Source organism: Equus asinus, chromosome 1 (genome assembly GCF_041296235.1).
Source record: "Equus asinus isolate D_3611 breed Donkey chromosome 1, EquAss-T2T_v2, whole genome shotgun sequence".
Lineage (NCBI taxonomy): Eukaryota > Metazoa > Chordata > Mammalia > Perissodactyla > Equidae > Equus > Equus asinus.
Genome location: NC_091790.1, coordinates 109,495,094 through 109,783,451, shown reverse-complemented (window position 1 = coordinate 109,783,451; position 288,358 = coordinate 109,495,094). Strand labels below are relative to the sequence as shown.

Sequence of the window (288,358 nt, the reverse complement as noted above, 5' to 3'; positions counted from 1 at the left end):
TCAGGAGACGCTTCTATGACATCAAAGCCATTAGAACAGAAGTCGAGGAGTTCCCAATCTTCAGAGCACGGGGGGTGCGAGCACAGGGGTACAGGGCTTTCCCCCAACCGGACTATGAACTCCTGCGGGCAGGGGCAGAATTTCTATTTCTCTTCTATACTTCTTCACTACTGTGCTGCTCTCAGAAGCTACTATGCGGTCACTCAGCAAATATTTACTAAGCCTGCCAAGAACAAAGCAAAGGTCCCTGTCCTCAGGGAGCTTCCATTCTAGGGGGAAATAGGTGATCAACAGGATAAATAAGTAAACTACATAGTATATTGGAAAATGGTAAGTGCTAAGAATTAAAAACAAAGGGGGGACAGGAGAGGGCGCATCCAGCGGGGGTGGGGGGGGTCATTGACATTTTAGATAGGGTCTCCAGGGTGGCCTCCTGAGAAGGTGACATTTGATTAGAGACTAAAGAAGGTGAAAGAGCAAGCGATGTGAATATTTGTGGGAAGAGCCTTGCACGTAAGGTGGAATGGCCCTGAGGCCAGGCCTGGGGGGTGTTCAGGGAGCACCAGGAGGCCAGAGTGGCAGGAGTGGAGTGAACAAGAGTCAGCAGGAGATGAGTGCAGACAGGTAAGGGTGGGGGGCTGCCGTGCATCGCAGAGGGTCCCGTAGATCAAAGTTAGGACTTTGCGTGAAATGAGGAGCCACTTGGCGTTCAGGAACAGAGACGCGATGTGGTCTGACAACACTGCAACAGGATCCCTTTGGCTGCTGTGTTAAGAATAGTCTGAAAGGAGGCAAGGGCAGAGCAGGGGCACCAGGTCGGTGGGCACTGCCAGGACCACGGACTCGCTCTGAATGGAAAGTAAAGCAGCGCGGTCTAGCCCAGGGCCCGTGTTAGAAGGAACACTCCATCGCCATTTGTTGTGGAAAACATTGAATCTTGTCTTTCCGCCAGCGTTATGGTGTCTGAAAGAGCAGCCAGGGGGACGCTGCTTCTGGACCTGAACAAATTCTGCTTTGATGCTGACAGCGAAGCACCGAACAACCAATTCAACTTCACCGCGCCGTCTGGAATGGGGAGCAGCGGCAGGTTTTCACAGGATCCAGCTGGCTCTGGGAAAATTGTGGTCAGTGAACGGTCATTGCATCGTTGAAAGGGCATGGGGGAAGCTGGGCTAACAGGCCGAGTGCTTTTGCGGCCCCACAAAGAGAAATTTCCAAGGTAACTCCCTCTCTGAGCGACTGTAAGTGACAGGCTTCCAAGCGGCTCTCTTGTTCCTGGTGGCTCTTTATTTGACCCCAGTTCGTTTGTTTTGCCTGGTATTGCCTGGGGTGCTAAGGACCCGAGTCTTTCTTGCAGAGCTGGCAGTTTGCGTGCCTGTGTAGCTGCCTCTGCAGTCACGTTAGTGCCCTCTGGGCTCCAGCCCTTCTGTTAATTTGAGTGCTCGTTCCAGGCCCAGGGAGGTGCGAGGTGAGAGAGAGCAGGGCCTGGGCTGAGTGTGTCTCGCTGAATTCAGCAGTGTCGAACCCCTGGAGGCCCAGAGGAGCCTGAGAAAATGAGGCTGTGCGGGTAGCCCCGTTCCCCAGCCCACCCACAGGGGCAAAAGCAGGAAGAAGGATGGTCGGGTCTCAAGGAGCTGTGCGAGACCTTTACCCACAGGGTTCCCGCTGGAGGGTGGTGGGGAAGGAGGAGAGAAAAATGGAAGGGCAGAGCAGGAAGGGGGTCTTGGAGAGGGGTGGTCTGCATCAGAGATAAAGCCTCAGGGAGGACAGCAAGCAGCTCACTAGGCAACCTCTCCACTCCCTCCGCCTCCCCACCCAAGCCCGTCTTCAATGCCCAAGAAAGTCTTACCAATTTTATTCATAGTGTCATCTGAAAAGTAATTTCTATTTTGGTCTGTTTAGGAAATTAATACATGTTCCCTGTAGAAAACACAGAAAAGCATTACCATTCAGTGATAACCTCTATTAACATTTTGATGTATTTCCTTCTTGTCTTCCTCTCTATGTATAGATTTTTTGTTTGTTTGTTTTTTGAGGAAGATTAGCCCTGAACTAACGTCTGCTGCCAATCCTCCTCTTTTTGCTGAGGAAGACTGGCCCTGAGCTAACATGTGTGCCCATCTTCCTCTACTTTATATGTGGGATGTCTGCCACAGCACGGCTTGACAAGCGGTGCCATGTCCGCACCTGGGATCCGAACCGGTGAACTCCAGGCCGCCAAAGCAGAACATGCGCACTTAACCGCTGCGCCACGGGGCCAGCCTCTCTATGCATAGATTCTATGTATATTCTGTACATATATGCATAAGTATTTTAAATGATGGGAATATCCCTGCATATGGGATTCTACGTCATGCTTCTCTTCCACTAATCTAAAGTCTTAAGCCTATGATGTTGGGCAATAGTGTTCCATGGACATCTTTAGACATAGATTCTCTCTCCTGATAAATTCTTTTGAATAAATTCTCTAGCAGTCAGCGAAGGTATGGATGTAACTTTTTAAAGCTCCTCCTGTGGGCAAAATGCTTTCCAGAAAGGTTTTGCAATTTACATGTCCGATAACAGTGTATGAAAATGTCTTTGTCAGTTTAATGAAAAGGATCGTTCGTGCTGTGTAATCCGATCTCTTTGTTTGAACCCAGTTGGTTGGTGATCTAGATTATGAAAATCCGAGTAACCTGGCAGCCGGCAATCAGTACTCAGTGATAACCCAGGTGCAGGATGTTGCCCCTCCTTACTACAAAAGCAAGTATCATTTTGATTTATTTCATGAAGCATCTTCCCTGAGTAGCAATGACTAAACTGTGCCAGGCAATACTCAGTGTTGGACTAGGTGTTTGCGTTCAAAAGGAGACTTCAAAAAACCCAGACCCTTGGGAATCAGCCCAGCCTCCTCCTGCCCTTCACCGAGCGCATTTAACCAGTCTCCAAGGCCTCTCTTCTGTGTCACCTCCTAAAATCTCTGGGATCTGCTGCCTCCCCCCATCCCACTAGCACTGCTCTCATGCAGCGCCTCCCCTTTCTCAGCTGAAGTACACCACCAAGAGTCTTGGAAGGGTCTTTCTGCCTGCCTTTAGTCTTGCCCCTTTCCAACGCATCCTCCACGTTTCTGACGGTGATTTTCAGGAAGTATAAATGCCGTCATATTACTTCCTTGCTTAAAGCCCTTGGGTGTCTCCCCGTAGCTGTCAAGCTCAAGGTCAAACTCTTTGACTTGGCACACAATGATTTTCATCATCTACCCCTACCTAACTGTCTAGCTTCAGCGCCCATTGCTTGCCTCTAAGCCCCCTTTATTCCAACTAGGCAAACAGCTTGCGGTTTTCCTGAGTGAATCATGCAGTTTTAGACCTTGGCGTCCTTGCAGGTGCCTAGACTGCGCCCCCATTCCCCCCTTGCCCGATTTGTCTAGCTCTATCCTTACAAGGCTCAGCTTGCACTTCCTCCGGCTTCTGTAGTGACTTCTACGTGTGTTCATCCAAAGGCAACTACTGTAAGCATCCCGAAGGCGGGAACCACCAGGTCTTAGTCATCTTGGGTCTCCGATATTTAGCACAGAGCCTGGCTCACAGAAGATGCTTTAAAACTATGGAAAAAAGATGAATGAATGAGAATAGAATGTTGTGACTTACTTTTTTTTCTATTTCCATTTTTAGATAACATCTACATTTATATCCTAACCAGCCCGGAAAATGAGTTTCCTCTTGTCTTTGATAGGCTGTCCTACGTATTTAACGTGTCAGAATTAAGACCAGGTAAGTAACAGACGAGACACAGACCCCAGTGCTAGATGGACCTCTCCATCTCCCTTCCAGAAGCCCGAGGCGGGGCTGTGCACAGCGGTTCACAGCTGAGTCCTGTTTATCGCCTCTCTTATCTCCCTTTAAATTGTCTTCACTGCTGAGGGGCCCTTCAGGTGAAATGTAGATTTTGAAAGCAGCTGATTAAACTGCCCCTGATTGCTTCCTTGTCCGTGGGCCGATCCCCCTCGGCCTCCTCCCTTTGGTGGCCTAAGTTTTCCCTTGGTCTCCACGGTGGTTTATATCCAGCTCATTCAGAGAACTGAGATTTAACAATAGGGAAAAGTTTTCCCATTTCTACATTTCCTTCATTTAAAAACAAAATAAAGACATTTTCTCTCTCCCTTAACAGGATTCCCTGGAGCCACTCTTTCACCCTTTATGTCACCTTGATCTTGGCAGGCTCCTCCCCCGTTAGGGGACAGACTCCTCCCCTCACTTCCAGCCATGGCTTCCCCCTCTCTCTCGGTGGGAAAGTGGTCCTGTTACTTCTAGCATCATCAGATGCCACCAGTGGATACTTCTTCTCTATTAAACAAACCAACCCCAAACCCTCCCTCTAAAATGATCCCCTCCCCATTTTATTCCCTCTCTTTATGCCGGTCTGCATTTCCTGACATTAAGCCTTAAACAAAGTACAAAAAGCGGGTCCAAAGGAAATGCTTTTATTCCTTGTGTCTTACCCAGTAAACAACAAATGCAACAGGAATAGGCTTTGTATGAATTCACAGAGCTTACATTTACTTTATTTTTTTGAGGAAGATTAGCCCTAAGCTAACATCTGCTGCCAATCCTCCTCTTTTTTTGCTGAGGAAGACTGGCCCTGTGCTGACGTCTGTGCCCATCTTCCTCTACTTTATCTGTGGGATGCCTGCCATAGCATGGCTTGACAAGCAGTGCATAGGTCTGCACCCAGGATCCGAACCGGCGAACGCTGTGTTGCTGATGCGGAAAGTGCAAACTTAACTGCTGCACCACCAGGCAGGCCCCCTTACTACAGTTATTAATCACTGACTTTGGGTCAAGAGCTTAGTGCTGGGGCCACATGGTCGAATAAGAGAAGGTTCCTGCCCTGGAGGAGTGTAATCGATGAGGAAGAACTTGTAAAAACAAGCAGACCAGAACCCCACAGCCCCACCCACAGGATTTGTAAAATAAACAAAATGGAACAGCGCTTAAAAATCTATACCCTGTAACCATCAGTTACCAAACCCCTTAAAAGATTGTTGAATCCATATGGCGACGGACAAATAACAATGTACAAGTGAGATTTCACAACATTATAAACTATTATGGCTTCAATAAAAAAAATTGTTTTCTGTTCATCTTGTTTATAAGAGCAGTTCCTGCTCATTATCGAAAATGTGAAAAACACGAAAGACTTTTAGACAATCGTGCAAAGAGATGTCTGCGTGAGGACGTTCTTTGCAGTGGTGCTCGTGATCGCATAGTAACTGGTGTGCTTGGTGTCTATATAAAGACGGGAATTGTCTTACGTCTCACGGTCCTGCATGGATCAGTTACCTAAGGGGTGCTCATTAGCACATTTTGAATTTAATAGAATTGAAGTATAAAACGTACAGAATCTGAACAGCAAAGAGGCCTCCAGAAGTCTTTCTGCGCATGGCAGTGAGAATGTCTGCTCTGGGTCCTCCCTGTGGCCCCCCAAACAGGACTAATCTCGGGTACTTGATTCTTGCAGCTAGAACCCGCATTGGACAGGTGCAAGCGACTGATGGAGACCTCCCCTCGCGCAGCGTCGTGTACTCTATCTCCTCCGGAGGGGCCAGCAGACAGTACCCAAATGTGTTTTGGATTAATCCCCAAACGGGAGAACTCCAGCTGGTGACGAAAGTGGACCACGAAACAATCCCCATCTATATTCTCAGAATCCAGGCCACCAATGGCGAGGACACGAGCTCAGTCACCGTGAGTGGGGCTGTCTGGGGCGTTCACATGAGCCTGACCGACGGGCTGACTTAGGGTCTCTCTGGTACCCTCCAGGTGTGGCCGTAGCAACAAGGGACCTTAGGCCACATCCTGCAGATGTGACAGGAAATGACCGGTGGTGTCCAGGACAGCACAATGGGCCACACATTGTGGTGCCCAGGAAAAAAAGATTGACATCTGTAGGCCCAACTTTGTGGGTGACTGCGAGGAGGCTGAGACTGAGACTGAGGGCCAGAGGTGGAATATTGCCACTGTGGGGGACACGCTTCCTCCTGCCGCCCTGTCCATCTCCCTTGGCATGTGCGGTGGGCTGACGGCGAGATACACCCTGCCAGAAGTGGGGCATGGTTTCCCAGCTCTGCATTGCCCCCGTAAAAGCCATTTTGCCATGTTCCTAGCCCACCTCCATCACCCCGGATGGGGTAGATCTTGAAATGACATGGCTACGGCTTCTCGCCCTTTGATTCTGAGAATCTGGTTAAATGCACTTCTGACTCAGCAGGTCTGAGTCGGGCCCGAGAACCTGCGTTTCAACCTGTGCTCACGCAGCTGGTCCACAGCCGCGCTTTGAGTAGCAAGGTTTGAACAGGTCTGTGCCGTCAGTGGTTAGAATAATCTAAGGGCAATATGATGGCCACAAAGACAGAACTACGTCTTGGTCTTTCCCATTAGGAAAGTGACAAAGCATAAGGCAAAAGGACTCAGCTGGCGGCAGGCAGCCCTGTGTGATAGAGACAATGTTCAGAGTCAGGAAACGAAGTTCATTTCTCAACTGTGATCCCAATTTTCCAAGCGGGTCAGAGCAATGCCCACCTTTGTGTCCCAATTTCTCTCTCCCTTAAATGGAGAGTCACCTGATAACCCAACACTTGAATAGTCCCGTCCCTCTGATGACTGACTTTGAATTAATGGGACGATGTTTTTAATGAAGTGGACGCTCGGCGTTGCTAGCTGAGGAAAAGACGTGCAGAGCTGGAGATCATTGTAGTGTTTGTTAGGCTGGGTTTTTCAGAAAAACGAATGGACTCCACTTTGGGAGCTAACTAGAGTGGACATTTCAATTTATTCCTGGGCTCAGAAATAGCTGAAATGCCCAAATTTCAAAGGTGGAATGAATACAACTCAAATTCATAAGCTTTTAAAAAGGGTGACGACCACACAGGTCCCTTTCAGGGCTGCCGTTCTATGATTTGGTGCTGGCAGGCGTCCTTGTCCGTGTTCCAATTCTCCAGGCATAAAAGACATGACGAAAGAGAAGAAGCTGCCCCCGCTTGTGGCAGGTTAGCGCCGCCAGCTTTGTACAGTGCTGACGGCCCAGGTTGCTGATGAAATCCTGGCGTAGCCAGGTCGTCTCCCATCCCAGTGGTTCTCAACTGTGGCTGCATATCAGGATCAGCTGGGAGCATAAGAAAAACGTGTGGGCCCCACCCTCCAGAGAGTCCAATTCATTAGGTCTGCAGTGGGCCCGAGAAAGCAGAGGCAAAGTAGGGAACCATTGCTCTATGTTCCAAAGTTAAAGATGGAACTTCTCATTCACAAGGACAGCAAGCAAGGAAGTACAGGGGGTCACCATAAATCTGTAATCATTACTGGAGAAACAACTCAGCAGCATCTGGGGACGAGCCCATGCATCAAGGTGCAGGTGTTTGGGGGTGCATGAACACATCCGCATGTGATACACACCCACACACACACACACAGTGCAGAAGTTGATAGCATAGGACTTGGAGTGGGATGGACCTGAGCTGAAATCCCAGCTGTGCCACTCATGGGCTGAACAGCCTTAGGTCAATTACCTAATGTCTCCAGGCCTCAGCTTCCCCATCCATGAAGCGGGAGCATTCATGTTCTCTGTCTCAGGTGAGCTTAAATGAGCCCGTCCACAGGAAGCGCACAGCCCAGCGCCTGGTGCTCAGTGGGGGCTCGGTGAGTTTCAGCTTGTAACGCTGGCCTCCTTCTCGCTGCCCTAGGTTACTGTGAACATCCTTGAAGAAAATGATGAAAAGCCAATTTGTACCCCAAACTCTTATTTCCTGGCCGTCCCAGTGGATCTGAAAGTTGGCACAAATATTCAGAATTTCAAGCTGATGTGTACTGACCTCGATTCCAGTCCCTGGTCTTTTCGATATTCCATTGGCGCAGGTGTGGACTGGGTGTCGACGGTGCTGGCCCGGTTCTTGGTGCGGCTGTTAGGGAGGACGGGGTGGGTCTGTGCTGGGGGCGCAGTGTCTGGGTGGGGGTACCTTGCAAGAGGAGAGCCCAGATGGGGAGTCTAACAGTCCGTGTCTCCCAGTCCTCTTGTCTTCCCTTCTCCTCACCCACCCCCTCCCAGACTCCATACAAGGCCACCCAAAGGCCCAGGGAAGGGTGAGTCCCATTGATGGTGACTCCCCCGAAACTCCCAGACTGTCATATAATTCATGAATCATGTTAGTGTAGTTAAAAAATTATTTTTAGTCCAACAGCTCAACCACCTCTTTTCCTGAAAGCTTGTAGTGGGGGCGGGGACTCCCGGGCCTCTCTCTGGATAATAATAGATTAAATAGATTAAGTGCATTTTGAACTGTGTCCTCAGGAATTCTCTTCTGCTCCATTCATTTTCTCTCTCTAAAAATATACCATTGTGGGAAACAAAAAAAAAAAAAAGAGCACCCTCGATGGAAATTAGACCAAAATAGCTCCTCTAATGAAGTGCTGAGGCCAGAGATCTAAACCCAAGCAAGCAGAGCAATTCCACACGGAAGGGTGAAAATCCATCTTGGCTGCCTGCTGGGCCCTGGCAGAGCAGGAACTCGAACGGTAGGAAGCCAGCCTCTCGAGCCGCCGTGGCACAAACCGCAGGGGCAGAGAGGGCCTCGAGACTGCAGTTGCGAAGATGGAAATAATCCATACCGAGAACCCTCAGGCCTCTGTGAAGCGCGTCGCTGCTAAGGGAGGACAAATTGCACCATCTCCTGCTCCATTTCCTGGTTTCAGTCGGTAATGAGTCTGGAGCCACTGGAGGAAGGAGCCGGGGCCTCTAGGGTGGGCAGCCTCTCTGCCCTGGGCTCCCTAAGCTCTGAGTCTTGAGGCCAACAGACTTGGGGGGAGAATGGGGAATGGGTTCGAGGGGATCTGGGACTGTGCTCCCTGCAAAGCCAGGAGGCACCCTCCTTTTGGGGGGACCCAGGCGTGTCTGTTATCAGTGCTGGTGCGGGCTCGGTGAGCCGAGAAGTCGAAAGAAAGATTTCTTGGACTCTCAAGGTCTGGCAGTAGTGCTCTTTTATTCAAAGAATTGTATGGAATAGCATGGGGACAGGACCCATAGGCAGGAAGAGCTGCAGCATGGGGACAGGACCCATAGGCAGGAAGAGCTGCAGCATGGGGACAGGACCCGTGGGCAGTGAAGAGCTACAGGCATGGGACAGGACCCATGGGCAGTGAAGAGCTGCAGCATGGGGACAGGACCCGTGGGCAGTGAAGGGCTGCAGGCATGGGGACAGGACCCGTGGGCAGTAAGAGCTGCAGGCATGGGGACAGGACCCATGGGCAGTGAAGGGCTGCAGCATGGGGACAGGACCCATGGGCAGTGAAGAGCTGCAGGCATGGGGACAGGACCCATGGGCAGTGAAGGGCTGCAGGCATGGGGACAGGACCCATGGGCAGTGAAGGGCTGCAGGCATGGGGACAGGACCCGTGGGCAGTGAAGAGCTGCAGCATGGGGACAGGACCCGTGGGCAGTGAAGAGCTGCAGGCATGGGGACAGGACCCGTGGGCAGTGAAGAGCTGCAGCACGGGGACAGGACCCATGGGCAGTGAAGAGCTGCTGCAATGTGTTGAGGGTTAGGGCTAAATTCATGAGGCGTGGGTACGTGACTTATTTTTACTAGACAAAGAAAAGATGATGTAAAAAGTCATTAAATGGTTTCAGTGCAGATGGGGTCTGGTTATTGTGTGGTTGTATAACTTTAGATATGTATTGGGTCATATAGATCGGCGTGTAGGCCAGGATGCCCTGGGCTTCTCTCCCTGGGGCAGCCTTGATCCACGTCAGTCTGACCAGCCAGCTTCCACGAAAGGCATGGAATGAACTTGGCCTATAGCTAGGGACGCGGCCTGCTCTATCCTCTTGCTGCCCACTCATTGGTCTGAGTGTAAGTTTCATGTTGTTACCAAATAAATGCCGGGTGATGAGGATTGGCTAGAGAGGCTGCACCCGGATTATTAATTCTCTCTGCCAGATGCTCAGCAAGATGGCGGCCATTCTCCTGGGACCCGTGTGCTGTTGTCCTTTTCTACTCTCATCCTCATTGCAGCCATGCTGGTTGTGAGCAAGAGTTTCTTTGTACTAATGAAATCTCTGGCTCAGTTAAGGCCGATAGCGTAGCCCTGGTGCATAAGACAGTCTATTCCTGTGGCCTGGACGTTTGCAGAAAAGGCTGAATGCAGTTTTCTCCTAAACCTTTATTTCTCACCCTCTTTTCTTCCTTTGCCCAAAATCCTCATGTCAAATCACATTTAGGCAACATCAACAGTCATTTCACGTTCTCTCCCAACGCTGGCTCCAATGTTACACGCCTGCTCCTCGCGACCCGCTTTGACTACGCTGGTGGGCTTGATAAGATCTGGGACTACAAACTGCTGGTGTACATAACTGATGACAACTTGCTGTCCGGCAGGAGGACAGCTGAGGCTCTTGTTGAAACAGGCACTGTGACACTGAGTATTAGTGTCGTTCCTCACCCAACCACGACTGTCACCACAACTCGCAAGGTAAGGGCTTTGGGACATGGCCTCCCCACTTACATCCTTGTGATGAACATCGATGCAGCCCTTTGACCCAGGAGAAACGTGGGATGGACTGAAAAGAGTTGAGGTATTAGGATGGTGCCAGGAATGGCAACCATGGGCTGGATTGGAATCACTGGGTGGTAGGTAAAGATCTCGGGGAGACCTTGCACTTGTAGAACCATTAACTTCCTCTTCTGGTAAATAAGGGTGGGCACTGATGTAGGGACTTGTGATAGACCAGGGAGTGACCACCTATGGTGCCCGTGGCACAGGAGCCAATTTTCATGGGCGTGTGGCCAGTTGCTACCTTCCCAACCTCTTCTCTGCTTGCTCTTAAGAGCCAATGAGAGTCAATGTCCATGAAAGCAGGGAGATGCCAGGTGTGCTTCTCCAGTTCTTTTGAAGAGACACCATGTGGCAAACTTCACCCTACTCCCCATCTCTACCCCGCCAAAATTCATTCATTCAATCTACAGACATTGATTTATACCTATATTATGTCAATCACTTTGGTGAACAAGCCCAAAATGATCTCTGCTTTCACGGAACTTATAGGATAGGTCAGTAGTTCTCAAAGGGTGGTCCCCAGAGCAGCAGCATCAGCATCACCTGGAGATTGGATAGAAATGCAGATTCTCAGGCCCACTCCAGAATCTTAAAGTTATACCTCCACCATCCGTGACCATCACCATGACCTCCATGGAAAGATGCTGGAACGCCAGCTACATCCCCAGCCCTACTAGAGCAGAAACTCTGGGTGTGGGGCCCAGCCATCTGTGTTTTTAATAAGGCGTCCAGGGGATTCTGATGTGTGCTGAAGTTTGAGAGCCACTTACCTGGAAGGGGAGACAGATTACAAACAAGTATGCTTGTTAATAAACTAGCTACGGATGTCTTCAACGGTAGGGCAAGAATAAGCAGGTGCCGTAATAGAATGTGTGGCCAAGGAAGGGAGAGTCTGGAATCTGACAACAGGGTTATCTCCCCCTGCTCTATGGAGGAATGGCTTATATTTGTGCTGACTCTTTTGTTTGCTTCCCTCCTGCTCCTGGTGAAAGCTGTGCCTTTGGTTGGCAGCCCTGAACTTGCAGTACGCCAGAGGAAGAGTTATCAGAAGCTTAGAAAGCTACCTATGGAAGGTGGTCAGACTCTGCTTCTCAGACTCTTATGAAGAGCTGGTTAATGTTCATCTCCCGTGCACTTGAGTCAATGTTACACCAGTGAGTGGAGGCATAAGGCGACCTCGAAGGCTTTCCATGGTGGTAGAAGCCAGTAGGCTCCCCTGAGTGAGGAACTGCCACCTTTCTGGGCCTTACAACATGACCCAGTTGTGACATCTCCAGTGCTGGAATCTCCATTACTTGTTTGCTGTCTCCCGTTCTAGGAAGAGATGCTGAACTTGAGGTTTCACTGTTATCAGCCCACTCATCCGGCAGTGCGGCTTGTAGTGTGTGAACACAGAAAAGCCTACAAAGTGTCACAAAAACAACTTCCACGGCTCCTGCCTTCCCAGTGAGAGACAACGGCTATACTAGTCCCTGGGTTGTGCCGTGATCTGGCAGGGAAAAAAGCTCATGGAATTTTTAGCTTTGGGAAAAGGGAAGAAAGAGGATGAAGTTAGGCCTAGAGTTGTTCAGCTCCCTGAATTTTCTGGGTTCGAATCTGATAGATAGTTCGAAAGACTATAAATAAGGTGATGGGTTGTGGTAGCAAGAACTATGAGCACAGGACGTCCAATTTACAGAGCAAGAACAAAGAGCGGAATAAACATCAACACGAGGGAGTAATGATGTCAGAATTGCCTCCACCACTCTCCCCTCACCCTCTCCTCTCTGTCCTTCAAGCCCAGGGTCATCTACCAGATCCTGAGGAAGAACGTTTATTCTCCATCGGCGTGGTATGTGCCTTTTGTCATCACTTTGGGCTCCATATTGTTTCTGGGCCTCCTGGTGTCCCTGATCATCCTGTTGACCAAAGCCATTTACAGACACTGTCCCTGCAAGACCGGCAAGCACCAGGAGCCTCTGTAAGTTGTCAGCGGGCCGGGCCCTTTCCACCACTTCCTTTAGGTCACTGTTTCCAGTGATGTCAGGAGAAGGAAAGAGAAAGAATCAGGATTTCTCTACAGGGTGGAGGGTGAAGGAAGTGAAAGGAAATATGGGGGAAGGAATCCTGGTAGCCTCTTCATCACCTGCTGGGCTAGGAAACTTCTCCTGTGGTTTTCGCAGGCACCTGCCCTGTCCTTGGTGCCCTCTCAGTGAAATTGAGGCTTCAACCCTTTGGTGACCTTGCCCTGGATACAATCTTCGGAAAAAAGCCTGGTGTGAGGAGGGAGAGAATGTGCTGTGCTCTTTTTGTAGAATATTTAAAGGATGGAATGGAATTAGAGGAAGCCCGAAAAACTGATAAGGGAATTAAGCTTTTGGCTCCAGCGACTCAACTGGGCTTTTGTGCGACTAAATCATCGTTGTTCTTTCGCGTGTGGACGGATCTCTCACTCTCGAGGGCTATAAACACGGGGCTGTTTCCGCTCCCTCCTGTTCTCGCCTGCTCACTACTCAGCCTCTTATGGTGACACTCTGCTGAGTGTCTCTTACTGGCTAAGGTGAGGTACAGAGTGAGGAGAAGAGAGCTCTAGATTCTTACGAGCTTCCTCCATTGCCGGTTTCTTGGGTCTCAGTGGCTCTTACACTGAGAGCGTCATGGTTCTGAGCCTGGGCTTCGGAGTAAGACAAGGCCTGGGTTCAAATCTTGGCTCTACCATTTTCTAGGTCTATGGCTTTGTGCGAATAATAACGTCTGTGAATCTCGATTTCCTGAGCCCAAAGCTAAACAATTAAATGAGCAAATGCAAAGAAAGCACTTAGCACTGTTCCTGATGTACAGAACAGGCTTAATACACTATTTTTTAAAATCTTGCTGCATTATGTTTCATGGCTGAGTCCCAGTGAGCTCAGAATTCTAGATTCCAAGTTTAGCTCCGTCCCAAGCATCTTGGGATGTTAGAATGTCAGTTTTGGAGTTTCTCATTGGCAAAAAGAAGGGATGATAAGACTCCTGTGCCTTTTAAAGGTATCCTGAAGATTAGTACTGTCTCATAATTTAAAATGTAGGGATGAAAGACTCTGTATAAAAGCATGAGGCTTTAGCAGAAAGATACGCGTTGCCTTTTGCCATATTTATTGGGGAAGTTCGTTGCTATTGGCAACCTTGACTTCAAGGTAAGAAATCCTTGAGCATCTGCTGAAATTAAAAAAGGCATTTGTGTTTGGACTACTCGCAAATTGATTTGGAAAATGAAAACTGGCTCCAAAAGAGTGGCGCTTAAGCTTGTAAGGATGGTGGTACACCGTAAGGGGATTTCAGCAGAAGTTCTTAAAGGAAGTAATCCAACAGACATTGCAACTCACATTCAATTTGTAGTTAAATGATAAATACGCACCTTGAACTTGGTTGCCTTACCTTATGTTCTAAATATTTATTGTTTTCAACATGGCTGACTTAAAGAAGAAAAACAACCTAGTGATTCAGACTCAGGCCTGGGCTCTCTGGAAATTAGTTATATCATGTGGCAGCCAACATTTGCCCAATAGCAAAACAGAATAAAATCAGAGTCACAGAATTATAGAGTCAGAGGTTATCGTGGGAGTGGTCTTGGAATCCAAGTCCAGCTCTTCCTGTTCCAGGAAACCAGGGTTTAACTGCCAGCCCTCCAACCTTCGGCTGTGAGCCACACATTCTGCTCAGCTGGCTGCTGGCGAGAAAAATGGGCAAGGGAGGATCACCAGCCGATCCGTCTGATTGGGGTGGTCATGCCCTCACCAGGTGTTGTCAGAGGAAATATATTCCCTGAAGTTCTAGAAAGCAAGTTTTCAAACTTATCCGACTCCCAGAACCTGCTTAGTCCTAAACCAGTAGTGGGAGCTGCCCCTCTGTTGGGAGCAGGGGTGGGAGCACAGCCTTCACTTTAGTTAGTCCCCATCCCTGGTCCCCCTTTCAATCAACCCCTGAGTCCCGAGGAACCCGGTTGCCCAAAGGGCCCCATGCTGTTGTGTGTATGGTGCAGAATACTCTCAGATTAACTCTGGTCCATCCCTTTCTCCCCGAACAGGGTGAAGAAAGGAGGTATGTATGGTGCTTGCTCCCTTTGTTGCTGTTGTCCTTTACTTGCTCTGTTGTACTATATAAAACGGTTCCAGCTCAGCAAAGAGTCAGGGTGCAATCCTGTCTTGGTGGGTTTTCATCCGCATCATCTGTGGATGGAATGAGACAGAGGTCAGACATTACCTCCGAAAGGGAAGGGCCGGGTGCTGGTGCCTTCGGCCCATTGGCTCTCTCGTTTTGGTCCTGTCTGTTCCTGACCCAGAGTCACCTCCGTCAGCTCAGCTTAAACACCTGGAGGTCTGCTCTGCACCCAGTGGGACACGAACGAGGAATTCTCTGGTGTGACCCCTCCTGAGGACAGCGAAGGCTCTGTATTGAACAGATGCCTCTCTTTAAAGAACAAATGACACTTCATTCTCAGGTTGTAATGGATTTGATCATTATCACAAGTTGCTTAGGTCAGGCTAGCTGGAAAGGGGGCGGGGTGCAGTCAGATGCGTGGGGATGGCCGAATGCCTTCAGAGAGTTGGTGAGTTGAGCCAGGGCCAGCCGAACCACTCCAAGCCCAAGGGATGTCACCAACTGGTGAACGTTATTGCCTCTAGGAGAATCCAGGCTGTGGGGAGAGACAGGACAAAGAACTGGAGAGTGTGTTTTCAAAAGATGATAGCTGTAACCACTCGGATCCATAGGCGTGTGTGTCTGTCATGCACGAGGCATGACATTTCTAAGCAGGGTTAGAAATTTGATTACAATGGTTATTGATCATATCGAATGAGATGGGTTCAATAAGTGAGGGTTTCGCAAACTACCTCCCACCTTAGGTACTTTTTTAAAGGGCACAAGGAATGGATGCAAAGCATCCCCATTGCAATGAACACACGTATCCATCCAATCTTTCTTTCTTACCCAGAAAGCCATTTAAAGGCTAATTCCTAGGTCCGGTGGTAACAATAAGCTGGAAAAAGTAAAAGAATTTTTAAAAGTTTTGTCTTATATGTATATGTGCATGCGCATGCGTATTCTTCTGAGAAGATGGAAAGCTGTCAACAAACATGTCTGCAGGCAGAAAATTTTTTGCTGTGTCTGCAGTACTGATTTCAAAGCCTGTTTAAGAGAAATCTCATTGTGTGGATAGCATTTTAAGGTCAATTTAGTGTCCAAGAAGCTTAACTTCTGCCTGCTCTATTCCCTGCAGAAATGAAGACTCCGGAGAGAAAAGTGGTGGCAGTGAGTACGGTTGGCCCCGGGGCACCTGACTTGGGGGTGGGTGGCCAAAGGCTCCCATCCCCTCCCAGGCAGACCTTGCCACCGCCTCACGGGGGGTAGTTATCATTCGGGGAGAGGCTGGTCTTTGGCCACTGGAACAGATTGCTCTGTGACGAACTCCTGATAGAATTTGTTCCCCGCACTGAACATATCTGCTGATGTATTTGCAGAAGAACTGGATTCCATGAATATTAAATAGTGATGTTTATTATCTACACCAACTCTCTTGGAGAGTGAGTTGGGGGAGAGAAGCTTAAAGACCAGAACTGGTGCTATAGGCTTCAAGGGTATTTATTTTTTCTTTGCTCTTCCACAACCTTGCAGAAAAGTGATAGAGAGAGAACGCTGCTTGGGTCCAGGGTTGGCGCTGCCCGCTTGGCCACGTGACCTTGCGGACTCCCTCAGGCTCTTAAGCTTTAGGTTTCTCATCTGTGGAATGGGAGTGAGAACACCTGCCTGAGATAACAGATGGGGAAATGTTTTGAACACTGTTGAGTCACCCAAATGCCAAGTGTTACAGGATGCTGGAGAGTTACTGCCCCATCTTGCCTCCTTGATTTTCTTTTACTGAACCTGACCCGCCTGATCCATCACTGGGAATCGATGGAACTTGAAAGTGACCCCTGCAGCTCTCCCCCACCCCCTGATGATAAGACTTTGTTATGCCCCAAGACCCTAAATTTGGGGAAGAGTATGCACAATGAGGAGGACAAGCCAGTGCACTGGAATGCTTGCTTTGGGCCCTCACCTGAGTGTTTCCACGTATCCGTCTACCTGATAATGGGAGGCAGAGGCCTCTCTTGTCTCCCCAGGTCTCATTGTCTAAGGCAAGTACCTTTGGTGATGCCACTCAGAGACTGCCTTAGAAATAGGTAATATCAAATTAATCGCTTAAATGAGTAAACCCCCAAGACCACAAACAGTGTGGCTGCTGAGCTGATCAGGGGGATGAAGCCCGTATAGTCTGCATTTCCTCTCTTTTCAGAGCTGGGGAGCTGCGGGCAAGGTGATGGCTTATGTGATGAAACTGGGGGTGAGAAGCGCCACTACACTCCAAACACTGTCCCCGTCAGCTGCTAAAGAATGGCACCATGGGAGGGCACCATGGGAGGGAAGGAGGTGTTTCCATGGGGACAGAGCTCAGGTCCTGGAGGATGGTGCAGAGCACACATCAGGGGAAGACAAAGATATGGAGCCCAGGCCAACATTGCATTGGCCTACGCGAGGGGACACAGCCAGAGCCCAGGACTGGGAGCCCGTGGTGCTCGTCTGTGCCTGCCTTGCATGTCTCTCTGGCAGAGTCCACAATGTAGATCTTAGCCGGCATTGTGTGGTGTTTCTGCACTTTCTTCTGTGCAGCTTAAGTGTCATTTACTCAGGATGCTTTCCTACCCGCCAGGTCTGGATTAAACATCCTCTTATCTCTCCCTCCTGTGCCCCCGTGGCATCCTATATTCTCCACGGTAGCCCTTAGCACTGTTTTGTAGCGCCTGTTTGTCAGTGACTCCCATTCAATTGCAAGCTTTGTGTGGGCAGGAACCGTGCCTGCCTGGTTCACGCTGTGTCCCCAGCATCTAGCACGCCCTGTTAGATAAATGTCGAGAAAGCCCTGGGTAAGGAATGTGAGCTGTGAGGATGAGTGGCCTTGCCTGGGGGGAGGAGTGTAGGGTTGTGCTTGAAGCTGTCTCTTTCTTCTCCTTAGGAAACAATCCAGATGAACACTGTCTTTGATGGAGAAGCCATAGACCCGGGTAATTAGGTGGCAGTGCCACCCACAAGGGTGTTTTCCTTATTCCAGGCTGGTGGGGTCATGGGGCATCTTATCCAATTTCCTGCTCTTGATTCAGTCTGTCAATCCATTTGGTTATGTTGCCCCTCAGTGCTGGCCCTTGTAGGCACAAGGTCGTGGGTGAGGCCTCAGAGGGTTTCCACCTAAAGGCTTCCACTCAACGACCACACCTCTGTCTAGATTCCATCCTGAAATCATGAACCAATTCAGGGAATTGGTGGAATTCAAGAACCCACGTTTTTTTCCCTGCTCATTGGGACTCAACCTCCCCCCTCCTTTCTGAATGCTTCTGGTACCATCCTATTGGTGGTGAGAGAGATGGAGGCATGGCGAGCTCGGCTTCTTTTTTTCGTAGATCAGGGCCAAGAAATTCTTCTTGGTCGGCAAGATGAACATAAGGCAAAGCTGGCCTCCAGGGCTCTCATCACCCCCACGAAATCAGCTCCAAATTTAGCTCCTTTACATGCATCCCTCCGCTTACAAAGGCTCAATTATAGACGTGAATAAAAGGAAGGAAACCAGAGTCAGGAGGCAAGCGTGTTGGCTCCCTGCCACCCTCCCTTGCAGTCCTCCTCTGAAGGAGGATGGCTCCTCTCCAGGAGAGGCTGCTGCTGCCGGGATTAAATTTCCCTCTATTATTAGGGATTTGTTACCATAATGTGCCCACATTAGCATAAGTGCCGGTGGGATCCTCTGCCGAGAGGCCACTCATCCGGCATGGAAATGGCAGGAGCTGGGGGCTCATCTTGAAACTCGATCTTCTGGGGAAAAAGCCAGGGAGGACCCGGGCTGTTATCCTGCGTTTGTGTGTCTGAGAGAAGAAAAAGGAAGAAATGAGCCAACTGGACTAATGTGAAGGAGCACGTCCATTAGCATCCACCAGCTCCGCACGATAAAAATGGTTTCCTTGCATCATCTCAACTGGGGCCAGATTTGAGTGTCTGTGTCTACAAATCTCTGCAAACCTAACATCAAGAAAAATCAGTCTTTTCGTCCTTCCTTGGTGAATTCCTTTTTATATCAGGGATTCAGGGGTCTTTTAAAGCAAACACATCAGAATGTAATGGGGACGCTATCAGAAATTGAACCTAGTTGATCCGAGGCTCGCCTGGTGTTCAAGATTTATGTGGCCTTCTAATCTTGCCTCTGAGATGGCCTTGAGACTCTCCTAAATCTTTCCCTCCAGGGAGGTACGATAATTGCCACCTGTGTGCTGGAGCCCTGGAGCTCTATGGCTCGTGGAAAGGGCAGGCCGGTGAAGATTTTGCTAGTCACAAGCCTGTTTTCTATCTCAATTATTCACACCTTCTAGCGAGCTTCATCTTGCCTCTGGGGTGAGAATGGAGTAGGGTGAAGATGGGGGATGAGAGAATCATTTGAATTCCTTCATTTACCTGGTCGTTGTATATTTTTCCCCCTAGTTACTGGGGCAATATATGAATTCAACTCAAAAACTGGAGCCAGAAGGTGGAAAGATCCTTTAACCCAACTGCCAAAACGGAAGGAGTCCAGCCGCCTGGGAGCTGCTTGGAGTGGAGCCACCTCTGGGAAAGATTCCGGGCCACTGAGGGGCACCAACAAGGAAGGAGATGGGCTGAGTGGCCAAGCGCAGGCTGAAGAGGCAGGCCTGGGTTCTAGAGACCAGGATGGCAAGCTGAGCACCCCCAAGAACAGAAACCCAGCCCCCATGAGCAGGGCTTTCCCCAAGCCACACCCAGAAAAGTAAACGGTGTCTAGTTGCCAGGCCCACAGCGCAGCACTGCGAGGGGCCTTGACTGTCCAGCCTCACCCTAAATTCTCTGAGGGAGGGGGAGTATGCCATAGTGGTGAAAATGTGGGCAGAAGGGACTCAGAGATTTGGGGCCCCAAATGGGGCGTCAAAAACAAACAGAAAGGGGTTTGACCCCATAGTTGCCTTTTTCTCTCAGTTCTCTGTGCTTCTGATCAGCTGACTGTTAACTTCTGGGTGCCCGATTGTAGTGTTTCAACTTCGCATTGACTGCTAGGAAGCTCCGTGCAGTTCACCCCAGGACTTCTTGACATAAATACTGAGGACTCCTCTCCCACCTGGTTTCTTCTTATTTTCCTGCCCTTATTTTAGTATCAACCAGATTCTGTCACTTATAAATACAGTTTGACACCAGGCACCTTTGTGAGTCACCCCAAGTCCTCTCCAAAAGAAGAGCAGTAAAAAAAATCTGCGTAATTAATGAGTTGTTCATTTGGAAAGAAGAAAACACAATAGATACCTTTCATTCTTTTTTATTGAGGTATAACTGACATTCCACAAAGTGCACCGATCTAAGGAATTCGGCTTGATAATACATCATTGCCTCCCAGAGGCAACCACTAGTCTGATCTTTCTCATCACAGATTAGTTTTGCCTGTTTTGCATTTCAAATAAATGGCATCACACAGAATGTGCTCTTTCGTGTCTGGCCTCTTTTGCTCAGCGCCACGTCTGTGAGATCCATCTTGCTGTCCTGCAGATCAGCGTCCCGTTCTCTTCACCGTTGTGTCGTATCCCATCGTAGGAATACACCACAATTTATTTATCTGTTCTCCACTTGGGTGGCTGCTTCAAGTTTTTTGCTATTATATGTTACGACACTATAAACTTCCTTGGCCGTGTCTCTTGGTAAGTGTAAACACTCGTTTCTTCTGAACATATGCCTAGGAATGGAATTGCTAGAGCCATTGCCGGAATCTGCTGAGAATTCCAAAGGTGACAGCTCCAATTTACACTTCCACCAGCAATGATTGACAGTTCTGATTGTTCTACATCCTTGGCAACACTTGGTATTGTCGGTCCTTTTAATTTTAGCCATCCTGGTTAAAATTTCTTTTGAAATGAAATCACTCTTTCTCAAAGCTAAAATGATAGCAACATTCCAACCTCCCAGCCCTGCTCCTGCCCTACCTCCTGTGATTGGAGGGGATCACAGGACTCAGAGCGGAGACGCAATGGGAATCTCTATCCAACCCTACAACTGGGACTTCCCCCTGTGGGTGTGAGCAATGAACTGAAAATACATGGTACCGTGACAGACTAGGAAATGGAACTTTCCAGTGTGTGCCTACTGGAGGCTAAGCAAGTCTCGCTTTAGCTCGATGTCCTGCCCCCCAGCTGCTGAGGTCCTAGTCCAATAACCACAGGGAAGGGTCTCCTAGAGCAGAAGCCCCTTCCCAGTTGGGGAGCCAGATGAGCACTCCCCAGGCCCACCATGGCCCGGGGAAGCCAGGCGGGATCCATCCCTAAATGCAGAACTTCAGAGAGCGCGGCTGCCCTTTACCGTGTGCCTGCCCGCCAGCGTGACTTCTCGAGAACAAGAAACACTTAAAAAAATGCCCTGTCCGGGCCCAGATGGGGTGTGATTTATTAATAAGGGTTGGTTGCCTGGGAACTCCCTTGAATAGGTTTAAATTTTGCAGGAGAAGGCAGAGCTGTTCATTTGTGGAGGTTAAAGTGGGTGAAGTGGCTGATTACCCGTTTAAGAAGCGGCAAGTCCGTGGATCCCTGAGCGAAATGCCTTTCTCAGAAGCTCTCAGGCCTCAATGCAAGTAAAATGAGGCTCAGGGAGGGCGGAAGGGGGCCTAGTAACTGTTTATGAGCCCATTAAGGATGATTAAAAGGAGGGCGCTGAGCAGCTGTTGGCTCTTCTTCAGTGACGAGAGGGCGAGAGGGAATTGTTCTTCTGGGCCAGAAGAAGAGATTCAAGTCAGGCACAGGGAGGGACTTCCCGAAGGCTGGCGTCTCTTTGGAGAGCTCAGTGTCTTCCCTGGGGATGAGCAGGAAGAGCTGCTTGTCTTCCAAGCCCCAAGAGGTGAGCCCTGAGGAACCCAAGATGTGGGGTCGGGGGTGGGACCAGGACGCTTCGGGCTGGGGAAACCCTGCCTCTTCTTTTGCATATTTGGTCAGTTGAGGTGGGGAATTCAGAAGTCTGAGGTCCACAGCGGAGGCCATTTCGTTTCTAACATCAACCAGGTTTGAAAAAAGACAGTTGTCTGAATAAAACAAAAGCCAGGGGGCCCTGTGGATCTTGTGAAAGTTTTCTCACATTGCCCTCCCAAGGTCTTAGACAGGTATGAATTCATTGCAGCCCATGTTGACCTGCCGATTCTGAGTCATGAGAAAATGGAGCGAAGTCACTCAGGGATTAGACCGCGGAGGGGTCCAGAGTGGCTGAGGGGTTTAAGCCGCATGGTGGACTCTGAAGTTCGAGCTTTCTGTGGCGCTCAGCAGGAAGCAGGGTCCGCATCTCATCGGCCTGTGTCAAGAGCATGTGTGGCTAGAAGCTGGGCAACGCACTTCCCCGCCTCAGAGCCCGCTTTCATGCCTGTAATTCTGTCTTTTGCTGTTTTATAGAATGTGTTTTGTGATGGCTGAGAAAATTAGGCAGCAAAACGAGTGAATAGTGAAAATGATCACCCACTGAAACTTGATGTTTCTCATTTCAAACTTAATGTGTGTGTTTATACCTCCCATTTATTCAATAATATTTGTGGAGCATCTACTGTGCACTAAGTACTGACTCAGCAAACACAGCAGCCCCAGACCCTGCCCTTGAGCAGCTTACGTTTTGAATCAGCCCGATGAGGAGCCAGCCCCAAAGGATCTCTTTCCAGTTCCATCCTGGCCTATTTGTCCCTTGGTTCCTTGAGTCTTCTAACTGAGAGAGAAATTCACCCAAACCTGGAATCTCCTTGCTGGAAGAACAGATCACTCAGAACCATTCGAGTGTTTTTTAAAAACATAATGGGGAGCCCTGGTCAGCACATAGCTGAGATGCTCAAGTAGGGCTCCAGCCTTGGGTCATCAGGCCAGCAGCTGTCCACCCATCTCCGGATGGCAGCTCTGAGCCCAGGGTGACTTCTGTGTGTGGAAAATGAAGCATCCTGAGGTCAGTGAGACATCTGATCTGGAGCTCAGGGGAAAGGTCAAGCATACGATGGTGGGGGGGCTCAGATCACCAAGACCCTCCTGGGTGTCCCCTGTATTGGGGGTGGGATGCAGCTCCCACTCTAAGGGAATCATCCAACTGAGAAGATCACCAGCTCATTGAGAAGACAAGCGGCCACCACACAGCTGCCTTATGGGAGCCAGACAAGGTCCGTAGGCAGTGAGTGCTGGAGAAGGTGGACGTGGGTCCAGCAGTCTCTGCCTGGAAAATGGAAGGTCTGGAACCTGAAGGCGTCTTAAAGGTAGAGATGAGTTCAAAGGGGGTTTAGAGAAGAGAAATTCTGAGCAAAGGCTAGAGCGCTCAGAATCCTGGTCTTCCGCCCGTTTTTGGCACATGCCTGTCTGGTATTACCTGGGAATAACCACAGCCCCACACAGTCTCCCGGGTACATAGCGAGACTCAACAAACATTGGTAGAATTGGCTTGAACTGGGCAAGCCTCTGGTTGGTTTTCTACCCAGCTCATGAGACAGAATCACAGCTTTTCTAACTCGATCTAGACAGGCACTGTGAGAATGAACAACAAAGAGGGCTGAGGGCTTTCCAGGTACCACAGTTCTGGGTTCTGGGCTTACAGCCGCAAACAGAACAATGTTCTTAGTGTTTATATCCCAGCGAGGCAGGAGAGACAGAATACACAAACGGACAATGGCCAGACCGTGGATAAAAAGGGAGCTCTGACCCACACCTGCAGCCACCTGCCCAGGACGCCAGCCCCTCACCTACAGTGGACGGTCCTGCAGGCCCACCTCGCAGGAAGCTGGACCGCTAGCTCTTGCAACAAGCCAGCTAGCTAATAACAACTCCTGCAAGAATCTGCCCCAAAGGGCCAGGACTTGATTCATAGCTGATGGCTTCCCTGATTTTTATCCCCACTTCCAACTTAGGACCAACCAGAGAAAGCGAAATAGGCAGCCTGGGATGTCCCCTCCTCTGAGCCCACCCACAGCCTCCAACAGCCTCCGGCCAGGGCACTCCCAAAGCCTTCCCTTTCTCCCACTAGAGAGCTTGCCCTCTGCCCTGCCTGCCTTGGAGTGTCTGCTAACATTCCAGTGACAGTGGCTGACGCCCTTGCTGTAGTAAGCTAGGAATAAACAGCGATTTGCTTTTCTCGTGTGGCTCATCTTCACTTATTGCCACAGCAACAATAGACAAATGGATTATATTTCTAACCCTGTGTATGTGTATATTATACCGTATGTGGATATGAATAGATCTCATGTAGATATATGATGTGTTAATAGCTGTAAATGCCATTGGGAACAGTGAACAGGGTCAGCATCCTGGAGGGTGGGGACGGCCACTTTGAATCGGGTGGACAAGGAAGGGTCCCTGGTAAGGTGGGAGTGAAGCAGTGGAAGTAGGGAAAGAGCCTTCGAGAAGAGGGTGCAAAGCTAGGGTGCCTTGAGGGACAGCAGGAGGAAGACAGCGGTGAACACGAGGACCGGAGGAGCTGGCTCCAGAGAGGTGTGTGTCTGTGGGGGGAGGCTGGGGCTGTGTGGTCTGCGGGGCGCGTGTGGTGAGGGGCTGGGGGTGGTATACACATCACGGAGGGCCTTATGGGTTGTTGTAAGGACTTTGGCTTTTGCTCGGGGTGCGATGGGGAGCCCTTGCAGGGTTTGGGGGAGTGACATAATTTGTGTTTTAATAGCATCTCTCTGATTGCTGATTTGAGAATAGACTTCAGCAGGGGAGGGAACAGAGGTGGAAGCAGAGATTGGATTAATCCAGATATGAGGTGGCGGTGGCTTGGTCCAGGGTGGCAGAGGCGGAGGATGGCCGAAACCCTGCGGGACCTTTTTGAAGGAGCGTCCCAGATGTGAAAGAAATCCCTAGTTCTCTCAAGCCCTATTCCTGGATAAGATAATGACCCCCCCCCCCCCCCCCCCGGGGCCCAAGGCAGGGTGTAGCCACTCCCTCCGTGGAAGCTACCAGACGCAGCTATTTCAGAGGTCACTGGGAAGTTCTTCCTGAATGCGCCTGCCTGCTGCCTCCTCTGTGAAATCCTTCGCTATCAGGGGGAGGGCGGTCATGCACGTCCATAAGCCTGATGGGGGAGTCAAGAGGCCCTCTCAGTGTTTCTGCCTCATTGAACTTCCTGTCAAGACTCCAGACAGGCCTGGCTGGTGTTTTCCAGGTCAGGGTCCTGTGCCCTGCTGAGGAAAGGCTGCAGGCACCTCCTTCAACCTGAGACTCGCTCTCAGCCTGAAAAAGTACAGTTCTGATTAAACGCCTTTCACCAGGACACCTGAGCTGTAGGGAAAATTGTTGCCTGTGACGCCCAAGAGAGTCTAAGATCTTAGGAAAGTCATCTGTTTAGAGGGAAAAAGGGAGATGAATGTGTCCTGGAAGACTGGGGCCTTATGATCAGATTTTTGCAGGCAGTCCCAACTAAAAATGGTATATCCTACCAGCCCCATGAGGACAGACCGTAATTATCGGTCGTGATTTTTGGTTTGGAAAACATGATTCTTATAAGTCTTAAAACCAAGGCAAAGCATGCTTTTGCCTTGCCTTCTTCCTGGGTGGTGCCCACGAGGGTGAGGCTGGCCAGGGCTTGGAGGCGAGCCTCCCGTTGCCCATGCACTGAGCCCCGTGGACTCAGAAGCCCTTTCATTTCTGCGGTTTTCAGAATCGCCCCCTGGCAGCTGGGGCCCCTTCAGAACCAGGAGCAGCTGTGGGAGGGAAGCTGGTTAGTCTGATTTACAGGCGAGGCTCACAGAAGCTCCACTCTCTTCGCTGCCCATCTCGTTTGTTCCTCCACAGGCGGAGCACACTCCAGCTGGCATGCTAAGCGGTTAGTTTTTTTTTTTTGTAACAATTGTATTATTTGTATTCTAATTTAATTCACATACCATAAAATTCAGCGGTTTTTAGTATATTCACAGAGTTGCACAACCATCGCCACTAATCCTAAAACATTTTCATCACCTCCCACATAAACCCCATCCCCGTAAATAGTCATTCCTCATCCACAGGCCCTGACACCTTCTAATCTGCCCTCTGTCTCTATGGATTTGCCTATTCTGGACATTTCCATAAATAGAATCAGACAGTATTGGTCCTTTTGTGTCTTGGCTTTTTCACTTAGCATAATGTTTTCAAGATTCATCTACGTTCCAGCAGGTGTCAGTCCTTCATTCCTTTTTATGGCTGAATAACGTTCTATTGTATGGATATACCACATTCTGTTTATCCAGTCATCAGTCGATGGATATTTGGGTTGTTTCCACCTTTTGGCTATTACAAATAATACTGCAATGAACGTTCATGTACCAGTTCATACGCAGATCTATGTTCTAATTTCTCCTGGACTCTCCAGGAGTGGAATTGCTGGGTCATATGGTAATTCTATATTTATCTTTTTGAGAAACTGCCAGGCTGTTTTCCAAAGTGCCTGCGCCATTTTACGTTCTCACCAGCAATGCATGAGGGTTTCACCAACTTTTGAAACACCCGGAGGAGGCGCCCTCAGCCCAGGCTGCAGCGTGGGGCATTCGGCCCTTCCCGGAGCCCATTGCTCTGGCTGAGGAGTGCAGGCGTGGTCTGGAGTGCTGGTCCACCTCACTGAACTCCGCAGGGGCAGCTCCCTCTGCACCCGAGTGGTCTGCAGATAGGTCTCCACAAACCTCAGGATCGCAATTGTGCTGGGCACACTACCTTCACCATCTCAAACCCCCACAGTGCTCTTTTGAGGATGGTCCATTCCCTACATTTTACAGATGAGAAAGCGGAGGGTGGAGAGATCAGGGGGCTTGCCCAGGGGTCACCGATCCAGGACAACAACCTAGGTGTGTCTCCTCCCAGCCTGTGCGGGAAGGACCTAGTGAGGACCTTGATTTGTGTTCTGGTGGGGAAAGGTGTCGGAAGGCTGAACCTCCAGTGGATGCTCTGACTGAATAACTCTCTTTGCTGAAAGTCCCAGGCTTCTCATGCTGCAGCATCCCCAGCCTCTGGACGAGCCGAGACCCTCTGAGAGGGTCCTCTCCTGCATGGCTTGCAGTAGGATCTCAAATAGCCACTGGCTGCCCTCGTCTGGCCAATTCAGCCCAGCGCATGTGTCTTCGGGCTGTGTGAAAGGCAGTCTATTCTTTTCTCTGTTCTCTGCACATTCCTTACCTGCCTGCCGCTCAACAAAAGCTGTCTCATCTTGGCTATGCGTATTCAAGTACCTTCCAAGATGTTAAGTCAAGATCTGGGCCTCTAGGAACAGCCCCATCTTCCCAGAGGCGGCCGGCGCTGCAGTTACTACTGTGGGCCGCCAGGGGCTCTCTTCGCCATTTAGCTCCCATGGAGTGGTCCAGAAACGCCTCTGGACAAGGCTGGCTCTTCCGTCTTCCCACCTCTCCCTAAGCTTTCCAGGGTATGTGGCCTCAGGGCCTGCAGAGAGCAGCTGCAGGGCACCACGGTCAGGATTCCGCCTGTGGCCACCCACAAAACCCCAGAGCAGCAATGTGGTCGCTGGAAACCAGGGAGGGCCCAAGGAAACCTGGGGGAGGGAGCCAGCGGCCGGCTCCTCCCCTGGTGGCCCTTTCCCGGAAGGCCCAGGACAGCAATCAAGGCATTTTGCCAAGCAAGCTATGCCTATTGACCAAAACGGCTCCCAGCTGGGCTCAGAACAACGTTATCACTGTTGACATAAGTAACAGAGAGGGTTAGACGCAGACGTGGTGCTTGGCGTCTCTGGATACATATCCCCGAATTTTGTTTCCTTAACACATCATCTGGCCGCAGGTTCAGGAGAATGACAGTCCCAAATTCTGTGTCTTTGTGTGGTTGAGTGTGTGCCGATGTGTCTGTGTAAGTGTCCGTGTGAGAATAATTAAAACCACTTTGCATTTACAGAATGCTTGCAACGTGCAAGATCCCGCGGGGTCCTTTGTATTTATATTTATATTTATATTTTATTTATTTATTATATTTTATTTAATATATGCTTCTGGAGGTACTATCTAATTTACCCGTGAAGAATGGAAGCTCAGAAAGGGTGAGTGACCTGCCAAAGGTCTCACAGCTAGTAAGCAGCAGAGGGAGGCGGGGTCTGAAAGCAGGTGTGGCTTCTGAGTCCCTTTATGCCAGGACTAGGGTCTGGAATTCCTGGTAAGACAGCTCAGCCTCCTTTGCTCCCACCCCAGCACTGCCTTAAGATGGGGGCTGCTTTGGAAGAAGGGGGAAAAGCTGGGGGTAGACTCAAACGAGAAGGTGAGGATGAATCTGCAAGCTCGGTTTAAGCAAGAATAGTCTGCGTGCCTTAGAAATCCACCAGCGCTTGGGCAAGGCTGCCAGGATGGCGCCCTTTGCACCCAGCAGCTGGGAGCTCGCTGGTGTCACCGGGCACCGGGAGGGAAAGATAAAAAGAGAAGCGAAGAGGCAAAAAACGGCGGGGTGGGGAGAGCAAGGGATGCTCACAGGAGGAGCAGAGAGAGAGGAGGCGCTGTGGCTGGTGGCCTGAAGACCGTGGCCGGGGAGCCCCCTGCCTGGGGGGCTGGTAGATCAATCCCAGCCTTCATTCTCTCGAGCGGGGCCAACGAAGGGCAGCTGAATCACAGGATTTCTCAAGAAATGAAAATTCCTAGCACACCCCTGGGGCCTCGGGGAGAAAAACTGACAACGTGTTGATTGAAAACAGACCGAGCTGAAGCGTGCCCGCAGTGTGCGGCGGCGCTCGCGCGGGGTCACAGCGACACCTGGTGGTCCTCGCGGGCGCCTGCCGGCCCCGTGCAAACGGTGAGGCCCCAGGTCCGTTGGGAGCGTTTGGGGTCTAGGGCAGACGTTTCCTCTTTTCCCTTGCTGTCCAAGCCCATGTTTTGCTCTGTGGAACATGTCCAAATTCTTAGGGGAGTTGCACACGTCCCCGGGGGGTTGGGGGTGGGGGGCCACTGGTCAAAGACTGGGCTTGCAAGTGCGGCCAGTTCTGTATATGCAGCTGACCACATTGGCTAGATTGTCTGAAGCAGTCATGATTTCCTCTCGTTTTATTCTTTTCATTTATTAAATATAACTAGAAGTAGTTAATGGCCATACCTTTAGAAGACTTTGACACAAACGAACCCTCCAGTCCAGGACATTTCTTTGTTAGACCGCGTGTTCGGAAAATATAATGACTATACTTCTGGATGAGGTCAGAGACCTTGGCTCCCGTAGTGACCCTGATCAATAAGTCTGCTTCAAAGTGGAAACTGTGCCTCTCTTTCTGGATAACGATGCTTGGACGTTTTCATTCCCTTCCCGGCCTCCCCTGCTCCATGTAAGCTTTGGCTCGTTGACTTGTCTGAAGGCTCCCTGGGGGTGGAACGCATCCAGTGTTAGCACAATGCCGGGGACGTAGTTGATACTCAAAAACGATTTCCTCATTGAGTGACGTCAGCAGTGGGGAGCCACAGGAGGGAGGTCAGGTCATCTAATCTCCTGGCAAGGGCTGTGATGGGATTCCAGACTCTGGAGGGAGTTTATCAGCCCATGAAGACCCTCGCCAGGGAGCCCCTGCCTGACAACCCAGCTTCTTGTCAATGGCTTGGGGTGGTCTGTGGTTAAACAGTAGCCCAGTGGGGCATTTGAGAGCTCTGCACAAGGCCTATGAAATGCCTGTGGGCTGGCACTCCTGGGAGGGCTCCTCATAGCCATGCTTTATAGGCACCCTCAAAATTTCCTCTTAGAGAAGATTCCAGGAGCTTCTGTGAGCCAGTCTTGCTGAAGGAAACATTGCCCCCAAGCTAAATTTTATCCACATTACATTGGCCAGATTACGTGTGCGAACTGGGTTCCGTGGTTTGCAAAGATCAGAGACTCACAGATGGATTGGGAGGCCACATGTGGAAATAAGGAGCCTTGGCCCCATGGCATGATCTCTCTAGACCCCAGAAGATGCAGAAGACCCGACTCTTTGAAACACGGTGTAGTGGATATGGGTCGTGTCGGTGCCCGCCCAGCATCATCTGAATAGCCTTCCTAACTTAGGAAAATCTGCCGTGTTAGGGGCATTGCCTCAGCAGAGTGAAGATCAGGACTCAGTCTCCCAGGCTAACTCTGCAACTAAGATGCAGGGCACATGGCCTAGGCTCTGCCAACTGGATGCAGCAACACGGAACTTCAATGTGGAAGAGGGAAAAGCAAGGGAGCAGCTGCCACATGGGATTGTATCTCGGTGACGGGGGCAGAGCCTGGCAGGGGGCACGGAGCCCTGGAGGCAGCAGGGGCAGAGATCGCCCAGTATCATGAGCAAAGAGAGTGGGATCAAGCCTGTGGCCAGACCAGTGGGGATCTGGGTATTGTTCATGGCTACAGAGCCTCAAGCCCCATTCCCTAACTCTGCCAGAACTTCTGGGAGCCACTGATATGTTGTAAGACCTTCTTGTTCTGTGTAAACAAACTAGAGTGGGTTTTGTTGTTTGTCAATAGGAACCCCGATTGATAAACCCCTCATGAAAGCATAGTTGGGCCTCATGGAGTTTGGGAGCAGCCAGTTATTCACACTCAAGGCAGCTAGAGGAAGTGGATGTCAGGATTCAAGGATCATTGCTCAGAGAGGTTGGACCCAACTGTTTTGTTTGGGGCCGAGGTGGATATCTGTTGTGACCGCCTGTTCAACATCCTTCCAGTAGCGACCGTTTCCTACCGTCAGGCCCTGGGTTCTGGTGGGGCCGACATCACGCCTAATCCAGGGCTGAGCACGTGACCCAGGCCAGGCCAGTCAGCTCGCTGCTTCTCCCTGGCCCCAGTGATTGCTTCAGGGACAGACACAGGTGCCAAGGTTGCCCAATGAGAGCCATCCCTGGGACTGCCCACCTAGGGAATCACTCTTTTCCTGCTGCGGCTGCTAAGCTGGAAGGAGGCAAGCATGAAACAGGAAGCCAGTGTTGGCCGCCATGTCGAGCGTGGGAAGAGCCCGCCAACCAAAGAAGAAAGCCAACTGGAGGAAAGTGGAGGAAGACGTGGAGACTCCTAATTCCTGAGGCTCCTGCACATTTGGATCCAGCCACGCCCGCAGTCACTTCTACCCTTAATTTTTCCAATGCACGAGCCATCCAGTTCCTTCGTAAGTTAATTTGAGTTGAATTTCTGTCACTGGAAACCAAAAGGGTCCTGAGGAATGCAATGGTGCACATTCACATACTAGACTTTTTGGCGAGCCTTTGAAGGGACACAGTGACATCCCTACTTATCATGCCGTTCACTCAATTGCTCTTCAAGCCCATGTCTTCATTTGAGGGTAACTGTCGCGACCCCGACTGTGGTCTCTTCTCTACTCCAAGACCGAGTTTTCCCACATCCCGGGAAACACGTGTTCCTGCACACGTGCTTGTCATTATCTCCTCCCTCTGCCAATCAGTGTGCCGTCTGGGATTCTCCCGTTACCCACGAAGCACTCCTCTCAACAGCCTGTCCGACGAACACTGTTGTAACAACACATACCCTCAGATGCAGCAAGCCACATCCTCCACCTTGAGCAGCATGTGGTACCCACCTGTGTGGGTCTGCTATCAGCCTGTGTGCAGAGGCATCTGGATCCAGACCCACTGGTCCTGGAGCTCCAGCACCGGTGGGACTCCGTGCCTGTGCTCTTCACTCACCTCTGCTGAGTATATCTCCCTGATTCTCGTCCTGCTACCAGCTGGCTCCTTTTCTCTGCATTTCCAAAATCAATTCCCTCAGAGAGAAAGATGTGCTTTGATTGATCTAACTGCTAATTCTGATTCTCATTTGGACAGGGTTGCTTGAGCTGGGCCATATCACACAATCCGGGCCAGTCTGTGGATGGGAGGTCCTGGGTGAGGCATCGGCTCCTTCCAGCCACACGTGGCCAAGAGAGCGTGCAGGACGTGGTAAAAACACAGCCAAGTCCGGATGAGGAACAGCCTGGGGACACTTCTCTCCTCAGGAGCTATGACTGGGGTGATTTTCTAAGCCCAGAATGGGGTGTTTGATAGCTTCCATCTTTGATGTGTCTGGTACCTTCTCCTGTCCTATAAATAATAGAATAAAATCATGACGATGATAGGGACTGGGATGTTAGTCATAATTGTGAAGGGTTGGCTTCCCATTCAACATCTCGGTTCTTCCCACAGCGCGCTTACTGGCTGTCTCTTTGAAAGTCATCAATGTTTGTTTTCCTGTGAGCCAAAGGGCTGACTGAATTCATCCTCTTTGAGGAACTGTGAGGAGAGAGGAGCTGCTGAGCATCAATTTAAATACTCCTTTCCCCTGACACAGAGCACCCAGCTACAACCGTCACTGTGGGTCGAGTGGCCTTTTGAGACCTGAGCGTCCTCCACTCCTTTTCCGAAGCCGGACAAGGGCATGGTGCCCCTGTAACGCTCGCCTACAGCTGGGAGAGGGCCGTGAATACTGACGTGCTGCCATCTAGCTTGTTCTAGCATGTTCTGGGGTGTTGCATCAATTCTCCAAGGCCGACTCCAGAACCTCCAGCTTCAAGCCAAAGGGCTCTCGAAATAATGAGGAGAATCGTGCCCGGGGACCTGTCCCAGACCAGCCACACACACGGAAGTCTGGAAGCCCTGCCGTTAACTCGCTGTGCCATTTTTTAGTGAATTGAAAAGCGCCAGAGCGCCTCCTTTCTGAATAAAATAACCACAACTGCCCAGTTTGGCAGTGGGGGAGAATCCGGCAAGGAGGGTGGGCTGTAGCCCCATTTCAACTTGGGGTTCCCCTTGGCCTGGCACTGACCCTGGTTGGGCCAGAGTGTTAAACTGGGGAAGCGACCTCGGCACCTGGACTGACTTCTGCGGAGTTCTAGAACACCGTCACTGAGTCTAATTGCCTTTTGTCTTGAAGGCTCCCAGAATCCTAGAGAGAGGACTTCTCTCACCTCAATAGCTCATTTCTCCAAAGTGGTGGGGTCTTTGTTCAAGGTTTGTTTATTTAATCCACCAAGTTCTGGTGACTCTGACTTTCACTGCCAAATGGTGTCTCAAGACAAAAAGTGGTCTCTAGTCTACGTGGACCACACCACGGTGACCTGTTCCCGCTCTGGACACGACCTGGCTTAGTGGTTAAGGGTGATAGTAGATACGCTTGAGGTCAAATATTGGCCCTTTGTGACCTTGAGTAACTTATTTAACATCTTCATGCTTCCGTTTCCTACCGTGTAGGTGGGGGACAATGGCGACAGGAGTCTGCCTGCAGTGGAGTGTGTAGATTAAATGAGGTCATGCATGGAGTAAGCAGGAAACATTCGCTGTTTTCTCCAGCAATTTCCCCAGGGAGTCATCAGACCTTTCCCCAGAGACCTGCCAGGGCTGCAGACACATCACCGCTGGGCACTGTGAGGGACCCTCCTCCCAGCTCTGTTCTTCCTGCCTCTCCAGGGGCCTCAGGCCAGCATCCCTGGTTCCAGAGAAGATGGCCAACCCAATGGCTGACTTGGAGTGTGCATGTCTGGACCCGGGCCACTCACTGGGTGGCAAGTGTGTGCAGTGCTGACAGGCGTGAGTGACCACCGCTCTTCAGTCTGAGCTCTTCTCTTAGGGCATATTGTGCCGACGTCACGGGGCACAGGACTGTCAGTGTAGGCGGTGGGCCTGGGGGAGGCCCACCTCTGCCATCCCCCCCTGGCTCAACAGGACAGGCCCCCTAGTCCAGGCTCCGAGAAACCTAAGCCCGGCTCAGCAAGGCTTTTCTTAAATGGCTGATCCAAGGAGCTGGCAAACCCCTTAAGAACAGTGTCCAGGAGGTGACAGCCTAGGCAGACCCCGGGCTCACATACTCATCGTCATCAGGAGTGCACAGTGCTTTTCAGTTTGCAGGGGGCCTTGTAGCTGGGGAGGATATTTTCCTCTCCCCTTCTAAAGTCTTCTGGCCGATCAAAGAATTAAATTGACATGAGACAGATGAACAGGAGAAAGTCAAGCAAAGTTTAATAGGACGTGTACCTCCTGTACACATGAGAGAGACCCAGGAAGACTGAGTGACTCCCCAACACGGCCAAAGCCACCACCTTAAATACCATCTTCAGCTAACGACAAAGGGGGATGTTGGGGGTAGAGGTTTGGGACTTCAGAAGGGAGGAAGACAATTCCCATGGAGATGGAAGAGCAAAAATTCGGTGAACAAATGTTTGCCATGCCATAAAGAGACAATGGGACACGGCGAGGGCTCTGAGGTCTAGGCCCTGCCAGTGTCCCCTGCCACACACACCTCATATTCTTTGTGGACATCTCTGGTGACAGCTCTGTTCCTGTCACAGGCCATTTATCTAAATTCTTTCAGGCTGTTCAGGGGGAGATAAAAGAAAAACTTCCTACATCTTCTGTTTATTAAAAATAATCAGCCTAGAATAATCCTCATGTTAAAGATACACGTTGGGGTGGCAGATTTCGTTCTCCTGCATCTTTCATACACCTCATGCCAGTCTCGAAAGAATCTTGTAGGGCCAGGCCTGGCACCGGGACCTCTGTGCCTCCAGCCCGCCTTACGGGTGCCGGGGAGCCCCCTGCCTGGTGGGAAGACATCACTCCGAGAGCCCAGGCTGAGATTCAGGTGGCCGGTGCTTTAGCTCATGTCCCATGACCAGCACAGCTTCAGCAACAGTCCTCGGTGGGGGAGGGCATTGAAGCCAGCGTGGTGGCTGCTCCCGCTGACAGCTGCCCTCCGAGCCTCCTGGAGTCTTTGCAAGTCCCAGGCTGGGAATGCCAGACCGCAGGCAAGAATTCGTCAACCCTCAGCATGAGTCAGCCCAGGCTGGGGAGCCTTCCTTGGCCTTTTCCCAGAATCCCCTAAAGTGCTGGCATTTAGTTAGGATGGAACTTGAAAGATTTGTCCCTGGTTTTAACCCATCAAGATCGTTGAGCACAGATTATTTTCCCAGCACTAGACTGGACTGTGCCCATCGAGGTCAGGGACTTTCTTTTCCCCGTTGACAGGCCCCAGAGTTCTAGGGCACAGTGAGACTTCTGGAGGGAGCTGGGTGGCATTTGCACTCTCAGTTCCCTCAGAGCGGTGGCCGCCCGCCAGGGCACTGCAAGGCTGGTCAGGCTGTGGTTTGTCTGGGGGTGGCGCACTGACTTTCGGGTGACGTTGTCTGTTCCAGCACATTCCCCCAGGAACACATCTGCTCAACCGCACGAGAACGGCATCCTTGCCGACTGCCTTAGCGTCCGTTAAGTGCACAGTCAAATGAACACGGAGGGGAGGAGAGGGGAGGGTGGGAGAGGCATTTAAGATGTGTGGAGATCTGTGTACCAGATGTTTGTCTCACCTAAAGAAAATAAAATAATAAAGCAACACAGAACAGACGCCGCAACCAAACCCTCTGACTCCGAGAGCAGGCAGGGAAGCCTGGGGTCTCTCGGGGTCCACAGCACCTTCACACTGGGGGCCACGCCCGTCCATGGGGGCTCCAGACAGTCATGGGGTCCCGGCTCCTTGTGTGAGTCACATGGTCGTGCTGAGGCAATTAGTGCACACACAGCAGGCTCTCCAAAATCTGGAACAACTCAGGAGCGTTGCACATGGAGGGTCTCACAACCGGCTGGCTGTGGTTGGGCTGTGCAGAGGCAGAGCTGAATGCTGAGGAGCATGCAGCAGCTTCCCTGGGTCGGCTCGAAGGACAGGGGCATCAGAACAAGCCCCTGGGGGTTCTCTCTGCCTTGCTTGGATGGTGACCTAACAGGGACCAGGCCCCCTCTTGCAGACGGAGGGCTGCCCACAGCTCCTGTTCCTGCAGGCCTGAGGCTTCCTCTCCACCCCCCATCCGTGCCCAGGGAGCGTGGCACAACCCCGACAGTGCCTGTATGTCTCGTCTGCCTGGAGCCGGGTAGCCTGCGTATTCCCCCAGGGACTCGAGGGGGAAGGGGCCTCTGCCGGAACCAGACCCTCCCTGCGGGCCCAGATGCCCCTGCCCCCAGGAAGGATGGCAGTACGGGGGACTTGAGCCTGCTTGTCTCTTCTTGTTCTCCTTTGACCTTGTGAGTTTGCCCTTCCCGCCCCCTCCCCAAAGCCTATCCTTTTATCCCTGCTCTGTGACGTTACAGAATTGTCTCAAACCTGGTTGTGAGGGGAGGACACCCAGAGAGGACCCACGGGCAGTCAGCCCCGGGGCTGCCTCCCCACCGCACCTAGAACCGCAGAGGCCCAGTGACTCTGCGTGCACCTTTCCCACCACTGCCAAGCCCAGAGGCCCAAAGTCGAGGGAAGGGCAGCCATCCCGATGCTCGGGGAGGAGGACTGATGTAAGTAGTGATGCACGGTGCGGGGGGGCGGAGGGGAGGGCTGTGGGGGCTCCTTCTGCCAATGCTCCAGGCACAGTCTCCTCTTTTCTCGCTTCCAAGAGCCCCTCCCCAGCCCAGCCCACTTCTGCCTGTGACCGACCTTGACACTCAGCCATCACTGCGGGCTTTGCTATGCTCAAAGGCTCCTGGAAATGGGGAATTCTGCTGGGATGCTGTTTTATATCTTTCTGAAGCCTTTGCGATAACTGGCATTTCTCCCTGAGTAATTTAGGCGGTCCTGTCTTCCTGCCAAGGTGAGCTCTGCCACAGGTTGACGTGTACCTTGTGTCCCTGGGCAAACAGGCCCCTTTGCTGCTGACAAAGAGGAGGAGGAGAGTGCCTGCCCACAAACCTGTCAGGCCCTAGAGAGCAGTGTGTGTGAGCTCAGGCTGCAGGAGCTGGGAGAGCATCATTAAGATCTCTTTCACTGACTTTCTTTCCGTTCCACAATTGCGCTATGCTCCCTCACATCTCAGGGCCTTTGTACCTGCAACCCTGCTGTCTGGAATTCAATTATTCATTCAACACCCATCTGCCCGGCTCCTCTGATGCACCAGGCCCTCTGTCTCCAAGGTGCTGGGGAGCAAGAAGACAGGGTGGTGGGGAGTGGAGAACGACAGTGAGGCGTGGCCTGTGCCTTCTTCATCTCTGGTACCCTGTGTGCCGGAGCGTCACGGCAAGGACACCTGAGCAGTGGTTCTCAGGGCTTACCAGCAAAGAAACCCACAGGGGCGCAGGCTGGGGAGAGAAACGTCAGATTCGAAGGCAATCCAGGAGGGCTGGAAATTCACCCCTCTCCTTCCCAATATTCATCGGAGCTGTGCGCTCCAACTTTTTGACCATGAGCCACTGTAACAAATATGTCTGTTTCTCCAAAGAAGATATATAGATGGCCAATAAGCACATGAAAAGATGCTCATCATCACTGATCATCAGGGAAATGCAAATCAAAACTACACTAAGATATCACCTTACACCCGTTAGAATGACAAAAATATCTAATACTAATAGTAACAAATGTTGGAGAGGTTGTGGAGAAAAAGGAACCCTCATACACTGCTGGTGGGAATGCAAACTGATGCAGCCACTATGGAAAACAGTATGGAGATTCCTCAAAAAATTAACGATAGAACTACCGTACAACCCAGCTATCCCACTACTGGGTATCTATCCAAAGAACTTGAAATCAGCAATTCAAAGAAACTCATGCACCTCTATGTTCATTGCAGCATTATTTACAATAGCCAAGACATGGAAGCAACCTAAGTGCCCATCAACTGATGATTGGATAAAGAAGATATGGTATATATATACAATGGAATACTACTCAGCCATAAAAAAGGATAAAATCGTCCCATTCACAACAACATGGATGGACCTTGTGGGTATTATGTTAAGTGAAATAAGCCGGATAGAGAAAGACAATCTCTGTATGACTCCACTCATATGTGGAAGTTAAACATGTGGACAAAGAGAACAGATTAGTGGCTACCAGGGGAAAGGGGGGGTGGGGGTGGGCACACAGGGTGAAGTGGTGCACCTACAACATGACTGACAAACAACAATGTACAACTGAAATTTCACAAGGTTGTAAACTATCATAATCTCAATAAAAAGTTTAAAAAAAAAAAAAAGAAGTGTGTCTGCTGTCCGGTACTCACATGGGTAGATACGTGTACATATGTGAGTTTACACGCAGCTGGCTAAGTTTTATAAGATATTACCAACCTTTACTGTGTGTTATGGACTCTGATATGTTTTTATTCTATCCCATCCTTTTCTATTCTATGCAGAATGCTGTTCCTGAATTTCACAGCCCACTAATGGATGGCAAATGTCAGCTGGAAAACCACCCAAGTGGCAGGAAGAAGTGACAATCTAATCTTGTTTTCAAGGCGTTCAAGGAGACCTCTACTGACATTCTCCTATGAATCAAATCAATCAACTCTCAGTTGCCTGTACAAAGACTCACCCTTCTGCTTTGGGGTTTGCTTAAGGCAAAGTATGGTCTGCCCGCCAAACCCAGCCCTCTGCCTGTTTTTGTAGGCCTGTGAGCTAAAAATGACTTTAAACGAAAAAAAAAATTGAAAGAATAATTTCACAACACACGAAAATGATATGAAATTCAAATTTCAGTGTCTATGTGCGTTGGCTCGCGGCCACACTCTTTCGTTTGCATATGGTCTGTGGCTGCTTCCACGCTAGGATGGCAGACCCGAGCATGGCCCGTCAAGACTAAAATATTTACTCTGTGGCCCTGGACAGAAAGAGTGTGCCCACCCCTGGCTCATAGCACGGTATTTCTTATGCTGGGGATGGGGTGACCCCAAAAGAAACGAGTTTGCTGGTGTGGGGCCTTTGAAGGACCAGCTGGTTGAGAATGGCTGGCTCAGCAGAGGCTTCCTTCTCCGAGCCTTCTCCTTGGCCAGCGGGAGCATCAGGCTGGTGCGGTGGACTCCCCTGAACCACATGACTGACCGGGCGAGCAGCTGTCCCACAGCTGCCCAGAGACCCCGGTGCTTGGGCACTGCCCATCTTGGCCCAGGGGTTGGGGGCTGGTCCCGGGGCTCAGCGAGCGCGGCCTTTGAACGTCAGCTGGCCCTGGACTCCAACTTCCCCCTTGGACCTTTCTCCTCCCTCTCGTGTCACTAGCAATACTCTTCTCTGGCCTTTTTCTATTTTTCTTTGGGCTTATGTGGCCTCTGGGTCACAACTTCCTGAGAAAGTATATGGCAGAGTCAATTTTTTGAAATATTAATAAACCCCTTTTTTCTTCTGGTCTTTCTCTTTTTTGTAACCCCTCCTCTCCTCACACTCCTTGCCACCCCAACAGCCGGGCTGTTCTTTGTTCTTGTCTCAAGGGAGCTGCATGGGGGACAGGGGACCTCTCTGGCTTTATCCTCAGGGACAGGAGGCCTTGAGAAGTCCAGCGAAGACTGTTTCAGGGGAACATGAAGGTGGAGAGCAAGGCTCCCAGCACTGTTCTCTGGGCTGAGGGGGTGGGGAAATAGAGGACACGCCATGTAGAGAAATCAGTGGGGTGAGTGAGGGAGGGGGACACAGGCCCCAAAGACGGAGAGGCCAGCCCTAAGGACTTGTCGGCAGAAGGCCACGGTGACCGTCAGCCTTCACTCAAGCAAGCGCCACTGGCTGGCCTTCCTTCATCTTGGTGGGAATTTCTCCTACAGCAGCCAGCACCTCCCCACGGGGCGACGCCATCGCAGCCTCCAGCTGTGGCTCTGTCCCCATCTGACCTGCCCTAGGATCGCTCTGCCCGCTGCTTCCGCAATCTGATTTAGGCCCAGGTAGAGAGAGGGGCCTGGACATTGAGTGGACTGGAGCCGACCTCAGATCTGACCTGGGACGATCTTGGTGTGTCAGGGTGACTGACATATCCTGGGTTGCCACAGTTCCCACTGCCAGATTTGGGGCCAGGCAGGCCAGGCTGGCAGTAACCCCCCCCAGAGTGTGTGTGCATGTGCGTGTGTGTATGTCTGTGTTCCCGTGTACCCACACAAGTTTGTGTGTCTCTGAGGGTGTGTGATGGGGTTTGGGATTTGGTGGAAGACGAGAATGGCTGGATGGAGAGCTAGGTAGCCAGACAGACGTTGGGGAGGGGCAGAAATAACACCCACTCTCCACTCAGGTGTCCAGTCTGCTGGGTCTGGAAGGGCTGGGCCTGAGGCCGGCCACCTCGACTTCGGGACAGAGGCCCTGCTTTTTCTGCTCCCTTCCTCATTTCTGTTCTTCCCAAGAAGGCCCCACAGTGGAAGGAGGCGGAGAGCAGAGGCGAGGTCGAATGTCCTGGTCTCCCCACACCTGTGAGAGGTGGGCAGGCTTTCTCCAGGCCTCCTGGTGACAGACAGCGGGCAAGCCTCCTTCCCGTGTCCGCCAGGGGCTGAAGGCTTGAGCTGCATTTCACCAGAAGTCAGCTCGAGGAGTCCCATCACAGCGGACGGCCTGGACTCATTTATTTTCTCCTGGATCCTTGAAGCTAGGACAGTTTTAATTTGAAATGGAGATTTATGCAAATACTATGTAAATCAGGTCATTCCCAGATTAACTGGGGGAAAAAAATCTGGTCTCCTTTGCAGGCGCCATCTGTCCCCTCCTCATTCTTTCCACGTCTGAACCCACCCCCGCTTTCCCAATCCGCTTTGAAACCTGCTTTCCCGGGGCTGAGAAAAGAGATCTTTCAAGAGAAGGGAGCGAACCAGCCACCAGTTTTCCAGTGGGCCATCCTAGTGTCCCTTCTGCTGGGGCCAGAGGCTCAGGGGAGGGGCGGGAAGGGCTTTAGGGTGAACTCCAGGCTGCCGGGTCTCCAGAGCCTGGGGTCTCAGAGGAGCCGTGCCCTGCCCCCCCCCACACACACATGTGCCGTGTCCTCTTTCCTCCTGGCTCCCCCTTGCCTGTCATTCTTCCTTTTCTCCCTCCCTTCTCCTGAAGCCTTCTGATGGCCTCCAGAAGCCACTTACTCCCCGCTGTGGCTGTTGGAGTAGAAAGGTTTGCAAGCTGTGCAATCTTGGGGACTTTGGGGTCCAGGTGTATGCTGGTTGGTTGGGGGGCTTCAGGCCTCCCATCCCTCCCCCATGGCTGCAGCCCACTCCTGCTTTGGGACAGTGACAGCAATGGTCCCACTCTGGGAAGGCAGAACCTAGAACTCCTGTAGCCAGAGGAAGTTTCTACTCCACAGCCCTTTAGCCCTCCTTTCCTCATAGAGGCTGTTAATGTGAGGGAAGTGGGGGGGCTCCTGGCTCCTTCCTCCAGCGTCACTGTCTCCTTGAAGGGTTAAAGGTGAGAAGACGGCCAGCAGTTCACGAGCTCCTCCATCCTGCAGTGAAGGAGCCCGTGGAGCAAGCTGATGCACAGCAAGTAAGTAACTTCAGCATGAGCACTTTTGTTGCCGTTAGCCATGGACATCTTGAGGTTGTTTGTTATTGCAGCAAAACTTAACAAGAGCTGACTAATACACCCTCCTTCACCTTCATTAACCTTTCCCCAAAGCCGCCCCAAATTTCAAAAAATTCTTTAATGTACTCATGATATTTTCCCAATCTGAGGACAAATGAGAATAAAAGCATCTTCATAAAAATTTGCTTTTTTTCTTGATTCATAAGGGGACAGTACAAATTGCACTGGCATAAATGGCTTCCAAACCAGACCTCCAAGCAGTGGGAACAGTCATGCAAAGGCCCTGAGGCAGGTATGTAAGGAGCCCAGTGTGGTTGGATCAGAGTAAGCAAGTGGGAGAGTGGTAGGAAATGAGGTCAGAGAGCTGCAGGGTGGAGACTTGTGGGCTTGAGGTTGGACCTGGAGAAGGTGCAATTTCAGAACAGAAGCACAAGGTGGCACTAACACATTCTTCCCAGTCTCCGTTGACCACACACGGTGGTGGTAGAGGGGGCCGCAGACACCCCCTTGGAAGGGCTCTGCCAGGGACTGGAAGCCCAGCAGGCTCTAAGCCGATCAGAAACCATAGATTCTGAGAACTAGAAGAACTTTGGAGATCTCCTGATCTGGTCAATTGCCACAGGGATCTAAGACGCCCACGGAGGGACTCCAGGATTCTGGGAATCCCGCAAATTACAGGAGGCACTTTTCAGGAGTAACCGCCAAAGCTTTCACTCCAAGTCGCCTAGGACCCAAAAAGGGTGCAGAACTTCTGACGCTGACCAGCCCTCCATGCAGGACCAGACTTGAGGAGAGCACGCTCAGCAGCAGGCACCCTGGGCCAGACCCCGTGTTCCCAGGTGCCCTGGAGACCCCGGCCTGCGAGCTCTGTTTTCCCGGGGCAGGAACCCAGAGGATGAGGACGCTGGGGCTCCCTTCAAGAAGCTGGAGCTCTATGAGGGGCCTGCAGACTCCCCTGCGCTCCCCACAGCCTTCAGACAGAGCACCCCACAGACCTTCACATCCACGCTCTGCAGAGGGGCCCGGGGGCTCCTCTGATAAATGAAATAGCTGCACTGAATGTGGTCACTGAATCCACAGTCGCTGTGCTCATTCTGTAGCTTCTCGCCTCCTGGATGCTCTAAGTCTAATAGATATTGGACTCCACGTAAGGCTATCATAATGGGGGAGTGTATATCAAATATTTTGAGCTAAAAGGGTATCTTTATACTCAAAATGGTTGGAAGCGTGCTCTGAGGTAGGAGAGAGGGAGGCCACGGAGTGGAGAAGTGTGATGACTGGGAGGTGGACAGGGTGTGGATGCAGGGGCGGAGGCCGGGGCAGGCAGTGGGCGGGGCAGGAAGGCAGAAGCAGGTTTGAGCCCGAGGGACCGCTCAGGTGGAACCACACCCGGAGATGCAGACCGAGGCTCGCTCCTCGGATGGGCAAGATGCAAATTTTTGATTCGGCATCTTGTAAAAAGGAAAAAAGCCCCCGATACTACTGTGTTTGCTATTGGTGTTTTAAAACACCTATTCAATACCACATTTATCGGTGTCACTTCTCTCGGCCCGACTCCCCCCTTCTTCCTCCCTGAGAGCGGGACTCAGAGAACCCAAGCATCATAAACCTGCCAGTGGGGGGTTCCCCGGGGCCCTTGCAGAGCAGACCACGAGCAGAAAAGAGGGGCTGATGATTGGGGTTCCTTTCGAAGCCTCCTCTCAGCTTTTCTCCACTTCACTGCCTAAGCATGTCCCCCAGACGTGGGCTGGAGGGCCAGAGCACTCGAATCTTCATCAGGGGCCTCCTGGCAGACGTGGGAGGCTGAGAACAGGAAAGTCAGGCTGAGGCAGGTGTCTGTGCCGCCTGCCTGGTGCCGGCCCATTTACTCTGCTGGATCCCGCCCTGCCTGCCGCCCTCATCTGGAGGCGTGTGTGGACTGGCCCCTGCTGGGGAGCCAGCTTCTTGTGGCCGTTCTCCACAGTGACTTCCACTGCTCGCCCAGCCCCGACTGTGGCTCCATTGTCCACAGTGGCCTGGGCTGACCAGCTTGGCCTGGAGCCCTGCCCTGGCAGGATGCAGGCTACTGGGGCGTCACAAAGCACTGCTTTGTGGTCCTGACAGGAGGGTTTGTCATTAGCTGGGAGATGGTCCCTGGCGGATCCTGGCATGTGGTGAGCAGACGGCTCTGGGCTGGTATTTCGAGTACCCCCAGTTGGATCCAGCATCCCATCTGTTGCCTCTGCCTCCCCGTGGACCCCTGCAGCCTCAGATTCACTGGCAGCTTTTGTGCAGGAGTGGGGGTGGCACAGGAGCAGTGGCATGCACCCTGTGCCCATCGTTGTGCAGGCTGACAGCACCTGTAAGGCTGTGCTGGGCCCTTACCTGGTGGTTCTCCTGGCAGCAAGTTGTGCTTGGAGCCTGCCCGCCCCACCTTGGGGCACCGGCACGGGTCCCTCAACAGCGCCAGCATCCTGTGGGCGGGATAGCCAGCTGGAAGAAAATGGAAGTCAGTATCTTGGGCTAGGGAAGAATTTCTTAACCAAGACACACACACACACACACACACACACACACACAATCAGAAACCATAAAATAAAAGCTTAATCATTTCGACTATATTAAATTCGAGAACCTCGGTTCATCACGGGTACTTTAAAGAAACTCAGACGATAAGCCACAAACTGGGAAGAGACATGCCTAACACATACGGGACAGAGCATTAGAATGAGAATATGTCAAGGGTCAGGTGCTCCTGGCAGGGCGGAGGGGGAGGGAAATGGATGAATGGTTCAGCAGAGAAATGGGTGAAAACTGTGAACAGGCATTTTACAGAAGAGGAGACACAGGGCTGAGTAAACAGAGGGGGAAGTCACCCCCGTGGGGATCCAGGAGGAGGCACGTGAGACCATGATGAGCTCCTTCCTCCAGCGCAGACGTGCGTGCGGGACTGCTGCCCGGAGGGCTCCTCCAGGACGGCTTGCTCCCACCCCAGGCCCTTCCCCAGGAATCCTCCCGCCCAGAGCCCTCTGGTCCCCACCAGAGAGTCCCCAGTCTCGGCAGATCCCTCCCGGCATCCCCTTCTCAGCACCCTCCCCTGGCGCTTCTCCCAGGTCATCTTGTCAATCTGAAAATCAGTCCATGTCACCTCACGAGCCCATGGGGACCGCAGGGCAGACTGCTTATGACAAGGTAAACATCCTGACAGTTGGCCTCATCTAGATGAAGTCCAGGTAAAGGAGGGGCTCCCCAACCTAACCACAAGGCCCCGTCCTCCTTTGTGGGTGGCAGTGTCAGGCCACTGGCCAAGGCAGAGCCATGAGCGACAAGGAGCAGTACAGACGGGGTCAGGTGGCACCAAGGCCCCATTCTCCTGGTGGGCTGCTCCCTGGTTGGCCCACCCTGCCTGGTGCTGGCACTCTTCCCTCGGCCTCACTGGCTCAGACACTTTTCCTGGCCCGCCTTGGGGAAGAAACAGCAGCTGGAAGGACATCCCCAAGTGGCTGAGCCCGTGCGCCTATGGTGGACTTCTGCATCATTACGTGCTTAACAGACAACCACTAAGCAGTGGGCTGGGTGCCACTTCCAAAGTCGCTACGCCTAGGAGTCAGTGGGACCTTCAGTGAGGTGTGCCCGAGGGGCCCCCACGGTCGCAGTGGGCTTCCCTGTGGCCCTGCTCTCAGAAACTTGGACCACGGCTCCTCTCCCTTGGCTCCCACCCTGTGTGAATTCCGAGCCAGCCCAGGCCACCACGGCTGCCATCCTTACAGTGCGTTTATGAAAACAGCAGGCAGAGGAGGTCTTTGATCTGCACTGGCTCCCCCTGGACAGTCCTGGTCAACTGTATCCCTAAGAAGATCTACTTCTTTCTTCCCCAGTCCCTCTCTCTTTTTTCTCTTTCTTTCACTCAACCAATCCAGCTTTCTTTAAGCACCAGTCTCCTGGGCGCTGAGAATACATCAGTGAACAAAATAGCCCCCATCCCTGCCCTCATAGAAATGACATCCCAGTGGGGGAGACAGGCCATAAACAAAATAAAAAGTGAAGCCTTCAGATGGCACCGCAGTGAGGGGTGAGGGGGTGCCCCCCCCACCCCAGGACTGTGCCGCAGGGGCCAGGGATACGTAGCCTCTCGTGCGTCTGAAATGACCCCTGTTCCCCTTCGGGGCAGAAGGTTCTGGTGCCGGCAGTGCCTGCCAGGTGTGTGGCTTGGACACCTGTCCACACCGGCCTGAGACAGAGCCCAGGTCACAGGTGCCTTGGCGGCTTGGTGGCCCAGGACCTCAACAGAGCAGGGCCAAGTGGGTCCCGGCCTTACGGGGACAGCATGCGCGCCGGGGGAGACCAAAGGAGGTTTCCGAGGCCACCCCCGCAGCCCCTGCGGCCGGTGTCCCACAGCCTGGTCTGCAGTAGGTGGGGGGCACTCTCCGTGAACTTCCCCGCCCCTAGTGACGGGAAGCTGAACACAGGAAGAAAGAGAGCTCATGAGAGTGTATGTGTGCGCGTGTGTATGCAAAATGTCACGGGTGAGTGTATGCAAAATGTCTAAACAAAGCTCACACATGAGGCAGAACGACGACGCTCCCTCCTCCCGCCTGTGTTGGGCCAAGGCTGGGGGGGGGGGGTAGGGGGCAGAATGAGTTCCAGTCTTTTCAGAGATAAGCTGTGTGACCTTGAGCAAGTTGCTCAACCTCTCTGGGATTCAATACTTTTATTTGTGAAATGGGGCTGTGAACTCCTTTCTTGCCTGCCTCCTGGATTCGCGGTGAGGCTCACAGGAAATAATGTACGGAGTGTGCTTTGTAAACTGTAAAGTGAGGTGCACACCCATCACTCTTGCAGTGACTGAAAAGCGGCACTCCCACCAGGAGGAATCCCCACGGGACGTGTTTAAATTCAGGGCAGTCAGGGGTTAAAAATCCCCGCTCGCTTGCAGGAACAGGCCACGGGTATTGAAAATCCTCGCTCTGTTCCAGAACCATTGTTCCGTGGGACCAGCCCTCCCCTCCCCCTCTGCCACCACCAGGTGAGAAGCCAGCCGGGGAGGCCGGAGGGGCAGAGGCCGAGGGTCGGCTGGCGCGGAGCCCCTTCCCCGGTGGGGGGCTCAGCCACGCGGGCTCTGCAGGGGCCCTGCGCACCCGTGACCCCTCGGCGACCCCGCAGCAGCTGTGCGGCGCGCTCTGCGGAGTGACAGCTGGGGCCCTGCACCGACGCGGGCCCTGCCCGACAGGTTCAACCGGCTTCTGCCCGCGCTGGAGGGAAGCGACCCAGGCTCCAGCTGTTCGGGAGGCGCGGGCTCCTGCACTGGGCCCGCCCGCCTGCCACCTGGTCCCCGGCGTCACCGCCCCGCGGCGCTGGGACGTCTCCGGCGCATCGCAGCCCCGGGGCGAGCCGAGCGGGGCGTTGATCGCGGCTCCGCAGTTCCACCGAGGACCCGGGCGCGTCGGACCCCAAATCATGGGCTCTGCCGGGGCTCGTGATTAACGCGGCCGGCGACACTGCCCGAGCGCCTGTCGGTCCGGAGCTGCGGTCCGGCCTCGGGGTGGGGATGGGGCGAGCCCACCCTGCGGGGCGCGGGGCGCAGGGCGGGCCCTGGGGGTCCCCCGCGCTGGCGGCGGCTCAGGATGGGCGGGACAGCCGTCAGGGCCAGGACTGCGGGTCCTCCCCCGCAACCCCTCAGCCGGGTGAGGGTTCTCCTGGCCCCCGGGGAGTCGATGACTCGTGCTCACAGGATGAAGCTGGTTAGGAACTCAGCCAGGACTTATGCTCCCAACCCAGTGCACTTTGTACACCCACCACGTGTGAGCTGAGCCTTGAAGGCGTGGGGTGGGCGTGGTCGTGGCCACTCAGGGACAGGCCCGAGGGACCAGGGCCTGGGGCCCCGCCTCCTGCTCTGGAGTCTGGCTTGCAGGCCGCCTGGTCTAGGGCGCAGCTGTTTCCGCGCTCGCTCCCGCAGCCCTGTTCTGGGAGGCATGCCAGCATCCAGAGCCCACCCCCTCCTCCTTCGGGAGGGGAGGGAACCGCCTAGGGCTGCCGGCCGGGCCAGCAGTTCGCTTCGGGGGCACTGCCCACCGTTTGGCAGGCCCGGAGGGGGAGGCCTCTGGGGTACCCCTTTTTTCTCTGAGTCTGGCCATTTGGGACTTCCCCTTCCTGCAGCGGGCTCTCCTCATGGGGCTCGGTCTTCCCGGTCTCAGCCCCCGTGTCCTGCGTCCCTTAGAGCAGGGAGCTTGTTGGCAGTCTGCATCTCTAGTGGATGGGGGAACCTCCTGATGGGGTGTCCCGGGACAGGGTCCTGCTGGCCACGGTGACACGGGTGACTTAGAGACAACTTTACCTGCGCCACCCTGAGGTGTGTCTGAGGGCTGAGGCTGCAGCAAGGGGAGGGAAGCCATCACGCACCCTTGTCCCCAGGCCCCTTCCCCTGCTCCAGGCTCCCTGTGCCCACCTGAAACCCAACGTCCTGGGATGAGCCGGGTTCCCTTCCAGAATAATCTGTGGCCTGTTTGCTCACCCTTCTGGAAGGCTTGCCTCACCTAGGAGTGCCCACGCCGACTGCGAATTATTCTCCACAACACTCACGGAATGTTCTGGAATGTTCGTTTACAAGTCTCCTGTTAAGTGATTTTCTATGACTTTCCCTGGAGGTTCTTGTATAAATAAGCACTTATTCTAGCAAACAGGAGGGGACACTGGTTGACTCTCCTCAGAAATCAGGAAGCTTGAAATGCTGCAGGCTCTGCCCCTGGAGGACACTGAGCAGACTGAGCAGGGGCTCCCCGGGGAAGCTGGTGTTTATCCAGGGTCCTGTCAGTTCACGGTCAGCGGGAGCCTGACCCCCAGCTGGGCTGTGCCCTCACCGCCATCCTGGCAGGCAGGAGACTCCCTCCAAGCCCCGCCAGGCCCCAAGGCCCCACTCATTAGTGAGCTGGGCACCGTCCCAGGACCCCTCTGAGAGTTGAGTAGTGAGAAAGGAATGCAGGGCAGCCGCCTCTGGGCGTGTCCACGCCTTTGTCTGCAGGCTTCCAGAAATCCCCACCATGCACTGGGGTCACCTTAAGCTTTTTAACATGGGGCCACGTGATTCTGGGTTGGCGTTAATTTAGCCTCAAGACCTATGATTATTTTCCATATAATAAAGTTATAAAAGGACAGTGGAATTCCACAGAGGCATTTGAAAGACACACTCTTTTAGACCCTAGAGACAGTGTGAGCCGGGCTGGGAGGTCTGTGAGACACCCGGTGATCTCTAAGGGGCAGTGTGCTGGCCGCGCAAGAGTCGAATGTATCTGAGATCAATCCTGGCTCTGCTGTGTGACTTTGGGCAAGTTAATTAACCTCTCTGCGCTTCTGTTTCCTCATCTGTCAACGGAGACTGATGAAACCTATCTCACTGTGTTGCTGTGAGGCTTGACTAAGGAAATGGATGTAAACCCCTCACATGACAGCTGGATCACAGTAAGCGCGTAATCAATGGGAATTCTCTTTCTCTTCTGAAATGTGGGGTGCCTGAGAAGGAGTCTAGCTTAGGAATCTCTCTGCATTTACTAGTGGAGTCATCTGAGAGCTCAGGGCGGTTGAGAAGGGGCTCAGAAGGGAAACGGGGCCCAAGAGAATGTCATGTGCTCAGCAGGAATCAAGGGTGGGAGGAGCTCTTTAGCAGAAATTAGGAGATGACCTCTTTGATTTGAATCCTAGTGACGGATGCTGTCTCTTAGGAGTGGGATACACAGAACTGAAAATATTTCCCATTGATGATACAGGAAAGTAGTCCCCCTGACTCGGTGCCACTCTCCAGGTCCACAGGGCCCATCCCACATGCTGGTTGTGTTTCCTTCCCCAGCCCTGGTCCCTGGGAAGTGTGTAAAGGTCTTTATAAGCGCAAGGGGATAATTGCTCAAGACCCCCGGTGTGTGTCCCCCAAACCCTCTTGATCTTCAATAAAACAGGAACCATCCAGGTGAAGTGACGTTACCCGGGGTCACTGGGAATTGAGTCCCGTCCAGCGCTCCTTGGACCTGCCAGTCCCCAGGCACAGACCAGAGGCAAGTCCCAGGCCTGTCAGGACGGTGTCCTTTAATAACGGCCGCCCCACACACGAGCCTCAGACCTCCCTGGAACTGTCGAATGAAGTGGAGAGAAAAGACTTGAACAGGAGAGCCCCTCGCAGCCCAAATGCCCTTGTCTCCACGGGAGAGTGGAAAACAGAGTGCGGAGTATTCATACAAGGAAATATCCCCCAGCTATAAAAGAGGGCAGATTTCTGAAACTTGCACCAACATGCACCTCCCGGTGGTTATGCTGGGAGAAAACAGCTACCCACAAAGCACGTACAGGATGCTTCTGTTGACAGTGAAGTTCAAGAACCGGCAGCAATTATCTAAGACGAGAGAAGTCAGAACAGCGGTGACCTGGGTACCTCGGACTAGGATGGGGCTGGGGGAACTTTCTGGGGAGATGGGGATGCTCTCTATCTCGGTTTGGGTGGTGGTTACCTGGGTGTCGGCCTTGATAAAAATCCACAGAGATGTACACTCAAGAACTGTGCGTTTGACCGCATATAAATAAAGTTTAAAAATTTTGTGATGTCAGTAAAAATACTGAAAAAGAAAAGAGAAACTGGAGAAGTGTAAAAAGGGCAAGTTAAATGGGGTCTGTCCACCTCGGAGCTGGCCTCAGGCATCCGAGAGCCATAACCTGCCCCTCCGTGGGGTCTGCGAGCCCCAGGACTGAGGACTTCCCTGTGGAGCTGCATTCTGACCCTGGCACCGGCCACAGACCACTTGTCAATTGCCAAGTCCTGTCAATCCTATATCCTTGATAGCTTTATCACTCATCCATTTTCCCTCCAGCCCTACTGTCCTAAATCCAGCGTCACCCTCCTAGATTAGCCACTAGCCTCCTGGTCTTCCAGCCTCCCGTGGCTTTGCTCTCCTTCAGTGAACTCCCCACACTGCTAAAGGGATCATTGCCCTAAAATGTGAATCACAAAATACTTTAAAGGATCTCCATAGCTCCCAGGTAGATAGGACGGTTGTAGATAGGATGGGCCGAGAAAGCCACTCCAATGAGCTTATATTTGAGCAGAAGCCTGAAGGAAGAGATTATTGCCACCCCAAATCCCGAGTGTATATCATAGCCATTCTGATTCCTTGGCAATTCCTAGAATAGGCTGTGCTGGCCTGGGCCTCAGGGCCTTTGCATATACTGCTTCCTCTGTCTGCAGTGCTTCATGCTGTCAAGAACTGTGAAGGACCTGAGATTTTACCCTACTCATAGGCTGATAAGGTAGCCTGCCACAATTTCATGGATGTTGGTAGAAGACATGAGACTTCTTGGTCAGAGAAGAAGGATAGTGTGTTACTCCTGGAAATAGGAGTCGCTGGAGTAGCAGGAGTTTTTCACTGGTTTTCTGACCCCAGATGACCCAGCACCACCATTCAGTAAGGCAGGTGACATCTAAATAAGTAAGTAAACTGTTGTGGAAAGAATTGAGACCGTAAACATTAAGAGAATAGTTGAGAAAAAAGTTGGAACTGATGGCCACATTCATGGAACTTTGCTGCTGGTGGAGGCCTCAGTATTCGGTGATGGACGCCCTACGCTGAACAGTTCCTGCCCTTGAGAGTCTGCCCAGGGCCTGGAGGCAGACACGTCCGCAGAGGAACTGCAAGCCTAATGCTCCGAAGCTCTGATGCAGATGTGCCCAAGGCTTGGGGACGCCCACAGGACAGATGGGACGAGGCTATGGGGGCTGAGTCTTGGCAGACGGGCAAGAACCCCTCAGAAGCACTTAAATATTGGTCTTGAAAACAGCACTGCATCCAAGAGGAGGACAAGTGCATTTCCGAGGCAGGAGATCCTCCAGTTGCACATTTACACAAAACGGGGTGTTTTTGGTGGGGGACATTCCCTAGAGATGTGCCTAGGCTAGCTGCCCGGATGAGGTGGCGTTCCTTTCAGGGACTGCCCAGCATCGAATGGGGTGAGAGGGCTGCAGGGTGTGCATGTGTGTGCTCTCTAGGGTGGGGCCGGCTGCAGCGCTCACCACTCACCAACCTGGAACAAATCTTCCACACCTTTGTCACAGCCAGAATCTGCTCCGGTTCCCGGGGTGAGAACACGCCCTGAATTCCGCCAGGCCTGCTCCTCATCCAGTTGGCAGGATTTCAGCGCCAATGCTGCCGACAGGCTGCTCCGGCTCGCAGGGCAATTTTGGAAGCCGGGGGCCAGCAGGTGTCTTCAGTCCGTGGAGTAAGGATGAGCTGACACCTGCCAGCTCCAGCACGCACCACCACGCTGCCCTCAGCTGGGGCTCTGACTTTGCGAGCATCTGGCTCTGCAGAGGTGTGGTGGAGGGAGCCACAGACGCATCCAGCCCACAGGACTGAGCCCCTGCGACTCCCTTATCTGGGAGGTGAAGAAATGGAGGCCAGGAGGACAGGGGACCCCACCAGGGTGATGTGTCTGCTGAGTGGAGAGCTCGCTCCTAACCCCCATCACGGGCTCCACCACCTCTTTCTGGCTTTCTCTGAAGTCCCCTGACACCCCCCATGGACCCCGGTCAGCACCCAGCCTCTCACATTGAGGGTACCTGCTAACCAGCCTCCCCTTGGCTGGACCCTGAGCTCTGGAAAGGAGGATGCGCTGTCTTCATCGGGCCCGTCGTAGGGCTCAGGGAGCACCTGTCTGTCAAAGGAGCAAGTGAGTGGATGCTGCCAGAATGCTGGGCAGGAGCAGCCAGTGCTATCTTGGGTCTTTGCTTCTTAAAGACAAACCATGGGGCTTAGCTGGACCCAGCTTCAGAAAAAAAAGTTTGTCTTCATTTCAAGAGTAATGTTACAAGTTACGAAAACTTACTGTTTCCTTTCCACATCTTTGAGTAAATTGAGGAGATGATGCCATTTCGATTCTGTGGTTCCTCTTATCTGCCCCACCCCAACCCACTCCCCAGCTCGACAGTCTGTCTTTCCAGAGGCTGGTACCCCAGGTTGAGAAGCAGGATCCGGGGAAGCTGGGCTGAGCAGGTGATGTATTTATTCCCTGGCAGGCCCTCTCAGGGGTGAAGGAGGAAGTGAGAGGCTGGGGGCAGGGTGGGGAACAGGAGGGAGGCCACCCGGCAGGTGCCCAGTCTCTGTGAAGCATTGCCTCCCACACTTCCTGAAGGAGTAGGGTACCGCCTCTTCCAGTCCTGGGGACACAGCTTTCCTGGGGAGCCGGGGGAAGAGAGAGGAGGGCAGAAGGAAGGGGTCGAGCCCCTGCCGCTTTGCCGAAACTCCCTCTCTTTCACTTCTTGACCCTCTGCTCCGAGCTCTGACACCTTCTGCCCTGCTGTCGTAAGTCCTACAGAAAACAGGAAGCATGGTTTCGCAGACGTGCCCTTGAGCCTCCGAGGAGCAGCCGGCCACCCGGCGCCAAGGCCAGCCAGGCCAAGGCTCTGCCGATGTGCGGATGCCAGGCTCCACCCGACAGTCCTCCCCAGAGATCTCGGTGGTCGGCACCGGTGGTGCCTTGTAGGCACGTATTGTCCTTCCAACCTCTTAGGAAGTGGCCTCTGCAGGCCTTAGAAAGCAAGAAGATGTCAAGTTCCCCTCCTGAGCCTCCTAGGAGGTGTGGAAAGCTAAATATCAATCTTAGGAGCGGGTGCTGGTTTGGAGTCTCACCCCACAAAAGGTGGGTCCTGCGTTGTTCACCCAACTGGCGGACGTGCAAGTTCTGTTGGAAAGAGGGGCGGACCCGCTGGAGCAGCCCTGGGCCTGCGGCGGGCCATGGAGCTCACGTTCAAGCACAAAGGGAAACAGGGCAGAGCAGTGGGTTAAAGGGATACTGTATCTTCCTGCTGGTGACAGACCCTGGCTTTGGCCCAGGGCCCAAACTCTTATCCTTGGGAAACACATTTTACAGATTGCTGGCAAAGACGGCCAGCCCAGATGAAGCCGCCAGACCGAACTATTTTCACTCTCCGTCCTACTCCTCTTGAAAAAATATGAGATGAAGATTTCCTAGGATGCCCCTCCCCTCGTCTTCCAGGGAAAACTAGAGGAATCTAAAGGAGAGTGCGGCTCCTGTGGGGTTTGCTGCCTCCAGAAAACCGGGTGAGACTTCAGGCCGGTTCAGTGACAAGGAAAGAATTTGTATTTCCGAAGGATTCCGCAGTTTCTAATAGGATTCCTTCAAATGGCAGATTCCTGAGGCCATTTCAGGATTTATTTACAGATCGTTAACTTACTCTCAGACAAGCTGAGAGACAGAAATTTTGAGCTGACATTTTGGGAGTGTCAGCCTCAAAGGGTGATCAAGCAGAAAGAAAGATAAAATGCTTTCGGTATGATAATGTGAAGCCTTTTTTCCATAGGCACCATTTTACCATCTATAGTGTAAAGGGAAGCCCAGATGTATTGGTCCACATGGACTATGTCATTAATAGCTCAGCGACTGGCCATCCTCAGTTGAAACCATAAAATTATTCTAGAAACCACCTCATCAGTTGGATCCTCATAAAATAGATTTCCACAAAGTGGATTATAGGTTTTATCATGAGAACAAGGTTATAAACTTAGTTACGTTCTTGATTAGGGACTTGACGTCAAACGCATCAAGTATGATTTGATGATTTCTGTCAGAAATGCAAAAATAAAATAACTCTAAACTCCGTGGTCATCATGAATAGTAAAATCATGCTCCAAGTCCTACAGAGTGGGTGTCAAGGGACTGTGTGCATCCCAGTGGTCTCCTGTTCCTACCCCCTGACCTGTGGACTCTTGCCTGACTGTTGGCTGTTGACATGTATTAATGTCATGACACAAACTGTGAGGTAGGGAAGGCGGAAGTTGGTTAACAGATGAGGAAACCGGTTCTTAAGTGCACAGCTAGTTGGAACGAAAGCCGATACTTACAGCAAGCCTGGGTTTTCTCTCTCCTCCTGAGAGCTGTCACTTTCCACTGGACCACGGTGCCCTGCTGTGCAGCACGGCCCACGAGATGGTGGACATGGCGTATCTGCTTGTCTGGCACCTTAGGGATGCTGCTTTCAATGCACATGCGTTCTAGCCTCCCAAACTCCATTTTTGGGTTGCTATTTCCAAATCAAAATGCCTTGCTATGTTTTTACATGCAAACTGAGGGCTATATAAAGTTACAAAGAGAATTTTAATAATGAACCACACAGAAGAAAAGCAAAATGTGTGTCACAACGTAAATGTGAGCTAAAACTCTGACGCTTACAATAAACATTTCCTTTGCAATACCCTTACTTGTTTTCTCTAGAATTTAAATGAGCCTTTTGGAAGTAGGTTTTAAAAATAAACTAAAAACTGTCCCGAAGGAGCCTTAGCTGACACGGTTTGTGTTTGCTTCCTAAAGTTCCCAGCTGAGGTTTCCAAAATCATTCCCCCCAGCTTGCAGCTGCTGGATCGGCACAGCTGGTTTGACAGTCTGCTGACAAGAGCAGCAACCCTTTACACTTCATTGGAAAGCCATAAAAAGCAGGTTCCAGGTCATTAACTGACACTTTTAGGAGGAGTCACTTGCTGCATTTGGGTAGTAGAAGGAAGAGAAATTTCTTTTACAGTTTTCACAGCCTTTTTAAAAAATGATATTAAAAATAGATTTCAAATGCACAGCATTCAATTAATAAAAATTCTTGATTCACGGCACACTCTCATCGTTGGTCCATGCGTGGGTTTATTTAACGTTATGTTATTTTTATTTACTGATGAACCGCTGCTGAAACCAATGCGCAAGCAAGAACGAGAATATCACCATTTTCCCTTGACCAAGGGCGCCCTGTCTGTCTCTGCTCTGCCGCTCACATACGTTACTCCTCTCCTGACTTTGGTGTTTGTCATTTCTTTGCTTTTTAAAAATGAATTTTTACCAAACGTGCTTGTACAATATGCTTGAATAATATATAACTGAGTTTGCTTGGTTGATAAAATTAACGTCACGCTATATTTAGTCTTCTGCAGCCTGCTCTTTTTTCTCAACACTGTTTCTGAGACATCCGCGTGGTCAGTAAAACCGTAGCTCATTCATATTCTCCTCTGTGCTGTAGCCCATTGTGTCGCTCTACCAAATTTTATTGATATTTTCTCCTGCCAATAAACACTTGGGTTGTTTCTATGTTTTTCTAATACACGCTTTCCTGCTCTGTGTATTCTCTCATCTATTTCATCTTACACACGTACTAATTTTTCTTTCGGGTGTCTATCTAGGCGCAGAATTACTGGGCCTTAAAGCACCATCAGCTTTACAAGATAATGACAAATTATTTCCCAGAGTGGCTCTACTAATTCACACTCCTACCAGCAACGTGACACAATGATTCACATTCTCTTCAGACTTGCAGTTGTCAGACTCCTTAATGTTTATCGAGTTGTAAAGTGGTGTCTCTGTGTGGTTTTGATTTACATTTTCCTGATAATGAGGTTGAGCCATGCTCCGTGTTTATTAGCTGTATCTGATTCCTCTTTCGTGAGATGCCTGCTTAAATCTTTAGCATAGTTTGCTATAGTTTCTTTTTCTTATTTGTTTGTAGGAATCTTTATATATCCTGCATGCTGAATCTTTGTGTTGTAATAAGTTCTCCCAGCTGTAACTTCTATTTTCTTTGAAGTGTTTTTTTTTTGGAAGATTAGCCCTGAGCTAACATCTGACACCAAGCCTCCTCTGTTTGCTGAGGAAGACTGGCCCTGAGCTAACATCTATGCCCATCTTCCTCTACTTTATATGTGCAACACCATGACAAGCATGGCTTGACAACTGGTGCGTAGGTCTGCACCCGGGATCTGAACCAGTGAACCCCAGGCCACCGAAGCGGAACGTGCGCACCTAACTGCTGCGCCACAGGGCCGGCCCCTTCTTTGGGGTATTTCTTCATGGCACATCTGGATGACTCATTTTAATATATCTGAATTTGTTAATGTCACCTTTTATGATGACTTTTTTCTTCTTCTCCCCACAGCCCCCCAGTACATAGTTGTATATTCTAGTTGTAGGTCCTTCTGGTTCTACTATGTGGGCTGCCACCTCAGCATGGCATGAGGAGTGGTGCCATGTCTGCACCCAGGATCTGAACCAGCGAAACCCTGGGCCACCAAAGTGGAGCCAGCGAACTTAACCGCTCGGCCACCAGGCTGGCCCCCACTATAGCTTTATAATAATCATTGTATCTGCTGGGATAATCCCATAGCCTCCTTCTTATTTTTCTCCTTCAGAAATACCTCGGCTATCTGGGGCCTTTTGCTCCTCCATACATATTAGAATCACCTTCTCATGTTCCGTGAAAAACCATGTTGAAATTTTGACTGTAATTGATTACAGTACATCTTAGATCAATTTGGAGAGAACTGACATGTTTGTGATAAAGTGTTCCTAGCCGTAAAGATGGATAGCTCTCCATTTAGATGTTCTTTACTGTTTTTTGCTAAAATTTTATAATTTTCTGTGTACAGATTTTGCACATCTTTTGTTAGATTTTTCCTTCTCCTAGAACTTGTTTAGTTTTAGGGTATTTTAAATCAATAATAATAATATTTTAAAATAAGTTGTTTTTGATTTGTGTCTCATATATGGAAATGACTGAATTTTTTATACTGATCACATCAAAATCGTCTATTATGTCTAATGATTTATTTTTAGATTCTTTCAGGGATTTCTATGTAGACGATCATAGCATCTGCAGATAAGACAGTGACCCATTGTGCTGCGTAGGATCTCTATAAAGTGCCGAATAGAAGTGAGGAGAGTAGGCACATTTACTTGGTTCCTGATTTTCAAAGGAAAACTTCCAGTGCTTTCCTACTTCTCATGATATTTGTCTAAGAGTTTTATTTAAGAGTGGATTTTAATGAGACTTTTGAAGTCTCACACAACATTCTGTTTTCATTCCGTTGGCCAGAACTTAACCACCACAGTACACGTGGCTGCAAGAGAGGCTGGGAAATAGTCTTCTAGCTGGGGGGCAATGGGCAGACCGAGTCCTGTTAACTTGAGATTAAAAGGAACAATGGACATTTGGTCAATGATGAGTAGGCTGCACCGTATCTTGGGGATGTTGCCCAGAAACCAAGATGGATAATTGGCTCGTATCATGTGGATAACTTTCAAGACATAAAAATGTCTTAGGCCTTTCTGTGAAATTATAAAAACAAATAATGATATTACAAAAATGCTGCAAGTTACTTCCTTAACCCATGGTGAACCTTACCTACTTCCTGGTCTCAGAGCTCCATTCTGGATCAAACCCCACGCTCTTCTTGTCAGGGAGGGAAGAGTAGAAACCACAGCACTGATCGTTTCTTTTAAGATGCACAAAGGGGAATTACCAGGACCAAAGATATGAAAATCTTCACGGTAGAAGGAAAAATTGAAGTCTTAACCAGTTTTTATTACCAGTGCCATTTGTTACCCCACCACCTTGGCTTTCTTGTCCTTTGAAGGCATTCCACCAGCCCAGGAAGCTAAGATACTACCCTTGGTAGGTTGTTCCCAGAGAAAGGCAGAGAGAATCAAATGAGTTAAGGCTCAGGCACCGTATATTCAAAATATATTTTTGCAGTCTTTGCTAGAGAAAAGGCTTCAAGAGCTTGAGTCTTTTGAGCGTATTGAGTCTATTTCCTGGCTTTAAAAAAAATTAGCCAGGGGCTGGCCCCATGGCCAAGTGTTTAAGTTCACACACTCTGCTTCGCCAGCCCAGGGTTTCACTGGTTTGGATCCTGGGAGCAGACACGTCACGGCTCATCAGGCCATGCTGAGGCGGTTCCCACACAGCACAACCAGAAGGACCTGCAACTAGAATATACAACTATGTACTAGGGGGCTTTAGGGAGAAGAAGAAGAAAAAAGAAGATTGGCAAAAAAAAAAAAAATGTCATAGAAAAATAAATCAGAATAAGATTTCCAGGGCTGGAGGGTGAGAGAAGAGAAAGTCAGATACTCCTGGGAGTCTCCAGGGGGAGGCTGGAGCTCTGGGTGCTGCCTCAGCGAGCACACCTGGTGAGAGGTGATGGAGCTGCAGACAGTTTTGAGGGCCTGAGGGCACAGCACCTGTGTCTGCGTCCGGCTGGGGCAGTGGGAGGAAACGCTGGTAAGGTGTGTGTGGGCAGGGGGAGGCTGGGATAATTTTCAGCCTCATGCTTCTGAGCAGTGCAGGAGCATCTGGCAGAAAGTGGTGGGGAAACGACAGAGCCGGCGGGAAGGCCTGAAGGTGCCTGGGGTGAGGTGGAGGAAGCCCTAGTTGCAGGACTGATTTTTGGCTCCAGGAACATCTCAGTGTATTTGGTGTGGGGGTGAGGATAACCTCATCTGAGACCAGATGGGGGACAAGGCCGTCAGGGTCAGATGGCGCCTTTTAGGGCCATGATGAAATGTAAGCTCCCAGAATCTAATTGCCAGCTTGCAGAGAAGGAAGGGGGACATAAAAAATATTGAATTAACTGAGTTTAATCTGAAACAACTGAATTTACCAGAAATGTATCTAAAATTATATTAATAAGTTCTCAAAATGGATATGATGAGTTATAAAAAATAAACAGGAAGTCACAGTTTTACATACCTGACTGTAAAGTGAGAAGATAGTTTACCTTTTGCAGTTTCGAGACTCTAGGTGTGTATCGAAAATTAGCCCAGCAGAACATGGGCTCCTTGACCGCAGGAAGAGTAAATTCATCACATTTGAGGGCTCAGCGCTTAGCAGATATTTAATCAATATTTGTTGGATGAAACTGTTTTCCAGAAAGGTTATTAGCCATCTGTGTTTCTACTTTAAATGTTATGCATTTACTTATTAAGTCAATCTGAAGTTTATTTTGGGGAATAAAGTGAGAATCTAACTTGCTTTTCCCCTAAATGTCCAATTTTCTCAATACCAATTATTGAATGATACTTCCATTATCCATTGACTTCTGACACTTCCTTTTATTCTAAGTCATTATTTATAAGAGGATATATTTCAAGGCTAACTGTTACACTGATGTGTCTTTAATAAACTGCTTAGTTATTTCTTTTAAAAGTAACAATTACTCCTCAGTTCAAAACCCTGCAAACGGTCCACATTTCACTAAGACTAAAAGCCCAAGTCCTTACAAGGGCCTATGAGGCCCCTTATCACCTGGACCCCAGTACACATCTCTGACCTCATCCCTTAGTACCTTCTCCCATGCTCACCCCAGGCTGGCAACACTGGCCTCCTTGCCCTTCCTCACTGTGAGTTTAAAGTCTGTCAATGTGGTGGTTTGAACTACATGTCCCAGAATTCCCTTCTCCTCCTCTTGGCAACAGCCTCCAGAGAACGTGGTGTGGGGTTTGGAAGACAGCTGTGTGGCAGCAGCCCGGATGCTGTGAAGGCGGCCGCAGGGTGCCAGGCGCTGCTGCAGCCCCTGCATGCGGTCCCCCATTGGCTGGTGCACTGTGTCGATGGGGGCAGCTCCTCCTTCGTCTCCTCTGAGGCCTGAGCCAGGCGTGGGCCGCTCCTCGGGGGAGGGCAGCTGCTTCTGCTGGTCACCTGTGCAGTGGAGGTGGCGAGCAGAGACGGGGGGCGGGGGGCAGGGGGCGGGGGGGGGAGGGTTCCAGTTGGGCTTCACAGCTTCCAGCAGTTCTCCTGTTTCCTACCTCCCTTTTCATGTTCAGCTTTCCTTTCCGACTGCTGGCCCTGCTGGTCCACCACGACTTCGTATCTATCACCAGATGCAGAGGCAACCTCCAGCCACAAGCATTTTCATCTGCTCCTGAGTCCCATGAGGGTCAGTCCTTCTAAGACACCCCTTCATGGCTCTGCTTTCCCGGCTGAACCTGATACACTCACACACGTGAGGCAGGGTCCCACCTCTGCGCCTCCGCCCTGGCTCTCTCCTCCCTCTGTGGGGATGCTCTTCTCTCAGCCTCAGGACCAGCACCCGCCCCGCCGTCGGTGTTAACTCCACCTTTCCAAAGAGGCTTGTCTTAACTGTCCACTTAAAATCCCCATCTGTCTTCTCCAAACCTCCCTCCAACCCCTGAACTTGCTTTCTCTCTTCTCTTTTGTTCCTGTCGCAAAATATGACACAACTTTTGGTAACGCACCTGTTTTTATTTACTGAGATGACGTGTACTCTTTGTTGTGTGTCTTCCTATCTAGAATGGAAGCACCACGAGGGGCTTTGTTTTGTATCCATGGCACAAAGTAAACCCTTCATAAACATTTGTTGGATAAATGAATTTTTATGTATTATATTTATACCCTTACGTAATTATGGCGGGCATAAAAACATGACCTTTACTTTAAAAACAAAAAGCCGTTAAAACTTTAAAGAAGACAATGGATTGGTGGAACAAACACAGGACTTCTTCCTCTCTTTCCACATTTCTTCTGGTAAATCACCTAATCTTCCCAGCCAGGCAGCATAACTGACTGCAAGCAAAACCTCACACATACGTATAAGTCAGTCATTTTCCTTTTTCTCAAAGTAAATTACAGCGTGTGTATTTTTTGCAAGGGGAAGGGGTGGGGAGAGGAGTGTGGGGGATGTTTTGCTTGTGAAGGCAGAACTTGACGTGGAGAGAAGGGAGTGGTGTCTATGAAGGAGAAGGCAGAGCTAAGTTCCTGCTGTCTCTAGGGCACCAGAGAAAACTGTAACTCGACCCTAGCCAGGGGCCAGAGTGGTTCTGGTAGTCAGGGGACCTTGAGATGGAGGTGGGACAGGGAAGAGGGAGGAAGGCAGTAGGAGGGCAGCTAGCACCTTGCCTGGAACAAGGCCCTGGACACAGACAGGGAGCAGAACGGCACACACGGTGAGCCGACAGTAAATGATGAGTGAAGCTGAGAAAAGCCATAGGTGGGCATCACCTCCATTCACAGTAGTTGTCGACAGGACCCACTGCGCATATGTTACTATGTATTCGTATTTAGTTTTTTCCCCCTTAAACGTTTCTCTTGTGTAATGTTTGATACATCCCAAAGAGTTTATGCAACATCTATAATTATGAAGCAGAACAATATATCGAACACACATGAATCCACCACCTGGTTGATGAACTTTTGAAACCCCTATGCGCCCCTCCTGGGACTCAAATCTCCTTTCTCCCTCCGAGGTAAGCATGGCTTGAATTTTACGTTTATCATTGCCCTGCTTTCTCAGAAATTTTTTTTAAACGAAATATCAATGTACACCTCCATCACGGTCTGCTCTGCTTCTTTCTGCGCTTCTGTAATTTGCTCTTCTCACTCAGCATTGTTTCTGAGATATGTGTGTTCTTGCATGTAGGGGCAATTTATTCATTTTCACCGCAGTGAAGACCATGACTTTCTAAAAGATGTTGTTCCAGCCTGTTTTAAAGTTTTTTAAGTTTTGCCTTTCACATTTAGGTTTTCAACTGATCTGAAATTGACTTGAATTATGCTCTGAGGGGCACATCTGATTTTTTTTTTTAATATGGATAACTAATTGTCCCAGTATCAAGTACTAAAGAGCTCATGCTTTTTCTACTCATTCATTTATCCAAATATTCATAATTAATTCAACAACACAAAGTGAACACCCATTATGTGCCAGGCACTTTCCAGACACTGAATCTGCAGCATCGCCTATGTCATGCATCAGTTTATATACTTGCACAGGTTTCTTTCTTAAATATTTCTTTTATTCCCTTGGTGGGTTTCTCTCTCCTTCACAGCATCATAACACGATAATTCCAATAGCTTGATGCAAGCGTTACCCTTTAGCAGGGCAGATCTCTCCAACCACCTTCTTCCCTAAGAGTATCTTGGTTATTTGGGGCTCTTCCATAACATGAGAACATATAACATAAAAATCAACTTGTCAGTTTTCCAAAATCTTTGGAAGGCAGAGGAATTTTGCAGTGTTCTTAGAAAAATCTGGCATATTTTATTAGCTTTATCTTTTGCTTCCTAATGTTCTTTTGTTACTTTAGATAATATATTTTTCTTAAATTGTTTTATAACTGTTCTCATATAGAAATGTAGTTTTTGTATACTGATCTTATCTTCAGCTATCTTTCTAAACTCATCAATTCTAGTACTTAGTTGGTAAATCATTTTGGATTTCCTATGTGGACACATACTATGTGTTAATATTAAGAGTTTAGTTTTTTGCTTTCTAATATTTACAACTTTTCTTGTCTTATTGTGTTGGCTAGGGTCCCCAGTACAGTTATTTCATTTCAATGCATTCCACTTCACATGTTCTTTAATCAAACCTCTGCACCTCCTCTCTACTCATTCTCAGTTGATGACCTTGCTTATTTCACTGAGAAAACAGGTGCAATCAAAGAACTTTCTGTCTAATTACCACCAGATCTACAAACAAACCTTTAAAAATTCTGTTTTCTGGGGCCAGCCTGGTGGTGCAGCGGTTAAGTGCACACATTCCACTTCTCGGCGGCCCGGGGTTCACCAGTTCGGATACCGGGTGTGTACATGGCACCGCTTGGCACGCCATGCTGTGGTAGGCGTCCCAGGTATAAAGTAGAGGAAGATGGGCACGGATGTTCGCTCAGGGCCAGTCTTCCTCAGCAAAAAGAGGAGGATTGGCAGCAGATGTTAGCTCAGGGCTAATCTTCCTCAAAAAAAAAAAAAAAAAAAACCAAAAAATTCTGTTTTCTCTCCTAATACCTGAATGGATGAACTGCGTTTGCTCTCACCAAGATCATCCTTCCCTTTTGGGCACTGGATCCTTTCCCCTCTCACGTTCTCAAGGACTCAGTTCTGCAGTCGTCCCTCCTCTCCTTGCGTCACCAACTTTTCCTGTTCTAAAGTGAATCAATCCTCTCAGCTTAAAAATATGCTAGAATAGGGACCAGCCCTGTGGTGTGGTGGTTGGGTTTGTGCACTCTGCTTCGGCAGCCTGAGGTTCGCCAGTTTGGATCCCAGGCATGGATGTACACACTGCTCATCAGGCCATGCTGTGGTGGTGTCCCACATAGAAGAACTAGAAGGTTTTACAACTAGAATAGACAACTATGTACTGGGGCTTTGGGGAGGAAAAAAAGAGGAAGACTGGCCACAGATGTTAGCTCAGGGCCAATCTTCCTCACCAAGAAATAAAAAATAATGAAAAATGCTATAGCAGCTTAAATCTTAAGCACAAAAAATTGTCTCCCCTGACCCCACATTCTCCTTTAGCTCTTCCAATTCTCTGCTCCCCTTCATGGTGCAGCACCTCAAGAGTCATCCACACTTGCTAGTTTTAACTCTCATCTTGAATCATTCTGTTGGACTAATGGAATTAGCCCACGGTTCCCAGAATTCCACTGAAATAGCCCTTCTAAAGGACAATAAACTCCACAATGTCAAACGAAATGGTTGATTCTCAGTCCTTACCTTGCTTGATCTCTCAGCAGCACTGGACAGAGTTGAGTGAGTGTGTGTGTGTGTGTGTGTGTGTAGGGGGTGTAAATACATGGGGTTTTTATGTTTATTCATTTATTCAAAATTTACTTATTTCTTCAAAGAGGTAAAGCATTTGGCTGCATGATACAGACAAACATCTACCTAAACTACTAAAGGATTTTTCTGTTGTTGCAACCAAACGCATTCCTTGCTGGTTTCTAAGTTTATAGAGTCTTATTAAAAATCTCAACAAAAGAAACTCTACTATTTATTAGAAGCAACATGGCACAGTTGGGGGGAAACTGAATTGACAGTCCAGATTTACTTCCCCATCGGGACTAGAATGGCTATTACTTTCACTCAAGCTTGCTACACTTCGGTTCCCATTTCTAGAGTGAGCTGTATCCGTCATGCAGTGGTTTTTGAAATCTCTATCTCCTCTCAGGTCTTGGGTAAAATCAGGAGCATGGACACAGCCTCTGATTTAAAACGAAATTCTGGATTGACTATTTTGGTTTGAGTTCTTGAAAAAGGGAAAATTTGCATCAAAACTATTTCCACAGTTTGATAGTTATTCTAGCACCTCTGGTCATGTGCTAAGGAGGAGGAAAACAATGACTAAGACGGTGAAACAGGACATTTTCTCTACTCAGTCTTCCCTCCTCTCACTCACTAAAAATGTAATTTGACAGAAAAAAATGAGGAGAATTTCTGCTTCCAAAACGATGGAGTGGATGTACTTTTCCCTAGTCTCTCAGCAGGTACAACCAAAAACCTGGGACATTATACATAAAACAAACATAAGAAGATTCTCAAAGGTGGAGAGATGACTAAAGACTGGACAGTGACCTTGGGACCCAAGGAACACTCAACACGGTGGTGAGTTCTCTGGATTTTCTTTTTACTTCATAAATCTCAGACTTGGAACTGAAAAGGCTGGCAATCTGGAAGCACCGAAAGGTGCAGACTGAAAAAAAAAAGAAAACCCCAACAAAAGCTGGGTCCCCTTAGTCAAAGGACAAGAAAACTTTGAGACAATAACCACTCTATTCCAGCCAAACACCACAGAAAAAACTGTGGCTCCACTCATAGCCACACCAGCAAAAGCCGACGAAGAGCCTCGAGTCCCACCCGTGAGGCTACAGAGGCGGCCTCCCCGTCTCTGCTGGAGGAAAGTCAGAGGAGCCTGCGAAAACAAAGGCTTACCTGAGTCCCAGAGTCTCATAAGATGATACCCCTAATGTCCAGGTTTCAAGAAAAATCACTCATCATACGAAGAACCGGATGGATTTCCAACTGAACGAAAAAAAACAATCAATGGATGACAACGCCGAGGTGACAGAGCTCTTAAAAATCTCTGACAAAGAATTTGAAGCAGTCCTAATAAAAATGCTTCAACAAGCAGTTAGAAATATGCTTGAAGCAAATGAAAAAAGAGTAAAGAAAGAGAAATCTCAGTAAATAAAGAACCAAATGGAAATTTGAGACCCTGAAAGTGACCAAAAGCTCAATGGATGGACTCAACAGAGGAATGGAAGACACAGAGGAAAGAGCAAACTGGAAGACAGAATAGAAATTACTTGATTTCTAGAGAGAAAAGAGACTATAAGAAGATAAAGAAGAAGAACGGGTCTCTGCGGCCTGTGGGACTGTAACAAAAAAATCTAACATTTATGTCATTACAGTCCTAGAAGAGGAGCTAGCGGGTGGGGCTGAAAAAGTACCGGGACAAATAATGGCTGCAAACTCCCAAATTTGGCAAAAGACAAAAACCTACAGATTCAAGAAGCTGAACAAACCTTAAACAGGTAAATCTATTTTTCCTGATGTATCTTTTTTTCATTGTTTTATTTTTAATGTACTATATCCTTATTTTACATGGGCTTCAATTAACACAGAAAAGAATTAAACAATAAAATTAATAACCTGAAATATAGGGCAAACATAAAACACCACATTCAACAGAATATACATTCTTTAAAGCACATGAAATAGTTAAAAATTTTGATCACAAATTTGGTGAAAAACAAGGCAAAGCAAATTTCAAAGGATTGATTATTGCAGAGAGCACAATGCAACTACCTTAGAAGTCAATAAAAAAAGAACGAGAAAATCCTATGTTTTTGGAAACACATGACTAAATAACCAATGGATCCAAGAATTATTATAATGGAAAATTTGAATATATTTAGAACTGAAATGACAAAAATACTGCATACTGAAGACTTGTGGGATAAAGCTAAAGCAGTAGATAGTGGAAAACATAAAATCTCAAATGTGCATATTAGAAAAAAAGGTTGAAAAATTAATGAGCTAAGTACTCATTTCAAATTAGAAAAATGAAAAAAAAAACCCAGCAAAACAAACGCAAAGAAAGTAGAAGGAAAGAGCTAAAGAAAACAAACTAGCAAGGGTCAATAAAGGTCTAAACATGATCCTTTGAAAAGATGCATCAAACTGACAAACCTCTGGCGAACAAAAAAATGGAGGGCACAAAATAACAGGAAGAAAGGATACAACAGCAGATGCTGCAGACACTAGAAATGTAATTAATGGGCTATCGTGAACTTCGTACTTCTAAATTTGAAAACTCAGATGAAATGGAACAATTCCTCAAAAACACTACTGATTCAAGAAAAATTTAAGAACCTGAATAGTCCTATAATCACAAACAAGATTGAGTCAGTACTTTTAAAATAATCTTCCCGGAAACAGAATTCCAGGCCCTGATGATAGTACTGGGGAGCTCCATCAAATACTGAAGGAATGAACAGCTCCAATCTTACACCAACGACTTCAGAGAACACAATAAGGGCAAACACTTCCTGACTTGTTTTACGAGCCTGGAAGATGTTGGCGACACGTATAACCAAAAACAACAGTACCCAGAATATTATGGAACTACAACAAATCAATAAGAAAAAAAGAAGAAACAACAAAAACAGCAATTTCACAGGAAGAATACGTACATTGAGAAGTGATGTTTAACCTCATTCATAATCAGGGATATCAACACTGGTGTGAAATATTTCACTCACGAAACTGACAAAAGGAGAGTGAAACAACGCCAAGTACGGGTGAGACTGTGAGTCCACTGCTGGAGGGAAGGTAAATGGGTACAACCGTTTTGAGAAATGGCGTGTCATCACCTAGGTTGAATAGGCACATACCCCACAGCCCAGCATTTCCACTGTACCGTTCCTAAGAGGAAAAACTCCACCAACCCGAATGTCCATCAATAGGAGGGGTATGTGAGTTGTGGTCTATCTACACAATGAGACTACATCAGTGAGAATAATAAACTACAGCTAAACTCATCAGCCTGGATCATGTTGATAATCGATAATCGATTCTTGTAAGTCAACAAATCATGAGTTCATTTTTATAAACTTCAAAAGTAATCAAAGCCATATCTTATTTTTTTTTTATCTTTTGAGGAAGATCAGTCCTGAGCTAACATCTGCTGCCAGTCCTCCTCTTTCTGCTGAGGAAGACTGGCCCTGAGCTAACATCCGTGCCCATCTTCCTCTACTTTATATGTGGGACGCCTATCAGAGCATGGCTTGCCCAGCGGTGCCATGTCCGCACCCGGGATCTGAACTGGCAAACCCTGGGCCACCGAAGTGGAAGGTGCGAACTTAACCGCTGCACCATCGGGCCGGACACCAGCCACGTCTTGTAGTAAAAGCTACAAGAAAAGATAAGCACAACATTTAGAACTGAAGACGCAATCAGGGAGGGCTAGTGAGAGAACTTTGAGGGGCACTGGTAGCAAGCGTTGTTTCTTGGCCAGACAACTGACATTTTCATATACTTTGTGCTACATTTCATAACAGAATTATCTTTGAATGGCACAGTAGGGTGGATAATGACCACCCAAAAACATCAAATACGAATCCTGGAGTTTGTAAACGTCACCTTGGGAAAAGCGTCTGCAGTCGTGATTAAGGCTCTTGAGATGAGATTGCTATGGGTCATCCAGTGGGCCTAACAGCCACCATATTGTCCTTTTGCAGGCAGAGGGGTTTCACACAGACACCGAAGAAGGCATTGTGAAGGTGGAGGCAGAGATTGGAGTGACGTGGCCACAAGCCAAGGAAGCTAGCAGCCACCAGCAGCTGGAGGAGGTGGGGGTGGGTTCTCCCCTGGGCCTCTGGAGGGAGCACAGCCCTGCTGACACCTTGCTTCCACAGAGGAAAACAGGTTTTGGACTTCTGGCCTCCAGAACCGTGAGAGAATACATTTCTGTTGTGTCAAGTTTGTAGTAATTTGTATAGCAGTCTCGGGAAAGGCAAACAAATGGTGAAGAATGGGTGAGCGCTCCTGAGGGATTGGTCCAGAGGGCCCATCAAGATTGCAGACATTTACAGCAGTATCCATCTGCACAGCTGAATGGTTTAGTCCAGCAATACTCAGCAGTCCTACTGTAGGACCCAGAAAGCTGACAGAATGGCCTGCGGTTGCGCTTCTGCTAGGGAAGGAAAGAAAGAATCCTGGCCCGAGAGTGGAGCAGCCAGGGAGGGAGGAAAGTGAAACCGGAAGAGATGGGCAGAAAGTAGGGAGAGTGACAGCAGTCCTGGGAAGATCAAAGCATGGATGCAGTGGGGATTATCAGAACAGAGAACTGAAGAGATGCTGGTTGTGGTCAGCAAGAGTTCAGAGGGGCGGCAATGAGGGTCAAGAGGTCCAGGGTGTGGTTAGAGGTGAGCGAATAAAGCATAATGGGGAAAAGCAAAAGAGGAGCCCTCCCCAGGTTCTGGAGGATGCTGTGGTTAAGGCCCTGCTCACTTGTCTGAGGTCTCTGCTACTATCCCCAGGCCTCCTCAGTTCTGATGATAGGTCAATACACGCTGTAAAGAGACTTAAACTTACGTAAACCAATTTCTCTACCTCTTAAAACAATCTAGCAACAGTCAGAATGGCATTTACACTCCTCACATGGGATAATGGTTTGAGACTCCTTTGTGCAAATTATTGACCAAGCTCGTTTTTCAGGTCTGTCCAGAAGCAAAGGCTGGCCAGGGTGCTTTCTGCCGACAGGAGCAATGCTGCTGGCCCCTTACTACGCATACAGATCACCGGAGGCACTTGTCAGAATGCAGATTCTAGTTCAGCAGGTCTGGAGAGGGGCCTGCCGGTCTGCATTTCTGTTGGCTCCAAAGTGATGCTGTTGGCTGCTAATCAGGGGATGAATCCGATGAAATATTTCCCTGTCTAAAAAGGTGATCCTTAAAGACGTGGCCCACTTGGAAGTGACCTTCCCCTCAAGGAAGGGAGGCTGCAGCAGAACCAAGGACGAGTTTATCATTTCCATGTCCCGGGATTATGACGATGATACCCAATGGGTATGATACCCAATGGGGTACGCTGACTACCCAAAGACCATCAGGTTGTGACAGGGAACCAACCTGTACCTCGGAATGGAAACATGAGATAGTTCATATCTACTAGAATAAGTGAATTTAGCAAGGTTGCAGCATACCAGATCGACAGACAAAAATCAGCTGTATTTCTATATAAAAATATTGATTACAATGGCATCAAAAATATTAACTACTTAGGGCTAAACCTGACAAAACATGCACAGAACTTGTACACTGGAAATTACAGAACACTGCGGAGAGAAATTAAAGACCCACATAAATGGAAAGTTGTGCAGCATTCACGAGTCAGAAGACTCAATGTTAACATGTCACCTCTTCCCAAATCGACCTATAGATTCAACACAATTCCAGTCAAAACCCCAGGAGGCTTTTCTCCAGACGTTCACAAGCCATCTACAATTCATATGGGAATGCAAGCCCTGTAACAGCCGAACAACTTGAAAAAGAAAGCTGCAAGACTGACACTACCTGATTCAAGACTTAAAAAGCAAAGTAACCAGGACAGTGTGGTATCAGCATCAAGACAGACAAACAGGTCAGCAGAACAGAATATAGTGCGAAAATTGACCCACACATACGCGGACAACTCACTTTTTAAAAAAAGTGCAAAGGCAGTTCAGTGGAGAAAGAACAGCATTTCAACAAACGGTGGTGGAAACACTGGACAGCCATATGCCAAAAAATAGAAACTTTGATCAATACTTTGTCCCATATATAAAACTCAACTCAAAATGGACCATAGTCCAACATGTAAAACCTAAAACTATAAAATCTATACAGGAAAAAAAGAGAAGATATTTATGACCGTGAGTTATACAAAGATTTCAGAGATAACAACATCAAAACACAATCCATGAGGAAAACATGATAAATTTGAATTCATCAAAATCAATAACTTCTGCTCTTTAAAAGACTGAGAATGAAATAACAAGACCAAGAATGGACTTATACCTAGAATATCTAAAGAATCCTCAAAACTCAATAAGAAAACCCAGATAAAAGTGGGCAAAATTTTGAATAGATACTTCACCAAAGATGGACGATTAGCAAATAAGCACGTGAGAAGATGCTCCACATCATTAGCCGTTACAGAAATGCAGATCAGAACCACAGGGAGATACACGCCTATCAGAACGGCTAAAAGTCCAAAGACTGACCATACCAAGTGTTGATGAAGAGGTGAAGCATCTAAATTCTCCTGCACTGCCTGCTGTTGGGAATTTAAAATGGCACACTCTTAAAAAATCACACATATTCCTACCATGATTCAGCTATCCCACCCCTAGCTATTTACCCAAGAGAAGAATATTCCCATACAAAGACTTTTATATCAATATCCCTAGCAACCGTATCCGTATTTGCCCCAAACTGGAAACAGCCCAAATATCCACCCGCAGGTGAATGAATAAACCATTTGCGCTATACCCATCCGCGCAAAGGAGTAACACTCAGCTATCAAGAGAGATAAGCAGTTGAGACACAGCATGCCTCAAAATAACCATGCTGAGTGAAAGAGGTCCAGCAAAAAGAATATATACTGTGTCAATCTGCTTACATACAACTCTAGAAAATGCGAACTCCTGGTGACAGAGATAAATGCTGCTGGGAACTAAGTGGGATGGATGGGCGAGAGGGCCTACCAAGGGGTGTGGTAACATTTTGGGGAGGTGATCGAGAGAGGCTCACTATCTTGATGTGCTGACAGTTTCACAGATAAAGACATTAAATTGTATACTTTAGATATATTGTCGTTTATTGTATGCTAATTAAACCTAAATAAAACTGTTTTACAAAATTTAACTATATTTTTCAAATTCAACTAGCAAGCAAGGCTTCACTTGTAATTATTATTCTTGTACAAAGAAAACCCAAACTGTAACAGTAAGAAATAGACTCTGTATGATATTATAAAATATATAATAGTATTATGTTATTTTCATCAGTTTAATAAGTATTTTCCATTTATTTGTCTATTCTACAACATAAGAATTATTGACATTTATCAAATTTTATATATTACTACTAGAATGACCAAGATACAACATGGTGTAAATTTGTGACTAAGTTTGCTATACTAAAACAAAATTGCAGCAACTGTATTTCCAAATGAGTATACTTTTTCTATTTCTCATAGATTTCAATGCCAATTATCATGTAACTATAATTAGAGAAAGATAATAGGAGAAAAAAGAGGTTTAATCTAATTTCCAAATACAGCAAAGAAACAAAACTATCATTATCTGCAGATGATATAATTATCCACATAGAAAGTGGGGGAATCTACAAGTTGTTAAAGTTAATAAGAGGTTTAGAAAGGTCGCCTTGTAGAAAATCAACAGATAAAAGTCAGCAGAAGTCTTGTGCATTGGCAATAAAAATTACTATTTAATTTAGAACATAAATGTTACTATGTATATTTATGTAACAATGTAACAGGCTACAAGATACATATGTAAATCTAAATCTCTATATAGGAAATTATAACTTTACTGAAGGACACAGAGAGATAGTCTGTGTTCATAAGCACAAAGGCTTGGTATTATAAATATGACAATTTTCCCAAATTGATCTACAAATTCAATGCAATTCCTTTCAACTGAAATCTCGCAAAAGTTGTTAGGAACCTGACCAGCTGACCCTAAAATTTATACGAAATAGATTAGGGTTCAAGATAGCCAACACAACTGTGAGTGACAATAACGATGGAACCCTGGTGCTTACTCTATTAGATAGTAATTCTTCCTGTGAAGTTACGTATAATTAAAGGTGGATAGGACTAGATATGGTTCTGGTATAGAACATACAGAAGTAGCTACAAATAATATGGAAACCTGATATATGACATAGGTGACTAAAAAATGAACTTCTAAATAAAGCATACTATGAAAATTGGGTATCAGTATCGAACATTATAAAAATTAGATCCCTACCTCAACTATATACAAAAATACACACTCAAAGGCTTAAAGATCTAAAAGTGAAAACAAAACGAACGTATCTGGAAGAACATAGAGATGGATATCTTCATAACATTGAGAAGACAAGGATTTCTTAAGACAAAAAAAGCACAAACCATGAAGGAAGAGAGTTAAATGAATTTTAAGATAAATTTTTGTATGACAAAAATCATAAAATGGAAATAGAAAGCATGGACAGGACAAGACACCTGCAATCCATACAAATGCCAAGGGATTAGTATCCAGAATCAAGAGCGCCTCACGTCAACAGGGAAAAGACAAACACCACAATGAAAAAATTGCCCAAGGACAGGAGTAGACAGTGGAGTAGCGGAAACCTACGTGGCCAATAAATACAGAGAAAGATCACCAACCTCAAGAGCCATCAGAGAAATGCAAATTAAAAATATCAAAGACATTATTTCCAACCCATTGGATTTACAAAAGTCCGATATCGTCAAGTATTGGCAAGAACAGAGGGCAACAAGGGACTCTGACATACTGATGGGAGACTAAATTGGTACAAGCACTTTGTTGAACAATTCTGTAATACCTAGGTTACAACTGAAAATGTATCTTACATTCATTCCAACAGTTCCATGTCTAGTGAGGATAGGTCCTAGAAAAGCCTTCACATATATCCTAAAAAATTTATTTCAGTGCTTTTCACAATAATGGAAGGTGAGAAAAATCTAACTAAATTTCAGTAAAGAAAAGATTGTATCTGTAATGTTCTTTTTTTTTTGCTGAGGAGGATTCACCCAGAGCTGACATCCGCTGCCAATCTTCCTCCTTTTGTATGTGAGCTGCTGGCACAGCATGGCCACCAACAGACGAGTGGTGTAGGTCCATGCCTGGACCCAAACCCTGGCTGCCAAAGTGGAGTGTGCCAAACCTAACCACTAGGCCACCGGGGCCGGCCCTATGTTTTATTTCTTTAAAAAGACAAAATCAAAACAAATCTGACAGAAATAAAATAAAATGTTAAGGTCTGTTCAATCTAGTGGAGGGAACTTGTTTATATATTACTTCTTACACTTATCTATCTGAAATACCACATAATTAAAAACGTAAAAATTAAGTGTGAAACATAAAGTGCGTAACAAGCAATACTGCCCTTAACATTTATAGCAGGTTACAAATTACTTGAGGTATCTTTATCCAAGTGATCTCAATTCACAAAAACATTAGTAATGACGCTGTTTATAAATAATTCTCTGTAACCTATCACCTAGTGAGTCAAAGCTTTCACTGTTTCTGTCCTGGAAATTATCCTGTAAATTGCCTAACCTTGGAATGTTGACTCAAAATCAGGGAGTGAAAAGGCAAGAATGGACATCTTCCTAGATCTACTGTAATCTCAATAGCTATTAACTCTTAATGTCATTAACTTTACATACATTTATCACCAACAGAAAAATAAACACCAAAACATCCAGGACTCCTTGAGGAATTTAAAGGGAGACTCCCATAATCCTGAAGCTTATCTGGCCTCTGCCCAAGACCACCACCCTCCCCTCTTCAGCCCCATGGACTCCAGGTTAGGAAGCTCTATATGAGATGCTATCAACAATCACAGCCGACATTTATAAAGTACCTACCACAGGCCGAACACTGTCCTAAAGACTTCACAGCTAGTACCTCATTTCATCCTCATAAACGCTCTTTGAGGCCAGTCCTCTTCTTCCTATTTTCCAGATAAGCAAATGGAGGCATACAGGCATAATCAATGCACCTAAAGTGGGCCAGCTGGCAAATGGTGAAGCCAAGGCTCCCACTCGGGCAGTCTGGCTCCAGAGCATACTCTCTTAACCAAGAGTCGCTGCTGCCTAACGCAGTCAGTTAGAAAAGGTTTACCAGAAAACTTAACCTGAAAGTTACAAAACAAGCATTTTTAAAATGAGATTGAAAGAAAAAAGGACAGAAACAGGGTCTCCAAAGCATGTTTTCTCTTTTATTCCTTGCCAAACATGCAAAAAAACTATTGTGATATTCTATTTCCGGCTTTGGAAATCCTCCCATTTTGAATTGCTTGTGCCTTTATGATGGTTTCTTTCCTTTTTTTGGTGAGGAAGACTGGCCCTGAGCTAACACCTTTCGCCAATCTTCCTCTTTTTGCTAGAGGAAGACTGCCCTTGAGCTAAGATCTCTACCAATGTTCCTTTACTTTGTATGCTGGACGCCGCCACAGCATGGCTTACCGAGTGGTGTAGGGCCACACCCAGGATCCAAACCCATGAACCCCGGACTGCTGAAGTGGAGCACACTGAACTTAACCACTATGCCACTGGGGCGGTCTGAAGGTTTCTTTGTAATATAACGATCAGTGCACTTTTTCTTTTAACTTCTTTATTAACTTGGTTGCATAAAAGATATACATTCTCATATTGACAATTCTTGTCATGAACAAAAGCAACAAAATTAAGGTAATAACAAGATGCACTTCACATATAAGTAAAATGTGAAGAAGCCCTGTATTCAGAACACAGCCAGATGTGTGTGCAAAGACAGTGCGCCCATAATACAACTCCTTAGGTTCCTGTTTACGATGCATAATTCCTAATCACCCAGAATGAACATTAAGAAACACGAAATCCACATCACATTTATTTCCACAATATCAATGCTAAACTCAAAATAGCAACTTCATTGAATCTAAATGTTAAGTGTTTCAAAAGTAAAAGGCAATCTTAATTTTGTTTTAACCCCATGAATAGGGTCTGCAAAAAGGGTGGATTACTTCACTCCACTTGCAAGGAGACTAGGTCTCAGCCTACACTTAAATAGCATGAGCAAGAAAGGACAGCAAACACACACCACTAAAGAGCCATGCCCACACATGTCAAACTTCTAGTTGAACCATGTGCTTTCTACTCAGACAGCAAGTCTACTGAACAACCAGCATAATGGATGCTTACACCTCATGCAACAGAATTACTAAATTAAAACCATACGTCTATTAGAAATTTCCAAACCCCACTCCCAAAACAATTTTAGTACACCTATGAAGTACTGTAGTTCATTTAGAAAAACAGAAATAAAACATACTCCCAGTCTTTGTGATTAAAAATTTTTCATAACATATAAACAATGTTCAGATATGAATTCTGAACTATGATTTATGTAATCAAGGAGTTCTTAAACAAAGACAGGTCTTAGGTCTATGAGCTATATACAAACTTCAGTAGTGTATATTCTAAGTAGAGATCTTCTTCCTATTATGACGTGACAACAGAACTCTTCTGAGACAACATATATGTTACGGCTTAAGGAGTAAACACTTTGGAAGGCAAACAACTTAGTGAAGAAATTTCTGTTCATTTAAAAATGTGTATTATCTCATAATAGGCCCCTGAATTTTCAAATTTACACGTGGGAGTACATTTACATCTTAAATCTCTAGGAAAGGCACAGGTTTTATGTAAAAAAGCAGCAAAATTTTAAACCCACCAATTTATTGAAAAGGCCATTACTTTTATTAGAAACCAATAATGCTTCTCAAGATGTTGGCAACAGGTCATAGTAGAGCCCCGTATTTCATACAGTGTACTTTTCCCTTTCATTAGATCCCGGAAGGAGGGGGAACACCTCCTTGGCCATGGGAAGCAGAAGTATTTGATGGACTGTGTAAGCTGGTCTCCTTGTACACAAACCACGCATTTCCTCCCCAAAGTATCATATTCAGAAAGCCGAAGATCTGAGAAAGAGAAAAATAAACGTGAAAACCTAATATCTACTTAAAAATTCATATCCATCTTAGTTTTCCTTTAAATATTTAACATTTCAGGCAGTATACTATAACTTCATTTAAAGTTTGAACCAGATATACAGTGGAATAAAAAGGGCAACCTTTCCATTTCAATGCCAAATTTGGATACATAATGACTTATTCCCATTGAAATAAATCTAAATCTCCAAATCTTTAACATGTACTATCATGACTAAAACAAATCTTATTTTGCATGCTCATTATTACCAAAAAGATGAGGTTAAATTTGAGAACAGCAACCAAGCCCTCCTTTCACAACTTGTGCTTAGGCTGCAGTGCTCCGGTGGAGGAACAGCGGGGCCCCAGGCCTCCTTCTCCGAGGGCTCTGCTCTCTCCCATCTGAAGGGCTGGGAACCGCCTTTGTGGATCCTTCCCTGTTTCCCCGCTTCAGCCCACCACCAGCTCCCCACTCCAACAGCTGCAGCCAGAAGAGAAAGCAGTCACAGAGCCACTTTACTTCACACCCCTATTAGTCAAGCTAAAAGAAGCCAGTCTTCCCAGCACAACTCTGACAAGACGAAGGCCTCAGAGGTGAACAGGCTGAAGCTGCCCCACTTCACAGCTTCTGCAGACACGAACAGTGACTCAGGACACAGGCGTGGGGTAGAGGCCCGAGTCCCATCATCTTACCGAAGGCCAGGGCTTTATAGCTCTGTGTGTATTTGAATAGAAAACAACATTTCTGAACCTGCGCATTTCTGATCACTGTCAATATAAACGCCAGCAACAGACTTTTAAATTACAAGTTATGAAACAAACATTTGGCCAAATTGCTTTATAAGGCACTGCTGACTTCACCCACTGGAAAAACATTTTCTTGAATAGACACGAGACCTCTCTAAATATAATATACTCAGTATATCAATGATATATTTAATAATACATCTATCCTATATCACATATAAATTATCTAGACAAACATGTTAGATTATGTGAGAAGCCCTAAGTGTATCACTTGCATAGATTCAGAGAAAGTCAGGTCAGACAATAGGCTCTAAAGTCAGATTTGGTTCACACCGGGGTCTCCCCCTTACTGGCTGCGTCACCTCGGGCAAATGAACACACCAGCTAGTGCGTCCCAGTTGTGAGACGAAGACAACACCACCTCCCACATCCTCTAGGATTGCTGAATAACTTAAAACGACATGAGAGTATTGCCTAGTCAGTTTTAATGAAAAGAAAGACTCAATCGTGATCGTGTTCTAACCTGTTTATGAGTAATAATTTCCTTAACAAACGTTTTTTCACTGTTATAAAGGTAAAGGCTAGACGATAAAACTAGGATTCTGACAGCTTAGTAGAAAGAAAAATCAATTTATTCATCAAAAGACTTATTAAAAGCTATTGTTTCTTTAAATTACTGGTAAGGTTTTTCTAATCGGTAAAATAAAATATTTTATAAATACTGCATACATACCACAGATACATTTAGGGATCCCATACTAGTCACAGAGCCAAAATGACACGTCACTCTTTGATTACAAGGTCCAAGTTCTCGGACAATATTGGGACCGGTAGCTATTTTAATATCTGTAAGAGCTTTCGCCCAGGCTGAAGTGCTCACCAACCACAAAAAAGTGGCAACAAGAGTAATGACAAAGTCCTACAACAAAAATAAGAATGAGTTAGCAATGAACAGTCAATTTAAAAGTATTAAATTGCAAAGCCAGGATGAAAAATCTGAGATCACATTGAAGCTATGGCACTGAGAAATGGCCCTCATGATATACTTTCTAAAAAAGGCCACTGTCAACACAGTATACGTTGCTGTTTATTATCATCAGCCCAGGGCCTGGGCCACGGCAGTGAAGAGTCATCTCCTTACGAGTCTAAGATGTTACCTAGAAATCAAAGCCTGATGCAGCCCTCACCACAATCCTACACAGGCCACTGACGCCCCAGGATCGTGCCTTAGACCCTTGTCACCTAATTGTACCCCCACATAATCTGTTCAATCCCCCCACTCCCCAACGGCAGCTCTTCTTCTAGCTCACTCCTTCTGCTGCCCCAGCCCCAAAATCCTGTGAACCCATCAGGACCTACATCTGATGTCAGCACATTTCTACCGTCAGCCTCACTCATGCTCTCACGTCCCTCCTTAACTAATTTACAGTCTCAGGTCCTTCATTATGCTGCCCTGCATATACCCTCAACTACCCCGCCACTCTCCTGCTTTCTACACTCTTCTGGCAAAACTGTAACTTTAGGTAAATCTAATTCTCCACGATATAGATAAGGAAATGACGAAAAGCACATATCCAGGATGACTCGTCTCTTTTTAAATTTATGACCATGAAATTTTAAGAATGCTCATTATATTAAGTTAAAAGGACAAAAAAAAAATCTCTCTTAAGACACCTTATCACTAGTAATTTTCTACTAAATTCTTTGCTACTTATTACATTTCCAAGAATAGGACTGAAGGTTTTTTTTTTTCCTGAGGAAGATTCACCCTAAGCTAACATCTGTGCCAATCTTCCTCTATTTTTTATGTGGGTTGCCACCACAGCATGGCTGTTGATGAGTGGTATAGGTCTGTGCTTGGGAACTGAACCCAGGCCACCAAAGCAGAGTGTGCTGAACTTAACCACTAGGCCACGGGGCTGCCTAGTAGGACTGAAGTTTTTAATATTTTGATACCTTTTTATTGAACTAATAAGATGAAGAGAGAAAAAAACATTTATTCTCCCTACTCAATCTATTCTGCCGGGGAACTAAAATTTTGTCAACTAGTATTGGTTACAAAGATCTAAACAACACTTTTTAAAAATACATATTTGCATAATATAAAGTATAAGTCCCACCTTGTGTGGTCTTCCCTTAAATTAATGACCAAAGTGGGAATAATGTAAACATCTGTATCTTTTAATATTACATATTCTGAGCATTTGGGTACATCCAAAGCTGAGTTCTTACACACCTGCAGCAAAATCTCTCCAAGCTCAGAAATGGGTTTTGGAGCTCATCACAGAAGTGTTTTGTCTCTTGAATAAATGTGATTAGCTTTTAATTATTTTTGCCAACCAGCTTTGAGTCATTTATTTAGGATAAACATCAGTGACCACTTAGGAGACACAGAAGCTATGCTGTATATACCTTGACCACCTGGTCAAGATGGCAATGAATAAATGCCTCGTGATTAGAGAAGCCAAAACAGTTACTAATTTTACAAACACAGAGGTATGTGCATTTTGCACTTGAGCTCTCCACTGCTAGTGGTCCCCTTAAAAACAACGTAGATCAAAGAGAAAAGGACAGAAACATTAGAGCCTACATTTTCGGCAGTGTAGGAGGACTCTCTTCTTGCTGCTGTACTCTGTTATACTTTCAGCTGCAGGTAGACATTTTCTAAACACCTGCTAGAAATCCAATGCCTTTTGGAGAACTGATAAATAGTATGAGGTTACCACATGTTAAACAAGTTCCCTCTGGGCTAAGTTCAGAGCTTTGAGCAATATACATCAAATTCACTTAATTTTCAGGTTTCTTCCTTCCAATTCCTTATTTAAAAAACACACTTGTTCTCATTACGCTCTTTAAATCTACTTTGCTGGCTTAAGGCATGACATTCTTATATTTCGGAAGTAGGTACTTTTCTGAAAATAACGCCCAAGTAACCCTAGGGTAAGAGGAGGTGGGGACATGTGGGCTCTCCTGCAGATGTCCTGTCCTACTTGGGACTCTAATTAAGCTGCCATCTATGTGAACAGGTGCCACCCGGAGTTCTGCAAAGCACAACCTACAGCCGCCTGGGCAGTGCTGATCCTACCGAGAAGTTAGAGCACGATTCACAACAGATTCTCAGGATTCGGGATGCCCTATCTTTGGCTGGCTTTGATTTATGATATTCCTGATTCTCCACATGACCCAGAACTCTTAAACTCCTACTACTTAACACAAAGAAGTGCTGTATTTACTTAAAAAGGGAACTAAACTTGATTTAAAATGTCACAATTGAAATACTCCTAGAAGTATCTTAGCAGATAATTGAGAACTTTGCTAAAAACATACCCTCATTAACAGTACTTAAAAAAAAGTGTCATATTTGACTATATTTAAAAATTTGAGTATCTCAAGAAAATTTTATTTTACATTTATATGGTTCAATTAAAAGTAGAATTCAAAATTTAATTTGAAGTTGGACAAAATTTAATTTGAAGCAGACAAGAACATCCATTAGATAAACGAAAAGAAATCACTTAAGGAACTAATTCTGGATTCTCTCTCTATGACCACTAATTGATCACTCTGAGGTGGAAAATTACTTTTGACTTTCTGAATGATGCAACTAGGTCAGTTTCATTAGACAGAAAAACCCTCAACAAAAATAGATTTGAATGCTGCTTTTAAAAACGTGGTATTTCTAAAGCTTACTAAACAAAATATGAGAAATAAAAGGCTCATTGCTAGATTTAACTTAAAAATTTGTTGGGATAATGACAAAATGGCGAGAAACATTTTCATGTAGAATTTAAATTACAAAGAATTTTAACAAAATATAATTATTGATCATCACAGTTCTTTTTAAAATAAGGTTTGAAAAGTCTGCAGAAGTTGTCGATTCCTAGTATGTAATTTCTGTTGAGCAGGCCTTGCAAATTAAAGTACTTGATCTCTATCTTTTTCAAGGGCACCTAATAACCAAGAAATATTTTATGAAAGCATCTGGTTTAAGGATTTCTTCTCAGATATAAGAAATGGAATAAATACGAATGATAAAAGGTTGTTTTATTCCTTACTTACCATTTGTATTCTTATGATCCAGGCAGCAAAAATTTAAAAAAAAAGTAAATAATTGAAACTTGTTACTGTATTTAATAATTTCTTCATACTCAAATAGCCTTCCTTTTAATGTAACTTCACAAATAATTAGCAGACACCAGTGTTTTCTCATAGATATAAATGACCAGCATCACAAAAACACCTGTTCTCCCTTCAAGTCAGTAACACTAATACTCACTTTGCAGTTATTCTTTTGGAGTGGATGACCAGCTTAAAACCACGGCTTATCTCTGCACTTGTCACAAATAATCCAGGCCAGATTCTTCCAGTTAAATCTCAGAGATTATTTTTATTCCTAGCTCAGTAGACTCTGAAGCCAAGAAAGGTGTCAGGACTTCCAACCCAAACCCTTTGTTGCCATCTCAAAGACAGAACATTAGCTCATGAATGCCACTGCTGCTGAATGTAAGAATTATCTAAATCAAATTTTAAGTTAAGGAATCTGGGAACATAGCCCAGGAGTCAGCAAACTTTTTCTGCAAGGGCCAGACAGTACATAGTTTTGATCTCTGTCACAACTACTTAACTTTGCCACTGTAGCATGAAAGCTACGAAAAAGCTATCAAAAAAAACCCAAAGCAATTAAAACAGAACAACAGCGTGTCAGACTGGTGTGCGGCCGTAGTCTGTAACCCCTGATAGGGACTATGAAGCTGCAGGGGCAGAAAGGGGATCTCTGAGAAAGGGGACCAGGTCAGAAGCAGGAACACAGGTCTGGACTACTAGAACGGCAGCCACTCGTCAAATTCAACGCAGTAATTTCTCTGCTACTTGCAACCTAATGTGCTCTATGACATATTCGAGCTCTTTCCAGGTTAAAATAGAGTTAGAAACCAACCAACCAACCTCTGGACTCCCTGGAGAACACAGAAAGCGGCGCAAACAGGCTAAAAGAACTGGTTAAACATGACGAGGGGAGAAAGCCCAACCTCAGAGTAAACACAGGGCAAAATACGCTGAACTGGCTCACGCCAAGGCTTTTTATTTCCAGTGTGAGAAAATCTGTTTTTAACTTCAAATGTAACATACACTTCTCCTATACAAAGCACTTTTGTCCAGAAAGCGAGTGGCTGCTTACCGTCATGGTGAGCTTCCGGCTGTCGCGATACAGGCCCGTGTAGCCGAGGTAGAGCAGGAGCGCGGCCATGCAGTAGAGGAAGACGAAGACGGCGAAGGTGACGTAGAACTGCGCCGAGGAGGAGTAGTCCCCGATGAGCACGTGGTCTCTCCACTCCACATCACACACGTTCACCCCCGGGGGGGCCTGGAACGCCGCCTGATTCAACCTAGTGGAAAAGGCTCAGGTCAGTTTAGGAACCACTTAGACTCTTCCAACAGAGATGGAAAGACATGGGCAGAATATTGAAAATGCCATTTCAAAAAATACTCCCCAAATATATTATAAACACTTTCCTTTTGAGAAAAAAAGGGGAAAATTCAAATATTTAAGTAAATTAAAATTTCTGTGAGAAATGTACATTAATTATAAATTATACCTGTTAATTGGTCTATGATAGACTGAATATAGACTGAATTAAACACTTCCCCATCCAGATACTCTCTTCCTGCAATAAAAACTTAGCAGATTAAGAGGGCTGATACGAAAAGTTCACAATTTGAGACACGATATTCCCGTCTAGGAGGCCAGGTCCACGCCACCAGCACGAGGAGAGCCAATTATAATGACTCCCATTTTAACCCTGGATTAATTAGCTGCTAACTTCACACCGTCTTTAATTTTCCCCATCTGTAAATGGCAAAAGCACTTACCACTAGCGATGCTGTGCAACTTTGGAAGAGAAGGGGTGGGAGACGGAGAGGCAAGGACTAATTACTGAGCACTTGCTATCTGACATATCTTTGAGATTCTACTTAATCATCAAAACAGCCTGAACAGGTACTATTTCCAATTTATTGGACAGAAAAATTGAGTCCTAGAGAGGTCAAAGTAGTAAGCGGAAAAAGATTCACACCCTGGCTTCAACACAGGACATTCAATAAACTTTTCAATGACTCCTGAAGTCAAACAGATGAATTCACAAACAAAATATTCATTTCAGTTTGAGAGTAAGAAAATAAGTTTTATGTTAGTGAAAGAAACACATGAACACTTCACTTTATATAAATACACGTCTTAAAAGTATATAAACAACACTATTATTTAGCAACTGCAAATACAAAAGAAATTTGGATTTTTCATAAGCCGTATTTGCTTACACATCACGGTTTCTCACACTAGGGGGATGGAGCAGTCTCTGTTTTGTTTTGTTGTTAAATTTCCAATCCACTGTGGGATGACAGAATAAGAATGTCATGGCCATGTCACAGAAAAGCATTTCAATGCTTACTTTCATTTTCTGCAGTTATTTCATCACAGACCAGGAAGGCAGCTTGCAGACAGCACTGCTCTATGCACCACAGTCTGAGTAGCACTGGTCAGTACTTACCAATGAGCATGCAACTTAAAATTTCCTACCCCGTAAGATCAATAAATTGCTGGAAAGCTGAATGAGTCAATATAAAAGTAAAAAGAGTTGTTAAACCATAAAAACAAACAAATAACTCACCTGAATGGATAACCAAAAGCGGCTGTAATAGTTCTATTTTCAGGATTTTTAGGACAAGACACTTGAATTTCCGTTTTGCCCTTAAAACCTCCACAGGTGGCGAAAGCAAAGATAGAAGCAATCTACACAAAGTGAGAACAAAAAAAAAAAAAAGAAAGAAAAAGGAAGAAGCATTACTGGGCCCAAAACATGGGTCATTAAAACCTTAAATATACTGATTACTAAAAATCGGCTAACATTCTAGGAATCCTTAATTACAAATTAGACGTAAGTGCTGAAAAACATTTAAAACTTTATTTGCGACTCTCAACAAATGCAGTTTTATTCTCCACTGAGTACAATATAGAAATTAGTATACCAACCCATATAACAATTCATTTGCTCATACTCCAGTGTGTCTACTAAATATTAGTATGAAATTCAGAGGAAGTCTTATTTATTAGTATCAAAATCAAAAGGGGGGAATGGGAGGTCTTTTTATTTGGAACCCAAGGGAAAGTGTAAAGCCAAGAGACTGTAAGCAAAGAGGAGACGCTATTTCAGGAGCTCGTGGGTATTTCCGGGTCTCAAAAAAGTAGTTGGAAATTTGTTTTCCTAATCATGCAAATGCTTAAATAACAAAATGGTGCTCTCTCAAGTGCTAACTACAACAGCAAAAAACTAGAAGAATCCTAAATAGTGAAAGAGAATAAGTCAAATCAAATTAAATTCATACAATGGAACATTATGCAGTCAATAAAATGTTGGGGAATATCTAATGACATAGAAAAATGTTCATTACTCATAAAGTTTGTTTAAACAAAGCATTGTGCATGAGTCTACATTACATCTATGCATACGCACACAACAAAAACCTAGACTGGTTATGCATCAAAATTTTCAGTGGTCACCTCTGAACAGAAAGTAAAAGATAATTCTTTTATCTATTTGCATCTTCTAAATTTTCTACAAAATAAAACAAAAAGCCCGATACGGTATAGTGAGCACGAGCTCAATCCTGCAGCAAATGCTAATGGCTCTATTTAACACGTCTATGTGGAATCTGATCATTTCTTACAGCATCGCCACACCCTCATCTAAAGCACCACTACCTCTTGCCTGAATTACACGCTGACAGCCTTCTGAACTGACCCTCCTGCTGGCGTCTCTGCCCCTGCTTCAGTCTCAGGTCAGTATATCAGCCAGGGTGGCGGGTTTTTTTGAGGAAGATTAGCCCTGAGCTAACATCTGTGTCCAGCTTCCTCTATTTTGTATGTGGGACGCCTGCCACAGTGTGGCTTGATAAGCGGTGCGTAGGTCTGCCTGAAATCTGAACCGGCAAACCCCAGGCCACCAAAGCGGAGTAGGCAAACTTAATCGCTACGCCACCAGACTGGCCCCCAGGGTGATCTTTTAAAAATATAAGGCAGAAAACTTTATCATCTGCTCAAAACTCTCCAATGGCTTCCAAGTTCTCTCTGAATAAAAACCAAAGTTCATATAATGGTCTACAAGATCCTTTCCTCCCATGAGATTTCTGATCTCATGTTGCTACTTTTTCCCTTGCCAAGTCCCTTTACACAAAATGGTCTCCTTGCTATTCTGTAAAGACAAGGACAGGCTCCTCCTTCACAGCCCTTGTGCTGGCTCGCCCCTGGGCCTGGAATACACAGTTCACTTGCCACCTCACAATGCCCGCTCCAATCTGACCTTATCAGAGAGGGCTTTCCCCACCACACACTATTAAATGACAATGCCCGCCCCCCCCCCCCCCCCCCCCCCCCCGCCAAACTATCTATTCTCTTTATTTACGCTCTGCGGTTTTTCCTCCATTGTAATAACCACTGCCCGACAGTACTTAGTTACTTGCTTGTATTCAAATGTAACCTCAAAGAGGGCAGGGACTTTGCTTTGCTCAAGGTCACCATACATCCAGCAAATGAATAAAATTTAGTGCACGTCTGATATCAAAGCCTATACTGTTGAACACTGAATAATGCCTCCCATGGATTAATCCAGGGCCTTGAATCAGGCCATAATCAGGATCAAAAACGATCACGGGCTTTTGTTTCCATGAAGAAGAAACAGACGAAAAGGAGCTTGGTCACAGTGATGCAGACTGAGGTAATGTACGGCACACAGTGGGCAGTCTCTAGTTAAGAGTTACCAGGGGAAGGGAGAAGAATGGATGCCCTCTCCGCACCGATGTGCACGAACACACAGGGTGAAAACAGAAGGCCAGGAAGTGAGTCTCGGGCATATACACCCACATTTAGGACTAGGAAAAAGAAATGGGATACACAAATTGAACCAACGGAACAGAACAAGAGGCCAGAAACAGACTTGTGTGCAGACAAATCCTTTCTACGAGCGGGCACTGCGTATCACCAAGGAAAGGAGTGCAGGGGTTTAAAAGTGTCTGCTCTGCCGCTCCTCCCCTCAAGAGGCAGAGACTGGTTTCTCTCTCCCCTCAAGCACAGACTGGACACAGTAACTCGCTTCTAGTGAACAGAATACGGTGGAAAGAATGCAATGGCCTTTCTGAGATTGGGTAAGAGAGAGAAATCTGACTTCTGTCTTCCTTTCTTGCTTTCTTGAATCACTGCCCCCCGGGGGAAAGCATGTCAGGAGGATACCATGCACCTTACAAGGAGACTCATGTGGGGAGGAACCGAGGATTCCAACAACCGTGTGAGAGGCCTTGGAAGTGTCTCATCTGAGGCTGGCCAACAGCCACGTGAGGGAGCTGGAGGGCTTGAGATGACAGCAACCTCCGAGACCCTGAGCCGGAACCACTCAGCTAAGCTGCTCCCAGATTCCTGACCCACAGCAGCCGAGTTAATAAATGTCTTGTTTGAAGTGCTAAGCCTGGGGTAATTTGTTACGTAGCAATAGATAACTAACTCGAGGAATGACTGCTCAATAAATGGTCTGGATGCGCTGGAGACAAATGTAAAAAGTGAGTCTTTAAGATTTTTAAAGACAACATAAAAGAAAATCTGTGACCACAGAGAAGGGCACAAGTTCTTAAGATAAAAAAAGAAAAAGAAAAAGAAAAAAACCCCACTAATCATAAAAGATTACTAAACTCAAGTACAGAAAAATAATTTTTTAAAATCAAGTCAGCTTTTGAATGTAAAACAAGCTACAAACTAGGTGAAAATAACGTCACAAGAGATTAGTATCTACTACTATATAGATCTAAGGGAAATTCATGTGTACTACAGAACATATACAAGAATGTTCATAGTGATATTACAATATCAAAAACGGGGGGGAGTCAACAGGAAAATGAATAAAATATGGTAGTACATACTTACAATGAGACGTTACATAGCAATAAAGATATAGAAACTACAGTGACCCACGTCCACATGGACGAATCATGGAAATCTAATGTGAGTGGAAAGAAAGAGAGCTGCCTAAGACTACAGAGAGTATGACGCCATTCTTGTGAAAGCGGTTTCCTCGTCTAGCTCACTCCTGCCGATGTCTGGCTCCAGCCCTCACCATCTCTCACCGGGACTAGCCCAGCGACACTTCCTCTCATTCCCACCACCACCCGTCTTTCACAGTGTGGGCTCTGGAGCCGCAGCGTCCACTAAGGTAGCCACCAGCCACACGTGGATACTGAGCACTTTAAAAATGGCTAGTCTGAATGGAGATGGCTGTTAGTGTAAAATATACAATGGATTACAAACATCTAGTATAAAAAAAGAACGTAAAATATCTCATCAACAATTGTTTATACTGACTACTTGTTGAAATACTACTTTGGAAATAATGAGTTAAGTAAAATAAATTACTAAAATTAATTTCACCTGTTTCTTCTCATGTCTTTAGTGTGGCTAACACTTAAAATTACTCTGGGGGCCGGCCCGGTGGCGCAGCGGTTGAGTGCGCACGTTCTGCTTCAGCGGCCCGGGGTTCACCAGTTCAGATCCCAGGTGCAGACCTACGCACCACCTGTCAAGCTATACTGTGGCAGGTGACCCAAGTATAAAGTGGAGGAAGATGGGCACAGATGTTAGCTCAGGGCTAATCTTCCTCAAAAACAAAAAAAAAATTACTCTGTGGCTCACATTTGTAGCCGGCATCGTGCTTCTACCTAACAAAGCTATGTTGAGTGACGACGGCACATGCATGTGAAATAGAAATCTGGTCAAGTCACTCCTCTGTTTAAAGGGATTTCCCCAATGGCTTTCCAGACCTAAATTTAACAAAACAAAAAACAAAAAACAAACCTCAAACATCTTAAATTAGCCTAAGATGCACAGCTGGGAGAGCCTCACCTCTATCTTCCTGGGTTTCTGTTCGCTACCCTCCCTGCCGGGTACTGTGACTGTGACACTGTCCTACTTACTGCTCCTCAAGCTCGCCAGGGACTGAGGCCTTGGATGTCTATGTCCCCTCTGCCAGGAGCTGCCCCACCCCTGTGCCTGCCCGCTCCAAGCTCTCGCCATCCGTAAGGCCCTACCCAATTCTGCAGCGGACTGTTCTGCTTCCTGGGCTGCCAGACTTGGGGTCATTAACTCAACTACAGGCACACTTCTTGTGTATCTTGCCTTATAAAAAAACCCAAAAAACAAACAACAAAAACTAGCTTCCCAGTTAATACGAAAATGAGTAAAGCAATCGCAGACAGTGCTAGAGCTTGTTGCCTTCAGACCAAGGCCTCTCTTCCTGTGGCTGACTGCCGGCTCTGCACGCGTCTTATTCAGGATTTGCAGAGCCTGCCTAGCAGAAGGCCCAGCACAGAGCGAATCTCTCTCAATAACTGCTCAATTAAAGGGAAAAATCAATTCCCAATAATCTACAAATACAACCCTATTTCGAGTCTTACAAAACCATCATTTCAAAGGTGTCTTTTTGTTATGAGGATGAATAAATGTCACATTTGCGATTCTGGTCTTTACCTTACGGAAAAAAGGGACAAGGTATGCCCTTTTTACTAAATGTAAGCTATCCAACATCTCACCTGTTCCCATATTCCACTGCTATTTTGATTTAGATAGAAGTTATAGGGGCCAGCCTGGTGGCGCAGTGGTTAAGTGTGCATGTTCTGCTTTGGTGACCTGGGGTTTGCCGGTTCAGATCCCGGGTGTGGACGTGGCACCACTTGGCATGCCATGTTGTGGTAAGCGTCCCACATATAAAGTAGAGGAAGATGGGCATGGATGTTAGCTCAGGGCCAGTCTTCCTCAGCAAAAAGAGGAGGACTGGCAGCAGATGTTAGCTCAGGGCTAATCTTCCTCAAAAAAAAAAACAAAAAAAAGGCAGCAGCTATATACTGGCAGCCCGTGGGTGAAACCTGGTCTGGAGATATTTGGATGGTCTTCTCAGTATTCATAACAAAGGGAATCTGCTGTCAATACTTCAATATCAGCATACTTCACATAAAAATTTGGACGTCCTGCTTTTCCTGAGTGGGTGTGGGGAAACTGACGCCACAGCAACCTCAGACCCACACTCCCATGCAGCAACAATCACAAGGAACTGAGCGACAGGTGACACAGACAGGGGCATGTGCTTTCCAGACTGCCTCCACGTTACTGTCTCAACAGCTAACCTCACGCATGTTGGTTACCAGTAACCAATGAATGGACGGTCTTCCCAAAAGCTTGTTTCACTCATTTACCTTGTGAGGGTGGTTCCTACGAGCACTTCGGTTTGTATCCTAGTCTAAAATGAGGAGTACTGCTATGCTGACCCATACATCCTTGCTGCTGGTGAAATTCATTTTCCCACCTCTCTCTCCCTCATGCAGAATGACTACACTGCTGACACGAAAGCCCATCTGTAGAGTAACTAGTAAGAATCCAGGGCCAGGATGACAGCAGGCTGCTTCTGGTCAAAAAGGTTCCATATTCATTACGAGACCTCAAGTTCCTGGAGAAACAGCTCCACTTATCTCTCGGCCCGCCAGACCCACGCCAGAGACAGGGCAGACGCCTTTCCAACTTCGAGAGCTGTACCTCTGACACTAATGTGACAGCCGGGTCCTCTATGATACTCTCCTGTACAGACTGGAGCACTCAATTAACTGGTGTACAAGAAGATCCTTGAACTTCTCTTGAGATCTACTTTTAGACTTCAGCAAGGAATTAGAGCTTTATTGAAATTAATACACCACTGGAACCAGAGAGTCCTGTGTCAGTACAGTGTGCTGGGGACCCTGAAGGGAAGGGGGGGTCTCATAACACGGACGGACGGGCAGCAGTACGTCCACCTCTTCTTTCACTGTCAGTGTTCATAGATGCAATGAGAGTGTGCCTGGCTAAGTGAATTTATGGAATAAACGATTTAGTTTTAACTAAACGAACCATCACAAAATGGACTGGTGGTTTAAAAATGTCTTTATGGAAACTCTAGACAAATAATACAAAAACTCACGTCCAAAAGAGGAAACAGAAGCACTAACACCCGACATGAGCTATATTCGTTAGCCATATTGCAAGATAAAAATATTCTACTTAATCAGATCACATGAAGGTGGCAAAAAAAAAAAAGAATTAGAAATTATCAGGCGACTATCTAAAATAAGGATTTAAAAGTATGAACGAAATTCACCCTGAGTGTATAATATGCCTTAAGGTACTGACATAGCAAAATAACTGCAACTTAGATGCATATTAGGGCTCTGTGAATAAAATCTTACAGATAGGGATTCATGATAAAAAAAAGTTTGGCAACTCCTGGTATTTTCAAGGAGTTATTTATGCGACAGCCAGAGTCCCAGGCCAGGCTCTCAGTCTAAGACCCTGCTCAACTCACTGAGGGCTCTCCAGGGGAACGTGGCACTCATGTAATTTATGGGGTCTTCCACATGTGTTTAGACGCAGGGTTCTCACTGCTATTTGGCTTCATCAGTAATCTGATGTCATCTACTTATATTTCTTTTCATCCGAGGTTTATTCAGGAAAATTATATAATTGAAATCTTCAGAAATAGACTGAAAAGTACACTGTGTCTAAGTGTTTATGTGAAAAACCAAATGTATGCCATTTTACTGAATCAAATGATCAGTCAGTACTTCAATGCACTGTTACAGCACGTCTGCCTTTACATCAGTAAGATCTGACGCCGAGAGCCACAGCACGGACTTTTATGAGTCAAGGTCTGAAACACCTGCTAACGATATTCATTTTTTAAAATGGTTTGTTATTGATCCTGATATTTCAGTTTATTCCTACTGTGCACTGAGCAGTGAAGCCAGTCACAAAGTGTTTCAGTTTCCCTCTTCTACCATCTCCCTCTGCTTGTAAAGTACAAGCACAGAAAGTTCTAAATAGCCTGCCTAGTACAGTTCCATGAGCCTGAGGAATTTGGATCACGAGAAGTAAACTTGAGTTCCTGCTGAAATAAGAGCTAGAAGTTCCCTGCTAAGAATTATTATATGTTGAAAACATCTTTATGTCACCTTTATTCTTAACCAACCGTTAAGCTGAGTATGGAACTAGAAATCTTTGAGGAACCTAAATATATATACTTATTTTAAAATCATTTCAGACTGTTGTATTATTTTTACGTTTTTTGGGTGAACTGATGTCCTGATGGCTGGTCTGGTGGCTGTCTTGAAGTGAGTCTGTCACTTCATGGAAAACTGAAAGTACTTCTTGCCACTGATATAATTTGAGTTCAGTGAAAATTAGTTTTCTTCATGTGTTTTAGGGTATCTGACATAGGCTCAACTTGAGAGTTTGTTTCCCACTCTTTTCTATCCCTGCCTGGTGGCTTTATAGTCATCTCCCTCTCTAGTAGTTTCACGGTGATTTCTGCCTGGCCGTCCGAGTCCCCTAGCCCACAAACACCTCATCTCATGATGGACCGACCTCCAAACCACCAACATAGGAGACTATTCAAGTCAGCACCAATCCAGATGTTAAGCTGGCAGGCAGACGATGCAGGGCTTTGTTAGAAGGCTCTCTCTCTTTCCACCTCTTTAAGTACTCAGCTCTATGGATGTCATAAATCCAGACAATAGGTCGAAGCTTTTTTCCAGATTTATTTCCCAGATCAGGAAACATTCTTCCCCCCACCCTTATTTTCTGTTTCATTTCTGGTCCCCAACGATGTTTACCTTGTATTAGAAGAGCAATTCTCAATGTGTGGTCTGTGGAGTACCATATGAGGTAAAAAATATCTTCATAATATTACTAAGACGTCATGTGCCTTTTATTCTGGGTGGACACTTTCGCTGATTTGAGCCACAGCTCTGGTGGGTAACACTGCGGGGCTTTAGTAGGAATCAGCAATGGCATCAAACTGTTATTTCATTGCCATGCACTTGCAGTTAAAAAAATAAAAACAGTTTCACTTAAAACTGTCTTTGATGAAGTAGTAAAAATTATTTTTATTAAATGCTGACCTTTGAGTCTTCTTAATACTGTGTGATGAAACAGGATTTGCAAATAAAGACTTTTACTCCATACCAAAACACAATGGTTGTCTACAGGGAAAGCATTGAAACAATTGAGGTGTATGCTGAACTAGTAAATTTTTTCATAGAACATCATTTTTTTTTTTAAGATTTTATTTTTTCCTTCTCCTCCCCAAAGCACCCCGGTACATAGTTGTCTATTCTTCGTTGTGGGTCCTTCTAGTTGTGGCATGTGGGATGCTGCCTCAGTGTGGTTTGATGAGCAGTGCCATGTCTGCGCCCAGGATTCGAACCAACGAAACACTGGGCCGCCTGCAGCGGAGGGCGCGAACTTAACCACTCAGCCACGGGGCCAGCCCCCATAGAACATCATTTTTACTTGAAAGAATAAATAATAGACAAAATACAGTTTTCCAGACTTGGATATCTGGCAGATAATTTTCTTGAATAGGAACAAAGTTAAGGAAAATTGGCAGCATTTGTTGCCAGTGATGTAACTCAAGCTTTCAAGTGATTTATTATTGTTATTTTTAAACAAATAAATGTTTTTCTAATGTCTCAGCTTAAATTTCTAATATGGTAAATACCAATAGATACAACCCACACAAACAAAAGCTCTTTGGGGGCCCTCAATATTTAAGAGCGTAAAGGGGTTCTGAGACCCATGTTTGAGAACCACTGTATTAGAGCATGGTTCTGTTACCTTAATTTTCTCTTTTATATTTTATCAGAGAATGCTATTTCCGTGCGGGGTGACTGTGTACGTGTGTGTAGGTTTTTGGTGCATTCTGAAAGCACTGAGGCCATATATGCTTTCTCTAGGAAAATTACATCTGATCTACCCGTGAGAGGCCTGACGACAGAAACTGAGAGGATTTCAGGGAGAAGAAACAGAGAGCAGAGGCATGGGGTGAGTCAGTAAGTCTAATAACAAACCTGAAGGGTTGAGAGTCCTGGGAGGCACAAAATAGTCTTTGAAATCTTTTTCCCCTTTCCACAGTAGGGGAAAAAAGTGAACGCAAATGACAGAATTAGGAGAAAGGTAAGTTTCCCAAGAAGTAGTCTATCACAGACTGACAGCCTAAAAATGTAAAAATTAAGCAAATGGATGAAACAAACCTCACTCTATACATGCCCCACCCGCCACAACGCAAACAGCCTGTATTTTCTGGAGTGCTCCTCCGTGCCACATTATAAACCATAAGATTAGGATAAAACATGGTCCCTGTTTGCAAAAATCTTACAATCTACTTGGGATGACTAAACTTTAAGTATTTTATATAAACTTTTATGCATTTCTGACAGTTTGTTTAAAAAATTGACATATGTGATGCTCAAAGGGTTACAGGTTTTCTTATTGTTTTTCACACTAATTTTCTTGGATAATAATTTACTCCAAAGTAATGTTTTTAAAGGTTCTTTTGAATATACTCATTAATTATAAGTATAAAGTCAGAAAAAAACATTCAAACTTGTAAATGAATCTAGAAGACTCTACTTGTTTTTAAGATCTTATTATAAGCATGCATTTAACAAATAAGAAAGAAATTACTTCAGATACCTTAAGTTTTTGTTTTTTAAGCTTGAAATTTTGGGTAATATTTTCATTAATTTGTTAAAAGACCAATTGGACACAGAAAGGTAAGTTATCAAGATGACTAAGAACAGACAGTTAGAGGCATGGATGTAGTAATCACAATCATGGGGCCCCGGGCAAATTACTTAATTTCCCTCCGCCTTGCTAACATGGAGACAACAGCAGTAACATGGGACCTGGAGATGACAACTCCAGGCTGTCAGGATTAAACGAGAAATACAGGTAGAGCCCTAGCACATACATCACAGTCAATAAATGTTTCCTGTTAATACTGAGAATAAACTCCATCAGCAAATACAAAAACATTCAGAGATGGTTAATAATTCTAACATTCAACTTAAGTTAGTCTGAAATTCCTCACATACTCCCCAATCAGCATCTCTTCCACAACTTTATATGTGTGGCATTAGGAAAGCACATTACTTCGATTCACTAAGTGCTAAACATCTGTTCAGTGCCCACCCTATGCAAGACAGCAGCTAGAAAGTCCAAAAGGCAATGTTCGACATTAAAAGGAGATCAAATCACTTTAATGAAAAACTTTGATCTAAATAGCAGGGATAATTGACTATAAAGAAAGACCCAAATTAAAATTTACCAGAGAAATATTAAATACTTTAAAAAAAGCTGCTTAGATCAAATTAATCCTTGACTTTTACTTCCAGTGTTCAACTCCTACACATGGGACATCTATTCTTACCTAAGTTTCCTACTGTCACCTTCATAGGCTGCTCAAGGCAGGAAACACAGGGACAAATAAGTTTAAACATGTAGTAGAGAGCTCAGCGATCCTGAAGGACCAGGAGGCAAGCACGTCAGCCTACAGGGCTCCATGCGAGGCACTGTCGGGGTCTAGTCTTGCTTCTACGCAGCAGCTCAGAAGCTACTAAGAACTGTTCCAGCACATCGTCGCCACTCACACATTTCTGTACTAACTCAGTCGTTCTGACAGCCCTGGAACTATTGCTGTTCCCACATGAGGGCAACAAAAAGTCAACCTTTACCGAGTACGAATTACACAAAGAGAACTAGGGCAATGCCACTGCTAGGCACTATACCTCGGGCCCGGAGTAATTAAAAATAAATAAATAAATAAAAATAGCATGGTGACTGCAGGTTAGAAGTAAAGTGCTTCTGCTTCGGTGGCTGTATCTTTATTCTGTCAATAAATATTTACTGGGCATCTTGCCTTCATGTCTGTAAGGCCTTCAGATTCGGAACCCCTTGAAGCTTACATGTTATTAGGGTATACCTTAGTCTAAGGTCTTCTAGAACCTTGCTAGAGATAAGCTGATGTGGGGAATTATTCTTTTAGTTACACAGATGGTAAGCAGGCTTTATCTGGATTTCGATTTGTTTGTTACCTTATTTACTGACTATATTTAGACCTCCATCACTGGCTATGAACGTGAACAATTCATTCAAAACACTTAAAAATTCCTCCTATGGGGCTTTCTCCTCCAGAACCTTGTTTTAGCATTTGCCCCCCCTCTGCCTCTGTTTTTAACCTCCAACAAGTCTCTTCACAAGTCTCTGCTCTACCACCCACAAACACATTCCGTCTTTCCAGCTTTGGGACGGCTACCACCAAAGCTTGGCCCTCTTCACAGTCAACTAGCAGTTTACTCTCACTGTCCACCTTCCTACCACCCCTCCATTCAGCTGACTACCACCCGGTTCCTGATTTCACTGAAACTGCTCTTACTAAAGCCACCAGGAGCCTCTTGATTACCAAAGCCAAGGGATGCATTTTAGTCCTTATCTTACTTAACCTCTCTATTGCACCGGATATTACTAAGCACGCTTCTTGAAATTCTCTAATAGCGATGCCAAGATGTTATTTCTCTCCATCTTCCTAAGCGTTCCTTCTCTCCTTTGCTGGCAGTTATCTGCTGAATCTCCAGCCCATACATGTCTTTTAAACTCTAGATCCATATATCTAACTGCCTATAGCATACTTCTACTTATATGATCTAAAGAGACCATTCAATACACCCAAAACCTTACTGATCTTCCACCGAAACACTGCAGCTTCTCCTTAGTGGTATCCTGGTGGAGGCACCACTACCAACTCAAGTCAGAAACACGGCGGTCACCTTAGAGCCCTCCCTCTTCTCCACCCTCCAAGCATATTCTAATTTCTAAACCTCTCTTCTCTAATTCCACTTGAATTAATTTTAGGCCCTTATAATTTCTCAAGCAACAGGTCTCCCTTCCTTCACGTATGTCCTTTCCAATTCATTCTCTACATTGCTGACAAAATGAAAATTTCTAAAAGGCAAATCAAATTATATTAGCCACCTGTTTAAAACCCTTCAACGAGTGAGTCTCCACCTCATAGGGTCGGAATTCTGGGCTTAAATGGAAGCTATCCAATCACCAACCCAAAATTCTGTACCCTGCACATACGTATCTTCCTAAGGAAAGGAGCCAGGTCATCAAAGGTTAACCCCAGAAGGTTAAGAATCATTGGTTCATAGGATAAACTCCAAGCCATTCTGCAAGCCCTTCAAAATCTTTCAGAATCATCTCAAACCACACCCTCCCTCCCAGTATATGTTCCAGCCAACCCCAGCCACTTTAAGTCCTGAATTAGGGCATGCTGCTTCGACTTTTCACACCACTGAACAGAAGATCCCCTTTGCCTGGAAAGCCACTCCCCACCCACTTCCCAAGAGGGCAAGCACTCTTCCTTCAAGAGTTCCTCCGTCTAGGAAATTCTCTGACTTCTCCAGGCCGCTGGTTTCTCCTTCCTACTACAGTTTGCCTGTACCTTTATTATAGTATTTTTCACATGGCGTTTTCCTATTTGCTTTCATGTCTTTCTTTCTCAACAGATCTTGAGGAAATGACCATGTTTTATTCGTGTTTGTAGGCTGGCGCTTTGCACAGCCCCAGTATATAACACATACTCAAATATTTGTTGAATAAATATTCACTACACCATCAACAATGAAGAGTCTTTTCATAAAACGTTCTCCTGTGTAATAAGTTGTTCAAACTGAAAGTAGTACTTCCTTAAGAAGCTTAAAAAAGGGTATTTTTCAAAATACATCAGACCACTGATCACTAATAAACTTACCATTGTCTTAAAACATTAAGGAAAAAAGTTGTCTACTTTTTCAAAGATGGACAAATAATATAAGCACACACATAAACAACTGCCTCTTCACTGATTTAAGTGAAAATTGAAAATTTAATTATAATCCTCAACGAAATTCAAGCTAGGAGGTATAAGCCTTTTTCTCAACCTTTATATTTCATTAGCCTAGTGAAATGTGACGTTCCTCCTATAATTTAAAATTTTTATATACTCAAATAATAATGTTCTTTATATTTAAATCTGGACCTAGGCTGACAGAACCCTAAGTAAATACATCTACGTGTCTTTAAAGGAAACACTTGTGTGAAATCAGCACTACTACAGTTTTCAGAAAACCCCAAGTAAAACTCGGCAGGGAAAGGGCAAGAAACCTTGGGCGTGGGTAGGAAATCAGATCGAGTGCCCATCTGAGAATTTCAGTTTCTGTGCTACTTTAAAAAAACATCCTCGGCGGGGTCTTTCAAACAGGAAATCAGAAGTTCTGCCCCTTCACCACCTTGTCTCTAAAACACAGGGCTCAAGCGTTACGGATGTACATGTCGCTGGCTATCAAAACAACCTGCTGCACGCCAGGCAGGGGCCAGCTGCCCGCGAACCGCGAACACGGGCCCCCAAACCGGCCCCGGAACATGCACGAGGCGCCAAGGCCGGAGGAGATCTGCAGAACCCTGCAGGCGACAGATCGCGGCCAAGGTCGCAGGAATCAGTCTCTTTTATGTTAATGATTGAGCGTGCCCGGGGAAGGGACCACAAGCGGGCTGCGGGATGCCGCCGGGAACACACCCGCAGCCGAGTCCACGGCGACTCCCAGCACGTGTTTCGGGGGATCGCACCGACCAGATGCGTTTCGTGAAAAGACCGCGTCACCCCGCCCGCTCGCCCGCCGCCCTGACCCACGGGTTATTTTTACCCGGTTCTAACTCGGGGCCAAGCGGAGCGGCGCAGGAGGCGCGGAGGGCTCGGGGCCGCCCGGGGCCGTCCGGCCGGCGGGCGGGGAAGGGAGCGCGGCCCGGGCCGGCCGCCGGTTTCGGTTGGACCGCGGCAGGAAGTCCCTTTCCCGGCGCGCAGAGAACCGCGCGGGCCCGCCGCCCGCCGCCCCCCGCCCCCCGCCCCGCCGGGCCTCCTCGCCGCCGCACTCACCCACTCCAGGACCTTGATGAAGCCGAGCGGCTCCTTGAGCGGGCTCAGGTTGAGCTGGAAGGAGGACATCCTCTGAAGGAAGGAGGGAGAGAGTCAGCGCGGAGGGCCGAGGAGGCGGGGGACCGACGCGGCCGGCGCCCGGGCGAGGAAGGGCGGAGAGCGGGCGGCGGGCGGGGCGGCGGTTGGGCGGCTCGCCGAGGCGCAGGGGCGGGGCCGGGGAGGGGCGGAGAGGCAGGCGGGCGAGCGGGCGGGGACCGGGGAGGGGCGGCGCCGCCCCGGGGCGCACCTGGCCGAGCCGGCTGATCCGCTGGCGAACCACGTAGATGTTGGACGCCATGCTGAGCGCCGCGCCCCCTCCCAGAAGCCCGGCCCCGCGCGCCGGCCCCTGCCGCGCATGCGCCCCCTGCCCGCGCCGGGACCTCAGCCGGGAGCTCCTCCGCCCCTCACCCCGAAGCCCGGAGAGCCGGCTCCTCTCGCGCATGCGCACCCTGCTCGCGCAGGGCCCCTGCCGGGGGCGCGTCCACCCCTCGCCCCGAAGCCCGGCGCGCCGGCTCCTCCCGCGCATGCGCGCTCTGCCTGCACGGCTCTCGGCTTTCCCGCAGGCCGGCGGCCTCCGCCGCTGCCCTTCGCGGTTCCCCGCTCTTAGGTGGATGTCTAAAGCATCTACACAGACGAAGCCGCGCTTCCGGGCTGCTCTTCGGGGCCTTTTATGAAAATGCTGGAAAGTTCTTGCAGGACCACAGATTTCGGGCGTCTCTGCCGTAGGGTATGTCCGAAGCGTGATTCCCCAAAGGTTCTTCTGGAAATTGAGGTGTTTTTTTGGTCAAACTTGTCAAATTGGAGCCAGAGTTGAAGGATGTAGGAGAAAGGTTATACCGAATAGAAAAAGCTTGGCTGGACAGGCTCCTGACCCACCTACCCGTCTCTCTTACCTGTTGGTCACGTCCTGTCCTTGGGGCGACCCTGGTGTCTTTCTGCAGAAGGCTCATTGCCGCTGCCCCTTCAAGATTCGGTTTAAGTGAAACTTCCCTCCTGGCCTCGGAGTATCGGAGCCCCGAAGTCTTGATTTCCTTACTGGCTTACCCAGCATCTTGGAAGTTCTTGGATAGCTGGAATGATGGCCTATTGCCATGTATGGTAGGGTGGTTAACACCATGTTACACTTAAGTAATTAAGGAAGAAAGGAGTTTAGCACAATAGGATCCAGTCCCAACTTCCAAGTACTTACCTATGTATACTAACTGATTTTCCAAGCACCTAGCTATGAATTAGCAGGTTCCTTGCCACTGAAGTTATTCTAGAAGGGTTTGACAACGTACTGAACATCTTTCTAGGAAGCTAACCCTTTCTCCTTTGACACCTGATTGTTGTTGGCTTCCCAGAGAATGCGAAGAACATATTTCAGTTTCCTTGTTGACAGAGACAATCTTATTCTTTTTATCCTGACTCCCATTCCTCAGTCCCCAGAACAGTGCTTTATGCTAAGTGGGCACCTAGTGGGTGATTGTAGACTCCTCTTACTAAACAAGAAGGCATTGGAGATGCCCATCAGGGCTGAATCGGTGGAAGATGACGTTGCAGTGGTACCCAGTGCACCTGAATCCACTGTAAGCAGTGTTCCAAGTCTTCCTGGTTCCTCTTCTTTCTCCTTTTCTACTTTGTTTCTGCACCTCTTCCCCTGGCTTCCAGTTATTGGAGCCCCCAGGTAGTGATCTCTTTACTGGCTTCCTTGCTACTCTTCTCTTTGTATCCTCTTTAGTCCATTTTTCTAAACTTTTACTCCCACTCTATTGAGGCTTTTTCGGTGGGCACCTGGGGCTGCGTTGTGGATAGTAGTGCTGTTACTGGCTTGGGCTCCATATTCACAAAGATTCAAATTAGACTCTGATGTTATTTCCAAAGGAGATAGCCACTGACAGATCAAAACACTGTTCACTTTGCAACTTTATTTATTAACTTGAAAAATCTGAAATACACTGTAATTTAGTAACCCAGCTTTGGCATTTCTCCATTTTTTTCGTTTTTTGAAGGTCTCAGAAATTGGCATTGGCTGAGCCCATTCTCAGCTTCTCAGAAGCTTGACTTTCTCTTTCCTCTTTTCTGCCTCTCCTCACTTTCACTTCTCTTTCTTGTTCATCCCCAGCAGCGGAAGGCATGGTTGTTTCGCCTCAGGAAACCTTTAGTGCTAGAGCACGCACCTTGAACTTTAAGTTCTCTTCTTTGGCCGTGTGCCACTAGGTTTTGTAAAAGATGGCGACCACTTATGGTGAGCAGAAGAATAGTTATCTGGTCACTTGTCAGAACTCATTCACAGGATCTGCCTGGGCAAAGCAAAGCAAGAGTGAGCCACTGTTGTTACCTTCAGTGATATATTGGCCAGCACTGCTCTGCCAGTCAGCTGAGCTCTGGGAGCTCCCACTTTCCGGAGAAAGAGCTGGTAGTGGCTGGTGGAGCAAGTGCAATCTGATTAGCAACCAGATAGTTGTGAATTTTTTAATCCCAGAAAAACAAGACTGTTTAAACAATAGCATCTCGTTGAAGGCACAATTGTTCCAAATCTGGGAAGAATGTTCAGATAGCTGTATCACATTGACTACAACACTGGTCATTTTCTAATTTGTTCTTCAAATCCGAGGAAGGAACCAGAAGCTCTGGGCACAACATGTTCCACTCCCTACTAGGCTGTTATGGAAAATAATACTTGTCACGCAAAATTGTCCTATCCGTGCTAGTATAATTATGGCTAAGTTACCTACATAATTTGCCGTTTTTAAACTTCTCTTTGCTGTTTATAAAACATATTCCAGGTTGTGGTACTTGGAATTTTAGGATGTGAAAGAGGTCAGAAGGAAGCTGTGTTTAGGGAAATCATATCCTTGCCTAACTCTATTCTTCTGTGTTTCTCAAAGTTCTAGTCACTGTATTGGGAAGATAAGACTTTGTAACTCATTCTCAAGCAATGTTTATCTTTTTTTTCTGAAAAGATAGTGTTTAATACCAATACATTCAAAACCTGAGTTTTGCCTGTAAACACAGGTCTTTTCACTGATGAATTCAACGATCATTTTAGAAAAATTTAAAAATCACTCTAAATTTATTTAAATTGTGCAATATATTGACTCAGTGGGCACCATAAATTAATCTCAAAATAATTAAACTGAGGTCTTTTTAAATTAGCTTTCAGCTTTTAAAATAATGTTAGATTTACAGAAAAGTCACAGAGTACGAAGAGTTCCTGTGTACGCTTCACCCAGTTTCCCCTGATGCTAGCATCTTCTATAACCTAGATGCTATTGTCACAACAAAGAAATTAACTTTGGCATATTACTATCAACTAAACTACAGAACTTTTCAAACTGCACCAATTGTCCACTAATGGCTTTTCACTGCTTCAGGATCCAATCCAGCATACCATGTTTAATCTAACGAGATCTTTTTTGAAGGGGTATTGAGGAGTGGAGGGAAATGAACAAGACAGAATCATTTTCCATTCAGTTGAAAACCGAATGAAATGCACGAGAAGGATTTAGTATATGGCCAATTGCCTTGACCCAGGGGCCCCTTGCTCTGTGACTGCTGTCTGGGTGTTAGTACCTGCCCCCTATCGGCTCCCTTAGGTTTTTGTGTCCAAATTTGTGGCTGCGACTTACTGTGGCATATGATTGACTCAGGTGCTGACCTGAAGCCTGGTGTCTGCTCTCACAGCCCTGGGCCCCACCCCCACTGCACTAAGCCTGAGTTTTTGGAGAGCAAGAGAGCCCTCTGGTTGCTCTGCAGTCCTTTACAGCCACGGTCAGTTTCACTGCTCAGCAGCAGGGCTGTGTTCTCCCACGTCTCCTGGGCTGAAATCCTGCCTCTGCTTTGTGACCATCAGCGAGGGGTTTAACCTTCCTAAGTTTCCATGCTCTCATTCCCGTTTTGCAGAGAGGAAATGAGAGTTGTAGTGAGGTTTAAATTTTGTAATTTTCAGATATCATATAAAAGAGTGCCAGGTGCAGAACAGGCACCTAGTAAACATTACCCATTATGATCATTGTGTCCCAGAAGCAGAGGGTGGGTCAATCTCCTGATTGGGTGGTCAAGAAGCAACAAACACTTAATGCCAGAGCAAAGTCATTTAAGGAAATCAAACTTTGATTTGTTGGCTGGAAGAGAGAGTTATAAGGACGACCATCCCACTGGTAAAAGGAAAGAAATAGGAAAGTTGGGAATAGAATTCTAGAAAGCAAAGAAAACATAATTTTTCACTACTGAAAGCATGTGGGGCAAAGTTCATGCTAATCCTCTTCACCTGGCTCTGATTTTAATCTATTTGTGGCTAAAGTGAGCAGAGTTCTCATCACGATTTTAAGCTTAGCTCACGTGTAAGCAGTGAATCAATGAGGAAAATGTTCTAATTTGGAGAGGTTAATTTTATAATAATCTCACAAGTACTGTGATTAGGTTTCTAAAGAAAAGAGGATTCTTGTAAAATAGCTTTTATCATCAAATAAGTTGGAGTTTGTAGAGTGTTTTGCGTCTTTCAGAGACCTTCTGTAGTCATTTTTTTCACGTGATGCTTGAGTTAAGGGAGGGTGTAGGAATTATGGTGCGTGTTTTGCTGAGAGGGAAGCCCAGAAAGAAGAAAGCTTATCAGGAAAGGCCTCATAGAGGAAATGACACAGGCCTGAAGCTTGAGAGATGTGAAGGGGGTTCCACGGGGGGTGGGGGGGTTGGGGGGAGGGGGTTCCTGGCACAGGTACAGCAGGAGGTAGGGCACGGTGATAGAGGAGGGGGGGTTCTTCTGTGGGACTAACTTCCTCAATATGTCTGATGCTTTGGGTAAGGGGAGCAGTGTAGAGGCAGGGCTTTCTACGCCAGCTGGGACTCCGGACTGGATTCTCTGGCAGTCAGTTGCTTGGAGGCAAAGGGGAGTAACATCAGATTTCAGTTTAGGAAGATCCCTGTGGCAGTAGTTTAGAAGGCGAACTCAAAAGATTGTTAGCAGGTGGGTTCAAGATAGCTGATATTTTCTAAACCTGTTGGTCTTGCAATCTCAGGTCCCAGATGTGGTGACAATGAGCAAGAGTAGACAGCCAGGGTGGCACTACCAGCACAATACTGCCAGCAACAAAAGCATGAGATTTAGACGCAGAAACCGCTGGTTCCCGCCCTGGTTTTGTGAGAGCTACAAATTTTCCTGGAGCATTACCATTTCATCTCCTTTGACTTACGCCTGTGTAATGAGAGTGTTTGTATGTCACCAATTTCATGTATATGTTAATTAACACCAATGGAGTACTTCCAACGACACATCAGGACTTGGGAATGAAGACAAATGTGAAGATGTCTTAGCTGGTCCCAGAATCTTATCCAGGGGTTCGGGGTTCAGTTGACTGCCTAAGTTACGTAGCTGGGTGGATATGGAGATTTTAGAATCCAATTTTGAGCTGCTTCTGTCATAATAGTTATTCAAATTAGTCCACGTTTTATTGTCTCCCTGAGAAGCAGAGCGCCCAAAAGATTTACACGGAGATTTCAAGCTTAACATTGCATTGTACCCAGGGCTCTCTCTGGAAGTCTGATGCGAAACAAAACAAAATGTCCCTAGTACTGTATGGATGGCTTGTTTATTCTGTTCTCTGCAAGTGCAGAACCCTGACTTCCTGCCAGGGAGAGAACAGGGTGTGAGCAATCCGGGAAAGTAAACGGAGCGGATCTTCATGCTTTGTTTTTAGCATGCTGGACAGGACCACCCCAGGATCTGAACTTCCTGTGTCGAATGTAGGAAACCCAAGAAAATGCATGGCAGCCCTTCCCTCCTGATTCTGTCCCTGTAGATTTTGTGTTGGAACCACCATGATTTTTTTTTTTTGAGGAAGATTAGCCCTGAGCTAACATCTGCTGCCAATCCTCCTCTTTTTGCTGAGGAAGACTGGCCCTGAGCTAACATTCATGCCCATCTTGCTCTACTTTATACGTGGGACGCCGACCACAGCATGGCTTTTGCCAACGGTGCCATGTCTGCACCCGGGGTCCAAACCGGTGAACCCTGGGCCGCCGAGAAGCAGAAGGTGCACACTTAACTGCTGCGCCACCGGGCCGGGCCCAACCACCATGATCTTCTGAGGGACACTGTAGCATTTATTAAGAGAGAACAGATCACCAAAGATGATCCCTTTCACTGTTGACCAGTCACATGCCCAGGAAGTCTGTAATCTTATCAACAACAAAAAATCAGTCTTCTAAAATGATACGACAAAGAGAAATAAAGAAATGCCTGAGTAGAAGCTGGCAGGGAAAATTCTGATGCTGATGAAATGATGGCAATGGAAGTTTGTTTACAATTTCTCTAGGAGGCAGAAGAAGCTGTTTTATACAGTAGCTTGGTTTCTAGAAAGTTGACTGTAAATGTAAATGGATGTTTACTTTACACTTTCGGAGTTGGCCACTTAAAGGATTCTTTTGGAGAACATCCTTATGATCGTTCTTTATGCTTCATAGCTTTGTATGTTTTATACCCTCTGTCCACCCCATTTTTTTTAAAGCAACAATCATTTGTAATTTTCTTACAAGCTAAATAAATTGGTCTTTTCCTTCTGAAACAATATTTGATTATTCTTGTTATTTTCTTAGAAGGAAAAGCAAGATTTTTTTGCTTGTTTGTATTTAAACTCCTCTGCTTTATTATTTCTCTTCATTTTTTTTTTTCATTTCCTAGACTGACCAAATGATGAGAAGCCTAGGAATTTATTGACTTTTTGTTATTGAGGCTTAACCCTGAGAGAATGAGGGAAACCCCAAGCACCCCGCCACCTGCCTGTGGAAATATTCATCCATCCTCTGGCGCCGTAACACAGATCCTGAAAGACCATCGTAACACATTCTCTATCTTAGGTTAGCTGCTGTGTGCTTGAAAATACAAACACCCTGGAGAATTATTGCATTCAATGGTCTATTACAGCACTATACTTTAATGGAAAATTGATTATTTTTCTCCAGTAGTGAGACAAATGGGAGTTTTCATGGGCATGTAGGAAAGAAGGGGCCATCTTAGAATCTGAGGCACCATCCCAGGGGGACAAGCTTACCCGAAGGAGGAAGTTCTGGGCTGCCAAGAAGTTGCAAAAGGGATGCTGGATGCCTGGAAAGTATGTTGGAGAAGCTGCTCATTATGGAAGAAAAGGAAAATGGGAAGCAGAGATAAAGTAAGTGTGGCTTCCTGCACAATTTAGTTTTGGGAGAACTGAATTTTCTCAGCATACTCAATTTCAGAGAGACCTGAAATGAGACCTCTTCCTTCCAATGTGTATTGATCACTCATACGGACTTGGTGTTTTGCTAAGTGCTAATCATGCAAAGCTGAACAAGATATTCTTGTCCTCAGTGAGTTTACATTCTAAAAGGAAAGATAAACCGAAAGAAGAAAAAAGAGAAATATATTTTCAAGTTGTGATATGTACAATGAAGAAAACATACATTTTCTATATTTTTTGTTTTCTGCTCTACAATTTGACTACCCTGCAAAATCTGTGGTAAAACAGAGATAAACTGGTAATGGCCGCAGTCTTTGTAATCTATATAATCAGTTACTTTTGACTGAGGTCCTGAGTAAGTTAGATCCTATGTAAGAAATCCTATGTAGGATTTCTAGGGATAATCTTATGACACTCCCAGAACTCTGGAATTCTGTAGACTCAGTATTCTAAACACTGAGGGGCTCCTCAGAGCCAATTCTAATAATTGAGTAGGTCAGGTTGACCGCTACCTGTGAGGTTTAAGACCTACTTGCTGTGTGCTCCCTCCACCCCCAACACAATGCCCATCCCTCGGCTACATTTCCAGAAATTCCAGGGTTAAGAATTCTAATAGACTGGCCTAAGGAGAAGAAAACAGAGAAAGGTGATTAGTCGTGGAGCTGCTGGTGAGAGAGAGGACTAAGGAATACACCCAGAGCCCCAGAACGAAGCTAACAAGAAAACTGACTGAAATGCTCCAAGTAGGAGAGTGAGTCATAGCAGTTCTGGATCAGTAACCCAGGTAGCGGGAAGAGGCAAAGTGGAGAAGAGGATTCATTCTAAACTTAAGGGTAGCATGTGGGGAGCCACTTGAGGTCCTTGCTTGCTCTGCTGTTAAAGGGGGACTGTAAATATGTCCTATGAGAGGCTGCATGCATGCTCGTAAACATTCTTTTCTGTAAGTGATTACGACGGCCATTGGAAATAGGAAGTCAGTAGGTGACTTATGTTATTTGTACATTACAAGGATAATTGTACTATAGTTAATACAACACTGAAGAACAATGTAAAATATATTTTTGCCTTGTTCTCACATCTGTGCTAGTGAAAGAGGTAATATGAGGAAAATGAACGAGAGCAATCGAGTAAAACTACTGTCTTCGTGGGCCTTTGAGTGGGCACACGTTTCTTTGTCTGCCCAGCATCCTTTTGGGGGAACACATCTTCCACCCTCATTCTAAAGTACTCCCGATCAGCTGGTTTGGCCCAAGGAGGGGTATGTGATCCAGGCTCAGTCAATCAGAGGATTTTATCTTCTTAGTCACAGTGATTAGTTGATGAAAGTATGTGATAGAAGTTGGACCAGTCAGAAGTCTCTCTGGATATTTTATCAGCTATCCAGAAAAATACCCTTTCTCTAGGATCATAGGCTCTAAGAACTCTAGAGGTTGGGGGCAGCCAGAGTCCATCTTCCTGCCACGTGGAGTCAACTTGAAGATGAAGCCAAGCAGAGACACGCAGTGTGTAGGGAGTGGGGAAGAGAGGCCCTAACTGATACTGTATCCATTCTAAGGGATCCTTGTGTGGATGTGCCTGAGTAGAAGGGCAGGTTTCTACCAGCCTCTGAGAATGGGGCAGTCAGGGCTGTGACTCACCCTGGAACCAGCTGTCCTTGTCAAGAGGGGCCAAGCTCTCCCGGGAAATTTACAGTGGAAGGAGACTGACGACAGCAAATAGCCAGCTGGGCCTACCTGTAGTTACTGGCCTTTGGGTGACTTCAAGATTAGTTTATCGCTGCCCGCTCTCCCCAGAGCCTTCCTGTGTCCCCCACTGCCTCAGGTCAACCTGAGTTACCCAATTCATCTGGTGAAAAGAGTGAAGAAGAAGTAGGAAGACTGAGATAGCGTCCAAGTCCAACAGAATTCGTTTTCTTGTCTTTCTCACGCATCTGATCTTAAGAAGCTTGAAGGCAGGGCCCGTGTCTCCCGCTATAGGACCTTCAGCCCCAGAACTCGGTAAGCATTTCAGCGAAGCACTGAATGAGTGAATGTGATGTAGAATGTAGAAAGAGGGGCCCTGAGGTATCCAGCCTGAGAAATTCATTGCTTTGGATTAAAAGCACAGCTTCGTCAAGCATCCCCTTAAAAAAGGCAGATACGCAGAGGAGACACAATGTCTTTCTCTGTCAACCAGCAACTCTCATTTTTGGCAGCTATCCGAACAAGGGGAACCATAAAAATTGGATTTTAGAGAACACTCATAGTATGATAGAAAGGGCACAAATTTGTGTAACTAATTTGGAAAGCAGTTTGGGTTTCTCTCTCAAGTTTAACATTCACGTCCATATGACCCAACAAGGGATGGACCTAAGGGAAATTCGTGCAGATATACAACAGGAGACATGTGCATGGATGTTCTCAGCTGCACTGATCACAGGGCAAGACCTGGACACTCACCAAATGCCTGTCAACAGGAGAGTGGGTGGAGGAACCGTGATATACTCACATGGTTGAATATTATATGGCAACAAAAAGAAGTGAACTACACTAATTCACACCAGTGTGGATAAATCCTAGCAAGGAAACAATAAAACGTGAAGTGAAGACAGTAAATGCCCCAAATGTGTATGACAGGATATAATTTTTATAGAGGAGGAAATAATGAATATAAGAATATATTCTGTAGAAGTACGTATGGATGCAATAAAAGCAAAGAATTCTGGGTGATGGTTGTCTTGTGTGGGGAGAGGCTGAGAATGGTATGAGGGACCACTGGTTAGACAAAGGTTATGTTGAGGTTCTAGCTTTGGTTTTGGATGGTAGGCTTACAGGTACTTATCTCATTATTAATGAAATAAATAAGTAAAAACAAAACCAGAAAGCCAGAGTTGCCTAGGAAACAGCCTGAAGCTGGTGCTTCATTCGGAAAGGGCAACCTCAGCACAATGATGGCGAGGGAAAAGGTGAAGGGAGGCAGGGAAGGACGGGGAGCAAGGCAGAGGATGCCTCAGCGCTGCTTCCTGAAGAGCTCTGAAGACACAGGCAGGTGAGCCTTTTCAGCCACATGGAGCATACTCAGGAGGATATTCAGAGAGATTGTGCCTTGGAGCAATCCTTGGGAGAGAGGAGGGAGAGGAAAATTGTTACACTGGGTCTCTCCAAGGGAAGGTGGTTCCCCGGGCACCACTTCTGCGTTGCTTCTCTGGCCCCCTTTGCTGGCAGCTGGGGAGAGCCCATCTCAGGGGCTGTGTTTTAGCCAAGTCCACAAGTGGTGGGAGAAGCCGAAATCTCAGGGCACATGGCTTATCAGCCCAGCTGCGCAATAGCAACAAAGGGAAGGCCCTGACCCTCCCGGCAAGACTCTGGTTGGTCCCTGGGGGAGTAAGTTCCTGGCTGTGGAGGCAACTGAGCCAGAGCTGGTAGCTGCGGGTCCAGGCCAAAATGGCACTGAGGAAGCTAAGAGGTGCATAAGATGTGTGCCGTGTGAGCGGGGGGGGGGGCTTGGGAGTCAGACCCAGGTTTGAATCCCTATGTGAATTTGGATAAGTCCCTTAAATCCTCTTGAACCTCATGTGGAATACGAGAATAGTGGTAACTACCTCCAGAGGTTGTTGTGAGAATTCAAAGGAGAGCACGTACATAATGCGACCAGCAGAGTCTTTGGCACCTAAGAAGTCTTCAAAACCCGATATTCACCTCTGGTCTACCCCATGCCATGAAACATAATTGAGACAGTACTGGGTGAGGGGCAGGCCTGGCTTCATTCTCCTTCTCTTCTCCTCGTCCCATCCTACCCTTTTCCTGACCGTGGGCAGACGAAGGCACTGGCCATGTGGTAAAGGATGAACGAGAACAATTTTTACCCCCTTCCCAACGTCGACAGTCCTGGGGCTGTACCTCTCCTCTGTGCTCTTAGTTTGAAAAAGTTGGGTTTAAAGAGGCATCTCAAACAAAGATGCTTCAAGCGGGCAAATAATTTGCCACTCCCTCAAAATGATAGTCTTCCAATATTTATTTTGGTTGGGGGCAGAGCTGGTCCCAGCAGGACAAAACCACCTTTCAGCGGTGTGTCAGGAGTTGGGCATGGGGACCCGAGGTCACCAACGGCAGATTTCCAGTTCATTTCAGGGATGTGTCAACCCCTTTATGACTTGCTGCCTTGACCACCTGTCTACCTGGTCATTCCTTCATGTGTTTAGGGCCCCTCCAAGGGGAATCAGGTCAGCTGAGCTCTTGGTAGCTGATAGACACCACTTTAATTCATCAATTTAATTTTCGGTCATATAAGAATGTCCATTTCCTGATTTGCCTGCCTGATACGATCAAGTGCCAGTGCTTTTTGTAGCAGCTCCCTAGGCTCTTGTGTTTGAATACTTACCAGGGACTGCAATAAATGCCCCTGCTATTTTGCTGGTGAAATGTAGTGTTGTGTAGGTGGAGGATTTAATTTCGTAGATTTAGGTGAGTGACTTAAAATTTCCCTTTCTTGTTCTTAATTTGCATTCTAATTTGGAGGTAAAACGAAGTTACTTGGGGCTAGAAGAAGCTCTCAAAAGGGGCTCTCCTTGTGATTAGTACATATTTTACACATGACCCAATTCCAAGATACTCTTCCTCAGAGCCTTTTCACGACAGCATTCCTAATCGCTAGGTTTCCTCTCTTCCCTTTGAGTGAACCCCGTGGCATCCACAAGCATGTAAAAAATTCTGGAGGAGCAGCACTCCGGCACGTTCTTCGCGAATTTCCTTTGGCCTCCCCCTCCTGGCTCGCTTCCTATGTCCACAGGTCCAGTTGGCCCCAGTTTCTTTCTAGTACGCCATGGGCAAAGCAGTAGGAAGTCATTTAAAGACTTCACACTCCTGACTTAAAGTGTCACTGGAGAAATGATCTTCTGCCTGGTCCCGTAATACCTCTTGGGCCCCCAAGAGCGAAGCCTGGAATTCTACTATCGGAACTCCTTTCCTTTGGCTCAATTTTGATTGTTCCTTAAAGATCAATGGACTGGAGGACTGGCATTTTAAGCTGTCCTGGGTCTTCTATCTCTTTGCCGTGAATGGCGGGCAGCCTGGGTCAGCGGAGGCTCTGACAGCTGCTGGATGGAGGAGGAGACGCTGTAATTAGGGAGCTCCGGACCCACAGGGAGCTCCTGCAGCTTCCGTTTTAATAGGGGCGTCAAGGACCTGCTTACAGGTGGTAAGCAATACTCCGACCTTGAAATCCCCGTCTCTTGCTCACATAGCTGCTCCTGCCTGTAACTTTCCAGTTAGAAATGTTTGTTTATGGTAGCAATGGAAAATAGCATAGGTTAGCGAACTAGCAGAGGTTGGCGAACCCACAAAAAAATTAAATACCAGAAAAAATGTCACCTAAAATGCAATATTAAAAAAAAGGTGAACAATAAAAAACTTGCGAGCCAAGAAAAAAGGCTCCTTGGGGGAAGAAACACGTACTATGATATTTTCTGCCTCCTTTTTTTTTTTTTTTGCCCCGTGGTGTTGGGCCATCTTCTGTGAAGGTCATCTTTTATGAAAATCAATAACTTTGGCTAATGTTAGGATGTCAATGTAAGGCAATGTGAGATGGCGTGGTAAGTAAACAGTAGGCATCCTGAATCAAAGGATGGGAGCGTTTAAGGATGCAGTAGCCCAGCCAGATGCTCCCTTTTAATCAGATTCCTCCTCTCTCTGGGGCTCACCCTCTGGCCTGGACTTTCTTGAGCTGCCAGACGAAAGGCGAGAGAGTTGAGCCTTATCTTCTTCCATTTCTAATCTTAGAGAATCCGTTTATTCCTTTCATCAGTTGTCAGGACCAGTCTCAGAAATTGCTGAGAACTGGGTGTGAATAATAATTACTAATATTATATGGTTCTTTGTCGTTTGCCAAGCATATTAACGTGCGTTATTGCATTTAGTCCTCCCCATCATCCTGGGAGGTAGACATTACTATTATATTATCATCACAATTTTGTAGCTGTGGAAACTGAAGCTTAAAGAGGTGATGTGACTTGTTGAAAATCATAGAGCAAGGGAATGCCTCTAAACTCAGGTTTTCTGGCCCCAAGTCCTGTTGCTTCACAATTCACACTGAGTCTCAGGAGATGCCAGTTGTCCATCAGGCTCCCCTCACTCTTACTTTACTAATAATAACAGTGGTAATAATGGCTGACATTTTGGGGTAGTCACATGGTGCCAGGTACATCTCATTTGATCCCCATACCAATCCTATGATACAGAGTTTGTAACTGAACTTACTTTACAGTTGAGTAAACTGAGGCTCAGAGAGGTTAGGTATCTTGTCCCAGATGCATAACAGTAAGTGATGGAATTCAAATCCAGGCCTGTTTGGTTCGCCCGCCAGCTCTTAACCACTCTACTCTGTGACCTTGCTGTGTCCTTTGGTTTCTCTTTCAAGGTTTCCAGCTCTTTGAAAATGTCTGATTCAACACAGCAGAGCACATATGGTGCTTTCAAGGGCAAAGGACCGAACCACAGGCTGGGGGAGGGCACACAGGATGGACAGTGGGGCCTCCAGGACTTATACCAGTGGGAACCACAAGTGACCCTTGGCGCAAAGCTACAATAAGGAAGGCGTTAGTCAGGGGGGCATGGAGCCCAGTGCGGGAAGGGGAAACACCAGACTTTCCAACCCGCGCTGAGGCAGCAGGGACTTTCTCTGGACCCTCTGCCCTGAATCTGGCACTGGATGGGAGAATGAGTGCTTAACACCAAGTCATCCCTTCCTGGGAACGACCTATGACCTTAGGCCCAGCAGAGGGCGCAGCGTTGCTGGCTGGGTGTGATGGCAGCGGCGTGTTCTGAACACGGCAGCCCAGGCCGAGGCTTGAAAGCCCCCTAGCTGGTTACGAATGCTCCAGTCCTGAGTCAATCCTAGAAGATAAACTTCTTTGAGATAAAGGTCATAATACACTGAGAGTTTTACTGTGATAAAAAATAATAGAAAGTCCTCAACCACCTTTCTGTGATATTTAGCTCATTCCCTTGCTGACTGACTCTGGCAGAGGGGTGGGGGATGTCAGTGGGAGAATCCACGTGTCTTCCATCTTGCCCACTCCCTAGGGAAGCGGTGGAGTGCTTTTTCTCCATCATAGCTCATGATTCTCAGCTCTGGCTGCACCTTAGAACCACCTGGGGGTCTTTTACTGTCGACCCGTGCATGGGACCCACCACCCAAGCATCTCTGCGGGGCGTGGACCACATACTGTAATTTTTATAAGCTCCCCAGGTGATGGTGAAGCACAGAGGGTATTATGCTCTGGAATTTCACACTTGGAAATAAAGAACTGGCCCAAGTGTCCAATTGAACTTTAGACCATTTTGGTGAGTTTGGAAGGGAGACGGGCATTGTAGACCAATTTTAAAGAGGGGAAGAAAGGAAAAGAGAGGGAAGGGATTTTCCAGGCCAGAGGACTGGTGAGGGCAAGTTTGGGGTAGGAGGCAGCCTCTTTTTCTTTGTCCTCCCACATCCTTCCTTCTGGTAGTGTATTACAGTATCACTTATTCCGATGGCTTAGCTTTCCATGTACCCAGGCACGAGATTTCTACTCCTTCCCTGGCCGACCTTTCCAATTAGACCTGTACTACTGTTCGAATGTGTCTCCTGGTGTGGAAACCCAAATCTTTCTTTTGTGATTCTTAGCTCTTTGCAATCCCGAGCAGTGGGTCTTGAGACCCCCCTATCTATCTAGAAGGAGCTGGGGACCACGTCTGGTGCATTCTGTACAGAGCAGAGCACGTGCACACGCACTGAGGATGCGTCAGCGAGGTGGAATTCAGACCTCACTCGGGCTCAGCTTTCAACCCAGCTGTAAACCCAGCGCATCTGCCACTGGACCTACAACAGTTAATTCTGTTAGGACACAGAGCTAAATCCCCCAGGAGGCTTGGCTTGGAGAGGCCCCCTGAATGGCCGCCTGCTTCAAGGTGTGCTCATATTTCTTGATTTAACTGGGTCAGTGCGGTTATTTTTGCCATTTGATTTCCGAGCAGGGCTGGCTTCAGTGTGCTGGCAATTCCCAGAGATCGTGGGCTCTGAGTGACTGGGGCAGGCGTTCAGGAGCCCCCAGTGACTTTTACTTCATTTCATTCCTCCCCTTGCCTCACGGTTTATGTGTGAGTTGTTATGGGACCGAGTTCTATTTTTAACCGCAAACACGCTCTGTTCAACTGGAATCATGTTCCTTAGACACTGCATTATGCAAGCTGGCTCCAAAGTCTGCCAGGAGTGCTGAACTAAACTGTGACAGTTCCCAGCTGTAGTCATTGAAACCCCAACTGAAACAAACAGCACGCTTGCTTGCTGCGAGATAGAATTTCAATTGTGTTAAATACCTGTCTGGCGCTACTTGATAAGAAAGCCGTGTCTATCCACTTCAATCAGCGTCTCTCATCTTGTCTCCTGCCTAATCCCAGAATAAATCCTGTGGGCTTGGGGAAGGGCATTAAACAGGCTTCTGGTGAAGATGATTAAACTTGAAACAAGTCATAATGAGGCACAAGCAATGTAACGCTCATTGTCATGTGTCTTCTCAGGTCATAGGCAGGAGGGGAGCAAAGATGATTTAGATGGAGGGCATCCTGTTGAGAAGCCACCCTGATGAAGGTGCTCCTGCTGAGCTGTTCATTATCCTAAAGTGAGTATGTTACACAAGTCTGCTGGTGGGGTCCCAGGTTTTCCTTGGGGTGATCATAGAGAAGTGGCTTTTGAGAATTGCACAGAGCCAGAGACTTTTTCCTCTGACTCCTGTGGAGTCCTGGTACCCGGCTTATCCAACATGACCCAGAGAAGGGGCAGAGCTAGAGTCTCTGAAGGGAGAATGTTAATGTCAGTCAGGATGCTTTGGTGGCAAGCAACAGAAATCAACTCTTTGAATCAGAATTAACCTACTTAAGAAGAAGAGCACTTTTTAGAAATTAAGTTCCATGAGAGCAGGGGCCAGCTTGTTCACGACTGTTTCTCTGGTGGAACAGAAGCTTGAAGATAGTAGGCACTCAGTAAATGTTTGTGGACGAAAAGAAGATATAGGGTGATCAAAGAATTGTTAGGAAGACTGAAGCCAGTTCCAGAAAATGAAGAGGCTGAGAGCATCTCTGGAGGGGTTTGGTTCATGACAGTCAGCAGGACCTCGCTACTGGAATGAAAGCTCTCTGACTATTCCTATATTTTTGAGTGTCTATACTCATGAGTCAAAATCCGGAAGGAGAGTGTATTAGTCAGAGTTTTCCAGAGAAAAACAGGACCAATAGGAGACACACACACACACACACACACATAGATTTACGATAAGGAATTGGCTCACACAGTTATGGAGGCTGGCAAGCCCAATGTGCAGGGTGGGCTGGCAGGTCGGAGCTGGAGACCCAGGGAGAGCCTATGTTCCAGCTGGAGGGCTGTCAGGCAGGAAGAGCCATGTTGCAGATGGAGCCCAAAGGCAGTCTGCTGGAAAATTCTCTCTTATTCCTGGGATAGGTCTTTTTGTTCTATTCTGTCCTATTTTGGATGAGACCCACCCACATTTGGAGAGCAATCTTTACTCCACTGATTGAAATGTTAATCTCATCCAAAAACACCCTTGCAGAAAGACCCAGAATAATGCTTGCCCAAATACCTGGGCACCCCATGGCCTAGTCAAGCTGACACATAGAATGGACCATCCCAGAGATGGGGAGGGAGGGCCCTGCTGGCCTGGCTTGAGTCACGGGACTGTCCTTTGGGCAAGTAGAAGGCAGGGTATTTATCTGGCAGTGTCGGAGCCTTTGCACAGTGGGGCACAACCATTTCCCAAAGGACAAGTGGGGAGCTGTTATCAGGAGGGAGAGGAGCGGATGCTGGGCAGCCACAAGACAGCACTCACTTTCTTCCGGGGGAGTCCCACTTTGTCACTTGCTTCTCTGTGGCTTGTGTGTGGCTTAACATCTCTCTGCTCCGCCTGCCTCTTCCAGCTCCCCTCCTCCATGTGGAAGGGAGAGTGGCAGGGGTGGGGAGGGAAATCGTTTCTGTCCCTCTGCCCCTTCACCTCCAGTCACCGGTAGAGGTGGCTGTTGGAGGGTTGACCACCAGCTCTGGCCCTTGCTCTTATAGGTTCATGCTATTGATTCAGCACTCAAACACTGCCTCACTCTGGAAAAGTCTCCCTACACCGTAAAGGGTGTGCACAAGACATCTCTGCCCCAGAAGAGTTCCAATCTATTGGACTCCATGCATTTTCCTTCTTTTCCCTTCTTTACCTACTAGAGGTGTCGTGTAGCTGTGGCTGTTGCTAACCCATGGTGTGCCCTTGTGGAATTAAAAAGGCACCCCTTCCTCAAGATACCTTACATCCGTTGGTCAGAAATTGTCATCATGTACTGATTTTGTTAGAACAAGGTGCTGCTATATACCAGAAAGTTGTCGCAATAAGTCTACCATGTTTACAATGTGAACGATGCCTCCTTAGATACGGCACCCTTGTGCAGCATACAATTTGTCCACCTGTACATAGCAGGTCTGAACTACCAAGGGAGAGGCAGGCCACCAGAGGCCAGAAAAGCACAGCTTGTTCAATGCTCTTGTGAATGGGGGGTGTGTGTGTGGGGGGGGTGAGGGGGTGGGAGGGTGTATTCTCTTTCTTTGGGTTCTGATCAATAACTGAGCCACTGATCAGAGTCAAGACAGAACTATGAGTCCAAGACTCCTCTAGTCTGGCAAGTCCACCATACTCCCCAAAGAAACTGCCTGCAAGGAATTATGGAACACTGCTCTCCTCTTGGGGGCATTCCTGGGGGACAGACAGAGCCCAGACCAGACCAGCGGGCAGAGGCAATCAGCAGATACTGCCACTCCAGGGTGCATCTGATGTGATGGCCTCTTCAGAGGTTTGTAAGCCTGACTCCTGAGTAGTATAGATGGACTGACTCACTGCAAATTCCATGGATCCACGGTGGGGTGGACAAGATCAGTAGTCTCAAATGAAAACAGGTAAGACAGAAATTAATAGAAATTCTAATGATTTCCCCCATATCTCAATAGATCACATTGTACGTGTCCTGGGGTAGGCACAGCCCACTTTGTGGACCACTGATCTAGAATCTGTTACTCCACTTACAGCAGCTGTGCAGGCAAGGCTAATTGATTACCACGCTCCCCCTGAGCCTGGAGGCATTCTCATACTCCATTACAATGCAGTGATTGCTAGGTCCGGGCTCGGCAAACGGTGCCTTGAGGGCCTTATCCAGCCTGCCGCTTGTTTTTATTAATAAAGTTTTATTGGAACACAGCTCCACTCACTTGTTTACATATTATCTATGGCCAATTTCGTACTCCAGTGGCAGAGCTGATTAACTGCCTCAGAGACCATACAGTCTAAAAGCCTGTGAAAATTAATAAGGGGAAACCTCATTTAAAATGGAGTTGGGGGGCCAGAAGGCAGAGCCCTCATGTGCCCCTACTCGACCTCAACTACAGGAAGGATTGTCAATTACAGACCTCACCAGGAAGAAGTCCTCAACAGGAAGCATCCTCAATGACAGACCCCAACAGGAAGAGATGTACATTGCATCCCCAACAAGAAATCGACTGCCCTGGACACAGCCAATGAGAAACCACCACAGCCCTGAACCCTCACTTTCCAACAGTGGATTTTCTTCAAAACAACCACTCCCAACTTCCTCCTTTTTCTCTACATAATAACGTTCCTCTCCTTTGCTTGCTGGACTTGCCTGTGGCTTTTGCTATAGCTGGCTTGTCCTCAATTGCAATTCCTTTGCTATTCCTGAATAAACCCATTTTGTTGGTCAAGTTACTGGCCGTTTTACTTTCTTTAGGTCAAAAAGTGCCAAATACTTATTATCTGACTCTTTACAGAAATGCAAGAAATCTGACCCCTGCTCTAGGTAGTCAAGTGTGCGTTGGTAATGAAAGGTAAAACATTTGTGGGCTGGCCCTGTGGCCAAGTAGTTAGTTTTGTCCACAGCACTTTGGCAGCCCAGGTTCGCCGGTTCGGATCCTGGGCATGGACCTACTCCACTCATCAGCCACACTGTGGAGGCATCGCGCTTACAAAATAGAGGAACATTGGCAATGGACGTTAGCTCAGGGCAAATCTTCCTCAAGCAAAAAAGCAAACAAAAAAACCATTTGGTATCCCTGCTCTCAAGTCAGGCTAGACTTTGGAGAATACCTCTTTGTGCTAATGAAGTCAAGCTTGGCCTTGCTTTCTTCTGTGGGTACTTAATCTTTGCTAGCTTTTTAGAAATCGAATCCATTGGTCAGAAGGGCCCAGAAGTGAATGTGGATGAAACTGGTCACCTGAAGTCCATGTCCTACACAGTATGGTCAGCAGGGTCCACTCCACCCTCAGCTCCTCTGCTAGTTGCCTCCAAGTGGCTGTGGTGCTCCTCAGCACAGGTGACACCAGCAGCCCCGAGGCCTCCACCACCAGAGGGCTGCAAAGATGCCGCATATCACCAAGGGGGCCGTGGGGATCTCTGCTGACATGTTCGGATTTCTTAAGAGGAATTTTTTTTTTAATTCAAAATTTGAGGGGCCAGCTGCATGACCCAATGGTTAAGTCCGTGTGCTCTGCTTTGGCGGCTCAGGGTTTCGCTGGTTCGGATCCTGGGCACAGATGTGACACCGCTCATCAGGCCATGCTGGGGTGGCGTCCCACATAGCACAACCAGAGGCCCTCACAACTAGAATCTACAACTACGTCCTGGGGGCTTTGGGGAGAAGAAGAAGGAAAAAAAAAAAAAAGATTTGAAGTAGTAGTTGGGAAAGGAACTGAAATGGTGTATTTCTCCCCGTCCTGACAATTCCAAACTGTGACAACACTCCCTTATCCCTTCCTCTTTGGCTCCAGCCATCGGAAGTGGGAAAGAAGAAAAGGAGTAAGAGCTGATAAAGGAGGTAAAGAGAAAAGGAAGGCAGAGCCTGAGGGAAAACCATGGTCTGAAAGATTTAAAGTGTTTATATATGCTGAGCATGTATCATATATATATGCTTAAATATATAAACCTAAATAGAGTCCACCCTGTCAGGTTTGGGCAATTCCCACTAACGATCAGGGACCAGCCTGAGTCCTTACACAGGAGCTAAGAGATTAGGGAAGAACACAACAAACCAGCTGGCCTGGGGAAGCCACTCCACAGGCCTTGCAGAGGCTGGAGGTCCGTCAGCTGCTCTGCCCCAGCCCCGGCCCTCTCCTCACCCCAGGCCCCATCTCTGCGTCCAGTTTGGAGATGGGAGCAGGCCTGAGATCTGGAAGTAAAAATGACAAAATCTGCTCCTTGAAAGCTGTCACCATGGATAGGAAGAATTCTGTTTTGGTCACATCTAATGGACCGTAACACAAAGAAAAAGGTGGGTGCTCCCTCTTTTCTGGGGAGAAGGACACTTGTGGTTTCAGAATGTCACATGCCCAGAAGACTCGTCCTTGGGCGTCTATGGAGCACCTCGGACGCAGGCAACAGCTGCTCTGCTGTGGCCCCAGAAGCCACCTTTCCACAGCTTAGTGGGAGCGAAGGCCTTGGTGGCGGGTTTTCCTGGAGACAGCCAGAGCAGGAGAAGAGAAAGTGGCGGACACTTGTTTCCCGGCAGGACTTGCTGTGTGCACACGTGAGTACATTGGTTTGGGTGATACCCCCTCTGGCTCATTGGAGGCTGGTGCACACGTGCTGCTCTTGCTGTTGCCATTGCTATGTTTTCGTTTTTGTTTATCCCCGCACCCTCTCCTTTGGGAACTGCTGCTTTCCCATTCCACACAGTTCTGGCAGGCCAGTTAATTGTGTGGCTCTGGCTTTTCAGCCACAGAGGTGGTCCCTGTCGGGAGAGAGCCTCCCTGGGTCCCTCACGTCCTGCTGTGTGTGCCAAGAATGCAAAATCCTAACCACTGTTTTATCTCAGCCAGTTCTTGGGGTTGTTTACACAGCTGGTGACCTTGTGGGACAAGGGACTGTCTCCCCCTGGACAAAGAGCAGGCTTGCGTGCTATAAAAGCAGTGGCTCCCCCCAGCTCCAAGATCCTCAGCTCATTGCCTGTGTGGTCACCCTCTGGGTTATGCCATCCGGCTGCTCCCCTGAGACTCCAGGAGGCCCCACCAGAGACGCTGGTGTTCATGCTGGGTGCCATGCTCTGCATAATAAAGTCTCTAGTCTCTGATCCATCCCTTGTCTTCTGGCAGCATGCAAGAAACAGCAACCGGCTAACCTATTAGCTTGAAAGGAGGGTAAAATCTAAGCACAGAGAGGCTGGACATTTCGTTTCTGGAAATGGACCCAAACAGGTCTTCTCTGAAGTCCTTTTGAGACATTGATGTGGCTCTAGGAGAGAAAATATTGAGCATTTCCCTGAGTTTGCCGATTGTGTAGACGGTGATCTGGCACCTATAAATGTAGGAGTTTGAGTCATACTTTACACACGTAGTTGCTATGCTGTTACTCAGATCCCTCCCCATTTAGGGCTTTCGCGTGCTGTAGTTGTAACAGTGAACACTGATTGCAATGCTAACCCTCTGTGTGTCTCCCTCCCCTCCCAGCCCCCATCTCCACCTGTGTGCAATGCTGACTTTCTTCTGTTGGTGAGGGAAGCGTGTGTGGGTACAAGTGAAGTGCCCCCTCGGTTCTGAGAGCAAGCTGACCAAAGCGTAAAGTGGAGCCACCATCAAGCTGACATTTAGTAGTCCGGGGCCTGCGCAGCCCAGGGCGCACATCCACAGGCACTGAAACTGCCGTGGCATTGAACGTGAGTCTGAACAGCTCAGCGCCTGCCTCTGTGAGGACACCTGCCAGACTCCCTTCTCCCCACACGCCCGACTGGGGAGTGAACCCACCAGATGCAGTGCCTGGGGTTTGCCGTTAGGTGGACCTCTAATGACTTAATTTCCAGCAATCAGTGTGGGTTTGGGGTGGGGGTCATTTTTCCCTCAGAATTTAGGTCCTAGGCTTTAGGTAACTCAGATTTCGGTACTAGGTGAAAACTCCTGCGGTTCATTTGAGATGCCCTGACTCACACTGGTGAGTACGGTAAAGACAGCTATAAACCCAGGTTTCGTTGGTGGGGGTGTTCTTTAGTGAATTGTTCACCTGCGGGCTGGGTGAGTCCTGTTGTACTTCACCTGCTCAGAAGGGCACCTTTTTGTACTTTTCATAAGGTGCCACATGTCCTGATGCTGGCTCTGGTTTGGGGCCACCAGGAGAAGAGCAGAAGTCTCGTGCCCAACCCCCCGCCCTCCAATCACTGAGACAACACCAGCAGCCACTTACCTGGAGATGCGCTGTTAGAGGAGAGAAAATGAAAGCCACGCCCTGTGCCGTCGGTTTCTGTTCCAGCTGATGGAAATCCCTGACTGATGAATGAAAACTAGAGGAAAAGCTCCAAGAGAACAGAACCGGGAGAGACGCTTTCCCCCCCCGCCCCGAGGAGCACGGGGCGATGCGTCTGGCCTGGGTTCGAGGTGCAAACCTGTTATCTCGTTCTGTGCCCCTGAGCCAGTCACTCTGCCCCCCAAGGCCCACTGTCAAGGCAGGACCACCACACTCTGACTCCCCCATGCCCACAACTGTCGTGATGTCCTCCTGCTGTGCCGTGGGCCCCAGGACCCAGGTATCAGAAGCACAGATTTCCACCTCCCTCGCAGTTGCAGGCTGGGGGACAAAGGAGCACCCCTCTGGTGGGATAGGCACAGTTCCAAAAGGAAATAAGTAGCTGAAGTTATTTCACGCACACCACAGCTCAAAGTCTGATGACACGCGGCCAATCCCTCTGCAGCGAGGCCTTTGAAAATCGCAGTGTCCCCGGGAAGAGCCTCAGACACCTGCTGTGTCATTTCCAAGACTGTCTTCTCCAGGTAAGCATGGCGGAAAGGAGGCCCGCCCATAGCACGGAGGGATTTTCGGCCAGATTTTTATTTTTTCTGCAGATAGCTTTTGACGTTTACTTTAATTCTCTTTATTGTGAACTGAAACAACCATATAGAAAAGTATATGAAACATAAGGTACAGCTTAATTTTTGTCTCGTATGAAGTAAACGCCTTCTCAGTTCAGGAGATCACCAGCTGCGCGCCCCCCGGAGCCCTCGCGCGCATCCCTTCTGGGCTGCGGTTCCCCTTTTCAAAGGTGATCGCTGGGCCTCCTTTTATGCTCATTCACTTCTTTGCTTTTCTTTAAAATTTTACTACTTAAATATACATCCATGGACACTGTTGTTTGATTTTTCCCTGTTGTTGAAATTTTTTAGAAGTGCATCCATCCGGTGTGTGTTCTTTACGTCTGGCTTTCGTTCTTTATGTTGGTTTTGACCAGCGTGATGTTTGCGAGACGCGGTCACATTGCACACGGCTGTCGTTAATTCAGCGTATAGCATCGTACTGTGTGAATAATCAACCCGTTTTTACAAATTCACTTGATTGTGGACATTTGCTTGTTACCAGTGAGGGGATCCTATGAAGACATCTGCGTTCTCCTCGATGCCTCCGTGTACCCACATTTAAGCAGAGTAGATATGTTGGGTTAGAACTGCCGGGGCGTGGGGTACGTTCCTTCGACTTGACTAGATGATGCCCAAGTGATTCCACTGATTTATGCTCCCATAGCTGTGGTGAGTGGTCTCTGTGCTCCACATTCTCACCGGCATCCAGTGATGCCAATCTTTGCAAATGTAGCTTTTCTGTTGGCGTGCTTTGTGTGTGTGTGTGTGTGTGAATCTGAAATAGTGGGTGGCCTTCTTAAGACAAATCACTTGGTCTTTAGAAGTGGGCGACTGACTAAGAGGCTGTTTTGAGGCCCCTTCTGGGGGCTGCACCCTGGAGAGAGAATGAGCTCAGGAGTCAGGTTTTGGGGTTCAATCCTGGGTATACTACCTACTAGCCGTGTGACCCCAGGCAAGTTAGTTAACCTCCCCCACCTCAATTTCCTCATCAGTAAAATGGGATAATAGTCTCTACATCCTGGGTGTGTGTGAGGATTAAATGAGATACTACATGAAAAGGACCTGCCTGGAATACGCACGTGGTTCATGTTAGCCATTATTATCCTTGAGAAGAATTCTCCCCTCCGAGGGCTTTGAGACTCACCCAGGAGAATGGCAAAAACATCATGCCTTTTGCGTTTCCGAGGTGCTTTACTTGTTGCAGACTCTGCAGGCTGGTCCTAATGTTAGCACTGCCCCTCAGCAGCGTGAGGGAAAGCAGGTGGTTTGTGTCCTTGACTGAAAATTACCTAAAGTGCTCAACTCCTCCGATCCTTTGAACTCAACGTCTCCGAGGTCACAGACATTACAAATGGAGAGTCAGAGGCACAGCAGGGGCCCCTTCTAGACTGTTCAACAGCAGTTTTGAGTCAGCCCTCTCCTACTTGTTGGTGTAGTGGGGTACTTACACACTTTGCTCAGGTCGGGGGTGTATGCATGGCCTCAAGGAGAGGTGGGTGGTTCGGGCTGCTGTGTATGGAGGGGAGAAGCGTGCAGTTTATGTTGAGTTTACTAAGGAACCAGAGTGAAAGCCCAGTGGAGCACACACCTCTAACATGCTGGAGAGCAGCTCGAGAGCGAGAAACCTCTGGAGCGCACTGGATGGGGTGAAAGCCTGGGGAGGAGGGGAGAGACGCGATCCTGGGAAAGTTGAGGGGCTGGGGTGGGGGAACCTAAGGAGATCGTTGGTGTGAGTCAGAATGGTCTGCATGCCCAGGGGCAGCCAGCCAGCCAGCCCGCCACGGTCCCAAGCCATGCCTGTTGATACCTGTGCAGAGAAGTAGCTTTGGCTGTTCTGGCCTCAAGGCATCCTCTGGAGGGCACTACCACCTCGAAAGCCCTTCTAGAAACAGAGAGGGAAGTGGTGCTATGGAGGGACAGTCAGAGGTCCAGGACCTGGGTGGAGCTGCACAGAGCAGAGGCTGCCCTTGCTACACTGAAATGGAAAGATGTTTGCCGTGCACTATAAACCGGTGCAATTATACAATGACAGGTGCATGATTGCACCTGTAGCATGATGCCATCTAACAACAGATGTCTATCTAAAAGGGTCCGGGAGGTATCTCAGTGGCATTAAAAGGAATTCTCTCTGGGTAGAATTACTGGTTCTTTTTATCTCCCTCTATTTCTGTATTTATTATGTATCTGCAGATTTTTCTGGTTAAATGAGTTTTTATGTTACTTTTGTAATTAGACTAAAAGGAGCAGGAACATTACCAGGATGTCTCGTTTAAACTAACTCGTTGCGGGTGGGGAGGGAGGTGAATTCATGGATTCTTGTTAAAGTCAGCATTCATGATTAAGCTCCACTCATATTATGCGTGTAGTAAGTGTCATCTACTTACATGCCTGTAATGTGTTCCCGTCCACACGTTGGTCACTGACTAGCTGATAAGATGTGAGGTTCACTCCCGTTTGGGGGCAAGGCCAAAAGATCCCCCTGACCCCTCGCTCAAAGGTTCTGGCTAAGGTTATTTCCATGGCAATGAGGGAAAAAAATAAGCCAGAAGATGTGTATCTGGATTGGGGAAAGGCGAGGTGCATCTTTCTTCTGTCTGATTTTCCTTGGTGTCCGGCAGTGACGTTGTTCGTTTGGCGCTGGTCATGGTTGCCTCTTGCCCCTGACGGGGGTTGCCGATGTCAAGGACTTGAGAGAATAAATCCCTAATCTTCTTAAGTACCCAAAGGAGGGAGGAGTCCAGGGCTGGTATGGTGGCCCCAACAGGTCATCAGTGCACAGGCCCCTCCTGTTCCTGCCCCATGCCCCTCAGTGGGTGGCTCCTGGCACTGAGCTCGCAGGACCACGATGGGATCTTCAGCCGCTGTGTCCTCATTTCAGCTGCAACTGGACAGGGGAAAGGCGCCTTCCAAGAGGCCTCACCGAGGTTGCCCTCGTATTTGGTAACACCCAACCTGCACAAGAGGCTTGGAATGCAGTTGATTTTATTTATTTATACATATATATAAAATCTGCCCCATTGCGCAAGACTTCTGTTACAAAAGGAGAAAGAACAGACCCTGGGCAGGCAACAAGCAGTATCAGTTTAAAGCCTTGCTTTTTTCAGCAAAGTCCGTCATTTATAAGTGCTCCAGAGATTTCAGGATCAAGGCAGATTTATGGAAAAAATCGGAAAGCCAAAGGCGCCATAAAGAGTCCCACGGGAACAGTCTACTCAACAAGATGGTTTGTCAGCAGTTGGTCAGCCAGCGTCTCCTCCAGTCCCCTGAGGGCTCAGCGTGGCAGCCCCACCACTCAGCTGGCACTGTCAGTGGCGCACAGTTGTCAGTGCAGGTGATCCATGGAAAGCGAGCACAAGAGCAGACAGTCCTTGTCCGTCATCTCCATATTTCCCTCTGCCCTCCTACAGTGGGACGTTCTTCTGACAGTCACTGAAGTTGCTGACATGGTTGGCATTGCAGTTTCTAGAGGGAACCCTCCACCCTTCTAGTGGGGAGGAGCTCCTGGAGCAGTGAGACCCAGAGACCCCCAGTGGCCAGAGATGGGCTTCTTGTAAGACCAATGCTTGGAGTAAAAGGGTCGTGGAATTCCCTTTTTAAACATGTCCTTCTTAAAATTCGGAATAAAATTTGTGCTAATATATGTTATCTGGGCCTGAAATGAGTATAATCTCTCTTAAAACCAGAGTGGGTCAGCCTTTAACTAGAAAGAGTCTGCTGACCAGAATTAAGTAAGGAGGGGACAGTCCACAGGGGAAAAGATAAGGCTGCTCCAAAGACTGTCCCCGCTCTCAGAGAACGGTGGGGAGCTGCCCCTCAGGGACTTCCTGGGAAGAAACGTGTTCAAAAGGAAGGTGGTTTCACAGGAGGCCGGTTTTGAGGTGGGAGGAAGGTCTCTTCAGGAGGTTCCATCAAAGGAAACTGAGTCTCTGGCAGCCCCTCTGGCTGCCTCCCCTGCAGCGGTCTGAACTCTGAACAAGTGCAGACCTTATCAGGGCTTTGAGATCCAAGAGGTTGTGAAGCTTTGCTTAATTCTCTCTAACTCTGGAAACCTTCTGCCTTGAAATGGGACATTTCCCTGGGTCAACTGCCCCTAATTCAGCTCGAAAATGCCTTCTGGAGTCCCGCAGCAGGTCCCCGCCCTTCCCTCGGCCCTCTGCTGGAATGTGCTGCCAGCATCACTACAGTCGCTCCTCAGAGCTTTCTAGGGCTCTTGGCCAGTTCTTGGTACTTCTTTTTGGTCTACAACAGAGAGAAGCTGATGAGCAAGTTATAGACTTTTGTGACTTATTACTGAGTACTAAGTAAAATCAATGCTCTATTACAGAATGAGCAACGTGACTGTCAAATAAGCAACTGATAAAGACAGTCAACTGAACTTAATGATCAACTGAGAAAGAAAAGCCCAATTTCTTGTACTTAAAAAAATGCTTATTGAGGCTGTACTACCCGAGATATCCTGCTCATCCTTAGAGGGACACAGAGAATGTGCTGAACGGTTTTTCTCTTTGCAGCGAGTTTATAATCCTCTCATCCAGGGGCAGGGGAAGTAATTATAAAATAAGACGGATCGAGATAAATCCCATGAAGAGAGTACCAGACAGTGATGGGGCTCAGAGGAAGGAGAGCCCAGATTATCAGGGGAGGGCTTGGGGAAGCAGCAAATGCAGGTGGCCGGCAGGAAGCGTGAGTGTTCCAATGGGTCGTGTTTGGGATCCGGGAGTGGTCCAGGGTGTCCTGAGATTAGAGCACATACAGAGGGGCAGGAAGAAGCTGGAGAAGGCAGGCAGGAATTTATTCTTTCTTTTCCTCTTTATTCTAGGTTTTGGTATTATTTGAAGTTCGTGGTTAATAAACTGAATTCACTTACTGTCACTCTAACTCTATGTACATATATATATATATATATATATATATATATATACACACACACACAAGTATAAAAGACCTATATATATCTGTACCCATATGTTTCTAAAAGAATGGTATAAAGTTTCCTTGGGTTTCCTAGGGACGAATCTGGAAATCTAACAAATGTTTCATATGGGATTGAACCAATAAAGACCATGCACTGAGATAATATCTTGAGATATGAATAATTTTCCCCACCTTATTCATCTTTTTATAAACTTAAACCAGCTAAGAAAACTACACAAAAGTACAGCTTAATGAATCATTATGAGGTGAATGTCACCTCGTGGCAGCACCCAGACCCGACGGCCTCCCTTAGCCCCAAGAAACCAGTGTTCTTATACAGCAGTTTCTTCCTTGCATTTCTTTCTTGCTGGTCATCCAAGTGTGTGATTCTAGCCACTGTATTCTAGCAGTGTCTCCCCCTAGTAAAAATGATTTGATATGTCCCTCAAGCCATTTTTAATCTTTAGCTTCCCTCCATCCCTTTCTCTTCCTTAAAATGTGTTGGTTGAGGACCCGGGCACTTGACTGTGGTTTGGATCTTGTGATTGTGTGTGTGTGTGTGTGTGTTGTCTCTTGTGTTCCTCTGCCCTCGGTATTCCCTGCAGATTGCCAGCCGAATCCAGAGACTGGATCACACTTGGGTTTGAACCCTTTGGCAAGACGCTAGGCAAGAGGCTTCTTCTATCTCATAACCTCTTACGTGTGATGTTAGCAGCCAGTGGTTATCAATGCCTAGATCCACTAATTTGTTGGGCCTTGTGAAACGATATTCTGAAACCGTCCTTTCTTTTCCATGTCATTTATTAGTTAGACTACATCTTTAAGGAGATGCTTTCCCATGACCGTGGTTCTTTACAGAAAGGTAATGCTAACATCCTTCCCAATCCTGGGAGACTCAAATGCTAAGCCTGACCCCTTAGCAGTCAGCTCTCATAGGACTTTGCAAAGCCCAAGCTGGCCCCAGAAACACCACACTTGTTCTGGCACTGGAGACTTATGGACCCAGAATCAAAGGCCCCTTATGCTCCTGGTCACCCCCTCTCCATGGGGTGGGATAGCTGTTTCTGTTCATATAGCAGGTTAGATACTCTGAATGATTTTCTAGTTGTAAGACACCAAAACACTAGGTAAATATTTTTAAAATGTGTTGTCGAGCTTCCCTAAGATAAATCTGCAGAGGTCAAAAAAATGAAAGGGAAGCAGGAATCTTGTAAGGTAATTGAATGACAAAACTGGTTTCTGCACAGAGGGTTTCTGCTAAGGTGTGGAGACTTTGAGCTTCCTTGTCGATAGTTGCAGGGAGCCCAAGGGGTAGGGGATAAGTCTAGGGCATGCCCAAGGGAAGTTTATGCGAGGAGACCCTTCTGCAGAAGGATGGGAACCCAACAGGCTATAAACCTGACGTGCTGCAGGGGCCGACAAGGAGACCTGACTGTTTCAATCTTGGCACCAGATGGAAGGGAATAAAAAAATCTCTCCTGAGAATTTGTGATGACAAGCTGGCTCTGAGTTGTGGTCCAAATTTATGTACCCTGTGTGGTTAAGAAAAAACCCTCAAACACAATTAAATTTAGAGTGGTTCTCCGTTGGTAGTGCCTCCAGGGAAATGGCAGAATCGAACATAAACCTTTTCTGGAGGAATGCAACCTCAGCAGCAGCTTCAGAGATTTTCTATAGAGAATTTCTTTGCTTCTAAGTAAGTGAGTGGTTCAAGGTCAAAAATTAAAAACAAAAAGGGGAAAGGAAGGAAGTACGCGACTGAAGTCCAATTGAAAAAATAGATATCAGAGACAGATCCTAAAGATGCTGGGTGTTGGAATTACCAGATACAAACTATAAAAGACATTTAATGTGTTTAAATAAAAGAAGATTGGAAATGTGATTGGAAAAGAGATTTTAAGGAATGTCCAAATAAATTTGAAAAAGAAGCAAATAGAATATCTGGCAATAAAAAATTAATAATTAAAAATAAAAATTCCAAAGATGGTTTAAATATCAGATTTTAGATGATGCTGAAGAGACAAATAGCAAACTGGAAAATAAATTCAAGGAATTAGCCATAATGCAGATCAGAGGGACAAAGACAAGAAAAGAGAGAGGTGACACGACTTGGAGGAGAGAGAGGATCGAACAGGTGCCAGCCAGAGCTCTAGAAGGAGACACCATCAATGTCAGCAAGGCAACATTCAAAGAGACAAGGGCTCAGAATTTCCCAAATCTGATGAAAGCAACCAATCCTCATATTCAGGAAGTTCAAAAATTCACAAGTATAGATAAAAAGAAATCCACCCAGATACATTATAAGCAAACCATAGAATGCCAATATAAAGAGGAGATCTTAAAAATAGCTGTATTAAAAAGGAATAGCAATTAGAGAAGCCCGATTCTTTATTTTTTTTAAAGATTGGCACCTGAGCTAACATCTGTTGCCAATCTTTTGTTTTCTTTCTCCCCAAAGCCCCCCAGTACATAGTTGTATATTCTAGTTGTAGGTCCTTCTAGTTGTGCTGTGTGAGACACCTCCTCAGCATGGCTTGACGAGTGGTGCTAGGTCTGCGCCCAGGATCTGAACTGGTGAAACCCTGGGCCACTGAAGTGGAGCGTGCAAACTTAACCACTCGGTCATGGCTGGTCCCAAGCCCGATTCTTAACAGCAAAAATGGAAGCCAGAAGACAGTGGCATGATAGCTTCAATTTGCTAGTAGAAAATAACTTTCAAGCTATAATTCTATATTCACAGATTATTTCTCAAGTATTAGGACAAAGAGATTTTCAGAGAAACAGAATTTGAGAGTTTGCCAACAAACCTTCACCAGAAGCGAATTAAAGGATAAACTTTAGGAAGAGAGGAAAGTTTACAGACATGCAGAAAAGAATGATGAACAAAGATAATGGTAAATCTGTGGATATACATAAACTAATGTTGGCCCCTTAAAATAATGATGTTAATAAGTGTGTATTTGCTGAGCCAAATCAAAATAGGAACCAAAATACTGAACAAAAATAGTTTATAAGTTATAAGTGTGTGATTGGAGTTAAAATATTCTATCCTTCTTGTATTATTTGGGAGGTTAGATATTGATTAACTTTAGTCTCTAAAAATATGCATCTTAAAAATTCTGGGGGTAATCATTAAAAGAAAACAGGGAGAGAGAAGTAAATGGACTATAATCTAGGTAAAAGACAAAGAATGTCAGACTGGATTAAAAATAAATAAAACCATACTTTTAAATGACACAAAAATGTCCAGAGTCAAAGGATAGAAAAGCTGGTTATTGCATAATGGTTAAAGACCTACTTCACTGGGAAGTTGTTATAATTCTAAACTTTTGTGTGCCTGATAACACAGCATTGCAATACTTAAAATGATAAATCTACCAGGAGAAAGTGACAAACCCATCATTACAGTGTAAGATTTTAACACATCACTTTCTATAAGTTTTGAATCAAGCAGGCAAAAATCAGTAAGACATGAGATTTGAACAGCACGATGAGCAAGCATTACATAAAGAACATATATGAACAACTGGAGAATACCCATCTTTCTTTTTAGAACATAAGGAATTTAATAAATTGCCCGCGTGGTGGATCACAAGCCTAGCTTTTACAAATTTCAAAGATTCGATATCATGCAGAATATTCTCTGACAACTATCCAATTGTGAGATATAAATAGCAAACACTAAAAGTCCCTCTGTATCATTCAGGGAATCAAAAAATCTCTAGCTATTTTTACTGCTCATCAAACCACGGTGAGGCAGCATCCCACATGCCACAACTAGAAGGACCCACAACGAAGAATACACAACTATGTACCGGGGGGCTTTGGGGAGAAAAAGGAAAAATAAAATCTTTAAAAAAAAAATCTCTAGCTATTTTAGGCAGAAAAGGACTCAGTACTGGGAATTAGGTGATTACAAAATTGTTGGAGGGGATGGAGAAGTGAACTTTAGGTGGGGCTTCCAGAGGTGGTTTCCAGAACAAAAGCCCTGATTGGGACCGCCTTGACCTCTGCCAAGGCAGTGAGATGGAACCAGGGGATGCTGGCGGGGCCCTATGGTAGTCTGTGGCAGCCCGGGATATTCTGAATTGAAGAATAGACCATCAGGCTGCAATCCAGGCATCAGGAACCAGCCCCTGCTGCTGTCAGAACTGTCTCCCTACACCATGAAGCCAGGGACCGGACACGAGAACCCCGAATTCCGTGCTCCTGCCCTCAAAACTAACTCTCAACACTCAAAATCTCTATCTTTTTATCGAGGCACCAGGATGCTGCTGAAGAGAAACCACATGTTCCACAACCTTATCTGTCAGGAGGAAGATGATGGTTACTTCTTGTTTTGTAATCTCTCCCCCAGAATTATTGAGATATCATTGATGTATAACATTATGTAAATTTAAAGTGACAGCCTGTTGATTTGATACTTACATTTTGCAAAATGATTACCACAAGATCGTTAGCTAACACCTCCATTGTCGTATGATTACCATTTCTTTCTCGTGGTGAGAACATTTAAAATCTACACTCTCAGCAACTTTCCAGTATACAATGTAGTATTGTTAACTATAATCACCGTCCTGTACATTACATTTCCAGAATTTATTCGTCTTACAACTGGAAGTTTGTACTCTTTGATCAACATCTCCCCATTTCACCTACCCGCCAGCCCCTGGTAACCATCCTTTTACTCTCAGTTTCTATGAGTTTGGCTTTTTTTACACTCCACATATAAGTGATTTCATGCAGTATTTGTTTCTCTGACTCATTTCACTTAGCATAATGCCCTTAGTTCCATCCACATTGCTGCAAATGGCAAGATTTTCTTCTTTCTGATGACTGAATAATATTCCATTGTGTGTGTATATATATATATATATATATATATATATATACACCACATCTTCTTTATCCATTCATCCATCGATGGATGCTTAGGTTGTTTCCAAATCTGGGCTATTGTGAATGCTGCTGCAATGAACATGGGAGTGCAGACACCTCTTCGAGATCCTGTTTTCATCTCCTTTGGATACATTCCCCCAGAAGTGAGATTCCTGTGTCATAGGGTAGTTTTATTTTTAATTTCTTGGGGAGCCTCTATGCTGTTTTCCATCGTGGCTGCACCAATTTACTTTCTCACCAACAGTGCACAAGGGTTCCCTTTTCTCCACATCCTTGGTAACACATCTCCAGTCTTTTTGATGGTAGCCATTCTAACAGATGTGGGGTGATACCTCATTGTGGTTTTGATTTACATTTTCCTGGTGATTAGTGATGTTGAACATCTTTTCATGGACCTCTTGGCCATTTTGATGTCACCTTCGAAAAAAATGTCTCTTCAGTTTCTCTGCCCATTTTTTAATAGGATTGTTTTTTTGCTCATAAGTTGTTGAGTTGTATGAGTTCCTTATATATTTTGCATATTAACCCCTTATCAGACATGATTGGCAAATATTTTCTCCTATTCTACAGGTTGCCTATTTATTTTGTTGATGGTTTCCTTTGCTGTGCAGAAGCTTTTAGTTTGATGTAATCCTACTTGTTTCTTCTTTGCTTGTGTTGCCTTTTTTGGTGTCAAATTAAAAAAATCATTGCCAAAACCAACGTCAAGGAGTTTCCCCTATGTTTTCTTCAAGGAGTTTTATGGTTTCAGGTCTTATGTTCAAGTCTTTAATCCATTTCGAGTTGATTTTTGAGCATGCTGTATGATAGTGGACCAGTTTCATTCTTTTACATGTGGCTGTCCAGTTTTCCCAGCACCAATTATTGAAGAGACAATCCTTTCCCCATTGTATATTCTTGACTCCTTTGTCAATTAATATATATGTATATATATTGGTTTATTTCTGGGCTCTCTTTTCTGTTCCATTGATTGATGTGTCTGTTTTTATGCCAGTACCATACTGTTTGGTTACTATAGCTTTGTAACATAGTTTGAAATCAGGAAGTGCTGTGACTCTAGCTTTGTTCTTCTTTTTCAGGATTGCTTTGGCTATTCGGGTGTTTTGTGGTTCCATACAAATTTTAGGATTGTTTGTTCTATTTCTGTGAAAAATTACCTTGGATTTTCATAGGGATTGCATTGAATCTGTAGATTGCTTTGGGTAGTACGGATGTTTTAACAATATTAATTCTTCCAATCCATTAGCATGGAACATCTTTCTATTGTGAATTCCTCAATTTATTTCATCAGTGTCTTATAGTTTTCAGTGTAAAGGTCTTTCACCTCCTTGGTTAAATTTATTCCTGAGTATTTTATTCTTCTTGATACAGTTGTGAATGGGATTGTTTTTGTAATTTCTCTGTCTACTAGTTTGTCATTAGTGTATAGAAAGGCAACTAATTTTTGTATATTGGTTTTTGTATTGAGCAACTTTGCTGAATTCGTTTATTATTTCTAACTGTTTTTTGGTGAGTCCTTAGGATTTTCTTTATATAATATGTCATCTGCAAATAGAGATCATTTTACTTCTTCCTTTCTGAATTGGATGCCTTTTATTTCTTATTCTTGCCTAATTGCTCTGGCTAGGACTTTCAGTGCAATGTTGAATAAAAGTGGTGAGAGTGGGCATTCTTGTCTTGTTGTTGACCTTAGAGGAAAAGCTTTCAGTTTTTCACAATTGAGTATAATATTAGCTGTGAGCCTACATATGTGGCTTTCATTATATTGAGTACATTCCCTCTCAGTTTGTTGAGAGTTTTTGTTATGAGAAGATGTTGAATTTTCAAATGATTTTTCTGCGTCTATTGAAATGATCAATGAAGGATAACTTCATTTTGTTTATGGGGCATATTAAAGTGATTGACTTGTGGATATTGAGCCATCCTTGCATCCCTGGAATGAATCCTACTCGATCTTGGCATAAGATCTTTCAAGGTACTGTTGAATTTGGTTTGCTAATATTTTGCTGAAGATTTTTGCATCCATGTTCACAAGGGATGTTGGCCTGTAATTTGCTTTTCTTGTAGCATCCCTGTGTGGTTTTGGTATCAGGGTAATGCTGGCCTTGTTTAATGAGTTTGAAGCGTTCCTTTTCTATTTTTTGGAGGAGTTTGAGAAGGATCAGTATTGATATCTTCTTTAAATAGTTGGTAGAATTCACTAGTGAAGCCATCTGGTCCTGGACTTTTGCTTGTTGGGAGCTTTTTGATTACTGATTGAATCTCCTTACTAGTAACTAGTCTGTTCAGATTTTCCATTTCTTCATGATTCAGTGTTGGTAGGTTGTATGTTGCTAGGAATTATCCATTTCTTCTAGTTTGTCCAAATTTTTTGGCATGTAATTGTTCATAGCAGTGTCTTATGATTCTTTGTGTTTATGTGGTATCAGTTGTAATGGCTCCTCTTTCATTTATAATTTTATTTGAGTCCTGTCTGTATTTTTCTTGGTTAGCCTAACTAAAGGTTTGTTAATTTTCTTTATCTTTCAAAAAACCAGCTCTTAGTTTCATTGATCTTTACTATTGTCTTTTTGGTCTCTTTCATCTATTTGTGCTCTGATCTTTGTTATTTCCTTCCTTCTGCTCTCTTTGGATTTAGTTTGTTCTTATTTTTCTACTTCCTTAAGGTGTAAAGTTACGTTGTTTGAGATCTTTCTTATTTCCTAATGTAGGTGTTTATAAAATTCCCTCACAGAACTCCTTTTGCTGCGTCCCATGTGTTTTGGATGTTGTACTTCCATTTTCACTTGTCTCATTTTTTTTTTTTCTTTTGATTTCTTCTTTGACCCAATGGCTATCCAGGAGCATATTGTTTAATCTCTATACCTTTGTGAATTTTCCAGTTTTCTTCCTTTAATTGATTTCTAGTTTCATACCATTATGGTTGGAAAAGATGTTTGACATGATTTCAGTTTCTTAAATTTGTTAAGACTTGTTTTGTGGCCTAACATATGATCTATCCTGGTACGCATGGAACATTCCATGTGCACTTGAGAAGAATGTATATTCTGCTGCTGTTGGATGGAATGTTCTGTAAATGTCTAAGTTCATCTGGTTTAATGTATGGTTCAAGTCCAATGTTTATTTGTTGATTTCCTGTCTGGATGGTCTAGCCATTGCTGAAAGTGGGGTATGCAAGTCCCCTATTATTAGTGTATTGCTGTCTAATTCTCCCTTCATATCTGTTAATATTTGCTTTATACCTTTAGGTGCTTCCATGTTGGATGCACAAATATTTACAAATGTCGTATCCTCTTGACAAATTGATCCAGTTTATCATTATATAATGACCTTCTTGTCTCTTATTACAGTCTTTGGTTTAAAGTCTATTTTGTCTGATATAAACATAGCTACCCCTGCTTTCTTTTGGTTTCCATTTGCATGGAGTATCTTTTTCCATCCCTTCACTCTCAGCCTACGTGTGTCCTTAAAGGTGAAGTGAGTCTCTTGTAGGCAGCATATAATTGGGTCTTGTTTTTTTAATCCATTCAGCTACTCTGTCTTTTGATTAGAGAATTTAGTCTATTTACATTTAAAGTAATTACTGATAGGTGTGGACTTACTATTGCCATTTTGTTAATTGAGTTCTGGTTGTTTTGTAATTTCTCTGTTCCTTTCCTGCTCTCTTCTTTTGTGATTTGACGATTTTCTGTAGTGGTACACTTTGATTCCCTTCTCTTTCTCTTTTGTGTATCTACTATAGGTTTTTGCTTTGCAGTTACCATGAATTTTACATAAAACATGTTATTTTACAATAGTCTATTTTAGTATGATAACAACTTAACTTCAAATGAATACAAAAGCTCTACATTGTTACTCTCTCCTTAACCCCCAAATTTTGTTTTTGATGTAATAATTTACATCTTTTTATTTTGTGTATCAATTAAAGATTATTTTAGTTACAGTTGCTTTTAGTATTTCTGTCTTTTAACCTTCATACTAGAGTTATAAGTGATTTACCCACCACCATTACAACATTAGAGTCTGGATGGTCCCTGACTTAGGATGGTTTGACTTATGACTTTTTGACTTTATAATGGTGTGAAGACAATACGCATTCCGCAGGTACCATACTTTGAATTTGATTCTTTTCCTGGGCTAGCGATGTGCGGTATGATACTCTTTTTTGATGCTGGGCAGCAGCAGCGAGCTGTAGCTCGCAGTCAGCCATGCGATCACAAGGGTAAACGACCAACACTCTATGGTGTGCTGTGTTGCCAGCGTTTTTTGGATGAGTACCCATACAGCTCATTCTGTTTTTCACTTCTAGTACAGTATTCAATAAATTATATGAGATAGTCAATACTTTATGATAAAATAGGCTTTGTGTTACACGATTTTGCCCAACTGTAGGCTAATGTAAGTGTTCTGAGCACATTCTGAGCAGGGCTATGCTAAGCTATGATGTTTGGCAGGTTAGGTGTATTAACTGCATTTTCAGCTTCCAATATTTTCAACTTATGATGAATTCATAGGGACATAATTCCATCATAAGTTGAGGGGCATCTGTATTCTGAACTTAAGTATATTTTTACCTTTACCTGTGAGTTTTATACTTTCCTGTTACTAATTAGCATCCTTTAGTTTTAGCTTGAAGAACTCCCTTTACCATTTCTTGTAAGGCTGCTCTGGTGGTGATGAACTCCTTCAGCTTTTACTTCAGCAATTCTGAAGGACAAGGTTGCTGGGTAGAACATTCTTGGTTAGCATTTTTTCTTTCAGCACTTTCAATATGTCATCCCACTCCCTCCTGGCCTGCAAAGTTTCTGCTGCAGAGTCTGCTGATAGTTTTATGGGGGTTCCCTTGTACCTTATAATTTGTTTTTCTCTTGCTGCTTTTAAGATTTTCTCCTTGTCTTGAACTTCCAACAACTCAATTATAATGTGTCTGGGGGCAGGCATCCTTGAATTCATCTTATTGGTACATTTTGGGCTTCCCAGATCTGGATGTCTATCTTTTTTTCCACAGGTAAGGGAAGATTTCAGCCATTACTTCTCTGCATAAACTTTCTGCCCCTTACTCTCCTTCTTCTCCTTATAGGGCCCCTATAATATGTATATTGGTCCTCTTGATGGTGTCCCGTTAGATGAATTCCACTGCTTTGCCTTCAAGTTTGTCAACCCTTTCTTCTGTTTGATCTAGTCTGCTCTTGCACCTCTTTATTGATTTTTTTCAGTTCAGTTATTGTGTTCTTCAGTTCTGTGATTCCTGTTTGATACTTTAAAAACATTTTCTATCTCTTTGTTGGAAGTTTCACTTTGTCATGCATTGTTCTCCTGACTTCAGGGAGCATCTTTATGACTGTTATTTTGAACTATCTATCAGGAAAATTGCTTATTGCTTGTCTCCGTTTCATTAACATCTGTTTTAGGAGTTTTATGTTGTTCTTTTCTTTGGAATATGTTACTTTTTTCTTTATTTTCCTGGACTCTCTGTGTTGGTTTCTGTGCATTAGCTAAAAGAGCCACCTCTCCCAGTCTTGGTGGAGAGGTCTCATGTAGGAGATGAACCTTGTCGATCAGCTTGGCGCCCTGGTTGTCTCTCAGACCTTGGCGATTGTCCAAGATGACTTCTCTGTTCTTAGTGGCTCCTAGGAGTTGAGGGTGTGCTGAGACCCATCAGTGTCCCAAAAGGGAAGATTGCAGTCAGCACCTGGGTGCAGGCCAGTTGGAAGCTGGACCCCCAGGCAGCAGTAAATATGTCATTAGGCCCTCCAAGGGAGAAGCTGGGAGGCGGGAGTTTTTGCCTGCTCCCTCTGCACTGGGCCTGGGTATGTAGCTTTGGCAAGGTTCTCCTGAGCCCATTAAGAACTTATTGTTTGCTGTAGTCCTGTGGGACTCCTGAATGCAAGTCCCATTGGCTGTCAAAGCCAGGTGATCTGGGGGCTCTTTCCTCAGGTGGCAGGTGCAAAAGCTGGGGCACCATATGTGTGTAGAAGCTCCTTCCTGGGAGACACTGGTGACCTGGAGTGGGATAGAGGGAGAGGGCAGGGGAGGTGTCTGCAGGCCTCCCTGACTTCTAGGAAGGATCACAGGCAGCCCCTAGATGTGTGCTAACCTAGAAGCCTGACCCTCAGGCAGCAGTTTGGAGCTATGCAAACAGACCCCTTTCAGGGAAAGACTGGGAGATGGGCATCTCTGCCTGCTCCCTCTGCGCTGAGCCCTGGGGGATAGCCACAGTGAGTGCTCATGCCCATTAATAACTGCTTCTTTGCCTGCTGTAGTCTTGTGGGTCCCATAGAAGTGAGCCCTGTTGGCTTTCAGAGCTAAGTGTTTTGGGAGCTGGTCCATCAGGTGGGAGTCTTAAAATGGGGCTCTAAATGTGGGGTCCAAGCTCATCACTTCTCAAGGAGAAGCTGGGAGTTGAGGATTCCCTCCAGTTGTATGGCACTATACTTGGGAGGGGCTTATGGTGGGAGTATCTTGGTCTTCCTACCAGTTTCGATATGCATATTCTCTCTTTTCCTGATGTGTAGGAGTTGCTCAGGTAGTTTCGGGGTTTCCTTCAGGGGAAATTGCTCCACGTGTAGCTGTTCATTCGGGGTGTCCTTGGGAGGAGGGGAGCTCCAGAACCTCCTATGCTGCCCTCTTTAAAGACTGCCCTGATGATGTTTACTTCTGTTTCACCTTTCAAATCGTGCCTAGGTGCATCCAATGGGAGAACTTAATTCACATTCAGAACTATAGCTGCAAGGGAGTCTGACATATGAGGCTTTTAGACCTTCAGGCTCTGCATGACCGTAAGACAGCCAGGAAGAGGTTTGGCAAGGATGATAAATGCCAGCTTACCAAATGCACCACAACTCATGGGTCAAAGAAAAAGTCATAATGTAAATTTAAAATTATTTACAGCTGAGCAATAAACACTATGTCTCAAAACTTGTGAGGTGCAGTTAAAATGACACAGAAATAGCCTAAATGTTTATATCAGAAAAGAAAGGATCAACATTAATGAGCTAAGAGTCCAACTTCAAAAATTTAAGAATACACCTAGCCCATCATATCCAAAGAAAAATTGCAATTTAGATATCTTATTAAGAGCAGAATTATTGGCACAGCAAATAAAGATACAAGACAGAAGATAAAGAAAACTAAGAATTGGTTCATAGCAATAAAATTGACTTCAGCTAAAGTTATCCCATACAAAAAAAGAGAAGATATAAATAAACAATAATAGGAATAAAAAGGGAAATACAACTACAGATGCTGCAGACACTATGATGATAAAAGGATATTGTGAACAAGCTTTTGGTTAATACATTTGAAGACTTGGTTTAAATGAGTACATTCATAGAAAAATGTAACTTACTTAAATTGACTCAGGAATAAATATAAAATGGGTAGTCTTATGATCCTTAAATTGAATCAGTTGTTAATATCGTCTCTTAAAGAAAACACCAAGTTCAGAAGGTTTTATAGGTGACCTCCATCAAACTTTGAAAGACTAGATAATTCTGATTATAAGCAAACCCTCTTAGGGAACTTATTTCAACCAGAGCTGGATTTTAAATATAACTATCTCTATTTTTAAATGTTGGCAACTATCGAAACATTTTTGTCAGTTCAGGCACAACAAAATATGTGTGTAGGCTGGTTTCCACCCACAGTCTGCCAGTTTGCTACCCTCGATCTAAGTGGTACAGAGAAGGGCTGGTCCAAGTCATAGTGCATTAAATGGAACAACTTAGGTCTAACAGTAAGAAACTTGCTGATGGAATTGGGAGACACTGACATGCTTTTCCAGTGGTGGTTGTGGGACTAGACCCTAAAGACTAAAAATCACAGCTGACTGTGGTGTTCCTAATAAGGCTGAGGTGCAGCCCTGCTTGGAGGCAGAGGGATGGACGAGATGACCTTTCTGGGTTGTCTCATGGACTCTTCCAGGCTTTCTGATGAATGCAGTTTTCTTAATGCTTCCCTTCTGTGTTACCATCTGATCCAGTAACAAACACAGTGATTTGCTTTCTGTAGACACTCTGGCTTCAGAAAAAAAGCATTACAACATTTAGGTCGAATTTCGAATCTTCTACAGCATCCGATTACTTACACCTCTTGTATTAGAAGAGGTAACAGTGATGTGTAGGGCTGTCGTGATTAATGGCACGGACTTTAGAGCCAGATTGTTTTAGTTTACATCCTGGCTCTACCACTTCATACCTATGTGACCTGTCCATACCTTAGTTCCCTCACCAGTTAAATGAGAAGAAGACAGACAGGATCTCTATTCTTGGAGCACTCACACTCTACTTGTGGGAGACAGGCAATTAAAAAAGGTAAAGACGTGTAGTATATGTCAGATCACAGATTCTGTGTCCCATCCTTGAATCTGAACTTGACCACATGATTTGGTTCGGCCAATGGGATGAGGCAGAAGTGATGGTGCTTCCATTCCAAGCCTGGGCCCCGAGAGTTTTGTGTGTTTCCACTTGCTTTCTTATACTTCTGTGACTTCTATGAAAGAGACATGCCCAGACTGGCTTGCTAATCCTAGGAGGACGATGAAAAGATGGGGGGAGCTGAGCTAAATTCCACCTAGATGATTCCATCCCTAGCTGGCTACAGATGCACGAGTGAGTCCAGAGGAGGCCAGCAGACTGCCCAGCCAGGCCTGCTCAGGTCAGCCAGCTCCCCTGCTGACTGGCTGATAAGTGAGAATTAACAAATGGCCATTGTTTTAAGCCACTGAATTTTGGGTGCTTTGTCACACAGCAACAGCTGACAGATAAAAATATTTATCAAGGTCTACTCTAGGTCCTTTGTGCCCAAGACCCAATTAATTTAAATAATGCTTATTTAACTAAAATTTAATGGAAACAATGTAGGGTAATAAAAATATTAGTAAAGTCTCAGTTTGTATGAAAAATTTGAAATAAAGCAAATATCTACATCTCCACCCACCCCCCAACCAAATTTTGTCAAGACTCTTGTAACGTTAAGGTTGGCTGGTTGAGCGCATTGTAAACTGGGCCTACTTGACAACAGAAACGCTTCATATTCTTTGTCTGGATCAACCTTAAATGACTGAGTCTCCCATAATGAGAGGTCTCCGCTGAATCCTTCCTATGAAGTGCAAGTCCTTGGACTGTCATTATCTCCATCTAACAGATGAGGAAAGTAAGATGTACGGAGATTGAGATCATGCAGTAGGCGGCTACCGCCTTCTAGCATGATGGGCAATGCGGGCAGTTAGAGGAATCCCAATTGCCTCAGTGGGTTTTGTTGACCACAGGACACAGCTCAGGAACGTGGAGTCACTGCAGGCCATGCGGGTCTGTTCTTTGCTCAGGCCGAGAGGGGCGGCCGGCTTTACTGGACCATGTGCCCTCTGCTGTCTGTACTCAGAACTTTGAATTTCCAGTGATTTATGACCTTGGTTTTGCATATTCTCCATGGTCCTTGATGTTTTCAACCCTACGTTGAACATTTCCAGTAACACTATTTCTCTCTGAGTCCCGCATCCATGCCTTTTAAGTGTTTCCTACTTTATCTACTCTCTTTGCTGCTTTGGATTAAACTTTTTTAATTCCCCAGTTTTGTCTTCATCTGTTCTTTGGAATAATGTTCTCAGCTCTGCCCTTTGGCTCATGCAAACTGGGCCTACAGAGGAATTAGGTCATGCCTGCCCCTTCTCTAGACTTTCTTGGTGCTGCAGTAAATTCCTGGCCCTTTGTTGCCCTCTAGTGGCCGTCTGATTTACTGCTTCAGCTGGAAGACAGGGTTAACCCTCTCTGAATGCTGGAAGCAGTTGGCAGGACCAACAGCTTTGAAGGATGTGGTTAATGACTGCATTTCATCTCTGACTGGATGCAGTCTCCTTCATAATGCTGACTGACGTGGTTAAAGAATGTACAGTCCTTTAAATTAAATATTGGAAGCCAGTTAATGAAAATTACTTCAGAGAACCCAAGGAAAGATCTAAGGTTTTGACCTCCAGTTGGCCCACATTCTAACAGATACTTCTCCTCACAGTTTTAATTAGGAGTTAATGAAAGAGTCAAGAAACAGTTGCTGAACACCTACCAGGTACCTCACACTTTTCTAGATACAGGGATCCAGCTGGAAGAAAATGGCCTGCATCTGACACAATTCTGCTGTTATCATTGTTCAAAACAAAACACACAAAAAACCAACTTACATGATTTAGGTGAAGAGGAAAAGTTTGTGGTGCCCTTTCTAATCCCAAGCAAATCCAAGCCACTTTTCCTAGTGCTGGCTTAGTTAATTGTAATGAGATCGGAGAAGTCCTAGCTAATAGGAGAAAACATACAAGATTTACAGTAAATCCAATTTTCCATAACAAGTGGACAATGCGTAAATTCAGTTTTCCACAGAGAGGAGTACAGCCAGCATCACAGTGGTCTCTAGGTTAAGGGCTACGTAACAGCAAATCGTTGCAGCTAAAACGGAATTTCACAAGAATACTTGCGGCAAAGGACCCAATTTTATGATTTGGCTTGAAAAGGCCTTCACTCCAACTTGGCTAAGAGTTATATTTTTGATATCTTCAAGATTAGCTCTGGGCTCGGTATTCTAGAAGCATTTGCGGTAGTAGTCTTTTCATTTTCTTAAAGTTCTTTAACCAATTTTGGAACGTGTAGCCTCCAATTTCAACTGGAATCCTCGCCAGGGCTGAACCAAGGTTCTGAAGTTTATAATTGTCTGTTTTTACACAAATGTCACAACTGATGGCCGAAGTTGCTGACCTTAAGGAGCTTACGTCCTTGTAGGGTAGAGAGCCGAGGATTGTGTAAATAAATACGTAAGCGCAGGGGCACAGTGCCCAGGCGACAGTCAGTCACCTGCCTCCACCCAGTCAGTCAGATCTGGCCAGACCTCACAGGTGTGTCTGCCTGCACCCATGGGTCCTTCAGCTTCCAAGGAGAGTCTCCAAAATGCTACTCGATTTAACACCTGCTGTGGCACAGGCACCAGCTGTTACTTCTTACGGGCATCTCTGACCCTGGCTGGCTCCCCTGGCCCTCGGCCCTGGAGGGACTGGACATCTGCTGGTGACCAGTGCCACTGTGGAGGCCACTTCCTCGTGCCATACCCGAAGGCATGCAAGCTCCCCCTAGGAGCTCCGTGCTTGGAACACTTCCAAGAAGGCCAGAACCTTCTCGTGAGTTCCAATCTGTCCATTTGGGAGACGGGGGAAAGGAAAGAGAGGGAGTCGATCCCACGACATGCTGGACACTCCCTTCTCTTCCTTCTCTCAAGGTCCCTCCTGTGAAGGCTAACACCATGGGGCATATCCAGGTTTTGTGGGGCATGAATTTTATACAATTGTATGTGTGTGCACGTGCACACCCACGCAAGCTCGTTAAGGAAAAGAACACAAAATTAGGCATAAAAATTAGATATGAAAGTGAACATCAGAATGAGGAATGAAATCACAAATTAAAAAAATTTTAAGCTAACAAATACCAGAAGTGTTACAAAAATCCAGCAAAAATAAATACATTTATTCACTACCCAACATACCTCTACAATACTTTTTTTGTCTATTTCTGGCTGCGTACTCTTTGGGCTCATCTTCACGTATAAAAGATCTATAGTATCATTTTGTAACAGATGACAGAAGGAGGGTGTTATGGATGGAATGTTTGTGTCCCCCCAAAATTCAAATGTTGAACCCTCATCCCTAATGTGATGGTATTAGGAGGTGGGCCTTTGGGAGGTGGTTAAGTCCTGAGGGCAGAGCCCTCGTGAATGGGATTCGTGCCCTTACAGGAGAGACCCCAGGGAGCTCCCTTGCCCTTCCATCATGTGAGGGCCCTGTGAGAAGATGCCAGGCTGTGTACCAGGAAGCGGGCTCTCACCAGACACTGGATCTGCCCGTGCCTTGATCTTGGACTTCTCAGCTTCCAGAACTGTGAGAAATAAATGTTTGTTGTTTAAGCCCCCCAGTCGATGGTATTTTTGTAATAGCAGCCTGAATGGACTAAGACAGATAGATAAATACGTCTTTCCTTTTAGCATGTTTGATCCAAATTTCTTGTTTTGTTTTGTTTTTTTCCTACATGAGTTTAGAAAAGTTACTTTCAGCTTCACAATTCATTGTTGGTAGTATTTTCTCCCTAAGTGCTCACATACTGCCAGACCTGGGCAACCTAAGCTATGCTCATAAGGTAAAAAACCCCTCCGACTGTGCCCCAAGGTCATGACCCTGGGGAAGTAGTCACAGCAGACGGTAGGAACATTCCTGGAAGACGTTCTTACACTGGGACAGCTCACAGCTCCTCAGCTCTGTATTGAGTACCATAAACCACATAAGCATATCCCACTAAGCTCAAAGCAAATATATCCCCAACTTCTCATTGGTTGGATCCCCCAAAAGCCTGTGTCCACTCCAGCATAACTGGCAGGAGGAGAAACAGGAAGGAGGGGAAGTGAGAGTAGAAAGAGATACGGTCTTAACCAATTGCAGCTCAAATATCTTACTGCTGCAAATTTTACGAAAATATGCGACCGTTTAAACCCATTACTAAGGCCCCTCCCAGGGCCTGGCAGGGGTCTCTGGAGGTGAGCAGCCTGAAGCTTCAGATTCATTAGATTCTTGGTAACTACTCCGCTGTCCTCCCCTATTAGGGAGGAAGACTTGCTCAAGCTGGAAATCTTTTTATCATCATCTCTTTAGCATGGGAAGAATTCCTCCTCCTTGCCTTTAAATCATCTTACATCTGCTCCTCAACTCAGGCCTCGAGCTGCTGTTGCCCCCCTCTCTACTGACCCCACCTCTGCTGAGGCCATCAGCAGACTCAGAATCCCAGTGAGTCTCTCAGTCACTATCTCACCGGGCCTCCCCTCTGCGTTTTACACTGTGGAGCATTTTCCCTCCTGGACGTGACTCCTTTGGCTTCCATGACATAACCCTGCCCGCCCCCATGCCCTGAGTTCCCCTCCCACCCCTCTATTGTTCCCCTCTCCCTAAGTGTGGGCCTTCCTCCAGGTTCCATCCTTTCCCAACTTCTCAGTCTACCCACAGCCCTGAGGGACAGCATCCACTCCCCTGACGATGCGATACCCACGTGCTCTGGCGCCCGAGTCTAGGTCTTCAGCCTGGACCTTGGTAACCGTCCATTTGTGGCTCTTTCGCTACACTGTGGACTTCCTGAGGCGGGGGCCATGTACTATGCAAGTTTGCATGCCCAGCACCTAGCGGGTGCTTAATAAATGTCTGAGTGAATGAATAATGCGTGCTTGCTAGTGAGGCTCAGGTTACACACTGTGTCGGAACGCTCATCCGTGTATGAAGTGCTGTGTACGGAGTGGAAAATACAGCAGTTTCTGCAGAGTGAATTTTAGTCATCCCATTTAACTGTTCATCGTAGAAGGGTAGTCCTAAGATGAGGAGACATGAAAACAAAACAAACCAAAAATCCAACAGATCAATTCCGTTTCAAATGGAGATCAGAACAAATACTGCAGTATTTTCATTGGAAACCCATTTCAACCCCCATCTGGAGTCTTCCATTCTGGGTAGTTCTGAAAATTCTGCTCTAGCAGTTTGGTTAATAAAGGCAAAGAAATGTAGAATTTCTTTCAACATTTTTCTTTTCTGTTCGGTTACAGTTGATGACAACTTCAAATTTCCTTAGACTGACAGATGTAAAATTGGATGGCATTGCTTTGTTGTGCAACTAACAAAATAAACAATTTCGTCTGTTTTCAATATATTTTCCCCTTGAAGTCTGACGACATGCCCAGGCTCTGTTGAAACACAAATTGTTTGCACAAAGATGAAAAAGATTTAGTGTAAGAAATCATTGTCCCTGAATGGCACTAAAATCTAGTTTGTTGGAATTTTTTCCACTTCTCTTTTTCCAAAGAATTGTTCAGCATGCTAAAAAATATTGCACATAATTGAATTAATGCAATATCATTTAGGCAATAGAATTCTCTTAGGCTATATAAACAGTTAAAATTCTACTCTGGTGCTAATATTTAAGCTGTGTAAATATTGTAGTTCTAATTTTGTTACTTGTTAAGCGAGAAGTCAGGAGGCAGCCACACCCTCCACTTTTTAAAGGGAAACCAGAAATCCTTCAGGGTCTGGGAAATCTGAAATTCTCAGGGAAAGTTGGCAGCATGCACTGGGTGCCTTTCCTGGAGGCTAGGAGAAATGGCAGAAGCAGAAAGGAAGGGTGGCGAGTGGAGAAGGAGCGATGCCCCAGAGAGGGGAGCGTTCTGGAGGCTGCAGGACTGAGCAGGGGGGCTGAGAGCAGCTGTGAGAGGAGAGAGTCTGTTCAGACTTCGGAGGCTGGTTCTCAGTGTGGTCCCACCGAGCAGCAGCAGCATGTGGGAACTGTCAGAAATGCCCATTCGAGGCCCTCACCCCAGACCCACTTGAATGAGAAACTCCAGGGGCGGGGCCCGGCCACCCGTGTTTTAACCAGCCCCCCAGACAACTTGGAGGCCCACTCAAGACTGAGCACATCTGATTTAGAGGAAAGTGAAACACCACTGAGCATGTGAGAATGTTCTATTAGCAACGTAATTACTGAAAATTTTCCTTAAAAATAACACATTTTAAGCAATATGACACAGATTGTATATTTTCTAAAGCAAGCCAACTTATCTGGTTTTTTCCCCTCATGGTTGAGTGTCTGGGAGGCAGGTGACATTGTCTACCACGATTAGTGCGACACAGAATACATTTAAGGATGGGTGCAGAAGGACAAATTTTCCCATCTCCCTATTGTCCACAGAAGAGTTTATTAGCCAGAGAAACCCGATTTCTCTGCCAAGTGACTGTCAGATTTTCACATCATTTGTATACAGATATTATTTTCATTTAATTGGCATTGCAAACCAAAAAAAAAAAAATCAGATTTTGGGTAGTAATTTTATTTTATTGTTTTCGCCATTAACTGAGCTGAACTTATTTTTGTTTTAACTTTCCGTTTTTCCCCCAAGCTTTCCCGTCTGTGTTCATGGTTGGAGTGTTAATAGCATGTCAGACTAATTGCACTCCTGATGGTCTAATTCTATTCACTGTCATTTTTGGCAGAAGAATTCTGAGTTTGGCATGCTTTCACACTGACACAAGCATGCTAAATTAGCTGAGAAAAATCTCAGAATGCCAGAATAAATCCAGGCAGAACAGATCCAAAAATATCACCAAGGATCATACAGGACGTTTAAAAATTCTAGTTGGCTGATGCATCTACTCCAGGGAAAGCTTGTTCTGAAGACCTCATCTTGCCCCTCTGGTTTTATTGATGGTGGCGTTGCTTTCAGTGTGTGTATTAATGTATTAGTGAAGGACGCTTGGGCTGCACAAGGCAGGACAGAAATCCAGTTTGAACTGATTTCAGCAAAGAGAGATTGTATTATTTCTTATAACTGAAAATACCAAGGAGGACTGGCTTCAGGTATGGCTGACTCCAGGGGCTCAGATGGGGTTGTACTGGGCAGTCTCTAAAATGGCTCCTATGATCCTTGCCTCCTGGTCTTCACAGCCTGTGTAATCCTCTTCCCTTGAGTGTAGGTTGGACCTGGAGACTTCTAACAAGAAGAACATGGCAAAAGTGATGGGCTGTCATTTCCTAGATTAGGTCGCAAAAGGACTGTGACTTCTGCCCTGCTTGCTTGTGCTCTCAGAGAGCCTTCCGTCTGGGGCAATCAAGCCACATTGGGAGTGGCCCTGTGGAGAGGCCCGGGTGGCAAGAAACTGAAGTCTGCAACCAACAGCCAGCAAGAACTCGGGGCCTGCCAACGGCCACATGAGCGAGCTTGTGTGGGTCCTCTGAGACCTGCGGACAGCTGTGTGAGCGTGGCTCTTCCCTGTGGAGTCCCAAGAAGACTATTGTCCTGGCCACCGTCTTGACTGCAGCTTTGTGACAGAAGTGAGGCAGAATCTAAGTGCCCCGCGTGCCTGACCCACAGCTGCTGTGGGATAATGAACGTGTGTGGCTTTCAGCTGCTGTGTCTTGGGGTGATTCGTCGATAGCAATAGGTGACAACTACAGATATCTCTCACCCTGGGATTCTCTCTCCGGCTCCCGGCTCTGCTTTTCTCTGTATGGCCTCGATTACCGGGCAGATCTTCCTCACAAAGCGGCCAAATGGCAGCTGGCAGCTCCAGACGCAGCCCGCCCCCCTGAAGGAGTCAGTGAGGTCCTCCTTTGGGATGGATAAAGAAAAGTTCCTGGGATGGAGCTCAGGAAACTGACCTGGGTTGCTTCCGGCTGGAGCGGTCAGTGTTAATTTTTCCTCGTGCTGCTCCCTCTGGGGGTTTGGAAACTTCTGAGTGAGTAACTGGGGAGTTCAAGGTCAGTCCACCCAGGCTCCCCACTCTGAGCCTGAGGTCCAGCTTAGGCCCAAAGTGTCCTAGAGTCCTGTCTGCTTGTCCTTTGCCATCGATGAAGCTCCACTAAAAATCTAGGTGGTGTGACAGACAGGGCAGATGACTTAGATGGGGCAGTGGTCGGCGTCTCTGCAAGATGTCTATTTATTTATTGACTGTTATCTACTAGTCATCAGTATGTGACTATTAAAGTGTTCACACTTTTCATTTTTATTTCTATCTTCATGACCAATTGTTTATATCAACTTCCTGGGCCCAGTGACTGGTTCCGCTCCGGACACCATACCACACAGGCGTGTGAGTGTCTGCTAGGGGAGTTCTGTCCTCACTTCTGGAACATTCCTCTCCAGCTTGGCCTTTCTCCGGCCACACTCTGGTTGGGACTGGTAGAATGTCATCCAGGCCTGGGTTTGAGTCTTCTCTGGTTTGGCCGTTTGCAAAATGTGCCGCCTTGACCTCTCTGAGCTATAGTTTCTTATTATGTAACATGGGAATTTCAGGACCTGCCTCACAGTGTAATTATTAAATGGCACAAAATTTACACTAGTGTATGTATATGTGTGTGTGTGTATGCATTCATGCGTTGCTTAACAACAGGGGTACATTTTGAGAATCGTGTCATCAGGTGGTTTTCTCGTGCGAACATCATAGTGTGCTTACACAAACCTGGATGATAGTCTACTACACACCTAGTCTACGTGGTGCTAATCTTTTGGGACCACCGTTGTATATGCGGTCCGTCAATGATGTTGACCCAGACATCATTATGTGGTGCTCGACTGTATATAGATATATACGTAGTCAGCTCCTGGAGCATAGTGGATGCTTTGTGAATTGTCAATAGAAATAGTGTTTCGATGTCTTTCTTCAAAGGTAGGAACCAAATCTGAACATGGCACTTCAGATAATGATCTAATGAATTAGCTAACCCTCTTCTGAACCCTCATGAGGTAGCTTAGTCTGCAATAGATCTTTCTTTGGGGGAGGGAGTAGCCACATCATACTGTTGGCTCATCTTGATCTTACAATGAACAAAAAGCCCTCCTAGTTCTTTTTTACATGAACTGCTAATAACCCACATCCTCCTGTTCTGACTTGTCCCACGGAAATTTGCACCTAAACACTTGCCTTCACACTGATACCTATGATGTTCCGCTTTGTTGTGTGTGGAGACATCCGTTTTATCTGCCCAGTCGTTTTGAACCTTTTCCTTTGTCCGACAAATCAGCTGGATGTACACTCTGTTGGGTGAGGAATCTGCCCATGGGATGAGCAGGCATCCATCTCGTCATGCAAGACGTTGAAACAGCCCAGTCTAGACCCGCCTTGGCTGGTTTGGCTGATGAATCAATCTCAAGTCGGTTTATTTAGCCAGCTGTGGATGCTTCTAATTGTTCTGATTGTAAACCTACATAGCTTCATATTTTCCACCTGGATGCCATGACAATGTGCCAAAACGAATATTTTAAATGTTAAAATTCATGGCCTGTGTGTGATCTACAGTGTTATAACTTTACCGAAAAAGAGGATGAAAGGTCTCGTCACTTCTGTGTCATCAGCTGTCTCTTGGTTGGGCTGAAGTCCTGAGAGGCATGTCCCTTTATTATCTGTGAATGACACTATTGCTAATGTGTAAGAGTTGCCTCTTTCCCACATTTTTGCCAACATTTGGTATTATCAGAAGTAATTTGTGTCAATTTTCTGAGGGTGAAATGTTACCTTATTGTTGTTATAATTACCAGTCCCTAATTACTACTGAGGTTGAGCATGTTTTCATGTTTATTGACAGTTTGGGTTTTCTTTACCCGTTTATAGCCTTTGATCATTTTTCCAAAAACTTTGGTTTTTTAAGTTGAATAATATTTCTCAGAGATCTTTCTATACCTGTGCATGTGTAGACTGTTTGTATTTTCTTTTTTAACAATTGTGGAATATGCCATTTCATGGAGATAGCATGATTTATTTAGCCATGTCCTTCTGATATTTAGATTATTTCCCATTTTTATTTCCTACTACAAACACCACTTTACTTGATGTAGTTTGGTTGGTATATTCACAGACAGATCACAGTCTAGGAGAGAAATTGTAGATCAAAAAGTATGTGCATTTTATATTTTAATCAATATGGTTAAGCAACCTTCCAAAAGCGTTGCATCAATTTCTACACTTTTCCCAACAAGTCGTCTTCCGCTGTGATCAGGAGAGCGCTCTCTGTGCTCCATAACTCGCTAGACCGTTTGCACAAGCCCATAGCATCCCCATCATTTCTCTCTCTCTCCCTTTCTCATCACTCTAGGCTGAGATCATGCTCTCATGCCTAGCTCTCATGACTAATGGGGAGGAGATATTTTTCTAGCTAGTATTTGCTCTCCTTTCATTCTTCGGCTCTCCTCCCACACACACTCTCTCATGAGAAGAGGATATTTTTTATCCCACTGATGCTGAGTTGGCCATATGACTTGCTTTGGACAGTGGAACGTGAGTGAATGAGACACAAGCAGAGGTTCTTTCCCTTGTTTTTGTTTTTTTAAAAATTGAGATATAATTGACATATAACATGATGTAAGTTTAAGGTGTAGAATGTGTTGTTTTGATACATTTAGATATTGCAATATGATTACCAGAGCAGCATTAGGAAACACCTCAATCACGTGACCTAATTTTCATTTCCTTCTTTGTGGTCAAAGCAATTAAGATCTAGTCTCTTAGCAACTTTGAAGTTCTAACATATTATTATTGTCTGTGCTTACTATGCTGTGCATTAGATCTAGAGAACTTTGATCTACTAGTTGCAAACTTGCACTTTTAGACAACATCTCCCCTATCCCCCAGCCCCCAGTCCCGGTAACCTCCATTCCACTCTCTGTTTCCGTGAGTTTGACTTTTTAGATTCCATGTATAAGTGAGATCATGCAGTATTTATCTTCCTCTGCCTGACTTATTTCACTTAGCGTGATGCCCTCAACGTCCATCCATGTTGTCTCAGATGGCAGGATTTCCGTCTTTCTCATGGCTAATACCTGCTACATCTTTATCCACCCAGCTGTTGATGGACACTTAAGTTGTTTCTGTATCTTGGCTCTTGTGAATAATGTTGCAATGAACATGGAGGTACAGACATCTTTTTAACATCCTGTCTTCATTCTCTTGGGACATATACCCAGAAGTAGAATTGCTGGATCCTATGGTAGTTCTATTTTTAATTTTTGGGGGAACCTCCGTACTGTTTTCCATAGTGGCTGCACCAGTTTACATTCCAACTAACGGTACACAAGAGTTTTCTCTTCTGTAACTCCTCACCAACACTTGTTATCCCTTGTCTTCTTGATGACAGCCACCTAACAGGTGTGAGGTGATATCTCATTGTGATTTTGGTTTGCATTTCACTGATGGTTAGTGATATTGAGCATCTTTTCATGTACCTGTTTGCCATTTGTATGTCTTCTTTGGAAAAAATATCTATTCAGTTCCTCTGCCCATTTCTTACAGGATTTTTTTTGTTGTTGTTATTGAGTTGTATCTGTTTATATATTTTGGATATTAACCCCTTATCTGATACATGATTTGCCAATATTTTCTCCCATTTCGTAGGTTGGCTTTTAATTTTGTTGATTGTTTCTTTTGCCGTGCAGAAGCTGTTTAGTTTGATGTAGTCCCAGTTGTTTATTTTTGCTTTTATTGCTTGTGCTTTTGGAGTCATATCCAAAAAAAATCATTGCCAAGACCAATGTCAAGGAGCTTCTTAGGTTTTCTTCTAGGAGTTTTATGGTAGCAGGTCTTATGTTTCAGTCTTTAATCCATTTTGAGTTAGTTTTTGTGCGTGGTGTAAGATAGGGGTCCAATTCCATTTTTCTGCATGTGGTTATCCAATTTTCCAAACACCCTTTGTTGAAGAGACTATGCTTTCCCCATTGAGTGTTCTTGGCCCCCTCGCCAAAATTAGTTGACTGAACGTGTGGGGATTTATTTCTGGGCTCTCTATTCCTTCCATTGGTCTGTGTGTCTGTTTTTACTCCAGTACCACACTGTTTTAACTCCCCTTGCTTTGTAGCACAGTTTGAAATCAGGAATTGTGATGCCTCCAGCTTTGTTCTTTTTTCTCAGGATTGCTTTGCCTATTTGGAGTCTTTTGTGGTTCCATACAAATTTTAGGATTGTTTGTTCTATTTCTGTGAAAAATGCCATTGGGATTTTGGTAGGGATGGCACTGAATCCGTAGATGACTTGGGTAGAGTTCTTCCAATCCATGTACGCAAGACATCTTTCCATTTGTTTGTGTTGTCTTCAATTTCTTTCATCAAACTCTTGTAATTTTCATCATACAGATCTTTCACCTCTTGGTTAAATTTATTCCTAAGTATTTTCTTGTTTATGATGCCATCGTGAAGCAGATAGTTTTCTTTTTTTCTTTTTCAGATATTTCATTGTGAGGGTATAGAAATGCAACTGGTTTCCATATGTTGCTTTTATGTCCAACTTTACTGAATTTGTTGATTATTTCCATTAGTGCTTTGGTTGAGTTGTTAGGATTTTCTCTACATAGGATCATATCATCTGCAAATAATGACAATTTTACATCTTCCTTTCCAATTTGGATGCCTTTTATTTCTTTTTTCTTGCCTGATTGCTCTGGCTAGGACTTCCAGTGCTATGTTGAGTAAGGGTGGTGAGAGTGGGCCCTCTTGTCCTAGTCCAGATCTTAGAGGAAAAGCTTTTGATCTTTCACTATTGAGTATGATGTTAGCTGTGGGTTTGTTGTATATGGACTTTATTATGTTGAGGTACCTTCCTTCTATACCCAATTTGTTGAGACTTTTTATAGTGAATGGATGTTGCATTTTGTCAAATGCTTTTCCTGCATCTATTGAGATGATCATATGATTTTTATTTTTCATTCTATTAATGTGGTGTATCACAGTTATTGATTTGTGTTATGTTGAACCATCCTTGCATCCCAGGGATAAATCCCACTTGGTCATGGTGTAGGATCCTTTTAATGTGTTGTTAAATTTGGTTTGCAAATATTTTGTTGAGAATTTTTGCGCCTATGTTCACCAAGGATATTGGTCTGTAGTTTCTTTTCTTGTAGTGTCCTTGTCTGGCTTTGGTATCAGGGTAATGCCGGTCTTGTAAAATGAATTTGAGAGTGTTCTCTCCTTTTCCATTCTTTGCAAGAGTTTGAGAAGGATTTGCATTAATTCTTCTTTGAATGTTAGGTAGAATTCGCCAGTGAAGCCATCTGGTTCTCGGCTTTTCTATGTTGGGAGGTTTTTTTATTACTGATTCAATCTCCTTACTTGTTATTGGTTTGTTTGGGTTTTCGATTTCTTCCTGATTCAGTCTTGTTAGGGTGTATGTTTCTTGGAATTTATCTATTTCTTCTAGGGTGTCCCATTGTTGGCATGTAATTGTTTATAGTCTCTTATGATCCTTTGTATTTCTGTAGTATCAGTTGTAATATCTCCTCTTTCATTTCTGATTTTGATTCTTCTCTCTTTTTTTCTTGGTTAGTCTAGATAAATGCTTGTCAATTTTATCTTTTCAAAAAACCAGCTCTTAGTTTTGTTATCTTTTCTATTGTTTTTCTGGTCTCTATTTCATTTATTTCTGCTTTGATCTTTGTTATTTCCTTTATTCTGCTACCTTTGGGCTTAGCTTCTTCTTTTTCTAGTTCCTTGAGTTGTAAATTTGGATTTTTTATTTGAGCTCTTTCTATTTTGTTAATATATGCATTTATTGTTATAAACATCCCCCTCAGAACTGATTTTGCAGTATTTCATAGGTTTTGGCATGTTGCGGTCCATTTTCATTTGAGATATTTTTTCTTTCTCTCTTTATTTTTTTTTTTTTGCTGGGAAAGATTCACCCTGAGCTAACATCTGTTGTCAATCTTCCTCTCTCTCTTTTTTTTTCCCTCCCCAAAGCCCCAGTACATAGTTGTATATTCTAGTTGTAAGTCACTCTAGTTCTTCTGTGTGAGCCACTGCCACAGGATGGCTACTGACAGATGAGATGTGCGGTTCGGTGCCCCGGAACTGAACCCAGGCCACTGAAGCAGAGTGCACTGAACTTGAACCACTAGGCCATCAGGGCTGGTTCTTAATTTTCTTTTGATTTCTTCTTTGATTCTTTGATTGTTCAGGAGCATGTTGTTTAGTTCCACGTGCTTGTAAATTTCCAGCTTTGCTTTTGTTGTTGATTTGTAGTTTCATAGCATTGTGGTCAGAAAAAGTTACTTGGTCTTATTTCAGTCTTCTTAAATTTGCTAAGGCTTGTTTTGTCACCTATCACGTGATTCATCCTGAAGGATGTTCTGTGTGCACTTGAGAAGAATGTGTATTCTGCTGCTGTTGGATGGAGTATTCTGTAACTGTCTATTAGATCCATTTGTTCTAATGCATGGTTCAAGCCCAACATTGCTTTGTGGATTTCCTGTCTGGATGATCTATCCATTGCTGAAAGTGGGGTGTTGAAGTCCCCCACTATTATTGTGTTGTATTCTCCCTTCAGATCTGTTAGTATTTGCTTAATATATTTAGGTGTTCTGATGCTAAGTGTGTATGTATTTATGGTATATCGTCTTGATAAATTGACCCCTTTATCATTATACAAGGACCTTCTTTGTCTATTGTTACCATTTTTTGACTTGAAGTCTATTTTGTCTAAGTATAGCTACCCCTGCTTTCTTTTGGATTCTATTTGCATGGCATATCTTTTTCTATCCCTTCACTTCGAGCCTTTGTGTGTCCTTAAACCAGAAGTGAGTCTGTTGTAGGCAACTTGTAGTTGGGCCTTGTTTTTTTATTCATCGAACCACTTTGTGCCTTTGTGTGTGTGTGTGAGGAAGATCGGCCCTGAGCTAACATCTGTTGTCAGTCTTCCTCTTTTTGCTTGAGGAAGATTGTCACTGAGCTCACATCTGTGCCCATCTTCCTCTATTTTATGTAGGATGCCACCACAGCGTGGCTTGACAAGTGGTGCCAGGTCTGCACCCAGAGTCCGAATCTGCGAACCCCAGGCTGCCAAAGGGGAGCATGTGAACTTAACGACAACACTGCCAGGCCGGCTCCCAACTTTGTGCCTTTTGATTGGTGAATTCAATCCATTTGCCTTTAGAGTAAGTTTTGATATCTATAGACTTAAGAATGCTATCTTATTAATTGCTTTCTGGCTGTTTTGTAGTTTTGTTTTTCCTTTTCTCCCTGATTCTGCCTACTTTTGTAAGTTAGTGATTTTCTGTGCTGGCGTGCTGTGCGTCCCCCTTCTTTATCTTTTGTGAATCTAGTCTAGGTTTTTGCTTTGTGGTTACCATGAGGCTTACAGAAAACATCTTATAGATTAAACAGTCCATTTTAAGCTGATAGCAACTTAATTTCGATTGCCTACAAAAGTTTCACTCTTTTACTCCCCTGTTTTAAATTTTTGATGTCACAGTTTACCTCTATTTATAGTGTGTATTTGTCATCAGATTATAGTAGCTGTAGATCTTTTTAGTCACTCTTCCTTTAACCTGTATACTGTAGTTAGGTGGTTAACACACCGTCATATTACAGAATTAGAGTTTTCTAACTATAACCATATATTTAGCTTTACCAGGGTGTTGTAAACTTTCATATGTTTTCATGTCACTATTTAGCATCTTTTCATTTCCCCTTGAAGAACTCCCCTCTGCATTTCTTGCAAGACAGGTCTAGTGGAGATGAACTCCTTCAGCATTCGTTTGTCTGGAATGTCTATTTCTCCTAGTATCTGAAGGGTAACGTTGCTGGATAGAATATTCTCGGCTGGCAATTTTTTTCTTTCCACACTTTGTATGTCATTCCACTCTCCCTTGGCCCATATGGTTTCTGCTGAGAAATCTGCTGGTAGCTGAATGGGGGTTCCTTGTAGGTTACAAGCTTTTTTTCCTCTGGCTGCTTTTAGGATTCTCTCTTTATCTTTGATTTTTGACAGTTGCATTATAATCTGTCTTGGAGAAGGTCTTTTTGCATTGAGATAATATGGTGATCTATTAGCTTCGTGAACTCGGATGTCCAAGTGTCTCCCCAGGTTTAGGAAGTTCTCAGTCCTTATTTCTTTAAATAAACTTTCTGCCCTCTTCACCCTCTCTTCTCCTGGAGAATTATTATTCTAATATTTGTACAGTGGGTGGAGTCCCAAAATTGTTCTCCTCTGGTTGGGTTATTTCAAAGTTCCTATCCTCTAGCTTACTTATTCTATCTTCCATTTGATCTGCTGTGCTGTAGATGGTCTCTATTGCACTAGATGGTCTCTATTGCACTTTTCATTTCATTCATTGAATTCTTCAGCTCCAGAATTTCTATTTGGTTCTTTCTTATGATTTCTACCTCTGTTAAATTTCTCATTTTGTTCATGAACTGTTTTCCCACTTTTGTTGAATTGTCTTTCTGTTTTCTTGTAGCTCACTGAATTTCCTCAAAACAGCTATGTTGAATTCTTTACCAGCTAGATCCCAAAATTTCATGCCTTTGAGTTTGCTTGTTGGAGGATTGTTATTTTTTTGGTGATGACATACTTCCTTGATTTTTCACATTCCTTGTTGTTTTGTGGTGTTGCTTTTGCATTTGAAGTAGCAGACACCTCCTCAGATCTTCAGGTGGGACGGGCTATTTGTTGGTCCCCATAGATGTGGGGTTTTCTCCAACCTTGTATGAATACACCTGCTCCACCCTTCTTGCTCCCTCTTGTGGCAGAATTCTTAAGCTTGGATATCTTCTCTGGTTCTTAGAACTCACCAGGCTGGCTGCGGAAACCTTTTTTGTTTTCCAGAAGGTGGCACTACAGCTCAAGTTTGTGGCTTCTCCTTTGCCCACAGTCCCTGGTCCATTTTTCTGCGAGCACTTCATTTACTGGACTCTTGCCCCCACACTCGGCAGCGTGCCCAAGGAGCCAGCTACAGACTGGGGGGTGGTGTGGTTTAACGCTGGGGGTGTTGGGGGTGCCTGAACACCAGTGGCTGGGCCTTTTGGGGTGAGATTCTTCCAGAGGCTTGGGGTGGGCTTCCTGCTGGCGTCCTGAGCGAGGTCAGCAGGAACCGCATTCCTTTGATGCCCTTTGGTTTTCGTGGCTGCCTCTTTCTTGATCTCTTCCCTCCCCCCATCATGGAGGTCCCACCTCAGTACTCTGGGTGCTGCAGGAGAGAAATGGGTTTCCCCAGCAGCACCCTGAACAGCTGGAGAAGCTGAGCACTCCTGCCACTCTCCCTCTTCCCCCAGGAGTGGTTGCCCCTGGCTAGTTCGGCCCTGTGCTGTGTCAGCCTTGGGGCAGGGTGGTCCTGGCAAAGTTCCTGTTACCCAATCCAGTGCATCCAATCGCGTATGTTTTTTGGCCCTGATGGCACGCTGGAATCCCCTTGGGAAGGCGGGACTTCTACAAAGTCTCTCTTGTCTGTGGGTTTCTGCCCAAGTCAGCCCTCTCCAGGTTTTCCCCAACCGCAGATGAGGGGAGTTGGGGCAGGTTAGCTGGCTCCTGAGGGTTTCATCCTCTGTCTGCCTATTACCAGACGCACAGGTGGGCATGACTCCTCTTGGGTCCCTTGGCGTGTGGGGCTGGATCCCACAACTCTCACAGAGGTACTTTTCTCTGTGGATGGATGCCTCATTATTTGTTTAAAAGGGGGGACAAAAAAGAGGGACATGTTACGCTGCCGTCACTCCATGAGCAGAGGTTTTAAAGGTGCCTGCATGGGCTAGCGTGACCTCCTGTGTCTCTGTCATTCTCCATGAGAAGAGCATGCCCCAGGTAGTTCTGGTTTCAGAATGAGAGTCGCCGGGAGCTGACCTGAACCTGGCCTGAACTGGTCACGCCTGCCAGTCCACAGATCTACGAGCAAGAAAAAAATGGCTTCTTTTGTATGTCCATGAGATTTTGGGTTTGATTTCTTACAGAGCGTTATAGCAACAATAGCTGCCTAACATAAGCTCTTAACTGCTATATTTTAAGAAATTCTGTATATGTAAAAATGCATATATGTAATTTTACATAAATGCATGGCATAATTATGATTATGCTACACAAACTTTTACAGCTGTCTGTTCTTCTTTTTCCTTCTTAGGCTGACTACCCTTATTTTTGCCCCCTGAAGCCCCCTTTTCCTTCCCAAGTAACCCATGTTACCAACCTAATATGTACCCATCTGTATTTTTCTCCATATTTGTGTGGTCATATACAATACTATGAACACATGTATGCAGGAGTGCCATTCAAAATATGTAGCAACCAGTATGGCACAGAACCAGCCAATCAGAATGAAAACTAGCAGAAACCTCCAATGTGGCTCGATCGGGGTACACTATCTGGATGTCCAGCCTGGACACACACATGAGAGGAGTTTCTGTCATGGTTGATGTTTTATAAAAATGAAACAATATAAACATTTTTTTGCCTTATTATTGATTTTTATACAACAATACATCATCCCTTAAATCTCGGCTGTGATATAGCTTTTATTCATTCTTCTTAATTGCTTATAAAATCACATTAAGCGGGCCAGCTGTCTTAACATTCATTCAGCAGTACCCCATTAATGGACTTGCCCTGTGTTACCAGTGTTTTTGTCACCATGAACAATGCTGCAGTTAACACTCTTGAACATATATCATTATGGACGGGTGTATTGTGGGTTTTTTTTTTTGAGGCAAAGCATTTATTTGGGACCAAAGAATTATAACTCAGGGAGCAGAGATTCAGGTGGAAACCTAAATAGTGTCCTGATTACAGGAGAGGGGCTCAGGACTTTTATGGGAAAAAGGGAGGAAGATGAGATAAGTTGTATTTTTTAAAATTATTTTTTTATTTACTTATTTTATTGAGGTCATATTGGCTTACAACGTTGTGTAACTTCACGGTATGTACTGGTGTTTTTATCTCTAGGGCATCGGGTCCCAGGGATGGTACAGATGGAGTGAATGATGAGCGCTAAATTTTGTTAGATGGTGTCAACTAGCTTTTCAAAAATTCTGTGATAATTTACATTTTTACCATGAAGATTTAAAGAAATCATTTCCCCTACATCCTACCTAGCAAAGTGTAGGTGGCTTTCTGCTTTTTGCCAGCCTCATGGGGATAAAGTAATAATCAGCATTTCCCAAACCACTCGTGAGCTCGCACAGCTTCTCAGGTGTTGTCTATCTGGGTTTTCTCTCCCTGTCTTCGCTCGTTCCTCTATTGGGTTGTTTGTATTCTTGTCACTATGTCAGAGCTTTTTGCGTATCGCAGACATTAACCCCATGCCTAGATTGGAAAAGTTTTTCTTATTCCAGGATTCGTCCATTGATTTGGCTTAAGTCATCTCATGCTGTACCAAAATGTTGTCACCATCACGAGAATGGGCCTTCCTTTCTCCCCCTCCCTATCTCATCTCTCTTTTCCTCATCTTTCTGTAGGGGTGTGTGTGTGCACGTGTGTGGGCACGCCTCTCTTTTCCCTCCATCTTTCTGCCTTTCTCTGTCTTTCTCGGTGTCTCCCTTTGTTCTTTCTCTTGCCTCTGTCTATCCCCTCTCACCGGGTTGCTCGTCTCTCGCTTTTCCAGCTCCGTGCAATCGCTAATTTTCAGTGCCGAGAGCACGGTCTTTTTCTGGCCTGTGTTACTTGCAAAGCCAAGGCAGACCCAAGAGGTGACTGGGGGCAGCACATAAAGGGTTAAAGCAATGGTTTTTCAAAATTGGCTGAATTTGTGATCCCTTAAGGAGTTTTTTTTTTTTTAATATGGATTCTCTAGCCCACCCTCAGAGACTGTGATGCTGTAGGTCTGGAGGGGGGTGTAATGTACAAATGGATATGTATTTTAAAATCCCTCCAGTGGATTCCAGTGCACCATCAGGGCTGGAAATCCGCATCAGCACTGGATCAAGGAGGCAAGACAGGTGCTCCCCAGTGCGGGCAGCTCGTTGGGGCAACTGGACAAGCTGGGCAGTTGCAGTCTCAGATAGTTACTTCAACAACTCCCCGATGCCGCCCGAGACTGCACGTGAAGGGTTCACATGGAGTGGAAACAACGGCGAAGTATGTCTACAGGCCTGAGCCTGCATCGCAAATGGCAGGAGACAGGCAGGTGAGGCGCGTCTCAGCTCAGGTGCGGCTGCAGTGCGGCGAATGGGCACAGGGGGGCAGTGTGGCCCCGTGTGGCTCTGCAGCCCTCTACCGCGGAAGGAGGCCTGGCCGGGGCTGGCCCCCAGGCTCCAGCAGAGCCCCGGCCTGGTGAGGGGCTGTCCGGCCACCTTCCTCCCCTCCCAGCTCAGGCCCTGTCCTACAGAACCTGGCTCTCGGGGGAGTAAAGTTCCTGCAACATTTACTGAGTGTGAATTTTCTCATGGCAAACACTGTCCTGGGTTATTTCGTTTGATCTTCACACCAATCCGAGGCAGGCATGTTATTCCCCTTCTAGAAAGAGGAAGCCGCAGCTCAGGGAAGCTGATGAACTTCCTGGCAGGTGGCAGGGCCACGACTGAGACTCAAGTCTGTCTGACTCCAAGCCAAGTCGTCTTCACGTTCAGCCACTGCTCCTTTATACAGGTAACATTTAATTGGTTCTGAACATATTAATAAGTGCTAATTTACCAATTAATTTAGTCATGCATGCTGATTACCTACTTTTCTTTTCTTCTTCCTTCCTTCCTTTCTTTCACAAAAGGATGGGTAAGAATAATTGAGTTAGCTAGGAAATCTTTAAAGCCCAGGGTCTGTTTGCATTTACCAGGAGACTGAAGAAACAGAATGAATGGCTGATGGTGAAGTAGCAGCCGTGGGGTTGCCTGCTCCTCCCAGGGAGGCCCAGGTGTCGCGATGAAAGTCTGCAGAGCTAATGCACCGTTTTATGTGGATAACGTGGGGTTACTTAAAAGCCTGATTTCAGTGGTTTTAGATGGGGCCGTTCCTCACAGTCCCCGCCATCCCCTTTTCTTTCCATCTTGATGCTTTCTTCGTCTCAGCTACCTGCCTGGTCTCTGCTGATGGCAGCACCAAGCTGATGGGGCCTGAGAATGAGAGATGAGACCTGCCTTTGGACTCTGAGTCTCGTCCTGTGCACCAGCTCCCGTCCCTGCTCTCCTTTCCTCCAGGCGTCGTCACCCTCATCACGTGGGCTGTTGTGTGTGGCCAGAGGCTCTCACACCTGTGATGGGTGCGTCCGTGGGTCCACTCTGCTGCGGCTGGCAGCGGGGGCGAAATGTAAGGGCAGCAGCTTCACCAGGTGCTCGGGAGCTTTCAGCCCAGGAGCACAGGGCGGCTGAGCTGGAAGTTGCTGGGGGCTGCTGGCCAGGGCTCACACCAGTGTTTTGGATTGAAATTAGCATCTAGGTTGTTCCAAGACCTTGGTCCCTCCTGCCTTTTTAAATTGGAGGTGGGGAGAAGGGAAAAGGCAAGAAGTGGTAGAGAGTAAGACAACATGAGACAGCCTCTGGGGACCCTCTGAATTCGCACGGTCATTGCTCCCTTCTCCATGATCAGTCGCCTGTGTGGCATGTGAGCGCTGGCAGGTCACAGGCTGGAGACCATCCTCTCCAGCTCAGCCCAGTGAAGGTGATCCATGTGCCAGGGCCACCCCCTGACTGGTGGCTGAAAGGAGGGTATGGTCTGCATTGCACAATGATGGGCTGCTGCTGGCCTGTTCTCTCCCAGTCTGCTAACCCCTGAGTCACTGTCCCGGGAGCTGCCAGCCGTGCTCAGAGCGCCAGCATTTTCGTGCATCATCCAGTGTACTTTCCTGAACTGAGCGTTCCCAAAAGCCGTGACCCACAGCCCTCTGAGAGTTCCCAGCCGGCACGTGCTGTGGGGTTGGCAGTCCCTCTGGCCGAGAGAGCAGGTGTACGTGCAAAATCACAGGCTCTCAGCGGTAGTTACAAATAGAAGAGGAATACGGGCCCGGAGACAGAGCGGTGGCAGCCGGGGGTTGGGGGGGGAGGGGGTGGGTGGTGTGGAGGGGGTGGAGAGGAGAGGATGCTGCCTCTGAGGGGGAGGGTCCCGCCGTGCATAGGCACTCCCCCTGGCTATTCTCTAAGATACCCTTGGCTGTGAAAGGTTGTCAGACCTCCTTTGCATCCAAGTGAAACAGGATCCTCCCTCTTGCCCCAACTCCTGTGTGTCCAAGGAGGAGAAATCCTCCTGACTGCTTCTCGTGCCCAGGGCCTGGCACTCAGGGTGCTTAGCAGGCGCCCAGTGGATGGCACCCTCAGTCCACAGCTCTCACCCAGGAGGGGGCCCCAGGATCCTCTGTTTGCATCTGCTCACATTAAGGAAGGCAAGCTGCAGCTCTCAGAGGTGGTTGGTTTGTTGTCTGGGTCTCTGATCTCTCCCCTGATGTCCTCAACACCTTTCTGTTTGTCCTGCTAATATTGACAAGAACTAGCAATCAGGACCCTGAACCAAGCACACTTTACACGCTTTGCGTGTATTAACTCATTTAGACCTCACACCAGACCTACCTATGAGGTAGGCACTACTATCATCCCCATTGGACAGATAAGCACGTGGAGACCCAGAGAGGTTAAGTAACTTGCCCAAGGTCACACAGGATTTGGAGCTGGGCGTTCTGGCTCCAGAGCTCTGACCCGTGGTGTGTCCTGCCTCTTGTGGTGCTTCTCCAGGACGCCTGTTTCATGTCCATCTCCTGCACCAGACTGTGAGCGACCCAGATCGGAGATCTAACCCACAGCCCAATACAGTAGAAGCTCAAACAAATGTTTGTTGAGTGAATGAATTAAAAAGCAAAAGTGTTGGTTAAACCATTCTTCCTTGCCCTGTGTTTCTTGGACCTGATGTCTCTGAGGGGTTTGTGAGTACAGGGTGGGACATTCTGGCCTGTGGTAGTGGTGGTGGGGGTGAGGCTAGGAGATCCCAGCAGCCCTGACCTGGGTAGGGACCCGCCAGGCCCCTCCCCGGCTCCCTCGTCCGGCTGCATGCAGGATTGTCTGTGTGCATGCTGGGCTCTTGCCCTGGCCCCGAGGGAGGTCTCTGAGCATCCAGCTTCCTGAGGCTATTGCAGGGGGAGGGATCTAACAGTCCCGCCACTGGGGAATGAGGAGACAGGGCTGAGAGGGGGGCTGGGGGAGGCACCCCGGCAGGTGCCGCCAGACACACTTACCCCAGAGATGGCAAGAGAAATAGTCAAAGGCTGAAAGGGTGTCTGAGAAGAGGAAACAAGTGGAACAGAAAGGAGTGGTCCTCGAAGTGTGGTTCCGAATCACCAATGGTGGCAGCTGCCTGGGAACTTGAGAAATGTGCTTTCTTAGCCCACCAAAGAGCTCCCGGGTAAGCAGCTCAGGGCAGGGGCCCTGGAATCTGTGTTTTAGCAAGCTTCAGCTGCTTCTGATGCAAGCTAAGATGTGAGATCCGCTGTTCCAGACTATCCCACTGGCAGGACTAATTAAAGACTTGGCGTTTACTGAGTCTGGTCCTTCGCAAAGGGCCATTCAAGGCACATCATAGATTGGACACAATCCTTGTCTCCCTCTTGCCCACCCTGATGGAAAGTCTGGACCAAGTGCGAGAGCCTTAGTGAACAACAGAATACACTGAGCCGATCATTGCAGTGGCCCCAATCCTGCTTCCACGAGAAAGAGGGACCACGAGGTATGTTTCTTATCCAAGATTGTCACAATGATCAGCAAACAAATAATACATTACGCTAGTATCCGCCAATCTTTTTCCAAATGATAAAATACTAGTAACTCATGGGTTAAATTACAAATTATAATTTGCCCCCTATCTGCCCTCCCCCCCGCCCCAGGACTCTAAATACATCTGGTACTTAGAAGCCTTGGGAAGAAAAGCTTGCAGACCAGCACAGTGCATCACTGAGCCAGGCCCTCAAAGCAAGGACTGTTGTTCCAAGAACCCCAAGTAGGACAACACTCTTGTGAGAAAATTGCTAATTTCGACAGATTGTTAATTTAAAAATCAGTGCAGGTCCCTCTCTCGGATCATCATTTATGTAAAGTCATGTTAGTAAGTAGCCCAAGTTCTAACTCCTATCTGTTGAGGACAAATCATTAATTTACTGACATTGTGATGTTTCTGGATCAGGGAGTTTGTGCCCAGTAGGTGGCCTTGTTGGTTGGTTTTAACTGGCACGCTGTTTCTGCTTTCCCTTCCTTTCCATTTGCCTGCGTCCCTTTCTGCTCCTTTATTTTTGTTCTCTTCATTTTGATTTTACATCTGTTTTTTGTATGAAGTACATGGCTGGATTTGTTTTTAAGCCAGTTTGACTCTCTGTCTTTTGGTGGTGATAAATAAATGAAAAGCAATGTGATAGACTGGAGTACATGAGGAAGCCATTCGGTTTAAAACTAATTTGGCCTGAGCTTGTTTTTCCAAAAGGGCCTGACGTGGCTTTGACAGCTGCTTTAAAGTTTATGATGTCCCAAAGATAAGAATGATGCCCTTAAAGACAGGGGTGTAACTCCCCCTCATATCGGCATTTCTTTAACGATAAGCATCTCTTCCTGGAAACTAAGGATTAATTACTGACCTGCTGTGCTCACCTTGTGACCTCTGACCTGCTGACCACAGATTTGCTGTCCCAGCTCAAATCTCATGACAATTGTAAAAGGAACATTCCGATTATATGTGATGGATGCTTTTTGTTCCAAGGTGGTGTATAGCCACACTGTACACCCCACTTCTTTGGGGAAGGAAGGCCCCAGGCTATGGTCCTCTGACCTGGCTCATAATAAACTCACCTCACTTTTTATTTGTAGATTGATTATAGATTTTTGTGTCGACATTTCTTGGCACAGTCACAGCAGAATTTCAGAGAAACCCACTGGAGACCACCTGGAATCTACACTGAGCCGGCATTCGGTACCAAAAGCGACCCTTTGAGCCCCCTGGGTCACTGCATTCTTCAGGTGACCCTGGTGAAGTCTCCTGAAACCCAGACCTCCTTATTGTAAGTCGATGGCCCAGAGTTTCTATGAGCTGTTTCCAGACTTAAGACTAGGTGTCTTAGGGGTAGCGGTGCACACCCTAGAGATACTGGTCCATGCTCTAGAGAGAATTCCTAGGCCAGGGCAGCCTAGGTGTCTTAGGGGCAGCGGTGCACACCCTAGAGATACTGGTCCATGCTCTAGAGAGAATTCCTAGGCCAGGGCAGCCTAGGTGTCTTAGGGGCAGCGGTGCACACCTTAGAGATACTGGTCCATGCTCTAGGGAGAATTCCTAGGCCAGGGGAGACTAGGTGTCTTAGGGGGCAGCAGTGCATACCCTAGAGACACTGGTCCATGCTCTAGGGAGAGTTCCTAGGCCAGGGGAGACTAGGTGTCTTAGGGGTAGCGGTGCATACCCTAGAGACACTGGTCCATGCTCTAGGGAGAGTTCCTAGGCCAGGGCAGCCTAGAGGGAAATTGCAGCGAATGGGGCCAACTGACCTTTTAATCTGGCTTTAAATTGGAAAGAATCGCAAACTGCTTGATAGAGAAACGAGAGTCTGAACTTGTTCAGCTCTGAAGAGAAGGGAGACCAGCTCCTCCCGGCTGTAAGTCGTTCTCAGGCGCCTGAGAAGCTGGTGGGAGTGTCTGAGGTTGAGCCTCAGAAGTGCGGTGGCCCCATAGGGAATTCCGCTGTGATCGTTCCCTTTAAGTAAATGTCTTCTGGTCCAGGGATGAGCATATGAGGGTTGGCCCTCCACGCGCTCTGAGCCCCCAGGGTGGTTTCAGGCTGCCAGTGGCAGAAACCGAGGCAGGTAAAGGAGTGCTTACAACATTTCTTTCGGGAGTAACACTCACAAGCAGCGCATTTCCGACTCACTACACTGTCCTTAGGAATTGTTCAGACTTTATAGTAAAACGAAACTAAAAGAAAAACAGGAAACTGAGCTTCCAAAAGCCGACCAGCTCCCAACTGGGCAGCCTGCCCTCGGAACTCCAGCTGCTTCGTGCTGCAACTTGCGAGTGCTTAACGAAATGAGGATGGCTTTAAACAGCTGGCAAGATAACCCTGGATAATTTAAAATCACAGTGGCCACTGTGGGGCTCTTTCTGAAGAGTCAGGTAATAGAAATTTTTAAAGAGTTGAGCTCGCCAACTTCTGGCACAATTGCTCAAAAACTAAAGGTTCCAGGCACTGTAAATATTTACAAAGAACAGGAAAAAAAAAACTCGACCTGGCTTGTTTTGTGTCCTGAGGGCTTAGTTTAATAACTGTCAGGTTGGGGTACCAAAATACGGTCAAACAAAAATGCACCCCATTTTGTGGTGAGACAGTCAGACAGAAATGTGGGTTGCACTCCGTTCATGGCTGAGGGTCCTGCCAAGCTGCTGCCAGCTTCAGGGGAATTATATTGGTCATTAGAAGGAACGTTCTGGGGCTGGCTCTGTGGCCGAGTGGTTAAATTCGCGTGCTCCGCTGCAGCGGCCCAGGGTTCGGATCCTGGGCGCGGACATGGACCGCTCGTCAGGCCACGTTGAGGTCGTGTCCCACATCCCACAACTAGAAGGACCTGCAACTGGGATATACAACTATCTATGGGGGGGGGTGGTTTTGGGAGATAAAGCAGAAAAAAAAAAAAGATTGGCAACAGTTGTTAGCTCAGGTGCCAATCATTAAAAAAAAAAAACTGAGCATCTATAGTACAGAAGATAGCAGAATCTTTAAAAAAAAAAAAAAAAAGGAATGTTCCGATTAGATAAGATCATTTAAGAAGTGCCCTTAAGAGCGAAGACTTCAAAATTCCAAAATAACCTTATTGAAAGTTTTGTTGCAAAATGCTAGTAGAAAATTGTTATAAAAGGTACTGAAAGGTGGGGCTGGCCTGGTGATGTAGTGGTTAAGTTCACGCACTCTGCTTTGGTGGCCTGGGGTTGGCCAGTTCAGATCCCGGGTGTGGACCTACGTACCACTTATCAAGCCATGCTGTGGCAGCGTCCCACATATAAAATAGAGGAAGATGGGCACACATGTTAACTCAGGGCCAGTATTCCTCAGCAAAAAGAGGAGGATTGGTGGCAGATGTTAGCTCAGGGCCAGTCTTCCTCAGCAAAAAGAGGAGGATGGGTGGCAGATGTTAGCTCAGGACTAATCTTCCTCAGCAAAAAGAGGAGGATGGGTGGCAGATGTTAGCTCAGGACTAATCTTCCTCAAAAAAATAAAAATAAATAAAAAATAAAAGGTACTGGAAGGAAAATGTATTAGGCCATAGCGTTACAGATCCCCCTGTAATCTACTCCCAGAGTTAGACGCTGAGAGACTTTCTGGGAAACTGCTACATTAAAGATTACTGGAACTGTTCAACACAGCCAGGTAGTTACTGTTTGTCCCGGCTGAAACCCAACAAGGTGTTTGAAAGGATTTAGCAACTTAGGGTCAGAAATTCAGCCAAACTGGAAGCTGATATTCAGAGCTCGATAAGAATTTTTAGGCTTTCTTCCCTAAGTTAAAATAAAACTAAGCACTCAGAGGAAAGAAACAAATTATGGTACTGTAGTTGGACAGGTAGATCTGTCGATAATGTCATTTAAATTAAACACAATGTCATTTAAATTAAATTAAACACAACTGTCTTCAACTTAGAAACATTTGCAAAGCTGGAAAGCAGCTCTAGGAGCCGTTCAGATTCCACCCATTTCCTTTGTCTCAAAGGGGCTCGTCTCCTTGCCTCTCGAGGAACTGCTGTCTAGCCCATCCCCAACTCCTAAGACTGAAGGAAAAAAAAGGGGAAAAAGGCAAGAAAAATGGCCTTAAGAGCACCCTCACCCAAAGTCTGGCGTCTTGAGTGTCTTCTTGACAAATATTAGTAGAAAAAGCTTAAAACAAAATTTGGGTTCAATTATTGTCTCGTAACCAGTGAGCTTTATATTACTGCACCTGACTCATGACAGTAATTTTAAAACAATAGCTGTGGGGTCTCTGTGTGTGTCTATATGTATGCTATATATGTGTGAGATCTTATCTACGGATGGTATAATTTCTAAAGAACTCTATTTAATTGGCTCAACGTAAGTGCTTATATAAACGTGATGGAAAGGAACCCAAATGGCCTTCGAGTTAACATAATATAAAACAATCTTTGGCAAGTGAAAGCTTATTTAAGTTTGTTGGTTTGATTAAAATAAACATGTCTTCAGAGTTATCAGTATGGAAACAAGCAAACTAAATGATGTGAAAAAGATAAGAGTGATGGGTGACATTTTTAACAATAATTATGTGTTATGGTGTATATACTTAAAATAATTGCAAAACCTTTTGGTAACTTGAAACTTTAGAGTTTTGCTAATGGAGTTAAATGATAAAATTTGTTGAGTATCTAGATCATTTCCAAATAAGATAAATATCAGATGTTAATTACTAAATATCAGTTTGTCTGCTTTTGGCTTCTTATTACAGAGAAAACAAAAGACGTTTGGGTCTACTAGTAAAGAAGTCTTTATTTTATTGAAAAATCAGGCTGTGAAGTAGCATGTTTCTAGAAATTATACAAAGTATTTATAAATTTTCCAAGCCACAGAATGCTAATGTAAAAGACAGTTTATAATTGCTTACTTCATAATTTCCACTAAAAACTAAGGTCTGTCAGAGTTATAAAACTTGTAATTAATATATGATTAAAGTTACTAAAAACCAATAAGGAAAACATAAAAAAGTCAAGGAAAGTAAGATATATGTTTTTAGTGAAAAAAGATTTAAGAAGCAAGGATATTTTTATTTGTTTTGATAATAAAAATGAATTTGTCCTGCAGTACTAGGAAAGAAAGAAAGCATAGGATAAATTCTGACTGTAAAAAGAAAGTTATAGAAGGTTTGTGAGAACCCTCCAGAAAGAGTTTTGTGCATGGTCAGGTTAGCTAAGATTAAAATAAATTTAAAAGTGAGTAAATTTTAATATCAAAAGTAAGCTGGTAGAAAAATTAAAATTTGGTTCTCTGCCAAAAGGATAATTTCCCTAGACTTTTAGTCTCCTCTTGATAAAGAGATTATAGAAAGTTTTCTTTACATTTGAATGAGTCTCACTTTGGTTAAATGGGTAACTAACTGTTGTTTCATAGTGACAGAAGATCAGCAAGCACTTAATCTTGTTTGACCAAGTGTTTAAAACCTTTTGATATTTTTGACGAGCTCCCCAAAGTTCATATCCTAAATGAAATCTTACTTTTGATTTAAAAATTTCTCTGAGACTTTTCAGAGGGCCCCTGAGTCTTCTTAAAGAAATTTGTTCTCTCTTCCTATAAAGAGGGAGATTTACATTTCCCTGATAGCTAATGATGTTGAGCATCTTTTCATGTGCCTGTTGGCCATCCGTATATCTTCTCTGGAGAAATCTCTGTTCAGATCTTTTGCCCATTTTTTAATTGGATGTTGGTTTTTTTGTTGTCAAAACTACAATGAGGTATCACTTCACTCCGGTGGGAGTGCAAACTGGTACAGCCACTATGGAAAGCAGTATGGATATCCTCAGAAAATTAAAAATAGATCTACCATATGATCCAGCTATCCCACTGCTGGTTATTTATCCAAAGAACTTGAAAACGCAAAGGCATAAAGATACATGCACCCCTTTGTTCACTGCAGCATTATTCACAATAGCCAAGACTTGGAAGCAACCTAGGTGCCCATCAAGGGACGAATGGATAAAGAAGATGTGGTACATATACACTATGGAATACTACTCAGCTATAAGAAACGATGAAATCCTACCATTTGTGACAACATGGATGGACCTTGAGGGTATTATGCTGAGTGAAATAAGTCAGAGGGAGAAAGGCAAATACTGCATGATCTCACTCATAAGTAGGAGATAAAAACAATGACAAACAAACACATAGCAACAAAGATTGGATTGGTGGTTACCATAGGGGAGGGGGGTGAGGGCAAAAGGGGTGATTAGGCTCACATGTGAGGTGATGGACTGTAATTAGTTTTTGGGTGGTGAACATGTAATCTACACAGAATTTGAAATATATTACGATGTACATCTGAAAGCTATATAATGTTATAATACAATGTTACTGCAATAAGTAAAAAAAAGAGGGAGATACTGAACTAATTAGGCTTGTTTGGTAGCATGGGGAGCATTGTCAAGTAGATGATGACAAACCTTCTTACATTATGTTATGTTATGTAGGTAAATGTTTTTTGCTATCTTAACCCTTCTACCTTGCGTCCAGCACCACAAGAAGAAAACAACTACACCTGCGTTCTATTATCTAATTTGGTTTACAGATGGGTCTTACTTAAGGGATAAGCAAGGACATTATCAAGCTGGTATGCTGTCCAGCCTTGAGAATGCCCACTGTTTTCTATTAACTCTGCTAACCCAGTGAAAAGTTTCCTTCTTCAGGCTCAAGAAATCACCAAGGAAGAAGAGAAACAAAGGTGGCAACAAAAGGGGAATTTTTGACACCACCATGAAGATGTGGTTCGGAAGATTAAAAAAAAAAAAATGTAGTGCCCATTAGAGCACAATTGCCACTGCTCCAGCATGTACGCCAGTTAACCCATTGGGCACCTGAAAAGATGATTTGGGGGGAAAATGATACTTTTGGAAATTTTCTCCCACAGTGCCTCATACAGCCTAAAGTCATTGTGTTATATGCCCAAAGTATAATCAAGGGAAGCTATTTCATAGGTCACAAGGCCACTTTCCCCTTCCTAAGGGACCCTTGGAAGTATGGCTATCGGACTTTGTTCAAATGCCACCATCTAAAGGATAAGTATATCTTGTAATGATCTGTATGTTCTCACATTGGGTTGAGGCCTTTTCTTGCAGAAGAGCCACGGTTTTAGGTAAATTATTATTGGAAAGGATAATTCCTATTTGAGGAATTCCTGTTGAGTTACACAGTGACCGAGGAGCTCATTTCATTGTACAAATAATTAAATCTATTTGTGACATTTGGCCAATAATGCAACATTTTAACTAATGGCACAATCAAAACTCAATTGGTAAAGCTTTCAAAAGCATTTAATCTCTTCATGGAAAAAGCCCTTCTGCTCGTACTTCTCAATCTTGGATCTACACCTTTTGGTAAACATCAGCTGTCCCCTCTCAAGATAACTGGACGGGCTATGAATTAGACAAAGGAGTGTATGAACCAGCTCTGCCTGAAGGAGACATCTTAATTATTGTTAAGGTCTCATTAAGACGCTTAAAAGAAAAAAGAGATTGGTAGCTGATTCTTTTCACACTGAGCTCCTGGGAGACAAGACTTTTAGGATCGTGAACTACAACTTTGAGATTTTGTTTATTGGAAAAGACACCAAATAAAAGACTCTTTGCAACCCTGTTGGAAAGGACCATATTAGGTCCTTTTAACCAATTCATGTGCTGCAGAATCAAAAGGCATAGACTCATGGATTCGCATTTCTCATTAAAAAAAAAAAAGCCTTTTCCATCTGAGGGGGTTTCAGTTCCTATTTCTGATACCTGACTTCAACTGACCAAAGCAAATATCTCCAAACCACGATCGGAGGAAGACGGCATCGGTTGTAGACAGCTGTCCCAAGACTCCAGACCAGGCCTGTTTTCCCAACCTTCTGTCTCTTCACTCAAAGTTTGTAATACTTAAGCCACTTTCTACCTATTTTATACCTTGTTCATTTAAGGTTTTCAGAATACCATCATACTTAAAGAAAGCGATTGATTTGGAACAGACTGGTTTGAAGGCCAGGCATTTATCGAGCAGCTCCTGATGAAACTCAGTAGTTACATGGGACAAACCTGTGGCCTTGGCTTCCGCCCCAGTGCGTTCCACTGGTCTGGCCACCTAGGGGCTATGTTTGCTCCTCCTTGGGGCTAGAAGATGTCATATCACATCTAGAAACTCTGACTAAATTTACTTGTTAAGCCTTTAATGACAGGCAGGAATAGCCTCATTAAATACTGAAATGTCTTTAAATGAGGAAGCCTGTTCTTCAAAATAAAATGGCCTTAGATATTCTAACTGCATTTCCAGGTGGTACATGTGCAATCATTCGCACTGAATGCTGTGTTTTTGTACCTGATGAAAGTTCCAATGTGTCATCTCTGCTAAAGCATGAAAGAGCAGGTGAATGCCTTAAGCGATCCTACACCCAGTCTTGATTTCTTTGGTTGGCCCCCTTCAGGCATTGGTTCCCTTTTTTGATCCAGATTGCAATTCCTATTTCTATTACTCCCTGGAATTCTGATAAAGACTATGCCAAGGAACTCATTTGGAAACTAATCTTTCGAATATTGAATTGTCATCATTGTTACTGTACCCATTCTATAACTGTGAACAATGTGAGCATGAGGAGTCATGTCAAAGCACGAGTACAACATTTGTGCACCAACCTAAAATTAATGGAAAAATTACATAACCTATGAACTGCTTCCTCCGTTAATATATACCTCTATGATTGTCTGACTGTTTACCCCCAACATGGATAACTGGGCAAATAAATGAGATGGAAGCCTAGCACTGAGGGACATGATGAACCCAGGGCAGGCAGCAACCACCCTGGTACCGAGGGACAATATATATATATTTTTTGAGGAAGATTAGCCCTGAGCTAACATCTGCCACCAATCCTCCTCTTTTTGCTGAGGAAGACTGGCCCTGAACAATTATCTGTGCCCATCTTCCTCTACTTTATATGTGGGATGCCTATCACAGCATGGCTTGACAAGAGGTGCCATGTCCACAGCCGGTATCCGAACTGGTGAACCCTGGGCCACTGAAGTGGAATGTGTGAACTTAACCACTGTGCCACCAGGCCGGCTGGAGGGACAATATTTTGATCATCAATATTTTCTATCAAAAGATAGTGATCAAAAGGGGGAAAATGATAAATAAAAGAACAGGATATACTGGAATATATGAAGAAACCATTTGACTTAAAACTAATTTGGCCTGACCTTATTTTTCCAAAAGGGCCTGACGTGGCCTGTTGACCATGCATTGTACATCTGCTTTAACATTTATAATGTTCCAAAGACAAGAATGATGCCCTTAAAGATAGGGATATAACTCCTCTCCATGTTTCTTTAAGGATAAGCATCTCTTCCTGGAAACTAAGGATTAATTACTGACCTGCTGTGCTCACCTTGTGACCACTGACCTGCTGAGCACCAACCTACTGTGCCAGCCTAGCATCTCATGATGGCAGAAAAAGAGATATTCCTGTGATATATGACGTTTGCTGTTTGTTCCAAGATGTTATATAACCACTCTGTATACCCCACTTCCTTGGTGCCCTTCCTTCCTTGGGGAAGGAAGGCCCCGGGCTATAGTCCTCTGACCTGGCTCATAATAAACTCATCCCAATCTTTATTTATAGATTGATTGTGGATTATTTGCATCAACAGTGGGTTAATCCAGTTTATTTACATTTGATGAAAACTGATCCTGCTCACTTTACTTCCGCCAACTTATGTTTATTTTAGTTTGCTGATTCCTCTTTTTCCCTTTTCTTACTTTTACTGGTTTAATCAAGATAGCATTTATTCTCTTTTCACTTTTGTTTTTCAATAGCTCCATTGAGGTGTAAATGACATACAATAAACTACACATTTTAAGTTATACAATTTGGTAAGTTTTTACATATGTATATGTCCATGAAACTATCACGAAAATCAAGGTAACATATCCATCACCCCCAAAAGTTTCCTCTGCCCTTTTGTAATCTCTTCCTCCCCTCCCCCGACCTTAATCCCCAGGCAACCAACGATCAACTTTCTGTCACTGTAGATTAGTTTGCACCATAAAGAATTTTAAAGACATGGAATCATAGTTTGTGTATTTGTGTGACTTACTTCAGTCGGTTTAATTATTTTGAGGTTCATCCATGTTGTTGTGTGTATCAATGGCTCACTCCTTTTCATTGCTGAGTAGTATTCCATTGCGTGGCTATCCCACAGTTGCTTTCTCCATTCACCTGCTGATAGGCATTCGGGTTGTTCTTAGTTTTGGGCTATTCCAGACAAAGCTGCTAGAACATTTACATGCAGGTCTTCGTGTGGATGTCTGCGCTCATTTCTTGGCTAAATTTTTGGGAGTGGAATGGCTGGATCATATGGTCAGGATATGTTTAACATTTTAAGGAACTTTATATTGTTTTCCAAAATAGTTGCTCCATTTTACATTCCCACTATCAGTGCATGAGAGTTCCAGTTTCTTCATACCACATCAACCTTAGGATGTTTAGTTTTTAAAACTTCAGCCTTTTTAAATAGGTATATACTGGTATTTCTTTGTAACTGGAATTTGCATTTCCATAATGCCTAATGATGTTGAACATCTTTTTCTAAATGTGTTTATTTGCCATCTTTATATCTTCTTTGGTGAAGTGTCTGTTCAAACCTTTTGCCTGTTTTTTATGATTGGCTGTTTTCTTGGTACTGAGTTTTGAGAGCTCATTATATGTTCTGGATGTAAGTCCTTTATTGAATATATGATTTGTAAATATTTTCTCCCAGTCTCTAATTTGTCTTTTCATTCTTTTTTTTTTTTTTTTTTTTTTTTGCTGAGGAAGAGTCACCCTGAGCTAACATCTGTGCCAATCTTCCTCTTTTTGTATGTGGGTCACCACCACAGCATGGCCACTGACAAGCGGTGTGGGTCCGTGCCTGGGAACTGAACCCAGGCTGCCAAAGTGGAGGGCACTGAAATTAACCACTAGGCCACAGGGCTGGTCCCAAGTCTTTTCATTCTTAAGAGTATCCTTCAAAGAGCAGAAGTTTTTATTTTTAATGAAGTCTGATTTATGATTTTTTTACATTTATGATTGTGGATTTAGTAGTATAGCTAAGAAATCTTCACCTAATGCAAGGTCACAAAGATTTTCTCCTAGGTTTCCTTCTGGAAGTTTTTTCAGTTTTAGGTTTACATTTGGGTATATGATTAGTTTTGATTTATGGTGTGATATGTGGGTCAAAGTCCTTTTTTTTTGCATATGGATATACAATTGTTTCAGCGTCATTTATCAGGAAGACCATCGTTTCTCCTCTAATTACTTTTGCACCTTTGTCAAAAATCAGTTGTCTACACACGTATGGATCTTTTTCTAGATTCTCTATGCTGTTCCATTGATCAATTTGTCTTTACACTAGTAACACACTGACTTAATATCTGTAGCTTTATAATAAACATTGAAATCAGGTGGTATTACTCTTTGAATTTTATTGTTCTTTTTCCAAGTTGTTTATTCTGTGTCCTTTGCATTTCCATATGAATTCACTCTTTCCCCATTATGTATGATGTTAGTGACAGGTTTTTCATAGATGCCCCTTCTCTGATTAAGAAAGTTCCCTCCTATTTCAGTTTGCTCAGTTTTTATCAGAAATGATGTAGGATTTTGTTAAACATTTTTTCTGCATCTATTGAGATGATTATGTGCTTTTTTCATTTTAGTGACTACGGTGAATTATATTTATAAAATATAGATTGATTCTTGAATGTTAAATTAACCTTGCATTCTTGGGATTCAACCCCCCTGAGTCATGATTTATTATCCATTTTAAACAGGCAGTTGTCTTTTAAAGAGCTAGATAATAAGAAAAAAAAATCTTAGGGGCTGGCCCGGTGGTGCAGTGGTTAAGTGCACACGTTCCGCTTCGGCGGCCTGGGGTTCACTGGTTTGGATCCCGGGTGTGGACATGGCACCACTTAACAAGCCATGCTGTGGTGGCATCCCACATATAAATTAGAGGAAGATGGGCATGGATGTTTGCTCAGGGCCAGTCTTCCTCAGCAAAAAGAGGAGGATTGGCAGCAGATGTTAGCTCAGGGCTAATCTTCCTCAAAATTCAGCAGTGTTCAATCTTTTATGTGGATCCACATTTCCATTTGGCCTCATTTCCATTCCATTCCATTCCTTCCTTTCCTTATCCTGACCTTCCTGAAGGACTTGCTTTATCATTTTTGTGGTGTGGATCTGCTGATGAGAACTTCTTTCTACTTTTGTATGCCTCAGTGTCATTATTTCACTTATATTTTGACAGATGTTTTCACAGGTTATAGACAATTTTTTCCTTTCAGTACTTTAAAGATGTTTCTTCATTGTTGGCTAACTTACACCATTTCTAAAAAAAAATCTGCCTTCATGCTAATCTTTGTTCCTCTGATTATAAAGTGTCTTTTTTCTCTGTCTAGTTTTGAGATTTTCCCTTTAACACTGGTTTCAGAAATTTGATAGATATAGTTTTATTCATGTTTCTTGTGCTAGTACAAGGAGTTTGTGGAACTTCTTGGATCTGTTTATAATTTTGATCAAATTTTGAAAAATTGCAACTATGATTTATTCATGTATTTTTCTGTTTCTCCCTCTCTTTTCTCTCCTTGGAGACCCCAGTTATATATATATTAGACCATTTAACGTTTTCTGTGGTTCATGATGCCCTTTTTGTTTATATTTGTCTTTCTTCTCTCTGTGTTTTATTTCGGATAGCTTCTACTACTGTGTGTTTAAATTCACTAATCTTTTCTGTAATGTTTAATATGCTTTTAATCCCATCTAGTGTTATTTTTCATCACAAATGTTATAATTTTCATCTCTGGAAGTTCGGTCTTTGTAAAATATTTCCCATGCCTCTACTTAACATGTTCAATATTCCCTCTGGCTTTCTGAACATAAGGAATATAGTTATAATAATTATTTTAATGTCCTTTTCTGCTAATTCTCACATCTGTATCCATTCTGGGTTGGCTTCAATTGATTGGTTTTCCTCCTTATAGTGGATTGTAGTTTTCTACTTCTTTGCATGTCTAGTGATTTTTGATTGGATGCTGGATATTATAAATTTTACCTTGTTGGGGACTGGATAGTTTTATGAGTATTCTTGATCTTTCTTCTGGGATGTAGTTCATTTATGTGGAACTGTTTGATCCTTGCAGGGCTTGCTTTTAACATTTCTCAGGCAGAACCAGAACTGCCTTTAGTTTAGGCTCACTATTCCTCACCACTGACTACTAATGCACAGCACATTTGAGTGTCTCCCACACATCCCAAGAATTACAACGTTTTGTAGTCTGGTTGGCAGGAATTGGCACTAACCCTGGGGCTGCACGTGTTTTAGGTCCTTTAACCCTTTCACATAGTTCCTCACAGACATGCTCAGATCACTACTCTGCTGAATACTCAAGGGGGACCCTCGCAGATCTCTGGAGCTCCTTCTCTGTTTGTGTGTTTCACTCCTCCGTGGTGCTCGGCCCTGCACGCAAATCATGAGAATTCCAGTCACCGTGATCTTCTTGACCTTTCAGCTGCCTTCCTTTAATTGAGAATTTGTCAAGCTCCCCTGGGTTCATTTCTTGTCTCTAAGAGATCACTTTCCTTGTCTCCTGGTGTCCAGAGTCTTGTTATCAGTTACACATATTATTTTCTTTTTTAAGTTGTTTCAGGAGCCAGGGTAAATACAGTCCCTGTTACTCCAACTTGGTTAGAGCCAGAAGTTCCCAGATTCTGCCATTCGTAAAGGCCTCGATGAAAGAAACACCAGGGAAAATTACTCCTTAGAGCCAACCTCAGTTGGAGAGTCTTCTTGCCATCTTCCCTTCTGGCTGAGTGGGGAGGCTGGGGCTTTGGCTCCGGCTGGGGTCTTGGGAGCTGGGCTAGGTGTGAGGGTTGGAAAGCCCCGCCCTCCCTGTGAGGATGGAGAAGGAAATCTTATCTATAGGCCAGATAAGGGAGGATCAGAAAGTATAGACAGAGATTATTTCTTTAAGAAATCATTTTCTACATTCCCTTATCAAGTCTAAGATTTCTTTGGGCCTTGGCTTTTTGATACAGTTCTTGCAAGTGAAATCCTGATTCTCCAGTAGGAGGTTCAATGCAGAGGGAGTCTGGATAGACCAGAGAATTATCTGATGCAGGCACAGAAGGGATGGCATGCTACCATGAAGCCAATAAAGAGAAACTTTTCAAATAAACTTGGAAACAGAAAACACTTATCAGGATGAAGTCCTGGCCTGTTTTTGTTTATTTTTTGCTGAGGAAGATTGGCCCTGAGCTAACATCTGTGCCTATCTTCCTCTGTTTTGTATGTGGGATGCTGCCACAGCATGGCTTGAGGAGTGGTGAGCAGCCTAGGCTGTTTTTTGAAATTATAACACATCTTTGTGAGTAAAAGAACACTTTTGAGCCAATTAGAATTCAAGCATTTATCTCTTGTGTAATATAGCCTTTAAAAGCCTCTAAAGAACTTTCATGCTAACTGGTCTTCATGCGTAGTAGTATTCAAATTGAGAACCGTTACTTTAAAAAGCATATAAATGGTCATTTTTCTTTGTCAGGCAGAAAATCCTTAGACTCCAAGTGTGTGTCTTCTCCCTTTATCCCTCAAGGCAAATACATCAGTAAATGCGATAAATTCCTTGCCTTCCAGGATGTTGCTAGGGATTTATTATTGACAGGGACAAAAATGGATCTGAAGCATCAAATTCCAGGGTGTAAGTACAGACATAGAACAAACAAAACAGAGCAAGTGGATTCGGGTGATGGGAGCCAGAGAAGTTTGTTAGGTTTCTGGACCCGGAGGGATACATACCTCTTGAGGGTACATATCAGTGTGTCAGAGGGGCTGGAAGCCACAGGACGAACACAGCGTATTGTGGAACATCAATTGTACCTGTTGGTAAAAATGTAAAACACTGTTTAAAAGCAAACAGATATATTATGATATAAGATGCCAGTTTTGCTGATTTTTAACACAAAAATCAGAAAAAATACTGAGCCTTGGGTTACCTTAGACCATACCCCAAGATTCCAGGAGGCAGGGGAGGTTCTGATCACTCTCCTGCATGGATAGGGGTACTTCAGTGGAAAAAATTGAGAAGCCTTGCTCTAAAACTACAGGGCTCCTAAATAGGGAGGGAGAGAGGAACCCCTTACGGAAGGCCTGCAACTGTGCAGTGGGCTTGGAGAAAGATTTTGATGGGCCATCCCATGCAGACACCCTCAAGAGATACCAAAATGGGGACAAGACCATTCCACTCATTCACTCATTCATCCACTTACCCACTCATTCACCCACCCATGCACTCACCCCCCCATCCCCCATCCCCCCATCCCCCCATCCTCCCATCCCCCCACCCCCCATCCCCCATCCCCCCATCCCCCCATCCTCCCATCCCCCCATCCACCCATCCACCCATCCCTCCATCCCTCCATCCACCCATCCCTCCATCCCTCCAACCATCTAACCATCTATAGGGTCCATCCAAGTATTTATCCATCCATCCATCCATCCATCCAGCCCATCCGACGATTCATTCATCCATCCATCCATCCAAGTATTCACTCACCCTTCCCTTCCTCCCTCCCTTCCTCCCTCCATTCCTCCCTCCATTTTATGAGCCTTTATTAAGTGCCTCCTATGTATCTAGAATGGTAATAGGTGATGAGGACAAAAATGGATAAGAAATAGACTGAAATCTCACAGAATTTAATGTCTAATGCAGGAGTTCTCAAGTTCTTCCTGCCCCCACATATATAGTTACAAAAATATTTGCTAAATCTGTTGAGCAGCGCCAGACACTTCAAAGTGATTTACATGAAATAACTCATTTGATATTTACAATAACTCTATGGTGTGTGTACTATCATCATCTCTACTTCACAGCTGAGGAGCTGGTAGACTGTTCTCCAGGCTGAGAGTCACGGTCTAGAGGGACAGACATGTGTATAAGTAATTATAATGCTGTAAGTGTAATTGGAGCACAAGAATAAGGAGACTCATTATTTCTAAGGAAGTGGAGTCTCCTCATTTCAGACAGACCAGCTGAGTATGGAAACCACAACATGGAAATTCCTTCTCTTTCCTGCAACTTATCACAGAATCTCAGGACTGATACATGATTTTTCACAGCGTCGGGTCTGTTTTGAACAGTTCAGTGGCAAAGACCTCCTGACCTCACAAGGCAGCCCAGCCTGAATGGTGGGAAAGATTAGATCTTGTGTCACAGTCTACCTCCCGATGATTTCTGAAAACCAGCCGCAGTTCTGTTTCTTACGGCAGCTTCTCCTAATGTTCTGAGTGTGGGATATTAACAGAAATTAATACGGGGAAATGAATGAGAGGATTGTGGTGGACCCAAAGTATAGTAAATAAATGCTAGCAAAGGTTTCCTTCTGAGAAGGTTTTCTCAGAATCTTGTGTGTGCTAACGTGCTTTGTGAATCTCAGAGGGAAATTGCCTTTGTGGCATTTTCCAAACATATTTGCCCACCTGACTCTATTCCTGATAGCCACAGTGGATAGGCTCAGTGGAGACGGCTGGTGTCCCTGAGCCAGAATTAGCATGCCCCTCCTTTCCTGGGCCGCCGTCTCAAATGGTTGTGCACGTGTTCTAAGCATGGTCTTCTCCAAACTAACCATCTCTGCACCTTCCAGCCTTCTTCACTGTTAGGGTTCTAGACCCTTCTTCCTCCAGTCACCCTTCTCTGGGTGGCTCCAGTTTGCTGATGTTTCTTCTAAAGTGGGGGCTTCAGAACAGAGTATAGTAGCCTTAAGGTTTGAGTAGGTTCTCTTGGACACCACTCGAGCCCTTGGGACACTGTCATTCTGCCCCTATATTTCCAGCCTGACGGGGTGCGTTGACCGACTCTCAGCACAGAAATGACGGATGCCATGTGGAATCTGGAGCGCTCAGGGAACAAATAGAATGATTTCTATATTTGAAGGCTTGAAATAAATAAGCAAAGGTTTGGGAGCCTACTGTATGCAAGGTACTACGAATGTTAGAAGAGATGTAAGCTATTAGTCTTTCTCTCAAAGAGCTGATCATTGAACTAGGGAGATGGGTAACAGAAAAGGCCAAAAATGCAAGAAAGCGTCAACAAATGCCAAATTATGCAGATTGACTAGGGTAGGGGGAATCAAGGAAGAAGGCTTGCCAGCCGTTTTTCTATTTCCTGCACAACACCCCACACGTCCACTGAGCGTGAATCGACATTGCTCACGGGCCGGGAGAGGTCCGCCTCGCTTGCCAGAGCCCGCGTGCTCCTGAACAGCTTGGCGGGGCAGTGCAGTTTTGATCACTGACCGCTTTTTCCCAATGATATTTTATAATATTGTGTTTTCTGGAAGACAGCAATGTTTGCTCTGAGTGAAAAATTGCGTCCTGAACTGGAGTCAATGTCTAAAAAAAGTCCTGTGCTTACAGGCCAAAGCCGAGAGGAAATTTTTTAGGGTACAAAGTATTATTCAGAATAAGTTAAGAAATACAAATACTTTCTTCTCAAGGCCACTCCCACGCCCAGGGCAGGGTGGCGCGGTGGCCACTAGCACAAACCCCGGAGCCAGGCCGCCCTGCTCCCTCCCCGGCTGCTCTGCTTGTTGAATGAGCGCTGGCCAAGGACTTAACTTCTCAGAGCCTCGTTTTCTTTGTTTTTTTAAATATGAGGCTACTGAATAGTGCTTACGTCATAGGACTGGTGTGAGTGTTAATGGGTTTCTAGACGTGAGGCTGGGAGAGCACCCAGAATGTCCCCTTTTATTATGTACTTATTGCTGTATAACAAAGCGCCCCAACACTTAGCAGAGAACAAGGGTCCTCAGAGTTTCCGAGGGCCAGGAATTCAGGAGCAGCTTGGCTGGCTGGTTCTGGCTCAAGGTTTCCCAGGAAGCTGCAGTCAGAGGTCTGCTGGGGCTCGGGGGCATTGAAGGCCAGACTGGGGCGGGAGGATGTGCCTGCACTCCCCAGGCTGGCAAGTCGGTGCCAGCTGTTGGCGGGGCCTCACTTCACCTTCACGTGGGCTCTCCACAGGATCGCTCAGGGTCCTCGTGACACGGCTGCCACTCCCCTCAGAGTGAGGGATCTGAGAGGACAACCTGGCACAGCAATGCTGTTATGGCCTGGCTTTGGGGCGTCACATGTGGTCACTTCTCCTATACTCCACTCTCATTGAGTGTGGGGGGCATGATTACCAGGAGGTGACCATCACTGGGGGCCATCTTGGCTACCACACCCTTCAAGGAAGCACCACGTTCTGTTGTGTGGCTGGTCTTAGGGATGGGACACTTAAATATAGCATGTTCTAAAATCATGTGGTTCATAGAGACGCTCAGCACTGTTTTTTTCTCAAAGGAGAGTTTTGCTGACGTGACTGCATTGCTGTAACTCATGTATCATTTTTCGGCTTGGGTTTTTTTGATTCTAGTTATAAGTTAAATCGTAGGGTATTTGTCTTTCTCTGTCTGACTTATTTTACTTAGCATAACGCCCCCAAGGTCCATCCATGTTGTTGCAAATGCCAGGATTTCCTTGTGTTTTTTTTTCCTGGCTGAATAATATTCCATTATCTATGTCTACACTACAGGTTCTTTACCCCGTCATCCATCGATGGCCACTGCAGCTTGTTCCCGTGTCTTGGCTGTTGTGAATGATGCTGCCGTGAGCATGGCGTGCATATACCTTTTCGAGTTAGAATGTTCCTTTCCTTTGGACATAGTCTCAGCAGTGGCAGGGCTGGATCCTATGGTGGTTCTATTTTTACTGATTTGAGGACCCTCCATTCTGTTTTCCACAGTGGCTGCACCAATTTATTTCCCACCCACAGTGCACCAGGGTTCCCTTTTCTCTGCACCCTCGCCAGTACCTGTTCTTGCTTATCTTTTTGATGACGGCCGTTCTACCGGCCTTTTACTACCTCGATTCCTTTTTCATAGCACTGAGCATATCCTGCTATAGTCTGTAAGTTATTTGTTTATTATGTTTATTTCCTGTGTCTCCCCACATGAAGTCAATGCTATACAGGAAGGGGTTTTTGTTCCCCGCTGAATCCCCAGGATCTAGGACAGGGCCTGGCAGATGGGTGACAGAAAATATTTGTTAAGTGAGGAACTGAATTGCATGGAGAGAGATGAGAGAAAGCATGAATTTTTACAAAATGATTCCATATATAGGATTTGCCATATTCAAATCAAAATATTTGAATATCCTTTAGGCCATCCACAGAAACACGCAAATCATTTCAAAATAGCAACGATAAACTTTTATTCATTGGGTACCATGTGCTAGGTACTATGCTAAGCATTTTTACCAGCATGATCTCTTTAAACCTCTGGCAGTTGAGGCCCAGAGAGGTTAAGGAACTTGTGCAAGTTCACACAGCTATCAACCAGCAGAACCAGAATTTGAATTAAAGCTGTGTGAGCCCAAAGGCTCTGTGTCTAGCCAGTACACTGCTGCTTCAGAGTGTAAACTTTCCGGATGATTCTTAACCTCTGTCCTGTGCCCCTTTAAAAACCAGTTTACAAGCTTAAAGCTATGGCTCATACACTCTTTTTTTTAAAAAAGGTTTATTTTGATGACACTAAAATTACTTCATTGTTTATTTAGCTAAAGCTTTCTGTTGGCGCTTGTAGGAAGGAGCATGTGCTCTTATCCTTGTGCATTTCTGAGCTTTTAGAATCTGTCCATCTGTTGGCTTTGCAAGTTCTTAAGGCTGGTTGAGGGAATCCTGTGCCTTCAAAGAGTCTTTCCTCTCTCCTTCCACTGGACTTTTAAAACTCGTTAGGGATCTCTCTGAAGACAGCCCACACACATAGCTTATAAGATTCTACTGAATTCAACAGATTTCTTGAGCATCTCTGTCCTCGGCTCTGAGCGCACAGAGGGAAAGATGCTTTGTTGCCCTCCCCACTCTTGGTGGACAGAAAACACGACATAGCAAGGACACAGCTTCTCCTGGGCGCGGGAGAAGCCCGGTTGTGGCTGAGGTAGCATGACTTTGCCCCACGTGCAAGGAAGGCAGAAGACTCCTGGGCAGGTACAGTCGGATGCAGGCTGGACCAAGCGCAGGGTTCGGGGTGGAGAAGGGAAAGGCCACCCAGTTTATGATTTCTCTCACTTTTTTTCCTTGGAGGTTTTCTGTCACTAGGGAGGTGAGCACTAGATGGAGGTCCCAGGAGGAAGTCGCCCTGTGTCACACTGCCGGCAGGCTGGCATATCGTGGCCGGCCACCTGCGTCAGTTTCTTGGCACACTGATTTGCTCATTGTAAGATGAAAGCATTTCCTCCTCTTCCTGTTTCACGGGTTTTATCAAAATTTTGACTGCTCCAAGCATCTTCCTGGTCAGGACGAGCGCGTGGGACTAACGATGGGACATGTTAGGAGAACATTAACATGGATCCAAATGGCCGGATATTCAGGTCACCAGTGCTGCTGTCTGCGGAGCTGGAGAAGGCGACAGGTAAAACGGATTCATTTTCTCGCATCCTGGATCACTTTTAATTTTCTCGGCCATAAAACAACTCATAAACTCAAATAGAAAAAAATGTATCTTCTTTAAAGAAAAATGAAAAAAGTACCTACTGACTACAATTTTGAAGAATGGAAATAATTATGGATTGTTTTTGCTTGACTTTATTACAATTTATTCTTAGTAGAAGTGTGAACACTTGCCTACCGCATCCTATTGATGTTTATGGGTTTATTTTCAGAGAGAGAGAGAGACAAAGAAAGAGACCGAGAGACTCTTAGACATTCAGCTACTTATCTGCGTTAGAAAGTTTATTGAGACATAGAATGAAAATAGCAAGAATCGAATATTATCCAATAAAAGCCAAAATATAATCCATGCCCAAAAGACTTGGCCTGGCACTTAGAAGGGAAGTCCAGCCCTTTTCTCCATATGCTGGACGCTGAGCTATTTTCCTGTTCTCTTGGCATCATTTTCCCAAAGCACAGGTGCTAATTAACTGACGGTTGTAGAAATGAATTCTGTCCTTCTAACCAGCTTCAACCCAAGAGATTCTTACCTGCTTTCAACTTATTGAGAAGTAAAAATCCACTCCAGTCAAGGGAGAAACCACTTTGCAGGTCTATATTATGCCCTATTTATACTTATTCTAGCAAGTCCTCGTTTATCCTGGGAAAATGGTGAAGTCTTACATTTTCACATTGTTTAACAGTTTACAAAGCATGTTTCATTTGTTACCCCGTGAACATCTTCCCACTCTGGAAGGGAAGACGTCTTAATCTCATTGTACAGTTAGGAAAAGCGAGCATCTGATGTTTCCTGAGATCAGTTGGCTGGCCCGTGACAGAGGCGTGTCCAGCATCCTTATATTCTGACTCCTTTGCCAGGATTTGCTCCCCACCAGTGCGCTGCCTGTAATACTGCAGTAAACTTGCAAATCTTTGTAGGGAAATCAATTGTGCTCAATTTCTAAGTACTTGATTCGAGCGGAAATTGAAATAAAAAGTATAAAGTAAAAATGAAAAAAATCAGCCACTAACATTTGTTGAACACTTACTATGTGCTGGGCATTGAAAAGGGCATGCGTTACCTCATAATTCTCTGACAGCCCTAAGAAGTGGGGCGCTGCAGTCACTTCCATTTTTGTAGATGAAGAAAGGGCTTATAGAGGTTAGGGGAAAAACACAAAGTTCACATGGCTAGTGACTAGTAGAATGATATTTGAGCCCAAGTCTATTAGATGCCAGAGCTAAGGGCTCAGCCACTCTTCCAACTGTCAGGGAGGGTCCATCAGAGGAGATTTTTACTTGACACAAAAAAACAACTATGGATGATGTTTATTGAGTGCTTCCTCTCTGCAAAGTGCTGTATGTTTTACATGCAATTTCTCCTTTGCGTCTTACAACAGACCTGTGAAGGAGGAACAGTCATTGCTCCCATTTTACAGATGGCACAACTGAGGCACGGAGAAGTGAAGCGTCTCGCTCAGGTTCACACAGCTAGTAAGCGGCAGAGCTGGGATCTGAGCCCAGATAACATTCTGCCCAGAATCAGAGCGCTTCCCATCCATCTAACGCTTCAACCCGGGCTTCCCTCCTTCTGTTCTGGTCAGAGGCTGGGAAGGCTGCGACTGTTCGGGGTCTCAGGGCTCTTGGGCGAGTCCAGGGAGCCACGTCATGCCTTCTTGGACAAGCTGGTAATAGGGAAACTTTTCCTGCAAAGGAAGGAAGAATTTAATAGGAACTTTCTAGAGTGACTTTGGCATGGGGAGAGTCATCTGGAAATGCCGTGTTGTTCAGCCTGAGCGGGACGTGTGTTCAGAATCGTGCTGGAAGGCAGGGCGTCTGGACGAGTTCGAAGTGTGTTTACTCCCAGGAGTCTGAAGGGAGAACAAGGTTAGGTTAAGCAGCTATTAATAACAGTTGGCGAAAAGAAAAAAACAACTCGGGGACTGTGGTTGTCACGGCCTCTTAAATAGACTACCAGGTCAAAACTTGCTACTTGTTTATTTTATGTTGTTGTTATTGGTTTCAGGCACACAGAACGAGATTAGTCATAATCCTTGCTTTATAACACGCTGTTTACATTGGTCCTTGTGACTCATTTATACTGATTGTTGTTTGAAATAATTCTATTTTGGAGCATCATTAAGTGAGAACGTAGTCTTAGACAGGCTCTTGGCTCCTCTGGACCCAGAGGAAAAGCCCTGGCGCATGGTTTACCCGTGGAATCTTTTCCCAGATTCTGAACGTGAAACTTAGGAGGAAATGACTTTGGAGAGTTGTCCGCGGATCCCGGGACGCGCTGGCAAATGACCCTGCTGTGAATTAGAAGCTGCTTCTCCTTTCCACCAGGGGTTGAGGTTTCAGGGCAGAGGCAGCCCCGGGCCTGGGAGAACACAGCATTCACGACATCCTCTCCAAATTCCAAGGAGATGGAATAAACAAGTGGTCATTTTCCAGGAAAACTGAGGTCATGTTTCCAGTGCCCCGAGAATCCTCAGAGTCTGCGGACCTCTGCCAGCTGGAGAAGTTGCTCACACCCTCGACCTCTGCCTGGGGAGGGCCGCTGGGGAGAGGCCAGCAGGGCTGCTGCTGTTGGGAAATTTGGGAGACCTGCCCCTTGTCCGTGGCTGGAAATCCAGTGACCAGGCATTCACAGGGAGAAGCTGAGCTTGCTTTGGGGAGACAGCTCTTCCCAAGCGACCCATTCAGCAGACAATTAATTACTTGTCTCTTCTTCCTCATCACAACTTCTTTCTCTTTCTATGGAAAACATATCTGTTCCAGCTCCCCACCCCCAAAGTGGATTTGAACTGTGAAACCAAAGTGGGACTGGGCATCTTGGCTTTCTAGTGGTGGAGGTCATCGTGAAGACAGATCGTGGCATTGGGGTTAGTTTTCTTTTCTGGCTCTTTGTCTCTGGTTTGGTAGCACATTGTGGTGGCTGAGAGCTTGAACTCCGCCGTCACATTGATCGGTTTCAAGGCCCAACTCCAACAGTGACTAGCGCGTTTTAAAGAAACCTTTGGCAACATATGTAACTGGGCTGAATTTTAGTCCTTATCTATGAGAGAGCTGTAACTACCTCACAAAGTGGTTATGAGGATTAATTCAGACATCCTTTGTGACACATTTAGCACAGTTCTTGGCACACAGTAAGCAAGCACTCAGCAAATGTTATTACTGATATTAGTATGAAACATATGTCTTAATATACATGTCCTTTTATTTCTGCTGGCTGGATGCCGTGAAGGAGGACTTTTGGGTCCAAGAGTGTGTCCGTTATACATTTTAGTACACGGTGCCCGATCACCATCTGAACAGCTGGCGGCAGGTCAGTCCCACTATTAGGGGGTGGCCTTCCTCCCAAAACCCCATCCACACAGGAAATTAGGAATCATTTCAATTTTGGCTAATACAATGGGTAGAAATGGTTTCTTATCATTTTAACTGGCATTTTCCTGACCTCTAAAGAGACTGAGTACCTATACATAGACTTATTAGCCATTTTCAGAGTCTCTTCTAAGTCTGAAAAGCCTGTGCCTGTTCATAGACTTTGTCTATGGGATTTTACAAACATTGCTTTTTTATTTTTTTGAGGAAGATCAGCCCTGAGCTAACATCTGCTGCCAATCCTCCTCTTTTTGCTGAGGAAGACTGGCCCTGAGCTAACATCCATGCCCATCTTCCTCTACTTTATATGTGGGACACCTGCCACAGCATGGCCTGATGAGTGGTGTGTAGGTCTGCACATGGGATCTGAACTGGCGAAACCTGGGCTGCCAAAGCAGATCACGCAAACTTAACTGCTGCGCCACTGGGCCAGCCCCCAAACACTGCTATTTTAAATAAATATTACTAATTTATAAGAACCCTCCATGAATTAAGGATATTATCTATGTTGAAAATATTTCCCCTCAGGGGCCAGCCCAGTGGCACAGCAGTTAAGTGTGCACGTTCCGCTTCTTGGTGGCCCAGGGTTTCGCAGGTTCGGATCCCAGGTGCGGACATGACACCGCTTGGCATGCCATGCTGTGGTAGGCGTCCCACATATAAAGTAGAGGAAGATGGGCATGGATGTTAGCTCAGGGCCAGTCTTCCTCAGCAAAAAGAGCAGGATTGGCAGCAGTTAGCTCAGGGCTAATCTTTCTTAAAAAAAAAAAAAAAAAGAAAAGAAAATATTTCCTCTCATTCTATCATTTGTCTTCCTTTTCTTTGTGATCTTTTGCTATCCTGGCATTTACATTGTCCGTGTAGACTGCTGTCAACATTTTTCCTTTACGTCTTCTGGGTATCCTGTTATTTATCAAACCCTCTTCAGTGCCACTTACTTGTGAGAGTCATGCACTTGTTCTCATTGCATTACAGCACTGGCTCTCAATTTTTTGTGGGCGTCGGAATTGCTTGTGAAGCTCTTTAAAATTATGTTTTCTTCGGCTTGATCACAGGATTCCTGGAGGTGGGGCTTAGACACATGTTTATGAAAAAGTCTCGTTTTGAAAAATGAATGCTGCTTAAAAGTAGGTTCTTCAGTGGGCAAAATGTTGATATAGTCGTTAAAGCTGGGTGCTAGAGAGGGATTGTTTGCATCCACCCTGAATTCATATGTTGCAATCTTAACACCCAATATGCTAGTTTCAGGAGATTGGGCCTTTGGGAAGTGACTCAGTCATGAAAGTGGGTCCCTCCTGAAAGGGATTAGTGCCCTTTTAAGAGAGACTCCAGAGAGCTCCCTTGCCCCTTCCCCAGTGTGAGGTTATAGCGAGAACACAGCTGTCTATGAACCTGGAAGCGGGCTCTCACCAGATCCCGACCTTGCTGCCCCCTTGATCTTGACCTCCAGTCTACAGAACTGTGAGAAATAAGTTCCTGTTGTTTATAAGCGCCCTGATCTATGGTATTCTGGGACAGCAGCCAAAGTGGACTAAGACACTGGGTGACGGGCACACGAGGATTCATTTTGCTGTTCTCCTTGCTGTTGAGTATGTTTGACAATTTCCATAAGCAGTAGCTTTAAAAGAAACGGTTCTGATAGCATGTAAAGCTCAGCAAGGTTGCTGCCTTAATTAGAGGTGGCTAAGCAGCAGAGATGTTGTTTGTGTGATTGACCTGGGAGGTCAACCAGCAAGCGACATGGCCTCCTCGTGGCGCTGTAGAGGGGTGGTGTGGAGCTCCCAGCGTGGGACCCTCAGACAGTGGACAATGGGCTTCTTCTCTTCCTGATTGCTTCATGGCTTCACTCTCAGCTCTGCAGGAGCCATGGAGAGGAGAGGGCAGATATTTCTGTTTCTTGAGGAGGTGGTCAAAAACGGAAGTCAGTCTTCAAGTCTCTCTCTGGGGAGACAGCAGCATGTGGCGGTAGTGGTAGGGTCTGTGGTGATCAGTAAATTAGAAGTGTTCCCATCTTCCATCAGATTGGCGTATTTCTCCCCCCATTAAAAACCCTTCATCAGTCGTCTTCTTGTTCACCCCTTGAATCTTCCAATTTCGTCTCTCTCTTTTTCACCCCTAGCGTGGCACTTTTTTCTAGTCACATTAGCTTCTTTGCCTCGACTGTGATTTGCTTACTTCTGCCTCCAGGATAAACACAAACCGCTACAGTCAACCTGTGCTGCCTCACCCTGACTTGCCCAATCCCTAGTCTTCACATCTTAAAATACTGCTCAAAACGTGGCTCAGGGAAGCCCGGGGCAAACTGGCCCTCCGCTTGTCAACAAGCAAGGACAAAGATAACCAGGTAATTCAGGAAAACCATCAGTGCAAAAGAGGAGCCTAGCCAGGAAGAGCAGAGCAACCTGCTCCCGGGGGAGACGGAAGAGAATTTTTGAGAAGGTCTCCTTAGAACCTGTGGAGAGATTCAAGAGGACATTATATCCAGAAATTGAAAGCAGGTTGCCATTGAAAAGAATAGTCAGAAAACTAGAATTCTTGAAAGGGAAAGCTTGAAAATAGGATTCCCAAAATTAATTTCAAAATTCCACAAAAGTCTAAAAAGTAAAACAGAGGCAGCCAAGGACCGAGTAAGTAATCTAGAAGGTAAGCAGAAGAAAGAAATCTTCTCAATCTTAGAGATATGGTATAAAAAGAGATGAAGAAGATGAAGAAAAGGCTGAGAAGAGATCTAAGCAGATCACACTCCATCTCCTCCTACAGGATTCTCAGAAGGATGGAAAGAGAACCCGGGGGCGGGGGGAGAGCGTAACTCTTTTCAAAATAGGAAAATGACTTCGGTTTTCATATTGAAAGGGCCCATCTAGATACATATTGGTGAGATTTCTGCCCTGCAAGGATAAAAGGCTAGCCTTAAAGTTTTCAGAAAGGAAGCGTAAGATTTCCCGTGTAGGGACTCACGTCAGACCGGTGAGCCTCCCAGCAGCAACCCTGGATGTTGAAAGGCTTGGGTGGCGAGTTCCAGATTCTGAGGGAGATGATTTGAACATGGAAATACATACCAGCCAGACTAAGTGTAAAGGTATCTTTGGACACAGGCGAGGGCTCAGAAAGATTGTCTTCTGTGTACTTTTCTAGAAGAGTTACTCAGCCCTGTTCTAGAGATAAGCAGAAAAGGAGCCCAAGGAACCAATTGAGGAGGACAATGACAAGAAATCCTAGGAGGAAGGCAGTTGTTCCGCATGCCTAGATGGCACCAAGTCCAGATTAGAGCAGGAAGCCAAGGGGCTCCATGGAAAGACTTCAGGAAGAAAGTGGGTAACGTTACACAATCTCGTGATGAGGATCTAGAAGTCTCACGATATCCTGCTCTCAATGAGGTGGGGAAATGAGTGCCTGTTTTCACCAAGAAAAAGAATGGCCACTAGGCATTCTGGGAAATAAAATGAAACACTCTACAAAAAAGCCATGGTCTAAATAGGAAGCGAGTTAGATTTGAGCAGTGGCTCGTGTATAAGAAATAGCGCTGGGCCCTCTGAATTAAACCAAATCTGCTTGGGTTTGTAATGGGTACATTTCTCGGTATCGAGTGGTTCTCACTCCTGCAAGTGGTCTGCCATTTTTATAGCACAGTTTTCTTTACAGATCGGCTTTGCCCTAATAATGTTTTTGAAGCATCACCCGGAGAGTAAACCCAGATGTAAAGTTTTCTTCCCCTTCCCTCTCATTCTCTCTCTCCGTTTCCCTCCTAAAAAAAAAGGAAGGATGATTTGGTTGTTTTTAGCATGGAGCGGTGGCTTTGGGTTTTAATTAGAGAGTCACCTGAAACTCAGTATCTGGAAACTTAACCTTATGGCCATTGATAAGCACAAACTTAAAAAAACATCCATTCACCCTAACGTCAAAGTCTCCTATTTCTGTAATCTATTTGAAGAGTTCCTTAGTAACTCGTACATCTCTTGTTTTGAAGAAATAAATATGTACAGTTTAGCAACAGCTTTAGTTTCACTTCACTTTTTTTCCTGCTAAATGAGAGTAAAATTAAATGGAATAATTTTAGAAGAAATATGTACAGCAGTTATCTCTGGATTGCGGGACTAGAGTTATCTGAATATACATATATGATTTGCCTCATTTTTCTACTGAGAATATGGATTGCTTTTATAGCAAAAAAATCCCCCCAAAAATTTTAAAAGAAACATTTCTCCTGAACCTGCCTCCCCAGGAAGTCCTCCTTGCTGCCCCCAGTTTTCACTAATCATTATTCTCAAAGGCTCTCATCTGTTTACTAATAGTAGGTGTAGCTTTGTGTGTCGAATGCTCCTGCCTACCAGATTTTGAGTTTCTCAAGGACCAGACCTGGGCATCTGCACCATTCCTGTCCTCTTGGCCGGGCCCAGCCTCAGGCTGCCCTCACCAGGTCCTGGAGGGCATCCTGGGCGGATGCAGAGCCGTTTGGCCCCGTGCCCCGTGGTCCCCTTGTTCTCACCGACACCCAGATGGAGCGAGGGAGAAGGGAGGCAGCAGGTCCAGGCTCAGTTCAACACGGTGATGGAGATCCACGCTGCAATCGCTTTAGGACCCCCACACCAATCATTAGACTTTCAAAGTTGCTTGAAGTATCAATCAGAAGCCCGGACGCCGACACGGACGCCTCATTTTCTTGCGCTTTGCAGGTACTGCGGTTTTTTTTTTTGTTTTTTTTTTTAACAGATTGAAGGTTTGTGGTGACCTTGTGTTGAGCAAGTCTGTTGGCACCATTTTTCTAACAGCATTTGCTCACTTTGTGTCTCTGTGTCACATTTTGGTAATTCTCACAGTGTTTCAAAGTTTTTCGTTATTACATTTGTTGTGGTGATCTGTGGTCAGGGATCTTTCATGTTACGATTGTAATTGTTTTGGGGCCCCGCGAACCGGGCCCCAAGTAAAGTGGCAAAACTTAGTTTGGATAAATGTCGTGTGTTCTGGCTGTTCCACCAGCTGCTCCCCCGTCTCTCTCCCTCTCCTTGGGCCTCCCTATTTCCTGAGACACAACAATATTGAAATTAGGCCAATTCATAACCCTCCAACAGCCTCTAAATGTTCAAATGAAAGAAGGAGCTGCATGTCTCTCGTTTGAAATCAAAAGCTAGAAATGAGTAAGTTGAGTGAGGAAGGCGTGTTGAAAGCAGAGACCGCTGAAAGCTAGGCCTCTTGTGCTAAACTAGCCAGGTTGTGAATGCAAAGGAAAAGTTCTTGAAAGAAATTAAAAGTGCTGCTCCCTTGAACACAAGAATGATAAGAAAGCCAAACAGCCTTATTGCTGATATGGAGAAAGTTTTAGTGTCTGGATGGAAGATCAAACCAACCATGATGTTCCCTGAAGCCAAAGCCTAACCCAGAGCAGGGCCCTCACTCTCTTCAATCCTGTGAAGGCTGAGAGAGGCGAGGAAGCTGCAGAAGAAAAGTCTGAAGCCAGCAGAGGTTGGTTCCTGAGGTGTAAGGACAGAAGCCGTCTCTATAACATGAAAGTGCAAGGGGAAGCAGCAGGTGCTGACGTAGAAGCTGCAGGAAGTTCTCCAGAAGATCTAGCTGAGATAATGCGTGAAGGTTGCTGCGCTAAACAACAGATTTTCAATGTAGACGGAACAGCCTTGTGTTGGAAGAAGATGCCATTTAGGACTTTGACAGCTAGAGAGGAGCAGTCAATGCCTGGCTTCAAAGCTTCAAAGGACAGACTGACTCTCTTGTTAGGGGCTAATGTAGCTGATGGCTTTATGTTGAAGCCAATGCTCATTTACCATTCTGAAAATCCTAGGGCCCTTAAGAATTATGCTAAATCTACTCTGCCTGTGCTCTATAAATGGAACCACAAGCCTGGATGCCAGCACATCTCTTTACAACATGGTTTACTGAATATCTTAAGTCCACTGTTGAGACCTACTGCTCAGAAAAGATTCCTTTCAAAATCTTGCTGCTCAATGACAACACACCTGGTCACCCAAGAACTCTGGTGGAGATGCATGAGATTCACGTTGTTTTCGTGCCTGCTAACACACATCCATTCTGCAGCCCATGGATCAAGGAGTAATTTCAACTTTCAAGTCTTATTATTTGAGAAATACATTTCATAAGGCTAGAGCTGCCATAGAGAGCGATTCCTCTGATGGATCTGGGCAAAGTAAGCTGAAAACCTTCTGGAAAGGATTCACCATTCTAGATGCCATTAAGAACATTCATGATTTGTGGGAAGAGGTCAAAATATCAACGTGAACAGAAATTGGGAAGAAGTTGATTCCAGCCCTCATGGATGACTTTGAGGGGTTCAGGACTTCAGTGGAGGCAGTCACTGCAGATGTGGTGGAAACAGCAAGAGAACCAGAATTAGAAGTGGAGTCTGAAGATGTGGCTGAATTGCTGCCATCTCATGAGAGAACTTTAGTGGATGAAGAGTCGCTTCTTATGCATGAACAAAGGAAGTGGTTTCTTGAGATGGAATCTATTCCTGGTGAAGATGCTGTGAAGATCGTGGAAATGATAAAAGTTTTAGATATGACATAAACCTAGTTGATAAAGGAGTGGCAGGGTTTGAGAGAACTGGCTCCAATTTTGAAAGAAGCTCTACTGTGGGTAAAATGCTGTCAGACAGGATCACATGCTACAGAGAAATTGTTCATGAAAGGAAGAGTTGATCGCTGTGGCGAACTTATTGTTGTCTTATTGTAAGAAATTGCCACAGCCACCTCAGCCTTCAGCAGCGACCACCCTGCTCAGTCAGCGGCCGTCAACATTGAGGCAAGACCCTCCACCAGCAAAAAGATTTCGACTCACTGAAGGCTCAGATGATGGTTAGCATTTTTCAGCAATACAGTATTTTTTAATTAAGGTATGGGCATTGTTTTCCTAAACACAATGCTATGGCACACTTGATAGGTTATGGGGTAATATAAGCATAACTTTTATATGCACTAGAAACCAAAAAATTTGTGTGACTCGCTTTATTGCAATATTGGCTCTATTTTGTTGGTCTGGGACTGAACCTGCCATATCACTGAGGTCTGTTTTTACTCATGGGTTGAATCAGCACAATAAACAACATAATCAAGTGGCAGGAACACACTAAACTCAGAGCCTCTTCCCACGAATAGTATTGTGAGGACAAAGGATTTTTTCGAGCAGTGGATCAACTAATTTATTTGTAGAGATTCGGGGAACTGTCGTGAGAGACTGAAAGGACAATGAACACAGGAAATTCTCAAATGTTGGTGTTATCATGAAAAAGCCTTTCGTGGAAAGGAGAGAGAATTGCACAAAATTTGTTTCCTTCCGTAAACCGTGGTCCTCCCCGCCTGCCATGCTTTCCTGCAGACAAGGGAAACCTCTAGAGGATGGAGTGAGAGTAGAAAGAAGGAAAGGAGAAAATGGAAAAAGGACCTGGGAGCTGGCAATGCAGACAAAACCCTGAGGGGCAGACAGCCCTTCAGACTGGACAGAGAGTCATGCAGAGTGAATTAGGTCTGTGCTTTGGTTTCCTTTCTTTGCCCCCGAATCTTGGCAGTAGCTTGAGTTTTCTCTCTCGGTTCTGCATGTAGCATCTTTATTCCAAAGAAGAAAGGCCACTTTTCACATCTTCATAGCCCCTCGCACCCCTGCTGTTGGAAGGCAGACGCATGAGTGTGCATCTACACCACAAATTACATATGACTTTTTGGTGAATGTTTTTGACAGGATACTTCGTTGGATCATACGGAATTGGAGTTGACATAACGCGGCGTCTGTAAACTGCCCGTTCAACATTGACTAACTGAAGCCTCCTTGTTGTTTTCATTTGGGGGCTGTGGCAGGCCGGCTTCCGGGTAGCAGTCTCTGATGGGCCGTGAGGCTGCAGGAGGTGCATTAGGGGAACAAGTGGGTTTGCACGTGTTGGCGAGGGGAAGGAGCCAAGCTGGACAGAGGGAGGAGCTGGGCTGCAAGGTCATCATGGTGGGTATGGAGCGAGGACGGCCCTCATCTTGCCTCGCGTTGGGGCACTAGTCCCTGGATGCAGGCTGCCCTGGGGAAGGGGCAGCCCTAGGGGGCTGGCAGCTGAGGACGGTCAGCCAACGACGTTCGGGCAGCTGGGGGAGCAAACCCTGCAGTCCTGATGTGGGGGTCCGGGTGGCAGAGCACAGCATCCACAATGGCGCCGATGTTTTGAGGTCTTCTAGTAGCCTCCTAGCGCCGGGCTGAGACGACACAAGGGACCGAATGGCTCTGTTGTGAGGAATTGATGGGGCTTGAGGCTTTTAAGTGGACTTAAAATGGACTTTTAGGGAAAGAAAGGCTTTTGAAGAGACTTAAGAGGGAACAGGAGGGTATTGGTGAGACTTGCCTGCAGATGTCAAGGTAGAGAGAGCTCTGAACAGTGGGAATCCTGCCTCACTGCAGCCTCGGTGGTCTCATACTTGAACTGAGGGGCAGGACAGGATGACTCCCACCTCTCCTTCAGCCCCAGCGCGGGAGGACCCTCGGAGTCTCGCCAGAGCAGAGCAAATCAGAGTCATTCATTCACCATTTGAAAGGCTAAGGAACTGCAAAAGGACTTAGATTCAAATTAGGCAGTTTGTGCATCTTCTCCTGTTTCCTTGCTCGACTCCTGGGGATCCAGGGGGCAGAGGACAGAGAGAAGAGCCGTTTGATAAAGATTCCTGTTTGTTTCTCCCTCCTCTTGCTCATGACTCTGAACAGGCACAGGTGTGACGAGGACGCTCCATTTCATTACTAAGTGGCCAGCTGCAGGTCACAGAAAGAAAGAAAAAGGGAGAGGAGCCAAGAATTTGAAAACCAGCGACTTAAACTCCTGGCCCCTGCTCTTGTTTGGAAGGCTCAGATCCTAAAACCGGAAAAACACAGAGCCAACAGGCCTGGTCCTGTGTGAGGAGGACACGCAAATCCGTGGAGCGTTCCACATGTTTCCAGGGAGGATGAAATGTTCTGGAGATGGACAGAGACGAGTGGTTGTACAACTGTGCCAATGTCCCTAATGCCACTGAACTGCATATTTAAAATAGCTGAATGGTAAGTTTCAGGTTAGGAATATTTTACCACAATTTATTAGAAACAAATGAGCGTGGCCCGAAGAGATGGAGGGTTGGATAAGTAAAGCTGTCATAAATAAAGATCAGAAAGCTGTGAAGTGAAAGTCATACAGTTATATTCATGAAATCAGTTATAGTCCAAAGAAAAATCTAAAAACCCAAATGCAAGCCGTGGGTCATGGTGCACAGCACACTGTAGGTGCAGAGTAGTGAAGGAGCCAACGTGGATACGGCCTGGGTTTAAAGCCCAACTCTACCACTTACTAGCTATGTGATCTTGCACAAGTCACTCAACCCCTCTGAGCCTGTTTCTTATTATCAAAGTAATATGAAATAATATTAAAATGTATAATGAAATAAAAAAATGAATAATAATGAAAATAATGACCTGGACTCACAGATCTATTCGGAGAATTAAGCGAGATACTACAGGCAAGGCATGTAGCGTGGTTACCGGACCCTCGCAGGCATTCACTCAGTGTGTTTCCTTTCCCTCTCTGCAGGGGAAGGGTTGGAAATGCAATATGTTGTGGGACACAGAAACTAACCTGAAAAACGGTAAGGATGAAACAAACTGAAAAATGTGAGATAGTATTTGGGTAGTTGTTCCTGCAGAGGCAGACCAGATACAGCAAGAACATTCCAAATTGCTGAAAAAGACTTAAAAACTTGTGATAGTCAGAGTACCAGCCCAGCTGTTGTAACTAAAACCCCCCCAATACAACAGCTTAAACAAGATGGGAGCTTATTTCTGTCTAATAGACAGGAGGTAAGCTGTCCGAGGCGAGGCAGCTCTGTGGTTCTCAAGACAAGATTTCCATCTTTGGGTCCAAAGCGGCTCCTTTAGAACCTGATGTCATCTAGGTAGCGGGAAGGGGATGAGGGCCAGGGGCAGAATTCACATTTCCTTTAAGGGCATGACTCAGAAATGGCATGGCCCGTTTTTGCACCCACTCTCGGTTGACCAAGTCCATGCCGTAAAGGATGCTGGGAGCAGTGGACTCCCGCTGCGTGGCAGCCTGTCCGCTGGGACTCCGGAGTTCTGTTATTGAAGAAGGGGAGGTGGAGCTGGACAACGGGGCGACACAGTCCCCTTGTTTACGACCACAGGCTTCTCAAAAGAACAAAGCAAACACAGGCCCCCAAATGGAAGCACAGTTTCTTGCTTATTGATTCAAGAAATATTTATAGACTGCTTGCTATGTGCTAGGCAGTATTCAGAACATGGCAGATACAGCAGACGGCAAACCAGCTGAGGTTCCTGATCTCAAGAAGCTAGAGTCAACAGGGGGAGAAAGTCGTTTAAAAGATCGGAAAGAAACATTAGACACCAATAGGGGCAAGGATGACAGTTAAGGTGATGTGGGAACAGGTGAGTAGGTGCCTCCGATTGGGGTGTTAAGGAAGCCTTCACTGAGTCAACAATGCATAAACTGCGGCGTCTGCAGAGCGGGAGGCAGACGATCCCAGGAAGGGAACCACAGGTGCGAAGGTCCTGATGGAGGAAAGCTCTTGGAGGGTTTGTGGTCCAAAGGACCACGTGGCTGGATTTAGCAGGAGCGGGAGAGGATGGAAGATCAGAAGGGCAGTCTGGCGTTTCCCAGCGTTGAGCACAATGTACACGGGATGGGCACCCAAGTTTGGATCTCAACTTGGCCTGTTGTTATCTGAGTCATGCCGGGTAAGAGTAATGATGCTTACCCTCTCTAGCCCTCAGTTTACTTCTCTGTTGAATGCGGGTTAGTAACAGTCCATGACCACAATACTGAAGGATCTGGAACTAAGGTTTTCCTAACTCACTTGAAGGCAAAATCTGGCCTGAGCTGATCTGAATCTATTTGGCAGGAAACCTTGACATGAAAGTATCTATTATCTTGATTTAACCCAGTCTGAAAAATATTTGTACATTTTGCTGCAGAAATATTAATGTATTTGATTAAGGGGTAGCCCCAGACCCTGCTGGGGGAGTTATGTCATTTATAGGGCATGGGCCATACTTTTAAAATCTGAAAAATTATGACTTCTGAAAACATTGGGCTCCAAGAATTTCAGATAAGGGACTATGGTCCATTACTCTCCTTCTTAAAATGTGGCAGCTAGAAGGAATGCAAGACTTTGACTGTGGTCAGTGTACCAGCTCAGAATATAAGAAGGGTGAGGAGAGTGTCTTGATGTCATGAAGTCACCCCCAAAACTCGGATTTCACCCTCATAGGGAGGGTGGTAAACTGTGGCTCGAAAGATACAGTTGGATGGATTTGCAAGGCCTCCTGGGAGGTGCTCTCAGGTGCTCTGGCCTCGGTCAGTGGTTCCTCAGCCACTGGTTTCATAGATGATTTCTGGTAAATGTGGCCTCTTGGCTGGAAGCCACAGAAGCTACATGAGCTAGCTCAAGTCAAAGGATTCTCAGGAAACGCAAGGTCAGGAGGCTGCTGGACCCTGGGGCTGTTCTGGAACCGGAGATAAAAGCCCCATGTTGACTTAAGGCTTCCCTCATTCTCTGTTTTTCCTGCTTCTCTGCAAGCCTGCCTCATCCATCTCTCTGGCTGAAGAGTGGTTTTCTCCACGTTCTAATCCACTTGGGAGAAAACGGCCATTGCCAACAGTTCCTGCATCATACCTCCTCCATTTATGAGTGCGGCCTAATTGGGGCTGAACTTCTGAGTCCAAATTCCCCATTCCCCAGGCGGGGACATTGGCTGTTCCAATGGGCTAAGGGGGTGTGTGGGTGTAGAGGGACAGGGGCGCATTGTCCAAACGTGGCTGCTCCCTGGGTCACTTTGTGGATGAGGAGGGGATGGGCATGTGAAAGTTTGGAGGATGGAAGGGTTGGGCAGACCCTCCCCCTGCAAAAAAAATACACACACACACACATATGTCTGAGTTAGCTCCTGGCTGCTGTAACAAATACCACATCCTGGGCAGCTTAAACAACAGACGTTGAATTCTCACAAACTGGAGGCTGGAAGGCCGAGAGCAGGGTGGCGGATGGTCGGGTTGCAGTGCGAGCCCTCTTCTTGGCTTGTAGATAGCCTCCTCGCTGTGTCCTCACGTGGTGGACAGAGGTCTCGTGTCTCCTCTTCTTATAAGGACATTAATGCCATCATGAGGGCCCCACCATCACAACCTCCTCTAACCCTAATTACCTCCTGGAAGTCCCATCTCCAAATGCTATTATGTCACACACGGGTTGGGGCTGCAGCATATGAACGCTGGGAAGGCCACAAAGTTTCAGTTCACAGCATATATGTGTAGATAGTATGAATAGTATCTACTCAAAGGACACGGCAGCGATGGTGATCCTCTTTTGGATCCATGCAGTCCTCTTTGAAGCCCAGAGACGTACAAAGTGACTGGGCAGCCGGGTCAGGCTACAAGCGGAGAAGTCTCTGATTCTACACCTTGAAGGCAAACAGGCCACACGCTCACCTTCACTGCCACATCTGTCTGCACCGAGCTGGAAACTGTGGGAATCTGGTGGATTCAGGAAAGTTCTATCTGGCTGTGGTGGGGGAAGGAGTAGGGTGTGAGAAGGCATTAGAAGGACGATGGGCCAGCTGAAGCACAGTTCATGGGGCCCCTCAGCTCCTCGGGGCTTGGGGCCACTTTGACTGTGGTTCTGCCCCTTTCCTCCTGCTGAGAGACAAATAGAAGAGAAGAGCCCGGGAGACGGCAGGAGGGCTAGTCCTCCCTTTGTCCTCCTTCATTCCCACCTGGTGGACAGTGCCGGGCCTTTCCCGCCAGCCTTTCACTTCAGTCCTGCCCTTGACGTGTGGGATTATCTGGTATAGGGTGCGTTTACTGGGTGGGACAGAGATCAAGGGTCTGCTGGAGCCCCCTTTGTGAAGAAGTTCTTTTCCTCTTGCACTTTTTGAGGACTTCTGGAGAGGGGACCAACCCAATGCCTTCTGACTTGGGGGGACAAGCCGCTTTAAAACTCTGGCCCCCTGCTCTCCAATCTATGCGGCTGAAGATAAGTAGCCCAGGACTATCTTTTCATATAGATGGAGGGGAGAAGAAAGAAATGCCTGCATCCCTGAGCGTTTACCTGGGCGTCGGAGCTGAATTCCGTAAGATCCTGTGCAAATGTGTGTTGCAGTCGCTGGTTCTGTCTCGGCATTTGAGCTGAGGTGGAATGGGTTCCTCTCCTGCCCTCCCAGTTGTGCGGTTTGAGCATCTGGGCGAGGTTGCAGAGGAGGCAGCTGGGAAGGACCACAATCCGATGTGTCTGCAGACAGCAGGTGCGTCTGGTCCTCCAGCTCTGACCTCCCTGATGCAGCCCCTGGTCAGACTCCCTAGAGAGTAAAATGACCCCGTCTCTCAGTGGTCAGGCCATGAGACGTGATGAACTGCAGCCTCAGGCGTCACACTTAAGATGAAGGCAGCAGGGTGCGATTCTTCAAGGGCTGTCTTTGCAGTTTGGGTGCAATCAGGTCTCGGTGGAAAGAGCTGCGGCCTGGAAGCCAGGATGCCTGGGTTTCACTCATGGCTCTGCCTCTGTGCAATCTTGGGCAAGTCACTCCTTCTCCTGGATTTCGATTTACCTGTCTGTAAACCAGGAGCTGTCCTCAGTGACCTCTGTGATTATTTCCTGTCTGACTTCCTTTGGGGCTTCATGACTTCGGAGCACCCTGGGCCGTTACTATAAAGTGCGTGTGCAGGAAAGTGAAACCCGGAACGGCCAGCTGTGTTGGTGTGCTAGGGCTACTGTAACAGTGTCACAACGTGGGGGGCTCACACAACAGACACGTATGGCCTCATAATTCTGGAGGCCAGAAGCCCAAGATAAGGTGTGTAGGGTCGGTTCCTCCTGAGGGCTGTGAGGGACACTGTGTTCCAGCCTCTCCTAGCTTCTGGTGGTTTCTAGCAATCTTTGCTGTTCCTTGGTTTGTAGACGCCCCCCATCTCTGCTGCCTCTGTCACATGGCCTTCTCCCTGTGTGCCTGTCCATCTCTCGGTCCAAATTTCCCTTTTTCATAAAGACACCAGCCATAAGGATTAGCGCCCACTCTCATGACCTCATCTTAACTTGGTTACTCTCCGTAAAACCCTGCTTCCAGGTGAGGTGGCGTTCTCAGACACTGGGAGTGAGGACTTTGACATATCTTTCTTGGAGGTCACGATTAGCCAGCCCACAAGACCACTCGTGATGCTTGGTTGGATATTTCTGCACGGAAGAAATGAAGAAATAGACTAAAAATAAGTTTCCGAATTTTTTAAAATTAGGCGATACCTTCTCTTTTTTTGTGGAATACCTGGGGTTGAGTTGATCAGGTTTTCTCGGTTTTGAGATGTAGCGCCCCTTCCGATGGTTCTCTCGAAGGACACATAAGCTGTTCCTCTCTTTCTTCTCCTCCCTACTTGCTTGTTTCCCCCATTCTATTGTCTCCAACTCCAATTGTATTAATTCTTACTGTCTTCCCCTCTGCTCTCCCTGCCAGCATCTTGGAAAATAAAGAAAAATCTGTTCCTTATTCTCTGGTCGCCATCCAGACTGAAGATGCCGCATCACCCTCACTGAGTCATCACCTCTGCTTTCAAAGCCTCGTTCCTTCCTCCTGGCTCTTCCGGGGACTCACACAAACCTTGGGACTGGAAGGGACCTGAGAAGTTTTCTGAGCCCGCCGTGGCTTGGGTCTCCCTGGATGGCCTACATTTTTAGGCGATCTCTGCATGACCCTCTCTCTCCTTCTGAGGTATAAGATTGACGACGGTAAGCGTTAGACAATCATCTTTCTTCTGTCAAGTTAAAATCCATGTCCCTCTTCTGTCACCAAGGAGCGCTCTGGAGCAGGACAGCAGAGCCATTCCATCCTCCAGGGGATGGACAAAACACCAGCTACTCGGGTTTAGCCTCCTATTAACATTTGAGAGGAAGATTTCTCTGCTTCCACTAGTTATTTAACTAGTTAACTCCAGGGTCTGTAGCTAATTAGTTGAGATAACTTGGGCAGGTGATCTAACCTCTCTGAACATCAGGGCCCACATCCTTGAATTGAGTTAGAGCTAACAGACTTGAATTTCAAGGGCCTGCTCCTTCCCCTTCCTGCTTAACGTGTCTGAATCTCGGTCTGTTAGTCCACAGAAAGGCCACAGTACTTGTCTTCGGTCACAGGATTGCTGTGAAGTCAAATGGGATGACGTTTGTCAAATTGGTTTGTTGCCTGTTGCTGCTGCTGCTGCTGTTGTTAAGGGCCTTGGCGGGAGGCTCTTTCTAGGCTGGGTTAAGATAGGAAGTGAATACAAAAACTTTTGCTACAAGTCACCCCGAGCTTCCAGGAAGTGGTTGCAGACAGGGTCTGTGGGGAAGCCAAGAGGGTAATTCAAAGCATCATTTTCCAGTCTGTGACCCAAGTTCTGATTTTTAGCCAGCTCCTAAAGCTGTCTGGGAAGTGGCCCAGTTCAGTTCTTAGAAGATCAAATCAGGGAGAATGCATTTACTGTTGGGGGACAAATTGAGCAAAACCCAGGATGACAGGCATTGTTATGATTCTCTTTCTCATTCAGATCAAGAACGAGCTCCCTTCAGTTTCAGAGACTTTAAGGAAAACTATACAGAAAGGAGCTCTTTTGTAAAGGATCAGAAGAAGAGAAAACGATAGGGGTTTGTTTCTTGCTGGCCTGCCCTCTTCCTCACACGTCTCTGTTCCTGCATGAAGCAGCACTGTGTGGACAAATGCCAGGGCGGTCATCCACAGATCTGGAGTTGGCTGTCCCTCGTGGATGGGGCCCAGAGGCTCCCACCTGCAGCACTGACGGCCATTGGGGTCCTTTCCACAGAACCACTGAGGGTCTGTCTCATCTGTGGGCTCGTAAGGTGAGTGTGTGGCCATCCTGGGCTTGTTGTTGCCCCGCTCTGTGTCTGAGAGCATTTGCTGGTACTTTCACCTGCTCAGGAAGACAGAAAGGAGGCTGCCTTCAAGAGCCTGAGGGCTTGGCATCTGTCAGCTTACACACGAATGATTTTAGTGCCCAGAGACACACATCAGGAGCTAATTAGAGCCAACTCTAAATTATTTATCTGGGTCAGATTTTTGTTCACCGTCGTCGTCAAGATAAAGAGACTGTTGCTCTGATACATCATTAAACATCTTAATGAGCCTTAAATGTTTGTTCCGTGCCTTTCTGACACCCCAGTCATTGTTAGTGTTTGTTTTGGATCTGACTTTGGTATAAAAGATCTAAAAAGTTTACCTAGATCTTGGCTACGACTAGGTGAAATCAACTGAGAAGTTTTTCTGCAGCATCGGTGAGACCATCTGGTGCTGGTTTGAATACAGATAACAGAAATCAGGACTTTGAACCTTTATCATCTACAAAACCCCAAAGTAAGCAAAATATAAAATACACGTTAATTGTTAAAGAGTTAAGATGCCCATATTAGAGCGGTGGCTCCCAAGCTGTTGTCTTTATCAGGGTTTCTGCAGTAGGTCCTTGTTCCAGAATTTCAAAAATTCTGATTTTTTGATTCTGTTCTGTTCCATCCCACAAAACAGGCATTTATATTTTCTAATTCAAATTCTCCCAACGCTGGCCCACGCGATGTTAGTTTTCTCACTAACCCAATTACTTCCCTTCATTCTAGTTACAAACCATAAGCTGAACTTATTTAGTGGCTACTTTTTAAAAATTTAGACTAATTTACAAAACCTTAGCTGCAGTGTTCTCTTGCTCACAAAGCAATTTCTCTTACATCCCTTCATAAGCTTTTATTTTTTCATTTACTAGTCTTTAATCCTCTTTTAGCTAAAAACCCCCCAGAGTTAGTAGGGAATAATTTGAGAAAAATCCTATAAATGCCCATATCCATGTATTTTCATTTATACAGTTGTGTTAGTCTGGGCTTTTGGGGTTGCAGCATCAGAATCAACCTCACACGAGCTCAAGCAGAAAAGGGAATTTATCGGCTCACGTAGCTGGAAAGCTCAGGGGTGCAGCTGCTTCAGCTTGACTCAGAGGTTTCATTAATTATCCCAACTTCCTTCCAAACCTGAGCCTTTTTTTCCCTCATTGGAAATGAGCCTCCTCCCTGTGGCTCAGAGCAGTGGCCACCAGCAGCCTGAGGTCCGCACACCCATGGCGAAGCCCATAGCACCTCCCATACTCTCTGCCTATGGCCTCCAGGAAAGACTCCTGCTTGGGTCCCATCTCCCCGCTGTCATGGTGCACGGTGGTTGACAGCAGCACCCAGACCCCATGGGATGGGGAGCAGCCCTCCAGAGAAAGGTCGTTGCTTTAGGACAGGGATTGGCAAACTTTTCTGGCGAGGGCCTGATAGTAAATCTCTTAGGCTTTATGGGCTGCATCTGATCACTACTGCGCATGCTCTTCCTTCTCCTGCTAAGCTTTCTTAATACTACGCTGAGGAAACAGGGCTGGGAGTAGCATGGAAATTGAGCAGAAAATGACAGTAGAGACAAAGGAAAGAGGGGATGAAGGAAAGCAGGTGAGGTAAGTTGGAGCATATTTCAGAAAGTATTAAGGCCGTATTTCTTATCACAAACAACAAACAGGAGGAGCTCTAGATATGTGAGGCTAGAAAAACTATTATTGGCTATCCATCCTTTGCAAAAGTAAAAGGAAAATTCATTTCACTTAACTATGAGCAACAGGAAGAGACCATGGTCAAAGTCCATACAAAGTTCTTTTTTAAAATATTTTTTATTTATTTTATTTATTTACTTTTACTGCAGTAACGTTGGATTATAACAATACATAACTTTCAGATGTACATCGTAATATGTTTGGACTTCTGTGTAGATTATATCATGTTCACCACCCAAAGACTAATTACAATCCAACACCACACACATGTTCCTAATCACCCCTTTCGCCCTCCTGCCTCCTCCCCTCCCGCCTCCTCCCCTCCCCTCTGGTAACCACCAATCCAATCTCTTTTGCTATGTGTTTGTCGTTGTTTTTATCTTCTACTTATGAGTGAGATCATATGGTATTTGACTTTCTTCCTCTGACTGATTTCACTTAGCATAATACCCTCAAGGTCCATCCATGTTGTCACAAATGGCCGGGTGTCATCGTTTCTTTTGGCCGAGTAGTATTGCATTGTGTATAAATACCACATCTACACCATGCATTCTTTACGCATTCATTCACCTCTTGATGGGCACCTAGGTTGCTTCCGAGTCTTGGCTATTGTGAATAAGGCTGCAGTGGACATAGGGGTGCATGTATCTTTACACATTTGTGTTTTCAAGTTCTTTGGATAGATACCCAGCAGTGGAATAGCTGGATCATATGGCAGCTCCATTCTGAATTTTGAGGAATCTCCAAACTGTTTTCCATAGAACCATTAAGATTTACTCTGTTAGCAACTTTCAAACATACAATGCAGCATTGTTAACAATAGTCGTCATGCTGTACATTGTCATTTACCTTATAACCGGAAGTTTGTACATTTTGATTACCTTCACTCACTCCCCACTTCCTATCTCTGACAACTACCAGTCTATTCTCTGTATGTATGAATGTGTTTGCTTTTTTTTAAGATTACACATGTAAGTGATATAACACCATTTTTGTCTTCTCTGAGTTATTTCACTTAGCATAATACCCTCAAAGTCCATCCGTGTTGTCTCAAATGGCAGGATTTTCTTTTTATGGCTGTATAATATTCCATCATGTATACATACCACATTTGCTTTAGCCATTCATCGATAGAAGGGTATTTAGGTTGTTTCCATGTCTTGACTGTTGTAAATGATACTGCAATGAACATGGGGGTGCATATATCTTTTTGAGATAGTGATTTCATTTTCTTTGGATAAATACTGAAGTGGAATCTGGATCACATGGTAGTTCTGTTTTTAATTTTTTGTGGGACCTCCATACTGTTTTCTATAGTGGCTACACCAACTTCCATTCCCACCAACAGTGCACCAGGGTTCCCTTTTTTCCACATCCTCGCCAACACTTATCTCTTGTCTTTTTGGTGATGGCCATTCTAACAAGTGTGGGGTCATAGCTCAGTGTGGTTTTGACTTGCATTTCCCTGATGGTTAGTGATAGTGAGCATCTTTTCATGTACCTGTTGGCCATTTGTATGTCTTCTTGGGAAAAATATCTATTCAGTTCCTCTCTCCATTTTTTAATCAGATTTTTTTTTCTGTTGAGTTGTATGAGTTCTTTATATATTTTGGATGTTAACCCCTTATCATGTACATGATTTATAAATATTTTCTCCCATTCTGTGGGTTGCCTTTTCATTTTATTGATGGTTTCTTTTGCTGTGCAGAAGCTTTTTAGTTTGATGTGGTCCCACCTATTTTTCCTTCTGTTATCTTTTTGCTTGTTGCCTTTGCTTTTGGTGTCAAATCCAAAAAACCATTGCTAAGACTAATGCCAAGGAGGTTGTATTTTCTTCTAGGAGTTTTATAGTTCCAGGTCTTATGTTTAAGCCTTTAATCCATTTTGAGTTGATTTTTGTGGATGGCATAAGATAGTGATCCAATTTCATTCTTTTTCATGTGTCTGTACTGTTTTGCTAGTATCACTTATTGAAGATACTATCCTTTCCCCATTGAGTGTTCTTGGCTCCTTTGTCATAAATTAATTGACCATATATGCATGGGTTTATATCTGGGCTTTCTATTCTGGTCCGTTGATCTATATATCTGTTTTTATGCCAACAGCATCCCGTCCTGATTACTATAGCTTTATAATATAGTTTGAAATCAGGAAGTGTGATGCCTCCAGCTTTGTTCTTTTTTCTCAAGACTGCTTTGGCCGTTCAGAGTCTTTTGTGATTCTATACAAATTTTAGTATTGTTTGCTCTATTTCTGTGGAAAATGCCATTGAAATTTTGATAGGGATTGCATTGAATCTGTAGGCTGCTTGGGGGTAGTATGGACGTTTTAACAATATTGATTCTTCCATTCATGAGCACGGAGTATCTTTCCATTTATTTGCGTCATCTTCAACTTCTTGCACCAGTTTCTTATGTTTCTCAGTATACAGTTATTTCACCTCCTTGGTTAAATTTATTCCTAAGGATTTTGTTTTGATGTTATTGTAAATGAGATTGTTTTCTTAATTTCTTTTTTTTGTAGATCATTGTTAGTGAATAGAAATGCAGCCAACTTTTGTGTATTGATTTTGTATCCTGAAATTTCCTGAATTCGTTTGTTAGTTCTAACAGTTTTTTGGTGGGATCTTTAGGGTTTTCTATATATAGTATCATGTCAAGTGTAAATAACGACAGTTTTACATCTTCCTTTCCAGTTTGCATGCCTTTTCTTTCCTTTTCTTTCCTAATTTCTCTGGCTGGGACTGCCAGTACTATGTTGAGTAAAAGTGGTGAGAGCGGGCATCCTTGTTTTGCTCCTGATCTTAGAGGAAAAGCTTTCAGTTTTTTCCCATGAATATTATGTTAGCTGTGGGCTTGTCATATATGGCCTTTATTATGTTAAGGTATGTTTCCTCTATACTCAGTTTGTTGAGAGTTTTTAATCATGAAATGGTGTTGTCAAATGCTTCTTCTGCGTCTATTGAGATGATCATATAATTTTACCCTTCCTTTTGTCAAGGTGGTGTATCACATTGATTGATTTGTGGATGTTGAATTTTCTCTGCATTCCTGGAATAAATCCCACTTGATCATGATATATGATCCTTTCAACGTATTGTTGAATTTGGTTTGCTAATATCTTGTTGAACAATTTTTGCATCTATGTTCATCAGGGATATTGGCGGTACTTTTTGTTTCTTGTAGTGTCTTTGTCTGGTTTTGGTATCAGGTAGTGCTGGCCTCATAAAATGAGTTTAGAAGTACTCCTTCCTCTTCTGGTTTTTGGAAGAGCTTGAGACGGACTGATAACAATTCTTCCTTATATGTTTGGCAAAATTCACCAGTGAAGCCATCTGGTCCTGGATTTGTTTGTTGTGAGGTTTTTGATTACTGATTCCATCTCCTTACTAGTAATTGGTCTATTTGGATTTTCTATTTCTTCATGATTCAGTCTTAGTAGGTTGTATGTTTCTAGGAGTTTATCTGTTTCTTCTAGGTTGTCCAATTTGTTAGTGTGTAATTGTTCATACTGTCTCTTATGATCCTTTCTATTTCTATGGTATCAGTTGTAATACCTCCTTCATTTCTGATTTTATTTATTTGAGTCCTCTCTTTTCTTGGTGAGTCTAGCTAAAGGTGTGTCTATTTTGTTTATCTTTTCAAAAAACCAGCTTTTAGTTTCATTGATGGCTTTTCTATTGTGTTTTTAGCCTTTATTTCATTTATGTCCACTGTAATTTTATTTCCTTCCTTCTACTGACTTTGGACTTAGTTTGTTCTTTTCTAGTTCCTTCAGATATAAAGTTAGGTTGCTTATTTTAGATCCTTCTTGTTTCTTAATGTAGGTATTTATCTCTATGAACTTCCCTCTTACTGCTTTTGCTGCATCCTATAAGTTTTGCTATGTTGTATTTCCATTTTCATTTTTTTCAAGATATTTTTTGATTTCTTCTTTGACCCAGTGGTTGCTCAGTAGGTACTGTTTAATCTCCACACAGTTGTGAGTTTTCCACTTTTCTTCTTGTAAATGATTTCTAGTTTCATATCATTGTGGTTGGAAAAGATGCTTGATAATGATTTCAGTCTTCTTAAATTTATTAAGACTTGTTTTGTGGCCCAACATGTGATCTGTACTGGAGAATATTCCATGTGTGCTTCCAATAGATTTTTAAGAATTATGAGACAATTGAGGAAATTAGCACACTGACTAGATATTTGAGGATATTAAATATTAGTTATTTTTAGGTATGAAGAAATATACTATAAACAATGAATTTTGAGTTTCATTTAGAATGGGGTGAAAATGAATTCCTTCTCACATTTGATATTTTATCATAAGAATCAGCTCATTGATAATGCTAAAAATTGGTTTGGAATGGACACTACTACCTCTTATGAAGAAATGTGTTCATAGATAGATGGGTTATTTAAACGTCAAAACCTCTTGAAAAGAAGCTGGCTCTGACACAGGCATATCAATCTTCAGATCTGGGATAAGCTGAGAAAACAAAAAAGGAACCATTGGCTGTACTGTAAAACATCAATATTTTTCTCATATTTCTCTGAAAAAGAGAGGAAAGCTGAGAAACTAGGTACTTTTACTCTATTAAATCAAGACAAAAATACTGGTTCAATAGATTCAAAAAGGCCTGATTTGTTCTATTTGGCCAGAGCTCCTTTGAGCAAATGTTTGTGAATTCACCAAAATAGAAGAACTGAAAGACAGATTTTCTCTAAAGTACTAATTGTCATCCCTAATGTGGATCTCAGAGTGAAAGTGTTGAGTATAATCTCCATACATCTTTCTGGATCTTCCACGTATTCACATATATATTTCATCTATCTCTATGTATCTACACTCTCTCTACATATCTTTAAACCAATGGATGTAGAAAAGTGTTTAAAAGTGATCCAATGATCAGGATATACACTAAATTGACACCTGGGCAGTTAGATGGCTTTGAGTATTCCAGTCTGAAGAAGGACATGTTCCAACCAAAGGAATTTGCCTTGTATCTATGAGGCTGAGTCCTCCTTACCAGGGTGTGAGTGCGGAATGCTTCTCTAAGTGTAGGGCCTGGGCGAGCTGCTCCCGGTTTCCCACGGTACCATGTATACCGGAAAACCTTTGAGGAAAGCTCATGGAGGAGGGCAGGGAGGGGAGCCAAGCTCCGGGTCTTTTCATTGTTTTGCTCTTAGGGGTTGGTTGGCTGAGAGATTTTTTGGGGTGCCCTTACCTGCCGTCTCTATGTTCTTTACTCCCTTTTCCCCCACGGCCTCAGCTGGCTAAGGTGGCATTCTGGATTGCTGGTGGGCAGTCTGGCTTGTCTGCTCTTTATTTTCCCCACTTGGAAAGCTCTGCACGTATGATTTCTTATTTTCAGCCCTTGTCCCCAAGCTGCAGGCAGTGAGCTGCCTAAGAAGTTGTTTTGATGAGGCTGACGTAGCCCTTCTCAGCTCCTGCCGCCTCCTCAGCGAACAGCCTAGGTCAGCGTTGGAAGGAACTAAAAATAGCTGGCAAGGCTCTAGCTAGTTCATTCTCAAGCAGCTGGGTCAGACGAGGCGCCAGAAAAGAGAATTACAGAGCCTGGCGTGCAGCTCCAAGAACTGCAAGTGCCTGCTTACTGAAAGCCCACGTGTGATCTCGGCAGCAGAAGAGCAATAGACACACATTTGCACACACTCGTACACACTTGACTGTGCACACACTGCACACACAATGACCAAACGCTGCAGAACCTCGTGGAAAAATAAAGTACCAGTCGTATATCTAGAGGCTGATAAACAGTGGCTTCTTGGACGGGCCTTCCTGGAGGAGGTGATATAAGGCCAGATGTGGAGTAAGACGCCGCATGTGGACAGACACAAGGCAGAAGGGTCAGAGGGAAGGACCCTTCCTGTGGCTGATGCAGTATAGTCAGGAAGATGAGCATGGTGGCCTGTGGGCTCACACAGGCTGGCCATCTCTTTGTTCTTTTCTAGCTGTGTGGCCTTAGGCATGTTACTTTCCATCTGTGCCCAACAGTTTTCTCACCTCTAAAGTGGGGATGGTGCCTACCATAGAGAGTTGTTGAAGGAGTGAAGGAAAGCCATTCATGCAAAGTACCTAGCATGCCTAGCACACAGTTGGCAAGTAAAATTGCTAATTTCTTTCCCTTCTGTTCTATCTTTCTTTACATAGGAAACGGCACAGTGAGCAAGCCAGCTCATCACCACATTCCTGAAGCTTGTCTCGTTATAGTCGGAGCCCCTAAATTTGGCTTAGGAGTCTGCTTGACCCGGGGCTTCCTGGAGACCTGTGATCTTGTGATTACAAGACCGGGGCGGTGATGCTGTACAGGGGTCAGTTTAGGTCAGTGTGTTTCAACTGCAGGTCATGACCGTCAGTGGCTCAAGAAATCAATTTTGTGGGGCCGGCCTGGTGGCACAGCAGTTAAGTTGGCACGTTCCACTTTGGCAGCATGGGGTTTGACGGTTTGGATCCTGGGTGCAGACCTACACACTGCTTGTCAAGCCATGCTGTGGCAGGCATCCCACATATAAAAAGTAGAGGAAGATGGGCATGGATGTCCGCTCAGGGCCAGTCTTCCTCAGCAAAAAGAGGAGGATTGGCAGCAGATGTTAGCTCAGGGATAACCTTCCTCAAAAAAAGAAATCAATTTTGTGGGTTAGAAGCAGCATGAAAAAAAAGAGTGGAGTAGGGGCTGGCCTGTGGCCAAATGGCTGAACTTCTGTGTGCTCCACTTCAGCGGCCTGGGTTTGTGGGTTCAGATCCTGGGTGTGGACTTCAGCCATGCTGTGGAGGCGTCCCACATACAAGGTAGAGGAAGACTGGCACAGATGTTAGCTCAGGGCTGATCTTCCTCAGCAAAAAAAGAGGAAGATTGGCAGCAGATGTTAGCTCAGGGCAAATCTTCCTCAGCAAAAAAAGAAAAAAGAATAGAGTAGAACAGAACTAAGCAGAATGGATGCGGCCATATCAGAGTACACTGTGCAAAGGAAGGGTTTCAGTAACGTACATACATGTGTCTGACAGGGTTGCAATGTGAAATGTTTCTTACTGAAAGTTGTGGTCAAAAAGTAACAAGGAAAAATCATGGTGTGGAGGATCAGAGGTTTTGTTGAGGGGTCTGACTCCCCTGGGAGTTGAGGCCTCTGAACAGTGAACTCGTGAGGAGAGCTTCATGCCACTTGTAGTAGTTTTGGGGGTCTGTTGGGGAATGACCTGATTTCACCTTTTCTGGGTGAAGCAGATGGCCGTGCGAGCCTGGAATTCCCCCCAAGCTGCAGAGGAATGAGGGCTACTTCAATGGTTGACCAGGTCCCACTGATCATGTTTTGCCTTAAAAGTCACCAGCATTTGGTTCCAGGTCACGAGGTCCTGGGGGTTATGAAGCAGGAGAGACAGGTGGAGAAAGAGCTGTGGCGCGACAGTGGGGGTTGGCGCGAGGCAGAAGTGAGAGGTGTAGGATGACCAGGCTTCATTCCCCCAGCGTGTAGCTGTTGGAGTCCACCACGGCCTGGCCCTGGCTTCGGCCTTAGGAACGTGCAGCTGAAAAGGTCGGGCATTGTTCCTGCCCTCACCGCGCACGATCACTAGGGGTGGAAGCATAAGGACCTGCCAAAGAAATCGTTTTATCCAAAGAGTTATATTTTTTGCCCATCAAGATTTAAAATATCCCTGGGCACAATATGGGATTGAAATAGCTTTTTAATTATTTGTGGCACATATTTTGATTATTTTTTTCTCTATTCCTAGTTTCAAAACTAGCTGAGGGAAGAATGAGGTATTTCTCTCTCTGTATTTATTTATATGTGTGTATATATATATAGTGTGTATATTTGTGTGTATATATGTTATATATTGTCTGTATATATATAGTGTGTATATATGTGTATATACGTGTGTATATATATTGTGTGTATATATAGTGTGTATATATGTGTATATACGTGTGTGTATATATTGTGTGTATATATAGTGTGTATATATGTGTATATACGTGTGTGTATATTGTGTGTATATATTGTGTGTATATATGTGTATATACGTGTGTATATATTGTGTGTATATATAGTGTGTATATATGTGTACATATTGTGTGTATATATAGTGTGTATATATAGTGTGTATATATGTGTATATACGTGTGTGTATATATTGTGTGTATATATAGTGTGTATATATGTGTATATACGTGTGTGTATATATTGTGTGTATATATAGTGTGTATATATGTGTATATACGTGTGTGTATATATTGTGTGTATATATAGTGTGTATATATGTGTGTATACGTGTGTGTATATATTGTGTGTATATATAGTGTGTATACGTGTGTGTATATATTGTGTGTATATATAGTGTGTATATATGTGTATATACGTGTGTGTATATATTGTGTGTATATATAGTGTGTATATATGTGTGTATACGTGTGTGTATATATTGTGTGTATATATAGTGTGTATATATGTGTATATACGTGTGTGTATATATTGTGTGTATATATAGTGTGTATATATGTGTATATGCGTGTGTATATATTGTGTGTATATATAGTGTGTATATATGTGTGTATACGTGTGTGTATATATTGTGTGTATATATAGTGTGTATATATGTGTGTATACGTGTGTGTATATATTGTGTGTATATATAGTGTGTATATATGTGTATATACGTGTGTGTATATATTGTGTGTATATATAGTGTGTATATATGTGTATATACGTGTGTGTATATATTGTGTGTATATATAGTGTGTATATATGTGTGTATACGTGTGTGTATATATTGTGTGTATATATAGTGTGTATACGTGTGTGTATATATTGTGTGTATATATAGTGTGTATATATGTGTGTATACGTGTGTGTATATATTGTGTGTATATATAGTGTGTATATATGTGTGTATACGTGTGTGTATATATTGTGTGTATATATAGTGTGTATATATGTGTATATACGTGTGTGTATATATTGTGTGTATATATAGTGTGTATATATGTGTATATGCGTGTGTATATATTGTGTGTATATATAGTGTGTATATATGTGTATATGCGTGTGTATATATTGTGTGTATATATAGTGTGTATATATGTGTATATGCGTGTGTATATATTGTGTGTATATATAGTGTGTATATATGTGTATATGCGTGTGTATATATTGTGTGTATATATAGTGTGTATATATGTGTATATGCGTGTGTATATATTGTGTGTATATATAGTGTGTATATATGTGTATATACGTGTGTATATATTGTGTGTATATATAGTGTGTATATATGTGTATATACGTGTGTATATATTGTGTGTATATATTGTGTGTATATATAGTGTGTATATATGTGTATATACGTGTGTATATATTGTGTGTATATATAGTGTGTATATATGTGTATATACGTGTGTATATATTGTGTGTATATATAGTGTGTATATATGTGTGTATATATTGTGTGTATATATAGTGTGTATATATGTGTATATACGTGTGTGTATATTGTGTGTATATATGTGTATATACGTGTGTGTATATATTGTGTGTATATATAGTGTGTATATATGTGTATATACGTGTGTGTATATATTGTGTGTATATATAGTGTGTATATATGTGTATATACGTGTGTATATATTGTGTGTATATATAGTGTGTATATATGTGTATATACGTGTGTGTATATATTGTGTGTATATATAGTGTGTATATATGTGTATATATTGTGTGTATATATTGTGTGTATATATAGTGTGTATATATGTGTATATACGTGTGTGTATATATTGTGTGTATATATTGTGTGTATATATAGTGTGTATATATGTGTATATACGTGTGTATATATATTGTGTGTATATATAGTGTGTATATATGTGTATATACGTGTGTATATATTGTGTGTATATATAGTGTGTATATACTGTGTATATATACACACGTGTACATGTGTATACATACATACGTATACACATACACACAATGCTAAATTAAGTAGCCTTTAGTTACATGGTCCTGAGTTTCCAGTGGGCCAGTGGCCCTCAACAGCAGAAAGCTCTCCACACTCACCGCCAGCAGTTGGAAACTCCTTTCTGGAGGAGTCCTGGGCCCCCCACTGTTTTGACTTAGGAGGCAGCACTTGTATTTCCATTTACCCAAAATGCTTGCTGTCATTTCCTGATAATAACAGTAGCGCTTGCCCCTTGTAGAGAATAGAGATACCGCAGGAAAGTATTCACCTAGAAGCCTTCTGTACAGAGAATTGTTGCTAGGAGCCTCCTTAGAGGTTTATTTTTCCAGGTTATCATATGTGAAGAGGAAAGGAAAGGACGTTTTGACATGGTAATAGATTTGCAGAGCCTGGAAATGATATGAAATGTGTCCTTTTCCCAGAGCTGAGTCATTCTCCTCTTTGCTCCTTGTAGGAAAAACACAGTGACCTTTCCTTCCTCGGGCAGGCTGGGGTGAGGACACGTTGTACGGACCTCACAGAACCCTTCTTGGCCATCTCTCGCTGTGCGTTGTTCTCCAAGCAGAAGGGAGCACATTGCTGACGAGGGCAAGAGTGGAGGCGATGTGGTTTATAAAGCACTTGGACACAGTCTTGCATCAATATTTGGGCAGTGGTTTATACAGAGCAGGATTCTCAGCCTGAGGTGACGGGGTTCAAGGATTCTCTGGCAGTTTACCCAGACTACACAGGCCCTTTCCGCTGTCACAGCCTGGCAAGTGCCAGGTGTTCGGGAGTCATGGCAAGTGGTTCAGCAGAGGCCCGTGGGTAATTCTCAACCTATCCTCTCCTTCTCCACCTGCTGAGACAGAGGGTAAGGCACCGAAACCCCGCCAAAGATACAGAGAACGGGCGGGAAAACATGCACATCGGAAGCTAGAGGGTTGAGAACAAGAATGAACAGCAGGCTCTGTTTCTCGGAATGCCTCTTTTCCCGCACGGAAGTGTCCTCTGCCATTCCTAAGTGTGGCTTCCTGGGCAGCACCCTAATCTGAGGGGAGACAGAGAGGCACATATGACCCCAAAGGCTTGGTCAACAAGGCTATGAGCACAGGGCTGGAATGCTGTGTTCCTGGCGAGCGCCACACTGTGCTGGCACCCGTCTGGAGCCCAGTGACGCAACGTGTTGTTTCAGCCAGCTTGGTTCAGAAACCCCGGGCAGAGTCATCTGATTTAACGGAAAATAGCAGCAATTATTTTCAGTAAATTGTTAATTTTAAAAATATTTTCAACCTATTGACATCTTATATATTAGACAGGTCTTATGTAAGTAGCAAATAGTTGGATTAAAAAACATTCTTTTAATTGATTTTGTGTGCGTACATAGGAGATATGTATGTGATATTCATATATATGTTATGTATGTAGCGTAGGTATCGTTCATCTTATTTTTTTTTTAGCTATTTGTCCTCTTGTTTCATTTTCTCCCATTTTTGGCCTTCTTTGGAAAAATTTTAACCTTTTCCCATTAGGTTGAAAGTAACACACCTTGTTCCTATTCCTCTGAGTTCAACATACACAATTACCAAAGTCTAAAATGGCTCAATAGGTTTAAGCTCCTCCTGACAATTCAGGTGCCTTGGAACACTTGCAATTCCATTTACCTTGCTCTTGACTTACGCTCTACTTGTAGATTTTAAATACTGCCACTTTAAATCCATAAACCATCATCATCGTTGTTCCACACAGTCAGTTCGCTCAGTTTGCCCACACACACTTACCACTTGATTGCTCTTCATTCCTTCATCTCTTAGGCTTTCCTTTAGTGAAGGGATGCTAGTGGCAAACTTTCAGTGTTTGGTGATCTGAAAACGTCTTTAATTTATCCTCATTCTTGAAAAATATTTTTAGTGGGATGTTGGCAGTGATTTCCTTTGAGGACATTGTCCTTTTAGGATGTTGCACTGTCTTCTGGCTTCCGCTGTCGAGCTCGGCTGTCAATCTCTTTCCTTGGAATGCAACCCATTTTTCTCTGGCTGCTTTTAACACTTTGCTATTGTTGATTCGTAGTTTCACTATAATGTGTCTGAGGGGGATTTTTAAAATTTATCTTGATTGAGATCTTTGAGCTTCTTTAATCTTTTGATTGTCGCTTATCAGTTCAGGTAAGTCCTGAGCCCTATCTCTTGAAATATAGCCTCTACCCCTTTTTTCTCTTTCCTCTTCTTCTATAGCTCTGATTAGACCTACGTTAGGCCCTTCCACTCTTCTGTGTTGCTTAACTCCTTTTGATTTTGTCTGTTTTGTGCCACATTCTGAATAACTCCTCCTGACCTATCCTCCCTTTGGTTCCTTCCATGCTGATTGTTAATCGCAGTTTCCATACTCTTTATTTCCAGAAATTCTATTAATGCCTTTTTCAAATGTTAGGTCATTTAAAAAATTTGACTCCCTGCAGATATCTGCAAGCCGTTTTATCTTTAAAAAACACATTAAGCATAGTTACTTTATAATGTCTCGTAAGTTCAGTACCTGAACCTTTTATGGATCCCTTCTCTGCCGCTCATTCCTGGTGTCTTGTTTCCTTGTGTGGTAAGTGACGTTGCGAGTTGTTTATACTCATTAGGAAAGTCTGGGGAATTCCAAGGCTCAGGACAAAGGGTATCCTTTCAGAAAGGACGTGCGCTGTCAGCATTAGGGAGCTCTGCCAGTCCCGGTTGACCTGAACGTACAGCTGGAGGTTTTTGTAACATGGGTGTGAATTGGCACTGCAAGCAGGGGCAAGGGCTGGCTTGCAATGCCACCTTCTTAGAGAGTTTTCCTACCTTGGTCTGCCTAGTGCTAAAGCAACTTTTCTTGCAGTGCCCTGGTGGTGTGGGGCTGGGTTACTCCTGGCGCATCCTCCTCCTGAAGGACAACTCTGGGGGACCCACTTTATAGCCGAAGGGTCTTTGATTTCTGTTCACCACGTCCTGTCAGGCCCTAAAGACTGAAGCCCGTGGTCCTCAGGTTTGGTAAATGCCCCAGGACAAAAGCACCTTCAGCGCCTTGTTCTCTTTCCAGGGGCCCATTTTCACTCGGATTTTGACCCAGCAATTTCTTCCTGTCCTGTTAGTTCAATAGTTTAAAACCAACCAACCAACCAGTTACCCATTAAGTTTTGTTGTTTTCAGTGGGAGGGTGGTCAGAATTACCTAGCCTGCTTAGATTTCTGGAAAAAGAATACAGAGAGGGCTTTTGTCAAGTTTGGTGTTGCTGGTTTGCACAGAAGATTCCTGGATTTTCTTTTTTATCTTCCCGTATCACATGGTCAGGTTTCTTAATTTTACTTCCTAAGCTTCTGTTTCTCCATCTGTAGAAAAGGCATTTAAAATAGCCACCAATTCTGGAATTTCCAGCAGTGAAGTCTGTAGAACGCCTTGAGAGTTTGAGAGTTGAATTAAAATTATATTTACTTTGCCTTGTTCCACAAACAACTTAAGGTGATGAAGTTTCCCCTTTTCCAAGAGCACCACGAGGAGTCCCGATGGAGCGGGAAGGGCACGTGCGGAGCACCCTGAGCGGTCTCCGCCCTGCAGTTCCCCGGCGTTCGGCGTTCGAGTCTGTGGGGCAACCTCCCTAAGTTACACACTGTTTTATTGGCAAACGAGAACTTTCCTGAGAAGACGGTCCACAGCTTTTAGCAAATTCTCAGAACCAAGGAAATTCATGAACTACTGAACTAGATACAAGCAAATCTTAGGCAAATAACTTATCCTTTTTATACTTTCGTTTTCTAATCTATATTTTGATGAAACACCTTCATGAATTTACTGTAAGAATTTTTTAAAAAGACAGTAATCTGTGAACATGCTTTGAAAAATTTCCATCTTTTTTTTAAAAGGTGGAACATTTTCCTGTGTGTTTTTTTTAAAGATGGGTAACTTTTTTAAGATGGAAAACTAAGGTATAAAGAGGATTAAAAAAAACTTAGTAAAATGGTCCACTTTTTTTTAAACACTTACGTAAATGTTCAGGATATTAGTATCACAGAGGGTCCCAAAACACTGTAAAAAAGTGTTTATCATGACACTGACTCAACAAACATTTGAATGTCTACCACGTCTGAACGCACATGGAGATGAATAAACACCACGCTGTACTGTTGCGTATAGGACACAGGCCCCCGGATGGTGAGCGCTGTTTTAGAAACACACTCAACACCTACAGAGGCCTGACGGTGGGCTGGGTGTGGCAAGGAGGGTCTGTGAATGCCTTCTGGAGGCATTATCACTTAATCCCCTACAGCGCATTAGCCAAAGGAAGGCGTTCCTGGCTGGAGTCAGCACAGGCAAAGGCAGAGAAATGGAGCAAACGGTGTAAGGTGTGTATGCGTTTGTGTGAGTGTGTGTGTAAGGCGGAGCAAGTCAAGATGCTGGTGCAGAAAATGAAGGGCAAGCCCTGAGGCTATCTGTAGCCTGGGCCACGTCAAGGAGGGTTTTGTGGGTTAGGCTGGACTCTGAGCATTATCCTCTAGGCTAAAGGGAGCTTGGGGACTGAACTATTAGATTTTGTTAGAATACTCTGGTAGCAGAGTGGGAGGGAGAGGGGGCTGAGGGCAGAAAACTTACTTCGATATTTTTTGTATTGTTTTAGGAAGACATTGGTGAGCCTGAAATGGGAGTTGGAGAGAAGACAGATTATAACATTATTTAGCAGGTAAATAACAGGACTGTGTGATTGATTACATGTGTGGGGTAACAGAGACAGAAGGCTCACTTGGGTGGGGGGGGTTGAACCCCCAAATGAGGTAGAGAATCAGGAGGAATATGGTAAGTTTGGACTTGTCACATTTGAGTAGGATCCGGTGGAAATGCATCATAGACAGGTAGTACAATTCAGAGGTTTGCGCTAGAGACATACACGCACAGAAGCTTTAGTAGACAGGTGATGGTGAGACCACCCAAGAGAGATGTAGATAAATGGGACATGCCCACATTTCAAATCTAATCGTGTCAAGAAGAGCTCCAGAGAGAAGGGACCCAAGATATTTCAATACAGAAGCCAAAGAAGCAGTGTCAAGGAATGAATTCTCAGCAGTGGCAAGGACAGGAGAGATCCTCCAGTGAAATGACGACTAAACAGTCATTTGGAAATGGAGAGGTCACTGATGTTTAATGAGGGATGAGAACCAGCCAGAAGACGAACAGGAAACTAAGCAGTAAATGGAGAGGAAGCGTACACAGCTTGAGAAGTCTGGATACGAACTGAAGGAGAGGCTAGAGCTGGAGTTATCAAAGGAGTTACTTTCTTTTTAAAGGACGGCAGACACAGGAACATGTTTGTTTACTGGCTGAGGAGGAAGAGAAAGGGAGAGGCTGAAGATAAGAGTTGCTTTTCCCAGCCTCATAAATCTGGTAGAACTCTTCTCGTAAAACTTGTAGCCAATTCATCAGGAGAGCTCGCATGAAGAATAGCTAAATCCATCTGAATAAAAACTACAGAATGTCTTACCTAGTTTAAGTCAAAGAAGTAACACCTCAGTAGCTAATTACAGAATTAAGTAAAAAAAATAATACAGCAGGTCAGGATAACTTTACTTTTTTTTTTTTTTTTTTTTGCTGAGGAAGATTCACCCCGAACTAACATCTGTGCTAATCTTGCTCTATTTTTTAGCATGTGGGCCACCAGCACAGCACGACTGCTAAGAGTGGTGTAGGTCGATGCCTGGGAACTGAATCCAGGCCACCAAAGCGGAGCACATTGAACTTAACCACTAGGCCCCATTGCGGCTGGCCCCAAGATAACTGTTATTTTTAACTGAATTTTGTTGCCAAACAAAGAATGATGCTTCTTTTCTCTGGATGAACATAAATCAACATAAACCAAAATTGTATTTTTCTGCAGAGATTATGCTATAAACTGGTAGAAAAGTCAACTGTCAGCTTACACTACTCACCAGGAGGGCAGCATGAGCCCTGAGAAGGGGTGAAAGCACAGGTCCCTCGTGAACGTCCCCATCAGGGCACGACAGGTCCTGCATACCATGTGCCCACGGGACAGCATGCAGGCACAACTCCTAATTAGCAAGGACCCATTTCCATGTTAGTTCAAAAAATTTTGGTGAAGTTGATAATTCTAATGCTTTTAAAATTCCTTTCAAGAATGTATTTTTCTTTGCTGGAATAACCTAAATAAATATTTTAATAAATTAGATTTAATGGAATGAAGAATTGTGAACAAAACGAAGATAGAGTTGTCTCTGGGGAACAGATAACAATTAGAGAAACTTTTGAATAAAATAAAGTGATAGTTTAAAATGAGGTGAGGTGAGAAGAGCCTGAACACATGAAGAATGACTGATTTTAATTGGCTGTAGAGTGCTTTGCCTGGTCTCTTTAAAAAAGAGACAAAATCTAAGTCTTAAAATGTTCAAACAAAACAAAAACTCAAAAATGTATTTAAAGGCTTGAACCCGGGCCTCTGTATACGAAAGGGGTGTTTGTAGCAAGCTAGTAAAACCAAGGAAGTTTTGACCTAGATTATTCCTTCCCCTCATCCATTCACTAAGTCAACAAATCTTTCTCGAGCACCTGGGCAAGGCCATCAAACCCTTGGCAACACAGAGCATAATCTATTGGTGCATGTCCACACATGCTGAGTTCCTCCCGCGCAGACTTGCCAAGGCCAGTGGTTTCCACTGTGCTCCCTTTGAGGCCCACCCACCTCCTCACTGCGCTCCTGCTGCCTCCTGGTCCCCTCCCTCATTCACTGAGTACTTTGGCACCTGATTTAGCTTTCCTCTCCAGTACAACTTCTGCCACCTTCCTGGACGACATGAACGGCCACTCGTCCAACCCACTCGTCCTCTCAAGTTTCTCGATGGTGTTTTGTCTTCAGTGATCTTCTTTACTTCATTTGGCCACTTCAAGGTCACATCTTGGATCGTCCTACACTGTGAACTTGCTTCTGAGATCCTGGTCTCCGACGAGCATTTCTTGTCCTTCCAAACCTGCTTGTTCAACAACTCCCAACAGACCAGAGCTGTCACTGGACTGTGCACTGGGCTCTCTTACTATCTTCGCAATGCTTTGTGTAGCACTCACGTCCATACTCATCCAGTTTAGATACCGCAGGACCATTATTTCAACCATTACCCAGTTATCATCCTTTTGTTCTATCAAACTTACCTGGCAAACCCCCAAGTATCTCCATTTTCTCTGCATCTGTACCCAGGCATCTGGTGCTTCTAGGGAGGGGAACGAAAAAATCACAAGGCCAATTTTCACTGTGAGTTCCTGGCCGTCTAATAGTTGGGTCCTCCTATAGTCCTACGACACCTCTGGCCACTTTATTCTCCACCATAATTATTTTAAAACCCTCTTTTGCAAAACTCCAATCCCCTCTGGTCTGACTTCAGAGAAAACCAGTCTGCACAGGCACCTACCCTCTTGTCCTTTCTGCTAGACTCGAAGCAGCCCCTCCCATCTAAAAGCCAACGCGCCCACCAGTGGTTTGGACCCCATCCTCCTCCATTCTTTGGACCTCACCGCCATCGCTGATCCCTTTTGCCTCTCTTATCTTCAACTTCTCCCTCTTTCCCGGGTCCTTTTCAGAAACACTACTGCCTCATTCTCTCCTCCTTTCACATCCAATTCAGAGTTGTGTAAGGGAGCTTCTTTCTGACGTCTGCCTCCTCTACTACCTGGAATGGAAAGTCTCTATGCCATCAATTATCTCAGGAGGTTAAATCCAACAGATGCTTCCAAGTCCTCACTCTGCTCCCTCTCTCGGCAGCAGTTAACAGTTGTGCAGAGCAGCCCCTCCCTCTGACTTTCCTGACTTTGCTCTTCCTGGGTTTCATCTCTTTACTACCGCTGTCGGCCTCCTCTGCCTGCTCCTCTTCTGCCACTCACCTTTTGAGAATTCCTATGGATTTCCCCTAAGTCCTCTTTTTTTCATAGTCTATAGCACAGATCAGCACTTTTTTTCTTTAAAGGGCCAGATAGTAAATTATTTTAGGCTTTGCAGGCCATAAGGTCTCTGTTGCCACTACTCAAGTCTGCCACTGTAGCATGAAAGCAGCCTAGACAGTAAGTGAACTAACGGGTGTGGCTGTGTTCCAATAAGACTTTATTTATAAAAACAGACGGCGGGTGGATTTGGCCCCGGCCTGTGTTTGCCAGGCCATATTCTGCGCTCTCCCCAGAGCAGCATCCTCTCCTGTGTCTCTGATGACCATGTATCTCTACATCAAACTCATCCCTCGAGACCCTTCTGTCCCCAAAGCTGTATATCCCACTACCTACAATCCACATTCCAATGTCTCAAAGGCATCTCAAATCTTAATGGAGGACCTATGCTCTCTCCCCCCAAATCTGGGCTCCCTCCGGTGTTCTCCTGGGAGGCAGCGCCATCCACAGAGCTGCACGAGGCAGAGAACAGAAGGCACCCTTGGCGCCTCTCCTCCTCTCATTCTTTGACTGGAGGACCTAAAACAGGTAAGTCTGGAAATGCCATTATTTGAAGCACACAGTCAAATTTAACATTTCACTAATAGAGCTAAACTTTATTTCCATGTTTATTACATGTTCATCTTTGAAGTTGAATACATGGTAGAATTGATTTAACATACAACTTGGGAGAAAAGCTGATATTCTCCACTGAATGGGTTAAAAAGGAATGTAAAGCTATAAAATACTTGCTTAAGTGTTTAAGTGAATTCTAATTATGGCAAACATAACAATAAATACCTTGCTATTTTTCTCTTTCTAGTTTTCTGAGATGGATTTCACTATAAAATGTTTTCCATAACAATTTATTTCAAGAAAGGAAATAAGGGATAATCCTTAAAACCATTTTACTTTAAGTGTAGAGTACAAATAAAGAGTCAACACAGAACTCCTATCTCCTATTTAAAATACAAATACTTCATGATAATTAGGAATCGAGGGAGATTAATCTGATGTCAACTGCAGATCTAATGACTTAAGCAAACCCATACATGCCATTTGCTTTTGTCTGGAGGAGTTAGGCTGACTTAAGGTGACACACGGCAGAGTTCTACTTGATACCTATGTTAACCATTCCCTATGAGAATGGGATGGCCAGATACTAGGTGCTTAGCGATGGAAACTCAGGACTAATCAGCTCCAAGTGACTAAGAGCTAAGAGAATTCATCACTCCACCTCCTCCATCTACAGCCATATACAAATTTTAGCATTCACTGAGAGTTTTAAAATAAAACACCAGATATTCTGAAACTGCTGAAATTCACAGTACAGAAAGAATATTGTCTGTAGTATAATTCCAATGTTTAAACAAAATCAAAATTATAGCTGGTTATCAAAGTTGTCACTGGTAATAAATATAGTTTTAATTCTCTATAAGCCCTGTAAGCACATTTGGTGAAGGTGTGTTCTTAATGCCACTAATCTATGCTTAGACACATTAAAAAAAAAAATCATCTTAAAATTATTTTTCACCAGGGATTACATGACGAAAACTCTTAATAAAAGTGAATATTGCTTACTGTTCTCATTAAACAAGTGTTTAGAATGATTTGCAAAAACCTATTATTTTTAATGATGCTTATAAAAGATGTTAAAGAGAACTCACCTCTAATTAATTATTCTACTGATAAAATACTTTTTCATGTAACTGTTTAGGACAGATAAATTATGGCTTTTCACTTTTTAAAATTTCACATTTACTATCATGTTGTTAAAGCTTTTCTAAATCAGTCTTCCAGTATCAGATTCTTAAATGAGAAAAGAAAGGACGAGAGAGACAAATTCCGCATCAACTTAGCCTCCTCCCTTCCCTGGAAATCAACATTTCTCTTAAAATTCAAGGCACGCTCCTTTTCTTAGAACAGAGGTCGACAAACTTGTTCTGTAAAGGGACCACAGAATAAACATTTCAGGCTCTGTGGACCACAGGGTCACTACCACAATTACTCAATTTCTGCTGTTGTCATGAAAAAGCAGCCACAGAAAATATGTATTTACAAAAAAAAAAAAAAACAGTCTGAATTTGGCCTGTGGGCCATAGCTGACCAACCCCTGCTTAGGAGAACTGACCTAAATATAAAAGAATCATCTTAAAAAAAACCAAACTGATCTAGTCAAGTGCGCTGACTGACTCCGACTCCAGCAGCTCATCACTCTAGAACATCTGAACATTAAAACCCTTTGGAGCTAGCCAACTTTCTGTTTTTGGTTAAGATTCTTCTATTCAACTTCAAGTCATTATGCTTTCCCACTGGGGATAATCGATTCTTCGTTTAAGAACTTGCTTGGGTGTTATTTATTGAGGGATTCAGTTCAAAATTAATAAATGATGTCCATACGATTTAATATCCAATTTAATTTTTAAAAAACTTAATGAAAAATATAACAGAATCAAAACATTTAAAATAAGTACACTACCTATTCCAGTAATTCATTTAAGTCATATAACTATAGAATATGAAAAATAAATTCAGAGGTGTGATTACTTTAAAATACACTGCTTCCACTTTTGTCAATATTTTACATTTATGTATATATTCTACAGTGGAAGCAGCAATTCTCTCTAAAAACATTATCTCCTTAAAATCTTGAGGTGCAGCTTAGAGCCACAGGCAATATCTGACATATAAAACTGCAGTACAAGCCTTTCCAATTTGGCATTTCACGGGCACAATGCAATGACGCACGTGTATAAGCTCTGTACCGTGCCCGGACATTCCAGCGAGAACCATGATTTTCTTTAATGTAGAATGATTAATACATATTCTACAAGGGGCAGTGAGGTTAGTAACTGTATAAGGTATGTCTGACATAATTTTCAGATTGTACAATAACACAAACAACTTTGTTAAGGCCATGTTTTATTTGCTGATTAATGGACAAAAGGCAATGTAATTTATTTTCAAGTATTTTCTTGAAAGTCTGTGCTCATAAAAATCATGAAAAGTTGGAAAGACTGTTAAATCACTGAAACTTTAAATATATCTTACACAATCTTGTTTGTACAAAAATACAAGTTAAATATAAACATAAAGCAATCATGATAATTTTATGCAAATCTGTTTTATGTGATCTTCAGTTATATATAAAAGTTTCTCGGTTCTGTTATTTGTGAAAAGATCAATACCAGATTGAATTACTATCTATTGGCAAAGGGCCCTAAAAAGCTTCCTTTAGCATTAATCCTTTAGACGGTTAAGTGCATTTCCTAATTTGAGATCACCTAAACACTGGAAAAAAAGAAAAAAGTGAAAGGGCAGTATGTCCATAAACCAACAAATAATTTGGCTGTAATGTATCATAAAACACAAACCGCCACACATCTGTACAATAAACATTATGCATTACATACTCACACACAGGTGTATACGTGCGTGTATGCATGTAACACACACACGCACGCAGACACACACACGCACCCAGTCATAAAACAAAGCCTAATGGGGTGCTGCTTCCAGTTCGATATTCAGCTTTGCATTTTTTCTCACTTCATCAAATGAATAGCTTTTTGTCACCTTCCCATTCTTGAAGACAGTATGGAGAAGATCCTGCACAAATACAACAATACTAAAATTTAATGATTATATTAGACTAGTAAGCAAAATACTTAAATAATGCTTTGATGAATTAGACTGACTAGTCAAACAGACATGTTGATGGGTTCAAACAGAGAATGGCAGCTGGAGCAGGCAGAGAGCAAGGTACTATCTAAAATGGCTGTGTAGAAATATTTAATTTTTATGAACAGGAACGATTTAAATATGACATTCTTCCTTAAAGGAAAAACAAAAACACCCAGTTGACCCATCTCTTTTTTTCAGGTGGAAGACGCTGGCAGCCTGGCAGAACTGTGGCTGTCGCTGTCGGCAGGACCGACAGCGCAGAAGGAGCCTGCCACACACTCGACACCGAGTAACTTATCAACCTGGAATTCAACGAATTTGCTAGTCACTGAGTTTTGGGTTTAAACAACTAAACAAAGCGCCTAAAAAACAAAAAAAAAAACCCAAAACAGAAACAAAAATAATTATTGATTTCAAGACTCTGTATATTCCAAAAGTCACCGACATGCGCAATCCGTTTGATCCACGGAAGGAGAACAAAGATAAATGAAGAGAATTAGGACTGAATTCTCTTTCCGATCTGCTAAAGCCACTCCTGTCTCACTAAGGAATTCTCGGCCTCTGGTTTGTTTCTCTTCAACAAATGCACATCAGTGATCCACTGAGCCTAAGTTTTCCATCTAGTCTGAAGATTGAGGTGCATACGACATTACTTTTTTTGTCACTGTGTAGTTTCAAATCACACTGCTCCAGCTATAGCATTTTCTTTCATCAAGTTAAATATAATCTGTCAAGGAATGGTGGTTCCTCTTCTTACGTTCACGAACTCTTAGAATTGATGCCTTTTTAAAGTCACAGTTCTGACCATGTCTAAAGTGACGTTAGTCTACCTGGGATAAACTAACTCAGCCAAGACTTGGTAGCTAGAAGATCCAAGAACTGCACAACAGGCTATGTAAAGGGATCTAACACTCTGTTTAGGAACTTACATATTTTTGTTAAAGAGAAAAACGTTATTTCATTAATTCTGGCTTAGAATCTTAAGACAATAAAAGCAAATTACAACATTTGATATGGTATAAAGAATCTAATAAACTAGCATGTTTATGTTTAGTGTAAACTATCCTCTGAGGATATGAGTATTCACAAGTAACTTCCCTCTAAAAATATGTGGTTTTTTTCAATCCAGTGGCTTAAAAAGCAGAAATGTTATAACTTTTATGTTCACGAATATAAATGTGCTTTCGCACGTTAAAGACCGTTAGCTCGCACGGGCTACTTGAGCGGACAGTCACGCACCACACAGCGTTTTGGTCAGTGACGAACCGCATACACGACAGCGGCCGCACAAGATGAGTACCACGTGGCCTAGGCGTGTAGCAGGCTACATCATCGAAGTTCGTGCAAGTACACTCTATGAGGTTTGCAAAATGATCAAACTGCCTCACGCTGTGTCTCGGAACGCGTCCCTGCTGGTAAACCGTGCGGGACTGTGCTGTGACGTTTTCCAGTTTGGTTGACTTGAATCAGAAAACTCGGTTAAGTCTAGGTGTCACCATTATTAGCTTTATAATCTGAATCAAGTCACGTCATTTCCATATCTTACACCACTAAGAGAACACAATTTGCTTTTTTCAATAGCCCAAAGAGTTGTGAGACTCAAACAAGACTCAAGAAAACCATCTGAACTGAATTCTATTAAGTTTTTAAAAAATGGAATTATCTTTAATAACATTTTAGAATTTGGATAGCCCTTCTCTTATCTATTAAAATTACCAAAGCTGTCCTGTAACACAAATAGCAATGGGAAGTCTAAGAACAGCATCCTTTAAGGATTTTAACTACGCCTCTTCAGAAACGGTTCACTACTATTTGGCAGTGAGAGGAAGATCAAACCTCATCAGGCACTCCCCTGCTGGTCCACGTGGACAAACCTGTACCTTTTTTTGAATGTTATAAGATTATTTCACGCAATGTGCATACAGGTCTCATATTTCTGATCCACCCACTTCTTACTCTTCATCTTATTTTGGTAGGCTAGGTTAGGAACTGTACATTTTACAGTAAAACTACTTTATCCTCCAAGAAAAACATTGTTCTGAAAATAATTTTAAAATAAAATACAACACAAAACCTTCCCTTCTTAATTTGGAGAGCCAACCTACTACATTAAAAAAAAACCAACGACAAAACCAATCAGCATAGATACATACATGCCCATATTCCTCAAGGTCTCCTTTTCCTTCCTCAAGTGTAACAAAATTCCCTGCTGGTGTCCTATGTAAAGATAATCGGCCTTTTTTGGACCTTTTGTTGGGATCAGCAACTGGGTCCTTAAAGACATTAATCTGGAATCCAAATAAAGAAAGTTAGAAGAATCATCACCAGAATGTTCACTCCCATTTAGAAAAGAAAGTATATACACAATTTAGACATTTTAAGGCACTTTATAGGTATAACTAAACCAACCACATGGAGCTTTTAGAAACATCACTCTAGTCTATTTTGGAGGACAGAGTCCTCTTACAAAAAAAGATTTGAACAAAATCCAAATCTTGCCTATCCTTTCTTATCAGTGCAGAATGTCAAATACTGCACTGTGGTAAGTCTCTGAGGTTAAAACGTGACCCTTGGGGTGTCTCCTTCTACACTACGAATTGTCCCTAAACTGATCTAAGTATAGCACAGGCATACTATTGGGAAAAAAGCCACGCTAACTCTATTATATAATCTGTGGCAAGGAAACCAGGATCTGACTAAGGTAAAGGCTTTCCTACTTCGTAGCCTTTTCCTTTTGCTACTTTTTACTCATTATCTTGTTACTGTCAGGAGCAAAAAAGACCTGGAGCACCTGAAGAGAGCAGAACGTCTGTTTCAGGGTCAGAAAGGCAGGAGACGAAACGTCCTAGAAGCGGCTAGTGGCGGCTATGAAAGGAGCGACAGAGGGGTCAGTCCCAGCCCTGGCCACAGAAGGACGGCGCAAGGCAAAGCAGGGAACCCACGCAGGCGCTCTGACAAGCTTAGTGTCCCCATCCCCACAGACGTTGAGCCACACACTCTCAAAGGCTGTAACGAGCTGGGGGACTGCTGGTCAGCGGCCTTGCAGCTGGGTTCCCCTGCTCCGAGGCTACTAGAACGTGATTCTGGTATCACAACTCCGACTTCACACTCCACCTTCCTCAAGCACTGTTCTGACAAGTCTACATACTTGTTTATCTTTAATACATGATGGCTGTGTCAAGGTTTTGATTCAAAGGTACATACTGAATCAGTGGGAAACGTCTGACCTGCATTCTCTCTCTTAAGTAATCTATTTTCTCTCCTTTTTCCAAGTCTCCCTTTTTCTCCTAATTCCAAGTCTCCCTTTTTCTCCTAAGTCATGTTATTTATTACCCAATGTCTCTCTTCTTTCCTTGTTTCTAAGTCAAGGCCAGCGGTACCTGACAACTATTAATACTTCAGGACCACATTACCCTCTGACTATTGCATTCAGCAACTGCATTCTACCTAGATACATAAAGAAGGTACCAATACACGAGTGAAAGTGGAAGGACGTACCCCAAGACCATTGGTTACAACATAACTACACTTGAAGGAACAATTCAAGAGATCTCTTGTTAATTTCTGTAGCAAAGCTCCACCAGAACCGAAGGAAATATTTTCAATACTCCATTTTTTTTGCTTCATGCCTTCTACAATCTAGAAGATTAAAAAATAAAAAACAAATAAATAAACAGAAACTAAGTATTTTGGAAGAAGGAGGCAGTTTTCCTTGGGCCATAGTGATAAATACTAAACCACCCAGAGCTGTTTTATAACACAGTAAATAATGCGGGAAGAATAAGGCCTACACAAAGTTACAGTCCACGTTTTCTCCTTTAAAAGACCCACACACCCCAAAACGGGCAGCCTGAGAGAGAAGTGTGGGAGGAGGGCATTTCAATCAAAGTTCCTGAATTTGTGGCGGTGCTGTCATCACCGTGGCTAGGGCTGGGGGAGTGAAGGGAATGAGAGGGAGTGAGAACAACTGGCGATAAATATCTGAGGTTACTGAGTCAGCTTCTCCCATCTGCCTCTGGAGCTTTTATCGCCCGGATCCCAGGAGCACAAGCAAGGCGGCCGAGACCCTTGCCCCAAATCACCTGACTAGAGAGAATGACTCTAACCATCACCAAGAAACCTCCACACGTTATCGCGTCAGAGCGCACGTCACACATACTGGGGCACTTAAAAATTAATGGACACTGGCGGAAAGACAATATAAAATATTCTCTTCTACGTAACAGTTGAGACACCGCAGAGTCAATTACTCTGGCTGGCGCTTCAGCACCATAATCAAAATTCTGAACAGATGGGTGTTAAGATTTACCACTGGACCATCTTTGGGAGAATGATCATCTACTACGCCAGCTAGAGAGACCTGTATGAACATACAGTTCTGGCAGCTAAAAGAGTTCTTTCAAGGGACACATATTTTAAAAGTTATATTAATTTATTAAGCTACATTATTATCAATGTCATTTGCATTTCTCCTACGTGGGACTTCTTTATCCAGTATCTGACATCTCATTCGACATATTCAATCACTTTTACGATAGAAGGTGGCAGTGAAATCTAGTAACCATTCCTTTAATTTCATGAGAATAGTCAAAAGGAAGTAACTGGAAAGTCTAGTTCTATTTTATCCAAACAGGACTTTCAGAAATGATTAGAAAATCATAAGCAAGTTTAATGGTTTTATGTGAAATATTAATACAAATTCACCATATTCCCCTCAAATACTGAGAGTCTCAAACTGACTTTTTATCTATTCCTTATTTTCAATATTGCAAGATAAAAATACATCAACTCCAAGGACTCACCTTTTAACAAACCCACATTTAGAAATTCAACTTTCTTTTAAAATTCCAACCTTCTAATTCTCCTGCTATATGTGTACCTGTTGTTTTCTTTTTTTTTTTAAACCAGAGGAATCAAGATGGAAACATATACAATTTATTTAAAAGTGATTCCTTAGGCTGTACACAAACCCAGTCTCATGTCTTTATTATACCTGAACCCAGAAGTACCCAAGGGCCCTGAATTCAGATTTATTTTTCATTGAAATAACTGTGAACAAAGTATAACTAAAACAACAACAACTTTATGAAATTAAGGTGTGTTCCAAAAGAATGAATTTCAATATGGAAGAAACGCAAAGAGTAGAACAGAAAAATGGAAGAAAAGAAAGGGAAACAGCCTGACGCAGGGTAAGGCGGTTTGAGTAAACTACGGAGAAAATATTTTCAGACCGTCACCTGATTTTAGATACGCCTCAGGAGCGCGAGCACGAGGAAATTACAAACAACAGTGTCACCTAATGTGATGTCTTCATATTTTGGGTCCAGTGTCTTTAAGATATTCTTCCCATACAGCCTCACCAAAAGTTATAAAATTTACAGAGTTCAAGGGAATTTTTTCTGTTAACATTATGGGAAATTACAGAATTAGAAAAAAATTTACTATTTAAAAATATTTACATATACAAATCATAAAATCTGATTAGACACAGGTTGACAAAACAGCACCCTTAGACACGACCACTCTTCATTTTCCTATCTCACACCCAAGGTATGGAATGTGACTGAAATGAGAAGTCATCATGCCATCAGTATTTAAACGAAATGTTTTTGTTATCATGACCATAAATTTAAATCATACACTACAGTCTACAGCTGCCTTCACAATACATTCTATGTAGACCAAAAAATTAATTTGTTCTGATCATTAAGATTTGCATAAAACCAATCTCTTCTCGTGAGTCTGTGAACCGATGCTGTGAGGATCAGGGTTAAGTCTCCTAGAAAGGTAATGAAAAGGGTCCCATGTGGGACTACACTTGCAAAGAAATCTTCTTGCCAATTTGAGAATTCGATACCATTTTAATGTCATCAATGAACCACTCCAACGGAGGGGTTCAATGACGATCAAGATGACTGAATCCCTAACGGGGAAACAAACAGAAAGAGAAGACAGACACACATCTGTAATTTGTCCAAGACAAAACAGATGTTTGCCTCTTTTCCCAAATAAGCGAATTCATTTTTGTAACACAAAACCCTAAAGCAGGGTTAGACTGCACACTTTGTGGGACGTTACAGGGAAGACTGACTGTGGACAGCAAAGTCCAAGAGGGAGGCAGACAGCCAACAAGAGACATCAGCTGTTTGAAATTAAAACAGATTCTCATTCTGTCAAAATTAAGGCATCTAATTTAGTATATGTGCAAAACAAAACTGCTATGTGAATGCCTTTTCGTGCTTCTAGAAGCTTCTTCTGACCACCCCCACCACGAGGAAGGCAGACATTCCACGAGGGCATTTGCACTGACTCAAACCACTCATTCTCTGAGCGTTGTTTCCTGTTTCACCAATGCCAGAGTATGTCTTAATATTTAACTTCTTGTGGATAAATTAAAAAAAAAAAGTTTAAGTTTTGAGTTGATTCTCAACTTTAAAAACGCACATACATTCTCTCAAAGTTTATTTAAAGAAACAAAAAACAGAAAAGAAAAGAAAGTCAAAGAGCTTTGATTTTTAAAGGGAAGTTCAAACACCTGACTGAACAGCCCAACTTAAAGAGCTGAGCACGGGACAGGTAGGGCGGGGCAAGCAACGAAAGGAGCCAGGCACCTTCATCTCAAGGGGACCAGGGTGTGAGGCCCCTGCTAACCTGCCTGCAGCGCAGGTGTGGGTCAGAGCCCCTCCCTGACACCAGGGCAAGAAGCCTCACCGCGGCGGAGCTAAGGGGACGAGAGCAATTCCACGCCAGCCGAGACTGCCACTCAGGCAGTCCCAGCGTCCCCCTCCTCACTGCAGAGGGCTCTTCCATCTCCTCCTCCCCCTGCCCGCGAAAGCCCTAAGGTCCTAACAGTGGCCGGCTCAGGAGTGTGGGGGAGTTTCCACTGTTCCCAGGCAAGCAGTTTGGGAGAGTTGGCGGAAGAAACCACATTTCTGTCATTGCAAGAGATCGATTCCGGACACCTCCTTTGGGAACTCTAAATGAACAGCACCCCAGAAATACTGTTTATTATGTGCAATAGTTCTTATTTTTAAACAAATCTTTGGAAAACAAATTATTTACACTTTGGGTACTCACTGTATTCTAACTACACCAAACTCTCTCAAACAGAAAACCCTTGGGTAACTCGTGCTGGACGAGTGGAGGCCACCTGAGACTGGCACACACTGAGCGGCATGGTTCACAACAGCAGGCAGCGCGCATCAGGCCATCAGTGCTACCCTTGATTTGTATGGACTATTTTAGATATTAGTTAAAATGAAATTATAGCTCTTTAGAAGTTTATTTGGGAAACAAGAGAGGCAAAAATTTTAAGATAATATAATACACTATTTGGTTAAATGTAACAATAGTAGTGTCAGTCAATGTTTAATTTAGAAGAAATGACAAGCCATTCTGTACTTTTTGAAAAAGTACTTATTAATATTATTCAAGTTCCACATTATTCGAGTGAAGCCCCATTCTATTAAAACTGAGACCCATTTGAGCAGTGTCAAGACTATGTTTTATAGACAAGGCACACTCCTTGACTGGCACTTTCTTGTTTCACGGGATGCTCCTCCAGGCTCCTCAGCACAGGTGGCCATCAGGACTGGGAGCAGAAAGTGTGGTCTGGCTTTAAGTTACTATTATTTATAAATTTTAAGCAATTAACATAAAAGACATATACCGTTATAAACGTTTATGAAAAGAATCACAATTGTACTTAAATTATTAATGCATTGTTTATCAAACTAATAAAGAAGAGCTTAATTATAAGGATTGCCTTATTGGAACTTTTAATATAAACACATACCTCTTGTAAGGTGTTAATATCTACTCCATCCCCTTGAATAACTCTAAGATAAGGAGGCAGCAACTTGTAGCCCTTTGAGTTCTCAGTGACGGGGAACTTCTTACCTAAAATATCCAAAACCTGTACAGAAAAATACACACCCAACACAAAATCACTAAAACCAAAAAAAACAAAAGCATAAAAGCTTTCCAAAGTTAAAAAAAAAAAAGACTTTGCTAGACAATCTTGAGAAAATAAAAATTAAATTACTTAAAAAATTTCACATTATGTATAAGCCTTCTAAAATTTAGTTTCAATTCCTTTTGATTAGGTTAGAAACAAGCATGCTATTTTCGATCAAGTCAATTTATACTGTAAAGAGACTCAAAACAAGTTTTTTTCCCTCACATCTTTCAAAATATACAGATTCAGAAAAAAACCCTTTAACATTAGGAACTGAAAACAGCAATATATTTTTACAAAATATATAAAGCATCATTTAACAAACTCATGATCATACTTTTGATTTGGATTTATTTTACTTGTGCCCAGTATTTTTGTTTGGTTTAATTTGTCTGATATAACTCAAATATAAACCCATTTGTATTACAAAGTTCAGGGAAATTATGCTATGCAGATAATAAAGCTGGAAATAAAGCATATGTAACCTGTAGTTTCTCTCTGAAGTTCTCTTCACTTAAAGAGGACACCCATTTTTTAAAGCCAAATTGCATACTATGCAAATCATCCCACATTCATTAACTGCGGAAAGTTCTGTAATGGCTGAAGTACCTAAACACTGATTGAAAATGTCTCAGAGAGCCTGGTCAGGGATACAAAAGACCCACCAGACATATTTCCCGCCCAACAATCACTCCCTTTTCCTAAACAAATTAAGAGACTAACAATGCGAGCATTCCATGCTGATGATCAGTTTATTCTTAAAACTAGGTCTGCACATTTTTCTTAGGTAACAGGAAAAACATGAAACCTGTTAAGTTTGCTAAAGCCAAATGTGTTAATATTTCAGGCTCAGGTAAGACCTTCAGACTGGCTATTGCTTAATAGGATAGGAAAAGGCCGTCCTATTCTATACCCCCTTTCCTAAGGGCTAGTAATGTATCATCTAATCATTAGCTGGGAAGCAGTGGCAAAGTGGGAAGGTGACGGCAGAAAGACCTATGTTGGACACCTGACTTATTTTACATGTTGTGTGACCTTGAGCAAGTGACTTTAACCTCTCAAAGCCTGTCTCTTTCAAAAGAGACAGTACTATCTGTCACAAGGTTTCCGCAGAGATTAAATGACACGGCTTAAGTAAAGCACCTCACACACTATTGTCTAGCAGTAAGCATTCAATAACCTGCTCTTAGTGCTTTTTCAAAGAAGGCAAACCAAGTCCTGACCACGAAAAAATGCAGCATTGCTACACCGAGGAGCAGCAGTCTCTCTAAAGAATCACTCCGTGAAAGGGACTTTCAAGTCATTTTGATTCCACATCACCTTGCACATATCTCCTTTGCACTTAAAAACTTCAAAGGTAGAGCAATGACTTGTGATAAAGGAAAAGAAACCAACCACAAACTTGGTAACCAATTCACAGGACTGGCTAAAATGGTAATGCTATTAATTAATTTTGAAGGAAAGTAGAAAATATCTATTCAACAGTACTTAGCTGTCTATTTGACAGTATACAAATAAGCCATACCTCTGGGTTGCCTTTCTCTGTATTAATGTGTGACCTTGGGCAAATCTATTACTCTCTCTGGGCTGCAACGCTAAAGTTAAGGGGACTGGTCCCGATGGTTCTGAAATGGTGCGTGTACAAATGAAATTAAAAGTCGTGTTGATGCAGCCGGTCTACAGGCATTTTAATAATCAAGTTACGTATTAAAATTTACCTTTAATACAGTGTCAAGAGGATTTCCAGAATCAGGTCTGATTATTAGTGGTGCCTCTGTACTTCTTGATACTATTAAATGTCTTAGGTCTTCACCCCATATTTTCTCACACGCATTATAAATGTCATAGCTATCGCTGACCACAGATACAGGCACTGATGAAAACTGTGTTACTATATGTTCAAAAGCATCTTTTTCATGTTCTTTCCCCCAAGCTGTTATGGTACTAGAAAACAAAACGAAAATACAGATTTACTTAGGCAGACACAGTATCTGTCCTGAATCATCCCCCACGTTCCCTAGACTGCGCCATCCACAGGGCAGGGCAGGTCAGGGATCCAGCCCAGCGAATGCAGACCGTACGGTTAGTTCAATATTGGGGCCAAGCCAACCCGTGGCCAATTTTTTTTAAGACTATAAGCAATCTTACTCTTCTCCAATAGTTATTTTGGCTCTTAAGTCATATTCAACCGACTATAAACTAGGGTTTTTGTTTTTCAGTATTCCTGAACCTACTCATTTAAAATTAGAGCTAAAAAGCACTTGCTGAATGCACTCTATATGTTATGCCAAGATGTTAGAATGAACACACACTCCCATTATTTGGCTAGGTGATGCAGGCACTTGGCTCCCTTCTGTGAATTTTCAAAACCATATATCAATAACAGCAGGGATACACATTTCATCTTTTTCACTTTTCAAAAGCTTACACTTAAAGGCAGTTACTTAGGCAATTATTTACACTATACCATCCACACGTATAGTCAACTAACTCTTTATCTGTTATATCTTCAAGTGGCTAGTAACAGGCAGTCATTTATTTCATTTATAGATGACCCACTAATAATTAATATATGCCCAGGGAATAAGAATTTTAATAGTTTGAGCAAAACATGATTAAGGTGAGAAATAAAGTATGAGAGTTTCTATCAGGCAAGAATGGTTATAGTGATTTTTACAATGGCCTCAAGAATGGTTCTTACTGAATAGATTAATAATAAGTAACTTAAGCACTTGTTGGCTAATTAATATCTAATATAAACCATTTCTAAAGTTCTCAAACAGAATTTAATAATTGTTACCATTTCCTCATGTCAAGCAATTTTTCCTTCTCCTTAATTTTTTAGTCTTTGCCTCTGCCCCATTTTCCTTAAGTAAAATAATGGAAAGTAAGATAACCCGTTTGTTATATAACTCCAGGCAGCTATAAGTTTATCTCAAAACTGTCTGAACAGTCATACTAACTTATGTTCGAAACTGTCATTTTATTTTTATTTTTTTCCTAAAGGACTAGAGTAAACAACTTTTCAACGGCATGCTGGTGACAGCAGAGCACACACACTTCAGGGTTATAAAGACGTAGTACTCAGAGACTACTCTTGTCTGAAATGGAGAAAGAGCCCCTTTATAGAGAACTCATCCTACAGTGAACGCTTTTCTCAACAACTACGGGGATGCCAGCAGCTATGACGCCAACTGTACTTCACGCAAACATGCGCAGGCCGAAGGGGAAATTAGGACGTGGATGAAGAGAAGCCCGTGTCTACATCGAGAATTGCTACTGTCCTCTATGTAAGGGAGAGAATTATGCTCAAAGAACACCAACACTGGAGAGGTTTGCAATGTAAGAATAAGCTCCTACCGTTAGGGGTCATTGCTCATGGAGTGACGTTTTCCCGCACTGTATCAATAGAGCCATCGAACTCTGCTATCGGTACCACGTCTAGCAGATGGAATTGCGCATTTTCAGTCTTTATCTGACTTGTTTTCAGCGGGGCATCTGAGCTTTCCTGAAGCTTTCTTCCTATGACTTCAATGACGTCCCCCACATTCAGATTTTCTTTCTATTTCTACGGTTCCTCTTCAGCTTCCCCCAGATGCTGTGCTCTCCTTCTATCTGACCAAGGCTCTGACCTGGGCACTCCCTCCCTCTATACATCACCCTGGCTGAAAAACACGCAAAGTTTTTCAAAAATACCTGTGTGGGGACGGTTTCCGAAATCTGTACCTCAGCCCAGGTTTTTCTTCTGGACTCCAGACCACTTTGTTACGCAGGAAGGTGAATTTCTTCATCTCATCATCCCATAGACATTTTCTATAGCACCCTCTATGTAATGCAATCATAACCTCTATTCTAACATGGTACTTGGTATATGGAATTATAAATATTTGTTCAATGAATTCTACTCATGCTATAATTCCAATTTCCAGCATCAAAATAAATTTGATACCTTTCCAAAGTTTGAGGGAAAAGTTATGTAACTGAATATTTCTAAGTCCAGATTCATATATTCCTTAAGAAAATATTTATAACAATAACGGCAATGCTCTAAATTTTAGAGTTCTCTTATTTTATTTTTCAGGTGTTAGCTCATTTATCCCCAATGATCGTCTGATGTTGGAGATGTACAATTTTAGCTCCTCCTTTTGTTTGGCTGGCTGAAGGAACTGAAGAACAGAGAGAGAAGTGACTTGCCCAAGGCCACTCAGTAGGTCAGCTGTAAGGTCACTCAGGTTTCCCAACTTTCAGTGCAAAGCTCTTTCACTACACGATGCTGTTGTTTTAAAGACTTTTCTATTTAAGAACATCTGAAATCTTATATATTAAGGAGTCAAATTTACAAATGTAGTAAATATTTTGAGACTATAAAAATAAAATGGATTTTCATCCTGCTTTAACATGAAAACTCTAAAGAAGATATTATCTTTAGTCTCAGATTTAGAGCATCTTACTCATGAGGTTATTACTTTGAAACAAAACCATCAGTGAAGAGTTTAATATATGGATACTACATTAAGTTTTTAAAAGATACACACACATCTAAGTCTGAAATAAAAATACTGTAACCCTAAAACCTTTATCTGTTAAAGACGTCCTCATCTTCGCAGTTTCACGAGTCTTGAATGTGAAAGTATTCAGTAAGGCCCTACTAACACAGCGATGCTCGTAAACCTCAGCTGAATTGACTCTCTACTGAGCCCCAGTGCAAATCGTCAGGTTCTCCCAAGTGCACCTCAGAAGCCACTGCTCACGTTTATCTGCTTCTCCCCATCGAGCCGCCTGGTTCTGAACCTCGTCACCTCTCAAAACTACTGCAGCAGCTTCCTGCAGAGCCTCCTACCTTCCCGGTTCTCCCTCAGCTCCCAGGCTAGCCTGCCATCAACATCATTGTCCTCAAACAGTTCTCCGACATCACCCCTCTGCTCAGAAACTTCAATGCCCGCTCCCATCTGAAAACGCAGTCAGAACAACCCAGCCTGACATTCAGAGTTGATACTCAAGATGGAAACGAATCTGGGGGCCTCCTAACCTGTCTTCCCAGTCTACCCAGGCTCCCTCCAAAACCTCTCCGCTTCAGCCCGTATTTCCTAAACAGTTTCACACTCTCCTCGTCCATTCTTGCTCTTTCAGGACAATGCTGACACAGGGTAGGCAGGCAATAAATGTTACTCAGAGAACCAATGGTCCCCTGTGTCTGCCTTTAACTCTTACCATTCCTCAAGAAGCCACGGGCTCACAAACCATCTCTATAAAGCCTTCCTTGAGCCACCAGTGGAACAGGACCCCTCCTTTCCCTCCCTTGCACCGCTGGAGCACTTTAATCGTACCTCTTTAAAAGGACTCACTCAACAGAGCAGAATGTTGCTAGCGTACTATTTTTATCCCAAAGATAGGGTCAGTTTTCTATATCCTTTTACCCCCTGCAGCACCCAGTGGACTGCCTTCCATAAAAGCTCAGCTTTATTCTCAACTCACCATTGGGTTTGGCACCCTGCAATATTCACATATGAGGAGAACTTAATATACCTTCCCAAACAACTACAGTAAATAATTTTTGTTGTAGGAACCAGGCATAAGGTTTGGCACACGTTTTAAAAACTCCACCGACTTCCAATAAAGTTAATTCTAGGACCAGAGCAGCTGCAGCCCAGATTATAAGCGCCTTCTAGATTAACTTGAGATAGGTTTGAAGATCAGACGAGGAGGCACGAGAGGAACCTGAGCCCCCTCCCTTTCATTGAAGGCCTTTACTTGCTCATCTACAATCGAGGGTGCTGGGTCCTGACGACAACTTCCAGGGCAGAGACAGGCCAGCACATGGAGCGGAGCAGGGAAAGGGGAAGTGACCAGGTTTTCCAGTGAGCCCTTCCAGACTTAATTTAATAAAACCAATCTGCATACGGCAACAGAGCAGCTGAAAAAGTCCTTAACATAAACCTATATGTCAATGTAAGAGTTGGATAAAAGCTCTTACATTGCTTCTATTAGGATGGTTAATATTTCTCTACCTCCTTGAAACGAATCTTGACACAAAGTCTAAGTACTGAGTTTGTACTGCTTAAATTCACAGAGATTTACTGTAGTGCCTGGCTCTATAGTTACGCAAAACGTCACAATTACAAAGACAAGAGTGAAAAAAGTTTCAGAAAACAAACGTTTAGATAATGGGAGGATGAAAATCGAATTTTACCTGTGTTCTGCTGCTGGAACAGAATAGCCTGGAACAGGATCTTTCGTTCCATAGTATTTTTTAATTAAAGCAATTCCTGCTACTGTATCTGTTCCTTTGAAGTTAACCAAATGAGCGGACGCTCCTATGCCAGCAGTCTGGAAAATAAACAATAAACCCAAATCCAAAAAAGAACAAGACCCATACTTGAGGTAGCCAGCACAGCTCCCCAAAGAATTACTGTCTTCAGCTATTCTTAGAGAGAGAACATCAGATATCTCTGATAATAGTTCCCTTCGACAAAGATCCAGCTTTTCCTAAATATTTAAGGATTCGACTGTCACGTCCTCAAAGAGACCTATTTAATAGTGAACCGCTCCCATTTCCCATTGCCTTCTTTTCCCTTACTATGCCTGGTGCTCTCTTTAGCATTATCTGACATCTGCTAAACTTATTATGTCTGTCTGTCCATCTGTCTGTGCATTCATCCATCAATCTAAGATATAAAGGACAGGGACATTTGTTGAAAGCTATATTCCACATACTTTGAACAGGGGCTGACACACAGTAGGTACTGAACATATATGTTGACTGAATCTCTAGAATTTCAAAATGTGGCCTACTTAGACCCAAGATCAACCCTAATAACTTCCCAAGAAGTCGACAGTGGTGATCTAACCGAGAGCCCAGACCTTACTCAATGAGCTGCATTTCACACTTCCTTACCTCTTGGGAGGAGACTCCTCGGTAGCCAAAATCATGTAACTTGTATTCCAGACGATCTAAGTTACCAGATGTTTCTAACAAATATTTGGCCAATATTTTCTTCTGCTCTCTAGAATTTGTGGCCACTGTGATTGGATACCAGGATTGAACAAGAATAGTCTGTAGTAAGAAAATTAACCACAAATATTAGTACAGAAAATATTGGGTTCTTTCTGAGGAAAATCCTAGCTTTCCCTGGAGGTATGTCCTAGACTTCCATACTACTAGAAAAACCATTAGCTATTTCAACTGTATAGCAGGATGCCTACTACGTGCAACCCAAATACAGTGCACAGGTCAGCTCTCAAATCCACCAAACAAAGGGCAAGCACACCAGGCCCTCAACAGTAGAAAACGTCAAATTGCCTAGTTTCTATCCAAAGAAGTTTCTTTAGGAAAACTATCTGTGATGAAGTGCTACTTTGTAAAAAAATCTTCACTGTGTCATGGACCAATAGTTTTATAAAATATACTCACACCTGGATGTTGAGGCAACTACTGTAACAGTTTCTAAATGCCTATCCTCAACTTCCATATTTAACGAGGCCCTGCGTGGACCCGCAGTGGTGCATGGACTACACGCTCAACAGTACGGGTCTAAAGAAGGGATTCACCACTTCCTCTAGGTAGTTTTGGATCTAATTTTTCCTTGGCTAATACGACTACGACTAGATTACATACTTGAGATACTTTTGCTTAGCACCAGACAATCCTATTCACCGAGTTAAGCTCTATGTCCTTGGATTTATCAAAGGTCACTCTAAGAAAGCCACACGAAACATTTCAGTATATGCTGTAAAATTGCAAGATCACTATTTTATAACTCAGTGCCTATTATATAAATTCCCATATGAGGAAATGGAAGAATTGCTAGGTTCCTACTTTCTGCTAAGAACTGTCCCTTGGTTTCTCTTTTTTCCTTGGCTGCCAGGAAACCCCAAGAAAGTCTGATGCTTAATCACAGCAACTGCGTTAATGATCATGGTTTGGGAATGCATTCCTTCTCCATTCTAGGATCATAATATTCTATGTTTATTTTATAAATCAGATAGTCTGTTATTAGAATCAGCCTCAAATTCGTTTAAGAAAAAGCTGCTAAAATGACAACAATGTCTGAGTTCATTCAAAAAGCTATTTAATTTCTCAAATTTTACAAAATAAGCTTTTACTGAATACCAGCTAAGTGATCAACAAATAATATAAGTAGAAACAAATAAAAAGATTATTTAACCTTGGACTTCCCAACATGGTCACCTAAAAAGAAAAATAACTATAGCACGAGACTCCTATGACTGATTAAATATGGCCCCAAATCTTTGCAGCTCCTCTCATCAAGAGATGGAATCTGTTTCTTCATCTCTCGATTCTGGGCTGTCCTTCGATTTGCTTTTGACCAACAGAATGTGGTGGTGGCCATACTGTATGACTTTCAAGCTCCTGTTTCAAGAGGTTTTACAGCTTCTACTCTCGTTCTCGTCGAACCTCGAGACTACCGCTATGAAGCAGCCTCAGTTATGGAGAGGCCCAGCAGTCCGAGGCATTGGGCTGAGGCCCCAGACAGGGGAGTGAGGCCACTTTAGATTGTCCTGTCCTAGCCGAACCCTAGTGGAATGGAGATGCATAAGTCCAAGCAAGACCAGCAGAGAACCATCCGGTCAACCACAGAATCATGAGAAATGATAGTTGTTTTATTTTGCGGCAGTTTCTTGTACGATAATAGAAAACTGATACAACTCCTAAGAAACCCTATTAACAATCATCTCCAATTTCTTTCTTTCTTTTTTTTTTGGGGGAAGATCAGCCCTGAGCTAACATCTGCTGCCAATCCTCCTCTTTTTGCTGAGGAAGCCTGGCCCTGAGCTAACATCCATGCCCATCTTTCTCTGTTTTATACATGGGACGCCTGCCACAGTACAGCTTGCCAAGCGGTGCCATGTCTGCACCCGGGATCCGAACTGGCGAACCCCAGACCACCAAAGCGGAACGTGCACACTTGACTGCTGTTCCACCCGGCTGGCCCCAATCATCTCCAATTTCTAATCCTTCTGCTTCTGAAATTACTCTTTTGATTCCATTACCAACACCCATGATTATCCTACCTCTAATCTTTAGCTTCTCTGACTCACCCTTCACGCTGCCACCAGCTATTCTAAAGCAGGAGTTTTACTGAGGTTGCGTCAATCCCTACAATCCTCGAGCGGCTATCTTCTGTCCATAGGGGAAAAGAGCCAATTCATGCAGAAATTTGAGGCCGCCTATAATCTGGCCTTGTTTACCATCTAGAGGTTTATCTCCTCCTTTATCTTCCACTTTGATGCTGCAGTTCCCCTTGGGCCATCTGCCATTCTAGGAACACCGTGCCATTTCCTCAGTTCTTCCTTTCCCTTATTAGAGCTTATTTTCCATTTCCTGATTAGACAGAAGTATCTATTTTTCTGCTACCAATTCAGCATTAATTCTTACTCATATTAGTGGTTGGTTAAGAATGAACTGCTCCTCCCCCAAAGGCCCTCATATAAGACATATCTGACTCTAATTTCTGTGCCCAGCACTTTTGCGCACATAGCTGGTAATCAATCAATACTCATTCGTTGAATTTAACTCGATTAACACTCACATTTTAACTTAACTCAGATTGATATTATCTAGGAGTAAGAGAAAGATATAAAACATTAGGTGAAAAACTCTAGTTGAGTTATAAAGGTAGAAGATCGACCTTACCCCTCGAAAAATGCCAGGGAAGGAGAGAAATAACTATGAGACACAGTGATCCTTCACACCACCATTTCCTTTCCACAGTCCAACAAAATCAGCTTAAATTATACTCTTAACAAAATCACTCCCCTTTAAAAAAGATCACTGTAGGTGTAAGCAAGGGAAAAAAAGGCAAGTTAGTTCGGGTTATTCCAAGGTCCAATAAAGCAGACCTTGTTGGAAACTTTTCCAAAACGGCTATTTGCTCACACAAATCAAGATAAAATTTTTAGCTGAAAAGTAAGACTAAAGTAAACGAAGCTACAAATGTCATTTAAGCCAAGTTTACTACAATGTTACTGTGCAGGAGAGGAATTTTAAAGGATGAGAAGAGGTGTGGCCTCGCAGAAAGGGGTAGGGACCTGCTCTGTTGCCTCGTCCGCTCACCTCTCAGGGCTCAATTTCCCCATCTGTGACACGAGGGCACCGGATTGGTGGAATGGCTTTAAAGTCATCTTTTCTTTTTGTTTTCTGTTGTTTTTGGTAGAAGAGACGGTTAGGTGTGGCCCACGTGCCCACTCCTGAGCCCCTCAGAAGTCTGAGACGCTCTGCAGAGTCCTTAGGCTCTCTGAAACGCGTTCTGAAATCTGACTTGAGGACTGAGGTTTCTTCTAGCACCAACACCAAAATCGGTAAAGCAATCCAACAGTTTTAGTGGATTTTAGAATTCAGTGTATGGTGACTGACAATCACACAACATTATTAGTAACCTTGAACATACACTGGGAGAAGGAACTGGAAGGAATACAACTTAGTACTATTACTTAAAATGTCTGAAATCAAGGATTGCCTGAAGAAAACCTACCCATTTGTAAACAAGAGGTTTGCTGGGTGCCGTAACAGATTTCACACATACGGCGGGACAGTAAACTGGGGCTGGGGGTGGGCGAGAGCAAGATGAGCCTGCTCTAAGCCCACAAACCCAGAGAGGGCGTGAGGTCTGGAGGAAGTAGTCTCCTCTGGAGACCTGGGATTTAGAGGCAACACAAGTTTGGTAAAACAGGATCTAGCCAGTGACAATATGGGATTGAGTCAGACCATAAACTTTTGTGCCTCAGATAAAAATACCTAGCTAGGACTGAAATTATTTAAAATAAAATCTATTAGTAGAATAGAAAGTAAACTTGACATAAGTTCTGTTCCAGGTTATAAGCAAATAAAAACAAGGAACTATGTACTTTTTTTCCTTAAAAATCTAACAGTCTCATGTTATATTTTATGTTTAATAATTTCTAAATTAAAAATACTTTTATTTAGGAGGTGGCCCAGTGGCGTAGTGGTTAAGTTCAGATGCTCCACTTCAGTGGCCCAGGGTTTGTGGGTTTGGATCCTGGGTGTGGACCTGCACACCACTCACCAAGCCAAGTTGTGGCAGCATCCCACATGTAAAATAGAGGAAGACTGGCACAGATGGTAGCTCAGGGCCAATCTTCCTCACCAAAAAAAAAAAATAATAATAATTTTATTTACATATTTGCTAATAAACTACTACTCTAAAATTTCTCTATATAAAACTTTTTACTTTGTGGTTTTTTTTAGTGAAATACACCAAAATAATGATTACTAAAACAGGCTCTTTCTTCTAAAGCTAGTGCTTTTTCAATTTCTGAAGAGGATAAAGAAAAACAAGAAAAAGAAAAAGCAAGGTGAATTGGGAACTAGAAGTCTCTATGTCCACTAATATCTGCTTTATGGAAGTTCTAACAGATCTAAGGAAAGAGAACTTACTGACTAAATTCTCAACTTTAGGAAACAAAAAAAAAATGGTGATAAATAAATAGATGATGATTTTAAATCCCTTAAGATTTATCTGTTTGGGATCTCCTGGCATTGGTAAAAGGATAGACTAGATAACGTGGTGAAGAACTCTTCTACTCCTGTGTTTTTATAATGCCATTCTCTCAAAATCAAATATTTGCCAGTACAAATACTACGACAACTGTACAAAAACTAAAAGATACATTTTCTTTTACTTTGAGTTCAGTTAATTCAAAGTTTTAAGACATAGTAGTAACTATTTAAAATTTTTATTTTAGTTAATTGTACATTTTTTCTGAGCCCATTAACCTACTATTAGTTGATGGCACATCAAGAGTCTAATAAAAACGTTTTAAATTTCCTGTTGACTTAGCAAAACTACATTTCAAACCTATTTGTGGACCTCTTACTTTTTCTAAATTTTTCCAGCCTTTATAAACAAATCTCAAATGTATTATTTTACAATATAACAACAAATTAGTTTAACTACTAAACTAGTAAGATAGAGAGTCAGTTCTAAGCACTAAGTAAACGCCTCTCAGAGTCAGGCGATATTTCTACAGACACTTTCCAGGCTATTTCCTCTCATACATAAAATCTAAATTAAGCTGTTAAGAAGGTAAGTGATTATTAATAATAAAAAGTGATATTAATATAAAAAATATAATTATAAGCATATGAAAACATATGATTGCTTAGGATTAGATGCAAGGAAAACAAACAACCAAAAAGTCTTTGGAATATAAACTCAGAGTCTATAATGTACCCTCCTTTTGGGCTTAGAAATTGAACAAATGATCAGTGAATCCTGAATATATTTAGAGGAGAAATATCAGGTGGTAGAGCCTGGGCCATAAACTGATTAGATGAATGAAGAAAGTAGTTACTAAAAATTTGATCGTAACTCCTTTAGTCTAACTGGAACAGACTATCCATAAAATTTCTTAAGTTACTAAAAATCTACCTGTGCTGTTTTTCTAGTTTTCCTTTATGATAATAGGTATTTAGGACTGCAACGAATAAGACGGAAGCCAAATGAACTTTAACAATAATAATTCTTAATAATTTGACTTAGATAAAGTCTCAGAATATTAGATTTCACTGGAAGGAAGCTTCAAGAGTATTTAGTCCAACTGTCATTTTATAGATGAGGAAACTGAGGCCTCGAAAAGTTTGGTAACTGTAGAGATTACATAGCTTTATTAGGTGCAATTTTTAAACTAGAATCCCAGTTGAATGGCTTTTACATCTTCAATTAATATTAAATAAGAAATTAAAACAAAACAAAACAATTCACCTCAATCCAATTTGTAAGCCAGAAACACTCTGGATCTGTGTTTTCCACTGTGAAGAGCACATTTCCTCTGGGAACCACAGAGCCCTCAGGAACAGCTTTTACTTCTATTGGAAGATGCCCATCATATTTCTGGTAAGAGACAAGAACGAAGTTATTCATTTAACAGATGATATGCAGCTACCTGTTTTAATAAGGTTCTTTATATTTTACAGAAGCTAAACTTACTGTCACAGAAACTGCAACTGTAGACGTTACTAACTGCTAATAATCGAGTCAGAATATCCATATCCTCCTGAAATAAAATTAACTAAAATGATTAACAGTTTGGCACTGACATTAATTTTTAAATTTTATGCTGTCAAAGTGCTTCTGCTAAAGAACATTTATCACTAGAAGATATAATTTCAAACTGATAAAAAGAAAAAAGTTGGTTTTCCACTCTTAAAAAAATAAAAATTCCAACATATGCCCAAAACACACCATCTTCCTTCTACTAGGTCATTTTCCTAAAAGAAAGGCTCAAGACTGAAAGATAAAATACGGGACTGCTAGCAAAGAGCAAAACAAAACAAAGAAAATAACAACAAACAAAAAATAAATTCAAGACAGAGAGAGCTCCTTGCCAGTAGAAGCACCTTAACTAGGCCTTCTCTTTACTCTGGTGGTAGACCCGAAACCCTTGTGGTAGCAGATAGACCAATCATAAGTACACTTTCTAGAGCTCTGGCAATCAACAATAAGTGCAACCATTCTCTCCAAAATTAGGAGGAGGATATATTTGCTACATGCTATGTGACTAGTTATTTAATTACGCCTCCCCTCTTTTAAAGCTAAAAGCCATGGCTAATTTTTGGCTAGGAAAGGAAGTTGTTTCAGAAATCCTTATAGTTTATTTATGTGATTTGAGACAAAGTAGCTAGATAGGAGAAAAATCTGCTTGATGAGAAGCCCTGGAGGCCTCATGACACAGCAGAAAGAACACGGCCTTAGAAGGGCAGCTGGGAGCCCAGGGCAGGCAGGAGACCTCCGGCAGGTCACTGAACATCTGCAGGTCTCAGACTCCACGCTTGTAAAATGGGGTTAAGACAAGGGTATCTCTAGAGACTAACCTACGAATCCCTAAGATTCTCTGACCATAAAATCAAAAGATTTATCGCCCTGGCCACTGGGAATTATATTAACGAGCACGGCACCTAACTTATCCATTACTATGATCCTCACAACAACCCCAAGGGGATGAGTGCAGGGGGTGGCCAAAAGATGTCATGGACCTTCTCAAGACACGGGAAAACCACAGCAGAGGGCCTACGTGACTTCTTCAAAGACCCGTAAGTACCAAACAGTAAAACCCAGTATTACAATACAGGCATGAAAGTTAAAGTATTTCTAACTACCTTATGTTTGATAGTCTACAATGGAAAAGACATTCACCTTTAAGACACAATAAATTAACACTCAACATGGCAAGATGCCAAGAGATCCCACTGCCAACCTATCTTTGTAATAAAGAAAACTTGCAGAGGACACTCAACTCTTGCAACGCAAATCCCCCGTCTTTGGATGCCCTAAAGTTTAAGCAATGGAGCCAATCGTGCTCGCCATGAACACTACAGAACAACAGAGAATAAAGTCAACGGCATGGACCTGCAGCAACCCATTGCAACTGTTCAGTAAGGGCAATCTCCTAGAATTAGCACGTAGGGACAGACTCACAGCATCTATTTCTACAGTCAAAACAATGGACCTAAATTTTGAAACTGCCAAATAACCATGCCCTTTCTTAATTATAGTATATTTTCAAAGAAAGGATTAAATCACCTTTCTGAAAAATGCTAGTTATTTCAATTATAACTCATTTCTATCCTAACCAATTACTTAGATCTGCTGGAGATTCTAGATACTAATGATTTGCTACCAGAAAAAACAATTCAGGGACCAGCCTGGTGGCACAGCAGTTAAGTTCACATGCTCTGCTTTAGTGGCCTGGGGTTCGCGGGCTCAGACCCTGGGCGCAGACCTAGCACTGCTCATCAAGCCACATTGTGGAGGTGTCTCACATAAAATAGGGGAAGACTGGCACAGATGTGAGCTCAGTGACAGTCTTCCTCAAGCAAAAAGAGGAAGACTGGCAACAGATGTTAGCTCAGGGCCAATCTTCCTCACTAAAAGAAAGAAAGAAAGAAAGAATTAAATGTTGCCCATAACTTTTCACAAGAATGTCTTTGGGTCACAGAAAGAAAAGAGCTGTAATTACAGTCTAATCTTCTGTTCAAATTCTTTTGTAAGAAATTGTGAACTAAAAGCAAAATCAAAATAGATCCAAACAGGAGCCCATATTTTACCTCAAGAATGTAGTTCCAGCCCTTCTCGTTGAAGACGTCATCTTGGAAATGCTCTCTGTACACCTCTTTGGCCTCCTGGATCTTCTCTCTGGTCACTACTTTACCTGAAAGGAGAAACATGCCCTGTTTACATTTCTAAAGGCATTCTGTGAGTCGCTGAGTTGTCAGAGGATACTATCTCTAGCTATTTCACCCATTTTATGGATAAAAACATGAGAACTGAGAGGTTAAATGATTCACCCTGAGTCAACAGCAGAGCCAGAAAAGGAATCTGCACATCCAACCGCTCACTCTAGCATAAATGTTAACCTATTTGAAAAGCAGATGTGCACAAGAAATCATTACATGTATAGTTTTCTAGAATCACAATAAATTAACTTCTCAGATACATGTTTTCTATCTTTATTAATTCACATATTCAAATTTGAAGGAGTAAGCCTTGACACAGATGATTTTCTAGGACAAGCTTTGTACTTTATTCATAAAGGATGTCTCTAGGGCTGATAATCCAATAATTTTCACAATTACTAAATTTTGGCCCCCCAAATACACTTTTAGTTAACTTTTTTAATCTGTAAAATGGGGATAATCATAGCAGAATACTTACTTAGAGGGTGGTTGTGAGGACTAAATGAGTTAAGACATATGAAGCACTTACAATAACACTGGCCTATAACAGGCAATCAATATGTTTCAGCTGTCATCAATAAAAAAATAGTATTTTATGACGTTTTTAAGCTGTAGAATTAAAGTGTGATATTAGCCTTTGGTAACTTTCTCTATATAAGATCACTAGGAAACTCATTTAAAATATTTTGGGTGGTTTTGCTGCAAAGTACTTTTCCTGCCCAAGCAGGTTTTCAATAGTACAACATATCTCAACTGTCTGATATTAAAATCGCCAAGATTATGGGAAAAGGTTATTATGTGCATAAAATTCAACTTAATTTGTATTCAATTCTGAGATAATTTTTATTTGAACACGTTAGACACAAAATTTCCCAAAATGTATAAATACCTTGGGAACTCTTTTCCCCATAGAAATACCATTATAAAACAGACTAGAAATAGACTTTCCAAGAAGAAGGCACGGAAATTATTTTGGAGATTTTTCTGCTTTAAAATGCACTTGAGACTATGTCTACAGTTATAGGTAGTTTTCAGAAACAGGCGTGTAAGGTCAAACCGACCAGCATGGAAATATTCTAATTACAATTGCTACCATAATTCAAAATGAGTTCCCAGGTCAGTAATGAATCCTTTATTTTGAGTTAATGAGTAAAGTCTATTTAACCAATCAGATTAGCCTCAGAAAACTGACTTTTCTAAACCTATTCCCAACTTAACAGTTTCAGAAAATCTTTCTCATATTTAGAACACCAAGAACATATACCAAATTATAAGATTTAATGCATTCAAATGAACAGGTTTAAAAAAATTCCAAAGGAACTGTGGAAATAGTTACAGTAATTAAATAAATGTCAAAATTAAACTATTCAAAAAGTTACTTCAAGTATTAGAATATAACAATATAGGAAAAAATTATGAAGTTTTATAAAAGCAGTGTTTTAAATGTACTCGGAAAATAATACCTTTTAAGTACTTATTAAGAATGTACTGCAACCCATAAAATACCGTTTCCTCGTATTTCACCTTCCTTATTTTGGAATTTTCTGTCTTCTTTTCACGGCATTCAAAGTAGGAATAAACTTTGCTTGTGTTGGGTGGGTACTGTTTATAGTGAGTAACCTGTGTGAAAGAGAAATGCTTGAGTTAGAAAACTCCAGAAGAGAGTATCAATCACAACAGAAAAGGCTTGAAATGATTTAAAACCAGAGAAACTACACTCCTTATTTGCTATTGATTAGCTTCTTTTCTTGGCTATAAAGAATAAGAAATAAGTGCCATACTTACTAAGGTACTTTTAATAGTTCAGCATCTTCGATCCAGAACCACAGAAGAGTACAAAACCTGACAAACACATGCACTGCACGTGGTGCAGCGCGAGGCCTCTAAGCTGGCCGCTTGAGATAAAAGTACAAAGAGAGGGATCTTATGTGATCCTGGGGAACAGTCTTCCCTCCGGGGAGGAGAGATGCAGCTGCTGGGGGCATATCCAGGATACAACAGAGTAAGCTGAAAGCACAAGTTGGCACTGTTACTATCTAAATGTGGCATGTTCAAAAAGCCAACAGTCAATGACTTCCCACGACCCTACTGCTTCATCCCTATAATGGGGTGCTGAGGAGGACCCCTGCTCGTCTTCACCGTGACTCCATGAAAACCTGGATGAAAGCAACAGCAGAAAAAAAAATCCTGTTTTGTAATCTTTCTTTTTCTCAAATTACCTCCAAATTGGGAAATAAATGGCTATAAAATGCAACATCAAATCTTTATGAGTTTAAAAATATGAATTCACAAACTTCTTTTCCATGAATTTGTTTCTGCTGAGTTTTAAGGAAAAAAAAAGGGAGTGTTCATTACAATGTGAATTTTATTATAGTTTAATGTGGTTAAAACATTTTACCAATAAAAAATAACTGGAAGAATAATGTGTATTTGCCCACTTGAAGGAGCAGAAAGAATAATGCTCTAAAGCTCAAGGTACAGGGTGGTGAATCAGGGTGATGGCAGAATAAACCTTTGCAGACCAAGTTCCACGGATGACCACTGTGAACATAAAACCATTTTTTCTGTTTGGCTCTGATCTTGTTTAAGAAAACCAATGTTTTCCTTGTCTGGCTGCACAATCTCAATCCCAGCAAAACTCGGCTTTAACCTCAAGCATCTCTACTTTAGCACAAAAATCTGAAATGGATACACCCCACATAGAGAGCAAAAATCACAATAGTTTCAAATATGTTTCCTCTCCAACAGAAGCAACTTGCAACTCTAAAACAGCACCCCCATGCTGCTTACACGTGACCTTGCGGGTGATCTTTACATTAACACGTGGTCTGAATGTCCAAGTCATGCCCCCGAGTTGGAACTTTGTTCTGCTCAGGTACAAGAGATATGTATATACTACAAAGCTCAGGAGCCTCATCAGAACCTAGAAGTACACGTCATTTCTAGATTTCAGAAGTAGCTAAGTGAAATAGCTAACACAGAATCTGGAGCAATTAAATCTATTAGCCAATTCACTAAAATGCAATATAAATATACATACAAATGATGCCCTAATAGCAAATGTTTACTACTTCAACTACTTGAAACTGATTAGAAAAAGATACACTTTCTAAAAATGTACCCAAGCTGTATATAAAAATGAAACTGCCCAGTTTACAATCTAAACAACTCCAATCCTTTAGTGGGAATAAGCAGCGAGGTAGAAGAAAAGTCAACCACGAAGAAGTAAAAGTTCAATAAAGGTCTGGATCACATCACCGAGTTCATAAAAGTCAGATTCACAGTTGGGACTCTCAACAGTTTAACCTTCCTACAGTTCAGATACTTTATGGTGCATCTTTATACATTTATTCTTTCTAGATTGCATTTAAAAGTACAAGATGGCAAATGAATTATCCCCATCTTCTGAGTAGACCAAGCAGTCAAAAGCTGAATGGAAATCTCCCTAAACTATTGAACTCCATCTTCGTATAAACGTATACTACAAATTTTCCATCATACAGATACAGTTCCAGTGCTCGACAATAATTAAATGTCTATAATTGTAAAACTTTACTCCAGCTGTATTTTTTAATTACGGTATTTAAAACCTATCAAATATTCAGAATGCCTCCCCTGAAAACAGATGTCACTAAAAACACAAAATTATCTAAGCTGCTTAATAAGAAACGAAGTATGACTTCTAAAATCTTCTTTGGAAAAACTGAAGAGAACTGTTTTAGAATTTAGCTAAACAATCTAGGTCATCTAGGCAAACTCTCAAGCAATTAACCAGGAAACATAATTTACTACCTACCTACTAACACTCAATACGTTTACAGAAGAATAAAATAGTTTGTTCAGATCTATGTATATTGGTATATACACACTGTTTTCGTGGGAAAAAGTTTTTAAAGCTCCTTAGTAAATTTTCTAAGAATACCATCAATACATGATTTATGATTCTAGTTTTGCTAGGTTTACTGTCCTCTTCATTTTACTTTCTGTTAAACTGGTCACTCTGAACCCCTTGGAACCTTCAGCAGAAAAATGAGATGATATAGCAGAAATTCAAATCAATAAATTGTTACTTTATAAACAGTTTGTTCATTCACAAATATGTACTCTGTACCTACTATGCACCAGGCACTGTTTCAGACGCTGACGGTGGGAGAGTAAAATAGACTGATGCTGTCTATTCTCATAGGGCTAACGCGGGCTGAAAGGTCAGAGAATAACAACACAGAAAATAATTTCAGATCTAGATGAATCGTATGAAAAATTAAAAGAACATGATAGGCTAGAGGGGCCTGGGTGACTACTTTAAGTAGGGGCCAGGAAGGCTTCTCTGAGATGGTGACCCTTGAGCAAGATGTAAATGGCAAGGAGAGAGGAAATAAGTTGACTTCAAGGACAGAACAGAATGAAGGCCAATGTGGTTGGTGCTTCGAGAACGGGGAGGAGAGGGGGTCCATGATAAGGTCAGAGAGAGATGCAGGGCAAGATCACGCCTGGCTCACAGGCTACCACAAGGAGCCTGAATTTTATATCGCGTGCAACGGAAGCCAAGAGTGTGTTTTAGGCTGAGTGAGTGTGATCTGATTCACATTTTACAGGGATCAGCCTGGCGTGAGGTGGAGAATAATTACAGGGTGACAGGGTGGGAGCAGAAGCATCAGTGAGAGGCTCCTGCCAAAGACTAGGCTAGGTGAGAGAACTGCCCACTACCTTCGGAGATAAAGGAGAATCAGGCTGACAGATGAGATTTGGGAGGTAAAGAGGGCGAGGAATTAGGGGTGGCTCCTAGAGTTTTGGTGTGAGCAACTGGAGGAATAATGGTGCCCTTAACTGAGACGGGGAAGGCCCTGAAGGAGCGGGTAGGGAAATCAAGAGCTCAGTCTTAAATACGTTAAGTATTACTAACAAAAAGTTTCATAGTACTCAGAATTAAAGTGAACTACAAAGAGGGAGCTCTTAAATCATGTTGTTTTTTAACACTGTTTTGACTCCCATCACTAGAGAAAATGGTTCTACAACAACTTTAAAGTTATTTACAAGATGAAAATAGCAAATATCTCATAATATCCTCAGCAAACCTTACCCCTAAAAAATATATTTCCGATACTGGCATGGCCTTCCGCAGCTAACAGAGCAGTGCCAGTACCTGAATCTGTGTGTGGTAAAGGATACAGGCACCCAGGAAAATGCAGCTCTTTTACCTTAATTTCAGTTTTATGATTGATTTACTTTATGAAAAGATAAGCTTCTAAAAACTGCAATCACAAGGCTAAATATCCATGTTCCAAGTATGACAGTTAAAGAGAAGCATGAGAAATATTCAACTTGCATAGGATCCTCCCGTGAAAGCAAAGTCTGCTTTTCTCCTGAGCTTCTCTGGGTTTCCCATAAGGTGGATGTGATGTCTTTCTTCCCAAATGGGATCATGTGACCAACAGTAACTACTACTAGCCTACTTTTCCAGTTACAACTTTATTTTTAACTGCTAAGAAATAACCACAAGCCAACATTTTAACAGTCCTCTGTGCATATAAGAGCACGTGGGGTAACACACCCAAGGGCACAGGGTAAGTGAAGTTATCTGCATAATATCTAGGGGCACTCAGAAGAGGCTCCGCTCAGCCCCAAAGCTAATGTGCTAGAAAGAGCAAACATCATAACTGGTTCTTTCTGCTTTTCAATATTATTTCTCAAGTGCTGGAAATACTTCTGTTGCCCCAGAAAAGAATTCATTGCTATTTGGCTTTTGAAGCAATAAAAACTTCGAAAATACGGCTTAAGGATGTTTGGACCGCATTGTTTTGGGGAAGGGGAGAAGGTGCAAAGCCAGTTGTAGTCATCACAGGACCTCTCCCCTTACCCTCCCGGCACAGAGCTCCTGACAACTTGTAACTTGTTGCAACACCGCTAGGAGAGATTTCATTCACTGACAAAGAGGACCCCAACTTCTGGTATTTTTGTTTTGTAAGATATTATACAATTATTACTGAGCTAAATTAAGCCTCCTATGAAGTATACCCATGATTTATATGTAGGATTTTATTTTTGTCGCCCAAGTTTTTCCTGTAATTTATAACATAAAACTTACTGGAAAAACTGCATAGGAATGCTGGGTAGGCCCCAACAGACAGACTGCAAAGGTACCCACTCCGCACACGGCTCAGGTGCCAGGGGAGCCCTGGACCAGCCTTAAATGTCTGTTCAGTGGGAGTAAAAGAGAAGCAACTACGAAAAGTAGGAAGAGCTCAGAGGAAGACACTAGGTAACTAAAGTCCCAGGCAGCACTAACTAGTCCGTAAGATGATTCTCATCTCCTCCAAAAAGCCCAACCTTTTGTTATTCTGCTATTAATGAGGAAGCAAAATCTTGTTTTTTAAAAGAGCTGCCTTGGGTGCTTAATCACCACACATAAATTGTACAGACTTTGTAACTTCTCTAAAATCAACTTTCAGGCATCTTGGAATGTAAGAGACATCTTTTGTCTTTTTTACACCTCATAGGTCTCCAATATTTATCAAATGAATGGATGAGAACGTGCTGACTTCTAGATAACCAGTTTACAAATGACCTTTTGAGATGCAACCCACACTGGACAGCACATTTCATATAGAATGTGTGATATGGTTTAAACTGTAAATTGCTTAGGGACTACTTTTGTGCGCTATATGTTATTTTTTCCAATTACAGCTCAAGTGACATCTTCCATTTTAATCTGCTCATAGCTAAAATGTTCAGAAAGGTTAAAACTATTCTCTGCTGTAGTTTGTTAAAAACATTACACAGAAGCAAGAGGAAGGAAGGATGGAACAGAAATGCATCATTTAATGATCCACAGTTATTTGGACACTGATTAAAGCCTATGCCAGAATTAAGTGAAAAAAATGACCTGTCTCTTATGAAAAAAGTTCCAAATGCTTTTTAGGCACTGCAACGTCTAAGGCCAGCCCCAATGCACCTTTTCCTAGTTGGCTTAGCACAATGCAAATACAACCCAGTAGGTAATTGTGCTGTAAGCCATTTTGGAAATATAAATGATTAACACTTAAGATTAAGTGTCCTTTTATTTGTAACAAAAACCCAGGATGAAAATGGAGGAAATGACCACATTTACCTATTTTCTTATTTCACTACTATGTATAATGAAGTACGAGATTACAGAAATGAATATGTATTTTAAACGCTCCTCCTTTGGTCCAAGTTGCCCTGAACCCTGTGGAGAGGACACATGTCACGTGCTTGGACACTATGCCATCTACTCGCAAAAAGCCCTGTTGAGGTGCTTGGACAGCCAAGTACACTTTCTTCAGTTTCAGAAAGGAGACGTCAACATGTTCCGCTCTCTTCCATCAACACAGCTAAAGCTACTACTTCCCTACTTTAACTGGCCAATAGTTCGTAAGTACTGATAAGGATGTGTAATAATCTCATGTAATCTCCAAAGGAAAGTTTCATTACTTCTAACCTCAAGATTATCATTTCTGTCTCTTCTTCACCTAAGAATATAAAAAGGGAAAAACGGAATATAGGCCGCTAAAAATCTAAGGAAAATAAAGACTAAAATCTGAGAATGGAATACACAATCTATTTTACTATACTGCTGTAAACCATTGGTATAAAACACAATAACCTGATTGATTCCTCTTGAGACTTTTTGCAGAACAAATGAAAAATCTTACTAAGATGGAAATACAAAAAGACTTCATATGAGAAAAGGGGATAAAACGTGCCAGTCAGACTGGAAAATGGACAGGAATAAACCCTATTAAATAGATGCAAATTCTAATAGTCCAGTTGATTCTACCTTGCTAGGAGATTAGAAAAGTTCCCGGCAATTCACTCTTCTAACTGAAAGCATCCCAGAAAACTAACGTTAAAGCAATTTTACACTCCTTATGTACAATGGCTGGAGGAGCTACAAACTAAAGGAGCTTGCACTGGGTTTTGTTTTTAAAAATTAGACCCATCAACCTCTGTTTACATTTCCCATTTTGATCAAATCATAAGTTACTACACAAAACAATCTGAAAAATTTTTAAAGATTTGCTTAAGAAAAAAAATTCTACAAAACTAAGAATGAGACCATTCTAAAATCACTATTAAAAACACTTGAAACACTATGATTGAACTAAAAGAATACTAGAGCTTTTAGGGCCAAGGAAATCATCCTTCATCATACTACCTTGCCATCGTGCAGATTTCCACTTTAAAACCCCATTTAAAAGACCTTAAATAATAACCCATCTAAGGCATCATACGTAGAATCTTAAACGGATTGGGAAGAAATGGACAAAACAGAACTTAAGTAAAATGGGATTCTCCAGAATACCTTCTTAGAATATTTAAGGAAAGAAACAAAAAGCAAAAAAAAACCCCTCACAACAAAATCCCAAAACATGAGAGCGTTATGTTTTACCACTATATTCCAAACCATCATGTTGCTCAGGTAAAAACTAAAATTGATTTTGCACCAGTGGGGTCTCTGGTCTGACATTTCACTTTTTAAGTGTTTTGGTTAACACAGCTTAGCAAAGTATACTCAGTTTACTTCATATAATTTGGAACCCAGGGGAAAGAACATTTGCCCTGTCTTCTCCAATCATTCGTTCCTTCACTAATTCGTGTGTTTCAAATAAAATCAACGGGGCAGCAATACATGCAAGTGTCCCACAGGCAAATTAACACATGGTTGTGCCATTTCTCTCTCTGCAAGTTCTCCAGGGTTAAAGCTACAGCGCATTTAACTCCTCGTGTTTCACTTTCCTTTTCACAGAAATCCTCCAGTGGTCCTAACGCAATGAGGGCAGAGGAGGAGAGTGAGCGATCACCAGGGCCACAGGAGTTTGGGATGGAGGAGTCCAGCACGCCTCGCGCGGGCAGACGAGCGTCCTCCGGGCCAGGGCGGGGGGACGCGACTGGCCGCTCCAGCCCCCCACCGGGACCTCGCCCACCCCTCTGCGGGAAGGGACGGACCTGCCCAGACCGGGGTGGGCGCCCCGACTCCGTTTGGCGGGGAAAACCCCACTTCTCAGACCCCGCTCCCCGGCGCCCCCGCAGAGCCCCAAGGGGCCGTTACCTAACTGCCCCGCTACTCGGCGAGCCCTCGCCCAGGCCGGCCCAGCCCGACCCGGCCCGGGGCCAAAGGGCCGCGCTCCCGGGCACGGCGAGCGCCCGGCGCAGACGCCCCGGCCGCCCGGGCCCCGCCGCGCCAGCCCCAACCGGAGCGCGAGCCCCGGCGGCCCGCCCCAGCCCCTCGCCGCGCCCCCGACCACGCGCCCGGCCCCGCCTCCCGCCGCCCATCCCTCCCTCCATCCCGCCGCCGTCCCCTCCTCCCCACTGCGGCGCCCGCTCCACCTGCCCCGGCGTCCCTCGGGCCGCCCCGCGCCACGACCCCGGCCCTCAGCCCCACGCTCGGCCCCGGGGCGCCGTCGCCACCCGGTCCCCTGCCCCCGGCCCGCGCCGCTACCTTGTAGGAGTCGGTGGCCAGGAGGATGTTGAACTCGGCTTCCGCCGCAGCGTTCATGTCGGGCCGGAGAGTGCGGGCCGCGCGCCGCGGGCTGCCCGGCGCGGCCGCGAGGAGAGGGAGAAATGGGCTTCACCGCGCTCCGTTGCTTAAGTCACCGCTGGCTCGGAGGGGGGGCGGAGGGAGGACCGGGCGGGGAGGCGGGGTCGACGGAGGGCGGGCCCGGAGGCCGTGACGCGCCGGCGCGCTCGCGGTCCGGGCGCTCAGCGGTCTCCTCACGCCGGCGGGGACGCGGGGGCGGGGCGCGGCCGCGCGTGCGCAGCGCGCAGGGGGCGGGGCGGGCGGGAGGACGTGAGGCACGCGCGCTCTCGAAGACGCCCGCTCCGGGAAGCGGGGGCCTCCGGGCTGCCCCGGCCCGCGACCTGGGCCCCCGCCTGCGCTGCACGTCCCCGCCCCGGGAGGCGCGGCGCAGCGCGGGGGGCGGGGCCAGGAGGGGCGGGGCCAGGAGGGGGCGGGGCCGGCCTCGCTCCTCCTGCGATTAGCCGGTTCGCCCGCCCCGCAGGCACCTTCCCGTCCTGCCCAGTCCTGGCCGGTGGTCTGAGTCCTCCTGAAGTCACGCCACCCGCCTGGGGGCCGAGGAGCCTCCCCCTGCCCGTCTCCCCGTCCTCGCGCAGCCACTCACCATTGTCTCCGGCTTGGATGAAGGATGGAGCCTTTTGCCTCCATCCCTCCTGTCTTTCCCGATCCTTCTCACCCTGTCTTTAAAAGGCTAGGAGCAGCGGCGAGGAATAAGGTCTGGAGCGCCCCTTTAATTGGACGCGGCGACTCCGCCGTCCTCCGGCTCCATGGCGGAGCTCTTTGATGCTTTGAGGGATGTTGTGACTTTCCCAGAGAAAATAGCCTGCGCCCGGGGTTGAAGTCCGTCCTCACAGATGCTAAGAGGACAAGACCTAATTGAATCTAATAGTGCCCAGAAGTAAACGGCCACGGGCCAAGTCTTGGACAGGGGGCAAAACTGACGTAGCATCCTCATAATCATTACATCTTGGGAAACGGGTCGGCAGCCTCCAAATAGAGAAGCGAGTGAAACGCCGTCTTTTGACTTCACTCAAACGCGGACCATCCATTTGCGCAGTTCTCATACGTGGTTGCATTTTTGCACACAACTAAGATTCCCTTTGTCCACATGGTCAAAAGCTGCTTCCTTTTTTTTTTTTTAATTTTAAGATTTAGGCTTTACAAGCAACCTTTACAAGGAAAAAAAAACAGTTTAATTCAAAGTGATAGAGGAACTTTATGGACTGTCCTTTGTTAGTGGCAGTCTCGTTTTATCTGGGGCTACGGTGGGGGGCTGTGAATTGAGAGAGAGTCGTCGCAAGAAAACTGAGACCTCTGCGATGAAAAGCAACTTCCGTCCAGAATAGGTCTTGGAGTCAGGACAGATTCTTGACAGTTGCCTCCATCGGTAGTTCGATTCCATACAGGCAAAGATCACAGAAACGGTGAGGCATCTCCAGACACTCCTCGAGGTAGTAAATAATACTAATACCTTTAGAATTATTTTCACCAACAAGGTTTAAAACAAGAGACTTTTTCTGGTTGCCCCTCCCTGTGTCTACTGGGGAAAATTACTTTTAAAAACGTTTAAGTAATGAAATTATTTAAAATTTTTGTATTTTGGGGGATTTTGTTACATTGGTTCAAACAGTGCAATTCAAAAAGGAAAATGATCCTTTTTGTCGCTCTTAATTTGCTGCTTTTCTCTTCATTCCTTTCAGAGTTCCATAACCTATTTTACTTAGACGACCATTCTTTTTGCTTAGCTTCATGGAATCCCCATGTGTATAACTGACCATTGTTCTCTTCAGAGAAAAAGATTAGGATTCTGATTACAAAGTGGACTCTGTTTATGGTAGCATTTTTCTTTTAAAGGCAAAATAAAATTGGATCTTGCAGTCTTTGAGTTGAATTTGCAGTTTTAAGGTGAAAAAGTTTAATATCAGTGCAAGCAAAAACGTTAATATTACATTGGCGTTGCCTGTTAAGCATAGAAACAGCCATAACGGCTGCACACATATTAGCAACTTGAACCCTCACAGCAGTCTCTGTGTAAATGAAGGTAAATGAAGTCATGTTACCAAGAGAAAATCTGCATTTGCCTAAGATGGAATTAAGCTCACTCTATAAGTAGCCACATGCTTAGGCAGGACCAGTTTTGTATTAATCGGGGTTTAGAACCATGAAATTATCACCAAATATGGAGCCAAGATTTCATTTTGGAATGGCCTCCCTTGAAAGACGATTTAACAGCTAGCATTTAGTATGTTTATCTAGCAACATGTAAAAGATCTGAGAAACTGTTTCTCATAGGTCTCCACAACGTGACAAATATTGACTAATACAAAGACTCAGATGAGCCGCCTCACTTTATTCAAAGCCCTGGATTGAGCTACCTTTCCTATGAAACAGCCGGTCAAGCAGGTGTGCTGAGCATCCAGCTCCGTGTTTATGCCCCACAGGGCACTAGGAAAGGGCTGCGTGCCACTCATACATTTGATCAGGCAAAAGTGGGTGTGACTATGTCACTCCTGTTTCCACACACCCTTGGAGACAGCCTTTGGCACACTTTTGTATCTCAAAGTTGCCTCAGATATTGTGACCTGACCTGATTTCACCTCGGTAAACAAGACCAGAGAAGTAGGTGTGGGATTCACTCACCTGCCACTCCTGACAGTGGTCCTACCCATCACCCTCCGGAACTTCCTCTAGTGTTGTCAAGCAGCAACAGTTGTCACAAAGACAAATGTAAAAGAGAAACTTCTCATTAAACTTAGACTTTTTTCTTATTCAAACTTCCATGACTCTTTGGGGACTTCCCAGAGTTCTAATTTCCTACAGAAAAGGCCTCATCTGCAGAAGGACGTGGGTCTCCATGGATCTGATTACCAGCGCTGCCCACGCCTGAAGCAATCTTTAGTGACTCAGTCTGCTGGGGCCTATATGATCACACAGAGACACATAGACAACTGCTGAGTCTTAGCCTAACAGTACGGCAGTGATAGAGGAACTGTAACCCACATACAGCAAGAATTAGCCCACAGACATGGCTTGTTCATGGATAGCCCATTGCAAAATGTTCTTGTCCACTTTCTATGGCGTCCTTGTGGTCTCGCTGTGCTGCGCTTTCCTAACCGACTATTTGCCAGGGCAGCGCTGGGTTGATCATCTGTTCGGTGTTAAAGTCTCTTCAAATCTCATACCCTGCGGGAAGTCTTCCCGATCTATGTGGCCTGCGTGGCAAGTCTTAATTTTCCCATCTTTATTAGTTGTGGTTTTGTTTTCCATTATATCCAAACATAAATTTTTCTAATTCCAACCAAATGAAATGGGAAACAAAGGTAGAAAGCAAAAAGAAAAGGTTTGAATTCATCTTTAAAAGTAAGGTAATTGTGTATGTACATGTTATGATGCTATGCTTGGGGATTTGGGTATCATAATTACTTATAAATTTTGCTGATGACCTCTTTGTTTAAGATTCAATGGCCAAAACCAATGGCTGAGAGAATGAGACTGTTAGAACTATAAAAAATTGTCAAGATCTTTTAATGCAATATTTTCCTAAGTGAGGTTTGCTTATTATTGATGGTATATGAGATGTATGTCAGTAGTGCCCAGATCAACATTTTTACTTTCAATAATTATGTATTTACTTTTAATGAGTTGTAGAAAAATATAGCTAAAACATAAAACGCAATTTTTCTTGGGAATTATTACTTAGGATGAAGCCAAAGTAGGTGGGCACTCAGACTGATGAACTCTTTTCCTTGCCTTTCCTAACCTATAAGCTATTTCATATCCTCAGCTTAAGACTAGTCTTCTTGAAGAAGGTAAACATGAAAGGCTGCACTCTGTCTGACTACATTCATCTGAAATTCTAGAAAGGTAAAACCATCGTGCAAGAAAGCAGATCAGCGATTGTCAGAGGCTCAGATTAAGAGAAGCAGTTGACTGCAAAGGGGCATGAGGAAATTTTGGGGGGTGATGGAAATGATATATGTGCTAATAATTGTAAAACTGTATATATTGGTCAAAATTCATTGAATTCTATATTTAAAATTGTTGAATTTTATTGTATATAAATTGTATCTCAATAAAACGAAATAAGAAAACTGGATTTCTTGAAATTACTTAAACTATTTTCCCCTCTTTGCCCATTCTCTTTTCTTATGTTTCCATTTCCTCATTTTATTGTTCTCATCTTATTTTTACATGATTTGGAGATGAGCACCATTTTCCCCTCCTCAGAGGAAGGATAGTGGTTGAGGTTGCTGAACATATATAGAACCCCAATGTCCGAAGGAGTTTCCTTCTGTTGAGAAGGAAGCAGGAAAAGAAAGGGTCCCAATAGGATTCAGTTCAATAGGAAGGAATAAAAACCCAGTCCATACATAGTACTCTGCAAGGAAGCATCAGAGGACTTCAGAAGGAAGTGTCACCTTTATCTTCAGTGCTTTTCTAAGCTGCTATGAAATGACTGGGATCTGGAGTAGGGGGGAGATAAAACAATAGAGGCAGTTAATTTATTATCCCCAATAAATTCAGCAGAGGACTGTGAGATCAATATAAAGTTCCATGTGGATATAACCCTTAACTGCAGGGACAGCTTCTGAGAAACAATCAAGGTCTGGATAAAGATCAGCCAAGCCCCACCCGTGCCCTGCACTTTTCCTATACTGAGAAAATGGGAACTGCTCCACTTGGGAAATCTTAAACTGCGACCTTGCATTCTTTGGTCAGTACCTCCTGCCTTTCTCGTTCCCTCACTCTCCTCTTGAACTTAGCCCTCAAGACTTCTGTCTGTGGCCGAGCATTTGCCCACATGACTTTATTTTCTTCCTTATCTGGACCTGGCGTAGATCCATTCCTTCATAGTGTCAACATCAGCTCTGGCTCTCTCATGTCCTGGCTGGTCCCCAGATCCTTAGCTTTTATGCTCTTAGAGTATGCAGGCTACTCAGCACATCACACAGACACCACACAGCCGTGAACTTGCCATCCATAGCAAGGCTGCCTAGTCCATCCTTTTATGTCCCCATTTGGCATTCTTTCCCATTTCCTTCAGCAGTTACTTGAAATGTTTACCTCTCTCCTCACACTCCTTCCTTCCAAATGACTCCCTCACTCTCGGCAGATGATCCAGTTCCCCATGTCAGCAAGAAAAAGCAAGGCCATCAGTGGGAGCTCTCTAAACTACAGCCTGTAGCTATCAGAGCAGAGGTCTGTCCTGTTTAGAGGTCTAGTCTCAGAGCCACGTGTAGTGCCAGGCACGTGGTAAGGGCTGAGGAAATATTTACTGAATGAATGAAGGAGCAACTTCCATCACCAACAAATGCAGGAGGCCTTGTGGTAGATTGTATTGTTCACCCATATTCACAGTCCCTCTCTATTGTATTGTTCCCCCATATTCACAGTCCCTCTCTATTGTATTGTTCCCCCATATTCATAGTCCCTCTTCTACATCCCTGTTCTGTTGAACTCAGGCATGATCATGGAGGTGCTTTGGCCCTGAAATGTGAACTGAGGTGATGTGTGTCACTTCCCACCAGAAGCCTTAAGAGCTCATGCATGGTTTGCCATTCGTTCTTTTCCTTCTGCCACAAAGACTGCAGTATTCCAGATAGGGACTGATGCACGTGCCTAAATCCTGAAATGTGGACAACACAGAACCAAATCGGAGCCAACTAGCATTGGACATGTAGTGCCTCTCTCTCTCTCTCTTTTCTTTTTTTGGTGAGGAAGATTGGCCTTGAGCTAACATCTGTGCCCATCTTCCTCTATTTTTGGTATGTGGGATGCCGCCACAGCATGGCTAGACAAGGAGTGTGTCAGTCTGCGCCTGGCATCTGAACCTGTGAGCCCTGGGCCACTGAAGCAGAGTGCACGAACTTAACCACTATGCCACTGGACCGGCCCCATGTAGTGTCTTTCTTATTGTAAGTCATGGAGATTTAGAGGTTGTTACTACTACATAACTAGGTTTATCCTGACAGATATAGGCTCTACACAAGTTCTTTTCTTTTTATCTCCAGGCTCAGGGAAGGAGGGATTTCTCCTTCTGCTCCAGGTTAATGCCTCTCACCTGTGTTCTGGATCCCTCACCCAGTCTCCTTGGGTCCCCTTTCCCTCTTCTGAACCTTCAAACTCCCCCTTTCTCTTGACTTCTCCTTGGCATATAAACATATTTGAATCTCTTCCATCTTAAAGAACAAAACCAAAAAAAGCAAGCTTCCTTGTCCAGTTATCACAATCTCTGTCCCCTCTTCCAGAAAAGGAGACCTCCCATCTTTCCTCATCCTACCTGCCTGAGTCCATGTGGCGCTGAGACTTTGGCCAGAGAAACTACCAGACTGAATGGTTATATTTCACAGATGTTGGCTAGTAACATCAGTCAAAAGAAAAAAAGTTTCTTGTCTTTTCTTCATTTAGCCATGATCTCTGTTGTTTTTCCCTCTGACACCAGGGGAGGCCGTTTTCTCCAAAGGAAATCTGAACCTATTATTTCATCGTTCCATCTGCCATGGAACTTGGCTGTAGGGCCCCGAAGAAACCATCTGTTGTCTGCCTCAAAATGTGTCTAGCCTGGACTAGGTACCTCTTTCTTTCCCGATCGTGAATTTCCTGCTCACCTACAGCACATGTTAAGCAGAGGCTAGGGAAGATCTTGGATCCCATCTTGCTCCAGGGGTATTAATCATGCTGTCCTGGGGCTATCAGTCCCAAAGAGCTTTGCCCCATTTCTCACAGGAGGCCAAGGGACTCCTCATGCCGAGAAGGGTCCCTGTGGCCTGCTCTGAGATTCAGAATTCTGGAGTCGGGCATGTGATTGAAGTCCCCACAGATACTTCATGCTATAAGCTGCGTATAAGAAAATTGATCTGTTCTTCAAATTCATCCAGGCTCGGTCAGAATGAACATAAGCACTACTGTGAAAACTGAACAGCACGTCTGTATATACTATTTAATTAAAAGAATCTGATTTAATTAAGGCCCGTGGCTCTTGCCAAGGCTATTTAAATGTTCTGCCGAACTACACCTATGATACTATAGACACTTACATAATAAATCATTGTTCTAGATTCTCTTTTTATTCTCCAGGTCACAGCAGCCTTGCGGAATAATCAAGAACTTGTGAAACAAACAAAATGGTTTAGGACTCACAGTATTCTCTCCTCCCCCACCCCCCCAAATTCTCCCAGCTCCTCCCTTCTTGAGGTTTCTAAGAGACTCATTTCAACATGTTGATTGCTCTTGGATTTGGGGGTCATTCTCTCTGCTCTTTGCTCTCACGCATGGCGGCCTCTTCTACCCTGTCTGTCACCCTCTGCAGCCACATGTCCTACAGCTGTGCTCTTATGGTGGCTCTGTACTTCTGTAAATTGTAGTGCTAGTTAAGGCTCTGGGCCCATCAGTGATTACAGCTCGTAAGACGTCTTTCAAAGGAATTCTGGCTTTCATAGTTCTCTCATCTCAGATACTTAGGACAATGTTCCAAGGGCTTACTCAGAGGATATTTGAATGACACCATCCCGTTTGGATAAAAAGTTCTCCCCCCCATTTTTCTCAGTTAGGATGCTTTTGGTCACAGGTAACACAATTGCCTACTAAAAGTGTCTTAAAGACTATGGGTTTAATTTCATCCACAACAGGAAGTCTTGAGGTAAGTTTTTCTAGGGTGAGTTTGGTTACTCAAAAATATCAAGATTCCTGGCTCTTTCCCTTTTTTCCCCTCTGTTATTCTCAATGTATTGAAGATGTGTCCTTGTGTGGTCACGAGATGACTGCCATAGCTCAAAGTACCATGACCTCACACAAAAACACACAGAAGCAAGAAGAGAAAGTGGCGTTTTGTTTCGTGTGCATCTCTCTATTTTTATTGGATGTGAAAACCTTTCCCAGATGCCCCCCGCAGACTTCCCTTGGGCCCTATTGGCCAGAGTTGGATGTATGTCCATGCCCTAGCTGCAGAGGAGGCCGAAAAAGTGAGAATGCTGACATATTCAGTTTCTAGAATGGAAGGAAACCTCGGCCAGTGAGGAACAAGGGGATTAGGAACAGTTGTTGTATGGGTAACAACAGCAAAAAACAGCTAGTAGCCCAGATGCCTAAGGGCTCCTCTGTCTGAGAGTGAACCAGTTTTAGGAATCTACCCTTAGATTTGGCATCTTCTCTCTTTCTTTTTGAGGGGTTAATAACCTCACCATTCCATGTAGCTCCATCATTCCCAAAGACCTCTTCATAATTTCTTCCAACAGCTCAAACCAGTTTAATGCAAACAGAACTCCTGGTGGCCTTCCTGGTACTCCAGAATCAACCTGAGCAGGCCATGTAGATTAAAGTCCCACCCTGCCACCTGTCCTCCTCTCCTTCCCCCCTACTCCCTACTTTTGCTACTTTAAAGCAACAAAAGGCCATGTGTACCCTTTATGCGGGCTCAGAAAAATGTGTGAGGGCTAGCAAAAATGTTTATACTTTTTTCCAGAGGGACCATTATTATCTCTGAGGAGTAATCACAAAACAATGATTTACTCTCATAGACATTTATTCAGCTAGTCTCATTACTTTATAATCCTATGTCATGTGCCCATTATATCATTATAGTGAACCTAACACAGTATTGGCTCTCATATTGTCAGTAATAGTTTTTAGGTACAGTCTAGATACTTTTTAACGTATTAATGCTTAGACTTTTAAAAATTAATGTGACCATCTAATAAGTTATAACTTTTAATAAATTATCACTACCATCTAAAAGAATTTATTAAGCACTTATTCCATGTAGTTACTCTCCTAGCTAGTACATAAACAAAATAATTAAACACATTTTACCTAGAGGTTTAATATTAAACACAGGAACAGTAATTGATTGAGTTAAATATTCATAATTTTCACTGACACAGAGGGAGGCCAAGCTCAAGTTGGGCTCAGAGGCATGGCTGCATTTCATAACAGCCTTTTTTCAATTCCATTAACATTTCTTGAATACCTACAATGCTCAAGATCTTGTTGGGCCAAAAGGGATTGATACAATATAATCTCTGCCTTCTGGGGGTAAACAGCCTTGTAGAGAAACCCAAGAATCAGTTTTCCCTCCTTCTGATGGACATTCCATGTCCCTTCAGAAACTGTGTATTTAGCATTGTTCTGCAGACATCCCACCTTGGACCACTGCTCACTTGCTGCTCCCAGAGCCCAGGATGCACAGGGTGCAGCCCCCTTTGGGGTGATGGTGCCCTGTCTGCAAGGGCATCCTTGGAAGGCAGAGAAAGTCTGGGGACAGGCTTTACTTCTTTGAAAGCCATGTCTCTGTTAGAGCATGTCATCCACATCAAGTCTGTATTAGGATACAGTTAGATTTAGTTGGCTGTAACAGAAACCAAAAAAAACAGTGGTCTAAATAAGATTTAAGTTTACTTCTTTCTCTGAGAAGAAGCAGTGCAGAGATGAAGTAACAGTTCGGGAATCCATGCTCTTTCTCTGTCTTCTTGCTTTGCCACCCTCCAAGCATAGCTTTGATTCTGTGGTCTAAATTGGCTGCCCAACTCTGGTCATCGGCTTTCCATCAATATGGCTGCTCTATGCAGAGTAGACTATTAAGGGGTAAGAGAGTAAGTACAGAAACCAGCTAAGTGACCATTGCAGTCCACCTGAGAGATGATAGTGGCTTGGACTAAGATGGCAGGAGTGGAAAGAGAATGAAATGTGCAGATCTGAGATATTTGGAAGTAGAGTCAATAGGACTGTTGAGAAAGAAGAAGTGTGTGGAAGGGTAGAGGGAGGTTCATGACGGCCATGAGGAGAAGAATAGCATCAATGGTGATTCTTAGGCTTTGGCCTTAACTCCTGGGTGGTTCCATTAAGTGAGTTGTGGAAAACTTCAGAAAGAGAGATTTAAGGGGTCAAATCAAGAGTTCAATTTGGGCAATTTAAGCTTGAGATTGCTATTAGACAATTATGGGATTACCTGCTTAGCTATGAGATTTTCACTACCACCTGGATTTCTCCTTCCTATGGCCTGATGCCTAAAGGGATACCTCGTTCCAAATGTTTCCATAATTGGGAATAAATTTGGGCCCCTATTCATTCTTCAGATTTGTTTCTGGATTTTTCTGGCCACTTGTTTTCAGACAAGTCTTTGCAGCTCCCAGTTTCCCCAGCTCCATCCTGCCTGGTGCTGGTTTCCTGTCCCCAGAGTGAGCTCTGACCCTGCGCTTCTGTAGTCACAGGATAGCTTGGGACAAGTCTATACCAACCAAGGTGTAGAAGATAGACAAATCATTTTATCAAATGAAACAAGATCTTGGAAATTTTTGTTTTCTATAATTTTACTCTTTTCGTGTTGTCCATTTATCGGGTATAAGCAAAGAAATACAATACATTTTTAGAAAGTGGCCAAACACTAAATAAATATTAGTAAGTTGGATATTTATTATTGATATTTTCTTATTTTGAGAATCAATATCTATTGCAAATAAAAAGAGAAGCAAAAGAGAAACTACTACATTCTTCATGTTAAAAGTACCTTACGGGTATTTCCACAGTCCTAGAGCCGGTCCAGAAATAGTTCCATCAGGTTGCTCAAGGCTGAGCAAACTATAGAGGACTAGGAAACACTAACTAAACTGACAAGCAACAGATTGGTGTCTTCGAGGGAAAATTTAATAAATTGCAGTGTGAAATAAACCTGACTTGACAATGGATCCTGTTGTCTGTATAGCAGGTTCCGTCTGAAAACCAGTTTACATGTCAATAATTTGCTTGGGAGGTACAGAATAAGACATAGAGCATTAGATGCTCTCAAAGTATATCTTCTTTAAGCCATCTGAGTCTGAGAAATTAGCTTTCGTTCTTCTGGGGATATTTCTGTCAAGGTTAGGGCAGTTGGTCTTCTAGAGTCAAAGCAGCCTCCTCCTAGATAGTATTGGGAAAGAGTGACAAATTCCACAGGTACCATTTCGATGTGCCAGGCAAGTTACAACACAACTGGAGAGGGAGAACAGTTTCATTTTACATTAGTGACATTTGAGCCATGTCTTCTTGACACAGGGGTTGGTCATTTTCCAACTCTATCAACAACCTATTTGTAAGCTGTCTCTTCAACTTGTGGTGTTATGATGACATTGCTTCTGTTTCACTTGCGGAAGATGATCGTTTCCTTATTCTTTTCCCACATTCCAGATATTCTGGTGTAGTCCTTCCTACGCCAAAAATATTCAAGTTTTAAGAATGACTTTCAAGCTGTGTGCCAGAACCATTCCATTTACTAGGAATTCACAACGTTCTTCGCACTGAACTTATTCAAACTGATAATTGATGTGTGTGAATCTACTGAAATGTAATAACTTACATAATGTGGAAGCACATAAACGCTCCCTGGGCCTTGAGTTCCGATTAGTATATGGATATATGTTAAAAAATCAAAAAGGAAATACTTTTATAGAGATCACACATTCATTCCAATTATTTTTACACATTTAGAAAAAGTTTGTATTATTTTTGATCTTGTGACAAAGGCAGTGCTGACAGAGATATAAAAGTGGTCAGCTGGAATATTATGCAACATCTTGATCATATAACTCATTGATCATTTGTTCATGACTTTTAAATTTTTTTAGTTAAAGTATTGAACACATAAGTTATCCTGAATATTTATAGAATTCAGAAGTATATAGAGTGAAAAGTGTAAGTTGATTTTTATGTTCTGGTTTGCTATGAATTTCTGTTTTTGAAACATAAATAGGCATTTATTTTCTAAATAGATTTTTCTAAAATACTATTTTGGTATCTTACCGAAGTGATCACATGGCTGTCCTCCTTTAGTATTTCAGTGTAAAAATTGCATAGAATGATTTCCTAGTGTTGAACTGACCTTGTTTACCTAGAATAAACCCTCCTTCTTCATGTTGCATTATTCTTTAATATTTCGCTCTATTCAGCTTGTTAATATTATACTTAGGACTTTCACAGGTTTGTTCAGTAATTATATTAGCATAGAGTTTTCTTTTCTTTTTTTGTATTACACTCTTGCCTGGTTTTAAGATTAGGGTGATAATAGTCTCAAAGAATGAGCTGAGAAGCTTTGCATCTTTTCCTATGTTCTAGAAAAGTTTGTGCAACATAACAGTTTCTTGTGAGACTTCTTCTGTGAAAGGACTTGGCCTAGCGTACTTCTTTTGTTTGATCTTTTCTTTTTAATAGGTTTTTGATTATTGAGAATTTCAAATATATAGAAAAGTAGAGAGTATGACACGAAGAAACTCAATGAACCCATCATCCAGTTGAGTTGTTGAGTTGGTCAACAATGACCAACTCAGGCTCCATCTTGTTAAATCTATTATTTTCAATATTATTTTGAAGCAAATCATAGATACTACACCATTGCATGTGTAAGTATTCCAATAGGGATCTAAAAGATAAATGCTCTTTATTAAAATGTGTCTGCAACACCATTATCAAATAAATAACAATACTTCTGTAATAAAAAAAATCAGATCAGTGCTCGAATTTTCAGTTGTCTCATGAACCATATTTTACAATTTGTTTAAATCACAAATAAAGTCAACATATTACAATTGGTTGATGCATTTTGAAGTTTGTTTCAATCTATGAGTTTTTCTTTTATAGCTTTTATTTCCTTGCAATTTACTTGTTGAGGAAATTAGATTGTGGCGTGGTTTCCTATGACCCGAATCAGTGTTATCCAATAGAATAAAATGAAAGCCACATGTGTAACTTTAACTTTCCTAGTAGCCACAATAAGAAATGTAAAAAGATACAGGTAGAATATACTTAATATATTTTATTTAATCTAGTATACCCACAATATTATCATTTCGACATGTAATCAATATAACAAATTATTAAGGAGATATTTTATATTCTTTTTTTGGATACAAATCCAGTGTGTATTTTATCCTTACACCACATCTTAATTTTGACTAGGTGAGTTTCAGGTGCTCAGTCACCACATGTGGCTGGCAGCTGTGGTCCCGGACACCACAGGTCTGGATTTTGCTGCATGCCTTTCTGCGGTGTAGTTTCACATCTTCTTCTAGACTCTGTATACCCTGTAAATTGGTAGTTCCTGTAAATCTAGAAACTTGATCTTTAGTTGTTTTATTTTGGTTTTTTGCAAGACTGTCTCATAGGTGGTATATTCTTCCATCAGGGGGCACATGTGTCTAGTTGTCACTCCTTTTGTCATGATGGCAGCCATTGATACTTAATGCTTAGATCTATTAATTCATTTGGGGTTATACCGTGATGGTATTCCATCACTCCTTTGCATCTATCAGCAGAAATATGTCTATAAAGGGAAACTCCCTAACATAAAGTATTTGAGTATCTGGGTATATAGTTCACACAAGAAAAGCAGAATAAATGCTTGAGTCTTTCTTCTTTATTTACTAGTTTTCAAAATAATGAGTTGATTTTCTAATATCCTCCAAATTAGATCAGTAAGTTTTATTATTATCTGTTCTAGTTATCCATTGCGACATAAAACACTCACGCTTGAACTTACAAACTTTTTCTCTCTCTATTTCTGTGGGTCAGGAATTCAGGAAGGACTTGGCTGTGCTTTGGCTCGAGGTCTCCCTGCAGTCAGATGGAGGCTGGAGCTGAATCAGTAGGGGGCTGGCACAGCTGAGGGCTGGCTGGGCGTTCCTCTCTTTTCTTGTCGTCAGGGCTTTTTCTTGGGGTCACTCTACATGAGCCGGTATGGGCTCCTCACAACGTGTCAACCTGAAGGCAGCCAGACTGCCTACACAGTGGCTGAAGGCTTCCAGAGTGAATATTTTAGCGAGCAAGGTGGAAAGCTGCATTGCCTTGTATGCCCTAGCCTCAGAAGTCACACACTGTTAATTCCACCATCCTCTCCCTCACGAGAGTGATGGCCTTCTGGTCATGTATTGCTTATCTACTGCCACATAATGATATGACCCAAGTTTAGCAGCTGAAAACAACATGCATCTATTATCTCCCACTTGTGGGTCAGAAGTCTGGGCATGGCTTAGCCAGGTCCTCGGGATCATGGTCTTACAATGCTATAATTAAGGAATTGGCCAGGGTTTTGGTCTCATAAGAGGCTCGATTGAAGCAGGATCCACTTTCAAGCTCATATGGCTGTTGGCAGCAGTTCATTTTCATGGACTGACTGTTGGACTGAGGATCTCAGTTTCTTGCTGGCTGTTGGCTGGAGGCCACCCTTATGTCTTGTCACACGGACCTTCCCTGTATGGCTGCCTGCTTTCTCAAAGCCAGCAAGGGAGAGTCTCCTAACAAGATGAGTTGCAATCTTATGGAACGCAGCCAGGTATGTGTAATCATGTCCATCTTTGTCACCTTTGCCATATTCTGTCAGTTGGACGCAAGCCTGGTTCCCACTCCCACTCAAGGGATGTTGATCACACAAGGGCACTTTGGCTTTCTTTCAATTCCCAGAATATGCCATGATATGTTCTGTGCCAGGGCATTTGCGTAAATTCTTCTTCTTCTCCAAACAGCCTTTTCTTCTCCCCAAGTTTACCTAGTTAATTCCTATTCCTCTTGCAGATTTAAACTCTATCCGAATTGCTCTCTTGGTTTCTTGGGAGAGATTTGGGGAGATTTAAAACTATGCTGCCACTGTCTTCTTCCCCCAGAGCATTTTTTTAACAGCAAATTTTTGGATTCCTTCTAGATTTCTTCTGTGGTTTTTCATCTATTCAGCTTCTCTCTCTCTCTGTCTCTCTGTTTCTATCTCTCTTTAAAAGTTTTATGATGTCTATTTTCCAACAAGATCATCCACTTCGTAGAACTATTGGTCTTTAGTAGTCTCCAAAAGTTAAAGTTAAAACAAATCTCCTTCATCTCTATAGCTGTCTCCCTTCCTAATGTGGTTTATTTGTTGTTTCTCTTTTATCATAGTCAGACTTGCCAAACATCTGTCTGGTTCACTGCTCTTTCAAGGAAATAACTTGTAATTTTACTGAACAAGTCATATTTTCTATTTAATAAACTTTTGATATTAGTATTTTATTAATTACTTGCTTTTACTTTGAGTTATTTTGTTTTTCTTTTTCTAGTCTCTTGAGTTATTTTGTTCTTAATCTTTCTTGATTTTTAATATATAATTTAAGTTGATACATTATCCCCTGAGTATTACTTTGGATATACTACTTAAGTTTAGATAATTATTTCTCATTTTTCATTTATTTAAAAACAGTTTGTAATTTTAGTTTTAATTTCCTCTTTAAGAGTTTTTCAGAAATATTTTTCATTATCTTGTTAATTTCTAATTTTATTTTATTGAGATCAGAGAATCAAGACTATAATTTTTGCTTTCAAGAATTGTTTGGAATTTGAGATATTTCTCTTTGACTTGATTTATGTTCTATTTTTGTAGTTATTCCATTGATGCTTGAAAACAACACACATACTCTTTTTTTTTTTTGAGGGGAGTTAAATATATATTAGATCAAGTTTGTTAATTATATTATTCAAATCTTTACATTCTTTCTGAAGTTCTGTTTACTTGATCTCTCAATTTCAAATATATATATATATGTATTTGTCTCCTACTATGTTTATACATTTGTCAATTTCTTTTTGTATTGTATTTTCAATTTATACTTTAAAAGTTTTGTCATGTAAAAGTTTTGACTGTTCTATTTTTGAAGATTGTTCTTTTCATCAATATAAAATATTCCTCTTTTTCCATTTAATGATTTTTCATCTTGAAATTTATTTCATGTGAGATTAATATTACCATATTTGCTTTCTTCTTATTAGCATTTACTTTGAATATCTTTTTTCCTAAATTTTATTTCAGTTATTTGGAGTCATTTTGTTTTAGATATGTCTCTTATAAAAAGCATATGATTGGATTTTAAAAAAATAGAGTGTTTTTCTGTCTATTGATAGAGGAACTTACTCCATTCATATGGTTGGATCATATCCTGACATTTTCTTTTATGTTTCCCATCCACTATTCTGTCTTGTTGATTTTTCTCTTCTCTCTGAAGAGCAAGAGAAAATCGTACAAGTTCCCAGAGAAAAAAGAGAGATTGCTTACAAAAGAATAAGAAGCAGAATGTCAATGGACTTTGCATCATAAGTACAGGATACTCAAAGACAATAGAACAGTGTCACTGGTTCTGAGTGAAAACTGTTTTTACACTGGAATTCTATAGTCAGCCAAATGTGACTGCATTCAAATGTGAGAGGGGGGAAAAAAGATGTTTCTGAACATGTCACAATTCTACAGGACTTGAGAAATGCCTCTGCTGTCCACCGCTCAGTACCGGAGTCAGGGAGACCATGCTGAAGTGGGGACTCCTCTGGTCCAGCTCTTTCTGCTGCACGCAGTCTTTCGTATTCTTGCCCAGTCGTGCTCCTTGTATTTGTGGATCCTGAGCTTGCAACAGAGGTCAGCAAACTATGGCCCTCAGGCCAAACCCACTCTGCCACCTGTCTTTGCAAATAAAGTTGTATTGGAACGTAGTCATATTCATTCATTTACATATCCATGGCTGCTTTCACCCTGCAATGGCAGAGTTGAATGATTGCTACAGAGACTGCATGACTCAGAAAACCTAAAATCAGGGCCAGGACTAGGGTGTGGAAAGAGAGGCACTTAGGGTACACATTAAAGTGGTGCTCCTCTTTAAGACTGACCTTGAACTTGCATGACCCTGAGCATCAGCATCGTCTTAAATTTTGCTCATTAGCCACTTCTCTAGCCTCGCTCTATTCTTCACCCTGACTAAAACATTTACTATGCGTCCCTTAATAGAAATTGTTCCCCTGGTTTAGAGTATTTCTGAAATTGTTTGTATTTCTGGGATAGTTTTCTGCTTATGATACGAACCATGCTTTTCTACTTTCTGCTCTCTCTGTCAATCTGATCATAATACTTCTTATTTGTGATTCATTATTTAAAAAAAAAATTTGTAGGTATTTTGGGTAGAAGGGGAGGTAGACCTATTTTACAGAAAAATCTATTAATGATTCAGTCTAAAATATAGCATTTTAATGTAAACTGCTATTCTTCTCTTGTTCCATTTTTCCCCCCAGTTTTCTTGTAAAATCTGTTATTGGAAGGTTTATCTTTTCAGATAAAATCTGACAGCACTGCAGAGGACGTGGCATAGAATCATATATCCTTTCCCAACCACCTTTTGGTCCACTTCCTAAAAGGTTAGTAAATAAGTCACTGGAAGTTTTATTCATATTGATTTTTTTCCTCCTCTGAGTCCTTTTATATTTATTACATGAGGCATAGAATTAATATCTTTCTTTACCTCTTATTGCCTGCCTTGCACAGTAAAACACCATTACTGACTTGTTTATTTATTTGGCATCTACTTTGTGCCAAGTGCTGTTCTAGGTGCTGGGGCTACGATGGGAATGGAAAAACCAATGCAGCTTCCGCTCTCATGGAGTTTACAGTCTAGTTGGGGAGCCAGAGGTTGATCAAATATTGAAGTATGAACTCTGGTAAGAGATGTGAAAGAAAGATCCATGAGGCTGCAACAATGTCAAAAAGTGGTCTTGACCCGGGCTGGTAGTTCTGCAAATGCTTCCCTGAGAATGTGATGTTTGAGTTGAAATCTGCAGGAGGAGTAGGAATTAACCAGGTAAACTTGGGGAGAAGAAAGGAGCATTTGGGGGAGAAAGAACACTTCATGCAGATGCCTTGAGGCAGGACTCAGCATGGTACATTCTGGAAATTGGAAGAAGGTCAAAGTGATCAGAGGTGTGATAGTCACTCCCATGAGGGAGAGTATTGAGAAATGAGGCTAGAAAAGGGAGGTAGGGGTCACATTATACATGATATGAATTTGGGTCCTAATATTTAGAGCAATTGGAATCTACTGACAGGCTTTTGAGCAGGGAAATGACGTGATCATATTTAGGTTAAATTAAACAAAAATCAGTTTGCCAACAGAGTAGAAAATTGGATGGAGGGTATGAGGTGACAATTAAGAGGCTGTTATTGTGGTCCAGGTGAGAGCTGGGGGTAGATTGGACTATGGTGATAAGAGAGGAGATAAAAGGAAATTGACTGATTCAAGAGCTATTCAGAAGGTAGCGTGAACAATTGTTTGTGATGGTTTGGATATGGGGAATGAGCAAGTGGTGGGTGGGAGGATGACTCCCAAGCTTCCGGCCTGCTCAGTTGAATGGATTTTGGAACCGTTTACTGAAATAAAATCATCGTAGAGGAACTAAGTTAGGGGGATAGATCACGTGTTTGATTTGGGATGTTTCGGTGTGAACTGCCTCTGATATGTGCAAACAAAGATTTCATGTAGCCGTCTTGGTCCAGAGCTCAAAGGAAAGGTCCAGAGTAGATGGAGATTTAAGATATTTAAGCTGTGGGTGTGTTTGAGATTGACTAAGGAGGTAGGCTAGAGAGCCTACAAGTGAGCCTGGAGGGACTTACAGGCAGCGTAGAAGAGGATGAGCCAAAAAAAAGGATGAAGAAGTAGCAGCCACAAATGAAAGAGGGAAACCAGAAGAGCACAGTATCATGGAAGCCAAAGGATAAGAGTGTTTAAAGAAGGGATTGGCCATCAATGGGGCTACCAAGAGAAGGCGAGGACCAAAATATTCATCGAGTCTGGTGACAAGAAAATTATTAGTGATCTTTGTGAAGATAGTTTCATAGTTTGGTAAGAGAAAAATCCAGATGGGAATACATGGAGAAATAGGTGGGAGGGTGAGGAAACGGTGTCAGCAAGTGTAAACAATCTTTGATGAGTTTGGCGATGAAGAGGAGACTCCAGAAAGGGAAGTGAATTTAAAGTATTTTCTTCTTCTTTTCTTGCTTTCCTTCTTTATTTTTAATGTGAGAAAACTGAGTATGTTTAAAGGGATTCAGAAGAGACCCATAAGCTAAAGATCCCGGAGAGAAAGGAAATAGTGAAAAAATTAAGATTCCTGAAACGGACAGGAGATCGTGGGATCCAGAAGACAGTGAGCCCTGGAGGCCTTGGAAAGCCATTGACCTCTCAGAGTCCCACGTCCTCTCAGTGCTGAGGCCGGTTATGTCTTCCAAAGCACCGTTCAGGTGGATGTATGTTGAAGACTGCTTTTTGTTTCTTGTTTTTGGCTCAGTGAATGATCAGGAAATGGAGCAGGACCATTTAGGTCATTTGCTCTTGACATTATCCTAACATTATGGACACAGCCTTTTTCTTCTTAAAATACATTTGTGACAGATGCTTTTTAGGGGATGAGGTCCTTCAAATCAAGGACTCTTTGCCAATGTTGTTTTATGTCTCCCCTAGCTCTCTTTGTGGGATTCAATATTTTGCCTGGAGTCTGGTTCAGATAGCAGATAAATGGGAGAAGGTGAGGTACAGGCGGTTCTCACTTCCCATCATTGCTGCTGCCTCATCTGGCACTACCAGCACTTCGTGTCTCTCTGTTATCCTGCAGCCAGTGGTTTCTGCTTACGTCCAATTGGTGAAAACCAACAGCATATGAGCGTTGGACTAACACAGATGAGTCAAGAATTTATCTTACCTCAAGGTAATTAAAGACATGGTTTTCAAAATACATTACATCTAAAGATGAGCTAATCTGTAACTGAAGGTTGGTTTCCCATCTTTTATCCACCAGCAAGAAATATAAAGGCCCATTCCACATTAACCAGATAAACCATTCTAGAATTAAGTAGAAAAATTTAGCACTTAAAAAAGAGATGGCACTCTTGTATCTTTTTTGCGTATTACTTCATGATACTATTCAGCTAAACAAGGGTGAAAAACTAAGAAAAAGACAGTGTGAGATAAAAGAAAAGAGAACTGACTCAGTAATACAATTACTTACACTTCTTATAATCATTTTATGCAAAAGAAATCTCAGAATGACATTTATTCAGTAGGCTTAGAAAGCAACAATCCAAATTAAAAGGGAAAGTCAGTGTTCTTCAAGAAGAAGAAAAATGGAATGACTTCTGTGTAACAGCTAGCATGAGTAAGAAGCTGGAATCTATTTATAACATGGAGAAAGGAAGTACTCCTTCTCTGTGAGAAAAATTAAAAGCAATCAGAAATACTAGAAAAACAAAAAGCTATACAAGAAAGCCAGAGTCCAAATATGCAATCTAAAATGCGTAATGCTTTTCAATAGTTAGTGGAGAAGACAGAAGAATCCACTTGACCTTGACTCCAGAACATTCTTCTTTGGCTGGCACACGTTATGATGTTGGGACTATACAAAAGAAAGGCACACTTGACTGTGGCTGTGCTTTTTCTATACAAAAGGTGACTGCTCCTGAAGGGCAACCCAACATTTCAGCCGCAGCTCTCCCTGGGAATTCTGGTAACCACTCCTTCCTGGGATTGCCAACCATGGGGAAGCACCATCCCTTGCTGGTTTCCCTTAACCTTGCTCACATTTTTGTAAAAAGTCCCCTCATTAAACTCTCCTCAATCGTTTCCTTTGAAAGTATCTGCCAGGACTCTGACACCAAGAGAAAGAGTGAGACAATACTTTAAATTCCATTTAACACAGGCCACAAGTAAGTGTTAGCTGAGAGAAGAGACGTGAATCTCCTCTTTCCTCTGTTGGTCTCAGTCCCATGTCTATAGACCTCTCAGAGTGTGCTCATCTGTGGCAAGTATGATTCTCACGTCTGTTTGTTTGTTTGTTCGTTAGGTACAAATGGCTCCTAAATGCAAACACACTTCCCTGGGTGTAAGTGAACAAACAGAAACCGATTCCCTTAGCCACTATTCATTCATTTAGAACTGCCATGCAAGCCACTGAAAAGCTCCTCTCCTGCATCTTGGTGAACAGATCAGGCTAGATCTGTCCCCACTTACTGTTCTGGAGAACTTGTGTGGGCAAAGCGCAGCCTTTACCACCACGGGCAGTGTCTCTGCCTGTCCATGTGCCAGAGGAAAAACTGGTTATGTTAGACTTATTGAGAAACCATTCAATCTCAAGCTTTATAAGCTGATGAAATAAAATGTTGAACTTTTATTTAAACCACAAACCACAGCATAACATTCCAAATCAATCTGGTCTTCCCATCTTGGGTTATAAGAAGGGACTTGTCAGCTGGCACTTCCCAACTAAAGTCCAAATCCAGGCATAAGGGTCATTGACTGATGATTGAATTTTCTGTTTTTCATGAAAACCTCTCTCTTGGTGTTGAGGTTGCTCAAATGGTAAAGAGCACTGTTTTTCCTTCCTCCCCCTTCAGTTCCACTTCCATTTTGGCCTCCTGTCTCTCATTTGCTCAGTGCCAAGGCCTTTCCATGTCTGCTTCACCCAGTTGCTCAGGGCAACCACATTGCACACATTGAAGTTCTCCCCACCCTGCTTCCAAATGCCCCTGTGAATTGCGAGTTCGTTGTGAAAGACGCAACATGAACTTCGAATCTCCCCAGTCTGAGTCCTTTTCCCCTACCTTGGTGCCCATTTCCCCATCTCAAGTTTCCAAGATCTCTTTCCTTGGAAGCAAACTCACTCACCAAAAAGGATTCCTTTTTTCAGTCCTTTATATTTGATCTCAATTTCCATTCTAGTAATGATAAATGTTTGCATTAAATACATAGGCTTTGCTTTGTGGCTTTCTGATGTGGTTATGGTGCTGTCATATGATTACCATTTTTGACCCAGTGCTGGTGTGGCCGGATTCCATGGCTGGTTGTTGACATGGTACAGTCACCTTTCTCAAATTTGAGCAATTAAAGGGCCCATTTCTACCCAGCAATAACCTAGTGCTGGTCATTACGTATACTAACCAATGGTGTGCCAAGCATGTGTGGGGTGCTTTATACATGCTATTCTATTTTTTTTTCTTTCTTTTTAGATTGGCAGCTGGGTTAACAACTGTTGCCAAACTTTTTTTTTTTTTCTGCTTTATCTCCCCAACGCACCCCCCCCCCCGCCCCCCGCCATACATAGTTGTATATCTTAGTTGCAGGTCCTTCTAGTTGTGGGATGTGGGACTCCACCTCAACGTGGCCTGACGAGCGGTGCCATGTCCACGCCCAGGATCTGAACCCTGGGCCGCTGCAGCGGAGCATGCGAACTTAACCACTCGGCCACGGAGCTGGCCCCCATGCTATTCTATTTAACGTTCACAACCACTTTGGCGTTTCTCTTATCCCCACTGAAAAATAAGACGAAGCCTGTTCCTTCTTTCTAATGCCATTAAGCGTCCGTTTCCTTCCTTCTCTTCTGAACGTAGGCTTTTTTATTTTTTAGGACAAGGAGTATTCCTAATAATAATAATTAATAATAATAATAATAATAGGAACTACTATTTATCTAGCACTTACTAGGTACAAGGCATTGTGGAAAACGTTCTACAAAAATTACCTACTTTTCTCTTTATACCAACCCTTTGAGGTGGGAATTACCTCAGAGCAGAGAGATTAGTCCTGAGTTACACATCTAGCAAGTGGTAGAGTGGGGTTGGCAGCTGGAACCATCCGACTCTAGCCCCCCAACACTACGGTCTCCCTAGTTTCTGTGTGGATCAATCAATCCAGAGATGAGCAAGTTCACCAAAACGTCAATGAGAAATAAAATAAAATAAAACAATGACGTAAATAACACAGGTTGTCATGAAAAGCACTTCCTGTTGGCTAACTGAACAATAGAACATCTGAGGACCTGGAAAAGAAAAAGTTCAAATATTGTAAATAGTACCTAATAAGAAAGCTGGAATCATAGCACTCATGACTTGATCTGGGTGGAAAGTACACACCAAAATTCAGCAGTGCCTTTAGTCTGTGTTGGGTTCCCTTCCTGGTTTGTCGCTTCCCTCAGGGAAATATTGATGAAGTCTTCTACAGCATCTCCTTAAAAAATGGTGTACCCAGGAGACTCCTGAAATTCCACATGGCTGCGCTGGAGGCTGCTGAACGAGTTTCCAGGCTCAACTGTGATGTTTATAAACCTAACTTTGCGCAACCTCCACCAAAGATGGGCTGGCCTCGCATACTCAGGAAATAGGACATCTTAAATTAAAAGGGCCCTTCATTCTGTACCTTTTATGCTATTATTTTGTTTCGATTTCTCTTTCTCCAAAGTTTCTTTTCTCTGCTTAAAAAGTTCCTTAAACTTGCAACTCAGTTCTTCTTTTCTTCTTCTCAAATGCTTGTTCACTTCCTCAAAAATAATATTAGCATCATTCCCCAAGGGTTCTTCCCTGCTTCTGCATCTGTTATACCATCTTACATCAGCAGCTTCTTGCGTAAATTCCCATATTCTGACTCTGACTTCTAGCACAAGCTCTTTATCTACCCTTTGCTCTCTCTCTACCTTTCTTCTTATTTTTCATGTCATTGATTGTTTCTGTTATATGTTCATTTGTCTTTTTCAACCTTTTTCTCCACTCTTCTGTTCCTTTCATTGCTTCTCTCCATTTGGTTGGCAAGATTGGGTAGCCCATTTCTGCTTCTCACTTTCTAGGTGATCCAAAGTAAAGAAAGTATTGATTTTAAGCCCAATCTCTTTTACCTCTCTCTCTTCTTCCCCCAGGGCTGGAGGCTTGCCTCCCATTGGCTTATGGAACCCTTGTTTCTTCTTGCATGACTGTAGAGTTATCAGATCTACCTGGGGAGTTTTCCCAAATAAGTATATCTGATGTTCCCATTTCTTCTACCCTTATCCTGATATTCTGGGAGTGGGGTGGTGTGGGAAATAGAGAGCAGACACAAGTTGTTTGACAAAGCCCTACATGTGATTTTCCTGCTGTGACCTTCTACTCTCCAGTCATGCCACTGATTGAGATCCTCCCCTCTAGAAGCTTCAGAAATAGATTCATTTATTTAAGGCAGTATCCTGCCACTTGATGAAAGGGCCATCAGTTTAGACAGCAGTGAGTGGAGTGCTTCTGGGGGCAAGATGTGAGTGGCCCGTGGGAGGGATCAAAAGCTCCTTTTCCAGGGGCTGGCCCCGTGGCTGAGTGGTTGAGTTCACATGCTCTGCTTCAGTGGCCCAGGGTCTCACCAGTCGGCATCTTGGGTGCGGACATGGCACTGCTCATCAGGTCATGTTGAGGTGGCGTCCCACATAGCACAACCAGAGGCACTCACAACTAGAATGTGCAACTAAGTACTGGGGGGCTTTGGGGAGAAGAAGAAGGAAAAAAAATGAAGATTGGCAATAGATGTTAGCTCAGGTGCCAATCTTTAAAAAAAGAAAAAGCTCCTTTTCCATCTGCTGAAGAGTAATTCACTTATTTGATGCAGGGGTTAGGGTTGAGCCAAGATTTAGTTTTTTCTAATTAAGAGTAATTCCACATGCTGCAATGGAACTTACTTAAATTTTGATTGGAGACTTTAAAAAAAAAATTCTGAGTTCATATCAGACCACGCCTCTGGCTCACACGCAGAGCCTGCCCCAAAGCCTCCAAGAATTGGAAGTCTACTGAGTCTGAAGGAAAATACTGAAACAAGTAATCTTCAAGCAATGTCTAGAGGTTGTCTAGTGGTTTGGTTGACTTGGACTGAAAATCTTGGATAGAAGTAGAAAAAGGGACATTGTCCATCTCCAGTGAAATTAAAGGAATCAATGTCTGTACCTGCTGAGGCATCAAATCAACTGCGTCCTCCAGAAGAACAAGAGGAACTTGATTTTATTTGACGAAAGGTGCAACATACAAAAGGATGAAAAAACACACTTACTGATTGGTCTGATAATGACTTACATTGTGAACTTGATGACCATGATTTAAACAAGATTTTGATTATATCTGAGATACCACCCTACCTGAGATGATACCACCTTACCAGATCAGATAGGCAACCACAAGTCTCAGGCACAAATAAGATCTGACCTTGTTAGAGTTATCAGTGATGGTTTGAATTAACGAATGGAGGAGAATGAAAATAAACGCACAACCATAAAGAAAGTGACAAGGAGATCTGAAATTCACATGGAAATTCAAGGGACTCAGAATAGTCAAAATAATTTTGGAAAAGAAAGACAAATTTGAAGGACTCGTACTTCCTGATTTTAAAACATCACAAAGCTATAGTAACCAAGACAGTGTAGTACTGTCTTGGATAAGGCTGTAAGGATAGACATTTAGATCAATGGAATAGAATTGAGAGTCCAGAAATAAACCATATGATCAGCTGATTTTTGAAAAGGGTGCCAAGATCATTCAATGGGGAAAGAATAGCTTTTTCAACAAATGATGCTGGGACAACTGGATAGCCACAAGCAAATGAGTGAAACTGAATCCTTACCTCATACCCTATACAAAAATTAACTCGAAATGGATTTAACACTGTGATATTGTGATTTATAATGAGAAATATATATTTGGTCTTCTTCCCCATTTTTGGCACTAAACTCCTAAAACTCTTGGAATTTCCTAAGTGATGAGAGTGACAAAGGTGTCTTTTATTATGTCAATGAGTGACTTCTGGACCACATCTAAGGATGGAGCTGGTTGCCAGGAGAACCAACCACATGATTAGAGGGTTGGAACTTTCAGTCCTACCCCTTGACCTCTGGGGAGAGGAGAGAGCCTGGAGGTTGAATCAGTCACCCATGGTCAATGACTTAATCAATCATGACTCTGTAACGAAGCCTCCATAAAAACCCAAAAGGATGGAGTTTGAAGAGCTTCTGGGTTGGTGAACACATGGAGGTGCTTGAAGAGTGGTTCCCTCTAAGAAGGCATGGAAGCTCCACACCCCTTCCCACATATCTTGCCCTAAGCATCTTTTCCATCTGGCTGTTCCTATGTTAAATACTTTTATAATAAACTGGTCATCCAGTAAGTAAAAATGTTTCTCTTAGTTCTGTGAGCCACTGAGCCACTCTAGCAAATTAATTGAACCTGAGGAGGAGGCTGTTGGAACTTCTGATTGATAGCCAGCCAGTCAGAAACCCACAACCTGGGCTTGTGACTGGTGTCTGAAGTGAGGGGATGGGGGCTACTCTTAGAGGACCGAGCCTGAAGCCTGTGGAATCCAGTGCTATCTCCGGGTGGATAGTGTCAGAATTGAGTTGAATTCTTGGATACTCATTTGGTGTCCAAGAATTGTTTGTTGGTGTATGGACCCCTCCCTTCCCACACACACATTGGAATTGGATTCAGGAACTCATTTTAAAAACTTAAATGTAAGAGCCTAAAACTATAAAACTCTTAGAAGAAAACATAGGCATAAATCTTTGTGAACTTGGACTAGGCAATTGTTTCTTAAATGACACCAAAAGCACAAGTACCAAAAGAAAAAATAGATACTGGAGTTCATCAAAACTAAAAACTTTTGTATTTCAAAGGACACCATCAAGAAAGTGAAAAGGCAACCCACAGAATGGAGAAAATATTTGCAAGTCATTTATCTGATAAGGGACTTATTCCAGAATACATAAAGCACTCTGACAATTCAATAATAAAAAGATAAATAACCCAATTAGAAAATGGGCAAAGGATATGAATAGCTATTTCTCAAAAGAAGATATTCAAGAGGCCAATAGCACATGAAAAGATGCTTGACATCATTAGCCACCAGGGAAATGCAAATAAAAACCACAGTAAGCTACTACCTCATACCCACTAGCATGGCTATAAGCAAAGTGACAGATGGTAACAAGCGTTGGCAAGGATGGGGAGAAATGAGAACCCTCATACCGTGCTGGTGAGAGTGTAAAATGGTGCAACCACTTGGGAAAACAGTCCAGCAGTTCCTCAAATTGTTAAATATAGAGTTACCATATGACACAACAAATCTGACGTTAGGTATATACCCTAGAGAAATGAAAACGTATGTCCAAATAAAAACTTGTGCATGAATGTTCATAGAAGCATTGCAAAAGTGAGAAGAACTCAAACGTTCATCACCGATAAATGTATAAATAAAACGTGATATATCCAGGTAATGGAATATTATTTGGTGATAAAAAGAAACGAAGTACTGAAACGTACTACAATATGAAAACATTATGCTAAGTGAACAAAGCTGGTCACAAAGGCCTCATACTGTATGATTCCGTTTATATGAAATGTCCAGAAGAGGGAAAGCCGTAGAGACACAGGGCTGGTGAGATGGGGGAGGGGAAATGGTAAGTAGGCGCGAATTGGTACCAGGTTTCTTTTTATGGTGATGAGAATGTTCTAAAATTGTGGTGATGGTTGCATAGTTCTGTTTGTATACTAAAACCATTGAATTGTACACTTTAAATGGGTGGGTTGTATCACATGTGAATTATATCTTAATAAATTGTTATAAAAAGAGAAAAAAATCACTGTTCTATGGGTATAGAATAAATCCCTTAAAAACTAGTTCTGAGGACATTTTCCTGCATAGAATCTCAAGCCAATCCTATAATAGTGGGCTGATGGTGAAGTACTGGTGGATGTTACACTAGAATGCTGGAGGAAGCTTAAGGAAAAGGGTAAATTAGAAAGCATACGCGTGAAAACTACCTCTCTCTGAGTTTCTATTCTCAGCAGCTAGATTTTTGTACTCAGGCTTTGCAAAGTATAAGAAATCAGAAGAAAAGCAAGGAGAGTGGCAATGTTATGCCAGCGCGGTTTGGGGCAAAGAAAATAAAGTTTTGCATCAGACAGACCTGAGTTCAAATCTGAACTCAGCTCATTGTGGGGCAAGAAATGACAAAGTTACTCAGGGCCTCAGCCGAGGGAAACTCTAGAAATCCGTTTTCTCATACATACTCTGGGAATAAATGGATATTTGTTTTTTGGCCAGCTAGTACGCATTGACCTTTCTTTTGATACCAGTATCTAGAAATTTGTTCAGGGGAAATAGCCTCCTCAAATCCCGTACTTTTGGTGTATTTGGATGAATTCCTGGTTTTCCATATATGTACCTCCAGCCTGGCTGATCAGCACATTCCATGGTTTAGGGATGGGGACAAACCAAATTTAGCCACTGGGATTAAGTTTAAGACCTCGTTTGAATTGTTGAAGCGGAGTTCTCTTTGCTGCTGCTGCTGAATTGAATCTGATGGGTAAATGCCCAGAGCTGCTCAATCTTTTTGCTCGTACCAAGCTGGAGGGCGTGGACAGCATGGAGACACAGAGTGCAGAAAGGCAGAGGGTCTGGGCCTTGGGGACATTACATGGCCCTTGTTAAAACCATATTAGCATGAGCCCTGGACTTTTCAGTTCTCTAAGTCGATATATTTGTTTTTAAGCTTAAAACAAGTATTAACTGACTTTTTAATTACCTGCACCCAAGTGAATACTAAAAGTAATATTATCTACTCTTCTAGTTACTATGGCTATGAAACAAATGCCCCCCAAACTTCGTGGTTTAAAACAAGAAAACATTTATTTTGCCACAGTCTGCGCAGGCAGTGGAGGTGGTAGTTTATGTGTGCTCCATTTGGTGTCAGCTGTGGTGGTTTGAACACCAGGGGACTGGAATCATCTAGAGGCTGGAATCATCTAGGAGCTTGCTTGCTCACATGTCTGGTGCCTGGGCTGGGAAGACTCAAATAGCTGAGACTGGAGAAGTTGGGGTCCTTCCTCTGTCTCTCATTCTTTCCTTTTCTCTCCATAGTCTGTCCATGCGATCTTTCCAGCATGGCAGCTTCAGGATAGCTGATGTTCTCACATGTCCGCTGAGGACTCCCAAGGCCCATGTTCCAAGGAAGAGAGAGCTGGGGAGAAGCTCTATCATCTTTTGTGTCCTAGCATCAGAAGTCATGCAGAATCACGTCCACCATAGTTCAAAGCCCACCCAGATTCAAGAGGAGCAAACACAGACCCCACCTCTTGATGGCGGAGTGTCAACATCATATTCTAAGAAGAACATATGGATTGGGTATATTGGTGTGGCCATCTTGGAAAATACCATTGACCACATTTTGTGGGGTATTTGTAAAGATTACATGAGAAAATTTTCAGCAGACTATATTATAAAAATGTAATGTAGAGCTGAAGAATGAATGGGCTGAGGAACCCTAAGGAGACCAGTATGAAATGGAAATAATTCCGGGAAAATACTAGTGAGGAGCAATCAGAGAGGAAGATGAGTGGAGAAAAATAATTACCAGGATTTTACCATGTGAGCTTTAAGGTCAACATACACAGAAACTTGATAAAGGAAAAATGAGAATAACCTTATGTCATAAATCTGTTGTTCTTTCTTCATATGCTTGTATTTCTGATTAAAACTGTTTACTTACATTTTTGCTGTCATTCTTGCATAATAAGAGAGGGTGGGAAACGGTGCCAGCCTCTGCTTTTGGTTTAAAATTCCTCTGGCCAAAATTTTACTCTCTTAATCCCCCGACTGGAGCAAACTGCTGACATCAATGCTCCTAAAACGTATCGTCAATACTTTTTTGAGAAGTCAGTATAAGTATTTTGGAAGTTAAAGCCATAAAGTCTGAGTTACAAAGTGTCAGCCAACGCTATCTACTCAGACAAAATATGAATCAGATTATTCTCCAGATTAAAATAGAATGATAAGATGGATAAAGCCACAGCAAATATAAAATTTACGGACAAGGCAATTGCAATTAAATTGATCGACTAAGTTATAGTAATAAAAAAGCCCCATCAGATTCAAAGTCTAAAATAATCCAAAGGACCAGCTCTCCAACTTGATAAAAGTCATTTTCCCCTTTCTAAACTTCGATTTCTTCATGGACAAAATGAGGGAGTTGAATTAGAGATCCTTAATATTCGTGGGAAGGGTGTCAGACTTCTTTCACAATCAGATGAAAGAGCTGGGCCCTCTTCCCAGAGAAAATGCACAGGCACAAACATTTTCCATGTAATATCAGGGTATTTTCTCTGAGTCCAAGTTTAAAACTCCTGGGCCCCTCACTCTCTCTATCTTCTTATTCTAAATCCTGTGACTGACAGTAGTTGATTTTGGCACAACTTTTATACTTTCTCAGCTTTGGAAGGAATTGAAGGCCTCCTTGAGTTGACTGTCCTTGCTCTGACCCGGTGCCAGCCTCCTGAGGTATGACCTGCCCAGTCGCCCACTGCCCATGCTCAGAAAAGCTTCACGTTTAGTTTAATGCTCAGTTGCTGCCATTTGACATTCTTAATAATTTTTGGACAAGGAGCCTCACATTTCATTTTGCACTGGGCCCCGCAGATGATGTAACTGGTCCTTCTCTGGCCACCCTCCGAGTCTCGACTCTCCCTTTTCATATTCCTGAGAAGTGGTCATCCAGTCTCCTTGTGGACTCATACAACATCGAGGAGCTTGACACTTTCCGAGGCAGCCCATGTCAACTCTAGGGTTAGAAAAGTTGTTTTTATGTTGTGCTGCAATCTACATTCTTATAGCTGCACCCACTGATTCTAGATTTCTGTGTCTCGTGTGGTAAGTTTTTTTCAACATAAAAATCTTTCATGTACTTGAAGAAAGCCACAATTCCCCGTCACATCAGAAGAAAACGAATAAGCCAATGAATCGAATCTCCCCTTGTTTGGTTGAGTCACAGAAAGAGAAAGGCTGTAGAAATCTCACACGAGATGCAAGATCATCTGGAAGGGTCAAATACAAAAAGGAAATGAAATGATTAGGATCGATGCCCTAGGACGAAAATCAGGGAAAAATCACAGAGCAACAGCAGGGTTTGTGCTTCTGAAATGGAAACAAGCCTTGGGTTGCTTTCGCATCATAAAAAAAGTCCTGGAAGAATGAACTGCCCTAATGCAATTTGCTCTCGTTTTGAAATTGGACGTATTAAGCAAGAGATCTCTTTTTTGCAAGGGAATGACTGAGATTTGGTTATTTCTGAGGGTTTTGTTTTTAAATAAGTGTCTTAAACAAGCAAACAACATGAATAAGCAGGCTTTAGCATCACCAGACCTAAATATGTGTATTTACTATGTGCCCTCACAGAGTATGACCTTCCAGGGAGAGACCGACGTTTTATTCTCTGTGCTCGTTCATCTGTGTACTCTGGGAGGTGGCCCAGTGCCCGGCACACAGGAGGCTGTTGATAAGTGTTGGATTCTGTAGTGGATGTTTCTGTGTCTGGGGAGAAAGAGTGGTCCTCCTGCAGGCGCA

At 44.2% G+C, this 288,358-nt stretch overlaps 3 protein-coding genes and 2 long non-coding RNA genes across 17 annotated transcripts in view; 3 read left to right on the top strand and 2 right to left on the bottom strand.

The window, feature by feature from the left end:
• Positions 1–20,097, top strand: part of CDHR3 (cadherin related family member 3) — a 59,321-nt gene extending 39,224 nt beyond the window's left edge. Inside the window, exons 9-20 of one of the 6 annotated variants that reach the window (XM_070505298.1) lie at positions 953–1,124; positions 2,643–2,745; positions 3,657–3,755; positions 5,503–5,729; positions 7,721–7,892; positions 10,252–10,502; positions 12,365–12,546; positions 14,632–14,645; positions 15,823–15,854; positions 16,879–16,926; positions 17,596–17,644; positions 19,104–20,097. In XM_070505298.1, coding sequence (XP_070361399.1) covers positions 953–1,124; positions 2,643–2,745; positions 3,657–3,755; positions 5,503–5,729; positions 7,721–7,892; positions 10,252–10,502; positions 12,365–12,546; positions 14,632–14,645; positions 15,823–15,854; positions 16,879–16,926; positions 17,596–17,644; positions 19,104–19,408 — 1,654 coding nt within the window. In that variant the 3' untranslated portion in view covers positions 19,409–20,097. The other 5 variants (XM_070505310.1, XM_070505302.1, XM_070505314.1 and 2 more) reach the window with 5 other exon arrangements.
• A 53,655-nt stretch (positions 20,098–73,752) lies between these two features.
• SYPL1 (synaptophysin like 1) lies at positions 73,753–99,081 on the bottom strand. Of its 4 annotated transcripts, none has more exons than XM_070505129.1 (6): positions 97,670–99,081; positions 96,738–96,809; positions 82,539–82,660; positions 81,050–81,257; positions 76,607–76,792; positions 73,753–75,117 (listed from the first exon to the last, which is right to left on the bottom strand). In XM_070505129.1, the coding sequence occupies exons 1-6, from the start codon at positions 97,724–97,726 to the stop codon at positions 74,983–74,985; spliced, it is 780 nt and encodes a 259-aa protein (XP_070361230.1). In that variant the 5' UTR covers positions 97,727–99,081; the 3' UTR covers positions 73,753–74,982. The 4 variants fall into 4 exon arrangements, with proteins under 4 accessions (XP_070361230.1, XP_070361242.1, XP_070361235.1 ...); XM_070505141.1 differs by having other exon boundaries at positions 98,936–99,051; XM_070505134.1 differs by lacking the exon at positions 97,670–99,081 and adding an exon at positions 97,185–97,230.
• LOC139039701 (uncharacterized) lies at positions 97,217–115,747 on the top strand. Its single transcript, XR_006527584.2, has 3 exons — positions 97,217–97,503; positions 112,504–112,604; positions 115,415–115,747. It is a non-coding gene; the product is annotated as an uncharacterized lncRNA (long non-coding RNA).
• A 3,080-nt stretch (positions 115,748–118,827) lies between these two features.
• Positions 118,828–225,756, top strand: LOC123285705 (uncharacterized). 5 transcript variants are annotated; one of them, XR_011502041.1, is made up of 8 exons: positions 118,828–118,962; positions 119,100–119,551; positions 119,680–119,795; positions 200,037–200,308; positions 201,103–201,412; positions 217,720–217,782; positions 221,475–221,564; positions 224,898–225,756. It is a non-coding gene; the product is annotated as an uncharacterized lncRNA (long non-coding RNA). The 5 variants fall into 5 exon arrangements; XR_011502045.1 differs by lacking the exons at positions 118,828–118,962; positions 119,100–119,551; positions 119,680–119,795 and adding exons at positions 194,247–194,576; positions 195,100–195,154; positions 209,302–209,472 and having other exon boundaries at positions 200,037–200,291; XR_011502042.1 differs by lacking the exons at positions 118,828–118,962; positions 119,100–119,551; positions 119,680–119,795 and adding exons at positions 158,216–158,571; positions 194,247–194,576.
• NAMPT (nicotinamide phosphoribosyltransferase) lies at positions 223,921–257,744 on the bottom strand. The gene is made up of 11 exons (XM_044769852.2): positions 257,331–257,744; positions 249,334–249,490; positions 247,742–247,845; positions 245,400–245,528; positions 239,552–239,710; positions 238,847–238,983; positions 234,375–234,600; positions 232,495–232,614; positions 228,198–228,338; positions 226,853–226,987; positions 223,921–224,624 (listed from the first exon to the last, which is right to left on the bottom strand). The coding sequence occupies exons 1-11, from the start codon at positions 257,385–257,387 to the stop codon at positions 224,514–224,516; spliced, it is 1,476 nt and encodes a 491-aa protein (XP_044625787.1). The 5' UTR covers positions 257,388–257,744; the 3' UTR covers positions 223,921–224,513.
• Between the last annotated feature and the right edge of the window lie 30,614 nt (positions 257,745–288,358).

Coding starts and splice junctions, on each gene's coding strand:
- SYPL1 (XM_044769859.2), bottom strand. CDS start 97,218: ATGCGCGAGAGGAGCCGGCTCTCCGGGCTTCGGGGTGAGGGGCGGAGG. Junction 82,661..96,737: donor TCATCAAGGTCCTGGAGTGG/GTGAGTGCGGCG, acceptor CACTTTGTGTAG/ATTGCTTCTATCTTTGCTTT. Junction 81,258..82,538: donor GCTTTTGGTTATCCATTCAG/GTGAGTTATTTG, acceptor CTTTTCCACTAG/GTTGAATCAGGCGGCGTTCC.
- NAMPT (XM_044769852.2), bottom strand. CDS start 257,387: ATGAACGCTGCGGCGGAAGCCGAGTTCAACATCCTCCTGGCCACCGAC. Junction 239,711..245,399: donor GGCTTACAAATTGGATTGAG/GTGAATTGTTTT, acceptor TTCTTACTACAG/ACTATTCTTGTTCAATCCTG. Junction 232,615..234,374: donor CTCTTGACACTGTATTAAAG/GTAAATTTTAAT, acceptor TTTTCTGTACAG/GTTTTGGATATTTTAGGTAA.